Source organism: Pungitius pungitius, chromosome 13 (assembly GCF_949316345.1).
Source record: "Pungitius pungitius chromosome 13, fPunPun2.1, whole genome shotgun sequence".
Lineage (NCBI taxonomy): Eukaryota > Metazoa > Chordata > Actinopteri > Perciformes > Gasterosteidae > Pungitius > Pungitius pungitius.
The window spans coordinates 5,078,580-5,364,126 of NC_084912.1; the positions used below are offsets into that span (position 1 = coordinate 5,078,580).

General features: G+C 44.7%; 13 protein-coding genes across 26 annotated transcripts in view; 10 read left to right on the plus strand and 3 right to left on the minus strand.

The window, feature by feature from the left end:
• grid1a (glutamate receptor, ionotropic, delta 1a) overlaps positions 1-36,619 on the plus strand; it is a 144,964-nt gene extending 108,345 nt beyond the window's left edge. Inside the window, exons 5-17 of one of the 3 annotated variants that reach the window (XM_037464767.2) lie at positions 4,727-4,780; positions 10,254-10,427; positions 11,910-12,071; positions 12,900-13,019; positions 19,757-19,858; positions 21,102-21,299; positions 21,861-22,191; positions 24,496-24,634; positions 29,505-29,700; positions 30,295-30,461; positions 31,396-31,636; positions 34,907-35,042; positions 35,991-36,619. In XM_037464767.2, the coding sequence (XP_037320664.2) occupies positions 4,727-4,780; positions 10,254-10,427; positions 11,910-12,071; positions 12,900-13,019; positions 19,757-19,858; positions 21,102-21,299; positions 21,861-22,191; positions 24,496-24,634; positions 29,505-29,700; positions 30,295-30,461; positions 31,396-31,636; positions 34,907-35,042; positions 35,991-36,403 (2,433 nt within the window). In that variant the 3' untranslated portion in view covers positions 36,404-36,619. Of the gene's footprint in view, positions 1-4,726; positions 4,781-10,253; positions 10,428-11,909; positions 12,072-12,899; positions 13,020-19,756; positions 19,859-21,101; positions 21,300-21,860; positions 22,192-24,495; positions 24,635-29,504; positions 29,701-30,294; positions 30,462-31,395; positions 31,871-34,906; positions 35,043-35,990 lie in introns of all 3 variants that reach the window. The other 2 variants (XM_037464768.2, XM_037464769.2) reach the window with 2 other exon arrangements.
• Positions 36,620-71,309: 34,690 nt separating this feature from the next.
• ccser2a (coiled-coil serine-rich protein 2a) lies at positions 71,310-114,856 on the minus strand. Of its 7 annotated transcripts, none has more exons than XM_037465371.2 (12): positions 114,020-114,856; positions 113,561-113,596; positions 107,130-107,254; positions 101,679-103,177; positions 101,318-101,532; positions 91,267-91,360; positions 88,407-88,515; positions 88,124-88,304; positions 86,705-86,770; positions 86,438-86,575; positions 83,827-83,964; positions 71,310-72,490 (listed from the first exon to the last, which is right to left on the minus strand). In XM_037465371.2, exons 4-12 carry the CDS (start codon positions 103,132-103,134, stop codon positions 72,047-72,049), a joined length of 2,841 nt encoding a protein of 946 aa, XP_037321268.2. In that variant the 5' UTR covers positions 103,135-103,177; positions 107,130-107,254; positions 113,561-113,596; positions 114,020-114,856; the 3' UTR covers positions 71,310-72,046. The 7 variants fall into 7 exon arrangements, with proteins under 7 accessions (XP_037321268.2, XP_062422444.1, XP_037321269.2 ...); XM_062566460.1 differs by lacking the exon at positions 107,130-107,254 and adding an exon at positions 113,283-113,374; XM_037465374.2 differs by lacking the exons at positions 107,130-107,254; positions 113,561-113,596 and adding exons at positions 75,016-75,055; positions 76,326-76,410 and having other exon boundaries at positions 72,279-72,490.
• A 794-nt stretch (positions 114,857-115,650) lies between these two features.
• Positions 115,651-134,742, plus strand: ndnfl (neuron-derived neurotrophic factor, like). 2 transcript variants are annotated; one of them, XM_037466431.2, is made up of 4 exons: positions 115,651-115,939; positions 129,892-130,121; positions 131,516-131,640; positions 132,603-134,742. In XM_037466431.2, exons 2-4 carry the CDS (start codon positions 129,943-129,945, stop codon positions 134,048-134,050), a joined length of 1,752 nt encoding a protein of 583 aa, XP_037322328.2. In that variant the 5' UTR covers positions 115,651-115,939; positions 129,892-129,942; the 3' UTR covers positions 134,051-134,742. The 2 variants fall into 2 exon arrangements, with proteins under 2 accessions (XP_037322328.2, XP_037322327.2); XM_037466430.2 differs by lacking the exon at positions 115,651-115,939 and adding an exon at positions 127,427-127,696.
• Positions 134,743-135,445: 703 nt separating this feature from the next.
• On the plus strand, positions 135,446-137,781 carry dnajc9 (DnaJ (Hsp40) homolog, subfamily C, member 9). The gene is made up of 5 exons (XM_037466235.2): positions 135,446-135,789; positions 136,630-136,770; positions 136,952-137,206; positions 137,280-137,366; positions 137,450-137,781. The coding sequence occupies exons 1-5, from the start codon at positions 135,616-135,618 to the stop codon at positions 137,555-137,557; spliced, it is 765 nt and encodes a 254-aa protein (XP_037322132.2). The 5' UTR covers positions 135,446-135,615; the 3' UTR covers positions 137,558-137,781.
• A 63-nt stretch (positions 137,782-137,844) lies between these two features.
• fam149b1 (family with sequence similarity 149 member B1) lies at positions 137,845-145,140 on the minus strand. 3 transcript variants are annotated; one of them, XM_037466233.2, is made up of 16 exons: positions 144,620-145,140; positions 144,164-144,280; positions 143,483-143,627; positions 143,160-143,308; positions 142,848-142,991; positions 142,567-142,728; positions 142,294-142,475; positions 142,033-142,175; positions 141,354-141,422; positions 140,793-140,905; positions 140,401-140,610; positions 139,649-139,772; positions 139,390-139,515; positions 139,118-139,199; positions 138,673-138,813; positions 137,845-138,520 (listed from the first exon to the last, which is right to left on the minus strand). In XM_037466233.2, exons 1-16 carry the CDS (start codon positions 144,664-144,666, stop codon positions 138,438-138,440), a joined length of 2,037 nt encoding a protein of 678 aa, XP_037322130.2. In that variant the 5' UTR covers positions 144,667-145,140; the 3' UTR covers positions 137,845-138,437. The 3 variants fall into 3 exon arrangements, with proteins under 3 accessions (XP_037322130.2, XP_037322129.2, XP_037322131.2); XM_037466232.2 differs by having other exon boundaries at positions 138,673-138,816; XM_037466234.2 differs by lacking the exon at positions 141,354-141,422 and having other exon boundaries at positions 138,673-138,816.
• A 239-nt stretch (positions 145,141-145,379) lies between these two features.
• ecd (ecdysoneless homolog (Drosophila)) lies at positions 145,380-149,976 on the plus strand. Its single transcript, XM_037466207.2, has 14 exons — positions 145,380-145,543; positions 145,643-145,867; positions 145,955-146,072; positions 146,206-146,293; positions 146,521-146,699; positions 146,846-147,038; positions 147,179-147,307; positions 147,412-147,537; positions 147,687-147,772; positions 147,850-147,953; positions 148,248-148,509; positions 148,657-148,724; positions 148,812-149,005; positions 149,185-149,976. Exons 2-14 carry the CDS (start codon positions 145,663-145,665, stop codon positions 149,425-149,427), a joined length of 1,995 nt encoding a protein of 664 aa, XP_037322104.2. The 5' UTR covers positions 145,380-145,543; positions 145,643-145,662; the 3' UTR covers positions 149,428-149,976.
• Positions 149,977-150,168: 192 nt separating this feature from the next.
• Positions 150,169-154,353, minus strand: si:ch211-248a14.8 (uncharacterized). Its single transcript, XM_037466208.2, has 4 exons — positions 154,055-154,353; positions 152,935-153,142; positions 151,399-151,699; positions 150,169-151,297 (listed from the first exon to the last, which is right to left on the minus strand). Exons 1-4 carry the CDS (start codon positions 154,069-154,071, stop codon positions 150,891-150,893), a joined length of 933 nt encoding a protein of 310 aa, XP_037322105.2. The 5' UTR covers positions 154,072-154,353; the 3' UTR covers positions 150,169-150,890.
• Positions 154,354-156,046: 1,693 nt separating this feature from the next.
• Positions 156,047-160,245, plus strand: LOC119213745 (dual specificity protein phosphatase 2-like). Of its 2 annotated transcripts, XM_037464789.2 has the most exons (6): positions 156,047-156,561; positions 156,656-156,744; positions 157,611-157,744; positions 157,830-157,986; positions 158,584-158,720; positions 159,019-160,245. In XM_037464789.2, the coding sequence occupies exons 2-6, from the start codon at positions 156,710-156,712 to the stop codon at positions 159,669-159,671; spliced, it is 1,116 nt and encodes a 371-aa protein (XP_037320686.2). In that variant the 5' UTR covers positions 156,047-156,561; positions 156,656-156,709; the 3' UTR covers positions 159,672-160,245. The 2 variants fall into 2 exon arrangements, with proteins under 2 accessions (XP_037320686.2, XP_037320685.2); XM_037464788.2 differs by lacking the exon at positions 156,047-156,561 and having other exon boundaries at positions 156,570-156,744.
• A 773-nt stretch (positions 160,246-161,018) lies between these two features.
• Positions 161,019-172,009, plus strand: p4ha1b (prolyl 4-hydroxylase, alpha polypeptide I b). Of its 2 annotated transcripts, none has more exons than XM_037465977.2 (15): positions 161,019-161,243; positions 164,418-164,500; positions 164,590-164,686; positions 164,818-164,969; positions 165,282-165,419; positions 165,604-165,843; positions 166,017-166,237; positions 166,338-166,514; positions 167,578-167,648; positions 168,909-169,008; positions 169,134-169,187; positions 169,287-169,352; positions 169,897-169,965; positions 170,309-170,405; positions 170,583-172,009. In XM_037465977.2, the coding sequence occupies exons 1-15, from the start codon at positions 161,230-161,232 to the stop codon at positions 170,651-170,653; spliced, it is 1,650 nt and encodes a 549-aa protein (XP_037321874.1). In that variant the 5' UTR covers positions 161,019-161,229; the 3' UTR covers positions 170,654-172,009. The 2 variants fall into 2 exon arrangements, with proteins under 2 accessions (XP_037321874.1, XP_037321872.1); XM_037465975.2 differs by lacking the exon at positions 167,578-167,648 and adding an exon at positions 166,872-166,942 and having other exon boundaries at positions 161,020-161,243.
• Positions 172,010-172,117: 108 nt separating this feature from the next.
• actn2b (actinin, alpha 2b) lies at positions 172,118-188,112 on the plus strand. The gene is made up of 21 exons (XM_037466445.2): positions 172,118-172,456; positions 175,620-175,734; positions 175,889-176,008; positions 176,132-176,218; positions 176,360-176,447; positions 176,703-176,781; positions 178,923-179,004; positions 179,200-179,285; positions 179,551-179,643; positions 180,087-180,317; positions 180,509-180,656; positions 181,005-181,155; positions 183,033-183,141; positions 183,808-183,948; positions 184,171-184,353; positions 184,570-184,704; positions 185,046-185,225; positions 185,559-185,705; positions 186,285-186,350; positions 186,437-186,595; positions 186,775-188,112. Exons 1-21 carry the CDS (start codon positions 172,145-172,147, stop codon positions 186,931-186,933), a joined length of 2,871 nt encoding a protein of 956 aa, XP_037322342.2. The 5' UTR covers positions 172,118-172,144; the 3' UTR covers positions 186,934-188,112.
• LOC119214602 (uncharacterized) lies at positions 181,564-182,620 on the plus strand. Its single transcript, XM_037466446.2, has 3 exons — positions 181,564-181,759; positions 181,869-181,927; positions 182,016-182,620. The coding sequence occupies exons 1-3, from the start codon at positions 181,713-181,715 to the stop codon at positions 182,579-182,581; spliced, it is 672 nt and encodes a 223-aa protein (XP_037322343.2). The 5' UTR covers positions 181,564-181,712; the 3' UTR covers positions 182,582-182,620.
• A 796-nt stretch (positions 188,113-188,908) lies between the features above and the next one.
• On the plus strand, positions 188,909-237,033 carry ryr2b (ryanodine receptor 2b (cardiac)). The gene is made up of 105 exons (XM_062566715.1): positions 188,909-188,956; positions 190,893-191,012; positions 191,295-191,390; positions 192,052-192,132; positions 192,265-192,343; positions 192,477-192,589; positions 192,684-192,807; positions 192,965-193,061; positions 193,157-193,231; positions 193,620-193,776; positions 193,869-194,033; positions 194,179-194,300; positions 194,404-194,584; positions 194,673-194,808; positions 195,046-195,141; positions 195,379-195,497; positions 195,723-195,856; positions 197,889-198,130; positions 198,444-198,636; positions 198,801-199,020; positions 199,177-199,281; positions 199,379-199,482; positions 199,600-199,683; positions 199,884-200,043; positions 200,243-200,390; positions 200,612-200,820; positions 200,949-201,123; positions 201,212-201,420; positions 202,030-202,216; positions 202,455-202,587; positions 202,870-202,984; positions 203,305-203,465; positions 203,732-203,891; positions 204,106-204,192; positions 204,419-204,645; positions 204,763-204,976; positions 205,059-205,685; positions 205,795-205,995; positions 206,098-206,209; positions 206,316-206,456; positions 206,676-206,952; positions 207,089-207,203; positions 207,439-207,571; positions 207,767-207,870; positions 208,402-208,537; positions 209,344-209,530; positions 210,711-210,819; positions 211,596-211,716; positions 211,940-212,109; positions 212,436-212,656; positions 213,213-213,303; positions 213,405-213,545; positions 213,675-213,826; positions 213,926-214,004; positions 214,225-214,314; positions 214,525-214,662; positions 214,755-214,832; positions 215,007-215,070; positions 215,198-215,321; positions 215,529-215,644; positions 215,737-215,810; positions 216,282-216,394; positions 216,621-216,670; positions 216,867-216,927; positions 217,017-217,078; positions 217,185-217,481; positions 217,862-217,943; positions 218,548-218,678; positions 218,770-219,090; positions 219,188-219,425; positions 219,587-219,674; positions 219,771-219,887; positions 219,940-220,101; positions 220,233-220,295; positions 220,833-220,961; positions 221,469-221,581; positions 222,635-222,731; positions 223,156-223,271; positions 223,735-223,786; positions 223,997-224,050; positions 224,242-224,341; positions 224,537-224,616; positions 225,164-225,240; positions 225,355-225,428; positions 226,226-226,306; positions 226,586-226,674; positions 226,797-226,925; positions 227,007-227,111; positions 227,239-227,320; positions 227,432-228,699; positions 228,849-228,910; positions 229,102-229,234; positions 229,320-229,406; positions 229,975-230,187; positions 230,412-230,542; positions 230,718-230,760; positions 231,585-231,721; positions 232,521-232,581; positions 232,954-233,100; positions 233,332-233,466; positions 234,356-234,512; positions 234,770-234,834; positions 235,480-235,580; positions 235,966-236,017; positions 236,585-237,033. Exons 1-105 carry the CDS (start codon positions 188,909-188,911, stop codon positions 236,678-236,680), a joined length of 14,928 nt encoding a protein of 4,975 aa, XP_062422699.1. The 3' UTR covers positions 236,681-237,033.
• Positions 237,034-252,147: 15,114 nt separating this feature from the next.
• The window catches only part of chrm3a (cholinergic receptor, muscarinic 3a), a 60,271-nt gene continuing 26,871 nt past the window's right edge, over positions 252,148-285,547 (plus strand). Inside the window, exons 1-2 of the mRNA XM_037466306.2 lie at positions 252,148-252,651; positions 273,613-273,727. The gene's annotated coding sequence lies outside the window, so the exon portion shown is untranslated. The remainder of the gene's footprint in view (positions 252,652-273,612; positions 273,728-285,547) is intronic.

A 285,547-nucleotide genomic window follows, 5' to 3' on the forward strand; every position in this document is an offset into this window, starting at 1 on the left:
GTCCTATTAAATATTCTCATTCAAAACCCTGCCCACAGGGCTACTGAGTTCCTTTGTATTTTTAAATATTAAAAAATGTGCCATCATGTGATGATGGGAACACAGCTAAAAATAACCGATTGTGAGAAAGTTGGGTATTTTGTAAATGTAACGTATGCAAATGAGCCCATGGCTTCCTGTCTACAAAAGAGTGTAAAATCTGGGTTGAACACAAATCCATCATTCAGTCTATTTGACTCTATAGGCACTATTCAAAGAGTTTATTTTAAGTTGTCCTTTTGTACTTTCTATAACTGTAATAGCATAATAAGTATTAAATAAGTAATATATATAGGAGCGACTATTTTGGCTGCATAATGCAAAGAGTACTAATAAAATGCGCACTCGGCTAATAAAATATAGGCAAATATGCCTTGAATCCCAAACCACATTCAATGGCAGAGGGATGTGACTGTCGATTGTATTCATTAACATACCTTCTACTTACAGTGTTGTCTGAAAGTACTTAGTAGATGTGGTGGGTTAAAGGGTTAACGGCGTCCAGAACCCCTCGCCCCGACACTTCCTGTGCCTGTTCTCTTCAGCCAGCTATGGTGTTCACAAAATGTTACACTTAGTTCTGATCCTGTTCATAAATCCCTTTGCACACCATTACATCTCTTCAAAATGTCCGGCTGTCCACTGAGGGAACATGTCACAGCGGCGGTTGAAGAGTAGCCATAGTAGCGTATGGAAAGGTGGGCACGGTGCTAAGGTTCCTCTAATTGGGTCTATATATAATAAGGCTAAAGTGCCTGGTGGGTCACCGAGTGGGGGCATTAGTTATTCCACTCATGGCTGTAGCGTGAGCCTGTGGGAAGGCTCCTACACGCAGAGAGAGCAGCCAGCGACTTCGGTTCCGTGGCAGATGGGAGTCGTGATTTGTTTTTAATGTGATACACGTGTGCCGTCTTCTTGGGAGGGAGGGAGGGGGCCGGGGGGGAAGGGTTGGGGGGGGGCACCTGCTGTTGAATAATGACTGTGGAAGGTCAGAGGAGCTTTGTTTAGGTGTTGGATTATCAAGCACTGCACATCAGTATCCCAGCCCACTGCTCTCTTTTGTTGTGAGCATCAGTTAGCAGTTTGTTGGTGAGATGGCGGCGATCAACAGAGGCTCTAAACCAACCCCTGCATTAATATTTCAATCGCCATGGTTTCATTTGCTATGTAAAATAGATCGGTTCCCCCCCCCCCCACACACACATTTTCCGTCGAATGCTGCTTCAATGGCTCGGATCGAGTGGTCTTAAGGTTTGTTTCCCCAGCAACGGTCACAAGGCTTGTTCAGAGGGACTGCTGTGAATATTTTATGACAGACCTCATTACTCCTTCCTGGCATCTTCCTGAGATCCTGACACCAAAAGAACAGACAGGCAGGTGGGACGGCTTCCAAAAATCACTTCAGAATCCGCCCCCCCCTTAAAACGATGGCCCAATACAAAGACTCGGTGAAAGCCATCCACTTCAAACGAACCCTTTGGTTACCATGCACCCGGAGGTGACCTTAAAGCTATACGGCACATTGCCAGGGGGGTTAATTGCTGAAATCACTGAGTAGGTGTGCGGGGGGGGAAAAGAGAGGCACTGCCAAATTTTCAGTGCATTTGAGTGACAAGAAAGTTTAAAAGTGTCCTCACATAGATAGATAGATAGATAGATAGATAGATAGATAGATAGATAGATAGATAGATAGATAGATAGATAGATAGATAGATAGATAGATAGATAGATAGATAGATAGATGGATGGATGGAGGCCCCAGAGGGGTCTGTACATGACATTCGGACATTTGTCTGAGCGGGGGGGGGGGAGCCCTTAAGCAGGTGTGTGATTGGAGAGGTAGATTAATCTTGACCCCCTCTTGTAGATATTGATTTAGATCCTATAGCCTGGGGGAGTCAGACAGGTGGGTAGATAGATAGGTTGGTGAATGCAGTTTCAGATGAATACATTCAATGATTAACATCGGTAGACCTGAAACTAGTTTTACCTTTTTAAATGAGCAAATCTTGCCAACATATCCTTTTGTGGTGCAACCAAATCCAGTGAGCAGCCAATGCAGGGAGTGAACAAATGTTTATGTTCCTTCCACGAGGTGATTGTGCAAACACTTGTATTTTTTTTTCAGAGGCATTGAATTTGGATCATTACCTTAACTGCAGGCTGCAGGGTGGGGATTTGTTTTACTTAAAAGCTCCTTTACTAATATCTAAAAAGTTGGCTGTAGTTGTTTTTTATGTTGATCTCCTGTAGTTCATATTAAGCACAAGTCTACAAAAGGCACGATCATCTTTTATTTGAACCTTGTCCGAACCTCCCGCCCCCTACTTTCACATCCTCCGAGCCGCGATTCCTCTCAATCCCTCTCCGGCTGTCACGGTTTCAGGTCGGCGTTCTCTGCCTTTGTGGCGTTGCTACTGTATAAGTACACGCCTGGGGTGCTTTGCCTCTCTGATTAGAGATCTGGCTGTTGCCAGGCTTCGGCTGTATCAACACTATAGAATATTCCTCAGATGTACCTCTAGGCTCTCGTCTGAGCCGTCTTCTCTTAAAAATCCCTGTTGCTCTCCAGAGTTTCACTGTTACATCATCTGCTGAATGGAAAGAAAGAAAACACACAAGGCTGAAATTACTCCCTGCCTGGATGTCGATAACATTTAAGGTCTCAAATGGATTTCTCGGCTTTGGTGTGATTCATTTTAAGCGAAGGGAAGAAAGCAAAAAAAAATTGCTTGGATCAACTGAAATAGTACTATGTATGATTAGGAAGTGGCTTATTATGCAAACATAATTTGGAAATTGTACTAAGAGATGAGGATATTTTTTTTTATTTGAGAGCTGCAAGTCTCTTAATGAAGAACTCCCCGAACTACTGTGAGCACAGAATCTTTTGCGATGTTTCTGAGATATCGGCATCCAGGCGCTTTTCAATTAGGACAAGATCTTAACTGTAGTAATCGCTCAGACAAAAAGCAGCCTTGAATCCCGAGACGTCCTTTTTCATAATGACTCTGCAATCAGTGTGTTTTAATTCCTGTGAGGTTCAAAATGTTATTTATTCTCCCCTTTTGCTTTCTTAGATTGATGTCGGAGGAAAATTACATACTTAACTACCTCCAAGTGATTAGGTTTGAATTCAGCGCGGCACTCATTCTGCCTTAGCAGCTCTCAGACACTTCGGCGTGCCGCGTTTGTCAAATTTATACGGCAGCTCGCAAACACCATTTAGCTTAACAAGGCTTTATTTATATGGTGTCTTTGATCGTCGAGTGATCAGTCGAGTCTCGTCGTGGCCGGGACAAAACATTGAATCCCAGCTAATGCACATTAGATAACCCACACGACTGTATTTCACTGTTGTTGGTTTTTTTTTGGGGGGGGGGGGGGGGGGGTTGCCATTATGACAGGTGACAGATTTAGTCTGGGACAATGAACCGTCGCTCGTGACTCAGAGTTATTCTTCTAGATTTTTTTTCTCTCAGGACAGGCCATTCATTATTATGATTTTAAACAATGGGTTACTCACACGTGAAAAAGGCTTCTGCAGATATTTCCCCATCGTACTTAATCAAAGAGACCCAGAGTGTTCTTTTAACCTGAAAGTCTTCTGTGTTTTGCTGGTAAAAGTATGTTTCAAGTTACGACTCTCATCAAAGCGAACAATCAAATTTTATTCAGGGATGGTTTAAGTGCTGATGTTTCTAAATAAAGATATTTATTATGTAACTCAGCACCAAAGTTCCTTCCCTTCTATCTGCTTCTGCTTTTTTTTTTGGTTCACTTTTTGCAAAAAATCTGGTCTTTCCACATGTCAGCCAGTCATTCTTCTCGTAATCTTCCACGCCTGCAAATAATTGCACCAGAGACAAGAAAACCCACAGAGAGACACACACACACACACCCACACCTACATGCATAACTTTATTCAGCTCAGTCACCATTATTATGTTTTAGTTTCGAGAGACGCTGCATTTCACCCTCGGATGTAAACATCGCTCTTGCATCCGTGCCGGTCTGTTGCCGTTTCATGAGACCAATCTGGGAATGAGAGGAGCATTAAAACCAAATCACGACGCCTCCAAGGTTAAATAGTCAATTGGCAGCTTTTGGGTTTGCGTGCTGTGCGCCAGGTAGCCATTATTCATGAGCGCCTTGTTTGTGGAGTGAAAATGCTGCACCGAAACCCAAAACTCAACCGAAACCCAAAAAGCAGCAAGTAGCGAGTAAAAAGCGTTTCATTAGAGTTGGCCAATCACAAACGGGTCCGTCTGATCCCTGACACCTCAATGCTTAACTGGAAAAAAAAAAGGTTTTGTCCAGTGGGTGGATTATCTGGGAGCAATCCTCCTCGCATCCTCCCCTTGAAAAGGTGTCCAGTGAAACCAGGTTCCGAGCCGCTGTGCTCTGTAGAAGTCGGCGTTACGGGTCTCGTTCCTCGTCAGAACCTTTAAGACGTCTCAGCCGATCCTTACACTCCTCAGAGTTGAGGGGGGACTGATTTAGAAGGAAAGAAAATGCCTATGAATTTTGATGAATTTCTATAATCTCAGAGATATGAAATTATAATTGATATAATTGAGTAAGTTCAAAGGGGGATTTGGACGTTGACCGTTGTAAGATCCCAATGATTTGCACACAAGGTTCCTAAAAATGTCCTCTGTCTTTGTCATTTTATCCATCACTGCAGGCTGTGGAAACCAACCTGGCGTCCAAGGACAGTCACTGGGTCTACGCCAACGAGGTGAGGCCGAACACACACGTACTGGTTTGAACCTTGAGTGAGTTTGAACCTTAGTGACAGTTTGCTTCTGTCCACGTGGTCTCGTTTGCACAAACACATTTAAACACTGTCACTTTCATATTGGTTTGAATTGGTTTTATTTGAACACAGGCTGAACCTTTATTTGATATTCTATAATTGCCTTCCGTTTACCTGTTGGTGTGCCCCCCCCCCCCCCCCCTCTGTTAAAGCAGGGCTTTGTGTGTCTGACATTGACTTAAATGGTCTCCTAAAGTGGCTGCAACAACAGAAAAATTCAGGTACACTTTGTGAATACAGAACAGTGGGCTCGGCCATCAGCTGCAGCGCCGCATCTCCCTGATTTGGAGAGTCGGGATCGGAATGGATAGACAAAAGTTTTCTCCAACTAGATATACATGATATAGGAGCAGTGGAGCTGTCTGACTAACACACACACACACACACACACACACACACACAGACACACACACACAGACAATAGCCATGTGTTTAAATTGAATGTCACACTTTCACTTAAACATTCCACATTCAAAACATGACACGTATTGATCCAAAATCCATGTAGCATGATTAATGTACGTGTGTATCCCAGGCACTATTCACTGTAGTAGTTCGGTGTGGCAAATAAACTCGTTACAGAATTACAGTGTTGTTCAGTAGCTTAGATATTGATTTACGAGAGCTAATGAGGCTCAAAGTGCAAAAAAACTTGTGTGTGTGTGTGAAAGCCTGAATGATCTCATTTTGGACTATAATGAACCTTTAAAGATTAACTACCTTTTATGTGTTTCAAATAACTTAACTGTGCATTGCAGCATACGCAAAACTGAAGTATCAAGTTAGGATGTTAATTCTTCATCTTAAACAGCATTCACATACAAATCCATTCATGGCTTTTAATCAATTAGTGGAGCCAACCACTGAGACAACTAGCTATAAAATATGGACTAATGGCATATTAATATCCACGGCATTCGTTCAATGGTTGGAGCTATTTAAAAGTAGGAATATTCCTGGTTGTATCTGTCATAAACATCCCCCCATTCTCTTTCCTTTACGGATCTCTAACCACAGTGAAACTATAGATACTTATTCTTTGGTTTTCTTTTCTTCTTCCTGTAATTTTTAATGATTTTTTTTCCCTTGCTGTCAAACTCAATCACCTTAAAACAAAATAAAAAAACCCATAACCCTCTTGAAAAGGCCAATGACAAAATTGTATTACCATTCAAACTATTTTCCTCAACTGCATTGGCCTCCAGAGCTCCTCTCATCCACAGAACAAGGATAAGAGATGAACTCAGAGCTGACCTTACTAGATCAACCTCCTCTATCAGAACCTTTCAATTTGTAGTTCATTCATCAACAACACGATTCATCGTGTAAATTGAATCCAGTCGTGTAAATAACAGCAAATAATATGTCCACAATTTATTTCGAAGTGAAATTGAAATGAATTTGTTTCCATGAGCCTCTGGTGTGATCTCAGATGCCTCACAGCAAAAACGCACTCATTCGATCGCGTGGAAGGACGGACAAACACATAATCAGACACATCCTCAGACCGACCATTAGTGTATTTGTATTTCTCATCAGACAACAATCATTGGCTTTTCGTAGCGACTGTTGGTGAATTCTGAACTTCCACCTCACTGCACAGCTACAAAGGGCTTCGTGTTTAGCAGGAACAACTTGACTCTCGACCCCTCGATGCACCTGTGATTGACTGTGTGCCCTCCACCCCCCCCTACCCCTCCCGCGGTAGTCGGCCGGGTCTCACTTTTCATTCAACTCTCACGACAAAGCGTTTATGCTAATCTGCCACCAGCGGGCAACGCGTGGCGCGATGGATGTAGCCGCCCGAGCTAACTACGCGATAGGAGCACAGAGCGAGATGGATGGAGACGGGCGGCAAGAAAAAGATGGCGATGGTGGTGATGAGTGAGCATGAGCGCACGTCGGAGAAGGGTCACGTGGAACAGTCTGACGGATAAACAAAACTTGAAGGCTTTTGAATACAGGTGGATGTACTCAGTTTAGTACACAATTTAAAATCCACAAGCATAAAGCAGCAGAGGCCGAGGTATCCTCAGCTTTGTTGTATAGATGTCAAAATCCAAAAGGAAAGGATTTTTTTTTCTCCCGTTTTGCATCCCATGTGCAGTTTGACAAAAGCTCCATCCAGGGAAGACAATACACAAACAATAGAAATATCTAAAATCTATTTTCTTTAAAATTCAAAAAGATGAACTTTTCTCTCCAAAAAGTTTCCCTTAGCTGCCGTGTGAAACCCAAGCAGTGGGTTTGTTCACCAGCCTCCAGGGGGCGCAACACTTGTTCGTAACACAGGAGAAGAAAAGAGAAAAATAGCATTTAAATGTGATGTAAGAAGTGCAGCTCGATGTGAGCAGGAGGCCACGAGGATTTACTGCGTCCCACCGAACACGCGGGAAGGTCGTCTGCCTCCGGGACTGTCTGCTGGACTCAGATGGATTGCACATTCTGGGAAAATTTGTTTTTTTTGTCTTTTTTTTTGTTTTTTTCCTTCGTTTTGAAGGCGAGACGGTGACACCTCCGAACGTTTTGACGGATTAGGTGGCCCGTGTCCGCTGTGACAGACAGACAGAGTCGAGGAGAGACGGTCATTCTGTGACTGATGTCTTGAGGAAACTGCCCGTCACGGAGCTGAGATGGAAACCCCCCTCTCTCTCTTTTTTTTTCTTTCTCTGACGCAATCTCCGGCACACTTGGCTGTGGGAGAAGAAAGTGAATTGCTTATGTGAGAAGAAAACAAAAAAATGTTCCAATTTTCCAATTAACTTGTTGATTACTCAAAGTACTGAATAGCATCGCATTCATCAAAACCCTGGATCTGCTGCTCAGATTCTTTGTACCATCAACCACAATGGAAATCCATGGCAGAAACCCAATTTTTCTGACTTCAAAATCAAGGACTTACCCACAAACGGTGACCACAGGAGACATCCCGCCTCATGGTCATAAATCTAAAAAAAAAGGACCCCGGACCAGGCGACTCCCCTCCACTAACCACCGTGTCTACAGTCATCTCGTGTCGAATATGACTCACTGCAGCCCCCAGAAGCCCCTCAGAACCCACACAACAATGAGCGGTGTGATGGGGGAGTCTGCACAGCACGTTCCTCTATCAATCCACGTCGTTTATTTGCATGTCACACATTTATTTTACGTGTCATTACGACTGAGCACCAGTCGGATGTCAAGTCCCAAAACCACCACGCGTCATCCACGCAGGTGAAAGCGGTGGTTTTTTTTTTGCTGGATTGATGAATCACGCGTCCCAAATGAAGCGGCCGGGGGCCGAGCTGGTCGGTGGAGCTGATGCTGTGTTGATTCAGATCAGATGGTGCTGCGCAATTTAGCATGAAATTGCGTTACATTTCCGCTTGCCCGAGCCCTCGTGGCGTTTGCAAATGGTGCTTCCTTTTTTAAGTTTGATTTAAAGTCCTTCCCTCGAAGGCTACTGTCTTTTTTTTTTGTGGTTGTTACTTAATAGAAGATGCACATACACATGATTAATTCATTGATGAATTAAAAGAAAACCAGTAGTAGTGACAGAAACACAACTTTTGTTTTAAACAAAACAACCAATGCATACAGAACTCAAACTCCTAATTGAAATATTTTCATCCCTCTCCAATATCTTTACATTCGACATCCTGGTCACAAAAGCTCTAAAATGTCTTATACAATGTCTATTTTGTGGTTTCTCACATGAACGACATGTTTCATTTGTCCTCTCTTCGATGAATATTGAAGAGGAAAAGCTTCATTTTGATAAATGCATTGAAATATTGCAACTCAGATCAGATCAGTTAAATCAGCGGAGACACATGGTTGTTCCATGAGTTTTATATTTGCAAACAAGAGGACACCAATTATCTGGTTCCAGCGACCGATAATACTCAGTGTGGTTTGCATCGTCTTCCCCTTACTTCAGATTTAAAAAGCAGTTCAACCTCCAAATTAAATCATTGTCATGATTGGCGCAATTCTTTTCAATTCATTCTTGTGAATGATTAACAACACTGACTGAACAGCACAAAGAGGATGATCTGTTATCTGAATTTCATTTGTGGATCAACAGTTTTTTTGGTTGTCGGCGCTTTATCGTGTTTACTCAGAAACGGAAGCAGGTTACCTCCAATGTGCAAAAACCTAAATCTGGTTGTATATTTAAAGCGGTTTATGAGTCACGGCACCTCGTGAATATTCAGAATTTCCACCTGACTGAGTCAGAAAAAATATTCAGAGGATTAAACCAAATGAGCTAGAATCACCTGAGGAGTGTTTTACTTTACACAAATGAAAGCTCAGGGAACATTGGCTCTGGTTGATAGAATCCATATAATCAATTGGGTTTGCTTGCCATTAGGCGGTTTTGCATTGGAAATGTAAATATGGAAATGACATGATAAAAAAGGGAGAAAAAAAGAAGTCGGTTTAACAGTCTAACCCTTATTTTGTGCAAATGATGTGAAGAAATCTCCAGATTGACAGCTGAAATAAACATAATAAGCCAGAAGCCAGAAGAAAAATCAACCGGGTGGGAGGCCAGAGATCAGAAGGAACAACAGAAGGTCGACGCAGAAGGGAGAGATCCAAACATCTGATTAGGAAAAAACTGGCCCGGAAGGCGAGATTCCGGCTGTGTCATTAAGGGCCGCATCAACCCCCGGAGCGGCTCCAAGTCTCGACCCGACAGTAACCCCCCCCCGGCGGCTTTTACGTCCGATATTGCACGAGGGCGACGACGTGTCCCGCGAGGCCGACTGTCTGCCTCTGCATTGACCGCTGTCCCGACTCCGGAGACGAGGAGGTCGCTCAATGTCTCATGAATATTGATCTGACCCTGCTCGTATCTAGGCGTAGATCTCCAACCACTCGGAGCAGGGACCACGCCGTCGAGGACATGCTCGAAATGTTCGCCGATTGGTCAATCGGACGTGAATAACAAAAACAAGTGCGTTTTTTTTTGTAGACGATGACGATGGTGAATACTAAGATGACACGTGACGATAGCATTGGATTTAAATGTTTTTCTACCGCGTGGTTATTGAATAGGGTCAACTGCAGAATAAAGCCAGGTTTGAAATGATCGTTTTTTAATACAGTATTTACTGGATTTATGTCCCTCGAACAGCTACAAATAAAAGTATTCAAACATTCAAAATTGAGTTGACATTTTTGTTCCTTTGTTGCCATTTTACTTGTTTGAACTACGTGACTTGATCTCTTGTCTAATTGCTCTGTAGCCCACGATGATGTCATGTGATATTTTAAAGGAGCAGGAGCAACCAAGGCAAACAAACCCCTAATTTTCACCTCATGATAAATTCTCTCTTTGTGTTGTGACGAAAAATCTAATTTAGAAGAAATGGAAAGATTTTTTTCCTGCTGTCTTCATATTCAGGAGGTGAGTGACGCAGACATCATGGAGCTGGTTCACAGCTCTCTGGGGAGGATGACCATCATCCGGCAGATCTTCCCACTGTGGAGAGACACCAACGTTCGCTGTATGAGGAACAATCACCGCATCTCCTCCCTGCTCTGTGACCCGCAGGAAGGCTATCTGCAGTCCCTGGAGGTGAAAGAGCCCTCAGAGATGTTTGGCTACTGATGCGCAGTGTCAGTTAGTTCACGTAGATCAAACTAAGATATTTTTTTCTTTCCAGGAAATATTTCCACCTTAGATATTTGGACTTTTGATTCAATATTTTTGGACTACTTTTCCCATGATATTATTTGACCTCATCGATGTTTAAATATGGATGGAGGGCAAAATAAATATTGTACAATCTTTGTACAATATACCCTGGCCGAAAGCTCTGCCAAATAAAACCGAGAACTGTTGAAAAAACATCCTGCTAAACAACAAAATAATCTCAAAAAAGTATATTTTGAGTGATTTAGTGATTCCAGCATTTGAGTTGCTGTAAAAGGTTTCTAATGTCTGCGGTCAGTTTGAAGCCAATCTGTTACATTTAATCCCACGAGTGACTATTTCAAGAAAAAGACTTGAATTTGATGTTTTTCTAGACAGCCTGCAGCCACGGCGGTGTAGAGAAGCCTCTGCCGAGTACCAGAAATATTTACTGATTATTTATGGTACTTAAAATAGATTGAAATCCCAATATCAGGAAATTACAAGGGACGTGACCATGCGTATAAAAGGACTGGGTCAGTGGGACATGGGAAATAACTGGTGAATCGGTTAATATGTTGTTTATATAAAGTAAGTAAAAGCTTTTTCCATCAACATGAAAATCCATCCCAACTGAAGCATAACACGAGAGTGCCTCCTCCGCCCCCCCCCCCCCCAATAAATAGCAGAGTGCAACAGCAGAGTTCCCTGTAGCTCTTTTGAAATGTTCATTTTCCTTTCCTTACCACACTCCAAACAGATGGCTAAAACCATGTGGCGTGTGCACCCACACTCCTCAATATTCCACCTGAAGGAGGGTCAAACATCGGGTGAAGGCAGTTCAGTTCCATTCAAGATCGCAACGCCTTCCCTGCACTTTCCCTTTTCCACTGCGGCGTGACCTCAGCTGCCCAGAGCCACTGCGCTGCACTGCATCTAGACCGCTCCCCCCCCCTCGACTTAGCAACCTCGGGCCAAGTGCACTTGACTCTTGTGACGTCCCACCACTCGGAGGCTCGGCCCCACTCCCGAAGGGGCTTCGTGAACCCAGGGCCCCCCCGAGCTGCGTGGGTTGGATCTTCTGTCGTGGGGGGGAATTTGACTTGACTTGACCCAGAGGAAATATCAAATCCACTGTCACACAGTGGGACGGGAGGCGTGGACATGCGTCCTGACAGGCTGCATTGAAGTCCGAGGGAGACAGTTGGACTGACGGCAACTGAATTGCATTCCTTCGATGGGGTTCAATTGAAGCAGAAGCCGTTTCAAGTCTCTCGACTTCAGATCACGTTTGAGTTTAAACATGCGGACAGCAGGAGGGAGGCGGCCGATGGCTTCACGTTGCTGCCGTTAAATAATGTAAATAAGAAGAAAAATGATTTTTTTTTAAATGTTAAAAAAATGTTTTTATTTTATTTCCAACAGGTGTCCAATCTCTACTTGTATGACAGTGTTTTGATGCTGGCCAACGCCTTCTACAGAAAACTGGAGGACAGGAAGTGGCACAGTATGGCCAGCCTCAACTGCATGAGGAAGTCCACCAAGCCTTGGAATGGAGGATGGTCTATGTTGGACACCATCCAAAAGGTATTCCAGTGGGAACCATTTCCTGCTCAACAAAACCGTTTCTTTATAATTGCTGTTTTGTAAGAAGTAATGAATTATTTTTCTGCAAAAAGGTTTGAGTTTTTATGTTTAAAGATTCAATCAGTCGAGCACTCTGAAGAGCTGCTACGCTGCTTGGAACTTTCCTCAGATTGAATTTCCCTTGTTTTAAACATACCCAAAAAGAGGTTAATGATTGAACAGGATCTCTAGGTTTGGCCTCGGGATTGGAATTGCAAAAAGAATCTCAGTTTCTTTCATTAAAATAATGCTGCACACCGGAAAGTACCACGGGATTTTCCATTGATGCAAAGAGTCACGCCGGGTTGAATCTGGAGGGCGACGTGCAGCGAGATGGCCGAGCAGGGCCAAGAAGGGACGTCATGTGCGTTGATGTCGTTCAAACCAAACACAAACTCCATTTTCCTTTTTCCGATGTGCGCACAGTTCAAACCGAAGTAAAGAATCTACAAGAATTACACCGAAACACCATTAGCCCGAATCCAGTGGTGTGAGCGAGTAAAAAACTTCCTCCGGTTGATAATATTCTCATTATTGTATGTCCATGCTCTAAGCATCACACTCTGTAGGGAAGTAAGTTAATTCCATTAATCCCAACATGTAATTATACTAGAATGCGATAATGGGGTTTTGGTGCATGTACTAATTCACAATTGCAGGCCGTGTTTACTCACACCTGCGGGAGGCAAGCGCACAAACGCCACTAAACGCGGCTGCGTTTTTATTTATTTTTGTTTGTTTTTTGTGACGTCTCCCGCAGTAAGTACTTTCTGCGTGTCGTTGCTACAGGGACGCATCAGTGGCCTGACAGGAGTGATGGACTTTCGCGCCGAGGGTTCCAATTCCCATGTGCAGTTTGAGATTCTCGGAACCAGCTACAGTGAGACATTTGGGAAAGATGTGAAACGGGTCAGTCTAAAACATGATTTATACCATAATACACATGTTTTTTTTTGTTTTTTTTTATATATGCAAAATGAAGCAACTGTCCCAGTTATACTGTGTAGTCAATGCTTTAGAAGAGCTTCTCAACAGAACTTCATATCAGAAGCTTTCTCCTGGTGGAGGCAATTGTCTGACTCGCATAGCTGTCCATTCTGTGTGTGTTAAAGGAAACAGCAGGAACTATGAAACCACTTATGAAAATAGCTTTTCCAAGACATTCTTTCAATGTGACCACTTACTGTGTAAGTGGGGAAATAACAGCGCAATTAAGCCTTTTCTTATTTTCTGTAGTCCACCCCCCCTTGAAAACCTTACGTTGAGGTTCTCAATACCAGCACTTCAGAAACTGTTGTCTTGCAGGGTTTACGTCTTCTCTAATAGTTCATTATGCCAGCTGCAGCTGATATACTACAAGGACGGTAAAAAGACCTGCAAGACACTTTGTCCTCGAGCATCAGAATCGAGGACCACTTCCAGTAGAAATCATAGGGGTCCATTCAAGTGTTAGCAAAAGAAAATTCTGAAAGCTATCTAACTGCCCGTTGTTTTTGAGTGTGATGTTTTTCATTGATCCCTTCTAAGCCTAATATTTCAAGATCCTGCATTTCTTTCTTTTTTTGGATTTCAGGTGAAGGCAATGAATGAATTAATGTTTACAGAAAAAAAGTGGAATCAGCTTAACTGTGATCTCTAAGAGCCCTCGGTTGCTTGGCTTAACATCTGGCAGGGGGGCAGGTATCAGGTCGCCCTCTACTGGACATCCTCAACTGCCGTTTCCTTTTTTTCCATTTCACCACGACAGCCATCCACCCCGGCTTTAGGGATTTAGGAGGGAATGAACTTCACTCACAAAACAAGTGTGTTTGTTTTTCGCAAAAAAAAAATAGAACCTAGCAATTCTACTTTGACTTTTGTCAGAGCACATCTGGTCTAGATGCTGAGCTTATGAGCCGTACGAGCTGATCACAGAGTCTTTATTGAGAAGCCGGTCCTGGTTTGTTGAGTGCTGCAGTGAAGGACTGAGACCATTATTTGTGCACTCTTCCCTTAGCTGTAATTTGTTTGTGGCTCTCGATGTCCCGATTCAGTCAGGGGCTTCTTGCGGAATGAAGAAGAATGGAGTTTCTCTGCAATCTATGTAGAGCAGGACTGACCAGAAGCGGTAATGAAGATTTAATCACCACTCAGCCCAACTGATATCACGGAGCCAATTCATCATAACGTGGCCATTAGGATAAGCTGGGAGGATACGCGCCGCGTGCGGTGCCATGTATTTAAACACACACACACACGAGGAAGACTTGCAGGGTCACACATTCAGCAACACACAAGCAATGAGCGCATTAGCGCACCGACATGTATTGCTCTGGATCTCAGTCACTAAGAGCACGGAGCCCGGCAAACAGGAGCAGGGGCCACGGAGCCCGCTAGCACGTGGGCGCTTGGATCTCAAAATCATTACAGGGAGAAGAGGACAGCGAGGCCCAATAATGGGATTAAAAATACACCCAGTGCAGTTGTTTGTTCCGTAGCATGTGTATATATATATATATATATAGATGAAATGTACTCTGTGTCTGTCTCTCTAAATAGATATGCTTACGTGTAGGTTATACAAGCCCATCGCACCATTTCATGGATCTCCAACAACAATAATATCATGCTGTCAGGTCTATGCATTTTTGGGAGTGAAGTGTAACAGTGATTGAATGGTGTGCCCCCCCCCCTCACGCCCCCACGACCGACATCCACCTCTCAGAGCCAAGCTCATTTTGCCCCTCTCCCGTCCCCTCTTTTATCTCTCCCCTCTCATCTCATCTCCCATCCTGTCCTCTTTGCTCCCTTCTTGTCCTCTTCCCTTTCCCCTCATTTTTCAGCCCTGCTTCGGGTCCCTCTCCATCATCGTTTATCTGCATTCAGTCCATTTTCTCCCCAGCCTGATGGCTCTTAGATGAGGCGTCTTTCTGGTTAGACACTGTAATGAAGACTGAAATACTATTTCCTGAATGGCCACTGTGAGTTTTCTCCACCATCCAGTGCCGCAGCAGAGTGATCGATGCCGTTGTTGTTGTTGTTTTGGTTTCCCAGTTTGCTTTTATTGATGTGTCAGCTCGTCCCTAAGCAGATATTGCTAACGACTTCCAGCTCACACAAAGCTCTTCCGTGGAGAAAAGTCAATCCACTTGTATGTAATTGTTCCTCCTAGCCAGGCGACTTGCATGCATCATGCAGTATTCATGCCTCGGTTGTGTGTGCAGTGCTGGCATTATTGCATGAATAATCCAAATTGCATTCATAGTGACATTCGCGCTATTCTATAAAATACTATCCTCGTGATGACGTTTGTCTTCTTGATGAAGAACATTGCCTCTAAAATGGCCATCTATAAATATATATATATATTATTTTTTCAGTACCGGGCAAAGGTTTGGACATACTTTCTCTTTGAATTGAAAAAGAAAGTGTGTCCAAACTTTTGCCTGGTACCGTATGTAAAAACAATGAAGTCAACTAATTATTTATACCTTGGCACCGTGTGTCAAATATCACTCACTCTTAACCCTTTCTCTCATAACCCCCTTTTGGTACAGACATCATGCAAAACCGCTAAAGAAGTCCCCTTATTGCACTTTTTCATTTTTTTTGTTGCACCAAACCAAACAGAACGCGTGACACAAAAACACGCCGGCTGTCTCGCCTGCAGAGACGTCCTCCGCTGAATGCTTAGCAGCAGAGCAACAACGTTCTACAGAACAGTGGGGGGGGGGGGAACAGACAACCCCCCCCCCCCCCCCCCCGTCTGGAACGGGCTGCGCAAATGCGTCTTTAGAGGCGTAACTCACAACCCCGCCGATGCCTTTGGAGCAGCGCGCACAACAGACACCTAATCGAGGCAATCGGGCCGTTCCTTGATTGCGATCGACCAGGCAGGTTTGGATGACAGGACAGATTGTTCTTATTAGACCATCATCAACCGGGGATCGGTGACGTATGTGGATGTGAGGTTTTTTTGGGGGGGGGGGGGGGGCAGATTGGCCCCATGTGTCCCCTACGCTTGTCGCTCGACCTTCTCTCGTCGGGCTAAAGAGGCTGGAATGGCATTAAGGTCTCTGAAGACTCCCTCTTGCCAAACGTAGATCTGCAGGGGGTTGAGAGGGCTGTTCATCCAGTGATTAATTTGCCAGGCACAGAGATTTTTGAGCTTTTGGCAACTTATTCTCTGGCACCTACAGTTTTTTTTCAACTCCCCCCCCAGCTGCCTGGATTTTCACCTGCAGGGAGACAAAGGACAGCACTGAGGCGGAGGGGTAACGTCGCACGAGCCAAAATGTTCTCATTACCCCATTTTACAGATTTGAAACGGTTAAATGGAAAAAACATGCTTCCATATCAAACTAAACGGGATCAAAAACCGTATAAGATCGGTCAAGTTATTTTTGCCACAAACGGTTAAATGAAGGCAGTATTGTGAAACACGGTAATGCTGTAATATGCTGAAGTGTAATTGTGTGCCAATTGCCTTTTTTTTCACAGTCTGTATTTAAAGGAAATCGCTGAAGTGGCACCACACACCGTTTGTAGGTCGTTGCCATGGACTTGCAAAGTGGATGACACTGCTCCACATATCAATTTGTTGCATCGCATGTTTTTCCAATTCATCATGGAATAAAATGTTTCCAGCTGTATTCAATTGACTTTAAATGCAGAGCATCACCTAATCACCTGGGCCAGGAAGTCACTGTTTTGCATCATTCTCATGTCATCTGAACGCCTTTTTAGATTGCAGCACTTTATTGGAGTATAGAGGTTGGCAAAGGGAAACTCTACTTGCTTTTACGGCCCTTTTCTAATTAAAGTACTGACTAGTGGTTTTCATATTGTGCGTTTCTCTGAGTGATTTCCTTAATCAGCTCACTTGATCTAATTTACTGCCTCTGATTTCTTTCAGTCGTGGCTAGAAAGCAGGAAACAATATGCGAAATGTGATTGGCAACATCACCATAATGTCAACATTCATGTTCAACGATACGATCTAAACATCACCGTTTCTACTCCCTCGTGTCCCTCTTCAAAGTGTTAATGTTTATTTCCTTGCTCTCTTTTTCTGACTCAGTGGTATGAAGTAAATCCTGCCTCATTGGGCGGCGTCTTTAAATGTCTTTAAATAGACAAGGAACAACAACTAGACATTCATTATTAATGTTGTATTATCATTGCTATCATTATCAATGCCATTACTGGTAGTAATTATAGCGCATGTTCACAGCATCGTCAATCCAGCGGGTGCTTTCACACAAAGCATTGTGGGTCCATAAGAAGACTGTTAGCATGACCAACTGAGCTAGAAGAGCAAGAGAAGAAGCACGCTATCAGCAAATTGCGGCCCAGTGTTGATAATGATCCAGTTTGAATGGTTCCTTTCTGTAGGCTCTTTGGTACTGCGATCCAGACAATGGCGGCGCTATGAATGAGCGGTCACTTGACTTCTGTCCCATTGTCGTTTTCAAATGGACATTGACATTCGCTCATCCCAATTACACATCATTATTTTATGGTATTGAGCATTGTAACCATTACCTAGATAGCGGCCCCGTTATCGCTTATTCTTTTCTGAAGCGGTTCGGGTCGATATTCTCGGTTCCCACTGTAGTACAAAACAATAAAGTCATAGGAGGGAGCCACTTAGTGTTCTGGTCGCACTTCCATGAGGTGGAGAATGCTCTTAGTGACTGATAGCTTTGCATATTTAAAGGGAAGACTTTTTCCCAAAACTTGAGTTGACACAAACTATAAAATAGATAGAAAAGCTTCTTTTTTTTTTTGTTTGCTATCAAGCACTCAAATGATTGCTGGTCTGGTCATGTGTTTCATAGACAGAATAATTCTCACCTTCTAAGTAAGGTCAAAAGGGTGTCCTTGAGACACTTTCTTTGCAGTCGGAGACGGCGCTGTGTGTGTGTAGTGTTGTGTTGCTGCTGGGCGGTTTGTATGCGCTGCCGTGTGCGACCTTCCCGGTGGCGTGCCGGTGCTCAAAGCTCTGTGAAGTAGAAGTGTTCCTCTTTAGTGTTCTTCAGTTTTACAGAGCAGAGATTGCTTGGCCGCTTTTCACGGTGGACAAAGTTGCTCATGGAGAAAATAGCCCCCTGTGAAGCAGGCAACGCAGACCGAGTCATCACGCACCCACACACACACACACACACACACACACCAAGGCTGGGCACACTCGGCTGCATCTGCATACACTGATGAACAAGTTAACAAGCTAATTAAATATCGCAGTATTGTGGTCATTATCAAATCAATACGTGCATGATTGCATGACCTTGTTTACAACGATCAGTACCATAACCAACTCCTCTCCAGGTCGTTGACACGGTGATCGGGTGAAGCCGGAGGAAGGCCCGTTTGGTGAGCGCATCATGAATGAGGAGAAAATAGCTCAGGCCCACACGAGCTGAGAGGCTGTGAGCATGATTCACCATTAGGGATTTCATACTGTGGTTTGTGGAAAAACACAAATATTTTGCCTTCACCATTGAGCCTGTGTTGCTGCCTTGTGTATCTGTAGTAATTACGGCTTCTTCTTCGTAGTATTATGAATTTCCTTTTCAAAAGGTTAACATCACGACAATATGCAGATTTCTTTTCTGACAGCGCCAAGCTCAAAACAAAGTGCCAATGTAAGAAAAAATAAAAGCGCAACTTGGCCTCAACATTTGAGCAAGCGATAGTTAAAAATATCTCTACTCCTGTTAACAGCGTATTACTATTCTACTCATACTGAATGAAATATCCAGATCCACAGCAGTGCATCTTTTCAATAAATGCATGGATGAATTGAATTGAATTGCATTTAAATAATTAAAACAAACACGAAAAAAAGCTTATTTTCGTATTAATGGAGTGTCTCTGGTCGCCGTGGACGTGGGGGGGGGGGGGGAGGCCGAGGGTTCTGCCAGTGGGGCTGATGTCTTGCAGGCTGAGACGCGCCGGGGGGGGGGCCCCAAAGCGGCCTGTTGTTTGGCCCCGAGGCACAGTTCTTGTCCTGTCAGCTCAAATCTCATTGACCGGCCCAAAGGATTTGTCGGATCCCTCGCGACCCGTGTCCCGCTCGCAGCACTGATTAAGAATTAAACAAACACCGCCTTCACAACTGGAGACACAGCTCAAAATGCTGACAGCGTGGAATGAGGGATTTGAAAAGGTGAGGGATACTTTAGATGCGCCAAAAGAACTTAAAACTGATGCGCAAATTTCGTCCGTTGGGCTGTTTGTACACGATGAGAAGAATGAAGTCTACTTTAAAGTCCTCATTATTTAACATTGCGCTCCCCCACCCCACCCTCCTTCCATCGTTGTTGTCGTCATCATCATCATAATCATCACACCCACCTCCATCTGACTGAATAATGGTACTCTGTATTGCTTACAAAGTGGGACAATACATCGCAGCATCTATTGGCGGGGCTCGAAGAGAGGGTCCAAACAGCATACTAATGGCTGGCGCTTGTTGTCTTGGTAACCAGCTCAGATTTGAACAGAGACATCGGCCCCTCAGTGTTGAATGTCACAACAAACGACAAAGAAAAATGGCAGATTGGATAATCATCCTTTGTTATCCTGCAACTCATTATTTATAAATTACTCCGTTTTGATATGTTTTTCCCATCCCTCGGATTTCTCTTCCGTCTCCCGACCAGCTGGCGTCTTGGGACTCTACTCGGGGTCTGAATGGCAGCCTGAAGGAGAATCGGATCGAGAGCGGTATGCAGGGAGTGATGCTGAAGATTGTAACGTTACCGGTAAGTTGTGGGAGTGCAATGAATCTCTTTAACGTTTGACCCGTGTGGGCAATTATGTGAGTAAGATAACACTCAATAACTTCTTCTACACACCCACAGAATAAGCAACAGTTTTCTCTGAAATACACTCCTAGATAATATGTGATGAATTAGCATGACTTTTACCTACTACTAGTCTTGCTCTTTGCCATGTTCATCCCCCGTGAAAGACACTTAACATTCCCTGCTGGTGTTTCACAATGGAAGAATGACTTAGCATTAAAAGCCAGAAAGTAGAGGAAGTATCATGAGTACTTAATAAATGAATTCCTGCCTCAATTGAGTGAAATATAGGCTTGGTTAAAAAAAAAAAAAAAAAGAACAATCGTTTCTACTTTGGAGTGGGTTTAGTGAGCTGGAATCACAGATGAATGGAGGACCAAAAATCTGAGAAGAACTGAAGAAGTGGATATCTTACAATCTGCTTCTTCTTCTTCTTCTTCTTCTTCTTCTATCCTGTCCCGTGAATCTAGGGCAACGGACGGCTGTTGAAAACAAGTCGCATTTTTTTTTTCCTTCCACTACTGTCATGCATTCTAGCAGCAAGACTCACTTCCCTCCCGCCTTTCAGCTCTTCATTTTCTTTCTTCTTCACACATGATTTACCTGCACCATATTTATCCACATAAGTTCTCCTCAGCTCTCCCCTGGCAGAGTCACTTAATCAAGCAATTTGCCCCGGCCCACTCTAGCAGCTCCTCTCGCCTGTGCCCTCCGTGTCCTCTCCAGGTCTCTTCGCTCCTCTGTTGCCTTATTTAATTCCGCCCTGACACCTCGCCCAACCCCGCGAAAAAAAGAAGAAGAAGTGGGCGCAGTAAAAATTTAAAGCGGCAATTTTCACGTTGATTAACCGTAGCCGTTGCCGCTGGGCGCCACGTGTTACAGGTCAACAGTCGCAGGGAAAAACTATTTCATTACGCTGAGGTTTTTAACTATGAAAAAAAAAAGAGATGTCACACCAAAGTTCTTTAGATGACTGAACACGGGTTCCTCGTTTCGCTCGCCACTCGGGCCCCGCGAGGAGGTTACGGTGCACCTTGATGAATGATGTCCCTTTAATTAAGTGCACGCACTCTACTCTTCTCCAAACTTGGGAGGATAGAACTAGAGCTCACAAACGTTCCCGTTCCTCTGCATTAGCATCGTCAGTGGTGTGTTATCCAAAAAAAAATAAAAAAAACTTTCAATGTTCTATTCAAAACAGGAAGAGCCTTTTGTGATGGTGGCAGAGAATATTCTGGGCCAACCCAAGAGATACAAGGGTTTCTCCATCGATGTCCTGGATGCCTTGGCCAAGATCCTGGGCTTCAAGTACGACATTTACCAAGTGGCAGACGGGAAGTACGGCTCGGCCCTTCACAACGGCTCCTGGAATGGAATGATAGGAGAGCTAATTGGCAAGGTTGGTGTGTTTTCATTTTTCATCTCAGTCAATCAACGTCTAGATTTCAGTCCAAATCTTTCTCTCTTTTTTTTTTTTCCCCCGGGACTTAGGCCACACGGTTGAATTTAAAAATGGGATCAAATTGTAGAGCTCAGTAAAGTAGAAAAGATTAGCACAAAAAAAAACAACAAAAAAAAAACCTATTGCATCAGCTAAGAGCCTGTATCTTCACATCGGTTTTCTCCAGCGGGTGACATCAGAGATTTATTGAACCGCTTCTGATTTTCTGAACGACTGACAGAGAGCTTGAGACCCGGGTCATAACGATGGAATGATGTAAACTGCCCTGGTTGGAGAAGTTTACTTTCCGTGGACTTGACTGTTAAGCAGAAAAACACCCTTGAATAACAATTCTTCCTGTCGAGAGCGTTCCAAAATCCAAAAAAATGTGCACCGGCTCCTACTTTTATGGGCCTGATGAAGAAGGTCATTTGAAATCCGGGACTTCAGCATGACGCAGACACATGAGCAGAAATCCCAGGGTTTCAGTTACTCAAACGCGACTCTGTCCCTCCACAGCGAGCCGACCTGGCCATATCGGCCATCACCATCACGCCGGAGCGCGAGAGCGTGGTGGATTTCAGCAAACGCTACCTGGACTATTCGGTGGGGATCCTGATGAGCAAGTCGGAGGAGAAGATCAACATCTTCTCCCTGCTGGCGCCGTTCGATTTGGCCGTGTGGGCCTGCATCGCCGCGGCCGTCCCCGTGGTGGGCGTCATGATCTTCCTGCTCAGGCGCATCCAGGCGGCGCGCTGCCAGAGCAACGCGGGGGGCCACCCGCCACCCTCCGTCTCCACGTCGCTTCAGAGCGCCATCTGGATTGTCTACGGCGCGTTCGTCCAACAAGGTGGGTCGGAGAGTTTTGAGGAGAGTTTCTTCATTCTACACAAATCACACACCGACCTCTTGCTAGTTAAACTTTCTGTGTTCTGCAGGAAAGAAAATGTCATTGTTAGTAAATGAAAACATACTCAGTTGATGCATCTTTGGGGACTATTCACATGTTCAACTTTGAAATTATGCAAGAATAAAAAGTACAACGAGAGGACCCCATATTGGGCCAGAACAAGCCAGAACCAGGTCTTAATATTGATATATTTTGATAACTGATTGCTACACATTATAGGGCTCCCCTCTTATTACACTTTTTATCACGGGTGTGCCGTTTTCAGAGCAGAGGCCAAAAAAAAAAGAGGCTCGAGTCCAACGAGAAGGTTCCTTCAGAAGGGGGGGGGTCCACTCAATAGAAACGGCACACGCGGATGTCAGTGAACAACAATGCTGATTCAGTAGGGAGTCAGTTTGAGGCACAATGCCGACCGTGGCATTTTCTAGAGGTGCCCTTGTCGAGGGGAACGTCCCGTCTTTAGGCCTGGTGGTGATCCAGGTATGTCCGTTTTGGATAAACGACTTCTTCGGCAGCTGATGTTGTAGCCTGAGCAGCATCTATCAAAGTCGGGCACACTGCTTATCAAGCCTTTTTTTTGGGGGGGGGGGGGGGGGGGGTTTATATCCCAGCGCCGACCAGATTTCAAGAGAAGCTAAATTCCGGCCTCTCTTTTTTTTTCTCCTCATCTCTGGCTCTCGTTCCAACGCCGCCTCTTTCCGTTCCAGTCCCGATAGATTGGGTTTTGTTCCCGGGGGCGACGTTACGTATAGGCCGCTTTGATATGGATCTGACTTGTGATGCATTGTGCACCGTTTTCAGATTGCATAAACTTGGCAACCGCAACACTCCAATGATTTCATAATAATGTGCCAACACTTGGCTGGGTTTTGTTCCATGTACATGCAGATTAAACTCTCCACCCAATTTCCTCACTGCCTTGTTTTTTTCAGAAGGGGAAGTACCCTTCCAACGAGGAGGTTGGTCAGATGAAGGAAAATAATCTGAATTTGTGCACCAGAACTGATGAAACCCCAAAACTTTGTTGGTGTGTTTAGAGAGTTAAAAGTATTTGTTTTGAAAGTTGAATGAGTCTGCATCACAGTGAAGTTTCAAGATTCACATTTCACACTCGATGACCTCACTAAATCAGTCAAAGCCATGTGTAATAAAAGTGACTGATGCCGGAGTGCTACGCATCTGACAGGGCCTTCAGTTTCCCCCCCGGTGTCCTAAGGGCGAGGCTGTGGTGATTGTGACACTTTCAGGCAAATATGTTTTCATTACATTTCACACTCCTGATACTCTCCGATGACATTTCTGTGGCTTTACTCTTCAAAATTAAAATGGGTGCTGACATTTTTCTCATGCACCTCAAATGCTGTTGGATATCTGGAGAGATAGAGTTGCTATGACAGCGAAAGAGAGAGAGGATGGAAACGCTGAAGTGACTAACCAGTCTTTTCTCCTCAACAAAAACAAGGGGGTAAAAAAGGATTAAAGACACCAAGGAGAGAACATTAAGAGGACAGGAAGTAAAATAAATATAACAGAACTGCACTCACTGTGGATTGGATGTGTAAAATAATATATCAAGTGTACGAGGAACGTTGCAGACTAGATGGTTTGGAAATAAATGATGGAAACTAAAATCATTGATGCGTGTTTTTCCCAGCATTATTAATCCAGGCCTTGCACTTCAGTGTTGGTAATAAGTGGGTCAAACAAGCGCTGTTTTTTCGATTCTGGTCCCAAGCTCCAAATATTTTCTCAATTGATAAAAATGTGCAATATACAGCAGATGTAATCCAAAATGTGGGGTTCTTTAAAAGGTCATGTAAAATGTGCATTTTAGTAGAGGATTGCACAATAATCACTGAACAACATTTTTCAAATACAGATAAAGAGGAAGGGTTTATTGAATCGTGTCAGTAAATCAGGTAAATGCTTAAAAGACGCTGTAAAATACCTTTTTGATGATAAACATGTGACTATATTGTACCAGAACAACAATATTTGCCAGAACCAGACAAAATGGTTGTTGATGGAGTTGACCGATCTCTCAAAAGCGTGAAAAAAATGGTCCCAGTGACTCAAACCACAAAGTATTGGGAATAAAAAGGCTCTCTTTTCTTGCCCCATGACTCATAACGTACAAATATACAAAATTAACGGAAACGACGACACCCAGATATGGATCAAACATGCCTACACAGGTTTTTTTTCCTCCCCAAACCAAAGTGTTTAAAAACTGTTCCTCCGCAGGCAGTGACTCCATCCTGGGATCGGTGGCTCTGCGCATCGTCATGGGCAGCTGGTGGCTATTCACTCTCATCGTGTGTTCGTCCTACACGGCGAACCTGGCCGCCTACCTCACAGTGTCACGCATGGACAATGCTGTCAGGTGAGGCGCCACCCCGTCCCTCAACTGCTCGCCCGCTTTGAACCGCGTCAAACAGCAGCGCCTGCTCTCATCGTGGAACCTCGAACAGATTTAAATAATGGCAGAAAGGGAACAGATTTATCCATGCTGCGTGTCCCATTACTCTTTGGTATTTTACCTTAAATGTCAAATGCATTTTTTATAATATAAATATCTATTCATGTTATAGTGAGGTCTTTTGTTAATATATTTTTACAACAGGCCTAGCTCTTGTATGTCCACACGAGTGCATCCCTCATCTGCTGCATTTGGTGTTTCCTCCGTCTGTCATTTTTGCCCCGCTGACTAACAACCAACCTGTCCTCTGTCCAAATGCTATTTGTCAGTGCATCCAATTTGTTGTGGTGTCTCTCCCCGAAGAATGGGGCAGAGAGGCCTCTGATTGCATTGGGTCCGTCTCCTGTTCTGAACAAATAGACAAATGCGGACATGCGAGGTGGGGCCGAATGCTGATCAGCTCCCGGCTCACCTGTGAGGGGAGAACTCTCCCCTGATCTAAACGGGGTTCCATCCGAGGTGGATGGCCGTTTGCATCCACTTGAAAATGGTCGTTGTTGCTAGAAGTAAACACGTCTTTGCAATTCTAAAATGCTAGTTAAGGTAAGGGAAGACTTGTTCTTGTACTCTTTTCCTTTCCTGACTTGCACAGGACCGTCTTACTGAGCAGAAACAACGATATATCCAACGCTCTACTTAGTTCATCTGTGAATTCTGAATATTCACTATTTCCAATAGGTTGAGTAAAAAACAACAACACAAAAACAGCTTGATTAACATTTATTCCTCTCCGAAAAAAGAAAAAAAAAGTGTGCCTGGGGTCACATCCGAGCCGAAAAGTTCAGGAAACCGATTTCTTCATTTCATTACGGAGACGGGACCCATCCCTTCAGGCCTAACCTCACGAACGGGAGTTCTTTGACCTAATGGGGAAATTGGCCTCTCTTTTTGTAGCCGCTTGTGGTTCGCTACCTGAAACATCCCCATCGAAGATCGTTTTTTCTATCATTGATCTAATTTTAGTTAAACAACCAAACCCAGTTTACCAAAAACTCCGGATTAGCCGCAAAGCTCAGAAATCATCAAAATGAAATTCTTTTTTTGACTTCTGGAGGTGGGGGAGTATTTCCGGTGTGTTGGTGTGTGTGTGTGTGTGTGTGTGTGTGCATAAATAGTCAACTTCATGTTAGTTTCAGTTCTGGTCCAACATTGGGAGAGATCCCTTTAAATACCAGGATGCATCACTTTGTAATTATCTCTCCTTCCATCCAGCTGCTCACCTGTTACCTTCCCTGCTGCTGTCCTCTACCGTGCACGTGGTGTAGTTTTGCAAAAACGGTTCCCCATATGCATGGCCGGGGAAACCAGCCTTCTCAGGGGGATATCTACCTGGGGGAAATCAGATTTCCACAATCCCCAGTCCCCTGTTTAGCGGCGAAAAACAGACTGTGAACTGGTTACTTAATTGCATTTTAATGAGCAAACTGCAGGCTGAGTTTGGAAAAGCAAAGCTGCCTCCCGAAATGGTCACAGCATGCCCCCAAAACCAGGTCCTGGCATCCTTGGAGTCATGTGGTTAAGACAGCTAAGTAACAAAGAGAATGAGGATGGCTGTATTCTAGTGGGAGGTTTTTTGGGGGAAATATATATATTTAATTTAATGAGTGTGGATTGACTGACCGGTTACAGCAACCGTCATTCGCCACCTCGTCTGGAAATACGAATCATTTCAAAAGTAATTCTTACACCTCAGAATGTGGAATATGGGGAATTTCTTCCCTCTCATTCAATGTGAAAACCTTGGAAATATATGCCTTGAAGTAAAAAAAAAACAGTTTGAAAAAAAACAATCAAAAGGTTTTTTTTTCTTCATTCGTGTAACGAACTTTCTTCTCTTTATTCCATAAGTCTGTCACTCTACAGATACCGGTTCACCGCCGACGGCGTGTTCTAAAGCGCCGCGGTGAATGATTAGCTTTCCCCCCCCCTCCCTCCCCGTTTCAAAGCGTGCATTAGACATCAAGTGGGTGCACTGGGACAAACCATTAAACAACTCGGTCAGAAAACAGTATGGTTACTCAAATGATTATTTGCATATGAAACATTTTCTTAAAACACTGCTTGGCTTAACCCCCCCCCCCCCCCCCCCCCACATTTTGTTTGTTCTTTTCGTACACAAGCTTTGACATAACTCCTACGCCTTGGGAATCGGAGGTAAACAGTGTTTTTCTGGCCTTGCTTGCTGCATAATGGAACTATTATACGTCTAAGAGGGAGCAGGAGAGTCAGATTAGTTTTTGCATTTGTCCTCAAGGATATCACATGGATTACTGCTAATTAATTAAGCTCTTTCCAAAGCCCTATTTTTCCCATTTTGCATTGTTACTTCAGTGGGCATTTTGCATTTATTTAAGCAAAATATAACCTTGACCAACTGTGGGGGCATTGAGGGCCTTTGATTCCAACAAAAACACCTTTATAATGAGTGGACTGCGCACAACGCCTGTGTCTCTGTGTTCATCAGAGAGGGGGAAATAATATGGCTGTTGTGTGGGGTTGGTTTGGCTTATTTCCATCCTTGTTCAGCCATTATAGCTAATGGACCAGGTTGGACCCCTCTGTATTGATTGCAAATGTAAGTGTATTTTGCATTGCTTTGAGAAAAAATGGCAAACAAGGGAAATGGTTGATTGATGTTCTAGGTGTCCATACAGTATCTATATCTAAGTCACTGTAATTTTACTGACTTTAATCTATTGTTCTTGATATTCTCCTTAAGAATCCCGAGTTACTCCTCTAAATTCTTTTATCTTAAATGTATAGTTCCACACGTGCATGTGCTCGTCCAGTTGCTTGAACAGCAGCTGTTGTATTGTATTAGTCGTTAAAGACGGCATTTTATTCTGACAGAATCAGATGAAAACAACGCCACATCTAATGATTTGTTTCTCTCGCTGTTCAATATCATTTTGTCAATGTAAGCTTTTCCCTTCCCTTATTTTGTCAGCCATTCGTGAGAAGACAGTCTTGGTTAGAGAAACATTCTGGCCTTACTCACTTCTTTGTTTAAGAACATGGAGCAACATGCACAAAGCATCACGTCAAATACAGCAACTGAATACCAGTCAAGGAGCGTTTGGGCAGATCCTCGTTCATAATGCATCACAGCATTGTCATTTAGCGAATAGCACCCTGTTCTAATCATTTCTACATGTGAAATCAGGGTCCTTGCAGCAGTTTATTTATATTGGATGAATCACACCTATGCACCTGCATCATGAGCATAGATTTTGAAGTAGGTTTCACTCTTTTAGTGCATCGTATCCAATCCTTGGGATGAACCCCATCATTATTTGGCAGTTGAAAATCCCAACAGGATCCTAATTACTCTGATTTGTTCGGGGTTGTGGTCTTGGTTTTTGCTTTGGAAAGCACTGGCATCAGAATAGAGAGCAGAATGCTTCAGGTGGGGCTCGTTTGGTTAGATGAAAGAATAATAATGAGAAAGGGAGGTGGTCACTTTAGGCTCACTAATTGGATTGAGTGTACCAGGAGGAATTCTAAACTTTAATTTTAGATAGCGAGGAAATTCATTATATGGAAGAAGACAAGTAACAAGGCTTTAAACGATAAAGGAGGAGACTTGTTGGTGGGAATCACCGTCTAGCAGAGTGATTCTTCCACTAGTGGGGCCCAAAATACATTTTATTTAATGTCATTTTCTATCACGAACTAGTACATTTATTGCCAACTTGTTTATTGTACACTTTACTATGATTTTACTCCTATGCAATCTTCGTGACTTACTCTTCTATGACTTCATGACCCACTTTTAGTATTCTTCTTCATGGCATACTCCACTCTGACAAATGCATGGAACACAACGCTGTGACTTTCTAAGCAGATGCAAACGACTACCGTGTCACTGTCAAGTGATTTTCTCATTTCAAGTGGGGATTGTAAAAAGATTTAGTTTTCTATGAAATACGACAGTGACTTCTTCACTGCATTTACGATCCCGTTGAGTTTTTAATCACATCCACACCGTGACTATTGTTGACAATTTTAGGAGCTATTATACTCTGACACGTTATACTGAGACGTATGCATGCAACGTTGTGAGGCTCTGTAAGCGATGAGGAGGAAGATGGATCCAGACGGGTTTCTGTTGCATGGTGGAACAATCCCTCTTTTTGCAGTGGAACGTGTTGATCCAAGTGGGACACAGTTTGTTCCTTGGAGGAAACTAGACGGCCGCTGTGGAACAGCTGAGATTATGTTGCAGCAGAAATGAGAATGTCTTCTCATTCAATCGGATAAGGTCACAGAGGACTATTTGGCATAGAAGGAGACGGCTGTATCTGAAAGTTCTGACTCATTATTTCAAGAAGGGCCCAAATACTTATATGTTAATCTAACCACTGGTCATTTAAATATTTCCTACAGTCTATGCTTCTCCACATCAGCGCTCTCTTGTATAAGTGCTACACCGAAGAAAGAAAAGACACGGCCATTAGCAGGTATTTAGGAGAATTACATGGCAGGAACGCCGATTTTAGCAGGTGCTGATGAAAGGAACGACACAAAGACGCACGGCAACAACAGTGATGATAAGAATGACGAAAATAAGTAGTGTATATATTAGAATGATAATGATACTTGTTGCCCAAATGATGACAAATAATAGCAGTGGATATCAAGGAAGTGCAACTAAGCGAAACTATGCAAACTGTGTTTTCCCAAATTGAATACCAACGTTTAAAGAATAATTTCCAGTTTTGCAAATGTATTTCCTCAATTTATTTAAACTTGCTAATTTTCACCCCAACTCTAGGTCGTTCCAGGACCTGTCCAAGCAGGCGGACCTTGTCTACGGGACCGTCAGGGACTCTGCTGTGTACGACTACTTCCAGGCCAAAGGGACAAACCCTCTGGAGCAAGACAGCACATTTGCCGAGCTCTGGAAGACCATCAACCAGAACAACGCCTTTGAGAACTCTGTCTCCAGCCCGTCGGAGGGAATCAAGAAGGTGAATTTTCATTTTGTCATTCATCGTTTTTTTTTTTTTTTTTTTGTGAGGAGTTGAAAATTCTGCTCAGCTGTATTTTCGGAAGAGCGGAGCCTTGCTGTGGAAGATGGAGGGACACCTCGGGGAAGAAAGGGAGAAGAGAAGCGCATGCAGAGTAAACAGAAAAGGATTCAGGAGGGTTGGCAGCCGTGGTTCCTCCACACGTTCTCCACGGCGTGCGCCCCGAGGCAAACTGTGTTCCTCTCATTATGGCTCAGGAAAATATGGCACACGCAGACTTATGCAAAAGGGAAACAAATGCAATTATTTTGTGATGAGAAAACGAGTAAAGAAAGTTACCGTTGTGCTCATCAGTGCGATAGTTTCACTGTACATTGGGGCACAGGACAATGAAGGGGGACTGTTACTAGAGAGCTGCTTTGTCGATGGAAAAAATCACACCTTGTATAAATAAACAGTGAAATTACATTTTTCAAGCTAGATTCCGTCGGGACATAGAAAGGAGGCTTTCTTTTTGTATGTGTGCCGCGTAGAGAGAGGCTTCTCAGCCGTTTTTCATCCCCCCTTTGTGCGTCTTTTTGTCGACCCGTCCAGGCAAAGCAGGAACCGTACGCCTTCCTGTGGGACATGGCGGTGCTGGAGTACGCCGCCCTGACGGATGATGACTGCACGCTGACCGTAGCGGGCAACAGCATGAGCACCAGAGGCTACGGCATGGCCCTGCAGCACGGCAGTCCCTACAGAGACCTCTTCTCTCAGAAGTACGTGTGCTACAAGACGGTAACGGTGATTTGTCTGAATTCGCTGTGGGACGCCATTGTCATCGCGGTTTCTCTTGAAGACGCAGACCGAGGAAGACGCAGACCGAGGAGGACATATTTCACATTGTTCTTGTTTTTGTTTTTTTTCCCCCCCCTCGGACAGAAGTTAAAAATGCGTTTCGACAATTTCATCTCAGCTTTATTAGAGCGACAGAAGTTTTAAATAAAAAGGCGCCGCACCCGAAATATAAACTCGTGGTCCAAGGTGTGAAGATGGCCCCGAGATTATCCCCGAAGACTCGGTGGAAGATCTAAAATGCATGACTTACCGCAAGGAAGGTTTTGCGACTGTAAATGTCAAAAGCTCTGAGTCATTGTCTTCTTTTGGCTTGGAATGAATGTACCAGACGCTTTAGAATAAGTTGAAGAATGACTACAAAGGGACGGCTTTTTTCGTGTCTAAACTCAGCCGTCATCCTCCTTCCTCCACAACGAACACCCATTCCCCTCCGCACAATAGAACTAGTGAGCTAATTAATATTTCAGCATCTTTCCTGTAGACAACGTCACGTCAAAACCAATTAATGTTGAAGCCAATTGATGTTTATTCGCCCTGTTTACATGAAACTGATCATTGAGTTCTTGTTAGCGAGTGTAAACATCTTTGATAATGCATCAGATCACTTACTGCAAATTGCAGCTTCTAATAGAATTGCAACAATTGGTCTTTAGTCAACGGTCAACGTTATTAAAGTGTATTAACACTGTATAATTAAGTAATTACAGAAACGCAGTATATTGATTTGCCCTCATGTTTGTTTTAACAGAAATGATTAAATCTCGCTAATTAGATTAGCCAGCATTTAACATGTCCGAATCAATGCCATAATAACACAATTATAGCAACGTGATTCTAACGCTTGCTCTCCCCCAGGATACTGGAGCTTCAGGAAAAAGGTGACCTCGACATCCTAAAGCAGAAATGGTGGCCGAGGAAAGGCCGCTGCGACCTGCAGAGCCACGCGGACGCCCAGCCGGAGGGACGGGCGCTGCACCTGCACAGCTTCGCCGGCGTCTTCTGCATCCTGGCCGCCGGGCTGCTGCTCGCCCTCCTGGTGGCGGCGCTGGAGACCTGGTGGAACAGCAACCACTGCCGCAGAGAGCAGCCCAAAGAGGTGACCACCGACATCTCGTCGGGCCAGGGCCCAGTCCCCGGCCTGCTAACCCAGACCCGGTCCATGGTGGCCACCACGGGTCCGCCTGCCCCACCGAGACCCTGGTCGAGACCCAGACCCCCGGGGCCCCCGGTCCTGCCCAGAGATGCCACTGCCACACTCTACTTTATGGATCCAGCAGGCGCTGACACCAGCCCCGATTTAGTAGAGCTGCAGTACACCCAGTTATAATAGGTGTGCCCCCTGATGATAGTCCAGACATCATGTGATCAATCTACTCATTCCTTCTCATGTTGGGGGGAGAGGTGGTGGTGCTTTGTTAGGGACTCCGGAGGCTCCTCTCCTCTCTCTCTGTGATTCTCTCATACTGACACAAACAAATGTGAACTGCCTGAACTTGGGCCAAAAAAAAAAAAAAAACCTGACCACCGCAGCGTCCGTTGCTCGTGTGAGAAAACCGCAGCGGAGGTGACGGCGGCACAGAATGTGAACACGGAAAGTGTACTTCCGGGTCAATAAGGTGCTTCTGGTGTACATTAGCTCTCTTTAGCTAATCCATTCAAGTCTTGATGAGCTTCAGAGCTCTGACGTCGCCCGGGTAGACCGCCCCCCTCCCCCCTCGGCGCGAGGCGTCCAGACCACGAAGGCTCGACGTGGATCCGTAAACTAAAGTGTGAGCAGAAGCAGAATGCACAGAATCTGAGCCTCGACCTGCTTCAACCTGAATGTGGTCCAATCGCTGGCTTTTAGGACACACGTTAAAAGTTTCAGGCCCGTCCCCGAAAAGAAAAAAAAAAAGACACGCAGTAAATCAAACTCAAGCCGTGCTGTTTTTGTGACACGTAGAGCTTCATCTACTGCTGTTGATTCCTGTTTTTGGTCGTTGTGTGCAGCTGTTGGATTGATAATCACATACGGCTGTCAAACGAGATTCACGGGAGACAAACCCCGTTTTTTTTTTTACTGGCTGCGTTTGGAGACGTGTTTTCGAGCAAAGCTGCCCCCAAATTTAATCCTCATCCCGCGTTAAATGCACATCCTCTCGTTATGGGCTTGAAATGTGAGGGTAAAATGTAGGTTTTGCTGTAATATTGAATATTAGCAGCTAAATACATGTTTAAGTAGATTAGATCAGAAACAACTGACAACTCGAGCGACAAAAGATGATCAGTAAATTCTTTCTATGATACTCCCAGACATAGATAAAAATAAAAAAAAAATTGAAAGGCAAAATCCATCAACTACGTAGTTGTCAGTTTAAATATCATTAGTTGCCAACCTTAATATGGAATAATAATTGAAGTGTTAAATGAATCAATCAAGCGTCAACATGTTAAAACACAGCTTTTATCAGTTTTATATACACTCACCGGCCACTTTATTAGGTACACCTGTCCAACTGCTTGTTAACACTTAATTTCTAAGCAGCCAATCACATGGCGGCAACTCAGTGCATTTAGGCATGTAGACATTGTCAAGACAATCTCCTGCAGTTCAAACCGAGCATCAGTATGGGGAAGAAAGGTGATTTGAGTGACTTTGAACGTGGCATGATTGTTGGTGCCAGAAGGGCTGGTCTGAGTATTTCAGAAACTGCTAATCTACTGGGATTTTCACGCACAACCATCTCTAGGGTTTACAGAGAATGGTCCGAAAAAGAAAAAACATCCAGTGAGCGGCAGTTCTGTGGGCGGAAATGCCTTGTTGATGCCAGAGGTCAGAGGAGAATGGCCAGACTGGTTCGAGCTGATAGAAGGGCAACAGTGACTCAAATAACCACCCGTTACAACCAAGGTGGGCATAAGAGCATCTCTGAACGCACAGTACGTCCAACTTTGAGGCAGATGGGCTACAGCAGCAGAAGACCACACCGGGTGCCACTCCTTTCAGCTAAGAACAGGAAACTGAGGCTACAATTTGCACAAGATCATCGAAATTGGACAATAGAAGATTGGAAAAACGTTGCCTGGTCTGATGAGTCTCGATTTCTGCTGCGACATTCGGATGGTAGGGTCAGAATTTGGCGTCTACAACATGAAAGCATGGATCCATCCTGCCTTGTATCAACGGTTCAGGCTGGTGGTGGTGGTGTCATGGTGTGGGGAATATTTTCTTGGCACTCTTTGGGCCCCTTGGTACCAATTGAGCATCGTTGCAACGCCACAGCCTACCTGAGTATTGTTGCTGACCATGTCCATCCCTTTATGACCACAATGTACCCAACTTCTGATGGCTACTTTCAGCAGGATAATGCGCCATGTCATAAAGCTGGAATCATCTCAGACTGGTTTCTTGAACATGACAATGAGTTCGCTGTACTCAAATGGCCTCCACAATCACCAGATCTCAATCCAATAGAGCATCTTTGGGATGTGGTGGAACGGGAGATTCGCATCATGGATGTGCAGCCGACAAATCTGCGGCAACTGTGTGATGCCATCATGTCAATATGGACCAAACTCCCTGAGGAATGCTTCCAGCACCTTGTTGAATCTATGCCACGAAGAATTGAGGCAGTTCTGAAGGCAAAAGGGGGTCCAACCCGTTACTAGCAGGGGGTACCTAATAAAGTGGCCGGTGAGTGTAGTTTGTATGAACAGTTTATTTTGGACAAAGCAATATATTTTAGGATGATACAGTTTCTCACCATGAACCTTTTTTGAATGTGCTTTGCTCGCACCACGACAGCACAAACACAAAGTATGTGGACATATTTAAACTAAAATAACCATACTTCAAAGCTGCACACGTCAGCTGTAGAGAGGAATAGTTTGAGGTTTTGGGGAATGTTTTTTTAGTTTCTTTACCAACAGCAAGGTGAACCATTTATTTCCATATGATTTACATTTAAATATCCACTATAGATGACAATAACAGAGCTATTTTTGATCATTTTTGAAGGTTTACACTGACTTGAAACAATTCTTCAGTAAGGAAAGTATGCCTCGATGTCAAAATTAAAAGATTAAAAAATACCTTTTCAATCTTTGGAACTTTTTACAAGTCAGAAAAAATAAAACTGGCAAAAAAACCCTTATTTCAAACCCCTCTATCCATCAGTCAGAGTGAGGAGCCGCCCAACACTCTCTCCGAATCGAACAATCAAACCTGAACCAGAGTCCAAAGTTGAAATCCCTCCTCATTTACTCCTCAAGAGGCCGACCAATGACAGCATTCCTCAAAATGTCGTTAAATAGCAATTATATGTCAATGTCCGGATTCACGGTGGGGACCGTTTTGGTTATGTACTGTTTCTATGATCTTTGGCAGGTGACTAAGGATTACGGCCCGGAAAGGGTTTCCGGCCCATTGACATATAATGACATAAGCGCTTCACCAGAAGGGAGGCGGCACATATGGACTGACAGAGAGGGACACTGGGAGGAGGCCGAGGCTCTTGACACAGGTCAGGAGAGGCCTGACATACTGTACCGGATGGTCATTGGCTGTGCCAGGGCTAAAGGGGGCGGGGCATGGGGTCCGCAGAGGGGTAGATCGTTGTTGCTTCATCTGTCATCTCACCCCATGGTCTCTCCTGATATTTGGCTTGTTTTGTTTTTTTTTGTTCTGTCTGTGTTCAGTGTGGCTTAAACGGATGCATGATGATGGAAGAACAAACTGCTGTGTGGACCCGATATATATTTCTGACAAACAATAATTTGTCTTTTGTTTATTTGTGTTCTAGAAAAAATCTAGAAATAGCTTCAAAGATTCAACATCATTTGGATTATTTCAGTGACATTAACTTTGTCTTCCATTAGATTTAAGTGTGAGTCATTGGTTCGGTTTGTCCATTGGAGCCTGTCTTGTTAACAGCAGATGCTCTTCATGCAAGAGTTGCCCAACTCAGATGTGTTCACCTAATTGTGGAGAAAATTCAAAGGCTTCTGCATGAACAGACATCTTCATTTAAATTCAGTTTAGTGGAGATGATTACTTTTTACGACCCCGTTTTAAAAGATTTAGTGTTTTAAGATAAAGTCTCTGTTAATGTGGGCTGCTTAAAGCATTTCAGTATCTCATTAAATAATATTCCTCGATAAAGTTAAGTGTTATTTTAGCCCCCCTTGAAACTCACATGAAAATGAATAGACTGCATTGCCTGTAAACTGGTGACTACGAGAGAACCATTGTAACCTGTATTTTTCTGTCTCCTTTCACACTCTGTCCCCGACCCATTCTTTCCTACAACCTCGGAATCCCATTCACTGCACATTCATTTTCACTTTCATTCTTTATCACACTCTTTAATTACATTCATGCTCTCCCTTCAATTAAAACCTCCTTTCTTCTGGCCTCTTTTATTCCACACACGCTCTGTGGCTCTGCCTCTCTTTTTCCGTCTGTCTTTTAGGACAAAGAGGTGAACCTGGAACAGGTCCACCATCGTATGAACAGCCTCCTGGACGAGGACTTGACCCACAAACAGCTGCCGGGACAATCCATCGAGATCTCTGCCCTGGACATTGGCAGCATGCAGCCCAGCCAGTCCCTGGAGGCCCTGTCCGCCCGGGACTACCAAGCCCACCGGGGGCCGCCGCGGCTCTCCGTGACCACCTTCCTCCAGGAGGGCCACAGGGCAGGAAGGACACTCGGCGCAGGCTCTGGCAGGACCTTGCCCCTGCCGCTCAGCAGTGCCACCATGCCCTCTATCCGCTGCAAACACAGGGCACCCAATGGGGGGCTCTTCCGGCAGAGCCCGGTCAAAACGCCCATGCCAATGTCCTACCAACCAGTGCCAAGAGGACCAATCCCAGAAGCCAGTGAGCCCAGCCACGGGACGTCCATCTGAGCACGCCGAGCGCCCACAGGAACTCGAGCTCAGAACCCCGATAGTGGAGCTAAAAGGGACGAGATATAAATAACACACCTTTAAAAAGGCTTTTTATTACCAGTGATGAGTCAGCGGGACGACATGTGACAAGACACCGTCTTTAAATGTACATATTTGTAAGTACAAAGAGAGAGAGAGAGAGAGAGAGAGAGAGAGGCAAACTTAAAAAAAGAAGAGTATTTTGAATTTTCAACAGTTGAGTTTAAAAAATATAAAAGTATAAAAAATATGACTGTTTGAATGGCTTTGTAAATTTTGTTCTAAATCAATAAAGGTGACAATTCTTTGTGGTTATTTTCTAAGTGCCAAGTTCAAAGATGTTTTCTTTCAGATAAACTGAATGTACTATGATAATTCATTTTAAAAAAGACATTTCACACTTCAAAAGACATTTATTTGTTTCATATGAAAAAAATAAAAAGTATACTGAAAAAAAACTTGAGCCGTGTGCTTGAAAACATATTTAGAATATCAGTGCCATGCTGTCAGTGTCCACCGGTGACAAATTCAGTTTTATGAGGAAAATGAAAGACTGAAATAGGGCAGGAGAGACGAGGAGAGAAAAGATCTTCATATGATGAGTTGATATTTTAAATATTCGGTTTTGTCTCATCACAAGCTCCGAGCATATTACAAGAGCGTTCTTTTCACTGCCTTTGGACGTGGCTTTTAGGCCTCAACACACACACACACACACACACACACACACACGGTAAATAAGCAACAAGGAAATGCTGAAAACGTTAAAAATGTTAACGCATCACAAAACTGCAGCGAAGTCCTTTGCGTGACACTTTAGATTTGCACTCGCGGAGATCTTGTCGGTCCAAAGCTGAGTCTGCCGGGGCATTTTCTTACAAAACGGAACTGCAAAAAAAATAAATTGCCCCGCAAAAACACATATTTTTGCATAGAAGGGATTCGTCAGAACTGTTGTTTCGACAGCAGTAGCAGCACAAAGCGAGGCCCACAGTGGCAGCGCGAGGCCTCCGTAGGGACGCGGGAGTGGGGAAAGCAAGCGTCCGCCAGGCAGCCTCAGCCGGGTCGCCCCCTCGTTCTGGTCAGTGCAACGGTGTGTTTGGGTGTGTTTATCAGACCGAAAAAACACAGACTTTAGGTTGGATATTGTTTACCAAGCGTACAGTGCTCCGATTACAGCGTGCAACGGACCCCATGTGACTAACTAACTAACCCCCGAAGATGAAAGGGGCATCCGACCAGAACCTTCTGTAGCCCTGTGGGACGAAGGAGTGACAGACCAACGAGTGACTCCTCTGAGTCCTGCCCTGCTCATTTTAACCTCAAGTCAAAGAGAACAAAAAGAAAGCTCCTCGAGAGGTTCGGACCACATCAGCCGCCAAAAGGGCTTGTTTGCGTTTTCAAGTAATAATAAAAAGGTTCACTCGACTGCGCTGTGACACTGCATAATCCCAAAGGAGATGGTGAGACTACTTTCATCAGCAGGGATTATTTGAGATGTGTTGAAACATTGAGAAACGCAGAATAATGTCTTTAATACTTAAATGTATGTCGATGGTGGAAAAGGTTCTCATTACTTACATTTCTTTCTTCTTTCTTTCGTTTTTTTTAAAAAAAAATTACACAGCACATCATCACAGTCGGTCCTTGCAATAATACATTTCTGCTGTACATGACTCACATGGATAGTTTGCATAATTAGCTCGGCGTGGGCAGTGTGAGGCAATCTGCTCCAAAATATCTTCTATTTTCCCCGCGGGAAGATCACTGACCGTCTGTCCGGACGCCTCTGCAGCATTTGTTATCCATTCATCGGGCCATCTCACCTAAAACTATGCAGCGCTTTCTTGTCGCAGGGAAAAGCTTTTTTTTTTTTGCCCTCTGCCCCCCCCCCCCAAAACTTTTAATCGTGATGATATTGAGTTGGTTTCTAAACTGTTGCACTTTGAATAAGAACCGACTCACCACGAAAAACACACCAACACGGTTTACAGGACACAGGTCAAGATTACCAACAATGTACACTGGTCATTTATACTATTCAAGTCATTTCAAATGTACTCACAGGTAGCAGATGGGGAGCTTCAATTAAGATACATATCTTAAAAGTGGCACTTTTGGTTAGACTCTCTAGTGAGGATTGATGTTTGAAGCTACAGCCAAAAGCAAACTAATTTAGATAAGGATTAAGACTGGAAAGAAAGGCACCTAATAAACATAACATTCAACTTGTATTGTTGAAATACTTGAAACAACAGAAAGTCGGTGTAAGCCGATTCTCCTAAAATATTAAGTTAAATCAGTATTTCATAAACACACACGCACTTTCCACACAAGGTGCAAAAACACCTTCGGACTCATAAATGTGAGAATTTTCCATAACATGAATACTTGTTAATTAATTAATTGTTAATTATTCTTTACAGCCGTGCTTTGGTAGCAGCTCTGTGATGCTGATCATGAGAAAAACCAATGAGATGGTGTTTAGGAAATACAGTTCTTCTACCATCACCCACTTCTGACAGCCATCCTTTCCCAAGGTCAAGTCTGCATAGTTTGCACTAATTAGATGAATTGCAGCCGCTGTGAATGTCAGCAGATTGCAGGTACCTATTCAACTAAACAAAGTACTGTGAAAATGACAGTTTTAATCTGATGATGGTGCTCCGGAGGACCGGGGATGTCTTCACTGAATTGAATTGAGTTAGTTTTTGCCTGGACTGAAGAAATCCTGGAACACACACAAGTGCCCTCAAGAAAGACAAAAATAAACCACAATGCACTGATGGAATGGAATACAACTTCACTGTAGATTTGTATGCTGTGCACCTTTGGGACTGAAAGAAGCGCGTTTTTCATTCCTGGAATTATAATAAGAAAAGCAGTTGCTTAACAAATATTGAATTTTTCATGAAGGAAAAGCTGGGAGCTGTGAGAGCTCAGGTGTTTCTCAGGGTTATTTCTTATTGGTAAAGCTGCGTAAGTGCTTTTCCGCTAAAAATGTATTTTCTGTTACTATTCGGTGATCCACCAACAGTGGACATTTCTTGAAACCTACTGATCCAAAGTTTTTCTTTCTCAAACGTGGCTCGTATACGTGTAAAACGAAACAACACTATTTCACTAGTTACAACAATAAAAACAAGTTCAGGTTAAAATCTTTCAACAAACTATCCCATCGGTTTCCAAATGAGCTGCAATCATTTCAGGGAGGAAGACTGCAAGCAAGTAAACGTGGAAATGGATGTAACAATGCCATTCAAGGCAGAAACATTAGGTGGATTTATTCGACCATTAAGACACACACACACACACACACGCACGCACGCACACACATTGTGTTTTGGTGAGTAATGCAAACAGAAAACTACGGTCACAAGAAACCTTTGAGTGAAACGGGAGCATAAGTGTCTTCTGTGACTGCATTCTGTCAACTGCAGCAAAAAAAAAAGGGGGATGCATGTTTTGTTTTGAGCTCCGATGCTTCGCCTCCTCTACAGCTCAAAGCCCTCAACGATCTGCACATGGATTACAAAGGGATCAATTAGGATAATGATCCCCCCCCCCCCCCCGTTCACGGCCTCCCGGGGTCGGGCGGGGTCGACGGAGGCCCCGACCTGCGAACTTGAGGTGTGTTCCGCTCGCCTTTTAAAAAGCTGCGCCGAATCACAACAACGCCGCCGCGCTGTATCCGTGCCTCGCCGACATCCTCATTAAATCATTCATGTCACACGTGTTCCTTCCAGACGGCATCAAGGGGGGGAGGGAGGGGGCTCGTTGAGCCGGGCGCCATCCTCCCCATTCATCCTCGAGGTCAAGTGAACGTGGCGCATTCATTTTTCTCTCCCTCTCTTCATGTCGCTGAAAGACGTATCAATATTTATTGCGAGGCAGAATATATATATATATACATGCAGGGAGTCGCAGGCTCCTACCTGAGCGGAGCAAGTATTGGCTGCGCGATAAACAACTCCTGCACCATGTGATGAATAATCCAAGCGGAACACAGACAGACCCATGAAAGTTTTATGCCCTGTGCCCGCGGATGCTCTTCCTCTCGCTGAATACCAGACGTAACTCGGGGATCGGGCTGAATCCCAATATTTCTCTATTTCTCCTCACTATGTCTCTTCAAATGTTTCCCAAAAAAAAAGGGAATAAAAAAAAAGGCCACGTCCTCTCTTGTTAGCTTTGTGTGGAACGTTTGTATTGCGAGATCTTCCCCCTCTAAACTTCTCTGCTTTTCCAACAGGTTGTTTAGCTTCTTCTCGCTTCAGTTAATTAAGATTCTATTTGTGAACCCGTGTGCAGAGAATAGCTCAGTATGGTCGCAGACACATATGGTTTTTTTTTAATTTTTGATTTGGAAGATATCTAACAAGAAAAATAAGGAACCACATGTTGCTTGTTTATGGATTTTCTTTGGAGGGAGGAGCTTTAATTTGTGTTTAACCATCTGGTTAAAATAAGAGAAATAGAACTATAGAGAATAAAAGAGTGTACTGAACTTGGACTGTTTATTGATAAGTGTCATGGATCTACTGGACGACTTTAGCTCCATTCACACGGATGTGGAAAGTAGGACCTTTGTGTCGTCATAATTGAAGTCATTTTTAAACTTTAAAGTTACGATTTGCAGTACGGACAACAATTTCATAGTTCATAGAACCCAGACAGAACCGTGCATGTTCTCCATCGGGATTCTTCCATTTGACAAAAAAAAACAAAAAACCCCGACGTTGTTGTCTCTGTGGATCAGCCAAGCAGCTCCAAGGCCCAGTGTGGACGGGGATCTCTGACGAGACGTTTAAAATGGACCTTCCTTGAAGTGAGAGTGGGCCGTGATGGGCTTGGAAGCGGTGATTTGATGGGCCAGCTGTCAGCTGGTTACAGATGGGGAAGGGGGGGAGGGGGCGGAGGGGGGTGGTGAGAGCTCGTGTGGTGCGACGCTTCATTTGGTTCGACTTCAATTTCCTTCTAAAAATGACCTCTTCGGCATCGTTTAGGCTCTTTTTGTTCCGTTGCCACCGCAAAAGAAAAGCCAGATAAACCGCTCGGAGCAAATTCAGCTGTGGCTGAACTCTCCCAGAAAACCTCAAAGTAAGTTTCTAGGCTTCTGGTATTCTTCTTTGTTTTATAAAAAAAGGAATTAACTCACTGGCAAGGTTTGTGATTTTCCTTTAAACACAGCCATCTTTGAACATTCATTGGGGAGACTGTAAACTATTTACTGAATCAAAACCAACATTGTAAATTAAGACAATAAGGAGAGGGGTTTTTATGTTATTATTGCATTCATCACGATTCTTACGGCAGAACTTTGGGATTTTATAAATATATAAACTCCCCTGACAAAACTGTTATAATTACTATGTTGCTTGCGTCCATCACTAACTTATTCGGGAAACGTCTTTGTTTCATTTAAAACAGGATTACAGTAATTCCCACGCTCATTTCTTTTGTAAATTAGTGAGGTATTATTCAACATTCAATGTTCTCATAGGCAACATTCTGTGAGGTCAGTACAGAGTTGGTGGTAAAAAAAAGACATTTTTAAACGTGACACACACACACACACGCACACACACACACCACAAGTGTGGATAAATTGAAGCTCAACTACCTCTTTATTATTATTATTATTATTACGCGGCAACCGTCATCACAGTTGGCCGTCAAAATATTGCACACATTTGTTTGCGTTTGACCCCCGGCTCGCTGCCTCGGACCCAGAGAACCTCCGGACCCGGAGAGAAGTCCCCGAGGTTTACGAACCAGCGGCTTTCCAGCCAAGAGTAAACACCGTCAGACAGCAGAAAGAGACGCAAACCGCCGACCAGTCTTCACAGCAGCATGTTGCAGTTGTCCAATTAGCTTCAAATTGGTCAGAGTTTTCTTTCCCCTCAGCACTTTCCCCCATGGGAGAGTTTAGGGAGGAATGATTAAAACGACTGCACTGGTTTTGAAATAATGTCCCTGGATTTTAGATCTTATTTCAATGAAATGTGTATTAAATAAGGTGTAATGCGTATACAATTTAGCGTTTTTAGTTGTGTAGTAATTAACACAAAGGGTAAAGCGAGGGTGTCCCCTGTCTGATTAAAATGGAGTAAAATTGAATGCATAAGGAAAGAACTATGAGTTATCTAATGCCAATGGAACCCGGTGCATTCGCCTTCCCGCTTTTGCATGACAGTGACATCTATTTCCCCGTCATGAATATTCACCACGGTATTGAAGCGTTTTAGGTTTTTGTCCGATTTTCTGTAGAAAAACAACGTCTTTACAACGAGAAACTGTAATTCAGCCTGACAGACCTTGGGAAGCGACGGCTGTGGCAGCAGCAGGTAATATGGAGGAAATATTACTACGAGCAGTGGCACGTCCTTGTGTCCAAAATAATCGAATCCAAAGCTCAACAAAATTGAAGGCTGACAAGTTTCAAACTAACAACGATTTGGGAGGGTAAAAAAAAAAAAAAAAAGCACCTGATTCTTTTCATTTCCATGAAACCCTTCTATTGTTGTTGATGCAGCAGAAGCCTTGCAAGGACCAGACGAAGAGAGAATGAGCCCAATATGATCGATCCACACATTCATTTAATGCTGTAGACACAAAGGAGAGCTGAAACAATTGGATTCCACAGAAAGTCTCGTCTTGGAAGATGAGAAAAGTACAGCAGCTCTTTTTGACTAAAACTACTTCACACCTGAATTTACAGAATTTAAAGCCACAGGACAATTCAGATAAATCATTTTACTGTATTTTTTCTTAATTCAGGGATAATTCTAAATATTTATGACATTAATTAATCATTTATCACTGTTATATAGACTGTATCCCATCTGACGAATTTGTGTTTGGGGGTGGGGGGGGGGGGGAGAAGTGCTAGAAATAATTGGTCCGCGGTGGGAAGCGCTTCTTGGCCTTCGTGGTGCAAACAGCAGAACTCAGGCGCTACGGGAGTGATGGAGGAAGGCAGACAAACGCGCAGCTTGAATATTTATCCCAGAGGCCGTCAGGAGGACAGAAGAGGAAAGCAGTTCCAGAGGTGAGTCAAATGACAAAACACAAAAGACACAGAAACGCCCCCCGCGCCTGTATAAACAGACAAAGACATATGTAATCACACACACACAAAATAGACTCCACAACTTTCACATGATGTCCTTCACTGTTACTGTCCCAAGCTCAGGTTGTCTGTATTTTAGGTTCGTACTGACAGTTTGGGTGAGTCAGCCTGTCCACCCTAAAGCCGTCAAAGTCTGCAGAGTGTGTGTGTGTGTTTGTGTGTGTGTGTGCAGGGTGGAGGACGTGGGCAAAGGGTGTCGGGCCCCAATCCCAAGGGCCGTCAGTTTCACCGGGGGTCAAACTCCGTGGAGATGACAATTTTTTTTTCTTCTAAATTATTGGAATATTTGGGATATTCACTCATTTTGTGACACCTTTAAAGTTGCACATAAATTCACGATTGGTAAATCGAATTGTTGAGTCCTATCAGTTTCAACCTGACATTTTCATTATCTCTGACCCCCCCCCCCCCCCCCCAAAAAAGGATTTAGCACAGTATCTTGCTCCACTTCATGAATAAATTAATTAAGTAATTGCACACAGTTCACAAAAAGCCTGCAGAGAGTCAAGTCACAGCGCGCTGCAGAGGGCGACCTGCCAAACTAATGTCTGCCGCGGCCTATTTATAAACTGCGTATGTGGGAACGGCTTCGAACACCTCAGCATCTTTGAGAGCCTGGACCTCCTCTCTCTCGAGTTCCGTCTCCTCCAGCTCAGGATGTCAGGTGAGAACGACGGAGGTGTGTGTCGTCCCCCTCACGTTGTCTCTGACAAACACACACACACACACACCTTCAGACCGGTTTGTCCACGGTGAAACTGCTGCCACAGCGCCCAGGGCAGGGCAGATGTCCCTTCATATGGACAAAAAAAAAACAGAGAGGAGACAGCTTAGATCTCATTAACAAATTACTACATCAGTTCATCAGCATCCACACCGCGGAGCAGCCTGGGGCTCTTCCTCCCACTCCCCGTCCACAGCCTTCATCCTCGTTCAAGAACCTTTTGTCCTGATGCTTCTCTGAAGAGAAAAAGAAAGCGGGACGTGAGTCTGAGTCCAAGCGACAGGCCCTTTCAGGCACGCACACTGAAAAGTTCCATCCCTCATCGCGACGGGGTGCGTTTTCAGCCTCTTTTTGTGCACGTTCTGCTCTCAGTTCGCACATTTTGAGCAACCGACACCAGTTGCTTCGGTCTGGGCCTCGACACCAGACTACAAACCATACGTTTGATGAGCTTCACTCATTAATTCTTGATGCCGTTCTTAATGCAAAAATCTGTAGGGCATTGGTGTGTGCTAAACAAAATTACCGCTATTTGGCCTTTAAGACGCATGTTGACTGAGTTCAAGAGTCCATTGCGGCTACAAAACAAATTATTTTGTGGAATAATAGACTATAAATACACGTTTGCATACACTCGGGGAGCGCTGTTCTGAATGTGAATGTAAAATGATTCACAGAAAACAGTGTTGCATTTCTGGTGAGACAAGTCTTTTTTTTTACCCCAATGCAGCTTCCCCCAATAATTAATATCAGAACAGATGTACCTTAAAAGCTCAGCACAAAGAAACTCCCCGTCAACACGACATCAAAACAAGCTTAAAAAAACACCAAATTGAATCAGAGTTTGTATTCATGTTCATGTTCTGGCTGCAAAGTGTCAACAGCAAACAGAACACTCAAGTTAGTGCATTAAAGGGAAACACTTCTCGGAAAAAATATCTATGAAAACAACAACGAGTGGAACATGAAGCTCCGCATATTTCCATCCAACAGCCAGACCCAATCTACCAGGTAATTTACAGCTCTCTGTGCACGTCAGACATCTACATAACGGGATCCAAATGACTCATCAAGGATGCAAATCAAACCTAACGCTCGAGGATGAAGCAGGTCATTGAACATGCACAAGAGGCGGGGTGCGGGTCAACAAAGTATGCTTTAGAATTAGATCCATTTAGCCACCAGTTAAGTTCATTTTCATGGTTTTATCCTTTAGTGGAGAAACTGAGAAGCCCCCTTGAGAGACAGGAGTTGTTCCCGAAGAAGCGTCTCTTAACTTGTCATTCATTTCAGTGTCAAAAACGACAGGAAATAATCAACGATTAGTCCACCAAAAAAAAAAAAAAAATATCTGTTATGGTGAGAACATTCCTTAGTCTTTGGTCTCGGATTATGTGCATTGGAAAAAAACAAAAACCCAGGGGACGAGGTAGGGGGCAGGTCGTCTGCCCAGTCCCTTGTTCCGCCATATATTCAATCTGTCAATGCGACCTCCTCTTAATCTCGGAAGGAAAGTCAATCTTTCCATGCTGTGGATTTCTTTAACGATTTCAGTCCAGTTTTCTACAGAAGGTTTGTCACCATTTACGGCTAATTGCTTTTTTTGCTGCTTCTGTCTTTTTAGAGAAAATCCGAGCTCTTTTTTTTTCCCCCGACACTGGTGTGAGGCTTTGTGGACAAAAAAACAAACGAATAACATACCGACATTCACCCCCCTTGCGGAGTCCCAAAGGGAAACGGATCCATGTGAGGTGTTTATCTTCGGTGTCCAATTAAAGCTCAACATTGATTCCTGCTGTAATTGTCCGTTCAAACCAAACCAATCTGGCAAGAAAATCTTACTTGCCTCACGCTGTCAAACAATGTTTAAAAAGAGGAAAACGGTCCCCATTCACGACTTCGCCGTGGACCGGTGGGTGTGCGACCTCTCTGGAGGTCACGACGCTGTGTGCCTTCATTCATCCGGGCAAAACCGACACGTTGACAACAGCTGTCAGTGTGCGAGGAAACGGTTTCCTTTTCATTCCTTACGGTTATTATGCATCTATTTTCACTGACATTTTGCAGGTGAAATACATTTCAAATTGTGCGTTTGGTTGGAATCCCGGAGGAGAGCTCCACACACACTTTTTTTCAAAAAGATCCAAATTGATGTAGCAGAACCAAGAGGTTGTTTAGTATTCTCTTTTTGCTGCTCATCATAGTGAAACCCCAGTGCCTACATTACCCATGATGCAACTTGACAACCCGCAGTTTGGTTTGAGATCTGAGTGTGTTGTGCTGTAGGAGGCGGTGCTGCCTCTAGGTGCTCGTCTCAAGCAGAGGTTACGGAGGTCTCCTGGAGAACAACAAACGATTTTAATGTTTTATTCAATGCAGCCGTACTCTGCCACAGCTGTAAACAGACTTTGATATGTTAAAATGCTGGAGTTTCCCTATAGGTTTATTCTGTTCATGCAAAAGTTGATAAAGACAACAAAAAAAAGTATCTCAAAACGACCTCCCTGCAATAACAGAGCTATTTAGTTGTAGATCAAATTTCAAAATGCATATTGTAGGTTCCGACTACAAAAATAATTGGAGCATACTTGTGTTCAGACCAGAAATAACTCTGTAGTTCATGCACCCTCAATAATCACGTTTTATTTCATTAAAACCAAAATAACAAACCCACCGTATGTAAAAGGGATTTACTGACGGACTTCACGATGACGACATGGAAAAAATAACAGATGTTACGTGTCTAAGTGAATGCAATCATTATTAATATCGTTACTCGTCAGTGACACGATGGCGTCCTTCGGGGTGCAGGCTGCTTTGTAGCTCCGAAACATGAATGTACAGAAAAAGCCCAGCATTAACAGCAGCTAAATATAAACTGTAAATGTACTTCAGTGGAACTGTTCCCGTAAAAATCATTTTACAATATTTGAGGTTTTTCCTCGTTGATTTACGGTTTAGTCTGAATCCTTTTGTGGTGTTTTATACGTTAACATTATTACGTTGTATGAAAATTGTAAGTCAAATGGAAACAAGAGGGTTCTCATCGTGGAAAGTGTAATTACAGTATAATTGCTTTTTGATACACTCAAGAGTCAGTGTTTTCAAACAGATCGTATTAGTTCTGACTTTAAAGAAATGTTGGTTCCAGGCATCCAGCCGCTATAACTAATATCTTTAATTAGCGAAAAGAAATTGAATCAAGCGTGCGGATAAGGTGCTCTTCATCTTGTACTTGTCCAAATACACGGCTGAAATACACGGAAACATTTCTCCCCCCTGAGAACAAACACAATCTTTAAAAATTAATTTGGTGAACACTCAAAAAGCCCAACTAACGGCAGAACCGACTCTAAATACATTGTGTAAACATGCAATGTGTCCCCTGAACCATCTATCCACCCCCCCCCCCCACCTCCAAACAGTCCACACACACTCACTTGTGAATTTCATCTATTTCGACTGAGATTTCATCACCATGTATTTCGTTGCCCAACCAGCTTCTTCTGCCAAATTGCCCACGTTTGTTTGTTTGTATTTTTTTTTATTTTTTCCTGCATCCGTATTGAACAGCATCCTGGACGAGATTTTGGTAGTGACACAATTAAATTTGAAGAATGGGGAGACGAACCGATTGACTTCAGATTAAAACTTTGCACCACTTCCTTAGCGCACTACTTAAATAAAGACTCTGCTTTTCTAACATCGGAAGTCGCCAAACCCCTTACGGTGCCCTCGGATGAGTAGATGAAGGTAGCGAGGTCACGTCCAGCCAACGTAGAGCCGATTATTGAGATCTAGATTACGTTTGGTGCCATCGATACATCACGGGACAACACGGGACTGTGTTCCCGCTGGGGCCTCTGCAGTAATCTCTGCCTTTCATCACAAGGAGCTCCTGCACTCTGTATCGCACGCCTCAAACTTCTCCCCCGAAGTGAATAGATTGAACCACGTCGTGGGCGAGTGACTAACGATGTGGGCGGTGGCAATCTGGCCGCAGTAAATTCATCTGTTTTCTGACCAGCTGAATCAGATATTTGAGAATTTTAGTGTGAATGAATTCAACACACTCGCGCAAACACAACAATATTAGCAAAGGCTCTTGCTGAATAAAAAAGAAGCGTTGTGTGTGTGTGTTAATCAAGGGATCTGTACAGATCTCAGATCAAATACGGTCATCTGCACCATTAACATTATGTATATCTTTTAATCTTTCATATAATTGTTGGGACTAAATATATTAATGGAGGAACCCTGTTATCTATTCGCCTGAATCACATTGAATCTATCAATTTCCTCTGTACATGCCTACAGTTGGTATCTTTAATTAAACAATCAAACAAAATGTCCCAAACTCTGCGTGCGTATTTCCTGCATTCTTGAATCTGCTGTATTTTATCCCAGTGATCCCATCAACCTTGAAGTCCATCAAAAATACTCTAAAGCACTTTAACACATTTTGCGCTTGAGGTCAAACCGCAGCGTCACAGGATGACATCACGCTCAGTCTTCTTGGCTTTTTGTCAAATTCAACAGGAGTCAACGTGACTGTGTGTTTGTGGACACTGTGTCCTCTCAAGTGATGAACCACGTGACACACAAGCATGCTGCTCCTACAGTGACGCTTCACATATTGTAAGACATCGGTCAAATAGGCTGCATTACAAACAAAAAAAACCCTTTTCATAATTACGTCACAAATACCCACAAGGACGCCACATGACAGGGCATGTAAGGTTATTATAAGATTCAAAAGGGGATTGAGCATTCACATTGTTTCGCTTACATTTTGTCTCAACAAGCCAGTTGGTCACATGACGTTTTGAGTGTACATTTTGACAACTTTCAGCTGTAGCTAATAGCTAATAACTGTCAGGAAGGAGCCAGCGTGGTATACGAGTCACCTTGTTGATCCAAACCTACACTCGGATGTCCGTCCAGTAGTCGTTGCACTGTTGTAGAATTTTACTGTTACTGTACTGCAACTGGCAGTAAACTTGTGAATATGTAAAAATGCATTGCTGGAAAGTATGTATAGTGCCGATGCCAAAACACTAAAATTCACTCCACATTAATTCATTACATCAATCTCCATTCATCAGAGAGCTTTCTCTTAAGTTTAAACACTGGCTGACTTGTTGTCTGATGTCCAATGGAGTCAAACAATGAGAATCTTCTTTCGGGATCATTCAATTAACCTCAGTCTCCCAGTTGCCAAAAGTGCTAAATTGTCACGAAGGACCAGCACAAACAAAGCTTGGTCATTATCTAGATCAACTGTAACTACATTAACCATTTTAAAATTCCATTTAATACGCCGTGTCACAGCATTAGGTTTCCACGGATACCGTAGCTTTGGATTAGCTGCACTGAACCATGTATAATGTTAATTGTATAAATGTCATCTCAAACTGGAATTATATTGTCATGAAAAACGCTGTAGCTTGTGTGGTCATTTTTATGGAAACTTTGTGATTCCCTCAAACTGAACTCCATGGGGCATTAGTTTTATACTTCATAGGGCTGTAAAAAAAAAAGACCTTGATTATTAATCTACTAAAATCCATTTTTGAACAATGCAATTCATCAAAAGATAGTTGAAAGTATCCCTCAAAATAAATATGACGGCTAAGGCTTAAATCCATGAAGGCAATCGCAAAATACAGAGGTTATATCTATATATAGTGAGAGATATACAGTATATATATATATATATATATATATATATATATATATATATATATTATTGAATCACTTTTTAAAATTAAATTCTAACAACAGGTAAAATCTGCAAATCCCCCCCAATTGCCCAATTGTTGACTGTTGATGTTTTGGATTGAAAATTAATCAAATATAATATTAGAATAATTCATGTTCAGCACTATTTATACAGACTTTTTAACAATTTGTCCTTTCAAGCACTGATTTGGCCAATTTTGCTAAAATTCAATATTCTGATATTTTCTCGACACCAAAAGACATTCTAAGAAGGATCCCTGACAACTCTCTCCGACTGATAAAAGCACGGCAACCGTAGCATCAATGATTACAACGAAGGAAAACTGGGACAGCATGGAGGATTAATCAGGGGAATGGATAGTCTGTGTGTAGCATTCTACTCAGCGACTCGACGGTCAACTCAATCAGCTTTCAAAAGGGCGGGGGGGGGGGCACACACACGCTCTCCATTAACTGCCAAGCATCGCCATGGCAACACAGTCTTCTCTCCCATTTTCTCCTTTTTTCTCCAATCTTTTCAGAAACCATTTTCATTAACACGGTTTTGTAATTATTGTTTCTTTCCCATTATAGAAACATTTTAATTGCAGCTTCAAATAAATCCCCTTTTCACTTGATTTGTTTGTTGCTCACGGCTTTGATTTGTTTTTGTCTCCGTTGTAAAATACACCCACAGTAACAGCCAGCTGGTAGCAGCGCAGTGCGGTCAATGCAAAATGCTTAGTTAAACGCTTAAGATGACGAACACAGCGACAATTCAAATAAAGCTGAATGCATGTTATCCCTGCAACATGCAATGTGCATACGAGGAAGTAACACTACTAGAATCCATCCAACTACTTTAGAAATGCTCAGATTAAATTGTTAAATGCTAGTTTACAGGAGCATCTGCTCAATGAAACCTTTCATAAAGTATAATCATCCCCCTTTGAGTCCCCCGAGCAGTCAAGAAAGATCTCTTACAAGTTCAGATCCATAAAAAGCTTGATGTTGGTAACCTTGGTCCGATATAGTGAAAGTGCAGCTGATCTAAAACAAATGACACAAAACAGTCTTCTGAGACTCTGCAGAAACAAAAGAATACAGATCATTGACAGACTAGAGGAGAAAAAGAAAGCAATGGTTGCTGATATCCAGGTGTAATGCATACCCCTAGTTTCTCATTATCACTTAATAGGTAAAGTGTTTATTCAGGAAGTGAGCTTCATTTGTCTGTATAATGAACCAGCAGCAGTAATGCATCACAGTGCACAGAAGTCTTCAACACGAAAACAAGTACCCTCAAATGGATTTGTTACAGCATCAAAGAGAGGGAAAATGTGGCTGCCGTTTTATGTTGATTAATGGAAAATATCCACCATCTCAGGGGGTCTAAAAAAGTGCTGCAAGTAGCTTTCTTTCGTGTGAAGCATCAAATAAAAAGTTACTACGCGGCGTCCAGCGGAAATCTGTAACAGCGAGTTAGCAAACGGGGGCCGGGGGGGGGGGGTGTAGGTAATCTGTGTGAGTTCCACATTTATGAGCGCTAAGGCTCCTCAGACGGGAAAACACTGCACAAGTCATTTGCAGCTTTAGATGGTATAATGAGGAACCCTGTTGAATCGTGGGAACCGTGGGAGTCAAAATTGAACAAGATGGTTTAAAAATGCAACAAGTTAACAACAACAAAACAAGTTGGACACTTTGAAACCTCAGTCGAAAACATCCCGGCTCCGAAAGCTGCAGCGGCCTGATGGGAGACCTGGTCGGGTAGAGGCCATTGCCAGTCAAGAGCCCACAGGTACACAGTAATTTCCCTTGGCAAACATGCCCCGGGTCCCCCCCCCCCCCGGCCCGGCCCGCTGCGTGGGCGACACCCGTCTGCGGCGCACCTCATTGGCCCCCGAGATGGCAGAAGATTACTAAAAGAACGCGGTTCTTTCAGTGCAGATGCTGCGGCGTTAACCGCTGCAGTCATGTGGCATTCCCCCCCCCCCCTTCCATTCAGAGATGTGTCAGGCAGAAAAACCGCCAGCGAAATAAAAGGATTTGTTTGCGTTTGCAGGTGTCTGGTCGTCAGTTTGTCCGGTGGGAAATGGATGAGGCCTCTTCTGCGGCAAAAAGCGAAATGAGCGTCGCAGGTGACGAGTAGAGAACAAAAGTCGAGGCAGACGAAAGAAAGGGAACTTTGATCTTTGCTAATCAGCGTCTGATGCCAAGGATATTGTGAGTAGCCTACTGGTTGCAGGGCTGCGGCAGTCTCCATCCTGTGCCTTTGATGATAAAAACACCGGGAGGAATTACTTTTCGGGTTTTCAGATCAATGAGATAAAGAAAAAATAAAGGCTTATTGATTGATGTGCCTGAATTGAGTGGCTGTGTCGGGTTGAAGAATTATCTAAATAATTAATATTAACAATCGGGGGGAGAAACGGGACTGTGATTTGTTACTTGTTCTGACATCTTTTTTTTTTTTTTTTAAATCGAATATACTGTCATGTAATTGGACGCATGGAGCAATGGTAATTTAAGATTAGCTGTTATTGCTAATTACCGTTGGCCAATCTATCAAACACCAACCTGCCAGAGAGAAGTGCAAGAGTGTGTAAAAACTAACAATCCCTTTGGGGACACAAGCAGGACAGACCCCTCATTAGTGACATGATTTACATGGATGTTAGACATGAAACAGCTGGTCAAACCGGCATCTGAAGGGACATTCAGTGGGAACACTGTGTGAAGGCGTGAAACGCGGCAAACAAGTCTGCAAAAACCACTTTTGCTATTTGCCACCGTGCAATTTGCAATTACCAGGATTAAATTTTCCACATTTCCCCTTTTCAAAATCATCCGTACACATACAGCACATGAAGATTGTCATTTTGATGAGGTTGGCCTTTGAATCTCCGGGTAAAACTGGTCGCTGTGATTGATGCCTTGTTACACTATTTGGAGTTCAGTTTTCCAGGGAATATCAGAAATGTCATGTTACACAGCAGGGATGTGAAGAAAAAAAAAGCTCTCTGTGAAGAGGACACCAGTCATGTCACTGGTCTTATTATGCTGGGCAGAAATGCCGAAAACTGTACGCTTTCAGAATTTGTGCAAGCCAATGTCGAAAAGGTGCATATCTGCATATTCACTGGGCAAGTTCAGTAAACCGAAGGCCTTCTGATTTGTATGCCTGAGCTTGTGGTTTAACCTTGTTTGGCTTGTGGATGCTATTAATTGAGTTTCCATTATGTTCGATAAATTCAACATTCACATGGTGTTCCCTCTCGGTGCGCCCTCTTGTTTGAGGCCATTATGCAGTGACCTCTTTGTTTGTGACCGAAGTTTATGCCACTTAAGTGTTTTTCTGTTAATAAGGAGACCAGAGAACTTTACTAAACTCTGCTTCGTCGAGACTGTGAAAGCGTGTGGTTGTCCATATTTGATTTGACGTGAATTCAAATGAGAAAATCCAATATTTGAAACTTTACATAGCCAGAGCTGTTTCAACTTTTGCAAAAAATAAAATTAGACTTGATGCAACATTCATCAGCAACAGAACGGATCCCACAATAACACTCATAGGCGTTCCAGTAATAACCACAAAGAATATTTTTCAACAATATAATCAAATGACAGAAATACCCGTTTGAAGTGAATGTTTAACTTAACCTGGACTGGACTGTATATTTCACTGTGGTTCATTGAAACTTGTCAGGAGAAAAAAAACATACATCTAAAGCCTGATGTCTAAGCCCAGCCATCATTAAATCCTTATAATAACAACTCTTCTTTTCCTTCATGAAACAAGCAGCCAATGGGATTGTGGGACAACGAAATACTGGATACACAATATCTGTAAAAGTGGGCACACTGCAAGTGGATGGAATGCAAATGTCCTTCAATTTCAGTTTTTTTACATCGACCCTTCTATTTTTCAATCTTCATTGAGCTCATCTCAGCGATCAGGTTGAAGACATCATCACAAGAAATTACCAGTTCATTTTCCTTCCAACAAATGAGACAGAACTAGTTCATCATTACGCGTTAGAAACGCTGGTTGCTGGATGGTGTCACCTTTGAACCCAGCCAGGTTTTTATTATTGTTATTTCTCTTCATCCGTCTATTGGTGGGATCCCCTTAATGCCGGAGGATCGGCTCGTGTTGCCCGGAGTGTTGCTTTCGGTGCCATGGCAACTGACATCTTTCAAACAGATTGCTTTCAAGCAGCTAATTTTCTCGCAGCATGTCAAGGTGTAACTTATCAAAGGCACCGATAATCATCACAGCTCGAGTACCTAAAAGTTTGCTGAAAACTTACAGAGGCTTTCGCAGTGGCCTTTAGCCCTCGTCTTCTTCAGTCTCCGTCAACCGCTTTCTCCCCTCAGCGGCTCTTGTCTCTTCTCCATTGGTGAGGATTTAAATGTGTGATGCATGTGTGCAGTCTCTCCCTATAGGTCATTGCTTGATCTGTGCTGCAGATCCTCACAGCTCTCTGATCCGACGTTGTAAGTGAGTGCTCTCTTTTAGCAGCGTTGTGATCTTGTTCTCCACGTTGTTATTTTACAATAATTTGCCGTGGCAGCCTGCAGTTTGTAGGTAGATGACGCTCGGCTCTCTGGCCAAAAGCAATGAGACGTTTTACATTCATTTCACATGCATTGCACAACGTTTCGCCATACTGGCGTTTAACCATCATCACTTCTATCTACTGAAACATATTTTTCTCACATGTGAAAATATTGTGAGCAGCTGTTTTTTAAAATATAAAATAACTAAAACTCATTCTCTTCACAGTAACAGATGATGAAAATGATGATAACAACCCCAATGACTCACAGACACTTGCACTCTGATGTTTGAGCTGTATCATTCTGTCAAATTCATCGCAGCCAAATCCTCAGAGAGAGCCCATGCTGAATGCTGCAGCTCGTAGGTCCAGGCTCCCTGGCCAAAAGCCGGCCGACACATCAGCTTCAGATTAACATATTGTAGATGGCCCGAAACGAAGAGAGAGGAATCAGCGCTCCAGCCAGTTGCAAGCGTCGTGCAGGAGGAGACCAATGTGAGGAGACAGCTGGATATGGGAATAACCAACAAGCAAGGATGTTTTTTTAAAGTAAAAGATGCAGGAAGTATGTGGTCTCTCCTCGTCAAGCGCACAACCAGATGGTCGGACACCTTCAACGGGCTCCTCCTGCGTTTCACAGAGGACACACGGAACGCCGCAGTGACGGCGCGACCCCGCGACCCCGCGCTCTGCAAGGCCCCGCTTTGTTACACCAGCCACCTGTCAGATTCCCGTGGGGGCACAAGACACCGAGGGCTCACTGTATCGTTGGCTGGTGATGAAAGCTAGGTGTAAGGGATCCTGCCAGTTTTTGAACTTGAACTGTGGCGCCCTCCCCCCCAAACCCACCCCCTGCAGCATTTTCCTTGATACTGGCGTGGCAGTGACCACGCTTGTTTCAAGGAGTCGCCGCGCGGTGCTGAAGGGAACTGAGGAGGGCCTCAGTTTGCAAAGAAAATCTAGACTAAGATATAGCTGTCATCTGTTATTATTATTTTTTTTATTTAACCAGGAAGGTCCCATTTAGAAACAAGATATATTCTTGCCAGCAGTCATAGTAAGAACAGAAATTAACAGCCTAAGTTTCCAGTTTTCTGCAGTGGAGTGAAAAAGCCTGCACTTATCTTGCAGGCCTGACGCTTCATGGGTTTAACTGAAGGCTGAACAGCCGGCGATGTAATAATGAGCACGTTTCACTATTTTCCTGGTTCCAGCAAACATTTATCCCATTTAAAAGGGAATGACACCTGTCACTGGAGAATGCTTTCTAATCAAGCTTTTACTTTCTTACTTGAGCTGCACGAGTTGGTTGAAAACGGTGTCTCTCGCTAATGTTTACGGGATTTTGTGCAAATGACTCAGCCAAAATGCTGCAAATTCAAGAGGAAACGTTGTCATTCTGGTAAGCTGATGATCTATGAGGAAGACGGGGAAGTGAAGATGTGCAATTATTTTTTTGTATCATAAGCATTTGTGATTTGTTTTCACTTACAAGAGCAGCACTGCAAATAAAAGTCCAATAAAGAGTAGGACAAAGCTATAAAATCTTAAATGCAGTTCACACAGTGAGGAAATAGTGCACAGTGCTTCTTAAACGCAACCTGCTTTGTTAAAGAGTAACAGTACATTCAAACACCTCTTTGAGTCATGAACTAAATGATACAACTGTACATTCATGCAACGCATCAATAGTATGTTCCAAAGATAACAAAATAGTCATTTCACGGCTTGAAATGGCAAAGGAAGCCAGTTACCTTTTAAAATCAGCCCCCATCTTGCAAGGGCAATCCTGAGATCGACCTTTTGGCGCTAATCTACTGACCGATGTCTGGCATTGCAAAGATGACAGAGCTCCTTTAGCGGCTGGCTAGTTATGCAGCTAGCATCAGCTAGCCTGTGCCATGGTGTCATCCTGCTGGCCCGCTGGCCGTGGCTACGGGACCACAGCTGGGAGAAGGCAAGACGGCAGCTCTGGAAGGCCGGAGGTGGCAGGGGTCACGCTGGCTGAATTTGAGTGATCGCCAGCGAGCTGAGCTAGTTAGCGGACCTCATGTCCCACCATTTGCTCTCGGGGGGGGAGAAGCCGCGGCGTCTCAGTGGAAGGTGATGATGAACTACGCGTCTCCAGCTGAAATGCAGCCCAGTCCCCCTAAGCACAAGGGAGAAAACGATCTGCCAAAAAGAAAAAACAGCAACACTGCAAACTGAACCATGTGAAAGACCACAAAAACAAGTATATTCAGCGGCTAAAGTGCCCCCCCCCCCCCCCAAAAACAAAGCTCACTCTGCATTGGGAGAATCCCTCTGAAACAAAGTACTGCTCCCTACGACCCCCCCCCCACTCCCTCGCTGCTAATTTAAAAGGCAACAGTTTGGCACCAATTAGCAACGTTCGTTATCCAGAGCCCATTTCAGATGGTCCAAAACCCCCCAAAAAGTGGAGCCCCCTCGGTGGAGCGACACGGCGGCGACGGCGGCGGCACGCGGCCTCCGAGGTCTCGAGCGAAGCCGTCTTCCCTGGGCATCAATAATTTGTCGGGGGGAGCTGCGTGACTCCCGAATTATTCTTTTGAAGTGGATCGTGAAGCTGTTGCCCTCCGCCTCCCCTGACGATACCCCGCTCCGTCTCCAGCTCTTATTGTCTTCTCCCCCCCCCTTTTTTTCCCCCCCGCTCCCTCTCTTCACAGATCATTATGTTAGAATTACGGCTCGCCTGGGATCTGTTCCCCATCTGTCCCGCCGCTTGAATTCGGGTGGCCGACATCAGCCGCGTTGGCGCTCCCCCCCCCCCGAGGCCGAGGCTGAGCCGGGTGCAAAGTGGCTCATGCTACACTAGTGTCCCACTTCTGCCCCCCCCCCCTCCACCCGTAATCCACTGATTAGAAGAAGGAAAATAAAAAAAAAGGTAAAAGCACAAGGCAAGCAGAGTTAACTGGCAAAGCATTAAATTATCAACGAGAGAGAATTGGCATTAGCAGAGTTTCGCTGAGCGGTAATTAAAGCAGGGGCCTGTCATGTGATGTTAACGGTTTCATTAAAACACAGAATGCACAGTCACTGAGGAACCTGCTCACACACAGGCCAGGTCCAGCTCCAGCCATTGGACTGTGGCGTTTCCTTAGTGCGGATTTAGCGCGCACACACACACACACACACACACACAGTTGTGACACCTTTCTTCACCTTTCCGTCGCTCTACAGTACAACGTTGCTTGTGAGGCGCCACGTTGTGATGCGACCTGTCTACGGTTTCTGCAGATATATTGATAGACTATGGTTTAGACAATGATCGCCATGGTAAGATATATTGATATTTTGGCACAGCCCTAGTTTGAGCTCCACTTTTATCAATTAGGAAATAAATGTATGAATTTACTCACATGCATTCATTATCTCATTACTGTTGTTGCTTTGAAATGTCAACAGCATCATGTGATTGGTGACATATCGGATGATCTTAGTTGCGATATTTGCTCTGTCTGCCTTTCACAAATATTCTTTTTTTTTTAAGGATCCGTTTAAAATTACAGAAGGACTTTTAACAAAAAGTTTCTTACACTACCTTTTTGTTTCTTTTGAATGTTTCTCTTTCCTGAGGTAAGGATGCTTATCTAATCTAACTCACTCAGCAATTTAATTAACATTTTATAATCCTTTATTACAGGATTGAAAATTAATTTTTATGAATCACTTCTGGCATTTATAACTGCAGCAGCAACCTCTGAGTTTCTGTCACCTGGGTTTTTCTTAGTCCGTGGTATGAATGGCAAACATTTATCACGAGTCACTTTTCAAACACCACCACCACAAAAGGGCAACGGGACACAGCACCGTTTCCAACGGAAACGCTTTGGTTGCATCGGATTGCTTTATTACAAAAATATCCGGGGAAGTGAAAATGTTGTGCATGACGTGAAGTTGGATGAAGAGAAGCAACTTTTTCTACAAAACCTTCACATTCAGTGCAGGACGGCTGCTCAGAGTCTCGCCCTGCTGATGGTATTTAGTGAATTAAGCCGTTCTGCGGCCTGATCGCAGTAAATGCATTTTGTCCTTTTAGGTCAATTTAACGCTGTTAAAATAAATAATAAATGCTGCCCTGTTAATCTTCAGGGCAACTCATTGTCTGCAGAGAGGTAATCCAGACCTGTCGCAACGCTTTGCTTCAAATTAACGCTCGAGCACGAGCAGCGACGAGCCACTTCCCTTTTAGTCGCAATTTATCTCCGTTGAGACGCGCAACAAAACTTCTCCCGAGACGACGGAGCACAGAGTCGCTGGATCGGAAGACAGCGTTTAATGCACAGGAGGCTGCTACATCGCCCCCCGCCTCCTCCCCCCTCTTTGACCTTTGTGCGAGCGGATGAGTGTGAAAGTTAGGGAGAAGTCGTTCCCGGGGCCCGTGCTGATAAATATTTCAGGGAGAGAACTTTGCCTTGTCTCTCTGCATCAGTGCACCTCCGCGCACCTGCACCGAACGGCCACAAAGGGCCACGGGGACAAGCTATCAAGGAGCTGCGCTCCACACGTGACCTTTTTTCCCCCCCTCCTCCTGTCCGCTGCGGTTACACCGGGCCGCCGCGAACTCGCAGAGTCACAGGCAGCGGTGGGGGGGGGGGGGGGGACGTGAGGCAGAGTTGGATGAAAAGTGGAGGGCCAATACATTCCTCCATTGGGCGATGATGATGAAGAAAGATGAAGAAAGAGCACCGCGCTACGGCCCAAGTGTGAAAACAACTCAAAAAGACACGGAAAAGGTGGTGCATCGTCATCAGAGTTCATGGTAAGTTACGTTTTGCGTGATCAGCACCCCAAACAGAGGTCACGTGACGATTTGATGGGGCGCCGATTTGTTTTGCTCTACGTTTAAGAATGGTCAGAAAAGTCAGAAAAATGTAGAGAGGCCTTTACATTATAGAAATCGCATCAAAGGTTGCTTGATCAATTCACAAAGAATTGCACAGACAGACGAGGTCAAGTGCTAAAATACATTTTTTCCCTCCCAAAACAGTCAAAATGTATTAAATATATGAATATAAATATTTAATTTAAATAAAATTCCTACCTCTACTTGGAAAATGCCTTGAGTGATTAATCAATTATTTAGATGATGGTTGCAGGTAAACTATTCATCTCAGCTTGTGACCCGGTGACATTTAGATAATTTCAAGCTGTTCTACTCCCCCCCCACCCCCCCAAAGTCACTCACAAATGTCACAGCATCCACTGCATTGCGGAGTTTGCACTCCGGGGAACGACCAGGACACACGGAGAAAACAGCAGATAAAAAAAAAAAAAAGAGGTTGAAAGGGAGAGACACACACACACACACACACACACACACACACACAGGTGCCTGGTCATTTTGACCCGTGCGGTCAAGGTCATATAAATGAGCCGCTGCGACTGACAAGCCACTCAACACGCCGGCAAATAAAATAAATAAATAAAAAGATGCGGGGGGGGGGGGGGGGGGGGGCCTCTTAATCCGACCTGATAAAGATTTCCTCCGGCGGCCTGATGGAGTTGACACTTTCCCGCCGCGGTGCTATTTCTGCGAGGGCACTTTGCGCCGAGCGTCAGTCTGCATCACCCCGACCTTTCCAATCTGTCCGAGACCATTGCTGGGTAATTGATAAAACATGTGGTTGGCCAAGGCCAATGTATTAGCTTAGAAAGCCTGCCTAAAATCCTAAATAGGCTATTTGGGGGGGGTGAACAGACAAGCGAAAGCAACCGAAAATCGCAAATTTGAGCCATCCCCCCCCCCAAAAAACCAATGTCAGTATCGAGATCAAAATAGTTTTCATTCATTGAAACTTGATGCTAAAACTGGGATTTGATGGACTCTTTTTTTTTTATATAGACATGCATTCAGGTGACAGGTGACATTTACACCCATCTGACAAAGCAGAGGACGTCCCGCTGTCCTCCAGAAGCTGGGCCTCCTTCAAGCTGTGAACAATAATTGAAAAACTTGATTGTGATGTATTACTTTTCTCAAAACAAATCCACAGGAGATGACCGGAGTACAAAACAGACAACGACGGGCTGCTCTCTCTGGCTTTTGGACCCCAGGTGGCCCGGGTACGTTTGTCCTTTTGTATCTTATGACTCAAGTTCTTGTTGCCTTCCAATTGAAACCTGGCCTCAGAAAAGCCCGAATGAAAATAGTCGCTGGTTTTTTCCGGCCTGAACAGATCACAATCTTCAAAAACGGCAACAAAAAATAAATAAAATAAACTGTTGAGTGTCAAAGCATTTCTTTGGCCCAATAGTACCTGATTGGAAGGAATATTCGGTGCGATCCTCACATTTTGAGGTTTTGAAGCTTTACCTCGTAGCTTTTTGGGAGCCTTCTGTGTGGAAAACCTTTTGATCTCGATTTTCTACAGTCGGTTTGTCGCTCTCATTTATTTTTTTGATGATCTCCTCCCCCATGTCTGCGACTCATTAGACATCCGAGTGCATTGTGCACGAGTTGATTTTTTAAATACATTTCACTCAGTGAAAAAGAATAAAAGTAGGAAGTGTAAATGATACCTTTAAAGGTGTGTATTCAACGCATCAAACCTTTGTCAACAAGAACAAAAGAGAATTTAGTCTCCCATAAAAAATAATTTAAAAAAACCCTATCTGTATCCTGTCTTGTCCAACAGCGTACCGATGCATTTGGAAAAACCGGCCAGGCGCCTGACAGATGTGCACTCGCAAGAAAACACCGTGATTGTGTCCGTCCATCACGCGGCACCTCGCTCTGTGGTGTCACTCGGGAGGCTACGGGGGCGCCGTGAAAGGGGCGCCGGAGCGCGTTAATGTGTCCCAAGTATCGGACAGGTCCATCGTGTGCTTTGAGATCATTGGAGGATGGCGAAATAGCGTCGAGTGATGTGCAGAGAGGAAGCAAGGGAGGGTGTATATACATATATATATATATCCCACCTGCTCGCCTTGTAACCTGTATAATGTAATCACACGTCTGACCATGCCACCTTGGACACCAATGAATGCTGGCGTATTGAGAAGGCTACTCGGCCATTATTCTGAGCCATCTTGTCACTGCCCTCCCCCATTTCGGGTAGACGCCGTCCCCCGTGGGGGCTCCGGGAGGGGGAAGGGGGGGCGACCCACACACGTTCTGAGCCACGGGCCAAGTCTCCGTAGAGCTTTAACCATGGATCTCAGTTGTTCGAGGGCCCCCTCGGGCAACAGATGCGTTTCCAGGCCGCACCCAGCCAGACACGGGGAGTTGATCCATGCAGGGGAGGAAAGGCCCCACAGAGGTGATGGAGGTACCTGCCACCGCAGCAGCACCGGCGTATCCGTTACTGACAAATACCTCCCCTGGGACATGAATCTCCTCCCAATCGCTCCAGCAGAGTCGGGGGGTGGGAGGGAGACAAAGAGAGAAAGACACAGAGGGGACGTCCAAAAAAGGATGTAACATGCAAAAAAGAAAGAGTTTGAATGTCCTCCTTCATCCATAGTTTCAAGGTTGGATTTACCGTCGGCGAGGACAACATTAATCCAGGGGGATGTTTTGGCTTCCACGGGGATATTAGAAAGGAGGGTAAGATGGACAAAAAAAACATGACATTGTTTTCTTTACAGATAAGCTACACAGTACGTGAGATGCTTCTGCCATCCTCCTCTTTACGATCACAAGGTGCATCTCCAGGTTGGAGTCAATGCGCAATCATTGTATGTCTGTGTGCTTAACTGATCAATCATCATATGTGCACCCAGATGGACGGATGTCTTAATGAAATCAAAGAAAATAATTCATATTTGTTCAAGCAGCACACATAAGCACACAGTGTAGGTAGAGGAAGGCCGGGTCAGCATTAAATGATGGAGTGGAGCTCGCCGAGCCTTCTGTGAAAAGGAATGTTTCTTTTTGATTAATTGCATGGATCAATCTACACAATGCGCACAGTTTTAAAGCAACCTCTCAATAAAAGGAGGGCATTTTTCTTTTCAAGGTGCAAGATGAGACAAGCAAACACTCCGTTTGACAGTGTCACCTCATCTTTGCCAGCGATGCCGTGTGCCGTCACCCCTTTGTCAAGGCTGACATATAGTTTATTGACGAAAAAAGATCAATGGAGGCATTTAAAAAAAAGGGGGTTTTAGTAAAATGTTTAAAAATACCCGAAAATTGCTTCAAATTGATGTTTATTTTTTTTTTTGTGAGCCAGCTGGAAAATAAGCTTAGGGCCAAAATAATGTAAGTAGCAATTAAACCTAGCAGTAAATTATTTAGAGGAAATGCTGCAATTTATAATGGAAAATTAAACAGATTTGGCCCGTAAATTCACTGTCAATGTTTGTCCGTTGCACATATTTAGTTAGAACGGTTAATAATTGAATCAATAGGTCTCTTGATGCTCAAGCGAATCACTTATTGGGCGAGAAGATAAACCTTTATACTACTAGCGGCTAAGATGGATCTGCCATTATTCAAGGTCACTAAAACACTTTTTCGTTTTAGACAATTTGAAAAGAAAAGGTTGTTCCCTCCTGATGTCGCACACTCATCTCTTCCAAACACCAATTATTCAAGGCACCGTGCACTTGACATTAGAAAGCCATCCGCCGGTGCTCTGCATGCAAAATGTCCCAAAAATAAAATAATTCTGGCAAACAACATTCCAGCTGTATCGAAGTATGCAGTGGATCGATGACTCCTTTCATTTCTCCCCCCTGTGTGTGTGTGTGTGTGTGTGTTCATATCGGACTGTTCTTCGGCACCATCGCGTGAACCGCGCTGCTTTTAAAGCTTTAGACTTCACAGATGTGTTGATATTGTCTCTGTTTTTGTGTTCCTCCTCGGCATGTTGTGATGTTAGCGTCTGGATGTCTGTAATCTGAGCCCGTGTGATCTTCACCGTCTGTGGGAGGCCGGCGTGGGTGGGTTTAGCTGCATTATCCTCAAAATAGAGAAGACGAGTTGTTGGTTCGCGAATGCGGGTTTGAAGCGTCGCGGGCCAACAACTTGCACGTGTTTTTTTTTCAAACAGGGATATTCATGTGAGAATCAAAATTCTTATCTTCTCGCTTTTTCTAGAAAAAGAGAAAATTTCATAAGAGCATAAATTCTATTGAGTGCCTCTCGTGCACTGAATGCACAGTGTGACTGGATTCAAACAGCATTACTTTCATTCAACGGGGGAACCAAGCGGATTTCAAAACACAAAGATTTGAATACATGACAGCTATGATAAGAGAAAAGTGAGATGTTACAATAAACAGAAGAAATGGAATGAAAATGACAGAAGATAAGAAAGTCCCGTGTAGGTCAGAGGGGGCGGCGTGGATACATTTGCAATAACACATCCGTCAGGACAACCAGGCCGAGGGTTTAGACCCGGCACCACCTGCAGAGGAGAGGAACCCGGCTCTGTCGTGTCGGGGGCCGTCGGGGTCGTGCCAGTTTAACCCCCCGGACGTGGGACTTCATCCCAAATCCTACGATGGCTGCGATGCGCTTTGTGACGCGCTCTCTGCAACATCCGCCGCCGCGTCTCGCTCACAAGCTCTCAAGAGTTGTGCTTGCATTCTCAAAAAAAAAATGTTGTAGCTTTTCCTCGTAGCTGCCTTACTTTATTCAATTTGATGGAGGTGAAACAACCCTGTTCAATTCTTAAATAATTTTTTAAAAGAGGAGAAAATGTTCAAACTGGGGTTTTGTTGAACAAAAAGGTTTTTGTCAGTTTTATATTAAATATTTGTTTCGTCATTGGTTGGGGCTGTAATTGGATTTGTTCTGCACCTTGTGGAAACTCGAGGTAACTCGATGCCCTTTTAAAGACTTTTGTTCTGTCTGTTGCAGACAGGGATGTTGTCGGAGCGTCCCTGAGTGCTTCATCTGGCCTCGTTTTGTGGAGAAAGTCCTCAAGCCATCTGGTTTTTTCTCTAATCCTCCTCCTTCCTGAGAGGAAAAGTCTCGGATTCTGCAAAGCAGCCTTACTTGGCATCTTTATCATCACCCATCAGAACGCCAGGTACCAGACACTCAAATGCCTACTTTGCATTAAGCCAAATATTTAAAGTAGACATCCTGATTCATTAGTGCGGTCTGACGTAATAAAAATTAAATTGTCGTTTTAATACAACTCCATACTCCACTGTGGCAGAGAAAGTCTGTCTATTAAGCGTATTTAAGGCAAAGCAGGGTTAGAGTGTAAAGCCTCATCAAAAACAACTGGCATACGAAACCAATCAATTGTTGCGTGTAATTAAACATGACCACAGACGCAGGCATTGCTGCAAGTGTGAACACCAAATAGTAGCTTTTTTATGCATGTTTTCAAATTTCTGTGTGGACAATTAAACGGAGCTCAAAATAGGCCAAATTTAAGTGTATATAATACAAGCCAAGCACAAATATACAGTATAGCATGTCATCCCCCAATAATGTTTTCCACTTTATTTAGTGTCAGCTTTTTGATGTATTTTACCTGATTAATACTTAACTGACTTAAGCTTGAAAAACAACAACAATGTAACAGCTGCTAAACAGATCTCTAAAAATAAAGTATCAACCAGAAGGAGATGCAAACCCGACCCGTTACCTTCCCTTCACACGAGAGCTGAACCCCACGAACGGACACAACGACGTCGTTGGTTTTATTTGACATGGCGCGAAGCCGATAAATACCCCCCCCCCCCGACACCGGGCCCTCGTGAACAGTAGACGGTGCGGTTCGGTTCAGAAGGTGATCATGCAAAGCCAACAGGACCGGGACAGCCCCACATAGCAATGAGCCTTTTTGAGTGAAGGGTCCTTGTTCATTCAGGAGGTAAAAGTCAAACCGCTGTCAGGGGATCTAATTACGGAGATGTTTCCTGTGCCATCATACAGCGCTCACCCCGATGCTGTGTACTCCCCCCCCCCCCCCTTAAACCTTCCCTCTACACCCAGGTTAAGCCGTCTCGCCTGTAGCGTTTGTGAATATTTTAAAGTATTGCCGGAGGAAGAGTACGAGCTTCCCATTCCTCCTGTGAGCTCAAGGGCCGGGCCAGAAAGTCCAGGCCTGAAAACACAACTCAAGAGGAAAGCCCCTCTTTGACTTCATCGCTGCTCAACTTTAAGAAAACACGTCCTCAATTAAAAGATCAGCTGCCACGACCAGCTGGTGTTTTCTGATCCATCGCTGTGGGACAGAGCACAGCGATCCAACTCACGGGAGGATGATGGAGGAACTTCTTTTCACCAATTATGAGCTCAAGGAACAATAGAGAGTTAATATCATCAAGTTGAATTCAATAGACAATTAAATTACACACTTAAAGAGACAAACGAGCAGATTTGGTGTCCTGTATACCTTTTTAAAAGCACCCAAAATACAGCAGCGTCCGTTGTTTCACCTCTGCCAATATAAGATATATTTATGAGTGTGTTTGAGTGTGTTTATTGTGTTCAAATAATGAAGAAACATCAGACGGACGGGAGACATCTTGGGGTGAACAGTTAAAATCAAAGGTATTTAATAAATGAAAGGGTGTTGTGCTAAAAAGAGCATCTCAGCTGAGGAGCCGCTGGTCTCCGCAACCAACAGGTCTCACGACCGTCACTAGACCCTGTCTGCTGTCTACAACCAGCGAACTCGAGCACAAGGGCTGCCTACAAGTATTTATACCGATTAGTAAAGGTGTGAAAGTCTGTGGCCACGCCCCTCGGGAGTGGTCTCCTGGTGAGTTCAATGTAGCTCGGATTTTGAAGGCCATCAGTTGTGGCGTTATCAAGTATTACATGAATTCATTTCGCTAGATCACATTACATTGAATACAATCATAACTGTACATTGATATTATTCTATTGATTACGGTTTAAAAATTACAGTGATTTTACAACATTCCCATTATTTTATCGAATACATATCCCCAGAATCATGGTTGTGTTTGTGTACACTAAATGCATCTATAGTTAATTTATGAACCTGGTCGTCAATTTCTTTTTTAATATCCTACAGTACCAAATAGATCACGTGACCCCATTTCTTGGGATTTGAGTTACTTGACCCAATAGGAATGAACTAAACTACTTCTAACTAAATATTAAATCCAATGAATATGAGTTATATGGATTTTCTACAATGTTGCTCACCAATTGAAATGGTCTTCAGGTACAACAACATCTGGAGGAGATGGTTTTACCTTATGACATAGACCCCAGAAGGTTGAAGCGATCACCAGGTTGGGAGTTATTTGGATGTGTGATATTTAAGTAGGAAAATACATTTAAGAAAAAGGCAATGGTTAAAAAGGTAGCAGATGGTGGCATTTAAAGCAGTGATGAGTAAACTAATGTCGTAGAGATACTTTAGAAGAGTGGAGCAGCAGTACAAAATAAGCCGGAGCTTAATAGAAGAAATGTAATTATGATACGAAGAACGGCACAGCCAGCTGTGACATTAAACCACACGATGAGCTTTTTTTTCTTCTAAATTTCAAACCAGACAATGAACAAATAGCAAAGCATTGCACCGAGTAGAAAGCAGAGCAACACAACAGCAACAACGCACCGCAATATGAAAACAATAAAGAAATCAAGTTACCTTAAAGAAGTGATGCAGTTATTTAGTTTTTTTGCGTGTTCCCAAACTGCCAAAATCATCGGGAGGAGTACTCTAGTTTCACTTAAGGCTCCAACTGGGCTGATTAAAGTCTATCGAAGGTCAGAATTGGTCCACAGGGGTCTCCTAAAAGCATGTTTGCTGGGAACCGCACTTTTTTTTTTTTTTTCTTCATGAATTTGGAGCAGCAGCTGCCTGCAGACACGTTAACATCCCGGTTAGCTTAACAAGCAAAGCAGCGGGCTCTGAAAGTTTGGGGTGGGGGAGCTGTTGTGTTTTTAATTGGCGGCCATTTTGGAAAAGCTGCGCTTGATTCCGGGGAAACAGGTCCGACAGCAAACTATTTCTCTACCTGACGGTACATGGTCCCGACTCTTTACATTCTGGTGTTTTCAGCTTTGCAAAAAAAATCATTTCAATTGTGATAATTTTGTGAAGAAACTGAAGGGTGTTGCGCAATAGTTGAGAGCACTAGAAGCTCACTGCTAAAACGCCAGAGAAGATGATAATCACGGTCGTAGTGTGTAGGAAACCAGTCGGGGGGGGGGGGGGGGGAGGAGCTTCCAGTCGCAGGTCTCAGCCAATCCCAAGCCTGAATGCATTGATGACGCATTTTTTTCCCGCGGATCGCCGGACGGACGCCAGCGGGAATCATTTCGCAGCCGACTGGGTTCAGTCTGTTCTCTGGTCTCGATTTCATCAAATAGGATTTAAGTGATTCAAGTTGTGGATTCAATCAGTTTTGCTACAAAAATAATTTGTCCTTTTCATTTTGATTACGACCTATTTGGATGGCCTACCAGAGAGAACAGCAGTCTCCCGTTCAAACAGTACGAAGCTTCATCGAGGAGCTGATGAAATACAGGCCATCAAGGCGAGAGGTTTCATCGGCCTTGATGTTACACCCTGTATGAATCGGCATTTTTTGAAGAGCCCCCAAAATTTGGACCCACTATAAACGAACTAGGTCACAACATGCGCTTGGTAGCAACCTGCTGAATCCAACCAGCATATATTTGACAGTTTGTGATAAAAAAAAATTTAAAAAAAGAATCTAGCTTCCTTTCAAGAGAAAACCCTTTGCACTCCATCTCTCACTTTCCCAAGTTAATGGCGGTGTCACGGTGTGCTCCATGTGCTCGGCAGCCTTTTATCCACCCATTGCCTCTGAAGCGTGTAACCCCCCCCATTAGCAAGTGGACTGTATGCAAGGTGTACAGAGGCTGCATAGTTTGTAATGAAAATATATGAGATTTGTTTGATGAGCGATGCCTTTGGCTTCGAGTCACAAAAGCCGGCCTCTTTGGGGTCGGGACGCTGCCTACGTTGCCGTGGTTTTGTGTCTGCCTTTGAAGTGCGGAGAAGCAAACAGGAAAAAAAAAAAAAGGTTGAGACATAATCTTCAGAACAAATACATGATTTTTTATTTTTTTTGTACTTTATTCCCACAGAAGTACAACAGGTTGACGGTTAAAACAAGTCAAAGAAACAGAGAATGAGGTGCTGAGGTCAGCAGCTTCGCGTTGGTGAGGGTCTATGATCTCGATCAATGAACAATGAACAGCAACCAGTGTCTCCCCACTGCTGTCACAGCACAGCATCTTGTGTTCAGCATTCGGCTATTGACCTACATGAAGTAAACACATGTGTAGGTCTGACATCGTTTTATTAGCTGCGACGCCCCGGTCAGACGCTGCGGTTCAGCCTCTGAGGCTGTCGAGTGGGCGACGAAAGAAAATGTAAGAAATCAAGCGGCTTCTAGATTCAGATTAATGTTCATTCCGCTTCAACAACTCATTTGACATTTTAAAAGGGCTTCAGATCAGAAATTTCAGAAACATTCACTTGCCTTTTTTTTCTGTCATTTGCATAAAAAGGTCGCCGGAAACACAACGTATTGTTTTTGCTTCAAACACCAGTGCACAGCGCGCAGCGATGAATGCGGTGACTTGCACAGGATGGGGAGAAAAATGATGATCTACACTGCGGCGTTTTGTATTTAACGTTTTTACTTTAGCGAAAGGGCACTAAAAAGGCACTAAAGCTGCAGAGTTGCAGTCGCCGACCAGTCTCAGTTGGGTTGATTTAACTGTTAACTTACAAATGAACAGATTACAGCCGCTTTTAAGTAAAGCTGAAAGCTTAAAACCACAAATAATCAGTTGAATTCAAGTATTAAGCATCAGTAGCCATCTTCCCTGTAACACATGGAAACATCTGCACGGATAGATGATGTGCACTCAGAACCAAATGCAGCCACACAGAGTGACAATACAGAACAACGGGGCCCCCGTTTCCTGTTATTAACTCGTGAGACTTAACCAAACACAAAGTGGTTTGGAGAAGCCTGAATTGCAATCGATCCGGTTGCGTTTGTGGTTCCGATCGGCTGCGCGTGGATTATGGAGAGAGGGGGAACTCGGTCCCCCCCTCGCCCCCCCCATGTCTCCCTGCCTCTCATCTCCGCCCTCTCCAACGGACACACAAACGCTGGCAGTCAGAAAGTGTCTGGAGACGCACGAGCACATACAGCGGGGCAACCATTGATTTCCTGTTTGGCATTACCGAAGCGAGGAGGGGGGGGGGGGGGGGGTAAGCAGAGAGGAGGCGAATCTCTGGACAATGCAAACAAACAATTACACACACACACACGCCCTCGTATCATTATACAGACAAACATTCCCCTCCCCGCTGAGAAGTTTGCCAGAAAAAGCCTTTCCACCATTTTCATCTTCGTTCCTTGCGTCTGGTGGATTTTTCGTTCCGTCGGTTTTTCATTAAAAGAAATGAGGTTTTTTTTTTTTTCTTGGCTCGGCGTGGCGGCGCGTCCACTCGGGCGCCGCGTCGAACGCCCCCCCCCGACAAGTAGACGCGTTTTTATCAGCCGCGTTTCCAGCCTCCTGCTACTGCCAGGAGGGTCTCGGAGGCCCGGGCCACTTTTTTTTGGGGAGGGGGGGGGGCACCTGGAGAGCACATTGTGTGAGAGCAGCCAAGACACAACCACACTCCTAAGCACTTTGACACAGAATTCAAACTGTGTGTGTGTGTGTGTGTGTGTGTGCGTTCCCTTGTGTCTCTTTGAGTTTTGTCAAAGAGTTCCTGCGCACGTTGCGTCTACGTGACCCGTGTGTCCGGATGTGTGTGCGCGTGACGTGTCCGCGTGTCACTCTCTCTCTCCATCTCACTCCCTCCCTCCCTCCCTCCCATGCAGGGTGCATTATTGGACGCAGTAGACCGGACAGCGCCCGAGGCGTACACCAAGCGGTCACGCGGCGTGACAGAGGAGAGAGCAGAGTCGCTGTCAGAAGGCCTTTTTAACACACTGCTGCTCTCCGTTCGGGGGACATTTTCGGTGGAGTTTGACTGCAAAAAGGCGCCACGCGAGAAAAAAAAAAAAAGGAGAGATAAACACAATTCTCCGAAGCTCCCGCAGAACCACCACTGAAGACCCAGAGGCTTTCTACCTGAAAATAACGCACTAATGCCTTTGATGTTCCCAAAGAGATGTGCCCAAGAGCAAGGCGAGGAGGGACACACACACACACACACACACACACACACACACACACACACACACACACACACACACACACACACACACACACACACACACACACACACACACACACACACACACACACACACACACACACACACACACACACACACACACACACACACACACACACACACAGGGGAGCAGCTCCACCGGTCTAACGAGTCCATGTAAGCTGATGATTCTTTCCGGGGGTCAGCGGGGCAGTTGAAAGAAGTCAGTGTGCATCGTAAAAAAACCAGTTATTTAATGAAGTTTGACTCGAACGGTCTCAGATCGAATGAACGAGGAGACGTTATGTGTGTTTTCTGATTTATTGGCACTAGAAACAGGTGGCGTGTCCTTGCATGACTAGCAGATGTTCAAGATTGTAGGACACTAAATTAGCTCTCTTTGTTGCCTCCTCTCTTTCATCAAATAACATTCTTCCTGTTGCTCTAATATTTTCATCTAAAAATACACAAAGTAGCCATGAAATAACAGACAATTGTATGTGTGTGTGTGTGTGTGTGTGTGTGTGTTTGCACATGGGTATGAGTGAGCCCCACTTAAGTGTCTGAGTGCTTCATTCCGCTTCTCTTTTCAGCTATAGAATAAAAATGATTTCCTGACTTGCACACTGCTCCTCTCATCACCACCACCACCCGCATGGAAGAACTTTTTAGAACCCTACATTTCCACACAGATGCCTTTATTCAGTGTGAGAGTGACAGCTCCAAAGAACTTCAATGCATTTTGTTTTGCTGCCATTTTCAATCTTTTTTCTTTTTTTTCTTACTTTCTTTTTGCCTCAATTTCCCCCGGTTATTCTATTACACTACAAAGGTCACATTCATATCACCTCCATGTTTAAAAACCAAACGCACCCGTGTGTCAGCGGGCACAGGGCTGTGACTTTTAAATTTGCTAACAGCCCGTGGCTACCTCAAGATAAAAGCCGACTTTTGTGAATGGTGACTCTTTCAGTGCATTAGCAGCATTCATGTGCAAGGCTTGTGAACTTGACATTTCTTCTCCTGTAAATTCCCCTCAGCCCGTAAACTGTCATAATACAGTAAATGCTTGTGAAGATTAGATCTGGCTACATATGTTTTCTGCAAGTTGGAGCTGAGGATGCTGATTTAGAAACGGGCTGAAAGAACAATGGAAACGAGCCCGGCGGGCCACGAATGGTCCACTGGGGGTAATGAGCTCAGTGTCGGTTCCTGTGACCCTGCAACGGTAAAACAGTCACTCTGATATCAAAGCAGGGGAGAGAAGGAGGACGAACGTCAACGCCACTGTGATTCCACTGTGGAGTTTTGATGGATGGCGTTTGGGCCCCTCAGGGAATCTTTGGCTTGGGGAGGCATGAGCGGCTCACGGGGATCAGCATCTGACTGGCCGACCCGGGGTCTCGGAGCGGCGAAGCGCGAGCCAGACTCGGCGCCCGAACCCGGGGCGCGGCGCTGGAGCAGAGGAGGCCCCCGGGCGGAGGGGGCAGCTGCTCGCCCCGGTCGGCCGCAGGTCTCGGGGAAGCGAGGAGGGAGCCGCGCTGGAGGGGGAGGAGGCGCTGGGGCTGCGGCGCGCGGGGGCCCGCGGGAGCGACGGGGCCTTTCGGTTCTCGCCGGCGGGAGCCCAGGTGAGCCGGCTCCTGGGACACGTCGGCCGTGAGGTCTTCAGGAGGACGGCGGGCGTCACTGCGGCCCTCGGTGGGCGGAGTTTTTACTGGTCTTCCCTGGCGGATGTGCTCTTTGAGGCGGGGGTTGAAAGGCTGTAGTATTTGAGGCTGTAGAAAAGAGGAGAGATAGATCAATAAGATATATTTTTTAATTTTGGGTACGAAAAATATTAGTCAAAGTAAAAGGGGTCTACAAATCTGTCTGATGGCTGTGGGATCCAGTCTTTTGAATAATTTGTTGCTGCGAAGAAAATTATGAATTTAAAAAGCAAACAGTTGATTTAATCTTTACGAATAGAAGAGGCAAAGCCTCTACTCAGCAACCAGGAGAGGATGTACTGAATTGCAGACGGGCTTTGAAAACCTTCAAACCGAGAGCTGCGATACCCGCTGCCTTGTGTTAGAACTTGCTGAGTCGTTAACCACGTGACATTTAGACCAACCACGGTGATGTCCTCCATCAGGGGACATACAAGGTACAAACACAAAAAACACAAACACAGGTACAAAGTAATGTAATTCTATAGCGGCAGATTCTGACCGGCTCACTGGCAGCTACAGTGTGTTCCAGTAGACCATTTTGCTAATTATGCAGCACAACAAAACAACTCAAATTCTACAGAGGTAACGGTGCTCTGACGCAAGCAAAATCCCATTAGGATTTAACGGAGTTAGCATTCGTTTCCACACATTTGTTTTGGATGGAAGGTTCCACAGATTTCTTTTGCTTTTACCAGACGTACCAATATTTACCCGAATCGCGTATAGATCCATACGACACTGTAACCCGTGTTTACAACCAAGCCCATTGTTGTTTATTAGTCCATGAAACTACCAGCAAGAGCAGCGATGCTCTAATTCACTGAAGTCAATACTGAACTATATATATATGAATTTTTCATACAGTATATTAGTACATTTTCTGAATAGCTTAAGACCTCAGCATCTATAAAAAATAAACGTGTCTCATGTTACACTCCTTAGTTGAAGACTTGATTCTGCAAGAAATGAGAAACTCAGCGACTGGGCTTTTTTCCATCGGTGTCCTTCGAGCAGAATCGAAAGAATCGAAATTTCACCCCAAACCATCTGAGGCTCCTGAAAAGCATGAACTCTGTTTCAGCACAACCCTAACCCTCAAAGGACGGCCAAAACATTGCGGCGCAGGTCAAGATGCGTCGCCCGATTCTACCCACAGTCCTTTCTATTTTGAGTGGGCTTGGATGTCCGAGGCCACAGCTCCATCTCCTGGTCCCCCGCCTCAATGAGTCCTCGAGGCTCTCACCAAACCCTCGTCCAACCTCTCAGTGTTTGGTTTGCGGTGTTTTTGTAGCAAGACAATACTGCTTTTGGATTTGAGATTCAACACGAACCCAACGATGGAGGATTGTGATGCTGCTCACAATAGCTCTGATCGTTCCGTGGCTGACGTGTCGCGTTATTCTTTTTTTTATTTTTTTGGTATCCACCCTTGACAAACAGTACAGCTGCTATTGTGGTTCAGTCGGCGAGTGAGCACCTTCCGGCAGAGTCTCAAAAGTTAAAAACTAGATTTTTAGACTAGACTTTCAGTCCACAAAGAATAGAGTCACCAAGGTATTAAACTCAATAAATCTCACATTGCCCTTGTACCATTTTTTCTTTTATAGTCTGAACATTATGAGTGATGCTAGAAATACCAACAGAAGAACATTCAATACTTTTAATTGAAGGTTTGAGCGCACAGCTGGCCTATCTGAAGGAAACCTCTGAAAGTTCACACTCAAATTACGATTGCCATCTACAGGTGTCTCCTATAGATATTAATAATTACCAAGAACCATTTAAAATCTGCACTGCTAAGAATATCTCAGCTAAAGATGACGATCGCTTCAACGGAAATCTTCTCTCTAACCAGGAAATAAGCCCAATTTGATGCAGCAGCAAGATGTCCGATGGGCCGAACATAAGCGCGTCATCGCATCGCTTCTCTCGCTGCTTCTCTCGACAATGTGACGGCGGCGCATAAGCAGATCGGAGCGGCATTATGGTGCCACTTCCTTTCAAAGCGATAGCTTTGTAGTGGGATTTATTATAGGCCGTTGTATAAAATGTTGATTTTGGATTGCGTGTCGGAGGCCGTGGGAATAGTGAATAGCTTCGATTGCCTCTTGCTCGCTGTGCTGAAATGCTTTGATGGTGGAGTGATTGCTCGGGGCAGCGGTGACATGCATTCGCTTGCCATAACACAGGGGGGGGGTTTTCTTAAAGGTTTTCACTTTCAATGCACTTCATTGAAGTCCTTCCACGTGAGCATGTAGTATGTTTGCTGATGATAAGATTAAGAAAAACGAAACCACACAGATAGATGTACCCATACGTGCATGACAGTTCTTATGAACTAAATCTGATAGGACAGAGAAAAAGAAACAAGAAACAGATAAAGGAATTGGAAAAAAAAATGAACTGATGGAAGAGCAGATCAAACTCCAAAGTACAGATACACAAAACCCAAACTCCAAAACAACTGAAAGTCAAACGCAAAGCATGCACACGCAGATGTGGAGGGGCATGCTGGCGAGAAAACCCCCCGGCCCAGCGTGCAGGAGGCGAGGGCAGCGCGTCAAGCGCATGTCAAAGAAACGTTACTGTACCACGCCGTGTCAGTGAAGTACTGCACTAGGTGCTCCACTCCTTGTCAGGGGCATTACGTGTGAGGAGGCAAAGGCAGAACACAGAGAGAGAGAGAGAGAGAGAGAACATGGAAGATTCAATTTCAATTATTTTAGTGAGGGTGAGATTCGAGATTAGAGGGGGAAAAAAAGAAATAAAAAAGGTTAAAAATAAACGGAGAGAGGAAAACGTGAGATGGAAGGAAGATGAACAATTGTCAGAGTTAAGACATTTTAAATACAGTTCATGAGCCAATGCTTTAAAAAAAAAAGATAAAGGTCACACATTAGTTAGACATACAGGCTAATTGAATGCAAAACATAATTATGGCCTCCCATTCAGACCTCATAACCTGGACAAAGAGCCCAGTTGCTTCTCCTGTACAGATGATCTTTTGATATGCTTTTGTTCAATCAGACAATGCCATCAACCTCTGACTGAACGCTGATGCTTTGTCGAAAACAGTCTTGAGATCAAAATAAACTGAGATGTACTAAAAAAAAAAAGGAAAATTACACCTTTGCAACATTTTTATCACCTTCCCCCTCGATCCGAAGCGGAGTCCCGCGGGGGCAGATCAAAAGAACGCAGCGTGGGTGCTTCTCTTTGACTCCTTTATTCTCCTGCTCTCCGCTCTCGCACACGCGCGTACTTTCCGCGGCGTGTTTACCCATTGTCCTCCTCTACTCGCCATCTCATCGCCACGGTGGAATACAAAAGCTTTGCGGCGCGATTCGCTGTTTTTGTGTCGGTTCTTTCATTGTCCCCGAGAGCTCCGTCTTTCTCAATACACTCAAACTCCATTTAGTCCACGTAAATGACGTTCATTTAAAGCATTCAAAGCTAAAGCCCTGTTATGGCGACGCCTTTTATTTGGTCATTAACCATTCTCTGTTAGGGAAACAATGACAGTATTGGTTTGCTCTTACTGCAAATTAGATTTATACAGTTTATGGGCGTACGGGAGGGTTTGAAAAGAAGGTATCTGAGGGTTTTAAAAAGTCACCCAGTTTGGGAAAAATGTATTTCTAAAAAGGCCAATAAGTCAGAATGTGTTCAGTAAAGCTAACAAGGAAAACTTTGCACATTACTAATCTTAATCCAAATGGATAAAAAAAAAAAAGTGTCATTGCGCAATGAAAAAAGGTTTCTAGGCACTGGAAAAAAAATATACATATATTTCAGTACAGAGGTTCTTAATTGGAGACAAAGTCAGACTATTTTCAGACCTACGGATACGTTGTGTGGTGAGAGGATGGAAACACGGCTGCAAAGGATGTTAGTGACTCACTCTGTCTGCGCTGGGGCATGCCGGTACGGGTCAAGCCCTGGTGCTGGGCCTGCCACGGGGACAGCAAGGGGGTAGGCAGCGCACCCTACGCAGAGAGAAACACAATAGGACAAAAGCCACATGACGCACCAGAACACACGACCGCGCATACACACACACGGAAGCATGCTTACACACACACACACACACACACACACACAATCTGCGTTAATGAGCATGGCGAGCCCAATTAACACAACACAGGTAATAAAACACGGGCATGTTTGCTCACATGCCAACGCAGACGTATGAGGGGCCGTTCAAGACATTATTCATTCTGGTACTCTCACATACATATATTCTCACTCTTATATACATACATTCTCCTTTCACATACATATATTCTCACTCTCATATACATACATTCTCCTTTCACATACATATATTCTCACTCTTATATACATACATTCTCCTTTTACATACATATATTCTCACTCTCATATACATACATTCTCCTTTCACATACATATATTCTCACTCTCATATACATACATTCTCCTTTCACATACATATATTCTCACTCTCACAAACAAATGTATGTATGTGTAAAGAAAATATATGTCTGTAAGAGAAGAATGTATGTGTGTATGAGGAGAATGTATGTGTGTATGAGGAGAATGTATGTGTGTATGAGGAGTATGTATGTGTGTATGAGGAGTATGTATGTGTGTATGAGCGAAAGTATAGTGGAAACGGAAGGCGTATAGTGGAAACGGAAGGCAGAACATTTCTCGCGCTGTGATTGGCTGTCAACCTACCCTGTGATTGGCTGAGAAACTCGAGGCGGGTCATGTTCAGGTCGCGATCAGCATGGACGGAGATGAGACCGCTTTGCAGCAAGCCATTGGAGTTTTGAGAACTATTTTAACATCCTCTCAGAGATGGGGACTCGAGTTTGAGACTCGGACTCGAGTGCGACTCGAGTCGCAGACTCGGTGACTTCCGACTCGACTTGAGACTCGTCCTCGAAAGACTTCAGACTCGACTCGGACTCGAGCTTTGGGACTCGTGAACAATGTTTAATTTTAGGAAACATCTGAGGACCTCGCTATACCGCTCCCTCCGTTACCTGCCTACGTAACACGTACATTGACATATATTGATGGCTGCGCACGCGCGGCCACACACGAGAAAGATGTCGAATACACCGGCCGCTGCTGTGCTATTCGTCGTGATCTTTGGTTACAAAACCTTTCAACAAGACGGCAACAAAAGAACCGCGCAATGTAAAATATGCCGCTGGCGGTCCGCTGATGGTTCGCTGACGTCGGGACGTATGCGCTCCAGCGGCGGACCGTTTACTCTGCGATCTCCTTAAACTGTTTCTGCTCTGCTCACTGAAGAAAAACAATACGTGGACAAGAGCAGCGAGTGTAGTAACCTACTGCTGCTAATACATCCCGTCGGACCAGGATTATTTATTTATATCCGTTAATAAACTTTTCTCCTCTCGTTACCCTGGTAACCGCTGTCATTACAGACGGTTGCGTCGATTCTTACTGTGAAAATCTACGTACTTCCGGTTTAGCGGCTACGCTTCGTATTTTCATTTTATGGGAAAAACCACAAAAAATTAGAGTGATTGGTATCGTTTTTTTACGGTAAAAGGGACGATATAAGAGCCACCAAAAACCAGTTGTCTTGGCTCACCCTGAACCAAAAGGTTTTCTTGCCACTGACGATGTGGAATTTTATGACAAGTAGTGAAATCAGCAGCAGCTCTTTACACCTCGGTTGGCCGACGGCGTAGCGCCGCCGTCTTATACATTGTTGCTGTTTTGCTCGACTGCGGGTTCGAATCCAGGTTGCGGCGATCTTTTAATAAACGTATGTTCTTTTATTTCTTTCTTTATACGTGGCAGTGATGTAGTGCTCACTTATACAATCATAATCGCTGCATTGGATATGGGATGCATTTTGAACATTTTCAGCAATATGTTTGCGAATGTGTGACGGATCAGGTGACCGAGGCAGACAACATCTGCCGCTGTCGGGGCAAAACAAACACGCACGCGTAGCCAAACCAGTAGTTTCAAAAACCACTAGGCACGTAACACCGGTTTGGTCTGGTTGTCTCGTTTCACTTTCTGCCGTGCTGTGAACAACGTTAGGTGCAGATGAGCATGCCCTTTGTTGCTCAATAGAAGAAATTGTGTCAGAGGATGTTAAAATAGTTCTCAAAACTCCAATGGCTTGCTGCAAAGCGGTCATATCTCCGTCCATGCTGATCGCGACCTGAACATGACCCGCCTCGAGTTTCTCAGCCAATCACAGGGTAGGTTGACAGCCAATCACAGCGCGAGAAATGTTCTGCCTTCCGTTTCCACTATACGCCTTCCGTTTCCACTATACTTTCGCTCATACACACATACATTCTCCTCATACACACATACATACTCCTCATACACACATACATTCTCCTCATACACACATACATTCTCCTCATACACACATACATTCTCCTCATACACACATACATTCTTCTCTTACAGACATATATTTTCTTTACACATACATACATTTGTTTGTGAGAGTGAGAATATATGTATGTGAAAGGAGAATGTATGTATATGAGAGTGAGAATATATGTATGTGAAAGGAGAATGTATGTATATGAGAGTGAGAATATATGTATGTGAAAGGAGAATGTATGTATATGAGAGTGAGAATATATGTATGTGAGAGTGAGAATATATGTATATGAGAGTGAGAATATATGTATGTGAGAGTGAGAATATATGTATATGAGAGTGAGAATATATGTATGTGAGAGTGAGAATATATGTATGTGAGAGTACCAGAATGAATAATGTCTTGAACGGCCCCTCATACAGACGGAGTCAAGCGTTAAATCCATCTGTTGTTAGATTAAAAACTACATTTCAGTTTTAGTGTTAATGAGTGTAGGTGTTAAAATCAACTCTTTAATTTACCGGTGAGTAGATTTTTTTTTTTTGTTTGTTGGAAAAACACTTGTATTCCCACAAGGTCTGACATTCGTATATTCATGTGGCAAACTGCAGCTTTCCACTGAAGCTACATATAGGATAGATCAGTGGAATATTCAACCCGGGATCCATTTGTGTGATGGCAGCATTATTCCCTGAAATGAAGGTAATTCAGGACCCATTTGCACACATTATGGTACTATTTGGCATCTATGGACGGTTTGAGGTCCGTACTAGAATTCAAAACAAAGTTACACACCGACTCCAAACCACACATTTATTTTAATGCACATTTTGGGTCCCGCTATTCAGTACTAAAACATTAGGTTCTCAACCACCTAATATTATTAATCTACTGTTATTAGTCTGGTTCATTGTGAGTGTTCTCAATAAATGATATATGTCAGCCCGGTGTTTCACCTCATTTGCTGTCCGTGTTCTGCCATCTCCATCTGTCACATTTGCATTTTGTTGTCTGAACATCGTGTTTAAACCAGCGCGTGTACGTCGGTGCACGAAACGTGTCCCCAGAAGAAGACGAGCCCCGTTATTGATTGCAAATCTCCAGGTGAAGCAATTCGAAGATCCCTGGGCCCCCCCCGTCCGGAGAGGCAAAGTGAAAGGGAAGCAAGGCCATCACGTAACGCAGACACACAGACTACCATCTCAGGGAGGGGGGGGGGGGGGGGGGGGGGGGGGGCGATCAACTATTGTAGAAAAGAGAAGCACTGAATCTGTCAGAGGGAAGAACGCGCCGAGAGATTTTAAAGAAAAGGAGAAGAGGGAAAAGCATCAACTTCCCAGCCGGTCCAGTCCGAGCGACTTGAGAGGCCCCCCCTGGTGAGGGGGGGGGGGGGGGGGGGGAGGATGAATTGCCCTGATCGGTTGTCGCCCATGTCCATCCTCGATCACCAACAAGTGCTTCAGCGGTTCTTGGTTCTCGGCCGAAGCCTCGCGTGGGAGGAAAACCTTGAGCGATGAGAACGAGGGGGCATGTTGGAGGGCTACTGAATGTTTCTGACAGGGTCCGGCCGCGTTATTAGACCTCCGGAGCCCCGGAGCCTGTCAATTCCTCAGCTTTCCAACACCAGTGAAGACTCTCCAATGAAGGGCTGACAGACCTTTACAAGGACACGGGAGACAGCAATTGTGGGATATCGGGAAAAGGTTTTTCATTTTCCATCCAAAAATTTGATAAACCCCCCCCCCCCCCCCGCTCAACCCTTGATAATTGGAAAAGAAGAAAGTGTTCTGGTCCTTGTCGCTGCACTCGTAGCTTCATCTAGATGCCTGGTTGGTCGGTTGGTTACTTTGTTAGGCAAGTACCGTTTCGGCAATGTACATTAAAAGAGTTCACGTCAAGTCAAAAGTTGTTCTTTGCGAACCTTTTTTCCATCAAACAACAACAACAACAGCAGCGTGCAGAGGACTCCGGGATGCTAATCCCCTAATCCACCACACAGGGCTCCTGGTGGTGGTCGGCTACAGCTAATACCTCAGGTTTGTCCGCGATGTCTCACTTCACAGACTCCCTCCAATTAAACCCTCACCTGGCCGAGACCGGTCTGCTGCGCTGCGCTCTGCGTATTAACTAGTGTGTGTGTGTGCGCGCGCGCGTGCGTGTGTGTGTGTGTGATGCAACGCAGCACACAGAGGGAGTGTGGGTGGAGGGTTAATGTCAGGATCTGAGGGGGGGGAAAACTTGTTCTTTCAACTTACAGCTTCTTAACACTGATCACTAAGCTTATGCAATCCCCCCCCCCACCCCCTGCCTGCCTCTCTCTCTCTCTCTCTCTGACAGCAAATTGATCTAATTACCACCGAGCTAAAAAGCAGAGCGGGGACGTCAAAGGAGGGATGACACAGACAAAAACACAGGGAGAGAAAAGTATTCACTGAAGCGAGACGGAGAGAAAGAAAAGCCGACCGAGAGGGGAGGGAGTGATGGGAAGACACGAGGAAGAGGTGAATTGGAGGGTGTTTAAAGAAGGCACAGGCGGAGTGGGAGGGGGGGGAGCCGTAATTATCTTCCGTGTCTGCCCCTGATGAAACTTCGCCCGTTGTGTTGCCGTTGTTTCACTGCTGCCGTTTGTTTTTATTTGGGTTATTAACGAGGTCGGCTCCTCGGCGCTCAGCCTGCTGAACCCATTGTTCAGTCAGCAGCCCCCCCCCCCTCCCCCTCCCACTCCGCCCGACAACACGCTGCACAGTCTTCTTCTGGCCTACACTTGAAATTACAAATTGTCGTGGCAAAGAGGGGCTGAAGAAAACCCTGCTGCTGTGATTGCTCTGGGGGAATCATTCACGAAGATTATTTCCAGACATGTGACACTTGAGTGGTTTCCAGTTACACACAACGCGCGACAAGTCGGTCCGCGATCTCTCCTCGTGTTGTGAATTCACATACTCATTACTTTTTTGCTTTTCGACTGGAAATGGGACATTAAGCAGATAAAAGTGGGAAGCCGCTGGAGCTGGTGGCCAGAGCGGTCGGTTAGGCTGTTTTGCCAACACTTGTTGCATTAACAAGTCGAATTGTTCAAAGCACTCTACCGAGCAACAGCCCTGTTCCAGAAAAGTTACGATGGGAATGAATAAATATCCGAAAGGGGAAAATATCAACCGCTTGAAGATTGAACTGTGCGGTAAAGCCAGTAGATAGCCGTGTCAGACGGGTCAGAGACCAGCAGCTTACTCCGTTGTTGTGCTGCTAATCGGAGCTAAAAGCGCAGCAGGATTCCTCCTGGGTCCATGTTCAAGTTGCGGGGAAAGACTCCGGCAACGAGCGTCGGGTGGCGATAAGGCAACTAGATAGCAGCATTAAAGCTATAAAAAAAGATTATAACCGATGGCCTTTGACAATAAGACGATCCAGGGCTGATCCTTTCCGCTTAGCGATGAAAAACTACTATCACAGGGCTCACTTCAGCTCCTTCAGCGCTGTGATACAGTGGCACTTTAAATGTCAGAGGAGCCGAAAATCAACAGGAAACAGGCCTTTCGGAGAGCAAGAGGAAAAAACAATAAAGATGACAGCGGATAATGAAGGTGCGTGTGTGTGTGTGTGTGGGTGTGTGTGTACGTGTGGACGACAAGCACCCGAGATGTGAAATAGACACTCAATGAATGTGCGAGTTGGGGAAAAAAAAAAAAAAAAAAAACTAATATTTGTATATAAAAAAGGCAAAAGGTTAGAGAGAGAAAAGCGGGAGAGAGGGATTTCATTAAAACACTTTGAAGGATTGTTTAAAAAACACGAGGTGAAAGCGAAGCGTTGTTTGAGGAGCACTGTGAACCGCGGCTTGCTGCAGGTGCTACACTTGTCATTGCGATGTCAAAAGCTTTGATTCGATATGAAAGTAAGAACAACAGGCAGAGAAACAGCCCTTTCTCCCCGGCATTTGTTTACTCTGGAAACTCTGTGTTCTTGCTACCTTGTCAAAAAGCTCAAAGCCAACATTTTAGAGCAATCGCATGCTCCGGGAAATAAAATGCCACAAACATAATGTGTTTGTCCCGACAGTGCTGCACAACACAGCGGAGAAAATAGCCTCCACTCTGGTGATGACTTCAATTGGTCGATGGTTGCAAACGCACACAAAATAAATCACAAAAACCGTTTTAAAGAATAGCGAGAAGAGCCTCGGCTGTTTTTGTGTGGATTCATGCATCGGGCGCTGCAGGTCACAGGTAGATGTTCCCTCCACTGAGATACTTCCTGTTGAGCACAACTGGCCTGGCTTTGATAGTTGCCTTGGCAACTGCTAAACCATATGCTCTTGTGCTAAGCAGGGAGCCGCTGTAGTTGCTGAGCTTGCTTTGTTTCATCCTTTACGTTGTATAATTTTGACATATAATCTTTCTCCATGCCTAAAGTTCTATAATTCATTCTAATTTAATTTAATTTAATTCAGGTTGCTATATCTACCCTTACACGCGAGCCTCTTTATGTGTGTGTGTGTGTTCTTCATACGCTGACAGCTGAGAGCAGGTCAATTAGGAGAGTGTTTACTCGGCATCCTCCCTGGGACACTCCTGGTATTGAATCAATATTGCATTGCAGCTTACTAGCGCGGCATAGCACTGAACACGCCGAACAAATATCCACCCATCTCTCCGCCTCCTGGTCTCTGTCGGTCTCTCTCTCTCTCTCTCGCTCTCTCTCTCTGGGGATCCCACTGCCGATTCCTCCACCCTCCAACTGCTAATCTCCTTCTCTCTCTCTCTCTCTCTCTCTCTTTCTCGATCATTAACACCAGCCTCACAACTCCCCTGTTGGGTGTGAGATCTGGCTATCAGAGTGTGATGCTGACAGCCCAGTAAACTGTGTTACAAGGAGGGTCACGGTGCGGCCATTGAACAGTTCTTGGCGTGGCCCCCCCGCGAGAGAGGCAGCAAGCGAACGGGAAGCCGACTGAGGGGCCGATGCGACAGGCTGAACGGGCAAAGCGCCGGTGTCTGATAACCCCTGGGTGACTGTTTGGGAATGAGGTGAACTGGGTGTTTGGACTCACGGCGTGGCTTGGTGGTCTCCAGTAGGTCTGGGTGGCCTTGTCACAGTGATGCCTCGGCCGTTTGTCCATCTGTCGGTCGCTCTGTCGTAGTGAGGAGGGAGCCCTCTGGTGGTGGCACTGACACCTGACCGGCCAGCCCTGATCAAAGAAAGAATAAATCAGTAAAAGATGGGGTGAGATTTTGCATTTATTATCTTGTTTTGGGCCATGCACACTGTGCATCATAAATGGCAAATAAAAAAAAACTTCAAAAGATTAACTTTGAAGAGCAGGAAACATTTGGTGTCACCAGTTGTCTAAAAGGTTAAACCCATCGCAGGATGTATTATCATCATAAAAAAAGGAAACTTTAATGTTATTGATGAAAACCTATGCAGATGATCAGGCTTCACCTGTGAAATGTCATTTTATTTCGGTAAAACGATTAAGACCGACTAGCTGATGTGAGTAACACATGTGAATTCATGAGCAATTAACTCAATATAGGAATAAACTACTGAGCACCTAATGAGGCGCACTAAATGGTTTTGTGACCATTCCTGTAGCAATCTCATATTCCTTCTTATACGTGAATAAGTAGCAGAACAACCTCTGCTTGGCTGCACAATCTGACAGAAATTGCTACTTTTCGGCAGCTGTAGTGAAAAAAAAAAACTTTGACGCAGCTCGAACCATGAGAGCAAATAATCACGAGGAGTCTGCCTCCGCAGCGGTGGAAGCTGAGAAATCAGTTTTCTGTCTGTGATACTGTGATAGCCCCACTCCTCACTGTCCCATTATCACACACACACACACACACACACACGTGTGAACACGTTATGTTCAATTCAGTTAACTGCTCCCCATCTTCAGTCTCTCGGCAGTTTCTCTGGAGACCCCCCCCCCCCTCCCCCCTGTGTGTTCCTGATTCTTAACCAACCTGTAATATCATCTCTCACCCCGTTCTTTAGGACAAGCAGCAGGCGTAGATGCCTTTTGGACTTTCTATCTCAAGATATCGTATGATCCAAATGGCCAATCTTCACAAGCCTCGGAACCAGTGTTGCTCTAATTGCCATTTCCTTAAAACCGGAAATTGAGGGGGGGGGGGGGGGGGGGGAGAGGGGTGGTCGGCTACCTGAACTGATCGGTGCCTGATGTCTTTGTTGTATTGGATTCTTTGCAGTTCCAACCCGTCCTGCGGGGGCATCAGAGGAAATGAGGACACAAACACATCTTCAGGATTCCTCTGACCTAGCACCCGGAGTACCCGCATAGTGCAAATATGTTCCCCTGTAATCTTTTCTCTCTCTAAACCCCCCCACCCCCCTCCCAACATCTTCACTCGTTCAGCTGCTACACTCATTAATGTCAGATCTGAAGAGAGATCTGAAAATATGTCCCAGGGGGTTTTTTTTCCTACTCTCTTGGCTTACTGTGGGTGAGGTTGCAACAATATGGTGGGTGGGTGCAAATTCTAATTGGAGGGTGTAGAATGCGGCGGGGAGGCTGGTGGACCGGCCTCGCTTTGACATTTAGCTGTTCCTCAATACGGCAGGGATTTGAATAATGTCAGCGCAAGCATACGCTTGTTTGGCTAACAAGGGAGCCTGTTCAGGACACTAATGAATGTTAGAGAGGGGAGACGGAGCCAGCTAAAAGCATACAGAACGGAGGTTATTGGTAGGCACCCGTCACCCCGCAGGTACACACACACACACACACACAGAACTCAACTCCCGTCTGAGATATAAAGGGCACTGCGCCGCGTCCTCGCTGACAACTAACAATCGGAATGGCAGACCTGGACATGTGTCACATGGCGCCTTCTCATCTGCGTGTTTTCATCAGTCACCTTTCAGACAGATGGCGTTCATCGAATTTTTTTTCTTTTTTTCCCCCAAATCCTGCTTGCTGTATTCATTTTTGTCACACTTTTTTCTTTTTTTTTTAAATCAGGTGTTGAGGTAAACAAAAAGCAGGCCTTAACCTGCTCAGATCTGTAAAAGAATTGCTGTCACGGCAGGTAACTCCCAGAAGAGAAGATATGTTTGTAGCTCATGAAAGCAATCAGCAAACATTGGAGCTATTGGAGGCCAGTTCGTACGCGCTGAAGGATCACTCGTCTGCAGCTGGTAATACACAAATGAAGATGACCTTTCATTGATATTCTATGACTGAGCCTTCATCACCTGACGGCGCCTGAGCCTAACCACACTGCGGTTGTCATTCACAGATACTTCCCGTGGAAACCCCGAGGATGGAAGCCGTCAGCTGTTGACGCTTGAGCTAAATGTCGGATTTGCACATGGGCGCCGTTCTCGAGTCCGTTTTTCCAATCTCACTAATCAAACGTTGAACAGCAGACATCATTCGCAGAAACGACTCACACGCTGACCCTGAGCGGGAAAAAAAAAAAAGATCGACGCCGCAGTGTCAATCCTGCCAAAGGAAAAAAACCAGGGCCAAACAAATCTCAGCGCCGCTTCGAATTGAACGGAGATCTTTGCTCTTTGCAGCATAACCGTGTTCTGATCGTTTGTCAGACCACTGCCCTCGGTGTGTTAAACCTAGAACACACTCCCCTTTTCACACGTTGCACGTGGTTTTTGTCCTGCTCACACCACCTCACCATTTGCTCCCGCTGATGATGATGTTGTTGTTGCAGCTGCTGCAGCTGCTGACACTGCGACGTGAGCTGAGCGATGGTTTTGTCTCGACTCCCCAGCTCCTCGCGGAGCAACTGCACTTCCTTAATCAGCTCCTCCGACTGAAATCACAGGCAAACATGCGGTAAACCGCGGCGGTAGCGGACAAGCTCAGCTGGGGAATAAAAAAAGAATCTTTCGCAGCGCATTAAATCAATCACTCATAAAACTCTTGAGATAAAGTTTTGCACCTGTGATGCAGTGGTATTGTCTTCGATCTCTTCAGGGACATCAACTGCAGATTCAGTATCCTCGAGCTAGAACACACACACACACACACGCGCGCACAGAGTACAAGGTGAGCCAGATCGATGACAATTGCCTTTGGCAATATTTCGCTACGGTGGAAGAACTTTAGTCTGAAGCACATATACTGTGCTGACCCTGAACTGTCAGCCCACGGTGCATGCTACCTGAGGCACAGCGCAGTGGCGATGTAAACTTACAATATATTTATTTACACAACAGAAAAAAGTCTGGACGCAGCACTTGGGGATTTCTTTTCCCAAAGCAGGACCACACTTCATCTAGTACAGACAGAACATGTAATGCAACACTCTTAAGGGCATTTGTTGACTATTTTACCAATTACTGTTTGATTAAGAATTTGGTGAAAAGGAAATGACAGATGAAGTTTTTGGGGAACACGTATTTAAATCATCTATAATATATATATATATTCAAATATACACTTAGTTTCAACACTACATTCCACCTGCCGCTAATTTAGGTCAGAAATAATGTAGAAACAACCAGCAGTTCTATAAATATATATATATATATATATATATATATATATATAAATATATATATATATATATATATATATATATATATATATATATAACTGACTGTGAAATATAGCAAAGATCAATTAGGATTCAACAAGGCTTGAGGCTCATTTAAAGACGAGTTACTAACAGGGAGACAGCCACGTTGTTCCTCTTGAGGTTATCCAAAACAAGCCTTTGACTAATTTCAGTGGGCGCAATTCCTCTGCAGGAGAGACTTGATTTAAACTGTGCAAATATCACTTTTATGTTGTAACGGGTGAACTTAGTGGAAGCATTCCAAATAATTTCATTTTACTCGGTGTGAAGTGGCTCTCAGCATTTTCAGCGATGCGGTCGTGTGTTTTTTAAAGGAGTGTCTGTTTTTGTGTGTTCATCTCAAATGCAAGAGCGCATTTCTGTAGTTGACATCTTTCAGTTCTTTCATCTCCTCCTGCCACCGTTACCCACTATTCGTAGTGTTAAAAAGAATTCTTAAGACTGACAAACTGACAGAGATTCTATTAGGTTCAATCATTTGCACAGATACATATTTATATTCATGTACGCAGGCTAATATGCAAATATGAGATCACAAAAGCATTTGAGGCCTGTGAGAGTCTCCTGAAGACCGACACTGCATACAGGACAAAAACATCTGTGTTTTGTGCATGCGTCCAACATGCATCTCTCTGCGTTTGCGTTTGTGTGTCTGTGAAGCCGTCCTGCAGAACTGGACGCCTGTTTTCATGCGTGTGAAACAGGCTGTGCACCTTCTGTCGCATGCATCTGCGCGTATTGGTGTCCCTTTGTAATTTTGCGACGGTGGCTCCGACAAACCTGGAGTAATGTCTTCAGCCTGAGCAGCTGACTCTTCAGCGAGCTGCAGTCCTGGGTCATGTGCTTGAGGGTGAGCTCATCCAGCATGGCCTTGTAGTCACTCTGCCTGCCCTCGGATGGGACAGGCCGCGGAGGGATCCTCGAGACCTTTACCCCATCGTAGTGCTGCACGGCGTGAGTCCTGAGAGTCAGGAGGACAGAGAAAAGTAGTTTTACTTTTCACATTTATACATTTTTACTGCTTTTCGGGGCAACACTGATGAAAACTTCCAGCGTGAACAACCTGCTATCATTGCAGAAGTGATCGGGTCCACTCCGGCGATGGTGTCTACGCCGCTGCCCCTGCCGGCCAGCCCTGTCCGAGCGCTCAAAGTGGGACATCCCGTCCGCATCTGTAACGGGACAATTTAGCGCTCGGTTAAGTCAGAGTTAAGAAGCGTGCGCATGTCTGAAACGTGAAAAAGTGAAAAGCAGTATTCTGCAATAGATAGGATTGGTTTTGCTCTATTTTTATCTGCCAGTTTGTCCATTATTGTCGCCATACACGGGGACACAAAGTGCGACACCGCGAGTCAATTTTTCATTTCTTATGGTGATGATTGCTGCCCTGTATATCTCAGATTCTCCATTCTAGAAGATCTGCATATAAATCGAGATGGGGTCCACCTCTCAACTTTCTCACAAACACACGCTCTCCCACAAGGTGAGAGGCGATTTCATTTTCAAGAAGGTAAAAGGACACCGTATTTGGTGACACTCAATAGCACATAGCTGTGAAATGAACCGCGACCGCGACAAAATTGACAACTAACAGAGCGTGACCCCCAGGAAATCAAAAAGACCCTTGACTTTTTATATTCCAGATCATCTTTTGATTGATAGAAATAGGGTGAAATAGAAAGAAGAAACATTGGAAAATTGAAATCCCCCGATTGAGGTCGTGCAGCAGTGGTTGCATTAGTAGTTCAAATACTTTACCACATGGCACAGGAGGAGACGGGCTGCTCTATTCTAAACCATTACTTTCCAACAAACACCGGTAGCCCCGATGCTTTCTCTGCTCAGAAAAAGTCCAGTGGAAGACCAACTGAAATATATTCCAACTTAGTAAAAAAAAGAAGGTCCACAAACAGGCAGAAAAACTAAGCGTCCAGGGCAGCTGCGGAGCAGTCAAAAGGGCCAGCGAAGGGGAAATCTACTCAAGCTCCCAGCCTGCCCGCCTCGGTCTTTGTTGACAGCCTTGTTTTTCTGGGAACTCCCTAGGAACTGGAGCTGGGGAGGAACGACTGCGGCGGTGGTGGTGGTGGTGGTGAGAGAACGGCCGAGGTGACTGGTTTGTGTCCAAGCTAGAAAGTCGCCGGCCTAACGCAGGCAGGGGAAAGAAGCCGGGGCCTCTGTACTGTCACGGGACACGACGACTGGATCACAACGTGACATAGTGCCCCTTCTATGTGTTGTAAACCCCTCTTCTCTTCTCCTCTTCCTCACTTCCTGCTCTGTGCGAGAGTCGGGCTACGACGGGAGGGAGGGACCACCCTTCCCCACCCTGCGTGGGCCGGGTCTAACTGGACTCCTCAACCCGTCTTGCTGTCTCTCCGACTCCCATGACTAGCTCTGGCCACGGCAGAGAGCGCTATAAATATGTCGGCTTCCCGAAAAAGGCAGGCGGAAGGGACGACAACTCCAACTCACATTCCTCGGGAGTGAACATTTCTCTTCCCCTCCCACTGTCTCCCGCTCTCTGAAACAAGGAGCGCTCTGTTTAAAGACTAAAGAACGCCTCGCTAATGCATACCGAGTTGAAGGTTTATCAAGCGCACTTAAAAAATAAATGCCCGTCTAACAGGCCTGCTAGAGAGTCAAGGTTAATGTCTGTTGTTCCATTTCTGTATAATCTAACTGCAAGGTCATTCCGGAAGATGTAGTTTGCATCATCAAGGCAACACTCAATGTTAGACAGCAGAATACCGTTCAACAGCACAACAGATCAACGTCCTCGAATGAGACCAGAAAGTTAAATAAAGGCCTCTAAAATACTTTCAAGAGACGCTGAACTTTAAGGGACCTGATGGAAGGTGGAGTGAGTCTGTCATCTTCCATACAGCTTCTCCTTAGTTAAACTGAGGCAGCGTCGGGCGAGAGACAGGGTACACCCTGGACTGCTATCTGTGCAAGTGTGTGTTCAATTCCCATACGTGACCATCTAATGAGGCCCATGTGCACTGTGCCAGTAGAATAGTGTTCATTAATATGGTGCTGCCTTCAGGACTGACTTCACTCACAGGATTCCTTATGGTTTATAACAAATTAGATACATTTTCCGCAAATGTTCTCGCCCGTTATTTAATGAATAGATACAGGTGTCAACACAAATATTATGCGTTAATAATCTGATCTGATAAAAATGTGTTAACCTACTCTGTTTCATTGAGATAAAAGATTACATTTATAAAAAAGGAAAGTGGGTGACAAAAAAACTCCCAGGCTAAGAAAGATATGGCATCTAGATGAGAGGGGGGTGGTGTTATGTGGAATAGTGAGATAATGATTTGATAAAAATAATCATGATAACACCATATCGCTGTTGTCAAGGCAATCAGATGTGAAGTCCGCTCCCACGGAGCCTGTGTGTATGCGCTGTGAATGTGCCGGAGTGCCTCTGTGCATCTGTTCATATACACAGAGCCAGACAGCTGACCCAAAAAAACTGCTTCATCTGTCATTAAAGGCCAGTTGTGTGGCAGTGGTTGAGTTGTGATTAAATAACTCTTCAGCAACACAATTTTAGAAAGAGTAACAGCACATAATAGACAGCGAGGTGTCCATGAAAAGATGTTAATGGAGGTGGCAGAGGTAGCTATTCCCCTTAGCCAATACAGGATTCAATTCATTCCAGCCATTATATGACATAAAGGGATATTGCTTGGAATAGAATGTGAAGACCTTGGTAATGCATTAATTTACAGCTGTGATGGGAACAGTTTCGCTAAAGGTTCCCACTTGTAAGAAAATAATGGAAAACATCCCAGCAATGAGACTGTAGCATTTTCACTTAACCATAGAATAAGCTCAAATTTTGAAATCCTGTGTGGGGGAAGCTGCAATTAGTGTGTGTGTGTGTGTGTGTGTGTGTGCGCTCTCACCATGCACACCATCCTCTTGGAGGTCCACATCAAGCATGAGGTCGTCGTCGTCCAAGTCTCCACTTCCCGGAGGGTCCAGGTTGTTCAGGACATCCTTAAAACCACAAAATTCGTAACAATCACTTCATTGTGAGGCATTAGATAACATTATAGGCACATTAGTCGTATGGTTTTGCCTCTGGTTGTAAAACCAAATGCTGGGACAGAAATGTTGAGAGCCCAGGGGCGAGACACAGGCATATCTGTGCAGGTTCTGGAGCAAAGCACAAATAACACATAATGCACAAATGTGCAGTGGGAGCGTTTTCTCGTGAATAATAACGCTTTGCAACCACATTTTTTGAGTCACAAGTGGTTTGAAAAGTAGTGTGTACGCACATGAATGTTATCCCAAAAATCATGCAATTAGCCACAGATGAACACATGAATCAGGGACCTTCTGTCGTTGGCCTGGTATTAGCAGACTCTTTCGACGGTGCCAAAGGGCTTTCTGTTGTTACTCAATTTCAGCACACAAAGGTTTATCGCTGTGATCCACGGTTCATTCTCCACTGGGGGAATTAGGTGGCTGTGCAAACGAACCAGATTTGCAAAGGGCAGGAAATCTCATCATTTCATGCCGCGATGAACTTTTGCATTTATTATGCATGGTGTTTAAAATTACACTATGACAATTGAGCATTGATTGTTCAATTTAGTCATGTTTTAATTCATTATAAATTAATTAAATATGTCATTAGCAATACCAATTTGTGAAGGGTTGTAAACTCTATTTGTCTTTGACATGATCCTCTGACTCCAGAAGCTCAGATTATTGCATACAGATAACAGAAACTGTCTTCTGGAAAAATAACACTCAGCGGTGAAAGATAACACGGAACACTTTGAAAAGCTCACAAAAACACTTCTCATTATAGACTCGGAATATGCATTCACTCTAACTGCCGCGCTGCTGTCTGCCGAATAATTCAAAGCATACCCAAAAGCGAAGGACTGAATCAATAGTTCAAAGCTATATTTTTCAAGGCAATTTTGTGCTTCATGGAACTAAATTGACAGGGCTTTGACTAAAAGACACAAGCATTAAATCACTCATTATAGGGAATCTCATGTGTTGCACGACAACTGGCTGGAAAGGAATGACGAAGAGAAAAGAATAAACAACACACACTCCCGGAGCCATCCAAATACTGTCATCCAAAATGTGGGTGGGATCTTTTGATGTCTGACGACTCAAACCCCGTCTCGCCTGATTTATTCCGTCTCTCTTCTTTACGGCGCTCACATCTACGTCCCTTACTCCTCTTCCCATTTACTTTTTTTTTTTTATATCCTCTCTTTGTCAGTAACACACACACACTCACGCGGTAAACGTTAGCGACGAATTCACCACGAAATTGCGATGCCACGATGCCGTGACCACGCCTTTTCAGCACTTTCAACTGTGGACGTCATCAGCTGTGTGACAGTTCACCTGTTAAGACCCCGTGAACTGTACAACCACTTTCATCAAAACGCAAACTTTACATCCGTGTCTACACTGGGGGCGTTTTCTGACTGTTTTGACGAGAATCACAGCTCTGTGCGAGATCACACACTTTAGGTGTGCAAGTGGAAAAACACTCGCGTTGGAAAAAGCCTCCAAAAGACTCCGTGGAATGAATAGTGTAGAAAGCAGCAGTGGTTCTAATTTAATTATATTCTTTGCATCAGATTGATGAACGTGAAATCCAGTGTGGACTTCGTGGGCATTGATACACATATCATAATTTCATCAGTTATATTTACACGATTGTGCAAACCCTAAAAAATAATTTAAAAAAAGAAATGCGCACAATAGTTTGCTGCGAGCAAGGTGTTTGATCTCTCGCCGCTTCCATGTGTAAAAAAAAAAAAACTATATTAAACTTTAAATGAGGAATAAAAAGTAATTGCGCAAGCTGTGGACCCCTTGGACCTGACTGCAAAGTCAATATCTGTGGTGCACCGTTCTCCAAAAGCATCTCAGCAGCAGCTTTGAGCCAATTAAGTTGTAGCCGTTGAGCTCGCCCTCGCTAAAGGAATAATGATTCGCCTCGTAGGAGTATATGAATTTGACACATGGCACACATATTTCCAATTCCATCTCGGATTGGTTATACAAAAAAAAAAAAAAAAAACCCTGCAGCGTGAGCGGAAAGAACCGAGGGAAGGTCCTCCAACGTGCTGGGCTTGGCGGCGGCACTCTGATCCTGCCGTATCGGATGGATCTTCCAGCAAACACCGATGGATCAAACACAGATTAAAACCTCCAAACTCACCGGGCAAAGTTCTGATTACGAACTTCCTCCCCCCCCTCTTTCACAGTTTGGCCCAAGTGTCTGCGCAGCAGATTTGTGGAGCGAATCAGGAAGCTCATTCCAGGTCCTCCGATTCTGCCCGTTGCTTTCTTTCAGAGAATCTTTTTCGGGATCTCTGGTAGATGTTTGCTAATCGTGGGCTGAATGTAAATTAGTGTGATGGCCCGCAATCAGCCAAAAGGAGCACAAAAAAAGAAAGAAAAGCGACTCATTTTCTGTTCAAACTTCTTCAAAAAAAAGCCAAATGTAGTGTTACATAATAGTGTTTCAGAGACACGCGGGCTAATTAGAAGTGTTTAGACTCTTCACGCATGTCTCCGTCTTTTCTCTTCTGACTCACGAGAAGCGAGCTGCTGCATTCATCCCAGTACCTTTCATTCCGAGTGTAATGAACTCTCTGTTGAGCGACTATCAGAGATGAGAACAGGAAGTCAACATCATACACTTTTTTTTTTATCCCAGGATCATTAACTTTCTGAAGGTCAAACACATTGCAAAATAATGTGCTGAAACACACAGATTGCTCTATACTAGGGCGATTGTTCATGCGGTGTCTTTATATAGGAATTGAATGTGTTTGGGGCTGATGTGCTCAGCTGCTGTGTGTGTGTGTGTGTGTGTGTGTGTCTCTTGTGTGACATTAGCTCCCCTCCTCGACAGGATAAGTTCTTATACTCTATGACTTGGGACTTGCGGGTGGTTTTGATGGAGGATATGTCCTCTACCCTAATCATTTCCAGATGTCATTGGAATCCATTTACCAAACTCTTTTTTTTTCTGCTCCTGAACTAAGACCGTTTTTCATAAAAAACACTGATTGTCCCTGTCTGTCTAACTGAAGGCAGTAAAAAAAAAAAAATAGGATTGTGATTGTTCTGTGGTACAACTGAATGAAACCTTGAGATGTGTGAAATCAAGTCAGTAGACCCATATCTTACTGGTCTTGGAGCGGTAATTGTGGGTTTGAGAAGTGGTGGCAGTCCAAACAGCCAAATGATGGGCTCCTGAAGGAAAACACAGATTCTAAACAGTCTATTTTTGTATTAAAAGTATCACTCTTCCGTTCCAACTTTGGCAATAATTATTATAATGATTCACAGTAAAAGCTATGGAAGCCCATTTCCGCCACAAAAAAAAAAAAAAAGAAGGGTGAGAAAGTCGAAATTATGACTTAAAAAGTCGAAATTATGACTTAAGAAAGTCGAAATTATGACTTAAAAAGTCGAAATTATGACTTAAGATATGCGCATGCGCAGCTTCCAAAGGTCAAACGTTTTTCTAGCCACTGACTATGTGCAATTATTTGACAAGTACAAAAAACAGTCGTAAAGCCTCTAAGCTCCAGTAGCCGATGGCGTAAGGCATCCGTCCTGGATATGTTGTTATTTTGCTCGACATGGTTCGAATCCAGGTTGTGGCGATCTTTCATTAATATATATTTTCTTGAATTACTTTCTTAAATGTCTGTGATGCACGTCACTGTATGACCGTCTGAACATAAAATCCTCTTATGTCCAAATGTTTCGGTGGTTCCAGGCTGCAGCCTCGCGAAAAAAGTATCGATACACATGTTTGCATGTGTTCCATGATACGCCACCAAACCAGTTGTCTTGGCTCACCCTGACCCAAAAGGTTTTCTTGCCACTGACGATGTGCAACTTAATAAGACGTATTGAAATCAGCAGCCGCACCGGACAGCTCGGTTGGCCGACGGCGTAGCGCCGCTGTCTTATAAAGTGTTTCTGCTTTGCTCGACTGCATGGGTCGAATCCAGGTTGCGGCGATCTTTTAATAAATGTATGTTCTTTTATTTATTTCTTTATACGTGGCAGTGATGTAGTGCTCACTTATACAATCATAATCGCTGCATTGGCTATGGGATGCATTTTGAACATTTTCAGCAATATGTTTGCGAATGTATGACGGATCAGGTGACCGAGGCAGACAACCTCTGCCGCTGTCTGGGCAAAACAAACACGCACGCGTAGCCAAACCAGTAGGTTCAAAAATCAGTAGCTATGTTGATGTTGCTGTAACGTCATCCCCCTTTGAGGAATACAGAAAACACATCGCTGATTACTAACAGTATTAATTTCCGTGCATGAATCAACATCACAAAGGATAGCGTATACATTGCAAAACCAGCGACGTTGTGACCGCGTCACGGAAGCTGCGCATGCGCATATCTTAAGTCATAATTTTGACTTTTTATCTCATAATTTCGACTTTAAGTCATAATTTCGACTTTCTAACCCTTCTTTTTTTTGTGGCGGAAATGGGCTTCCATAAAAAGCCCCCGAAAAGGCAAACCTCATTTTTGTATTTTCTATTTCATAGTCCCAAGATATGCTTTTCAGTTTCACAGCTTGTTGTGACCTTTTGCTTCTTGTGGCAGTGCTTCTTCGGTGTTTGTGCAGAGTTATACACAAGTGTTTGAAGGTCCCTTATTTCTGTCATGAAAACTCTATACCAAAGTTGCCGGTGGGCAAAATCCTCAGACTTTCCCCAGCAAGAGGAAGATCTCCGTCTCTGAGACTCGCGCCGCTGTCTGCTCAAATCACAGGAAAAAGAAACAGATCCTTACGCATTAGTTTGGTTTATTTCCACCGTAGAAAATCGTGACTTCTGTCACATATTGTTATGAATGCCTATCTCCTTTCCCTCTGTTGGGTTTTATGATGCCCATTCAAACTTTCACACTGTTTGGTGAGTGATGGCAGCTGCAGAATGGAGCCATATGGAGTTCGGCGATTCTACAATTTTCCAGCTTTGTCTTGTTTCACATTTCGTTTGGTGCTCAAAATGTTTGCGTTGTGAAGTAAATGACAACAGGTTTCTGTGCCGTTTACACATTGCACTATGACGGCCTGATGACATCATCACAAGGGTTTTGTGTCAAGATTTAATACAAGTAGTTTCACTTTGTCTTCAGTTCATAGGATTTACCAAGGGAGTGAGATGTTGAGATCTTTAGGCTCTATGGATTTGATCTTTTATTTGTATATCTGGTGGTAAAACAGATTGGAGGTGCAAGTCTCTATCAAAAAAAGACGGGAAAAAAATTGACCCGTTTTCTTTGTTTTGATGAACATCCTTTTAAAAATCTGTTTGTATTCAATTCACAACCTAGAAAATAATGTCAGCTGAACCAAAATAGAGAAGATAACACCACTTGAGGTTGAGGTGCAGAAGCTGTAGACGATCAAACCTCAATTTAAAAAATCGTTATATTTTTCATAATATATCGATAAAACAGGAGCTTTCAAACTTCTTGAAGGCCAAAGTAGGTAGCGAGTGAATGTAGGTGGACAAAAGGTTGGAGGGACATCCCTTGATTAGCCTTAATGCAGAACACTTGGTGTAATCGTAGTCCGGTGAGTAATGGACCACACGTGAGATTAGATCTGAGATTACGCTCGGCAATGAACATTAAAGCAACCACACACTAGAACAAAGATTATGGTAGAACATAAGCGCGATGCGCTGTGTCGTGGCCAGCCATGTAACCAAGCAAGAAATATATAGTCCATAATCCGAATATACTGAATCGACCAAAATCTTTCCGTTAGAAGTGGTTGTTCATGTTAGGAATCAGCTCATTTATTACCGCCTTTATCCATCACAAGGGACCGACACGCAGCCAATTTAGGATTTAAAATATGTGCGGTGCCTCGTTGGGAGACAAAGTGGTTATAAAAAGCGGCTTGGTAATGATCAATAGTAAAATAACAGTCACGACTGTGGCCCGAGGACACGGGGAGTCATAATGGACAACGCTGGGACGTGTAGGCTGTAATTCTGTGAATGACTCAGACCGCTGTTGTCACAAGTTGTGTGCGATGCTCTGTGTTAAAAGCATCGAGTGCTTCAAAAACAAGTTCACAAACAACACTGTTTATCTGAAAGGGGCTGCTGCTGTCATTTTAAAATCCGCACAAACACGGGCAGGTGAGCTATTAAGCCTCATTAATGCAACAGCAGAGCCGGTTCGCTGGCAGCATGTTCCATAACTGGCTAAGTACTCTGCAGACAAAAGGCTTAAGTACCTCACTAATTTCACACTAATGAACTGACCTGTCTCAACCTCCCCCCCCCCCACCCCCCCCAAAAAAAACAGAATAAAATTACAGGCAAAATAAATAAATCCAGGAAAAGAGGCAGTTGTAACTTTGTGGCTTTGAGGAAGCAAAGTGGAGAAGTAGAGGATTATCCAAGAGCAGGAGGGATCAAAACTGGCACAGTTCTAAAACGCAAAAGGGAAACATTCTGGAGTTTTCCATGCAAGGCTTCACGCTGCGAGGAGGGACACTGGGCTGCAACTCAAAGGGAGATGTACCAACTCTAATAACAGAAACTTACAGTAAAAGTTAGTTTGACTATGTAAATCGGTTGAAATGCGATTGTAGAGTTTGAAGTCTGGTAAAGACGGGGATGCTTATATGGAGCAATACAATATAATAACCCGGCAATGCGAACAACAATTGAGGCTGTTAATGGAAATCTGGTCAATGCTAATTGTGTTGTATCAAACCTATATCACAATATTCTCTATCTCAGTAAGGGCAGCAAGGATTAGCTGTATGAAGCGGTACTATTTCCATCCTTCAGACACTTATCCAACAGAAAATGAATATCATAGGATTCACGCAGGCTCCATGTATTCTGGAGGCATGTTACTTGATTGTAGTTCACTGCACAGGTGTTGTTATTATTGCGTCCACGCCTACGCAAATACCAGAAAGCACCTTTCCTTGTGTTTGAGCTCTGGCTTCGCTGTGAACAGGCTACTCAAAAACACTTCAAACTTTAAATATAGAAACGTACCATGGGCTTTCGATGCCGTTGCACTGCAGGATAAATTGCGCCTGGGAAGCATTAACAGTCACTGAGAAGTGGCCCTCTTGTTTCACAATGCCAATTTTGTAAACGCTGAAACGGCATCAAGCTCAACGTTGCATCGTGGGAATGTTATTATCAGCTCAGGCAGCACACTCCTTGATTGTGAGGCATAAGAACGCAGATAGAGACATATATAGCCAGAAAAATACTGGGACACACAAACCAGGAACACACACACGCACACGCACGCACGCACGTTGTGTCGTCTCAAGGATGCACAGCACCTCCAGGTGGACGGAACACGCCACTGCGGCAGGGCAAACTAAAGCTGCTAGGAGCTGGGTATCGTACTCTCATACCGTCGCAGGGAAGGGAAAACGGCACTTCCAGTTCTTCTTAAGAGGGTCTGTTGTTATTGTTGCTTCAAGCATGACGTGCCTTTTGAAAAAAACAAAATTGGGCCTAATTACCCTGCACTTCTATTTCTGCAGCATCTAATTCAGAGAAGGAGTAGCTTCCCTGGCAAACTACAAACATTTTGTTCAAATACAAACAAAATCATTGCTACATTGTTTGATGCCTCAGCTTCATTACCGACCACATGGATAATGCTTGGTAAAATCAGACGGTATTAGAAATTATTTTGGACACAGACACTGCTTTTTGAAAGGTTTATATTAATGGGGTTTTTTTCTGCTTATTGCTTATTGCTCAGTGAACTCAGGGAGTATGAGAAGAAGTGAGGCACACATTAGAAGAAAAAAAAGCATTAAACGGGGTGGGACAGTGAGAGATGTGCATTCAATTAGAGTAAGTGGGCTCATTTCCTCTAATCAAATAGCTCAGTTAGATATATCAAAAAGGCCCACTCCCTTTAGAACTGATTTTCACACATCAGCAATCAATCCCTGCAGAAGGTATTTCTCTTTCAGGTTCTACTTGTTTCCGATGTACCTTTCCATCTTCTAGAGCAAGGAACGCTGCCATTCCCTCCTTTTCTGAACAGAAAAAAGCACAACACTTAAAGATGTCCATGCTGCATATGCTCAGCAGAATTATACTGAGAGCGGTCGACATACCGTGAAAGTAATTGCACATTTCTTTTAGAAAGGTTTCAGACGAGTCATTCCTTTCCCCACTGGAGTGTTGGACGTCGTTGCAGTGGCCTAAGGTGTGTGAGTGATGGCGCCACTGATGCAATAACACTCTCCAGTTACAGGACACACGCATCCTTATCTCAGACTCGCCGCCCTCTGGCAGATTCATTGCAGAAGAATAAAAGCAGCATTGGATTTGGACTTTGCATCTGTTCAATCACCCACCTTTTTGCGCAATTGTTTTAATTACGAGATGACATGATATTACAATGTATTATTTAACAGCCTAACGTCGACATGCAGTGAACTGAACTGAACTAATTGTTACACAATCTGTGGTAGATGCTTCTTCTAGGACTGATTAAAATCTAATAACTGTGTTGGATTATTCTCTAATTATGTAATTCTGAAAAGATTCTCTCTCACACACACACACACACACACTTCCTGTTCTGCATTACTAAACCCTGAGGGGACGCAGCAGAGGAGGTTATTTGCTGAATAATGCACACAAATAGTCCTGCTGTCCTCTCTTATACACACACCCTCACATCATTATATGGACAAACATTCACCCACTGAAAGGTTCGCCAGAAGAAGCCTATGGCGCACATAGCCCCCTTCACTATTTCATCTCCACATCTATTATTCTTTGCTCTCTTCACCACCTCCGTCAACATCACATGGTAAAAGTAGTTAACACACAGAGCTTATTATATCACTTCTAATCCAGCTCATTTTAAGCTCTTTACACATGCCACAGATCAGGTGCCGTGGTACAGGAATATAGAGAACCAAAGTGGAGGCCAGCGATGCCATTCACATGCAGTTGGGGGACCGGGTCAGCGTTCTTATGGAGAGAGAGGCCTTGGCATCAAACCGCCAGTGAGAGTCGGCAGAAAACCTCCAGACAGTTTTGCTTTCCTTTTCAGTCTTTGTTCTGCCTGTTTAATCCCTAATTATAAGAAGGAAGGAGCAATTATTTTAAAAGTGGAACTGCTTAGTGGACTAAACCCCGCACAGTGTGTGTATGTGTAGGTGTGTGTAGGTGTATGTGTGTGTGCCGTGCTGAAAAGGCCTCTGGCGGTAACCAGGTCTACAAGGATGATATACATATGCATATGCTACATATGCTAAACCTATTCAATTAATTCAAGAGTCTTTTGTTAAAAAAGTTAACACTTTTACGAAGTTCAACTACTCTAAAACAGAAGAACAATAAGTATATTATATCTTTTGAAAATCCATACGACAAGCAAACTCTTTTGGGCTATGATGCTTGATCGCTTGTCTGTAGTAGGAATACTAATAACTCATAGTTCATAGAGCACCTTAAAAAAATAGTATTAGTATTATTTTTGTAAAGTAAAAGCAGGATACAATGCAAGGATAGAGCAAGAGCACACACTTAGGGATAAGATAAAAGACCAAATCAGTTACAATCAATAAAAAATATATACAAAGAGCAAAGCAAAAAAAACAAACCATAAAAAGACAATGAAAAACCACATCCCATAAAGATCTCTAAAAGAGGGTTTAAGTGATTTAAAATCTCCCCTGCTGGTCATTCCAAAGCAAATGGACATTGGGGCTTTTGGCAAGAGTGCTTACTTTATTTCAATTCAAAACATATCAAGAGCCTAAAATTCAGAGTTATCCCCTTAATTACTCCAGGAAGTGGCCAGACGCGGGACGAGGAAAGATCAGATATGAGGACCGCTATTCACAAGGTTCGTACACATTTGCGATCAATAAAAGTTGGAATCTAGGACTCACCATGCCGTTGAGCTCCGAATCGTCATAGCCGTCACCTGAGCGTGTCCCAGGCCGCCCAAGGGGCTCCAGACCGTCCTCGTCCCACATGTAGGTCCCACCAGAGCTGTTGGAAGGCGACAGCTCCACAGACGAAGCCTGAAGGCTGTCACTCTGCTCTGAGGACAACACCAGAGGTCCCTGGGAGTCCTGCATAGGGCTGCTTTCATCTTTATGGCCTGTGGAAGATTATATATATATATATATATATATATATATATATATATATATATATATATATATATGCATGCTGTGCTGAACAACTGACACAAATGCAGCACACATTATGACTACAATTACCATACAAACCAGATTTGCTTTTTACCTGCCAAATCCAAAGTGTCCCAGTCCAGGGTCTCGAGGAGAAAGCTGTGTAGGCGGGTCTGAGTTGTGCTGCCAGTTGTTATGTTATCGGGCAGGTCCCCGTCGATGAACACGTCCCCCACAAAGTCATCGAGAAACTCCTCACTGGTGTCACCTCTGTCCAGGGACGAGGCAGAAGATAAAGACATGTCCTCCAGAGGCTCGCCTGCTGTCTGACCGGAGCTCTTCCCAAGACCACCGCTCCCTCCTCCTTTGCCTGCTCCGGAGCTTCCATCGCTGTCACTCTGCGAGTCGGATTTGTCGGCCTCGCCGCTCCGCTCGATGTCTATTGCTATCGCTAAGAGCCCTGCGCATTCGGGGGCCGCCGAAGGTGCGATATCCCCCTTGAGCCTTCCAGGAAAGAGACTCCTCGGCTGCTGCTTGGCCTGCCCAGCACGAGCCAGCCTGAAGCCCAAAGCCCCCCCACTACCGCCCAGTGATTTGTTCAGGACACAACTAGGGAGCAGCGGCTTCCTCAAAGCGCTGGGAGTGTTGGGTGCCGGGGGGATTGAGAGGGTGGGCAGCGAGGAGGCGGCCGAAGGAGGTCTGCTGTAGAGAAGTCCACCGAGTCCTCCACCAAGACCTCCTGAGCCTCCAAGGCTGCCGTTGAGTCCTGCGGGTCCTATGCTCAGTCTACCGTTGCTCAGCTGAGGGGGTTTGAGGTAACTACTCCGGGGAGGCCGGAGCTGAGTGTTTGCCAGGGGTTTGGCGAGCTCCACGGCCCGGTTGAAGGAGAAGGACCGTGTCATCGGCTGGCTGCTGGGCGACGGAATCTGCTTAAAGTGAGTGAAGCTGTTCGACCGCACAATGTTGTCCTGGGCCAAGGTCTTCAGGCTGTCACTGGAGTGGGACAGACTGTCTTGAGAGCTGCTCCTGGGAGAGGTGGAGTCAAACCGTGGCCGCACAAGGCGCGACTCTGACCCTGCTCGAGCAGGAATGCTGGAGCCATTATGGCTCATTTTAGGACCTCCGTTGAGCGGGCTTTGGCCGAGCTTGGCCCCGGCGTTGGGACTCATCTTCAAGGATTGCTTCGGAATGGCTTTGGGACTGGAGACGGCCACCATCAAAGCGCCTGACCTCCGCATCTTGGGTGTCGCCGGTGAGCCATTGGTTGGCTCCTTGGCCAATGAGGGAAGCTTTGACTGAGCCTTGTCTTCAAGCCCACCCCCGGGGCTGGCCGGGTCGGTGTGGCTCGAGGGGGGGGTCCCCTTATCTCTCTTCAATTTAAGGGAAAAAGGAGAAGATCGGATTACACCATTCGGGCGTGTTCCCGGGAGAGAGGTCTTAGCGTCCTGGGTCGGGGTGGCTGGCTGCGTGGAACCATTCGACAAAGGGCTAGCACCACCAGCTGAGGAGCGTCCACCAAACTTTGGCAGTCTCGATACCATGGCAGACTTGGTTGGTGCTTTTTCTTCCATTAGTTGCCAACAAAGGCATGGAGGAGCGTGAAATAACACTCACCTGGGGAAAGACAAAAGAGAGGATTAGAGTCTATGATTTGACATGGCACGACATGAAAAGTTCCATAACAGGCTGAGTGAAGAAGAAGAAAGTTGCATTGTAAACACACATTAGTAAAAGCAGTCAGACATATTGTGACCTTATCTGTAATGGTTTTATAATAATCCCCAGGATAAGCCGTAATAATGCCAAGGCTTGTCAGGAATCAGGAAACATTTATTACCAAAATATATCAGACATACAAGGAATTTGACTTAGCGATTGGTGCATGACAGCAGACCGTGACAATGGACAACAAGACAACATAGTGATATAAGAAATAAGATAAAATAATCAAATAAAATATACTGCTGTGATAAAATACAATAAAATATAATGCTATGACCGAAGCACCGTGGCAGCCATCTATGGCGCCATCGTGAACAAGTGATTGTCATGTCCACCTCCAGCAGCAGTTTCATGTCTGTCTCCTTTTCTAAGATCGCTGACTGCGAGGAGCATTAGGGATTAATCTGACAAGCTTACAGGGTTACTTGAGACTAGAGACTTTGTCACGGAAGGTCTGGCATGATGCTTTCACTTGGTAACCCGAGAGGCATAATGGCCAATTCCATCTCTGTCTTGACGCGAGTTGTACACGGTCCCACATTTTAATTGCACATGACCAATCTGATATCTCTTCCTTAAACTCTGTTTTAAGTACTTTTAGACAGCAAACTGACCATCAAGAGGCCATGTTGTGATTTGCAAGAAACCATGCCATTGTTGCATAAAATCTCCTCAAACCTAACAATAATTAGAAGGAAGAGCCTCACATATGACCTGACTTTTGCGGGCACATGATTTTGGGGGACATGGCGCCAACACGACAGGCCAACAAAAGAATGGGCCAGGAGACGAGGCCCGGGGGACCAGGATGAACCAGTGCTGGGAAGGAGGCCAGCACTACGAACAGTGAATGGAGGATGTGCGGCATGTAGAGCCAATAGAGGGGAAGGGGTGGTGGGGGGGGGGGGGGGGGGGGGCGGACACCGGCCTGTTTCCTGCAAACTCCTTGTGAAATTCATTCAGTTCCAACCAGCCATGTGACAAGCGTCTATGTGTTGGCGGTGCACCTGCGTGTTACATCCATCTGGCTATTGCTGGAAGATCCAGATGGATGTGGCGGTTTGCAGAAAGTGATCCATCTGCACGAGAGAGCAAAGCAGTTACTAAAAAGTGTCTGCCGACACCCCCCCCCGAGCAAAAAATTAATTATCGCTGCATTAAATAATGTTATTATTCACAAATGCCAATGGATTTTTTAAGAAACTGTTGTTGTGTCGCTCGTCCACAATTCATCAGGCTGTTTCTCCAATGTGAGTTAATCCTTTGAGCAAAAGAAATCCACTGCATTTTTGAAGGGGTGGGGGAGGGGTGTGGTGCTACTATGTGGGTCTCCCAATCTGAAAAAAAAAAAAAAAAGAATACTCCACGCTGCCCCACATTCCCATGCGCACACACACACACACGTGTCTACGATCAAAGAGACACACTCGCAATGGCCATAGAAGTCTGGCTATGCCACTATTCTAATCCGCTTCAAAAACACATAAACACACTAAATCAGGTCAGCATGTGAGGGCACGACGACCAAAGCCTCTTTTGCCCCCGGGGAGAGGGGGGAAGGGGGGGTATAGTATGTGTCTATGTGTGTTTAATGGGTCGCAATTTGATTTAGGGTATTTTTTTTCTACTTTGAACGGCCCCACGACCTCTCAATTATCACTCTCATCCAGCGTGGCAGATCCACACGCTGCCGTGCCAAACCTTTTTTTCATCTGGGTCATCTCACTCAACCTACAGCCACTGGAATGTCCCCTTTAAGAAATCTTACAGCTTGAGGGCATTTTTAAGACATTTAATCTACATAAAACAACTTATTTTAAATCAGTAAAACAGAAAAGAAAAGAAAGAATCTGACAACATTTCACAAAGTGACTGGTTCTGTAACTCGGTACTATAAAGACGCCTTATGGTGAACATGCACCCCAGTTCCTATACTCCTGGTACAAAGACAGAGGTTAGGCCAAGAGGAGCACACACAAAACAACAACGTTGGAACGGACTGTCGAACGGACAGGAGGCAGAGCGGCAAAGCGAGCAGGCCATCTGTCAAATGCTTATATCAGAAGGCCAGCCAGCCCCCCCCCCCCCCCCCCCCACGGGGGCATTGTACTGTAAATAAATATCCCAGAGCGTCACAAACATCCAGCAAACAGCTCACAATGAACTACCAAAGACAAAAAATGAACCTTTTGTGCACCTGCATGGCATATGAAACAGGTTATGACTGGTTATGACTGAAATAAGTGTTATATATTATAAAAACATGTGAAAAAAGAATGTGCACACTGAAAAGAAAGAAAGTTTCACAAGATTCAGTGCAGTTTGAGATCCACTCAGTTTCCAAAACAGATGAAGGGCCGGGATTAACAACCAACATCACCTGGTGAGTGTATGGTTTTGCCTTGGTTTCCCTCCCCATCAGGGGAGACGGAGGACAGACACAACAACGGGAAGACAGCAGAAGGGGATGAAAAGGATTACAAAGGAAAGACAAATGCACAGTGATGCACATAGATAGTGTTAAATCGAGTGAAAGGTGGCGATACTGCGAGACAAGGCCTCAGCCGGGCTGCTCCCACCGAGAGATCACCCGCTGGACATTCATTTGACCGCCTCAGCGGTGATTCCGAGGGCGAGATGAGCGGAAAGGCGAGACGACGTCTTTTCTTACTCTCCGTTCGGACAGGGAGTGGGAGCTTCCAGTCCGTCTGCCACTGAGAGCACAGGCACACACAGAAAGGCACCGGAACGGAGACGCGGGAAAGTTGAAAAATGACATTCTGCGAGAATAAGGACCTTTATTGGTCCCCGCGGCAGAGCTTTCACACACTACACGCTACAAAGATGCATTCTTCCAGAGCAACGGGATGGATGCAGATAGGATGCGACGGGTCGAGCGGCTATGATCCATTGGGTCATCGGGGCTTTGCATGAACGGATGTGCTCTGCTACACACAGAAAAAAAAACCCCATTCCGCTGTGTATCCCCAGAGCCCCATCTCCCAGTGCTCATAGTTCTCGATCATTACAGTCTCAGCACCATCTCTCCGTAGCAGAACGTCAGGCCTCATCCATCTTTTCTCACGTAACTCTCCTTCATTCAATTTGGAAAGCTGAGAATTTCATCTGACTTCATTCAGACTGTGGAAACTCCAGAGAAAAACTATTTTTACTATTTTCTTTAGAAAGACATTAAACAGTATCAGAAAATAAAATCAAAATTTTACATAGAGTCTGTTTTGCTTCCCCTTGAAGAGTGCTAACTGATAGAATAGCTGCTGCAGTGTTTGTAGCTGCAGCGCCTGAAAAAACAAAACAAAACATAGGTACAGCAAGAATTAGGAAGAGCAATTTCCCTTCTTTATTTTGAAAGAAATCCCAATATCCCAATATCTGAACAATTCAAACCCTCGTGGGCAGTGGTTTGCTCACATAATGAGGACGTGCATGGAGGGAAGTGAGGGGTGGAGGCCTGCTGTGATGAAGACGCATCGTTTCATGAATAGTACAACTTGCAACTCCTCCCTACCTCCATCCCTCTACATCTCTCCGTTTATCCCGGTAAATCTGTTCCTCAAAGTGCAAAACCAATCAATTATGTGGATCAATAGTTATGTCACCCCCTGTCTGGAGGGCCTAGTTTGTCATCCGGGCACACACACATAAGCACTATTTAACAGACTTCCAGGGGCTTGTTGTAACCAACCACAGTACAAATGCACTTTTTATTCACAGAAAATGTCTAGACCTGATGATAGCCAATTCAAAGCCCCTGAATTGAGAATGAAGGAAGACTTTAAAAAGAGAACCCGACACTCAAATATCGCCTAAATTACCATCTCACCTCCTACTGAATCTAAACCAAAGTGCAGCTTCATTTCCATTCATTGACCGAGTCCAGTGTCCCAGTGGAGTGATAACCGGGCCCGTCATCTGGTCTGAGCGGTAGTGGGGGCCATAGCTGTGTCCCTGAAGAGATTAACAGAGTGCCATTAGAGCAGGCTAATAGAGTGAGACAGGCAGGAAAGCAACACTGACGCTTCGGGCTAATGTGTATTGAGCGAAAGCGATACCGGGCCGGGCTGCCCCGATGCTACCAGATGAAAACGCCATCGAAAGTTTGGCAATGCTGTGCACCGACTAGTGGATCAAACGGCAGAGACCGGCACCCTGTTGTTGAGTGGAGTAGAGAGAAGTGGAGGAGGACAGTTGAGGTGTGGCCAAGGGCTACATTACAAACTACAGCAGACACACACGAACCTGTAATGCGCCACGGAAAAGCAGATGACAAAACATTACCTTAACCCAGTGAAACTTATGTTGACGAGTCCAATCGTCTTGATCCTGCAGTCAAAGCTACACCCTGCTACGCCTGGTTTCCTCCATCACATTAAACTAGAAGTAAGGTAGGACCCAAAGGAAAGAGCTCAGGAACAGGGAGACACTGTTCAGAGGTTGATCTGTCTGCTGCCTGGCTCTGCAGGGCATGTGTGCCTACATGTGTGTGTGTGTGTGTTTGTATGTGTGTGTCTAACATGACATGTGTGGGTGGAGAGAAGAGACCCTTTATGGGTGCGTTTAATATTTGATAGGGCATCTTTTAGGAGCCCCAGCCAGTGTGCTGCAATGGGGAGCAGAGAGATGAGGAGAAATTGGGAATTAGGAAAAAATACGCTGAAAAGAAGAAACAAAACAAAGACTAATCTGCAGTACAAAAGAGATTATCTGTAGCTGGAAAGAGAGCTAATCAATCATCCGCAACATGTTAAAGACTAAAGACTAAAGCCACTTAAGCCAGCCAGCTCAAGACATTTTACCAACAAGTAGCCAGTTTCAGTGTCACAAGGATCACCAGAGGTGATGATATAGCCATGCCCACCCTTCCCTCACTCCTCACTCCAGCAAAGAGGGAATTGTTGTGGTTCTCAAAAAGATCCAATGCGAGGATCAATTTGCCACACTCATTCCATGGCTGACGGCGTGCTGCTTCCAATCAGCCGAGTGCGAGCAGTAAAACAATACGATCACGGGCCAGCTCCTCGATATCTCTCATTTGTAAGTTTATGCGCCGGTAAATCCCGACAGGGAGTCCGATCCACATCAGCACCGACGAAGACGGAGGCAAAAATCACAGCACGATTACGGAATACTTTGGCTTTTGGATTTGCTTCTTGTTCGGCTTCAATCAAAGAAAGCTGTTAAATAGAAAATGCATTTAATTGGTGTTGCCGGAGCTAATGCTAGACTGAAATCATTTTCTAATAATTTACCTTTTGTGGTGGGGCATTCATTGAGGATACATGCACAAAGCTGAGGTAGTGACGAAGAAAGTTGGGAGAAAGAAAATGAGTCATGCCAGCAAGTGATCACAATACATCCACCCTCGCCCATACATGAGAATTACGCTTCTCGAGGTGTGAGGGTGAGCCGTGGAAGACATGCCAGGACTTGGAAGAATCAAATTATGTTCCCCGGCGGAGCGGGCCAGGTGTCCACCCACCAATCACCATAATCACATTTCTCCCACCGCTTTATCGCTCGCTTTAAAATATATACGTGCACGGCATGAACAGGGAGCCATGGCAGCAAGTGTTCACTTCACTTGAACCTCACCACGAGAAGACGTAGCTGTTCCATTCTACCCTTCTGGCTGGCGAAGTTGCAGTAGACTTATGCTATTTACAAGCAACCAAGATACAGCGAACCCTTTAGCTCATGTACTGTATGTGTCAGTGGAGAGTTTTAGAGGGCACCCATTGATGTTTTGTCTGATGAGATTTCAAATGTCCAATATTTACTGGTATCTAAGCCCCGCTACGATCTGCCTCCTAGAGCAGCTTCCAGTCTCTTTCTACATGGTCCTTATTTCTTTATCAATCATTCTGCTTTATTGCGGTTCCAAGCTGGACATGATGGCAGAGAACGGTATTTTGAGCTTGTGGGCTGGGCTTATTAGTTCTTATGGGAATCGATGTTGGTTTGGTCCAGACATTGAAAATGGCAGAGCGCTGCATAGACCTTGAAAGCGTTGGTTCTCAGTGGGATCAGCAGTGAGAGCAGAATGTAAATACAACAATATTGCTTACTCTGGCCTATACTCATAAAAACGTAATCCAGATGGCATCCAACAAAGCCAAGTTGAGCCACTGGAAATCATCTCCAGTCATTTATCAAATAAAAGCTTAAACACACATAAAGCTGTCAAAACTTCAAAGCTAAACACTAAATGACACATAATATTCAGTTTTACTGAAATGTCATGCATTTAGATCATAGATCAAAAAGTACAAGCACATGCATCGGATTATGAACCCCAACCGGAGGCCCTTTAATAAAAAATAAATCCTTTATAAGCATGTTTTCTCACATGATTTGTGAACAGAACTGGCGACCACACACACACACACACACACACACAGGGGTCACTTGTACAGTTATGGCCAGCTCAGCGGCCGCCTGCCTTCCCCCAAAGCCTCCTTTGATACCGGAACAATGACATCAACGGCTTTTCTTGACATGTGACTCTGTCTGAAACATGTCCACAGCTAATGTAGCCGAGTGTCGCACTGCAAAACAATCGCAGGCCTGTCCTGAGAGGTGAGCTTTCAGAGGTCAGTTATCAAACTCCAGGTGGATTCATCTATGAGTGGACAATACACTGCTACTTCTTCTCTCACAGACTTCCCTTTTTTTGCCTATGCCTCCTTCCATTCCACTCACCCCACAGTGCTGATTCGGTTAACAAACACTCTCTCCTCCTCCCTCGCCCCCCCCCCCGCATCATCTCGATTACTTTCTTAGCCAGCACATGTTTTTCTCACAACAACTAGTGTGCAGAGTCTGCCTTGCGGCCAGTGGGAGAACAAGGCCTCTTGGTATCACGCGAGGCCGCGGTACGTGGTTAACATTCAGAGGCCTTAGCTTCGAGCTCCGTTTTTCACTGGGATTAGATCCCTTTAGTCAACTGATGAACCTGGAGGGGAGCCCATTTAAAAGAGTTGTCTGATACAATGGAGCAACCTTCCTATTCACCTCAGGAGCCGTCGGGGATAAACAGGCTTAATGCTCATTGGTGGTGGTAGTGGCCAGATAAACCCTGCTGTGTGAATTGCTTTGAGCCCCAGAAAGGCTATGGTGCACGGTGAAGTCCTATATAGGTTGGCGATAGCTGCCGCGGCTGGGCCTGCCATGCAAACAGAGTATTTGAATATCAACTGCCGGTCCGTGCAGGCAGCCCCGTAGACATTTGGGACAGACTTTCTGCCTTTGAGCAGGACAGGAGTAGTGAGTAATGGCCCTGTTAGCAAGAGGGAAATGGAAATTTTGATAATGACAAGACAGCACTGAGTGGCCAAATAGAGGCAATGTGCCCAATAAAGCTGCAAGAAAAAAAATGGTTCTGGAAACCAAACATCATGTCCAAGAAAACATCTATTTAAGATTTATACAGATCACAGCAGCTCAACTGGGATGAGAATGACTCAGCAGTGTTTGTGCTTTCGGCTCTAACGCTGCTGAAAGCCTCTATCCCACCGACATAAAGACTCTATACAATATCACATGACTCCAAGTCTCAAAGGATTATTGCATGAAGGTTTTAAGGGAACACCGCTGTGGCCTGGTAGAGTGCTAAATGCACAAACATTACCTGAAGCTGAGGAGGAAGCGGATGAAGCCCGGGGCACATACTTATTTCATCTGTCTCCTGCAAACATCTAGTGGGGCTAATCTGCACAATCTGCACTGTATATTTTACTGAGTGCCCACAATGGAAAATAATGACAACAACAGGAAATGAACGGGACTCGCGTGTTCAAATTTACCTGTTTGAGGTACACACAAAATCCATCCATCATTCAGGTCTCATAGATTTCTACTTAAAGCCATTTAGAAGTGTGCTCAGGTGGACATTAGGCACAGACGCAAGTTTGACCACATCAATGAAGCACAGTGTACACGCCTAGAGGCTCGCTCTAATCAGTAAATAGACCTGCGTGGGTTAAAATGATTCACATTATTATCATTCTCCGACAAAGCACATGACTGTTAATGTTATTAGAAACATGTGCATTTTGAATCAATGACTGTTGCGTAAAACCAAAATAAAAATCCACTTCACATTTAACATAAAGGTTGCACAAAAAGAAACTGCATAGGAGTCTTTACATATAATAGAAATGAAACCCGTTCTGCTGTCGTACTTCTGATGAGGTAAAAGGTTCCCATGTTAGTGGGCGAAAGGAAACAATCAGACAAGTAATCATTTTAAACAAACTACACAGGGAAATGAAGAAGAAAAAATAACAGTGTTTAATATAAAAGGACATGACACCAATTTCCAAATCACAGAAGTGTTCTGAATGAGCCTCCAATCTCATCAAAAGGCTTTTATTACATCTGTATTACATTATGTAGGTGGAGTCAAATGTGTATTGTGTCTGAACAATACATGTCGTCATCGAGCCAATAATGACACATCTGCTGCTTCCACCCTGCATTGTGTTCACAACGTCGGATGTGCACACACACTATTTTCAGCAAAAGAAGACTCAATGCTTTCCATATAATGAAATAGTTCCGCTTTAGGTAGAAAGTCATATGCAACCTACAAACTGGTATAATAGAGAAGTGTACCATTGTGCCACTTTTACAAAACTAAATAGGGAGATATTAAATGTAACACTCTCGCTAAAAGGTTTGAATAAAAAGGTTTAATATGCTAAAGCACCTAAACTCTACATAGGCAAAAGCTTAAAAGAGTAAGATACATTACTTTTTTTCCTCAAGCATGTCGTCATCATCAAAAGCTTTTCCCCTTATGACATATTTACGATGTAGTTTGATTCAGCATTTCTCATTGCTGCTTTAGAAACTTCTAGCACTAGCAACATCAATCACCCAGTATCCCAGACACATGAAAATCGATTGTGAAGTAAAATCAATGAATGAAATAACATTCAAAGAGTAATCCTATAATATACATATAATATACAGAATTCTTGACTGCCAATCCTTTTTTTTATTATTCAAATGGAATTTTCCTGATCTCTGAAGGACTTTTTTTTGCCCGAAGCTCCCTTCAATTATTTCTGACTCTGTCAGTGAATCTTGGATCCAATGTCTGCACTGTGATACACATCGAGCTATTCCGCAGCCCATAAACATCGGTGGTCATGCCGAGGCGAGTGATAAACGGGTCTAAGTATAGCTCTGATGATAGGCCACGTACAGAGAGAGTAGAGAGCGGAGAGGATCAGGGAAAAGTCAAAGTCAAACCAAGCCCACCACAAACTCATGACGACATGCACAAAACTACAGTATATGTGCACAATGAGTTAACCCCGATCGCAGAGTGAGTTAATTACCAAGTAGTCAGCTGGAACCCTTATTGATTTTGAACTATAGTCAGCAGGGTCAAGCAGGTGCCACAAAAAAAAACTACTGTAACAATAAATTCGATAAAAATCCACAAATGCACAGTAAATCCAACACTTGAAAGGCCACAGTCTATGATTTTCATCATTGCCATCAAGTTATTTAACACTTCTCTGTGTTGTACGTAGCCAATTTTAGCATCACGCAAGTCCACTTTGACATCTTATCTGTTGGCTTCAAGGTCACATTACAGTGTCTTGGAATGGCTACCATGTAAAGGGGGAATGGGTAGAAGGTGTATCGGCGCACAACAGACTGAGGGTTAGGGCTTAGATGAAGACAACAGGCGGACAACAGTCACATAAGTCTGGAAAAACCCTCACACATTGAACGGCAATTTGGGAGGTCTTTAGCCCGACTAACAGGGTAGACGTTCAGCTGTTGAGGGGGGGGGGGGGGGGGGGAATCAGATTGTAAACACCCCCTCAGCCAAGGTGGCGCTAAAGGACCTATATGCCAACAGGTGCCCGAGGAACTCACACATGGATTTTGCGTGTGCGTGTGTGTTTGCACACAACACCAGTCAAACGCCCAGTGAACCTGGGGTGTCCCTCTCACTTACTCTGCGGGCAATCAGTCATGCCTTATCCTAACTTATGCCAGCAGGGTGAAGTCATGGCGCTTTGCACCGTCTGGGCAGTAATAGATCTCGGCCTAAAATGGCAGACACACACACACACACACACACACACAGACGTAGTTATGAGAGGTGACTGACAGCAACTTCAGTTGTGGTAGACGAAAATGAATGCGAGGCTGCACTGCATGGTATAAAAACCCCGGGTTAAATTTGAACTCTCCCGGGTGGAGCATGACAGCTTGAAACCCTGTAATACTGACCTGTGCACGAGGAGCGCACATCTTCCACTGGTGCATCTACAAACAAGATTAAAACCATGGGAAGAATAAGTACTGCAATGCATTACCTTTATGGTGTCAGAGTATACAATTGTTATACCTATATATATACAGATATGAATATCCTGATTGCATAGATGGCCTGCTCCTTCTCACTCCTTGTACAGTAACTCTTTCCAGGTCATGTTATGACTGTGGGTGGGGGATGACGCGGTGACGTTTGCAGACATGGCTTCATGTTCACTGATTACTACCCAGAGCTCTTTCGTGTTGTAACATAGACCTCATCACAACCGTGGAACATGATGGTCTAATACAACAAAATACAACGGCGGGAACACATTGACAAGGCGATACGTTTGATCGTCTTTCCCCAGAATGTCCCAGTCGCAACAGGGCATATTTTTGCCCTAAATACATTCGCGACGTGATCGCACTTACCCGAATCACAGCATGTTTACGGGCTCGCCGGTGGGTCAGCGATCGGTCCACACTCGTTCGTTCCGATGACACGTCGTGACGCGGGAGGCCAAGCCCGAGTGGTTGGTCCACTTTTAAGCCGTTGGGTTCGCGGATGCGGTGCTAGCTAGCCCGGGGCAGTCATCGCACAAGTTCAATGGAAGGCTTAAGCCTTTGGTTTCATGCACACACAACAACAAAAATCACGTCTGTTTTCTGTTGGTTTATGTACACTTAGGACGGGTTTAAAACGTAAATAAACATGGCATGCTGGGAGTTCCTTGCATTCCCATGAAGTAACTTTCTAATTTAAAGTAAACAAAACAAAAATAAATAGCCCGCAGCTAGTGTCACTGAGCCGTTGGTCTAAAGTGCGCTGACGTCAACAAAGAACAACTGATGATACTCCCGAAAAAAAGACACGACTCTCCGTCCGTAAAGCGACGGGACGGCGTTTGACTAACAGGGAACAGATGTGAAGTCCTCAAACGCAACAGCCCGCGCGGTCTCGTTGGTGAAGTGACCACAAAGGCGGACCGACTTTCCGAAGCACTTCGCTGCTCCGACACCGTCCTCTCGCTCCCTGCTGGGCGGAGCGTCCGTGGATGCCGCGCGGGTCTCAAAGGTCGACACCGAAGGCACAACTCAGCGTATTCCGTCGCCCGCATCAGCGCCGTGTTGTTGTCCAGCGTTGCGTTTATTGCGGTCGGTCAACGATTGAGTCTGCGTGTCCTCGAGAAGTGAAATTCCCCGTATGCAAACTAGCTCGTAAACTCACAGCCGTGGCTTTAGCCGTTGTGGTGACGTCACGATATAAAGACGGACCGCGTGCACCGACTCAGCGACTCAGCTGTCCGCAGTCATGACGACAGAGCAGAATACGAAAGAGACAAAATACCAAGTCTACAGTGTAGAAAAAAAGTTGGAACATATAAAGTAAAAAATGTAAAATAGAGGTAGAACAAGATTAGGTCGAAAAAATGTCCAATAATAATAGTTCCCATGACATTTTTTTAACGTATGACATTTGGACTTTTATTCAACATGTCTACAGAATAATAGTTTTTTACTTTTTTCTGAAATATTTTGACCTTTTTTTCAAAACTTTTTTTGAACTAATATTTTGTTAACTTTTTGTTATGAGGTTTTTTTTAAAAGCATGTTTTAACCTAATATATTTAGACTTTTTTTTCCATGTCATTTTTTGATCCAATATATTTGGACTTCGCCTTATTTTTTCAAAACATTTTTCAACAAAATGTTTCTTTATAAATTTTGACTAAATATTTTTTACTTTTTGCATAACATATTTTGACCCAACAAACATTGATTTTTTTACTATTTCTCCCAAATATTATACCAGGGTTTCATTTATTATTTTAGCAGTAAAACGACAGCAACAGACTGACAGATGACTTGGCTCATTAAAAATTCATGCTGGGATTTTATTACTACCGAAGTTGGTACATGGGTCACATGTAAATGTTATTGATCAACATAACCACTAGGTGGCAGCCTTATCTATGGTATTGCCTTTGAACGTTCATATTGTCAGAGGAGACCCTTCTCATTTCCTTCGAACCTTTATGTGTGCTTTAATATATGGGATATAAAGTAGGGCTGGAATCTCAGGAACACAAAGCATCCAACTGTCAACATCTTCAAGTACCACTGACTTCAGATGCCTGTGCGCTCCCTCATCTGCCATCAACAAGGAGCCAATGCGAGGGAAGACAAACAGACAGACGAAAAATAGACATGTAGAAATAGACGGATCAAATGAAAAGAAAAGGTAAATACTTCTGAAGAGGGCTGCACACCCTCACAGGAGCCGGTGAGATAGAGAACAAGATATCCAGCAACAAGGAAAGAGGAAGGAGATCGCTAACAAGGGAATGACAGGTAACACGTTGTTGTTTTTTTCAAACAGCCGAAGGGATATAGAATGACTTGTTAGACTTTAATAACTTCCTCGACTTAATGTCCTTCACTAAGTGTAATTTTACCCTCTGCTTCCTTTGGGATGGAAAATGGTTGTTTTCTTGACTCACAATGAGCTACATTATCTGATCTACATTATACGACAGGAAATGGCCTAATTGTCTGTAAATGACACCACAAAAAAAAAAAGATGGATAAAATGCATCTGATAAAGGAGAATTATGGATCATTATTAAGTCAAATGTAAATGATACAGAGAAGCAATCTAGTAAAGGTAGATTTAGGATGCTGCTGTAATAGATACAAACATGTTAACCAGTCGGTTAAGTATTCTGCAGATATAGCAGGATCAGTGAGAATTAAGCTAATGTTTCACTGCCGCAGAGATTTGTCAATATCCTCTTGTAGCTCACGGGATGTTTCAGCCATGAACTTGAGTTTTACTTTTGCCTCCTTGCTTTTCCTGAGTCTTCACTCTGGTACAACAATGGTGAGTCAAACGTTGTCTGTGGTTTCTGTTCAAATTTGCTTAATTTTGCATTAAAAACATCAGACTTGTTGCAACAAAGCTCAATATAAATGATGATCTAAGATGGTTTCATGAGTAGATCACATGGATGTTTAGTAAGATATGATCTTTCCTCACCTGTTTGTTCTTCAAGTCATGAGGAATGTGTCAGGTGTTTAAATAGCATCTTGTGATCTTTTTAAAAAGTGGCTACAGTTATTTTAGATTTGGGGACGTATGAAGGAAAATGTAACATTCTTATTCCGGTTTCATTTTAGGTATTTTCTCTCTTCATTTTCAGTAAACTGAATGTGAGAGAAATTATTATCATGCAGGGAGACATCACTTTGGCTCATAATCCAAAGAGCTACACAAGTTTCACTTTCCCACCGCAAGTTGATACTTGGGTCTTGAGCATGCCTGTAGAATGATTATTTCAGCTCTGCCTAGAACATAATAGGAGACCTGTGCGTGTGTGTGTGTGTGTGTGTGTGTGTGTGTGAGCTGAGGAAAGCCCGGGACCATATATTGGCAGAGAAGACCCAGGCGAGACTTTGATGTACCGTTCAGTGGATGAATGCCATATTCTGCCTGCATATATCTATATAGACACAGTGAGGTCTGTATTTGTTCTTTGTCCAAAGTCCCAAAAATAGCATCATGGGCTGTATCATTTTTCAGAAAAGCTTTAGAAGCTGCTGAAATGCCACAGTCCAGTGGGATCTTGGTGCCAGGTAGTTCTGAAAAATGGAGGACTCGTCCCCCAAGTTTGTCCTCGGTCCCTTCCAAGGTGAACACATTCAGTATTTGACGGGAAAATCTCTTCAGATGTATCATTTTATTTCTACATCGAGTTGCTCATTCAGTTTATGGAATCCAGCTGTGCACCTCCTGAGAGGTTTTGAAGATAAGCACTGGCTCATGTGATCAGGCAGAGGGCCCCAGTGTGCAGTGTTTTGGGACAGACCTGCAGAAAGAGGACTGGCTCACACATGACCCTGTCTGGCTTAAACACATTACACCCAATGTCCACTGTTTACTGCAGCCCGGCCAGTCTTTGTCATTTAACTTGGTCGGCCCCAAAGGCTAAATGCACTTAGGTCAATTTAAACCATTTTCCATGTCGCCTCCTGGACTGGTTTCTGAGTCATATCGGGGGGTGGGGGTCCTGCAAAACCTAATACTCTGCCCTAGATCTGCTGTAGCCACGCCAAGAGGACACAACTAGCACAGGAACCGGTTGTGTTTATTCTCCTTAACCCTTTATTTACGTGGTGTGGTACACGTGTTTTTGCACATGTATATGGGCCGTAAAGCTGTAAGTCCACATGAATAAAATGCAATGCCGAATAGACTGTAGCCAGAAGCACAATATGAGATCACTTTCACTCCCAGTGTAACAAGACACTGAAAATGAAGTACTTCCTTTATACACGGCCATCGGAACTGCGCTTCATGCATTGTCCAGCAAGAGATCAATGGTAACAACCTACTATAAGCGTCAAGTTCTTGTGTTACTCGTGGTGTGGTCGTCCATAGGATCAGACGGGGGCTCAAGAACACTATTTATGAGAAGGATTTGGTCAATATTCACTAAATAATTCACTGAGGTGACTTACAGTTTTTCTCCATTGGTTTGGCTCATTTTTTGAAACAGAAATTACATTCTCAAAGCTCTTAATGCATTTGGTAAAATAGCCTATATGGTTCAGCACAACTACATAGATCACCTTCAAAAGGTCATATCTCACCCAAAACAGTTAACTCAAGCTTCAAAATCAAATCATTTTCTCATAAAAATAGTCAGTGCCCCCAAATGAAAACTTCCTTCTCGATTGCTGTGGCTCATCTATCTCTCGAAAAAAAAGACATTCTTAAAGCTTTAAATACATTTGCCAAAATAACCTAGATGGTTTAGCAAAACACTATGGCACACCTGCAAAATGTCATATCTCTCCCAAAACAGACAACTCATCAGTCACAACGAATTCCTTTTCTCATACAAACAGTCAGTGCCCCCAAAATGAAAAGTCCTTTTGTCATTGTTTAAACACTGCAGGTCAAAATGTTTAGTTGTTTTGTCAGTATGGCAGTGGACCATAGAAATATCCTCATGTGCACATTTCAATCTTGGCTTAGTTCTTTGACACTGAATGGTTACTGTAGTAGATGTTTTCTTTCCAGAATAATATGTGTATCAAACAGAAAAAAGAGGAGCCAACAAGGTTTCACATCACATACTGTATTGCACTTATACTGCCATGGAAATTGTTACAGTAATTGCAAAACAGAAACAGAAAATGTGTACAGCAAAAAATACTGTAAAAAAAAGCACATCAAAAATAAAATACAGTAGGAAAGTAAAGCAAAGCTGGAGTTCAAAGCTGGAGTTCATCCTCACTCTCCTGCTCATCCTCGCGCTCACGTCTGTCTGGCCACAGATTTTCATCAACATCGCATCTGATATTCTCCCTTGCTATGCAACGGGGGAAGAATCGCCGTGCATGCCTCAACCATCCCCTGCACTGATCTGCTGTGACATCGACACAAGCAGCATCCATTGCCTGGAGAAGAGACCTCTGGCTTAGAGCCCGATGCTCATACACCCTCCACCGCCATGCAGAAAAAACTCCTCAATAGGATTGAGGAATGGGGAGTAAGGCGATAGGAGCACCATCAGCATTCTTGGATGGGCAGTGAACCACGCCCTAATGAGTGGGCCACGGTGAAAGCTCACATTGTCCCACACAATCACATATGTAGGCAAGTGAGGCCCTACCAAACCCCCCTCATGTAGAGGGATAAGATCAGCATGCAGGTGGTCCAAGAACACTAGGAGCTTCTGGGTGTTGTATGGGCCAATACTTGGAATGTGAGTGACTACACCATTTTCTGAAATTGCAGCACACATAGTGATGTTGCCCCCGCGCTGTCCTGGGACATCCACCGTTGCCCGGTGGCCAACGACATTCCGGCCACGCCGTCCTCCTTTGGCCAGGTTGAACCCAGCTTCATCAACAAAAATGAGGGTGTGAGGGTTCTCATTCGCCTCCAGCTCCATTATTCTCTACGATACAGAAAACACAATATTACTGTAAATTGGTTATGCAGTAGAATCAGACAACAAATTACATGGCAATGTTCTGTGTTCTCTGCAAGTTCAATAAACTGGGCTCTATGCGCCACTGCAAACAGGTCATAATGATATACACCGCATAACACTGTACAATTTACTAGGCGTAGTGAACACCACTGCTTTACCTGTACATACTGATAGCGCAACTCCTTGGTTCTCTCAGAGTTCCTTTCAAATAGAACTCTGTAGAGTTGCTTCATGCTCGTCTGATTTTTACTGTAATCAGGACCCTGTCAATTGTCGAGATGCTGACAGCGTTTACGTTCGGGAAGATGCCAACATTGTTCTCTAGGATTGTGGTCCGGATTTCTCGCAGTGTGATGGAATTGTTGGCCACGACAATATTGCAAATTTCCTGTTCCTGTTGTTGGCTGAAAATTGCTCTTCTGCCACCCGCACCAGGTTGTCTTGCAATCCTAGACATTAGAATTCACAAATAGACACTATTACAATTTGTATTTAGTTGTTTTACTTTTACTTTAGTTCAATACATTTGAATACTACAGTTAGTAACTCTACCACCAATAATTCCATAGTTGACTGAGCACATACCTGTCTTCCCTGCGGAATGTTTGGATGATCAAGGACACTGTAGAGCGTGGCACATTAGGCTGAACTCGACGACCTGCCTCTGCCATTGTGAGGCCATGGTTGACCACATGGTCCACAAGTGTAGCCCGAATTGCATCTGGCACAGCCTGTTGTCTTCGTCCTCCTCGGCCTCTTCCCCCTACTCCACCACCACACACCCTTGCTCCTCTTCCTCTTCCTCTTCTTCCTCCTCTTCCTCGAACAGGCAGTTGCCCTTGTTCGTTTACCTGGCCATGTGCTTCCATGTTCATAAACTACTGAACTTGGTCAAGCCCTAGATATTTGATGGAAGCATTTATACTCCTGGATAGCACCTGTCAGCTAACTAAAATGACTGTGTGATTGGTGATCGGATGTGAGTAACTCCCCCTGATTAGTAAAGTTCTAGTTGCACCTGAAAATGAAGCCGATGATCCAAGAGATCCATATTATAGTATATACCATGATGTTTTTCATGGTATTATGTGCCTGAACGATTTTGACAGTGGAGTGAACTATTGTGCAGGTGATGTTGTACACATGGAAATTATGCCAAGATGTTTTGCAGAGAACAACCACTTGACTGAGAAGCAACAGTCAGTTTAGACCAGCAAGGTGTATTCAATTGGCAATTGGGCTAACTGAAGGCAATTGTACCTAACCGTTTGCACAGATGTGCTAAATCATTTGAAATGTGTGCAAGCTGTAGGCAATTGTTCTTGTCATTTGCAAGGAGTTTCTAAAACAATTGCAATTTGATTAAAGGAATGAGAAATTCAAATCTGTTGTGAGCAAGTGCCCAGTGGTTTGGAGGTTTGCACGAGTTGTTTTGAGAATGTAATTTCTGTTTCAAGAATTGAGCCAAAGCAATGGAGAAAAACTGTAACATCCTTTCGCCAGCCACCTTGACGTCCTGTCCAATCCATTCATTTAATCCATTGTCCAATCCATTAAAACAATTTTGACGAAATGACATACTTTATACATCTCCAACATGGTTTATATTTTGGCTTCATTCGGGATGTTTTTCAATTTACTCTCGCATGGAATGAGCTTTCTATATAAATGCGTACAAATATCAATGAAAGGACCACGCTAACATGCTAACATGTCTAGCAGGAATGTTTCCTAGTTTAGACATGCTAACATTCGCTCATACCTGTAAATGCAATAGGCCACAACACTAATGGTAGCAGTTTGACTTAATGGTAGCATTGCGCATAAAGTCAAATTTCATGGCAACGCATCCAGCTGCAGACCGACATTGCCCAGCAACGCATTCTTATTTATTCTCTTTCCTTGTAACTTCCAATAAGCACTGCAAACAATGATGGATTTCACATTAGAACTTATTTTCACTATTGCTTTTTATCTCTTATCTCTTATTCTCTTTCCCTTGACCCCTCTCAAGGGAAAGAGAATAAGCCTATTACCCTACTGGATGAGAACAGGGGAAGCTGAGCCACTGGAGCACCGTGCTTCATCATCCTCCTTTTATGAGACGATGAGCTTAGCTGGCTAAACTTTAAATTAATTAAAGTCAGAAGCACATGACATTCACATAATTCACCTGATGACACATTTCTTTTGTGTGTTTTTAGGAAAACACCAAGCGGTGATTGCATGGCCTGTTGGATAAGTAGTTGAAATGATAATCCTATGCCATAAGGGGACTGAGTAGTTCACAATGTGAACCTTCTGTCCCTTGCAATATGTTTCTTCGCTGCTAATTACTGAAACACCGAGGGTTAAAAGTGACACACGACGATGCATTCCGCCCCCGCTCTGTGACCAAGTTGCACCTCCCACCATGCTGTTCTCTCTGCACGCCATCCATCTATCCATCCGTCCTCCTTGCCAACACCCGCTTCCTGTGTCCCCCTCCCCTCCGGGTCTCATGACCGCTCCATCTCTCCATCATCTTACTCCTCCTCCACGCTGGAGCGCTTCAGTGCTTCCTACTCTCATCTTCGAGTAGACTTATCCTCGGCCTCCCTTCCTGTCAATCCTTTCTTCCTTTCCACTCATTCTTTCCGTCTCTCCCCCAACCCCCCCCCCCCCCCCCCTCTTTTCCCCCTGCCAGTCTGCAGTGAGAGTAGGACTGGCTGTGTCAATGTCAAGCCATTCCCAGCAATGATAATGTTTATTACCCACGGTGTCTCCCGCTGCCCACGGATTAACACAAAGTGAAGCAGTACCCTTCAGAGATAACGTTCCAGGGTGAACCAAAAGACCACGGCTGTCCAGCTATAGCCCCGGCACAGTGGTTTTCCTACACTTCGTAGCGTCTCCATGTGCACCTTTCATGTTGTGTAAGCGTGTAACCATGTCACGAGGTCACCATGTGTTATGCGGCGCTGCGTTTGCAGGTCATGTGACCCCAACGGGAACAGGAAGGTGACCCCCCGCCCCCCCTTGCGAGAGTGGACCACCTGTCTGGTGGATCAATTCATGTCGTAACGTCTTCCTCACGTTACCTTAAATCCTCCCGGTGTACAGCAGGACGGGGTCCTTCATGGTGCGTGTCCCTCTGCCCAACTTCAAGTTCTACTCTGTACCTTTTGGCTTCGAAATAATTATTCCCTGTAGGTTGATTACACATTCAAAGCAATGTGGAATGAGCTTCCCGCAAGCCGTGTCCTACAATCGAACTCGGGCCGTGTAAAAAAAAAAAACGGCCCCGTGAACTAACTGGGGTTCTGCATGTCTGCTGAACTGTAAAGAACTGGATGAAGACAACATCTCCGCGATTTAATAGCTGCTGGCTGGCCCCTCCACACACTCCCCTCGCATCTGTTTCACGCCATCGTTGCAGCCCGTAACTTGGCGATTTATAACCACGTCAAATTTGAAGGCGTGCGGCTTGTCCGTGCGTTCGTGTGTGCAAATAATTGTCTTGCTCGTACTGACCGCCAGTCTCGTTCATTACATCAGCTGACATTTGTGTATTGTCTATTGTAAAAGAGCAGAGACGATCGTCAAAAAAAAATGACATGGCCTGCTTTGACTAACCAATTAAAAGGGACGATGACAGCGGTGCAGAGAGACCGCGTGATGTTCCCTGAATGACAAACTAGATGGGACATAAAGATAAAGGGGAAAATAACCGCTTTGTAAGGGATGACGTGACCAGAGAAGAGACAAAGGGATCATGGCGGGGGTGAAGGGGAGAAGTAGAGGAAAGTGTCATAATGCACTGGAAAAAAAGAGAAGGGGGGGCAAAGTGACTGAAGGACGGAGAGGAAGTATAAAATGTCTTTGTGAAAGATGAAAGGAGGTAATGCAATCGTAAAAGGGATTTGAGTGTAATGGAGTAATGCATAAAAAATGGATCAGAAATGAGGGAAAGACTTGAGAACGGAAAGTGAGAGAAAAGGAAGGCGGGGGGGGGGGGGGGGGGGGGGCGTGAGGAACTGAGAAGAAGAAGAGCTGCAAGAAAAAAAAAAAGGGTTTGATGGTGCAAAAACCTTCCTTTAGTCAACTCTGGGTAATCATCGCTGAGCATGATGCAGATAAAACACTTGACCTCTGTGAGGGTAGAAAAAAATAAACACTTTGTGTTCATACGTAGCGTCTGTAACACCTTGTTGCGTCTTGTTGGGTTTCGTGTGTGTGAATGCGTTTAACTTGTGTTGGTGCCGCGAGATCAATCAATAAGAGGATGTGCTGGCGGTGGTTCCTTTGGTGTGCCTGGTTTATCTGGACTAATTAGCCTTCACATTTGCCATGCCCGAAGGAGAGGGAGACATTGGAAAAGAAGATGAAGAGAAGGGGTGGAGAGGGTGTGTGGGGGGGTTGGAGGGGTGGGGGGTGGGGGGGGGGGGGGGTGTGGATTTTAGTAGATCAAGTGCAGACGCGAGGCAAACGAGGACGAGGCGGGGGGGGGGCGGGGGGTGGGACGGCTCGCTCGGCTCCGCGTGTCGTGCAGGGAGAAAGTGCATCATCATGAATATGAAAACAAGATGTTTTCATTCTATCAGATTTTTCCCTCCAGCGCTTGTGATGAAGTGGAGAGCGCGCGCCGCTGGAGGGCTGCGGTTCGTCTCGGCACGCGGAGGGGAAACGAGTCGAGAAAACGACGAGATTAACTGTACCGAACTGAGATGGAACTTTGTCTGCTAACGTGTGGAACAGCAAGCCCCCCCCCCCCCCCCCCCCCCCACCACTGCCTCCTCCAGCTACGTCCTTTATCCCCAAAATGAAATAAATAAAAGGAGCTTTTGGAGGTCCAGCATGGCCAACACACCACCTCCTTCTCCTTTCTTTGTGTGTCTTCATACACCCCCCCCCCCCCCCCCGCCCCCCCCCTCAACTACCTCATTACCTCTGGACCACCACGACCTTCCATCCCCCTCCATCCAAACACAGAGAGGCCAGTGGGAGATCCATCTAATGCAAGGCCTTCCTGCCCCCCCCCCCCCCCACACACACACACACACACACACACACAGTTCACCTACTGTCCTCCCATGTCACACCTCATTTGGACATTAGAGCAGAGACATATCTGTGTGCCACCCACCTCTTTAACCTTGTTCTCTCCCCTCCTCCTCCTTTTGGTGCTGATCAGAGATCTGATCTGTGATGGCTGCCTTGCATCATTCACTCTCTCTCTCTCTCTCTCTCTCTTTCTTTCTCCCAAGGGACACTGACAGCACAGGAGGAGCAGATGGGCGGCTGGTGATGACATGTTGTTAAAAATAAGGATTCCTGTTAACCCGTCGTCAGCCAGCCCCCCCGCCCCCTTCTCATCTCACTCCGTCAATTTCTCATTATCGCTTCCTCTCACTGTCAGTTCACTCCTTCTCTGTGTTGCCTTTACACCACTGTCCATGTAGGCTATTACTCAGTTCTGAAGTCAACCGTCTGTTTCAGTGAAAGCCCTCAGCCCGGGAGGCCCTGACCCCACAGAACACGATATTTAATACGTTGTTGTCATAAGGACGCTTGCGTTATGCATGGCTGGTAAGCAGACATCCATAATAGATGGAAAGGACAGTTTTGCAGTTTCTCTTCATGCAATTACGCCAAATGAAATTTTAACTCTCACTTTCTGTTCTCTCTCTCTCTCTCTCTGCGCGGATGGACTTTGTCCGGCGACTGCATTTTGATCAATTATTCAAACGGCAACACAAGAAGAAGAGGAGCTGTGCGGATCAAAAGAAATATTCAGGCCAGCGCCGATGAAAAGCGGCGAAAAGGGGGGGGGGGGGGGGGAAACGTGTGAAAGCTTAAGCTTGGAGTCCAGGTCCCACAGATGCCCGACAGATGTCCAAAGCCTGACGACAACGTGCTTCTCCAATCACAAGGAAAAAGTTGTTTGGAACGTTGCACGTGCGGAGTAATCTCTTTAAGGTTAATCACCATCCAATCTTCAAAAAGGCAGCCGCCGTATCGTTCTCTGCCAGATTGCCGAATGTCAGGACTACTCAGAGACTGCAAAGCGGGCCGGCTAATGGAGAGGGACTTTGAAAGAGAGTCCAGCAAAAGGTCCTCAAAAAATGATATATATATATATATATATATATATATACACCAGTTGTGATACAGTTATTAATAGCGCCGATGTGGCACATTATTATTTCATCTTTAAAGTAATGTTGAGGACTGAGTAAGAGAGGAAGGGAGCGAGGGGGTTTATCCGATGTTAACCTCCGGTCAGAGAATATTCCCTCAGGGTGGAGTGGGTCCCATTCAGAGCGACCTCAATAGCCCAGCACTGAAGTACCTGGTGAATGAGTGAGAGAAGGGCCCCCGTCCGTCCCACCACGGGTGAGGGGGGGGGGGGGGGGAGTTAGCGCACAATGTGGCGAGCCTCTTTCTATTTTCCTAATGATATTGATTAAAGAGCTCAGGAGAGAGAGAGAGAGAGAGAGAGAGAGAGAGAGAGAGAGAGACGTTCCTGAGGCCCACTATTGTGTGGAGATGAGAAGGCTGGTGGGGTTCGAGAGCGACTGATGTGAACGCTCCCAAACCTCCGAGGCTTAGGGCTCGGCCTATAGGACCTACAGCCTTCAATACCGATGCGCACATACAGACTTTATAAGTGGTTTTGGTCCCGTTCCATACGTGGTGTCCTCACTAGCATACAGATGCACCTGTTTAAAAAAAAAAAAAATTAATTTGTTTCAACTAACAAGAATAAAGACCTAGGAACAGGTGGAAAGAACCCACATGGGGGCGGGAATCTGCTCAGGTTTAGACATAAAACTCATCAAACTCAATCATTAGGCCCTGAAGGCAAACGTCTCCAATGTAATTTACATGGTTTGCAAGCAGATAAACATGAATAATAATAATTATAATTATAATGTGTAAATACCGCTTTTTCTCTATTTGTTCAGTATATACTGTATGTAGTTTACCTTATCCCTAAATGTATTAAAAAGTACACGCACCCTACACTACAAATCCCAAAGAGGTGTTGCTCACATTTAACAAATAGTAGTTTTTTTTTTTTTTTTATGAATCGTTATTCATTAAATTAAACAACATTAAGATCAGACATGTTTAGGTGGCACAGTTAAAAATGTGTAGATCAAGGTCAATTTTATTCTTTTTATTTCACTTTGTGCACATTTTTAATTGACGCACAATGCATATTTGCATTAATCCATTAAGCCTCCGTTGGCAGGCGGTCTATAAGCACCTGATTGAAACACTCGATAAGGGCACAAGGACAATGTGACCTCTAACACGCCGTCTGCAGCCCTCTCCTGCAAAAGTTATCAGATCAGGGAACAGAGAGCGGTTAATGTACGCTATTTAACTTTTACACCACCTCTCTGTCGCCCAATGCTGCTCCTGGCAATCCTCTTTATTGCTCCCTCTCTTTCTCTCTCTCTCTCTCTCTCTCTCTCATCTCTTTCTCTCCTCATCAGCACCTCCCATTCAGCGACCTCACCGCCAGCCCCCTCACTCTCAGATTGCACATACTGATACAAAAAACACACACACACACACACACACACACACACACACAATCCCGCATGAACCCATTTGAATAGTAAGTGAGCTCCGGTCACCCACCAGAGGAGGTAAACAGAGGGAACAAGTGAAAAGAAAAGAAAAGAAGGGGGGGGGGGGAAACTGTGATGGAAGGAAAAGCAGAAGAGAAGCGAGGGACACAGAATCCACTGACCGGGTGACATTCACAGTGTCTTTAGCAGGACAAGCTTCCACATGTGAAGGACTGACAGACGGAGACTGGGTGGGGAGAGGGGGGATGGTGGAGGGGAGGGGGGAGGGTTCTGGAGCATCGCACTGGGACGGCCCCAAAGGGACACCTGAGCCCCGAAGAGACACCTCTTGAAGGGAGTGGGAGGGAGTGAGCAGCACCCCGTGGGAGACGGAGTCAGAGGAACACACAACAGCAACCTGCTGTCGCTCCTCCTCTCCTCGCAACCCCGACTCTCATCCCCTTCTCCTCCTCCTCCTCCTCCATCCTCGCTCCCTCGCTCCCTCACTTCCAGCGCAGGAGAGGGAGAGCGTGCACTGAGAGGAGGTAAGGACGCATTCACGTTGTTGTCTTTGCAGAGCGTGTGTGTTTGTGTCTATAGGTGTGTGTGTGTGCCTCATATACTCGACTGGATATTTAAGTCAACTTGTTCTTTGGAGCCGTTCTTTGTGTCTAAGTGTGTGTGGCTGTGTGTGTGTGTGTGTGTGTGTGGTCTCTGGAGGTTTAAAATAGAAAAGGCTGAGACAGATGCGGGGCACTTTTCATTTGTTGCAGCATCGTTTCCGTCTTGGCGGCACGTTCTGAAGGTTGTGCTCATCGGTTTTCCGTATTTCGTGGCCCACCGCGTCCGTCTTTTCTCTCTTGACTGCCAATAACTCTCTTGCCGTTTGGAAGTCAAAGTGTGACTGTGGAGTAGACAGATAGGACACAGCACCCGACCTGTACCTCTGAAACTGAGCCTGCATCAACTTCTACATGAGGGGGGGGGGGGGGACAAGCCGAAGGAAAAGCAGCCAGAGAACGAAGGGCAAAGAGGGAGAAAAGGAAAAAGACCAACTGAGCTGGTTTGAGATATCTTTAATTAAAACCCAAAGAGCAGTTCTGCAGTTAAACATAATGGAAAGAGGAAACTCGCCTAAAAGAGGATGAAAAAATAACCATCAAAGCAGTGAGCTCCTGTGTTTAAAGGGGAGTGTGTATTTATTTATAGAGGGCGGTGGTTAAGTTCACTAAGCTCCTGCTCTCTCTGTAAGACCCGGCCTTTTTGCCTTATGAAAATTCAATCTGCCGTAATTTGCCGAGCTGCCGTATGCATATTTCATCAGCGGGCGCGTTTTTAAGAAACAAGCTTTTTTTTTTTTTTTTTTAACTCTCTCCATCTCCATCGAGACTGTGGGAGTGAGGGCCTGTGCAAAATGTGACACGTTTGACATGGAAGGGGGGGGGGGGGGGGTGTAAACACCAATCAGACCTCACGTGTTTGGCTAAAACACCATAACAAATGAATTCCGACCCCGTTGCATGGCAATGCCCCCCCCCCCACCCCCCCACCCCCCCACCCTTCCTCTGATTCCAATCTTCTCTTTTCCAGTTGCACTTTCTCCTCTTTTCCTCCCTCCGTCTCACTCCCTCTAATTACCGATCCAACATCCTCCTCATTCTAGCCTTCTCTTCCTCAGCCTCCCCTTTCCTCTCCTACCCCCCCTCCCCCCCACACACACACCCCCTCCGCTTTCCATCCGCCTCCCTCCCGCTGCACGTCTCTCAGTCAAAGCTTTATGGGTCGTTCGCTCGCTCGCTCCCCCCCCCCCCGCTCTCTCTTTGCCAGGATAACGAGCAGGCGCCTCCGTGTGACTTTGTAGCTGTGCAACGGTTTGGGGACGCGTCCCGGGGCCCCCGAAAGACTCAGATGTAGCTTCTGTAGTCGCCTCCCCCTGGTTTCCACTGTGATTGTCATGTGATCTGCAGGGCACACGGCGCTGACACAACACACCTAGTTAGAGGAAGGCGGGGAAGTGTGTTGGGAAGACTCTGTGACTTTGAACAAATGCAGGGGGGACCTGCAATCATCCTATCTGCTATCACTAAATCACAACCACCCACACAATCGCACGCCCGCGTATGAATGTATGCACACAGGAGGAAGGGAAACACTTAAAAGAGTGTGAAATGAATAGAAGGAGACGAAGAAAAGATACAGACACAGGTTCGGGATACGAGCTGGTGTTCCGTGCTGATTGGATCTGACTGCGTCTGAGCACCTCCAGGTGGGGTTTGTGCACCTCGCTCCACATCAGCACGCCGTCACTTTTCTCCTGATGAAATGCCTGACTAAGCCCTGCGATGCCAGATATTGAAAAAAAAAAAACACTGGTTTGAAGTCCAGCAACTGAAAGTAGAAAACGTCGATGTAAAGGCAACGGCTTGATTAGAAACCCGCTTTTACAGTTGTTTCTTTTTTTAACAGTCATTTTCAAGCTGTGCTACACACACACACACACAGACACATCCGAGAGTAATCTAAGATGGTAATTCCTATTCCTCCGCATGAATAATTCTGTCTGAAAAGGATAAAATGTTTCTTCATATCAATGAATCATCAGCCGCCGCTTCAGATCTTTAGTGTCTGAGTAGTAGAAATTGTGAATATGTGTGTGTGTGTGTGTGTGTGTGAGTGTGTGTGTGTGTTGCAGATGGGCTCTGATTGATGTCTTTGACCTTTGCACCACGTGTTCCCACAGCCCCGGGAGCTACGCCGAGACAACGTCAACGACGCTCAGCTTGAACCGGCGATGGGCCTCGCGTCCCTGTCCTGGTGCCTCGCTGCGGCTCTGGCTCTGTTTTGTGGCCCTCCGTGGCCCCAGGCCACCTCCGCCCCGGCGCCCGAGAACGAGGTGCCGCTCCGCCCCACGGCGTGGGTCCCAGAGGGAAAGATCACCTCGGTCGTTCTCCCCAAAGGACGGACCCGCAGGTAGGCGAACAGACGGGAAAAGTACAATGCATAAGGAAGCCGGAGGGGGGGGGGGGCATTTTAATGGCTTCTATACATTACCACTGGGTAGCTTGGGAATATCCTGTGTGGGACAAGAACATCCTAATACACCATAGTTTATTTGTCCATCTTGCTCAATGATTATCTTGAATAATGAATCAAAATCTGGAAAGTAAGTGATTAAAAAACTATACGTGGTGGAGTCAACATTTAAGACACCATAAAGTACCTCAAAACAGTGTTTAATTACACCACTCGATGTACCACTAGCTGTGTCTGAAGAGGTTTTTTGAGACACTAAAGTGAAGATTTCCGACTTTTTTGGGCTTACGGACACATCTTGAGGCCACCTCTTCAGTTGTGCCCTTGTTTCCACTTCAATAACGAATCCGCAGCCATCCACCAATCACCTTTTTGGAGACGGCGGCTGATTCCAGCACCGCTGTAGCGACAGGGGAGAGGAAGTGGAGCCCATTTGGCCTGAACCCTACACAACAGTGCCAGTGGCTGTGCTCTCTAAAACGGCGAAATGCATCTCCCCGTGTGCTGCAGTCTGTCCACCAGTGCAGTCATGTGGAACCGTGCGGGGGGAAAAAAAAAACAATAATATAGAAGGTAATAACTCCATGGAATAAGCCGCGCAGCGCCCTTGAGAATGACAGGGTCGCACATCTGTTTGGAGACCGCCGCCATCTGCACGGAATCCTAGCTAATGATTTTTTTGGAAGGGCGAACAACTTGTGTTTACAAGCGAATAACCGCGCGAATGCTTAGGCTAACTAGCTGCGAAGAGATGACATAACAGAGAGATTAACTTCTCTTTTTAGGAAGGAAGCCCGAAATAAGAGCAGTTCAACTTTGACTCGTGAGTTAACAACAGATTATTTGAATCAAAACGAGACCGGTCCATCCCGGCAGGAGAGTTAAATGTCCTTTAACTGCCATCTAAAATGCAAATCTGTAATCCTGCGTGGAATAACACCCCCGATCACATTAAGGGATGCAATGGTTTCTATGCAAAGCACGATCCCATGCAAACCGGCAGATATCCATCTGTAAGCGTCAAAGCCGCCTTATCATCCGATCCCCAGGTGACCTCTCTTGATCTGCTGAGTGACAGATCACCCTACAGCGCATGGACCGATGCAGAAACCGCCACGTTAAACCATTTAAGCTTTTGGAAAAGAAAAAGAAGAAAAAAAAAAAACTTAGCCTAACCAGAAAATCATCCAACAAAATGAAAGAATGTGTCCCAGCATGCACTGGAAGCGTCATCCAACCCCCGCTCGCCAGTTGAATGGAAACAGGAGGTTATCTTTGGGACATTACCTGTGATAAATCAGACCACTGCTGTCTTTGGTGTTTCTCCAAAGGCTGTACTTCACGCTGAAGAAGAAGGCTCCGGCCATGTCGGTGATGGTCAGCCCCTGTGACCTCCCCATCGAATGGAGCTTGGCGGCGCGCACCCTGAAGGACAAACCCCTCAAGAGCCTGCAGTGTGAGTGAACAGTAAGGACAGTGAAGCCTGCCCCTCGGGGCTAATCTGTGCTTTGCAAATAATGAAATTCAGGAAATTAAAACATTTTATATGACAAGATAATTGGAGAAAAGGTTTAAAACCAGTGCAATAAGTGCTCAAAATAAATGTAAGTAAGCCCATGTTTAAGCTAAATAGCATGCAGGTATCTGGAAATGAAAATAAACCGTTTTCCAGGTTATCTAAAACAACTTCTGTAGTTGGTAAAAACAACCTTATGACGTTATAAAATGACAAATGAATCATTCGGACAGTGGAGTATCGGTCCCCCATCATCAAACTGAATTATTCACTTTCATTCTGTAACATTTGGTCTCATGTGAGAAGCAATTTCTCCTCTCGAGGAGCGACGAGCGGAGGCGACGCGTTGACCGTTTTTTTTTTCCGGGTTTATTTGCGTCATTGCAGTGAAGAGCGTGTGCTTGAAAAGGACAATGACTTTAGGTGTGAATGGAAAAAACTGCCAACCATTTGTGAAGTGGCCCTTGATAATGTGTTTATGTGTTTGTTCATTCAAGAGCTGTTTATGGTTTTCTTCCTTTCCGGCCGTGTTCGGTGGTTTGTTTTTTGAAAATTGTTGTTTCATTTGCAGGCACTTAATGTGTCACCCAACCCCCAGGTTCAATTTAAAAAGGTGAAATACAGTGTCTGCTTGTACAAAAGTTCAACCCGAGTTCACACACCAGGAAACGGAGCAGAGAGAATGTATTACGCACTTTGTCCTGTTACAATTGCTGCTCACTGGAACGCAGTCCTTTCTCCAACTTTATTCTAAACTGGTGCTATATTTGGTTTCCCAAAGTCAAAAAACCTCCCCTCTTCACGGGAAGTCTACTGAGGGTCAAACGTGCGAGCCAAGTGGCAATTAGCTCTCAACTTACACGTGGAGAAATATATTCACATCTCTTAAATCCTCTTCTCAGGGAGCACCAAGAAGAGCACGCCTGAGGTGTGGTGGCGAGGTCCCGGGACTGAGGAGAAGATGCACGGCTTCACGGGCCATGCGGTCAACACCTACGAGGGTCCTTCCCATCCCCGGGCTACCATCTACATCCTGAGGCTGCGCGCCAAGCAGCAGGCCACCAGAGCCACAGTGTACCTCCGTGAAGGCCGGGGCCCCTCGGGCGCCTTCCCCCTCCTCCCGGCCGACCCCCGGGTTCACACGCTAGGCGTGGGCATGACCAGCGTCACCCTCAGCTGGGCGCCGAGCGCCTCCCTCGCCGGCCTCCCGCCCGCGCAGGAGAGCTACGACTACTGCGTCCTGGCCAACTCTCGGCGGAACTACCCGAGCCTCTGCGCCGCGGGCGCCGGCGCCGGAGCAAAGCTAGAGCAGAAACGGGAGGAGCGCAAGGAGGGCCGCAGGAGGGTGACGGCGTGGCCCATTCTGAAAGAGTGGTGGTGGAAGCAGTGGGACCCCGAGGACCCGGAGCCCCGGAGTCCACCTCCCTCGCTCGCCGCCGCCGACGGCGGCCACAACCCTGGCCTCCGGTGTGCGTGTCGGGGGACGGAGAGCGTCTGCACCGTCTCGGAGCTCCTGCCCGACACGCGGTATTACTTTGACGTCTTCGTGGTGGACAGGCTGAATGGGACCAGCGCGGCGTACGGGGGGACGTTTGCCCGGACGCACGAGGAGGCCCGGGCGGCTGTCGGCGCTCTGAGAGAGGGGGAGCTGAGGTGGGTGACCCTCGGCGACGGGGGCCCCGACTCGCGGCAGGTCTTCAGTTTCCGGCCGCGGGGCTGGCAGCAGAGCGGCCTCCTCGCCCTGCAGCGCTGCGGCGGGGCCGGAAAGGTCACGGTCACGGTGTCCAGTAAAGGTGAGGTGTTGACCTCGCAGGCTGTCGGAGGAGATTTAGTGCACATTTGGCTCCAGGGAAGCCCGTCCTACCTCATCCGCTTGGAGGGAGAAGGAAGCGGCGCCAACCCGGTCCTGCCGGGAGGTCTGGCGGCCTCGGTCAAGATGCAGGCCTCCTCTGCGTACCACCGCAGGGAGGTGCCGTCGCTGCCCTCCACCTTGCAGGTAAAATCCTTCAACCGGTTGCGGGGTTGCAACACCGTCACCCTGGCGTGGATGGGCACAGAAGAAAGGAGTCTGTACTGCGTGTACCGCAGAACGCTGGGAGAGCGCGAAGCTGCGGCGGGGGGAGCATCGGCGCTAACGGCGCCCTGTCTGGGACCGGAGTCCCGCCCCGACGCCGAGAGGGTGCTCTGCAAGTACTTCCAGGAGCTAAATCCGCGGCGGGCCGTCACCACAGCTGTGATCGGGGGCCTGGAGCCAGGGACGGCCTATGTGTTTGATGTCTACCTAATGAGACGCTGGGGGATCCCCGTCATGTACGCCAGTAAGATGGTGAAGACCAGAAGGGAGTGCTGAGATGCCGCCCCCTACAGGACGTTTTTTACTTACCCGGTTTAGGGGAAAACGCATCGGCCCGTGGACATGCTCTGAAGTCTGACCATGAGAAGGAAGCCGATCGACTGTTGTGGAGAGATACAACATGGAAATATCCCCCCAGGAGGAGCGATGGTTCTATTCAAACTCCACCCGCACTGTGCAGGTGGATAGAAAGCATAAGGGAGGGATCTGCAAACCAGCAGAAGCTCAAAACATTTACAGTACAACTCTTGTGCGTTTGTCATTTCGTTTTTCCTCGTTGATCATGGTTGTGATGTGCCAGTTGTCCAAGTGCTTTTTTTTTTTTTGTTAGAGTACAAAGGAGAAATGAGGTTTGTGAGGACAGAAATGAAATACAAAAACAACAACACAGACTGTGCCAAATATGCGACAGAAACAGATGGGGCAATAATTGGATAACATCTGAGAACCGGGCACCGGGAGGGATGGGGGTGGGGGGGTCCATGCAGTGTATATCTCCAGTACTGCATATTGTACAGGCTTATAAACACAGATGGGTGCAATCTACAGATGCTTAGTTCAAAGTCAGTGTGTATCTTTGTGTTCTGCATTTGCATGCAGCAGTGAAAAATACTTAGTGACTTGCCTCATTGTCTTTGATGTGTTCTTGTGCTGCTTCAGACGCACCAATAAATACTAGGGTATCTGTACGTTTTTTGATTGAGTGATTCATGTGTGGAAACTGGAGCGTTCAAATGACATTTTCTGGCTACCAAATTGTTTGCAGATAGCTTCCAATTTACTGTAGTATGAAGCCTTGTGCTGCTCATTGCCATGTTAAATGACAATTTTGTATTCTTTACATGTGTTTATTTTGGTAAATAGATCGACCAAGCTTGTGAAATGGGTTACGGGGGGACTTAAATACTGCACCCTCTGTTGATTGAACCCTGTATTGTAAGGTACTTATCTTGAAAGAACAACCGTTCTTTTGCAGTCAATCAACACCTTATTTACATTGACCAAGCAAACCTAGTCGAAATCAATAAATCAATGATTGTTTAGTACTTAGTAAAGTGTGTCAGTAAAGAATCATGATGGTTTTAATATATGCATACAGCATACATGCATGTATATATACTTCAATGGCCAATGTGACAAAGTGTTAGTTTAGATTGCAATAATGGATGAGATGAGGTGAACACGTGATAGATGAAGATCAACGGACTGATCCCATTTAGTCTCCCTTTGTATAAAAATCAACATAAGCATGAACACATTGTTTGTGTAGTTGAGTAATAACCAAAAAGGTAGCTAAAAAATGCTTTTGAAAAAATATATAGAAAACGCTTATTGCGTAGTCTGACGACGTTGACGACGGCAGCCAATGAGAGGGCGTTTGTTCCGTATTACGTAAGCACGTCGCCGGACGCACGGACGTACGCGACAAGCAAGCGCGCGAAATAGATAACACCAGCAAAGGCAAAGCAAGGGGGGGACGAAACACCTTTAACGGTCTTTTATTTAGCCACAGAAAAGGGAAATACTTTACCTGGTCAACGTACTCGGTCAAAGCTGTCGGGATGGGTTTGCTCGAGCGCTGCCAGGAGCTCTTCAAGACCTCAAACTTGTACGAGGTGCTGGCCGTCAACAAAGAGGCAACCGAGACTGAGATCCGGAGGAGTTACTACAAAGTGTCGCTGAAGGTCCACCCGGACCGGGCTCCCGAAGACCCGCAGGCCACCGAGAAATTCCAGGTCGGCTCTCGCTGTTGGCTGCCAGGCGACGCACGCGCAACGAAAACACGCTAGCTAACGTTAGGTTAAACGAGCAACCGCTAGCTAACACAGCTACTAGCTAATTATGTAGGCTGCCCCTGTGTAGTCGCTATCTCAATTGTGATGATTTTTCATATGGATTTGTAGGAAAGGAGGAATGTTTTCTTTAACATTGTTGACCCCCCCCGTAAAGTCGCCAAAGCCAATGCTCGAATTATGTTACTTAAGCTTAGCTACATATACGCTTTTGTATGTAGCTAGCAACCAAATACGACAGATACGGGTCTCCTTGCATATTGACGCTAACTGTACAGTTAACGTTATATTAACAATATATACTATAAAGTTTATGAATCAAGACTCTTTACAAATAACTTTATCAACTCTAAACTGAGGTAAACCACAATTTCCCCAAACTGTAGATATGATCATGTGAAAGTGTTTTTAATTGCCAAGTTAAATACCTGACAGAATACACAAAATACACAATCATGTTACTGGAGTATTGTCAGGTTAAAATACCTACTCATTAATTTCACACAATATGCCAATCCAATTTATAATTCACTTGAGTGTATAATTCACTTGAATGAATATACATATATATATATATTACATGTCATTTAGCTGACGCTTTTATCCGATGCGACTTACAATAAGTGCATTTCAACCGTGAAGATACAAACAAAAGAACGAGTAACAAGAAAGTGCTTTTCATCAAATAAGCAGTTTCAAAACATGTTATATATAAGTGCCATCATAAGTAAAATTTTAAGTGCTACGATTTGTTATATCTCACATGTCTGGTCTTCTCTCCAGGTGTTGGGCAAGCTGTATGCGGTGCTGAGTGATAAAGAGCAGAGAGCGGTCTACGACGAGCAGGGGGCGGTAGATGAAGAGTCTGACGTCCTGAAGCAGGACCGCTGCTGGGAAGACCACTGGAGACTGCTCTTCCCCAAGGTAATGTGCTTATTTTATTGTCATAGAGGTAACAAAATAACGAGTCAACCCACGCAGTTTTGCCTTTTATGTTTGTAGAAATGAAACAAAATGTACCCAGGGATAATAATGAATCTAATTATTTCAAACTTGGTTTTTTATTTTCTCCGTACGTGCTTTCGCTCTCTCATCGTTCTTTCAGATTACGGTGAAGGATATCCTTGAATTTGAGAAGAAATATAAGGGCTCTGAAGAGGAGAGGAAGGACGTGCTCCAGCTGTATGTGCAGCACGAGGGGAACATGGACGCCATCGCAGACTCTGCAATGTGCTGCTCCCAGGAAGATGAGCCGAGGCTCCGCGGCCTCATCCAGGCCGCCATCCAAAGCGGAGAGGTCACAGAGTTTCCGGCGTTCACGCAGGAGACGGACAAAAAGAAGAGGGCTCGTAGGAAGAGGGTGAGAAATCCACACACCGTAACACTTTTCTCCGTATATAAGCGCCGTGATCTGATTGCAATTAACCTTCCAGGCTGATAGGGAGCGACAGGAAGCAGAAGAGATGCAGAAAGAGATGGGGCTCGGTGATGAGGATGAAAGTCTCGTCATGATGCTCCAGGTAACAAAAGCTTCCGCTCATGTATGTATTAAGTTGTTCAGTCTGTTTTTCTCTTTAAAACCGCTTTCATTCTTATTTTTCAGCAAAAACAGAAGTCCAGAGAGCAGAATTTCACCAGTTTTCTCTCTGACCTGGAGGCAAAATACTCCCAAAAAAGTGGGTCCAAAAGAGGAAAAAGAGGAAAGAAATAAGACGTGTGCAGTTTGTCGTTCTAGCCGATAAAATGTAAATAAATGGTAGCACTTGTTAAAAGAGCATTTGACCCCTTGTTTGAGCATCAACTGCTCAACTGCTCCCTTCTGTGTGTTCTTTATCTGGCCTCACTTGCTTTTCATGCAACGCTTCTTAAAATCTATGTGCATCTTTTATTTCCTTTGTCAGTCTTCATAAAATAAAATCATATTTATTTACTTCATCAGTACATATCTAATATTTTTTTGTATAAAAGAAAATTGTTTTGTCACTTGTGCAGCATGGCTCAGATTTATTATTTTATTTGTGTAATAACCCTGATGTTTACAGATGACTTTGTGATAAGGAATGTGTACCCAAAATACAGTAATTGGTATAATCCCATAGTTCTTCAGTTTCTTCGATTCCAACACATTGATGTGTAGCTGTAAGAGCATGTGAGCCACAGAGATGTTCAGCCACCACATTCCCTCTTGATGAAACGTACAAACTGAGTTGAAAATAGTGTCCCTTATGAAAGAAACGGTACCAAACTATGATGTAGCATCAGAGAGAAGAGAAAGTGCTTTTTATCCCTGTTGGAGTGGATGTGTATTCCCTGCATAATCATTTAGCATTTAGGGGACAATATGCTGTACATTCACATATAAATAGGTGTATACACATTCAGAGCATAAATACAAAGTTACTGGTTTTGGCAGCCGCATGAGCTGATTTCTGAAATACAAAAATAGGCCTCAAACAAAAAACTTCATCAAAGCATACTATGAAATACACAATATGCTACTTCTGTAAAAGAAAAAAGAAGGAGACAGATGCTGTAGAGAGTTGTACTTTGTTGAGGGGAATAAAGATGAATGCTGAAGGAGTTTGTAAGAACTACAAGCCCGGCCTGCTGGCTCTGGTTGAGACGCCTCCCCTGGTGTGAGACCGGGGTGGGACTGACTCAGGCACCAGTGTCGCTGTGAGAAAGAGGAAAGATAGAAAATGAAGAGGTTGACTTAAATCATCTAACCAGCAGGTAATTCTCCCTTGAAACCATCCGCTGCGACCTCTTTCATTCAGAAGTTTATTAAGGCTGGAAGACTTTTAACAGGCGCTTTAACCCGCTGACCTGGGACGGGGGCTTGTGGGTCGGGCTCCTCTTCGTCCTTGATGTGTGCCGTGTGTCCCACGGGGTGCTGGGTAAACGAGTCCAAGAAAGACGAGCTGCTGATGCCGAGACTGATGCCCGTCACGCCGATGCCAAGAGAGTCTGCTGGAATGAATCAATGCACAAGTGAATGACACGAAGGACGTATGCAAGCCCCGGGTATGTGCAGCAGCAGTACGGGGGTACACATGCAGAGTAACCCAAAACAGTCCAAAGACATGTACAGTGTCAGTGATTCCCACCCTGGGGATGAAATATAGCTCAAAATAATGGATATTTGAAATGATATAAATACATTTTCATTTCTATGTACAATATATATTTATTTAGGAGCCACTGTTTGTGGTATATGCCACATCATGTTTTGACATTTTTATATCCACCCTTCTGAGGTGGAATTTCTGACCTGTGGCTACGGAGGCTCTGCCTTGCCGCCCGTGCCCGATGTTGTCCAACACCGTGAAGGAGCGACGGTAAGGAGTGTCGGACTGAAAATAAAGCAAAGGGTCAAACACATGGTCTCCGATACAAAAACACTCCTATTGATCATATCATCCACAAGGATAAACTGTGCCAACATATCACTTTTACGACCTAAACTTAACGGGTTATTACAAAAAAAAAAACAGTCTCTCCAGAGAGATATTGATCTTTGATAGTAATCTGCATGCCTCCTACCCTGTATGTGTGAGTGGTGCTGGGCCGAGAGAAGACGTCCAGCAGATGGTGACGATCCCTCGGTACCGAACTGCCGGCTTCGTTATTGATAGCACTCTGGGCGCGGCTGGACGGGCCTCGCTGGCGCTGGTCGGGGGGAAATAACGGACAAGCGCGGCAGGTGACTTGTGTGTTTAAATTGCTTTTAGGCTGTATATTAACGAGCTTTTTGTTGTCGGGGGGGGGGGGGGAGTTGCGGTTCTGTGCCGTTTCACTCTACCTGGGCAGGTTTGCACTGCTGCCCCGAGTGAGACGACTCTGGGTCTCCAGTGCCGATGGGGGGCAGCAGCGTGTTCCTGCTCCGGGGCAACACGGGAGACGTTAGGCAGTCGCTGGCAGTGGGTCTGTGGGAGGAGACAAGCGCAGGGGGCAGTAGCTGCAGACGGATTGTTCGGCGAATCGATGGCGCGAACGTCCACTTCCACGCGGGGGGGGAGAAGTTTTAAAAAGCTGCGGGAGTGGCGGGAACTTCTCGGCTTAGGTGTGAGGATGAAAGCCAAAAAGGTCGAGTTGTACTTTTTTGTTTTTAAAGGAAAGAACTGTTCTTTAGTGCTGTAATGAATACTTTTGTCACAGTGCTAGAAAATGATGAGTAAAACCAAAAATACATCTATATTTCAGACTCTGAAAATACGTGTAAAACTTTTCCTTGATGCCATAAAATGTTATGAACATGGGCTCACTGAGTTCAACCTTAGATCGAAACATTTAAACTGCGTGGCACACTTGAAGCTCTTACTCCTTCGCCCGCAGTTCTTAACAAGTTCATAACAAGTTTCACACTTGAAACTTCTATCCAAGCGCCTTCCCATAAGACGTCAGGCGCAAGTTGAAAGGGAGCCTGTTTTCAAAGTAATCTCACTCTGCCTCTTTCACAACTTCACAGGCCGCGGAGGGGAGAAAGAGAGTGAAAATCGAGATGGGACTCTGGGCGGCGCCACCGGGGGGAGGGGGGGGGGGGCTTAAACTCACAGGCGTGTCCCTCGAATGACCTCGTCCATGGATCCCGCCGCGCAGGACTGACTGGGACTGGGGACGAGCGGCAGCAGGGTCCGGGGGGCGGGGTTTCTACGCCGGGCCGACTGTGGCGGGCGGGACAGCGAGGACGAGCTGAGCTCCAGGGCTCTGCGGGGGCACGGTTTGCAGGAGCCCGGCCCGTGGAACGCCCGCTCCTCTGGCTCCCTGCGCAGCAAGGAGAGGGGAGAGAGAGGAGCGGGCAACACTGAATTTCCACCGTGCCAAACATGGTGTCAGGACCAGGGACACAAACCCGGCCCTTCTACACCTCGTCCTTTCCCATTGGAGGATCAAAATAATCCGGATACCGATGCTCATTGGTTGGAAGAATGAAAATGAGTCCTTACTGGTTTCTATCCAGCACGCCAAGGTTCCTCTGCTGCAGAGGGATGCTGTGGATCACGATCAGGTCATTGAGGTTCTGCTGGGTCGCCGCTGCTGCTACTGGGACCCGTCCAGCCTGGAGCAGAGATGAGGTAACAACGTGGTGAGATAAGAGGAGAGGAAGGTGAAAGGAAAGGGGATGTGAAAGGACAGGAAGGACATGAGACATGTTATGAGAGGAAAGACGGGTCAGATACAAATATTTTATTATCAGTAGGCCAGTGGCCACACGGTTATTTTAGTTCTTATCTGAAATACAGCACATTGTCAAAGCATGCTGTGAGGTAGGGAGCACCCAATATCTGCCAATAATAATATTCACAAAATGCAACAAAAGCAGTAACTAGCAAAAAAAAAAAAAGTATTCCAACATTCTCGTTGTGACTGAAATAATGTTGGTGATACTTTTGGCTTAATAAAAATGGTGCAAGGACATTTATTATACAGATAAAGACAATGAGCCAGCATGGACGGCGTGCACACAACACACCACCATCTCGGCTGTGAGTGACGGAGTTACATACAGCGGACGGCCTTTTCTGCTTTTTGGGTTTCCGTCTGGACTTGTGCTTTGAGCCCCTTGACTTTGTGTTCTTTAAGGAGAAAAAGGGGCATCACCAAAGGGAGAGAGTGGATAAAGGAAGGTAAGGATAAGGAAAGCAAGAAAACGGAGGAAAAGAGAGAAAAACAACAACATGAAGATGGGGAAAATAGTCAAAAGAAACCATGAAGGTACAAAAAACACGTCGGCAAAGGCAAGGGCAGGGAGTGGAGAGGGAAGGAAAGAAAACAGTGAATTAACACGTTAATTAACTTTTAGCACTGAAAGACTGAGAGCAACAGGCCGGAGCGCAAGAGGGATGGACAGTAGAACTGAGACACGCAAATCTGAAACGACTTTAAAGTCTTCTTTAAAACGGGTAAAGGTCAACTCGAATGAGACAGACGTAACGATCTTCATCATGATATAAAAAGCAGTAACTTACACGAAGAAAACTCAATTGTATGTTTGAATACAGCCATTTGAGGGACATTTCACACATTTAATCGTTTCTTTTAAAAAGGCCAAACAGAATAGATGTTATTGTTTTTATTTTTGAATTGCTGTAAAGTGAAATGAGGTTTCCCTACTTCCAGAGACGCAGCCTGGTGCCACCCCCCCCCCCCCCCCCCCCCCTCCCCCCTTCCCGTACAACAACTGACCTGACACTGCGGCCCGCCTGCGAGGGGGGGCACCCTGCTCTGGCCGAGTTTGGGCAGCACCGTCGGCAGCATGGAGAGCAGCACGAAGGGGTTCCGGGAGTCCCGCGGCGCGGGGCTCAAGTTCCCACAAATCCTTTCATCGCCTGCCAATCAAACACGCGATCACGTCAGAACGCAGGGTTTTGTCGATTGCGAGCCGGGGGGCCGGGGGGGGGGGGGGGGGGGGGGGCGCGCGCGGAGGACCCTTCGGTCCGGCCCTACCCGAGGTGCAGTATTCCCAGTGGCGTTGAACCAGCTCCTTCATCCAGCCGACCAGCTGCCGCCACACATCGTCGAACAGCGCGTCGAGGACAGCTCGGCGCCGACACCGGTACGGGGACACAGGGGGCAGAGAGTGATGCCTCCGACCCGACTCCGAACTGCCCTGCTCCCACTCGTCCTCCCTGCAGGAGGGCGATGCGGACAAATGGTTTTTCCCGGGGCTGAGGTTTTGGATGTAGGTCGTCAGAGTGTAACCGGGGCGACGTGACTCACAAGTCCCTGCTGTCGTAAGCCAGGTACTCCTCCATCAGCCCCTCCGCTTCAATCACTCTCGGCTTGTCGCGACTGCCGGAGCCCCCGGGGGAGCCGGGAGGCTCGTCCCACTCCGCCGAGGAGGCCTCGGTCAGCGCCGCTTTCCTCCCCTGCACGTTCAACCTTCGCGCCGAAGGCAAGGGCTCGGTTAAGCACGTACACACGGGTCCACTAAACGGTGCCCGCGCAGACACAAGGTCCTGTTGACTTCGGGCTGTCAACCCATGGGGTTGGAGACTTACTCTGCGCCACCCGTATCTTTCTCCAGGCACTTTGCACCGCTCTCTTTGTCTGATGGCGGCCCGCCGGCGGAGCTGCCTTTCGTGGAAGGAGCGTACCACTGAAAGCCCTCGTCACTTGGACACATCAGCTGAGTCCCCAGGATGCTGAGTGCGACACAAACACACACATACACAATTTGTTTTCATACCCGAGTGGATTTCCAAAAAGTGTTTTCCCCAGGTTTGGCTCTACAAACAGGAATTTAGTTTTGATCCCACTTTTACTCGGAACTAAAAGGTCAAGAGGTTGGTGGGGAGCCGTGGGTAACATACCGAAGATGTGGGAAACGCGTGGCCCACTGCTGACATTCATCCTGCAGCCCCTGGAGCATCCCTCCCCCGCCGAGTCCTCCCTCGTACAGCCCTCTGTCGATCTCCTCAAACATCTGCTGCACCTGCCGCGACGCTGCCTTGTCGAACTCCTGCGGGACAGAAAAACCAAACGAGATGGAGACGCGGGAAGGACAGTTAGTCATTCCTCTGTTCTCCTACATTCAGCACAGCATTTATTAATAATCGTACACGGGTTCTAGTGTGACAGCAAACAGTCCGGCTGCAATCTCCACTACATATAATGTTCTCAGGAGTAACCTTACATCGTAGCCCCAGGAGAAAACCGAGCTCCTCTCTGTGGAGACGCCAGTGCCTGCGGAGCTGTGGATGCCGGACCAGGACTGGTTGGATTCTACTGAAATGACGGTGGGACAGTCGGAGTGGCTCGAGGCAGCAGACGTCTCTGAGCTACATAGAAAAGGACAGGAAGTAGTGGGTATATATTCGGTCTGATAACTAATGTTTCACCACTTTTCATGTGGGGGATGTCGTTCACAATCCATGTTTCCAACAATCCCTGTACGCACAGCTAACCACCACCTGTCCGATACACCCGGGAAGTTTAATAATATACACCTTCACAATATAAACCTCGTCTCTGTTATGTGGCTGCGTAAACTTACTGCTGGGCGTTGCTGATGTCATCCTCGGCGTATTTCAAGTGGAAAATAAAGGGCAAAAGTCAAAGTAATTGAATATGCCAACAGCCTGACTCATTATTTATTCTTTTAAGTGCGCATCCGAAGGAGGCAATGTGATATCAATTAATCCACTTCTTCCGCGTGTCATGTTACGTACGGCGAAAAGCCCAGACAACCAGCGGCCCTCTCAAGACTATGTACGATTCTACAACACACAACCAGGAGTCATTTTGTGAAATAGCCCCCCAAGTGGTTTCCGTACGTGGGAAAAGGTTTTTCCCCTTCTCGTTAGGGCTCAGTTACCTGTTGTGAGCGGAGACAGCTTCCTGGAGGTCATGGAGGTACCGGTGAGGCGTTTGGTCATCGTCTGCCTCCTCTGGGAGAGGGTGGTGGTCGAGGCTGCTGCGAGACAACCCACGTCTGTGTGACAAAAGAAAAATCAATCAAAAAGGTTTAATGATAAATGTGATACGTGTAATCACATTTGTGAAAGGGCCAGGGGCTTGTTTATTGTTGGTGATGGGCTTATAGTGTTTTGCCTCTTTTTTTAGAATCGTATACAAGTAATAATAGGGTCACTTAGTGACTTAAATCGGAACCAGGCGACAGACTTTAGTGTGACAGCAGGATGACTAAAACTATTATTGTCACTCCTTGTATAATAAAAACCTTCATACCCCGCACAGCTGGGAAAGCCGTGTTCACAGGGCTCAGCTGGTAAATTCATAGTTACTCTTTTTTTATTTTTTGGGTACTCACATCTCAAGTTTGTGCGATACAGGTTTTCTGTTGTATCGTGAAATCATTCTCCCTTGTCTCCGGTTTATAGGCTCAAGCCGTCGTCTCTCATTCTCGCCTCCGCGTCCTGGACTCTCTGGGAACGGTTCGAAGGGAGGTCCGACATTTCCTCCAGCCCGCGGATAAACGCCCCTGAAGCGGGGAAGCTGGACGTGGCTTTGGCTAACATATGCTAAGCTGTTAGGAGGATGCTATAAGCCAGCTAACGTTACATGTTAGTGGTGGAGAACCCATCACCAAGGTACAAACGGCTATGCATGTTTTAAAAGTAGCACGTTGTGCGGTCCAGAAGCTGCCAATCAACTACGGTTACATTTGAAAATATAACGTTAGTGGAGCGACATGTCGCCACCTCGGAGGAGTTTGATGCTAATGTTAGCACCAGCAACAACAATAATAACGCTGTCATGGATACGCAGCTCCGTTGTCTCTTGGGAAATAGATTTCGGACTGCCGCAAAATAGAGGCGAGATGATCAGTAATTTCCCTACAACTCCCAGCGTGCATCGCGCTGCATACGTGCGTCCCTGAAATGTATTCGCTTGCTGTTGGTAAATTCAACTGAACTGTAACTGTAATGCGAATTGTGTAATTACTAATGACATTTAAATTAACTTCAGCAGTCGTTTGTTTCATTTTTATGTACATTCGTTATAGCGGCAGTTGTTTATATCAGTACAGCAGAGAAATAAGTGAAATACGTAGGAACGTTTGTTCTTAAATGCTTGTGGCAGTCGAGTGGAATTCACAGTAGGACCTAAACATTGACAGATGGCGTGCTAGCAACGTTCGTAGAAATGGAGAAATTAGATTAAATAATGTTTAATTTCTCGCCCATTTTTAAATCTCTCTGGCCTACTATCTCACACTTATAAACCAAACAAGGTAAGACACTTAAGATGTATTAAAGTGTTTGTCGTTAACTGTTACTTGAGCCTTTACTAAACCTTAACTTCACTTCACTGCTACTTTCAACTTGACTAGTCAGTCATTTAAAATCTACAATGGACAACCTGCAGAGAAGAACGATTCAGGAAGACGTGGTTCAGTACAAACTCTTCTGGATCCAGACAGACAGTTCAACTTCACAGCAGACTGAGGAACACCTCACACATCTGGTAGAGGAGGTTTTGGCAAAGGTTGCCTCACTTCTGATACAATACATCTGGCAGCATCAGTCATTCAACCTCAAGTATCATCCTGAGAAAGGTATTATGTTGTACAGCACATCAGAGATGAATTCATTTCAATATTGGTACTCTTAACGATATATGCATACATTTGCTGTGTTTAAAGCTGGTGTACCTGCTCATATTGGAGGGAGCACTCAGTTTGGGGACAATGTGGAGGACGAGTGGTTTGTTGTTTATCTTTTGCAGCAAATCACAGAAGGCTTCCCAGAGCTCATAGCCAAGTGAGTCAAAACTGGTTTATTTTTATGAAATAAAGAATAGAAATCCCAAAATGTAAATCTCACATTACAGTACATGAACATGTATCTGTTTCAGTTGTTTATTGTCTGATTATCTTCCATTTTGTGTGTGAAGGGTTGAGGACAACGATGGAGAGTTTCTTCTCATTGAAGCAGCCGATTATCTTCCCAAGTGGCTGAGTCCAGACACCAGTGAAAACAGGGTGAGTTTTACACATTACATCTTTTTCAATCTTCTAGTCTTAGCCCTTCAATTAGAACCATCTCCCAACCCACACCTTAAAAGTGGTGATTTATACACCACTTCTCAGATGATTCATAATCACAAGTGTATGTACCTTCAAAAAACATGTAGAATTACTCGTATCACCCATAATCTGTATTTACCTGAAGTGTAACCTTTTACTTGTTTCACCGACTATCTTTGCAGGTCTTTCTCTACAGGGGGGAATTGCATATATTGCCATGTCCCTCAAAATCCAGTCCAGTGGGAGTCTCAAAAGATGTTGTACCATGTGTGGAACAAGCTACATCAATGCTCTCCACCCATTCAGGGGCCTGTCTGGCAAGCCACAAGATACGTTCAGCCCTGAAGAAGCGGTTAGAGGGGTGAGAGGAATACTCCATGTGTTCAACTACTTTTTTATGCACATAATGTGTTATAAATTCAATGTAATTAAGTTTCCAGTGTGTATGCTCTTTCCCCACCACCAGTAATTTAAAAAATAGCATATCAATTTCTGCTCTCTACCCAGGTACCCAGAGAAGATAAAAGTTGACCTGCATCGTGCCCACTGCTTCATACCTTCAACTATCGCCATGGTGCTGTCACAACGGCCAGACCTGGTCGCCCCGGCAGTGTCGGCGTTCTACCTGCGGGATCCAGTAGATCTACAGGCGTGTCGAAGTTTCAAGACCTTCCCACCTGACACAAGAGTCCTCACCTCGGTAAATGGACTGCATGACATGATGAGAGGGAATTATTTCAAAAGTTTGCTTCAGTGTGGTTTACTTCAATTACTGTTTCTGTTTTTAATAACCTTTTATTTTAACAGTAACCTTACACCATACTGTATGTCTATTTCTAGGTGACATTCACCCGATGCCTGTACGCCCAGCTGCAGCAGCAGCAGTTCACTCCAGACAGGAGGAGCGGCTTCACGCTGCCTCCTCACACTCATCCCCAGTACAAATCCCATGAGCTCGGCATGAAACTGGTGAGCCATCAACCGTTTCTTGTTTCTTTTGGAATGACACAATATATTAATTTGGTAGAATGCATTTAGTGTTGTATTTGATTGTGTGCGTGTGTGTGTCCCAGGCCCATGGCTTTGAGATCCTCTGCTGTAAGTGTAGACTTCCATCATCAGAGCCCGATGCCCCCGTCAGTTGTAACCCTCAGTGGAAAGGCTTCGTGGACAGTCTGAAAGCTAACGGCTACTTCAGGGTTAGTCACACTTTTTGATTGATGAGGCCAAGAGGAATAGTAGCTACCTCATCACACCTGGAGGATTATAAAAAATCACACATTGTTAAATATGTTATATACTCGGCATATATGAACTATGGAGAAATAACTTTTGTTGTCAAATGCAGGAAGAACTTGAAGGTTCGGCTCATTACAGAGAATTGGCAAGATCTGCGGAAAATTTCTTCAAACAGTCTGTTGCCTCAAAATCAAGGTGAGTACTGTGTGTGTGTGCGTGCGTGCATGCGTGTATAGACAGACTGTGTGAATGTGCCTGCCTGTGTTTCTCAGTGCTTTGTCCCCGGGGGAGGAGGTCCTCCAGCTGCTGCACAGCTGCGGTCCGATCAACTTGGAGGAGCTGAAGAAACAAGAAGCACAGCTCCCCCAAGAGGACAGTGAGTGAAACTGTCTTTATAATAATGAAACACACCAATTTGGGGTGCACAGGTTTTTAAGTGCATCACACTGACTTAATTTGTCTGTTATATTTGGGTAGACTGGTTACAAGTCCAGACAGCAGAGGTTAAGTATCATAATGTCTGAACTCGTCGATGGAGCCTTTGCCGCTGCCAGCTGGGGTTTTCTGCCTCCTCCCATGTTCTTTCAGATTTTTTTTTGTCCTCCATTCTCGACCCTCGCTCTCTTTTGAGCATTTTCCTTAACAATTTGGTCTTTGCGTCTATCCCCAGGTGACAGCTGGCTGGATATCACAACTCAGGATCTGGAGCGCATGTTGCAGGAGAGGAGTGTGGGCAGAGCTGATGTTGGCAGCCAACACTCCAGTTCTACCAAACGGGGGACACAGAATGTCGGGGGTGCAGAGGAGGGGAGAAAGGAGGCGGAGGATGACAAGAAGGAAGAGGAGGCCAGCTACAGCCTGGTAGCAGTCAGTCAAGGGATGAAGAACTTCCTAAACGCCATGTCGTCACATGAGGGTGCTGAACTTCCCTGGTGAGACTGACTCCTCGCGGATTTTGACCATACCAAACCAAGATCTTCAAAGGCACATTTAGAGGCACATCCTGGTCCAAATGGTAGTGCATGCACACTCTTATCCCGTCCAGCTAATGTATTCTATTGTATTTAATTGTATTCCAGGAGCAGTTCTACTCAGCCTTTTAGCTTAGAGCCTGACTCCATGGCCAAAGCACTGGACAGACTACTCGGTATGTGGAAGATGTGAAACGAGACGTAAAAACGATTAGCAGGAGCTTCTTCGGAAATCTGTCTTTTTGTAAAATGTATTTCTATAGGAAGCAATGAAGAAGAGCTAGATTCAGATGATCTAGACGACGACGACGACGATGAAGATGAAGATGAGGAGAAAGAGCTAGAAGGTCATGCAGATATGAATGGGACCGAAACTTTGGACGGTCTCAGAAAATACATGGATGAGATGGATCAGGAGCTGATGAGCACTAATATAGGACAAAGCTTTAATCTGACGGTAAATGCAGAACTTCATATCCACATACAGAACCTGTCAAATGTTCAATTCAATGAGACTTTTACTGTATGTTGAGCCTCGACTTTGATATATTCTTCTTTCTTCAAAACGTACGTGAAATAATGCATGTGCAACCTGACTAGTAATCAGCCATTTTGTCTCGACTGTCTTTCCTGCAGAAGTACAACAAGGTGGACTTGGACAATGGCTCCCCTCATTCCTCTGCTTCTGGAGGGGAGAGGGGCGAGACAAAGGAGGAGGAGGAGGAGGAGGAGGAAGAGATCCAGCCACTGGACGTCGACCTGAATCTGGTCACAAACCTGCTGGAGTCCCTCAGCTGCCAGTCGGGCCTGGCCGGACCAGCCTCCAACCTGCTGCAGAGTCTTGGTATTCACCTTCCACCCAACTCGGACCCCTCGTAGAGACAGGAAGCCGAATACGCAGCGAGGATCAGCCCTCTGCAGCTAATGAGGCTCACGTTACAGTTGTGAGCTAAATGCCTTCCTTAACATTTGGAATACTGTAAATCCGCAGTCTTTAGTAATGAAAAAGTAGTAGGGTGCTTTTCTGACATAAAACAACTATAGCAATGTTCTTTTTGAATGTGTGTAAACCTGCAGTGTTTGTAGTTTACAGTTAGTTAACATTTTTAGACTGCATCACTTATGTATGATTGTTCATGGCAGCGTCCAAATAAATGTTTTCATCCAAGGGTCGAATCCCCACCAAATAATTTAAAGAAATGAAATCAGTAATCATTGGAAGAAAGCCCAATTGAGATTGAATGTGCCACAGCAGGATGAAGCAGAACACCACCTTCAGAAAAAGTGATTATAGTTCTTAAGTTTCAATTTAATCCTGTTTATTGACAATTTCTAATACGTGCAGTTTTGTGTAATGTTGGTTTGTGTGTTTTTTGACAGCATTTACATTTGTATGTGTACAAAACAATAAATATTTTTGAAAATTGAGATTTCAGTTTAGTTCATGTATACAAATGATTTTTTAGCATTTTATTTGTTACAGCATGTGAAATATCTGCTTTTTTTAATGTGATACATTGAGAGGAAGCTAAATGAATAAAAATGCAACCATATTTTTAATTAATAGCTTAAAGTAGACTTGTTTCAGCAGTATTTCACCTTTTTGGAAAAACAACTCAATTCAGTCTTTGTTTAGACATTTTCAACACGGTTAAGGCAGCATTTAAAACTCTGTTGAGTTCAAATAAATGACCCGAGGGTGAACATCTGAGTTTAAGGCTTAAATACTGTTCAGTAAGTTATGTCACAGGTACAATTTTGTCCAATAGTCTTGAGTGCCCTATCCCAAACAAAAAAAAATTGCTTTTCATGAATAAACATCAAAAAATGCTTGATATTAGTTTCAGCTCTAAAATAAAGCTTGTGTTGTTTGACCTGAGTGCAACACGTTTTATTGCTTTTTCGGAAACGGCTGCTCTCCCATTAAGGAAGCATCTATTGCATCTATTGGTTTTTAAACAAATGTTCTGTTCATACTGTTTCAAAACCTTTTACTAAAAGAATCCTCAATGTACTTGTGCAGTATAAGCACCAACAGAGGTGACAATATCCTAAATAGAGATGTGTTAAAAAAGAGCATGTGAAGTGCATATAGTATTAAAATAAATATTTATGGCAATAAAAATATTCCAGTGGTGTCTTAAATAAGTAACCTGTCATGTGATGAATTGAATTGTAAATCCTTGACCCGTTCAGCTTTTACAATATACTATCATGTTTACAATCTGCTAAAATTCTCCATGTCATCTGAGTAGCGCGTTCTGTCGGACCCCCTTTTAGTCCCCTCCTGCTGCGCCGTGTGGCCCAGCGCCCCACGTCCTTCGCCGACCATCGGGGAGGGCCTACAAAAGCTGGAGGAACGGCTGCACCAGCGGCCTCGCCGAGTGCAGCAGCGCGGCGGCGATCGGCGAGGCGCTCAGGGCCGCCGCGGCGACCACGAAGTTCAACGCCGCGCCGAGCAGGAGGATAGCCAGCAGGTATCCGTGGAAGAGCAGGCTCCGCCAGCTGCTGTGACCCAACACCTGCCGGGGGCTGTCCGGGTGCAGCAGCCACAAGAGGCCCAGCAGCCAGCTCTGGTTCACCAGCTGGACGTGGTAGATGTCAAACATGGAGGCCTGGGCGCCGGGGGAGTTGCGTCGCTCGGCCTCAGACACCTTAGCCAGCCAAGTCAGAGACACGCTGTGGAGGATCAAAGCCAGAGGCGCGTACATGTACTCCAGGGGTTCCACACCTGACAGATCCCTGCAGGCTGCACACAGAGAGAGAGAGAGAGAGAGAGAGACGGACACATGGTCAAATAGAGGGCGAAGGACCATCCGTTCCGCCTCTGAATAACTAATATCTTTTTACCCGTGACGACAAGAGATGTTCCGCCCAGGATGGAAATGGGAACAGAGACGACGAGGGACGGAGGGGACGCCGGCTTCTGACACAAACTGAAAGCCGCGGTGGCCACGGGCAGCAGAGGCTGGGTGAGGGAGAAGAGGCTGACGCTTGAGCAGTTGGCCTTGGCCCACGTGGCCAGCACGGCATGGATGCCCATGCAGATGGAGGGCACCAGCACCTTCTCCCCCAGCGACCTGGAGTAACGCTTCAGAGGCACCACATCCAGGACGTGGAGGAGATTTAAGACGAAGAGGGAGAGCAGAACCTGGACGAGATCATGCAAATACTGTCAGTATGAGGCTGCTAATTAGATGCTTAATAGAAGTTAGACAATCGACATTAATATTGTTCTTGTTCTTTGTTTATTTTGTTTATTTGACTATTTCTGCGTATGTACGTTGAGCTGATGAAACAGATTCTGAATCTGATCAATGCAATGTGTTTTAATATATTCTTTACTGTAATAAATAATTAGAATACAGCTTGATGCATATCTTTTACTCATAGTTGAAATACGCTGCCACATATCCATTCATGTCCTTTTGTATTGAGGCTTGATGGTGTTTACAGAACCTCTTGGTCTCTTTTCTTCAGAACCCTCTACTGAAATGAAAGGAAAGTTTAATAGGCGTCCAAACCCTTTAATTTATTTCTATTATTTTCTTTGTTGTCATGCGTTGTCATTTATTAATCTATTTATTTATTAATGATTATACAAAGAATTGTTCATCACAAATGTTGTAGTTCTATACTTTTCATGAACTCACATTACAAGTTTCAACTGTTAAAATGAAGTGTGGTGAAAATTTGTGGATTAAGCACTTCGTGAGAATTCAAAAGTATCTTGAACTCGCTTTGTGATTAAGTATTTAGCATTTACTTTAAATCCATAATAAACATATGTTTACCGTCAAGGTGAGTCGGAACACTCAACACATTAACATCTCCGTCCTTTGAGCAGCATTTTGGTTAAAATGTGTTAATCAACACATAACCCCTGAGGTCCTTCAAATCAGCCGCCACACACACAGTAAATACTGACACCATTATTACAGCAGCTGGCACTACATCAAACAGGTGAGAAGTTAACTACATCAATGATTTATAACAATCCAATAAAATACATGAAATACATTTTTTTTCTTTGAAAAATTGTCAATGAATTCTTATCCTTAGTAGTAGGAGTACAAATAGTAATTATTTTCGTTTTTCTTATAGTGTCTTTTACATAAATACACTGTGACTTTTCAATTATGGTCCTTCAGCATCAACATAATTGATGACTATTGCCTGTCTGTTTACTACAAATAAAATACTATAAAGGCACACTACCCCCCTGTCATATCACACAATACTCTGTGTAAACATAACAGCAGGGGAGAACTAGTGTGCATTATTGTTTTATTTTTTTATAATTATTAAAATACGCCGCTGGTTGGACAAACAGTGCCTCCATATTCCATTGATTCATTATAGAAATAATAAAGCACGACCACCAACCTGGGCAAAGCAGAGAGCCAGTGCATAGGGGAAGTGGTACTGTGGGATGAAGACGCCGGCCACGAAGTCTCTGAGTTTATCTGCCAGGGCGTAAACCATCACCCCCGCCAGGCACAGGGTGGGGGCCAGGGTGCGAAGCAGGGACTTCAGTGCGTGGTCAGACAAAAGACCCTGGAAGGCCGAAGCGCACCATCCCCTCCTCCAGCAACTGCGCACATGGGAACTTGTTGTACAGATCACATAATAACACCAAAGAAGCTGTAAGAGTGCAACCTGGTGAGACATTTTTACTTAACACTGAAAAAAGACAATTTCACTGAGCCAAAAATAAATGAATAAAATTCAAAACAAGAACAAATTTAAAACCAGATTGTGCTTTAACGCATTTCTTTAATGACCATCAGGTGGAGAAAGGTTCTTTGTTGGGATGACGGCTGTCATAAATTTAATGGCAGCAAACGGCTGCCGTGTGCAAATAGGGTTTAGCTGTGAGGACACAGTTGGCTGCATGATTTGCCTTTGTGTTGCCAGAATACGAGAACTTATCCACTAAAGACATGCTGTCATTTTGTGCCAATGTCACTGTGTGGGAAAAAGAGAATTTCACACGACAGTAACAATACAAACAAGTAAAGCATTCAGTGTGTCCTCGGTTAACCATTAGCTGTCGCTTTGCTATGAACTGACTACAGGGGAGCCCTAAAACTATTAACTAACTATAAACATAAGTGATTAGTATTCCCAGGTCTAAATCTACACCATTAGCAAAAACTACTTCTGCTTTTTTATTTCTGTCAATGCTACTCATGCATAAAATGTTTTTTAATTCAATGTTTTTTCTAAATTCTGTCTGATTGATGGATGTGGAAGCGGAGGCCCAAAACTGAGGCTCTTTCTGGAAATATCTATTTGTATATTGATTGTGTCATATTCATAGTAAGGACACGTTATTTTGATTTTTTATTAAATTAAGTTCAAGATTTCTTTTTTTATGTAACCCCCCCCCCCCAAATAGTATAATAAATTGTATAAAAACATGTAAAAATGTATAGAAATGTGTTGCTAAATTATACACTTTTTTTTTACAGATACAAGCAGGAGAAACACAAACTCTACTCACCATTTGAAATTCGCCATGAAACCGTTCTTCGTCTTCTCACACTTGGAACAACTCCGTTTGACTGGTTGACATCTGCTGATGACAACACTCTCACAACAACCCCAACACTAATGTACGTTTTCATTCATCTCAACGAACGCGTCGCGCCATTTGCGCTGCGCGAGCCTCTCTGCGCTCCAGGTGCGGACGTTGACCTCGTCAGTTGTGTGTCCTGATGGACTTTGGTCCTACCAGCTCCGGTTATCTTATCTCGTTCCGGAGGAGGCCATCCCGGTGGAAGGTTGTTAAAAGTCGGCTTCATACCGGGACGCACGTGCGGCAGCATCGCGGGAGTCCGTCCGTGCGCGGTCACGTTTCATTACGCGTTCGCGTGTGATCGTGACAGATAGAACGCTTCCGGAGGGGAATGTCCCCTTTTTTGCATTCACACCCCCATATTAAACACATATCTCGTGAATGGATAGGTCTATTGCTGTAGTTTATGTTGAAAAAAACTCAACGTGACGTCACCCCCCTCTCCCCTCCTGAATGAGCCTGAATGAATATATCTGTATAGTAACACATACACTCACCGGCCACTTTATTAGGTACCCCATGCTAGTAACGGGTTGGCCCCCCTTTTGCCTTCAGAACTGCCTCAATTTTTCGTGGCATAGATTCAACAAGGTGCTGGAAGCATTCCTCAGGGAGTTTGGTCCATATTGACATGATGGCATCACACAGTTGCCGCAGATTTGTCGGCTGCACATCCATGATGGGAATCTCCCGTTCCACTACATCCCAAAGATGCTCTATTGGATTGAGATCTGGTGATTGTGGAGGCCATTTGAGTACAGCAAACTCATTGTCATGTTCAAGAAACCAGTCTGAGATGATTCCAGCTTTATGACATGGCGCATTATCCTGCTGAAAGTGGCCATCAGAAGTTGGGTACATTGTGGTCATAAAGGGATGGACATGGTCAGCAACAATACTCAGGTAGGCTGTGGCGTTGCAACGTTGCTCAATTGGTACCAAGGGGCCCAAAGAGTGCCAAGAAAATATTCCCCACACCATGACACCACCACCACCAGCCTGAACCGTTGATACAAGGCAGGATGGATCCATGCTTTCATGTTGTAGACGCCAAATTCTGACCCCACCATCCGAATGTCGCAGCAGAAATCGAGACTCATCAGACCAGGCAACGTTTTTCCAATCTTCTATTGTCCAATTTCGATGAGCTTGTGCAAATTGTAGCCTCAGTTTCCTGTTCTTAGCTGAAAGGAGTGGCACCCGGTGTGGTCTTCTGCTGCTGTAGCCCATCTGCCTCAAAGTTGGACGTACTGTGCGTTCAGAGATGCTCTTATGCCCACCTTGGTTGTAACGGGTGGTTATTTGAGTCACTGTTGCCCTTCTATCAGCTCGAACCAGTCTGGCCATTCTCCTCTGACCTCTGGCATCAACAAGGCATTTCCGCCCACAGAACTGCCGCTCACTGGATGTTTTTTCTTTTTCGGACCATTCTCTGTAAACCCTAGAGATGGTTGTGCGTGAAAATCCCAGTAGATTAGCAGTTTCTGAAATACTCAGACCAGCCCTTCTGGCACCAACAATCATGCCACGTTCAAAGTCACTCAAATCACCTTTCTTCCCCATACTGATGCTCGGTTTGAACTGCAGGAGATTGTCTTGACAATGTCTACATGCCTAAATGCACTGAGTTGCCGCCATGTGATTGGCTGCTTAGAAATTAAGTGTTAACGAGCAGTTGGACAGGTGTACCTAATAAAGTGGCCGGTGAGTGTATATCACATGTAAGCACATCGACGATATGTGGACATAAATACATATATTTTTTTTCCTGACCAATCAGTGTGGACCAGGTTGTTATTTGTAGTTCACTCAGGAGCACAACGGGGGGCAGTCATGCTCTGTTTTGATAACAATTATCGTTAAAATACGATTCTTTTTTATCAGCAAATTAATTTTCTAAAATAGGTCAGTTGGTGGTGTTGGTTTTATGTGGCTCTTTTTAAAAAAATTTAAAACTGTGTTACAAACGTCAATACTCCAATGAGGCAACTAAGAAGTTGAAATGGTTTACATTGGTTTGGAGGTGACATGTGACAGGGGACAGGCTTCATAATTCTTTTATTGTGTTTCTGAAATTGTGAGTAAGTTGTTATCGTGGATGAATGTGTTTGTGAAGACACACTTCTTCCTGAGGATGCTCTGACCTGACAAAAAGCCAGCTATAAAATATATATTTATCACTTTACTGTTTTCATGTAACAACCTCACATTTACAATTTGCTTTTTGCCACGGTTAATTAACCATTCACGATGGCTACTAACCCGGAGTGAACTTCCCTGTGTCCTACCCCGTGGTCTCATCTCATCACCTGTCACAGCCAGCTACCCCGTTGCTCTTTAGAGCACTTCACCGTTATTGCGTTTCCCGGACTACCAGCTAATTTAAGGGCAAGGCTGAAGCGACGCTGAGTGAGAATCACAGCAACAACAAAGTGGATGTTTTTCCCGTTATCTGTTCACACCTTGTTGGACTTTTGGAAAGACTATAGTGTGCGTTTATAACAGTGTCTCTTTGTGCTTTTTCAGCTTAGCATGTTCTTCTAATGAGGGGCTGCTGGGAACGTCTGATGCATCTGCCAAATGACTTGGAAGGAGATGGGTGTACTACTGTCCAGGTAAAGGCTCGTGCTGCTTTAAAAAGAAAAATAACAATTGTGAAAAGCGAAAGAAAGTACACAACAAAATGGACAGACTAAAATAAACACTATTGGAGTTAATTTTAACACTTTTGAAGTGTCCCATGGGGTCCACACTGCACGGTGTCAATGTTGCCATTTTAACGCTGTTATAGAGCAAATTTTAACTCTTATATAGTTGAAATGTAACAATACTCAAGCGTTTGCATTTGATCATGGATGAGCCAGGGATTGAACCAATAACCCTGAAGTTCTTGGCGCACCCTCTCTAACCCTTGCGCTATGTTACATCAAGTTATATCTGCTACCAAGAAGTGTGATACTGTACAGTTGCATTTCAATCCTATCAAAGTGTTAATATAACTCTACTAAGTGTTGCAAATGAATCTGATCTTGACACTGGATGATGACTCCAACTCTTTCGTACAATTGACTCTATAAGAGTTGAATCTTTTTGCAGTGTGATTTTAATTCTGCACTTCAACACTTTTGCCTAATACTGGAAAATTAACTTTAAGGATTTTGGTGTGTAGAGTTAAACCAAGGAGTGTGGCACTGCACAGTTACAGCTAAAACCTAAATCAAAGAGTTAGTTTAACTCTACTAAGTGTTGCAAAGGAATCTGATCTTGACACTGGATGATGACTCCAACTCTTTCGTACAATTGACTCTGTAAGAATTGAATCAACTTTTTGCAGTGTGATTTCAACACTTTTGCCCAACACTGGAAAACGAACTCTTAAGAATTTTGCTGTGCTGCTTTGGTGAGTCTGTTTGATAGTTTGGTCTCCTGCAAAGCTGCCGTATGACCGTGTTGACGTTGCACTTCTCCGTGTCCGCGCCAGAGTGAACAACAGTTGCAGGGGAAGCTCCGGAGAGCCCGTCAACACATCGGAAACAGCGAGCGGCAGCATCTGTGACGGAGAGGTCCGCGGCGCGGACAGCGACCGCTGCTCCGTCGCGCCCATTCAGAACAACGGTAAGAGGTCGCAACCCTAAGCTGTCTTTGTGCACCGAGTGCCCTCTTTGTTTTTTTTTATTTTTTATTCTCATGTGTGAGCCAGAGAGGGTGCTGGTTCCTGCTTTCCCGGTGAGTGCGCACGTGGAGAGAGGCTACATCACCCCGCAGCAAGTGTACAACCTGCTGAGCGCCGAGGAGGGCCAGCCCGCCCTGTACGACTCGTACTACATCCTCATCCTGGACTGCCGCAGCACGGAGAGGTCCGAAATGTCGTCTCGCCCTCACACCGAGTCAATAAACAAACAGCTGTGCAATGAAAGGCGCTCCATCAACAAACACAATCTGGCCCGGGGGCTCACGTGTCACTTTTCTCGTCCAGGATAACGTGTTACTGCAAAGTGTTCTTTTTAAGGTGACCTCCCAATTAGTGCAGGAACTCGTTGCCTGGCTATTTATCAATTTAAACCTTGGCTTTTTTTCTGATGGGTTTCTTCATGAAAGGATGAAAATCAGCAATGAATTGATTCTACTGACATAGTATTGTGTTTCTGAACCTGACACGCTGTCACTTGTTGCTCTGTGCCTTAAGGCTCCATCGCTGCCCGTCATTGAGCCACTTTGTTGTTTGCACTGTCCGACAGGGCCTTTAATTAAAACGAAGGCGGGCCGGTAAGATAATTACTTTGCCTATTATTTTCTTCAAAGCAACGACTGGGATGGTTTTAGTCTTTTCATTACACATCGTCAGCAGAAACAGACAAAACATCCCGGACCTCAATGCTTGGAGAAAAGTGCTCAACGCGGAAAGTTGCCCGCTGCCGTTAGGATACACAACCTTTTTGGAATTTGTCCGTCAGGTACGAGGACAGTCACGTGGTGACGGCGCGGGCCGCCGTGACGGTGATCCACCCGGTGCTGGGCTGTCTGGTGAGCTGCGTTGAACTGCAGAAGTACTCGACAATACTGCTGTATGCGGAGGAAGGATGCAGCCCAGGTCAGCAAAACCTCACACTGTCACGCTGACACCAATAACAAGCTGACCTTTGAGGCTTTTATTGAACCTTCCTGATAAACCGCTGAACAGTGTGTTTTCCTGACCAATGACCTGTGACACTGATGACATTCCCACCAATCTCAGCTGTTCCCATGCAATAACAATTTGACACAATGCTCTACTTAGTCATCGGGGAACAATAGCATGCACGCCGTAGCATTTTTTGTCAAGGTCCTGTGCTGAAGGCTCTCAGTAGCATTGGCATCCAGCTGACTGTCTGTTTCTGTGCCTCCTGCAGTGGGCAGTGCGAAGGCCAGGACGGACTCCCCGGACCTCCTGCACTGTTTCTTCCAGCTCAGCAGTTTGGGAATGGATCCCGTCATCCTGCTGGGGGGGTTTTCGGCCTTCCACGCCCTCTACCCTTTCCTCTGCACGCCGCTCATGGTCCTGCTGGAAGCCGAGCGCCACACTCTCACCATCTACCCGTCCGAGATCCTGGAAGAGGCTCTCTTCCAGGGCTCCGCCTCGCAGGCCTCCGACTACCGCATCATCAACAACCTACACATCACGCACGTGGTCAACGCCACGGCCAACTGGCCCGACGCTTTCCCCGGCACGCTGCGCTACCTGCGGCTGCGTCTGAGCGACGACGCCCAGCAGGAGCTGGTGGAGGCCCTGCCGCTGGCCTCCAGGTTCATCAGCTCGGCCCTGATGGGCGACCCCGCCGGCCGCGTCCTGGTCCACTGCAGCGCGGGCAGGAGTCGCAGCTCAGCCGTGACGCTGGCCTTCCTCATGGAGCACCGCCGCTGGTCGCTGCTCCACGCCCTGCGCTGGCTGAAGGAGAGGAGGGCGTGCTCGGCGCCGAACATGAACTTCCTGCGTCAGCTGCTGAGCTACGAGGAGCTGCTGTTTGGGAGCAAAATCACCTCCCTTAACGACATCCGGCGGTGACCGGAGCGAGGAGGGGGAGTGGAGAGGAGGACGCTACCCTGGACCAGCCAGTTCTCATTTTAGAAATACCACAGGCAGATTTATCTTATTGTTGTTCTATTAGCCGCTGGTGTTAGTGTTACCTCTCACGCACTTATGTTTCTGTAATTTACTATTTCCATTTGAATTATTCTACTGAATTTGTTTGGTTATTTCATTCCACACTATTGTTAATATTACGCTTTATACTCTCTATATATATTAATCTGCTGGCAATCCCTGGCACAAGAAGTTCCGTCGGTGTAGTTAAAGTTCTCTTATCTTGTATCAATGAGCTGAATCAGATTAATCTCCATCTCCTCTAAACATAAAATGGAAAACGGCAACACAAATATTTAGGGCTATACCGAACAATTTCTTAAATGTCTATTTGTTGTTTTTAAACTGGGTTTTTCTGCACAGTTGCAGCTTCACTAGATGAATGGTATCATTCTATTTGTAGGATTACATTACCGGGATGGCTGAATACGAACTTTGTCAACTCAGTGTAACATGATCCTGTCTTGCTTGACGATAGTTGACAGAATATACATATTAATAAAGTGTATATAAAGTGTTTTACATCAGAATGTTCTTTTTTTTTCGTCTTAATTTTACCATACCATGAAATTCAGAGGCAATATTCATGTGGAAAAGTATTTAAAAACAGAATGGAGGCTTGTTCATCACAGACCTATACATTGTGACGTGTTTACACAGGGCATGCCATTGGGATTTGTTGTATTGCAGTCAGTTAGCCTGTCTCTCTCTCTCACACACACACACACACTTAGCTCCACCCTGTTGAACTCAGTAGCATTTAGCAGGAATTCCCTCCCTCCAGTCACACACACTTTTTAGTTGAGCAAAGACTTTTCTGGAATGTGGGAGAATGTGGGAGAGAAAGAGAAAAGGCGGGTGAAAATGGAGTAAAAAAAAACTAATTGTAAGGCCAAATGAAAGGTTTAAAACTAGCAGGAGCGTGAGTTTGAATGGGTCTATTTGATATAAGGGTACACAACACATTCCTTGTCAAAGCCTTGTGTCAACGACAACATGTGGGAGGAGAAACGTCGTTTTTTAATTGGTTTAATTGGAGTTTCAAGGCAGAAAGCACATCGAAGTTTCCGCAGCATAATTTCAACACGTGGCAGAAAAGTGACGTTAGCCGAAAGAATCACTCGCGTTTCTCTCTTTTCTTTTTGTTTTTGTTTTACATGAATATAAACCTCCAGCAGCCTACTCATCCATGGCTGTGTTAAGACAACAAGACACCTCCCCATAGCAGTCCAACGCCAGCCCCCATCGTCTCTAGTTATAGAGGGAGGGGGGGGGGGGGCGGCTTTCTGCATGTGAGCTTCTGCACGTAGCATTCGGGATTTTAGGAATCCAGCCCCTGAACACCAGATGGACATCGGTGCGCAGCAACGTCCCCGCTAGGTGCGAGTACCAGACTGCTGCTGCTCATCTTCCTTTCAACTGGTCCCCGCTGTTTGGACCCCGGAGCACGGGAGGACTCGTCTCTGATCCCTGCGGCAGGATGCTCTCGTTTAGGTAAATAATGACTCCTGGGTTACATAAGGTGGAAGAAAGTTTAAAAAAAAAAACTGCGTAGACGTTTTTTTTTTTTTCTTCGTATGTTTCTGTCGCTCTGATATTGATGGACGGTTTTTTTGCCTAGTTGGCTGGGAAGTTAGCTTAGCGTTAGCTTGCCGTGTTAGCTGAAAACCAGCTAAACTTTGATACTCGGGATATTTCGCGGCAGCAGTTGATATAACGATAAGACACCGGTTACTACGGCTCAATCAGAAAACCTAATGACGCAGCTAGCGAGTAGAGGAGAAGACCCGACCCGAATTATGTTGTCTTAGTTGGTCAAACTTTGCTCCAAGTTTTTGACATTCCGCTGCACTGAGCGTGGGATGCTGCTGCCTTCACTGCGCTTGCAGCGTTAACGTTTTACATTGTGACAGCATTATACAACCTGTACGCACTGTGGCACTCGCGTACTCTCACATGCAGCACACGTCTGTGAGCTATTCAGGCTGGTTTTTTTTAGGGGAGGGGGGGGGGGGTTAAAGGTAACATTCGCTGTGAAGTTTAGCGACACGTTCCTGTGGGTTCTGCATGCTAACGTTAGCTTAGCCGCTTTGCGAGTAAACCGACAGCACTTAAAAGCTAGCTGCCTTCCAGAAAGTAAAAAGGAGGCGCCCCCCCCCCTGTTGCCGTGAGTTGGTTTGCAGGGGTTATTCCGAGTGTGTGTGTGTGTGTGTGTGTAAAATCAGTCCCGACTCCATTGGGGCAGTGTGGGGAGGGGCGAAGACGTGGCAGTCCTCTTCATCCACATCCTGCGTCATCCGACTCCTGCCGAGGTCGTTTATGTATCCGAGGGGAATACGCTGAAATACGAGGGGGGGTCACGGATCAGACACAATGCACTGATTGATTACCCCCCCCCTCTCTGTGTGAATGGACAGCGAAGTGATATCAAATGTTCTGTCGATTTCTTTTCGACTGTACGTGGCATTTTATGTGGGTGTTGGAAGCATCCATCGCTTTTTTTGTATCTTTCTGTCGAGTCAAAAATCAGGTTTTGCCATGTTTTTACCATCTTCCACAGTTAAACTTAAACGTAAGTGAAATAATAAAAACCATTTAGATTAAAAGTTATAATATTTAATCAGAGGTCTAATCATTTGTAGCCTGGTGATTTACAATTTTCCAAAGTAAACCACAGTAAGTGAATGGAAAACCTTCGACATGCCACCAACATATTACATGATTATTATTCATCACATTTCTTTTCTGAGGGCGGACCATTTATCCAAATGATCGCACTGTGAAAAGTCCTCCTCCACGACGGCTGCGAACCAAACTTGTCCGAACAAAGCCCGTTCACACATATTTCTGAAGATCACAAAATAAAAACGTTCAAGCAAGTTTAATGCAGAGTAGTTTTCTTTAACCGCTTCAGACTAACAAGCCCACGGGTGTCTTCACAAGTGAAATGTTAATTATCCATCAGGAATGCTTTGGAGTCTCCACATGACACGTACAAGCGCGCACACATACAAACACTCTCACTTCCACTCACGCAGGACATGACACATTGATCTTAAATATAAGCGTTATACTTGCAGCTTTAATCTCGACATGTCACTTAAACAATGTTATTACAAGAGAAACCCCGTTGCTGACAGCCTGTCGTTATGATAATTATATTCTAGAGTCTTTACCTGGGAAATGTAAGTGGCAGGGGCATATTTATGGGATCCTGGACTGGGTGGCACCACCGCAGTAGCAGTTAGGGATAATGGCAATTTATATCGAGCCATGGAGTTTCTGCTCAAATATACTTCCAGGTCAATGAGTTTTGCTTTAACCCAAGACCTGGTGGATATATTTTCTTTTCTTTTCTGCTGCCCTGACCTTAATTGAAATGTCATGTGAAGTCATTCTTTTATTTTCACTGAAGGCAAAGAGGGAACCTGCCTCGGCCTGCAGTGAAAACAAGCTTCAGAAATCTGCAGAGATGCAAATTTCGTGCATGACCTTTACTTTGCCACTAGGTGTGTATGTGTGTCCACGTTTGTGTGTGCATTGCAAACCCAAAGGTTTGTGTGTGTGTGTGTGCGCGTGTGTGTGTGTGAGGGTTTGTCTTGTGCTAACACTTTCTTTTAAGTGTCCTTCCTGCATTGCAAGCATTTCATCACAATGAAGCTGCATCAAGCTTCATCTTTGGTTGCACTTACAGTTATTTTTGTTGACATAATAAAAGATGAAGCTTAGGATAAAAAATCTTTTGCATGAAGGTTTGAGCATCAAATATTTAATTTCTCTGTATTGTGGGGAGTTCATAAGATTAGATGTATGGTGGAAATTACTTTGAATATACTGCTCTCCAAACTATAACATCCTATTGAAATATAATGCAGTAAAGTCATCCAACATGCGATGCTTTTAAATATATACGTTATAACGGCTGAGTCACCACGCGTCGGATACATACATTTGTATTTATTTTGTTTTTTAAATCTGAAACTTTGATAAATTCAGCAACGTTTCTGCTTCTGGACAAAGCTTGTGCTGTAAGTGTACTACTAATATTATTACAAGAATAAAGACCTAATATATCAAGTCGAATGGTTAATTGCCCTGCAGTTAGCTGTAGGTCAAATGACGGGATTGAACCCATCGGCTGTGCCACGCCTTATTAAAGCCCAGAAGCCCTGTGGTAGTCGTGGCTATGCCGACTCTAAAACCAAACAGAGTCTGTGTAAGCAACCACAGGCTTATATTTGGCTTCATGCGGTGGTTGGGAGGCTACTCTTGTAAAAAGATGAACAGCGATGCTGCAAAGAATTATTTTGGACTTTTATGACTCATTTTGCTTCACTTTCTGTTACCTAAAAATATATATATTTTTATTATTGTCTGTTTGTCTTTGTACATTTTTCCCACTATCCCCTATAGTGATACTTTGCCATGCACACAGTTGTTTCCATGTCTTTAGATTGCTGATATTTGTTTTTGAAGACAACAAAAAAAGACAAGATGTCTCAATATCTGCTCTTAAATGGTCCAAGGTCTTGGGATTCAGTAAAAGCAACACTAAGGAGTAAAGAGAGGCATCAATATATGATGTATAAACTGTATATGTTTGCCATGTATGTTGGCATAATTTTCAAGGGACTGTATTAAACAACACGTACTTCCCTCTTTCTTCAGGATGGAGCTGCCATGTTTAAGTCTCCTGTTGCTGAGCTGTCTGCAGTCGCTCTCTGCCAACAATGACTTCTTCACCTCCATAGGTAAAACCGTCGGGCAAGATTTCTGATGCCCATGGTCATTCATTATTGCACGATTAATGCTGAAAGGGTCTCCGATTTCTATTCCTCAGGCCAGATGACGGATCTGTTGTACACAGAAAAAGACCTGGTCACCTCCCTGAAGGACTACATCAAAGCGGAGGAGACCAAGCTGGAGCGGGTCAAACAGTGAGTTTGTGGACACGAAGCTGCACACGAGGATCACCACGCAGATATGCTTCTATTTACACAGACAAAAACAATACTTGTGCTTGATGTGTGCAACGTATCTTAATTCTGCATCTCCGTCCTTGTGATAGGTGGGCTGATAAGTTGGATTCGTTGTCGGCTGTGGCCATCCAGGACCCCGAGGGCTTCCTGGGGCACCCTGTCAATGCCTTCAAGCTGATGAAGAGGCTGAACACAGAGTGGGCGGATCTGGAGAGCCTTGTGCTCAGTGACACCACTGATGGTACAGATGAAGCATATTTTAGCTTGTTTGTTTGCTGCTCATTCCCCCCCCCCCCCCCACATTCATTTAAATGTAAATCCAGGTCCTCGGTCCCCAGTCACCTTAACAGGAGTTATTGAGGCAGAAGAAAACATTGCGCATTCATTTATGCCGCATGTCTGGCTTAATATGGTATAATAATGTCACTCAAGATTGGAGTCACATGCATACATAAGAAAAAATATTTATTGTCCACGTATCGGTCTGTTGTTTACCCCGTACATAATCACCCTACTACATCTTTCTCTGTGCTCTACTGTCCACCTCTTTCAGGATTTATATCCAACCTGACGATCCAGAGACAGTACTTCCCGACGGATGAGGACCAGACGGGGGCGGCCAAAGCTCTCCTCCGGTTACAAGACACTTACAGACTGGATGCCAACACTATCTCCACAGGGGACCTACCTGGTGAGGGCCATAAACCTGTGCTTACCATCTCAGAGTCCTGCTTTAACAGCAATTGTTAAATAGTCACAGTAAATATGGGGATAGAAGGTTTCTTTTGCTTTCTATGTTATTCACATTATTTATGAGGATGGTTCTTTTTTTCTTCTTCTATGACACTGTTCCTCTTGTGTTTTCTGAATACCAGGGGTGAAACACAAGAGCCTGATGACCGTGGAGGACTGTTATGAGCTGGGGAAAATTGCCTACTCTGACGTTGATTACTACCACACAGAGCTGTGGATGGCCCAGGCCCTGAAACAGCTGGATCAGGGCGAGGAGTCCCCTTTAGATCGGGTGATACTGCTCGACTACCTCAGCTACTCCATCTACCAGCAGGGGGACATTGAGCGAGCCCTGGATTTCACCAAGCAGCTGCTGGCACTGGGTGAGTCCCTCTACACCAACAAGGTGGTGGTGGAGGAGGTGTCACACGGGCATCAGATTAGTCTGGAATTAAATCCTCTTTTCTAACTGTTTTTGCGTAACATTGCTGCAATCCTCACTATTTGTAATCACCACTGTTATTTCTGCCGGGCTCTCATTTTTCCCCATTTTTAGACCCTGAGCATCAGCGCGCCAACGGCAACCTGAAATACTTTGAGTTCCAGTTAGAGAAGCTGAAAAAGGAGGCGGCGGACGCACCTCCAACAGAGAAGAAGCAAAAAGAGAAAAGAGAAGCAACAGAGAAGATAAAGAAGCCCAAAAAGAAGTTCCTGACTCCTCAGCTCCCAGAGAGGAAGAAGTATGAGATGCTCTGTCGTGGCGAGGGCATACGCATGGTGAGGAAGGCCGAAACACAAAAAAACACAACTTCTAAACGCGATAAAGACAAATCTGTCTCAACTCATTGGTCCCGCGCTACCGTTTCCTCCCAATCAGACCCCCCGCAGGCAGAGCCGGCTGTTCTGTCGTTACTATGACAACAAGCACAACCCCATGTATGTGCTGGCGCCGGTCAAACAGCAAGACGAGTGGGACCGCCCCTACATCGTCCGCTTCATTGACATCATCTCTGACAAAGAAATGGAGAGGGTCAAGCAGCTGGCAAAGCCACGGGTAAGTTTTTGGGGGGGGTTGTTTTTTTTTGGTTCTCTCACGGGGCCGTCGGATGATTCTGGAGACCGATTCAGGGGAATTGTAAAGCCAGGCAACAGCCTGGGAACTTCTGCGGTTAACACACACACCGCAATATGAAACAAACTTGACACATTTGGGATATTTATGTTCACAAGTGTTTAAAATGGACCGGTAGTTGGCATCCGTTAGGCTTTCTTCATTTTCTGTCACGTGGTTCCAATGTGTTGAGGCGGTCGGAGGCCAGAGCTGTGAGGCTGGTCGATGTGATTCTGCTAGTCTGACAGACACACACGTGTGACACATGTGTGTGTCTAAATCATGTCCCTGGCTTCACAGCTGCGCAGGGCCACCATCTCAAACCCCATCACAGGAGTGCTGGAGACAGCGCCGTACCGGATCAGCAAAAGGTAAGGTCTCCCCAGCAGCCGCCAAGAGCAGAGGACACGGGAGAGAGCAGGGAAGGAGAAAGGGACGTCTCTTTTCCTCCTCTCGCCCCCCTTTAATAACCCATGCCATTCATCCTCTGTTCTCCCGCCCTTCCGCATTACTCCATTTCCTCCAAAGCGTAAAGGCTCTTGTGCTGAGGCACAGCATCCAGCCAGAAACACTATGATTGGCCTATGAAGCACATTCCTTCCAATATTTAATCTCATGGTAATCTCACCAGTGCTGTGAATGGAAACTAATGCCTTCTTGAAGTCAATGGAAATTCAGGATCTGTTGTGGATGCGTCTCTGCACAGGAGTCTGCTAAAGAAAGGGAGGGGGGGGGTGCTAGTTGATATTAACATAGTTACTTCTGTGAGCCAAGAGGTGTATCTGAGGCACTCATTGATTCCCTGGTCTTCTTGTCTTGCCCTTTACGGAGCACTCTCTTGGCTCCGCTAAATAATATTACTTTGACAACTGCTGATCAGATCTGCATTTCTTTTCTCTCCCTCTTTCCACTCCCATGTGCGTATCACTCTGTCATCTTTACCCCCCCCCCCCCTCCCTTCTTTTATTTCCCTGCTTATCCTCCTTGTGCGGGCGAACTACTATAGTTAAGGCGAGCCACGGTGCATGACCCCCTAACCGGCAAACTTACAACGGCCCAGTACAGAGTCTCCAAGAGGTAAGGGGTCACAGGTCACAGGAGGACCACAAGGCCTCCTCCGTCCTTCTCTGTATCTTCATCTCTGCGCCCTTCAGTCAGTTTAAGTGTTCATGGAACGGCTCGACCGTGGCAGATGGTTACTTTCCACCGGCCGTCCCTCCCCAAGTTATTTGAGATCCCGAGCACCGGATCTCTATTCCCCATCGCGCTTTCCCAGGAATTCATCCGTCAGAAATTCTCTCCTATGAACAGCTGCGGCGAGTCTTCTCTGCTTCCCCAACAAGCGGATTAGTAAGAGAGATTTAAAAACTTCTGGATGAACATGCTTAAAGAAACACAGATATGGGCTGTAAACACGTGAAAGCAGATTGTTTTTTGATGTTTCCGCTTCAGCTTATACGTCGCCCGTCGCAAGTTAAACTTTCACCCCACCCTTAAAAACTACCAGGTTTAGCAATTAACTTTCTTTGGTTTTGCAGTTCATAGTAATTAATGTTTGGGCTCACGGTGGAAGGGCGTGGTGTTCCTGTGAGGCTTTTATACGTGTACGTATGCATGCGATTTCAAATCCAGTGAACAGAGGCAGCAGAATAGAGGAGTTTGACCGCTCACTGAACTGCCTTAAAGACACAACGGCAAAAAATTGGTTTGGCTCATATTCGTTGCAGCATTTCTTTTTGAAAAGGTCACACATTATCTTTTTTTTAACAAAAATACTTAGTACTGATCAAACTCACTCGACTCCATGACTCACACACACACGAGAACGAGGACGCTTGCATCAATTCTGTCACTTCACATACAATATGATTGAGTAACTTAAGTTATCCATAAAATATCTTTAATTCTCTTTTGTTGCGCTTTTGTGCTTGAATCAGAAAAAATATCGTGCAGAACAAGAGTTGAGTTTATGAGAGGCAGGCATTGTCAGGAAAGTTTAACCCATGAAAACATGTTTTTGTTGTAGTTCTCAACCAGACTGTCAATAAGTGATGGTTCAAAATCAGAACCACGCTGCACCCACAGCTGATTGGAGGTTCTGAATCTCGGCCCGGTTTCCATCTTTAATTTTTTTCATACCTCCACTTCCGCTTTTCTATCATCTCCTTGAAATGCCCAATTTCACTTTCTTTTTGTGGCAAAGTCTGAGCATGACCTGCCGCTCTGTGGCCCATTCCAAGTCTTCACTGCCATCTAGTGGAGAAACCTGTCCCTCACTGACATTCAGCGCGGCACGGCCGTCTTCTTTCTCACTTGTTCTGCTTTCCCTCCCTTCAGTGCCTGGCTCACCGGCTACGAGGATCCGATAATTGACAAGATCAACCAGAGAATCGAGGATCTCACCGGTTTGGAGATGGACACTGCAGAAGAGCTGCAGGTACAGAGACTGGGAAAACCTAACCGAATTGTTCTTGTTTACATGCGGTATAAATAGCTTTGTGTATTTGTCCGTTGGAAACCGTATTCGTAGAGACTTAAATCATCTTTCATTGCTCTCTTTAGGTTGCAAATTACGGCGTTGGAGGTCAATACGAGCCTCACTTTGACTTTGGACGGGTAAGACCCTTTGTGATTCACACAAGCCAACATATCTGCATGTGCAGTAGTGTTAATATGTCAGGACATTAAACCTAGGGGTTGACTCTCTCGCCACAGAAAGACGAGCCAGACGCCTTTAAAGAGCTGGGCACCGGGAACCGCGTAGCAACGTGGCTCTTCTACGTGAGTGAGCGCTCCCTCCACCCGCCCAAACACCTCTTTGTAACTTTAGATTGAAGCTACACATAAGCCACCTTAAGTCGTGTCTAAAAGGGGTAAACCCTCTGATCTGAGGCTACACAAAATGAATTGTACTGAATTTGAAAGGCTTTTGTATCCGTCTTCGTGTATGCTGAGCTTTATTTAAGAAGGTTCTAATCACAACTGATGTGTGGATAAAATCACTTTGAATTAATGCTGCAACTGCCTTAAAAAAACGGGTAAAACATGATTAACTCATTATATATTTTGAACAGCTCATGACATGTACAATGTAAATGAGAATAAACAGCCATTATTAATCTTATTTTAAGAAAGAACTGATTTGAGGTTATAACTGAGTTGCTTTTAGTCGTGCTGTGTATAAACTGTGCCACAAATTCTAATCTCAGTATCCATGTGTAAAGAGATATTTAATTGAATGGAAACCACACAGAAATCAATGAATGTGACCTACAGAAATATTTGCTTTGACAGAAGAAGACTGACCTTTGTCCCTCTGTTGTAGATGAGTGATGTAGCAGCAGGTGGAGCCACAGTATTTCCAGATGTTGGTGCATCAGTTGGGCCCCAAAAGGTAACCGCTTATGTTCCAGCCCTTATGGCTAAGGAGCAGAGGTTTCTGACGGTTCTTAATGGACATTTTTTTCCCTTTCAATACTTTTACTTTTTTTACTTTAAGTAGTTTTAAAACCAGTACTTGTATACTTTTACTTAAGTAAAAAGCTTGAGTTGATACTTCTACAAAAGTACTTTGAAATTCACACTACAAAATGTAATATTGCGTATTCACCGACTGTATTCAGGAGAACGAGGCCGGCACTGCGGCTATTCCTGGAGATTTTCTAACGCTGCTAACGTCTGTCGTCTGTTGTGTGTGTGTGTGTGTGTGTGTGTGTGTGTGTGTGTGTGTGTTCCAGGGCACCGCAGTGTTCTGGTACAACCTGTTTCCCAGCGGGGAGGGAGACTACAGCACCCGGCACGCAGCTTGTCCAGTGTTAGTGGGCAACAAGTGGGGTGAGTGCCCCTTTTTGTCTTGTTGCCTTACCTAGAACCATCCATGAAGACCTGGGAGAAGCATTGCAGGGGGAAAAACCTGGATTCAAGTTCATGAGACACGAAGGGACAAACATCTAGTACTGTTTTCTAAAGTAAACATAAGGGACTAAAAGTTTATTTTTTTTCTGTCCCCAGTATCAAACAAATGGATCCATGAGCGAGGTCAGGAGTGGCGGCGGCCTTGTTCCCTGAATGAAACCGAATGACGGGCATAATGAAGCCTTCCTCCTCACCTCCTACGGCCCTCTCTCGCTTCCTTTCCTAGTGAAGCACCCAGGAACAAAGACCACCGCGGCGGATCAGGCAGGATTCATGCACGGGGTCCAAGCGGCTCACTCCCTCCCCACGAACACTCCCTTTCCTGCACAGCTGTTACGCTCTGAGCCCAGAGGTTGTCTCTGTTAACGTCAAGCCCCTGGACAGTTTTTATTTTTTATTTTTAAGCATTGCTATGACAGATTATGTATGTTCTTTGGATTGTTTGATCCCACTCCGATGTGTCCCGTCTTTGCACCCTAATATGAACGCTGTTTCTTAGTTGAGGTCATCCTTCAGCAGTGACTTTGGGGACCTTGAACCTTAAAGGAACACCTCACGTTTTTTAAGAGGCCTGTCTGATTCTTTGCATTCCTTCGTTTCAACACGGCAATTAAGCCGGTGTTGTTCTTTTTTTTTTTATTATTAAAGCAGTTTAAACAATGGCAATTAGTTTGGGTTGCACTCAATTTCTTTGCAAAATCATTTTCCAGATCTTTGGTTTTCTGAGTCTGGCCATTTCCTCACAGGGGATTGAATGGGCGTACATAGTTCACTCAATTCCTTTCTTTGCTTTATTTTCACGTTATATCGATCGATCTACATCAAATAAGTTTAAGATTCAAAACGAACAAATTAAGTACTTTGTAGAAGGAATGAAAAGACATAAAAAAACTCCAATTCTAGGTAGTGTTTTGTTTGAAAGGAAACCTTTGTGTAACTAATCAGAAGGAGTTGAGGTGTCATGGCTACCTCTATGCAGTGCATTTTGACGTATCACATGACGTGTTTATCCACCTCAAAGACTTGTGTTCTTTTGGCTCAAGTCCTCTAAATGGCCACACTACAAGATACCGTTATATTGGTTGTACAAAGACTCATGGGCACACTCCCACCTGGACACAGACACGGTCACGTCAACCCCGATGCTGCATAGAATAAAGTATTTTCCCACAAGGATTGCAACAGTGTGTAAGCACCTAAAATGACAACCAGCTATCTTCAAAATAGTAGAAGCACCAAAGGGACAACAATAAGGAACACTAGGGAGAGAAGAGTGGCACAAACACCACATTGTGCCGTGACAGGTTTAAATACCCAGTATTTTCATTTTTTATTAACAGAGTCAATAATCGTGGTTGGTTTTGAATGGTGTCTAGTGCTTTTCCGTGGGAAAATATTTGTGTTTTCCAAGGGAGAAACATTTTATTTATACGTCCCAATCCAATTTTGTGATATGTTTGCCTTACATGAAAGTCTGAAATTGTTTTTTTTTTCTACAATAAAGACTGTTTTATCGATCTGAAGTTAAAACTGTCTTCTTTCTGTGTGTGTGTTTGTGTGTGTGTGTGTGTGTGTGTGTGTGTGTGTGTTTTGTGGGTAGTGGGGATTTTTCCAAGGGGGGGAAGGTATGAAAAGCGTCACGTGACTGTCCGGTACTAATGACAACGTCACTTGTTCATCTGAGGCAAACAGGGCCAGGCGACTGTCGGGTCGGGAGGACAAGGGCAAGCGAGAGAGAGAGAGAGAGAGAGAGAGAGAGAGAGAAAGAGAGAAGAAAGTCCGGCTACTTCCCCGTCGCCAGCGTTACATTTGATCAGTCGAGCGGACAGAAGAAGGGCGCAGTGATGATGACCCAGGTGGAGACCACGGTGCACTATGACAACGGCTACGAGTACGAGTACATGAACCAGGAGGATGAGTGGGACAGGGACATGCTCCTCGACCCTGCCTGGGAACAACAGCAGAGGAAAGTAAGTCAAACTGACTGAGACGGCGTTTATTTCGAAGTGATAGCAATCAATTCCTAGTATCCTAGTTATATTTGCGCACTGTGCTGGAAACGAATCTAACCACCGGTACTTGTGTCGGACTGACACAATTAGAAGCAAAAGGATCGTAAGTTAAAAAAAAAGAAAATGTCCATTCAACGTTAATACCTGTCTATAAAACTGTTACTACAGTATCGTAAAAGTTAATTTTGGTCCAACGGCCACGTTTAAAGTGAACAGCTTAACTTCCGGTTAACACTTTCACGTTAAAACACCCTTGAACGGACCGTTTTTTTAATTGATACGTGGATTAAACGTAAAATACAAATCATTTTGTTGCTGCTTCTCATACACGACATCTAGACATTTTTCTTAAATATTCCCCGATTTAACTTCACAGGAAAGTCAACGTCACGATGGGAAATGCGCCTTTGGTAACGTTAATGTAACGTGGGCCGTTAGTAGCGTTAGCGCCTACGTGACTCGTGAGGTCACGTTAACACACACTCCCCGGCACCGAACCAAACACACGACGAAATGAGTGAAACTCCATCAACTTGCGCCGGTCTGTGCCAGCACCGACGGCGAATCCAAAACCCACAGCCGCGTGTTTCACTGGCGGGTTTATTTTGTAGGACGTCGCTTGACTTCCGGCGTGGTTCCGAACACGTGGAGGGCGGCTTGACGGGACGGATGCGGCGGGCGCTGGGTACCAGGCGGCTAACAATAGCCTTCCAGCGGCTCTGCAGACTGCTGCCTCTCCGCCGATACGCGCGGAATGCGAGCTGTCAACAGATGCTTTCGAGCACATGATGACGCTCTCGGGGATTAGAATGGACGCTGCGGCTAATTTTAACGCCAGGGCCCAGAAGGCCTTACAGTAATCCAGTGTCCTTGCCGCGGAATTCTTTTGTTTATAGGAACCGGGCAGAAATATTGCACCGGGAGGACCGGCTCAACCCAATATAGCCTCGGCCCTTTGCACATCGTCAGTTAGGTTTTAGGGCTTTGGAAGTTGGCCTTAAACCGTGGCTCTTTGCACAACTGGGTGCTACTACCCCCCCCCCCCCCCCTCCCTCCATGCCCATAACCTTCATTGGCTTCCACAAGGATGACAAAACCGTGTATTTTTGGTGACACAAGACAGAAGTGGGTCCCTGGTCTACACGCACAGTTATTTTCACAGCGGTTATCTCGCCCACTGATTGTAATTTGAAGTTGACAGGCCGCTCATTGGCGAGCGGGGGCTGGTTCTCTGAGCAGCTGTTTAAGATTATCACAACTGATAAAGCACAAGCGATGGTTCCAGACAGCACCGCCGAGATAGTTCCTCTCTTTTCGCGAGGTGCGATGTGATGACGTTGATCGGCCCCCTTTAGCTTTTCCATTTTTTTACTTTTCCAAATCGTTTCTCTCCTGCAGCCTTGAGTCTATCATCCAGCACACACGTCTTTTCGCAGCAGCCTATTTCCCTCAAATCCTACAAGCAGTAGTAGGTGACCTCCTGTTAACCTGCAGACTCGCGTCAATGCACATTCATGTTACGCAGGCGCTCTCTTTCCAACATGTTAAACATTTGCTTCTCGTGTATTTTCCGTCCACCTGGACACAGGCTGCCAGCGTCTGACCCAGCGAGGCCCGCAAAGGCATCAAGTCAGCTCAACGGCGGGGGTTGATCCTTTTCTGGATTTGATTCGTGAATATTTTTAGCTTTCGCCGTCACTCGTCAGTGGCGCCGGGGAAGGAGGCAGGACGTGCGGGAAAAGTGGGCAGCACAGGTTGCCGACTGCGGCAATTGGGGGAAACCAGCAGGGCACTTTTCCTTTTCCTTTTTTTTTTTTTGAACTAGTGGGGGCAGCAGTTCAATGTCACCGGCACCAAAAGGGACTCACTCAGTGTTGAATGTGATGGCCTTTACTCAAGAGCCTGTAATATTAGCCGTTATATCTACAGGTGTTCAAACACATTCTTTTACAATTAAAAGTTGATCATATAAAATTGCCGAGGTAATTATTGGAAAAAATGTGTTGGTGTTTTTCATTGCGGGAAGAGAATACAAATGAATCCCACCGTTTACTCAAAAATGCAATAAAAATTGCCAAAAATGTCAAAATGACGTAAAGCCAAATGTAAAAAAATGCTAAAGAATGACCCTCAACTGCTGGTAAATGTTTTAAAATGTGCTTTGTTCAATCATACTTGAGCCATTTATTTGTTTTTGGGTAGTAGGAAAGTAAAAGAGCAAAATGTCAAGTCCATCAAACCCTCGGCCTGCATTACAGACCAGTTAAGATGACAACTTTCAAGTTGGTGACAGTATTGAAATGTTTCAGTCATTGTGGCAGGAGTCAACATATTTGACACCTCGACAGACCCGTTGATTGGTCCTGCGTGACCTGGAAGAACGGCGTGTGCGCTATCGCCCCCGCAGCTGCAACCAGTCACATCACCAGGTGACAGAGAACGACGCGAGGCGCAAACTCCCCACGTCTACGTGACATTCTCACTCAGGTTGTCCCTTTTCTCCCTCCCCGTCGTCTCTTATCATGAGCCGCAGCAGAGCGGTCTAAATTTACCGCCTTATATCGAGTCGGTATGCGCTCCGTGGGCCCCCCCCAACCCCCCGTGCCGTGTCGAACACCCCCCTGAACTCTGTGGCTCGCCATTGACAGACTCTATAAAAATAGGAGTAGAAAGACAATGAGCCCGTCTCGACTTGATTTACAGTCTTTGGGTACCCGACGTGGAGCACGTTTGCCCCGACTGTTGTTTGCCTCGGAAAACACAGAATAGGATCTAGTGGGTCACTGGAGGTTAATCTGAAAAATGTGGCAGTGGTCAAACAGGTTAACGTTGATTTGGCACACGGTCCTGTTAGGGACACTTGTTAAGCTGTTAGCTGCCTCAGATTGTTTAGGTCTGTGGTGATGAACACCGAGCTCGCAGAGTAATCCGTGTATAATGGAGGTTTTAAGTGAAACTAAAGTCCAGTTTTATATGCATTCTTATGTGTTTTTTTTTTTTTTAACTCTGCGGTGCATCAGCGAAGCGTCAGAAATGTTCATGTGCAGAGTGCGGCTTATTTCCATGGTGGTATTTGATCAAATCCCCTTTTAATTGACCTGGGTCTCCCTTTCCCCGTTAGACATTCACTGCCTGGTGCAACTCCCACCTAAGGAAAGCTGGTACTCAAATAGAGAATATCGAGGAGGACCTCAGAAATGGACTGAAACTCATGCTGCTTCTGGAAGTGATCTCAGGTTAGATCACAGAGGATTGTGTTTCTTTTATAACTTTGCGTGTTTGTGGTCCATTCCTTCTGATACTACACCACTACAATCATGCGTGCATTTTTTTGTTGTTGCATTATTTACTTATATATCTGACTCTTGTTACATAACGCTCTGTTTGCAGGAGAGAGGTTACCCAAGCCAGACAGAGGGAAGATGCGATTTCACAAGATTGCCAATGTCAACAAAGCCTTAGAATTCATCACGAGCAAAGGAGTGAAACTTGTGTCCATCGGAGCTGAAGGTATCAAACGCCTCCCTTCATGTGTGGACGTCCTACGGGGGGAGTCACGTGTCCAATATGGACTCGCACACATAGATCAATGCTATTAATAATGGCTCTGATGGAAGTCTGTTTGCCTTTCAGAGATTGTGGACGGTAATGTAAAGATGACTCTTGGGATGATCTGGACTATCATCCTCCGCTTCGCCATCCAGGACATTTCTGTGGAGGGTGAGATAATGAAACTCAAATGATCCCAAATCGATTTTTAATTCTCTGTAGATGTCCACCGACTGTCCAAATATGGGAAAAACTCCCCCAAGGTCCCGGAGTAATACTCGACCGACTCCTGTTCATTTATTTCCTCCTTAGAAACATCTGCCAAGGAAGGTCTTCTCTTGTGGTGTCAGAGAAAGACTGCTCCCTACAGGAACGTCAACGTCCAAAACTTCCACATCAGGTTCAACGCATCAAATACTCTCATGATATATAATCAATGCTGTATTAGTCATTAACTGATAGCTAATCTGGCTTCAGTTGGACATGCAGAGACAATGATTATAAGCAGTAGTTCTTCCTGAGGATTCCTAGTGGTGGTCCAAAGGCTGAGCCACCAGTGTGTGAGTGTGTGAGTGTGTGTGTGTGTGTGTGTGTGTCCAGTCGGTCTGCTATTTGAACTGACCTGTTGGTTCTCTCTGCTCTGTGGCTTGTGAAGCTGGAAGGACGGCCTGGCCTTCTGCGCCCTGATTCACAGACACAGACCCGACCTCCTCGACTACTCTAAGCTCAACAAGGTGTCGTGTGGCTTCACGTGTGACCAGGATTGCCGTGTTTTCAGCCCCCAAAGACTAACACCACTGATTCCCGCACGACTAACACCTCCCTCACGACGTGAACCGATTACAAGACAATCTTTCAGGAAAATGTCACATTATATGTGGTTATTTTCAGTTTGTCATTCACTGATATAATCAAGCACTGGAGTTTTTTTAATTTATTTGGGGGCGATAAGCTAAAAGTGTCACAGAAGTTTTCATTTTTTTAGATGGAGTAAGTAATGTGAAGTCCACTGTTGTTGCGGGCAGCAACGTAATGTTTGTTGTAGATACACAGCGTGTAATTTGCCTAATGGACACAATGCTTCTAAAGTTATGTATCCCAAGTGCGTTCATTTAGCGTCACATCATGCTTCACTGTTCCTGACCTGAAGCCGTTCAGCTATGGCACAATTAGCGAGCTTTGCCCCAGCGTTTTTCAGTGGTGAAATTGCGATTCATGTGCAAGCCGAGGGATGCCTGCCTTAAAATGAATACACAGTTGGGACTTCTCTCATCCGGTGTGTGTGTGTGTGTGTGCGTGCGTGCGTGCCACAGGAACATTCTCAGCCCCCCCGCTCAGTTAAGCGCTCCGGGTCGAAAGGACGCCCTGGATTCTCTGTGTTTGAGTATAAACAGGCGTCGCGGCCTCCGTGAGCTGTGCTGCATATTTGCAGAGCCGCCGAGGCCCAGCTGACAGCCCTTCAGTGTTTAGTCACGTCACAATAATGCAGCCTGGCCCTTCTGGAGCTGCCTCAGACAGGAAGGCCGTCGGTTCGGACTATTTCGAGGCGTCTCTCTTCCCTCGCCAAGTCCGTTTTGGTTTAAAATCCAAAGTTGGGGTGAACAAACGACAATGGGGAGGTTTTTATTGTAATTTCGGTGTTCAGTGTTTTATTAGAACGCAAATAAATGATTCATGGCATCATAAATCCAAACATTTATTCATCCGATATCGGATTTCCGAGCTCGAATAGAAACGTTTAAACCGGTCACCAGGGCTGATTGCAGAGGGTGACATTTTCCTTGTTTTGGAAACAGAAGCGCTCTCTTTTCAGCGCAGCGCTCACTGGGCCGGCTTGGAGAGTCGACCCTGAATAGTCACAGAAACATGAGCCTAGTCCCCCGGCAGAGCTCAGGATTTAAATTCACCTCAGCTATTGTCCATGATGTCATGATGTCATGATGTCGCCCGGTTACAGTCTGCCGGTCCTCCATGAAAGGCAGGAGGATGTCTATAAGATGAACATTCGGATAATTCACCAGCCACGTCTCAAGTGAGGATGGGACGAGGCACATGAACAATCCACCTTGTCTATTTCTCTCCACTGCTTTCCCCCACTCTTTAAAATCCCTTTGACACACATACTCACACACTTGGTCACAGGTCGACTTTTAGTTTCAGCTAATGCTGCCGGGAGACTGTTGCATTGTGGGCCGGGCAGGCTCCAGGTGAGCCCCCCCCCCCCCCCCCCCCAAAGCATCCATCCGTCGATGTGCCCTGCACTGGATCTGTGAGCAGCTGGCCCTGTCATGTATTATATGCCCCCTGCTTTATGGAACAGCAGTACAGAGATAGGGACAATAGCAGCAGCATGATGGCATGAACCTTTTGCCCCGTTGCACTCTCACTGACCGCCCCCCCCCCCCCCCCGAGCTGGCCGTCAGCTGTCGGCTTAATGCGCCGCTGTCACTCTACTAAAACCCTGGGTTCCTCCAGTCAGAGTCACTTGTGTGTACATATCAAGAAGCACATGATGTAGATTGCAGGGATGAAATATTTTCCTGAGTAATCTGGATTCATCTAATTCTTGATTGGCATATAATCAATAATTGAAATAAAAAGCTCAACATGTGCATGTCATGGTTTTGATATATATATATACATATAATACAAATAATGTTCTTATGTTGCCTGGTTATCATTAATCATTGAAATCTTTAGTTCCTGATAAACATCCAGCTCATGTGAACACTGGAAAACGAGTAGTATTTAATCAATGTGCACGAAGTATTCGGGGAGTATGAGGTGTCGCCCGTAGCATGGAGGGCGGCGCGGGGACATTTTAATAAGACCAGTATTGCTGTTCAGTGATGTAGAATGGTGTTTATTTGTTTAGGATGATCCTCTGGGGAACCTGAACCTGGCTTTCGACATAGCCGAGAAACACCTGGACATTCCCAAAATGCTGGATGCAGAAGGTAACGTTTTACAGATTTTTTTTTTTCTGGTTGAAAATGTTAGCTTTTTGTTACACACAGCACCTTGAAATATGTGTGTATGCACCTGGCTGTATGCGTATGGGGACACCTTGCGTCTGTTGGAGGCCTGATTTTGTTGTTTCAGTCTTAAAAACACACTGAAAGTAGACTTCTTCCACCCTCTCGATGCCACAGATATCATCAACACCCCCAAGCCTGACGAAAGAGCCATCATGACCTATGTGTCCTGCTTTTACCATTGCTTTGCCGGTGCTGAGCAGGTACAGTGGTTTTAAGCTATAGCATTACTCGTATTTATTTTTAGGTGAGTGAGCTAACCCTAACCGTTTGCAATTTGGGATTCAAGATGTTTATTCTCCATTGAGGTCAGGTGCAACAGTTTGGGTTGCTGACATCTAATTTTAAACAACAAATCTATTGGGAGGGTAATGTTATTAGATAAATGTGAAGGATCGATGGGAGCTTGGCCGGCTGAGTTTCTTCGCCGATGTAATTACTTTGTTTTCCGATGCCCTGTGCTCTCAGGCAGAGACGGCCGCCAACAGGATCTGTAAGGTGCTCGGTGTGAACCAGGAGAACGAGAAAATGATGGAGGAATACGAGAGACTGGCCAGTGAGGTAGAGCCAAATTAGTAATTTCACGAAAATCATCTTGAGGGATGATGACACATCTTGAAATGAATTTTTTTTTTTTCAAAAGAAAATGAAACATGTGCAGTATATTACACAAAAGTTGGTCTTGAATCGAGTTCAGAGTGCAGATTTAACTTAATGTTAAAAAATGTCTTTTCCCCTCTCATGTATCCCATTGATGTGATGAGCTGAGATCCATCTGCTAAAAATCATCAATAATCCATTACCTGGAACACTGCTATCTCAATTTCCCTGTTGTTGTTATGTTCTCATATACTTGGCTACATTTTATATTGTAAAGTTGTTAAAAGCTTATCGTTGCTGTGGTCCTTGCATATGTATGTGGAGAACAAAGCCAAAAACACGGGAGTCACATTCCAACCAAGCTGATTTCCTTGCCTCTCCTCTCGCTCCCACGTGGTTCCAAGCTGCTGGAGTGGATCCGCCGCACCACTCCCTGGCTGGAGAACCGCACCCCGGAGAAGACCATGGCGGAGATGCAGCGGAAGCTGGAGGACTTCCGGGACTACAGGCGTCAGCACAAGCCCCCCAAAGTGCAGGAGAAGTGCCAGCTGGAAATTAACTTCAACACCCTTCAGACCAAGTTGCGCATCAGCAATCGGCCTGCCTTCATGCCCTCCGAGGGGAAGATGGTATCTGTAAGGGACATCTCCACATTTCTCCTCTTCTTCTTATTGTTGTTCAACAGCCAAGACAACGTTTGCGATTGTGTGCGCCGTTGTTTAACGGAGAAACAATACATCCTTATCGCTGCTTAAAGTAATGTTCATCACGTCTACAGAGAGTTGAGATGGTCGTTGTGTGTGTGTGTGTGTGTGTGTGTGTGCAGGACATAGCCAGTGCATGGCAGGGGCTGGAGCAGGCAGAGAAAGGCTTCGAGGAGTGGCTGCTCACGGAGATCCGTCGGCTGGAGAGGCTGGACCACCTCGCGGAAAAGTTCCGCCAAAAGGCCACCAATCACGAGGCCTGGGCCGGCGGTCAGTAGCAGCTGCACTTTGGCCCCTTTGTCCCCTTTTACTGCAGGCTCGCTTTCGTGTCTGCGACTCACTGCTTCAGTCTGCAGGTGACGGGAGCTCCCTGGAATCCGTAGTCCTGCTTTTTACGTGTTCAAGTGTTTCCACTAACCTTGACATGTATTTGGACTTGTCCTTAATGAGGCTCGACTAAAGGTTTTAGAATCTGTCCAAGGCAATCCGCCTGTCGTGGACAGCAACAGGTTCAACACAAGGCCGTGTGTTTAGACCTGACCCAGTAGCCTTGTTGTTGTTGTTGTTGTTGTTGTTGACCTCCTCCTCCCTTTCTCTCTTTGCATGTGCAATGCTCAGGTAAAGAGATGATCCTCTCCCAGAAGGACTACGAAACCGCCACCCTGACAGAAATCAGAGCACTGCTTCGAAAGCACGAGGCCTTTGAGAGTGACCTGGCAGCGCACCAGGACAGAGTGGAGCAGATCGCCGCCATTGCACAGGAGCTAAAGTACGCACTCCGCGAAGCAGACAGCAAAACAAGATAATGCCATCTTAAAAAAAAATATATATATTTCTATTTAATAGCATCTATGACTTTCGACCCTTTATGACCTACAAGGGCACCTGTCTGGATATGGAATTGAATGATGAGCAACAAAAGACACAATAACAGCACAACGCCGCAATCACAAACAAATGTGGGAGGTTACAAAACATATTTTATCTGTATTTGAGACAGCAGCAGAAGGAGAAAAAGGTAAATGCGTCGCGGGAACTATTTTAAACAACACTCGCTGTCTCTTAGATTTTAAGCGTCAGATGATTTTGAACCACTTTGGGGAAAAAAACAAAACAAAAAACAAAACAAAATAAACCTAAACCCTTTTTTCCTGAGTTGAGGAACATGTCGCTCTATCCGAGGGTGAAGGGTGTACTTATACTGCCAATGCTGACTTTCTCAATCAGCAGTCAATGAAGAACACCTGTCCGTCATTACCTTCTCAGTCGGGATCGACCACCGAGTACTTCCTGTTTCACATTTAATTGGTGCTCTGACACCAGAAGATGTCATTTTGCCTCCCAACCAAGATGGCTACTTGTGTTCTTCCACGGTACGTGATGGTTAAATTACTATATAAATTACTATATTTGCGTGCTCGTGTATTATTCCTGGCATGTTTATTTCACTGTGGATTTTGACCTTGACCTTTTCTTCTGCAGTCAGTTGCTCTTCGGTGCACTGTGCTGCTGGAATGTCCTTTGCTTTCCAGATAAAAATGGTAAATTTAATTGAAATTAATCATTTTACTTTGGTGCTTTTTTTTAATGATCTCACACCATTTTTACCCATTGTTTTTTACCCCTTAGGCTGGAGCCAGCACGGCCCTTATGAGGGCAGTTTCACTAATAAGGAGGTCGGTCCTTATCCCTCGTCCAGGTCGCGCCCCCCTGCTGTGGCGTACGTAGTGCGGTCTGGTTCAGGAGCCTATCCAACGACTTCCCGCCTCACTGTGGACATGTCCAGTGAGGCCTCATGGCGTGCGCCTCCTGTTTGGGATCCTTTGGAAGGGTCGGCGACCCCGTTCGGAAGATCTCAGCCCGCGCCTAACGTCGCACCTCCGCTTTTCCTTCAAGCAGGCGAGCTTGACCGCGATGCAGCGAGCTCCGAACAAACCGAGTGGCCGATCTTTCCTGCGCCGCCGCCTCAACGTCCGTCATCCCCCGGCTCCCCGGCTGGGGAGTCCAGCCTGTACGCGTCGGACCTCGAGACCGGGATGGGAGAGTGGGAAATGGAAGAGCGGATGCCCCTGCCTCCCTATGCCTCGCCGCCGCTGGGGGTCGAGGTGTCTGCTGCTTCGAGCACGCTCACCGCATCTCCTGCAGTTCCACTGGAGCAGCCAGCAGGGGGACGGGGCCAGCGCGACCTCTTCTAGAGCGGTCCGCTTCCTTCTGGCTCACACGCTTCGTCGTGGGGGGGGGGAGGGGTCGGAGTAAAGGCCACGCTAGTAGTCTCTGCAGTTCGCTCAAATGTGTATGTAAGGTGGATTTGGAATAAAATGCTAAATGACCTTGTGTTTTCTATGTGGATCAGATGCACTGTTATAACACAGGGGGGGAGGGGAAGTTTCTTAAAATGAGATTAGGCCAACAACATAAATGTCAGTGTCTATGCCAAAATTCAACTGACTGCCTTTCCCAGGGTTGTTAAAAATATTTATCACACAAATATTGAGATAATGCAACAATTTTTTTTAAAGTTTTAAGTCATATTTTGCTTGTGTGCCCTTTAAAAAAAGGTACTTTTTACTTATAAATGCCGCAAGTAAGTGCTTTTAAATTTATTTTTTACAACTGAGGCAGGTGGTCTGTGCTTTGTTCCTGCAGTGAGCTGGACTACCACGACGTGGCTGCTGTGAACGAACGGTGTCAGAGCATCTGTGACTTGTGGGATAAGTTGGGAACCCTGACCCAGAAGAGGAGAGAGTCCCTGGAGGTGAGGGCTGTATTCGAGTCGTTCATATCCGCTCCACCGGTACTTTTTTTTGGGGGGGGGTGGGGCGGGACGTATTTTAGATTAGATAACTCTCCAGAAGAGTGTGCTCACGTTCCACAGCAGAAGAGAATAACAAAACCAGCTCATTTAAAATGTCAGGAGAAGCACATCTAGGCGTCTAAATGACATCAAAGGCGTGAAGACCAATTGATGAGGCGCAATAACTGGATCCCCTCTCAACTCCCTGACCCAGACAGGCTGGAGGGGGGGGGGTTAAAGGAGAACGATTGGCCAAGAGCCCGCTAGCCGCTTCCTCTGATCCATGCCTGTCCATTTCGGACCTGCAAATGTGTGAGGGCCCTGTCCAAGGGCCATGGATTAAGTCTGAATGACAGGGACCGAGTCTTTCCCCCCCCCCCCCCCCCCCCCCTCTTTACCGTCTCCATCCACTGGCTGAGCAGGGGAGGGATCGTGTCAGGAAGAATTAGAGGTTTATTGATGCCACGCCGTGTCATCAAAACCGGTGAGAGGATGTTTGTATGTAAAATAGGAAGATGTCTCCTTCTTCAGGTCGGTGCAGGGCATAATGTTGAGACCAATGCTGAGGATATTCTAGGGCTTTCGATATGTGAAAATCCGACCTGGGATTCCTTGTAATCCTCTCAGCGCACAGATAAGCTGCTGGAGACCATTGATCAGCTGTTTGTGGAGTTCGCCAAGAGGTCGGCGCCTTTCAACAACTGGATGGAGGGAGCCATGGAGGACCTGCAGGACATGTTCATAGTGCATACAATTGAAGAAGTCCAGGTAGTCTTTTCAGTAGCACTGTAGACTCCCACATTTACTGCTTTCTACTACTTTTAATTTCACAGTGTAATTCTAAATGTTGAAACCTCTGCACAATTTCCCCTTGGTTCATGTTTGGCTGTGTAACGTTAAACGATGTTGCTGTACCTGTCACACCTTAATCACCTCGGACACATTTTTAATTTGAATAAAAATCCAGGACTTCCCATTTTCCCACCGCAGAGTCTAATGGCGGCTCACGAGCAGTTCAAAGCTACTCTTCCCGAGGCGGACGCGGAGAGACAGGCCATCTTGGGAATTCACAATGAGGTGCTGAAGATTTCCCAGAGTTACGGGATCAAGGCCAACATTATCAACCCGTACAGTACTCTCTCAACCGAAGAGCTTCTGAACAAATGGGAAAAGGTAGCGACGGCTTTAGAGCTCTTATAGGCATGAATGAAGTCATTATTCGGGTAGTGTTTCCTTTTTCATATTTATTTAACGTTTTATCGCCGAGTTGAAGGATTCAGATTGAACCTAAAGCATAATGCTAGTGTGATTCAGTTGAATGTAAATGCCTCTTCCAGCGCGATCCACCCTCCTGCAGTCCCGAGACCCTTTTGTGTGCGTTTTTTCTAGGTGAAGAAGCTGGTTCCTCAGAGGGACGGAGCCCTCCAGGAGGAGATGGCAAGTCAGCATGCCCATGAAAGGCTGAGACGACAGTTTGCTGCCCAGGCTAATCTCATTGGGCCCTGGATACAAACCAGGATGGAGGTTAGGCATCAGGCTTCATGAGCAATTTGGCATCTTCATTTAATCAAAGAGACGTGGAATGGAAGATGATTATGCTTAAATGCATTGTACATTATATGAGGGTACAATGGTGGTTTCTGCCTTGATAATGACGATAATTCAATATGCCAAAGTATTATAATCCACTTTAAACATCCCATGATCAAATCCTATAGCTCCTGGTAGAGTTTGCGCTTGGCCACAGGTAAATGACTTTCTGCTGAATTTGCAGCGGGAAACCATCTCATCTTTTGACGAGTATCGCATGAGCCGAGCTGGTACAAAAATGGAGTTGACCCTTGTTGGGTGTGCTGTCCTGACAGGAAATTGGGCACTGCTCCCTGGAGACAGGAGGCACCCTGGAGGACCAGATGACACAGCTGAAGCAATGTGAGCACGTCGTTGTCGCTTACAAGCCCAACATCGACAAGTTGGAGGGAGACCACCAGCTCATCCAGGAGTCCCTGGTGTTCGACAACAAACACACCAATTACACTATGGAGGTACAGCAGATGAAGAGGCATGAACAGTGCAGTCGTGACACCTCGGTCACTTGTTTCTGGGCTGCTAAGATCAGAAAAACATGTGATTCTACCCCCCTCTGTGTGTTACAGTGAGGTGCCTTCAAATATATGCAGTATCATAACATGAGAAAATGAGTAGTAATAAGTATGTTAGTAAATGCTCTTGTAGAAACCTGCCATACAAGTATGTTTCTCTTTTTTTTTTGTTTCATTTTAAAACCAAAAAATTGTAGTTTTTACACACATTCTTCAGTCGCCTCACGGTGTGTCCTCTGCGTTAACCCGACTGCTCTGTGTCCCCACGCCGAAAAGCACATCCGCGTCGGATGGGAGCTGCTCCTCACCACCGTCGCCCGAACCATCAACGAGATCGAGACCCAGATCCTGACTCGGGATGCCAAAGGCATCAGCCAGCAGCAGATGAAGGAGTTCAGATCCTCTTTCAACCACTTTGACAGGGTACAGCTCATTTACACTTTTGCATCTTTTTTCTGTCTTTTTTATTCTTTTTGAGGTAATTTCAGAGACCGATCTGAAGCAATCAGACTGATTCTGGAAGCGGAGCAGTGGGTAGCTCTGTACTTGGAGATGCCCTGTAGTTTTCATTAATTCAAGCTACATCGGTAATGTAGGAATATCTCACTCAGTATAACAGCGTGGATGGTACACCTGCCAAATAAAAAAACCCAAAAATATTGCTGTGCGCTGATGTCACAGATAAGAAACGTATCATTCCGTGAATGCACATTACAATGACTTCTTTCCCAAGTTGTTAAGCTCTCAGGGAACAGTAATCATAAAATGTTCAGCATCTTTAATGTCACAAAAGATAAAAACATTAGGACCTTTAAAGTTGAAAGAGTTTCTATTTATTTTATCACTGTGCAAACATCTGCTTTTCGGGTTGTACATGTTTGCAATGTTTATTGCTGTCATGTTTTATGGTATATTGAAAAGCATTTTCTACTTTATGATACTTTTAATAACCCCTCACTCTTCTTTCCTGTGAACCTGAACATGTGCTTCTTCTGACTGTAGAAGAAAAATGGAGCAATGGAGACCGATGACTTCCGAGCCTGCCTCATCTCTATGGGTTACGACTTGGTATGATGTTTCGAATGGGAATGGGAATTTTCTTCTTAATTTCTTACGCATATATACTACAAATACTGCATCTCTGTGGTTCTCAGGGGGAGGTGGAGTTTGCCCGTATAATGATCCTGGTGGACCCCAATGGTACCGGAAGCGTCTCCTTCCAGTCGTTCATTGATTTCATGACTAGAGAGACTGCTGACACGGACACAGCCGATCAGGTTGTGGCATCCTTCCGGATCCTCGCCACTGACAAGGTACGTGTGTGTGTGTGTGTGTGTGTGTGTGTGTGTGTGTTAGCGCGTCATCGTGGTGTAGAGACAGATGTTCTTAGCCAGCACTAACTTATTCCTTTACCTTATAATGGAAAGGGGGCATTGTTAGCATGAACGTTTGTGGAAACATGTCGTAAGCGTGTTTTTTTTTCTTCTCACAGCCCTACATACTGGTGGAGGAGCTGAGGAGAGAACTCCCTCCCGAACAAGCAGAGTACTGCATCATGAGGATGCCGCCTTACTCCGGCCCTGGAGCACCACCAGGGGCACTGGACTACGCGGCCTTCTCCACTGCCCTCTATGGAGAGAGTGACCTTTAACCGGCTAGAAGCACCCTTCATCTACCCCTCGTGTACCCAACCCCACCCTCAGCCTCCCATCTCTTGATGAATTCTAAAGAATCTATACACAGGCTGGATCAAATGGCTTTACTTAAATGTTTGTGACCACCAGATAATTTAATTTCTGACATTGGACAATTGTTGTCAATGGTCTTGGTTCTCTTAATTAGAAATGTCCCCTAAACAAATAGAAAACTGTTTTAAAAATATCGTCTTGTGTGTTGTAGATCTTCTGTGATGAAGAAAAACCTAGAAGAGAAATTGCCTCCGATAAAATAGACACTGAGCAATGAGCCAACAGAATGATGGTGTTGCTTTGGTTTCAGTTGAAGAAGTTAGACATTAAAGTCCTGTTTTGTCTAGTGGTGGCACGTGTTTTCATGTTTCTTCACAGTGCCTAACCCTTTTTGAGGAAACACGCATCTGAAAAAGGAGTTTGAGATGCTTTGAATATAATTGGCAAGAAGCCGTTTTAAACCTACTGCCACGCAACGGGAAGCAGTGTAGAAAATGGTATTTCCTAAAGTCTATGAATGAATAATATACAATACCAAGCTACAGAGGGAAAGAATTGAGATGCCACATGAATGATAAAGTGATGTTTACTGTTGCTAAGTGGTCTAAAGGCAGATAACACGTACAAATCAATGTGCAGAATCTGAGTATTGTTTTTAGATTTAAAAATGTTTTAGGCAAATAAACTTGTTAATGTTGACACATGCCTAAAAGAATACACGGATGAAGGGAATAAAGATCAAATAAAGCAGCAGCATATTTTCCCACCTTTGTGCTGGATTCCTTCAATGAATGTGCTGAAGTTGGTTTCCCTTGTTAACCCATTTAAAACCATTTATTCATTACTTTAAGTAAATGCTCACCTTCTATACTATTTAAGAATACAAGTCATGAATTCTATTTAGATCAGTACATCATACTCAAATGGAGTAGTAGTAGTAGTCTGGATTTTTCTAAAATATGCTCTTACTGTGTTATATACTAATAACACTATTTGCTTATGCAAAGGATTCTGATAAATACAATGAAATGCTCTGATTGAAAGGGTTTTGTTGTGTGATGGTTTTTATCTGCATTGGCAGTTTGTACATTATGCAAGAGAACTAAAATACTTTAGATTGGAGCAATACCCATTAAAAGAAAATGATGTTTAAACAAATCCGTCCTTGTACATTCTCCTCTGTTTGCACTTTGTCATCCTACTGATTGAGAGACTGATGTCTGATGCTGCAAAATATGTATTTACAGCTGTAGTGATGCTTCTGACATTTCAATTATTCTACATGATTTAGGTACTTTCTACTCATGGAGCAATGCCTCTTGGTCTTCGTGGGCATCATGAATATTCAGCATTTCAAGGAGATACAAAGGGGACTAGTGTGTCATTTTGTACAAATCATTTGGAAAACTGAGACAATTGGAACATTTCCACAGACAGAAGGGTTGTGGTAAAGGTTAGCTAAACATAGAATGAAGTGCATATAGCAGTGCATATATTAAAAAGGGTATAAATGTAAAGATTAAGGAAGGTAGAGGTTCCCAACCACCGGGTCATTACTTCAAAACTTTTACTTAAGCATGCTTTTAGGACTTTTATTTGAGTATTTGGTAACTGTGGTATTGATACTTTTAGAGTTCTTAAGACCCAACAACTTCTTCTGTAATTTTGGTGCATTTAAAATTAACAGAAAACCTGAAAGCACTTTTTCAAAATAGATTCCAAAATTGAGCATTCCTTGTCCCCACATGTCGTAAGGTACTCACAACAAAATAGCAGTTATAAGAAGAAAATTTAAAAAAACATGGCGTCCTTGGGTCCTGGATTTGAAAAGCAGACTCCGCCCTCACATCAATAGCTGTACACCTTGTCACCCCCTGTTCCTCCAGTCCTCCTCTCTCACCCGGAGGGTGTCTAACGTGGTCGAGTGTGATTCTAACAATGGCCGTCACTGGAGAGGGCGATGACGAATTCCACTTTCTACGAACAGTGAGTCAGACAATTATTCAAATGAACTCCGATGTAATGTTAACAGCTTGTACGGTAAAGCCAGAGAGGATGGTGTTGGGTATTTAAGGTTAACTAACTTCAGCTGCAGGGCTTCCAATCTTTATCCAAACTAACGCAACTCATTGGAAGGGCGCCGGTGAATTGTTGTGTCATATTTTTGCTTTAAAACAAGCGAGATTTGAGAAAAGTGCAACATTTTTCTCTTAATGGGAAAAAAAAGTGATATCAGCTGCTCATTAAATGTTTCCTTACATGTTGAAGTTAGAAGATGAACTGATACCGCTGTTGAATTATTTATACCCCCTCAGTTGTAATATTGTCATCTTTTAGTAAGATTTTGTAGTATAAACATGCCCCACTTTAGTTATTCATCTAAATGAAGCTTTTTCATACACATCGGGGCCTGGAGGCTCTCATCTAAAAGTTCTTCACTTCACGGTTTTTGTTTTATTAAAACGTTGTATGTACAAGTAAAAGTAACATAATATATTTGGCTTTAATTAAAAAAGTGTGCTCTACTTTAGTGCGCGTCTCCCAGCAGTATTTTAGTTTCCATCTCCATTAGTTTGTTTAGTGGAACCACTGACAGTAAAAGGAAGACGACAGATTGCTTTTCTCTTCATCCCCCCCCCCCCTGCAAGATGCTATCGATGCGCCCCGGTTGTAAGCCGTCCCCTCACAGCTTGGTATCTTCAGAGCCCGATAAGGGCGCGTCACAGGGAGAGTGTGTGGTGCGGATGTGAGACACACTCACACAGGTAGTGAAACAGGCATTGGAGCAGATGAGCAACTGAACCGCAGCAGTGATGCAAACATTGAGTCATTTTGGAGGATCGAGATACGATTTTATAAAACTGTGTTATAGATCCGTTTCCCATCTCTCTGATATCATCATTATAGATCTGTGTCATTACAACTGATGCTGCGTTTCCTCTGGAAAATTGTTCATCCGAGGCAGGAAGCCATCCAGATCCTGACAATCATCAATTTATTTAGCACGATGAGAGCAGAAACAAATTGGCTTAATTAATGGGCCTTTTTGAAATTGTACATTTGCTTTAGCACCTGAAGGTACATTTATGGTTTTATAATGACATAAGTTAGGCAAGGTGTTGTGTTTTGTCTGTTTTTTTTTTCCTATTTCATCACGGTGAAATATACAAATTGCAACATTCAGATGAGTCTTGTAGCATAGTTGGTCTTGGCAAATGTTCCCTTGTAGCGGATCTGAGCCGTCCGAATGCCCCACAGTGCCCCAGCAGTGTGTTTGACTGATAGCAGAGAACTGCTGATACCAAGAGTGGACCGACGAGCGAATCAGGGGTCAGACAGCGCGGTATCTTCCTAACATGGAGGTATGCAGCCTTTACAGGGAGGTGTTGGTTAGAATCTTTAAATAGTTCTTTAAATAGATGCGGAATACCTTATAACTTTGACGTAGTCCATCGGGCCGTTTGGATAACATACATTTTAGGGCAGAGAGAGATCTGCCGTCACGCATTCACGGTCGGGCTCTACCATGTTTCGCAGACGTATGAGCATGGCTCAACTCTTACGGACGCAAATTCATCTTTTTACACATAATATATGAGTAATTTAATTTATTTATAAAATATTCGAGGTCGGTTTAGAGGATGCATAAAGGATTATTCGTGCTGGCACTAACAGCTGTGTCAGGGCACCATGAAGAGGCTTTGAACTCCCCTCAATCACTTTCTCCGTTCGTGAAAGCAGAGCGCTTACATTTATTTTCCAGGATGGTCAATAATTGACATATTCACAATTTTTTTTTTGAATAAAACATTTGGCAGGAATTCTATGATAACACTTTTAAAATGTCTGTTAATCTGTTACTCTTGTGCTTACTGATGGCATCGCTGTGTGTGTGTGTGTGTGTGTGTGTGTGCGTTTTTAGGGAGATGAGGTCGTTTTGCAGAGCACCTTCACCTCCCTGGAGGAACATGTGAAAATCTGCCTTGCAGCAGAAGGATTTGGCAGCAGACTCTGCAGGCTTGAGCCCACTTCTAACTGCAAGGTAAAAAGAGCTGTGCCTCAATGAGCCTCTTTCTTCGTTTCTCCATTAACGGAACATTTCAGCTCTCATTGCACATGTGTGTGAGTGAGATATCACATGTGAAATTCAACAATACTAAACACAAGTTATGCTTTTCTTGATTGTTTATTCAGCATCTTTTTTATTTTTAATGAATCTATTTGTCTAAGTTTGCCCTGTTGTCGCTGTGGTCTTCATCACCGCTAACTGCATTGTTGAAGGGTGGATGGAGTAGACAGATAATGGACCTTTAACCTCTCCCAGAATGTGCCACCGGACCTGTCCGTGTGCGGCTTCGTCATGGCCCAGTGTCTCTCTGTCCGGGCCCTGCAGGAGATGCTTTCCCACAGCGAGCACCGGGCTGCAGAGGTGAGCGTGTTCTCTTCTCCCTCTCAATTAGCAAATGAATTTATATTGTAATTTATGGCATGGGTTGGATTTCATGGACCTAAGTAATTGGAATTTCGGGATTTGCCACGAGGTTAGCACAATCCTATTGGACGAACGAGATACCAAAGAGGAAGTTGGAACAGCTGGTGTTGAGCATAGAAATAAAAGAGGAGTGGAAGAGACATGAAGACTTTTAAATCAACATTTTTTTTTTTGACTTTACACTTTAAGATTCACGACATGTTCGGCAATACATTAAATCAGTCAGTATTGCCAGATAAGTGATGATTTAGTATTGCTAATTTTCTTCAATCAGTGTTGCATTTAAGTGTCGTGGCTACACGTAATTGCCATTTTATTTTGTTCCAGTCAAATGAACACTGAAAACACAACAGTACACGTCTTTTTTATTCTTTTGCTATACGTGTTTATATAAAGTAAGCAAACAATTTCAATTGCCTATTTTCTGATGATTGTTACTTTAATTTTCTCTTTTTATCAAATATATATAAATAGGAATGTATATTTATCAATTTATTCACTGGGTCTTTGTTTCCATTTATTTATTTTTCAGTTTATCCAATGTTCACACTAGTGACGGCGTGTTTACTCATTCTCTTAAATTCGCGAGTCACAGGGGGAAGCCGGAGGAAGCCATCGCACCCTTCTTTATGGCCAGGCCGTATTGTTCCTCCACTCCTACAGTGGCATGGTGAGTCATCTTCATTGTGACGAGTCACAAAGGGTTTGTCTGACTTATTACAGTTTTATTCTGTTTAAAAATATGTATACATATGTCCACTGAAAGGCCCAATCACATGTGTGCTGTTTACGTCCCTCCCAGTATCTCAGCTGCTTATCCTCATCTCGCGCGTCAACGGACAAGCTGGCTTTGGACGTCGGTCTGCAAGAGGATAAAGCGGGTATTTGTCGTTTTTAAACAAATAACCTTTCAAATATTTAGTTGCCTTCATTCTCTGGACTTTTATATTATTAAATATCCCGTGGACTAGTAAAAAAAGGTTCCCACGTGTGCACCCTGTGTTGGTGGCTCAGGTGAGGCGTGTTGGTGGACTGTCCACCCGGCGTCCAGACAGAGGTCAGAGGGGGAGAAAGTCCGTGTTGGGGATGACCTCATCCTGGTCAACGTTTCCTCGGAGCGATACCTGGTGAGTCAGTGAAGAGGCGTCTACGACACCTGCTTATTATAGAGGAACGATCCAAAGTTGCATTTGTTCTTGATGCGGCCATTTTCCCTCCCAGCACCTGTCGTTTGGCACCGCATTGGACGGGAAAAGCTTGAGTGAAAGCCTGATTGTTAATGCCGCCTTCCAGCAGACCCTCTGGAGTGTTGCTCCCATCTGCTCTGGAAGTGGGGTGTCTCAAGGCAAGTTTTTTCTCATTTCCTGGAGGGACGTAATCCTTGAAGCATAGCCTCTGCTATTTGAGTTGTATTAGTTTCCCATTCTTTAAACATGCAGTAAAAATGTCTCTTTCGGTGTATGCTCTCTCTCTCTCTCTCTCTCTGGCTGCAACAATTGTAGGATTCCTGAAGGGAGACGACACATTGCGGCTACTCCACAGCCACAGCGACGCATGTCTGACTATTCCCTCCACACAGCAGGGAGAGGAACTGCAGAGGTGCGTTGGATAGACCGCTCACCTGTCATGGCAGCTGGAGAAAAGCCCCTTCCCACCTGTGGCCATGTTGTTTGTTTAATTCTAATTTCATTCAGGCTAATGCATTACGAGACCGGATCGGTTTGCAGCCACGCCCGCTCTCTCTGGAGGCTGGAGGTCCTTCGTGTTGTGTAAGTATACAGGAGCAGCCATGATCCGCCCGCTTTCGTTGGGCAGTTTGGAGCACATGGAGCTCTATCTGGTCCATGGGTCCCATTTGCGTGGAAAATGAAATGACGTATTTGTCATGCTTTGCTGCACACACACACACACACCGCTGATGGACCAGAGCCGAGAGACGACTTTCCGCTTCCGCTGTTTCAGCCCACAAAAGGTTGGAAGCGTATTTAATATCACTTTCCCAGAATGAAATTGGGGTGGCAATTCTCCTGCTCGCTCCCCGGCAGTTTCAAAAATAAAAGAGGACAAACTAAATGGGGAAAAAAAAGCCTCAAAAAGGAAAGTTTAGTTTCCCTCCAAAGGAAAACAGAAACAACTCCTGCTCCTGGTGTCCCTCAGTTGGAGTGGCAGACATGCATCCTGGGGGCAGCCCTTCCGGCTGTGCCATGTGACCACCGGGAGGTACCTGGGACTCACTGAGGAGAAAGGCCTGTACCTGGTCGACAGAGACAAGGCCGACGTCGACACAACCTCCTTCTGCTTTCGGTCGTCAAAGGTCAGGAGTCCCGTCCGACATACCCCGCAATGAGTGATGGACTAAGACTTTAAGGTGATTCGTGTTGACACACTTTGTGATTCGTCCCACAGGAGAAGCTTGACTCTTGCACAAAGACTCCTGTTGACGGCATGGGGATCCCAGAGATCAAGTACGGGGACTCCATCTGCTATGTTCAGCATGTGGAGTCCGGGCTGTGGCTCACCTACCAAGCTGTTGATGCCCAATCTACCCTCATGGGTTGGGCTCAGCGAAAGGTAAACCTTCACAGTCAAATTAGGTTAGATCAAAAGTTATGTATTTGCTATTTTCATAAAAATGTCGATTGTGAATAAGTGCAGAATGACACTTTAAGAGATCAAGGGGCTAAATGAAGGGGGATTTCTAATGGTGTCTTTTTAGGCCATTTTGCACAGCGAGGGTCACATGGACGACGGGCTTTCGCTGTCTCGCTGTCAGAGGGAAGAATCTCACACTGCCAGACTGATCCGGAGTGCCACTCTACTCTTCACGCGCTTCATCAGGTACTGGAGGGCGTGTCGAGATTCTGTTTAACCTGTGACTCTCCTCGCTGCATCTTTAGGTACATTTCATTTTGGGCTTGCATCCTTTTTCATCCACTTTTAGGAAATTGGATTGTTTAATACAGGATGGAAACCTCCCGTCCGTCAGCCTGCCGATGGAGACAGTGGCATGTAGTCTGATGGATCTAATACACTACTTCCTGCCTCTGGAGGGGCTGGGCCATGAAGCTCAACAGAACAACATCACAGCGCTAAAGAATCGGCAGAACATGTTTCAGGAAGAGGTAAATGTCCATGTGGGAATTGTTAAATCGACACAAACACGTGATGTGTTTATCGATGTTCCATAAACGTGCCCTCTTTTCTTCCCAGGGAGTGATAGATTTGGTCCTAGATGCCATCGACCGTCTACACCAGTACAGTGGTGGCTCTCGTTTTGCTGAGGCGGCTCACAATGACGCACAACAAGAATGGGTGCACATCCTCAACAGTTTCTATGAGCTCCTGGGTGAGAATCGACAACACAGCTTTTCTTTTTTTCATCTACCGACAAAAAAACACATTTTTCCGTCGGCAACCCGTTTGAATGCAGTTTAGTGTGAATACATGTGCTGTGAATGACCCAAAAGGGCCCCAAACACATGGTTCTAATTGAGCCATTTTGCATGAAATACATGGGTTGGGTTGGTGCAAGTCATGAGAAACCTAAACTCTTCAAATAAAATCTTGTATTTTTCTTCTACAGCTGCGCTGATCCGGGGAAACCGTCGGAGCTGTGCACATTTCTCAGCTTCTCTGGACTGGCTGATTAGCAGGCTGGACCGTCTAGAGGCCTCTCATGGTCGGTTGGATTTTTGTGCAAATTTATTAACCATCGACAATTTTAAATAGATGAACAAAAAATGTATTTGATGCAATGTAGTTGGAGTGACAGCAATGCTATTATGTAGGGAAATAACAGGTATATTTTGTTATCTGCTTTACAGTGTGTTGACATTTGGTTTGAATATCTAAAAAAAAACACACAGGAAATTACAGGAAATGTGGTTTTTTTTATCCTGATTGCATCCCTGTACAGGAGTCCTAGAGGTTCTCCACTGCGTCCTAGTGGAAAGTCCTGAAGCTCTCAATGTCATCAAAGAAGGACACATTCTTTCTATCATCTCTTTTCTAGACACGCATGGATGCAACCACAAGGTAACACTTGAGGGGGGGGGGGGGGTGTTAGTTTCACTTAACAACCCTGAGAAGTCATTTCTGTGCTTTACCAATAATGTACAGTTTATTTCTGGTGGATAACGCATATTATTATCAATTACCGTGCAGGCTGCTGCGGCAGATTTTGATCCGTTTCCCTATTTTGTGATCAAGTTTGTGCGTCAATCAAGCGTTTTGCTGGATGAAGGGCTGACTGTGTTCCAGGTGCTGGAGGTGCTGTGCTCGCTCTGTGTGTGTCACGGTGTAGCTGTGCGATCCAATCAGAACCTCATCTGTGACAGCCTGCTGCCAGACAGAGACTTGCTGCTCCAAACACGTCTGGCTAATCAGGTCACAAGGTAACAACCGTGATGTTTTTGTCTTTCTGAATGCATCTGACTCCTTTGTGTCTTTAAAGTATTTCCCTGCATTTTAAAATAGTCTCCGAGCAGCGCAGTGCCAGTGCAAATGCTGCTTGTTTCCGAACGGGCTGAATGCCTGGCCTGCAGTTTTGCAGCTTGCCTGCTGCTTAGAAACAGCCGGTATGATACAGTCAAAGTCAAAACCCTCTTACCCAGAAACGAATTCAACATTAACTCCGCGGTTATAGCATTGATCGAATCAGCTGTGGTATTTTGCCTTCGCTTTGCAGCAACGTTGCAAGTTAGTATCACAAAAGGAGGACGCAGTCACTAAGCTTTTTGGTTAGTTAAATGGTCTGCCTGTGTCATTCAACAAGCATACATAGAAAAGTCACATAAAAGATATAAAAGATGGAAAGCAGTCTTTTCAAGAGCTGCTCATTGACCCCCCCGGGGAAGTAAAAAAGACTTTTGTAGTTACGTGTAGTAGAGGCAACCCTGAAAAGTGGAAAACTTCCTCCAGGAGCTCGATTCTATTGCAGTAAACAAGCTAGAAAAAGACACAGTCACATGTCAGCAGTAGATGTCTCACGTCTGTAGGTTCTCGGCACATCCACAGCTATGTCCACAGCCCGGATGCAAGATGTCTCCGCTGTGCACATTTTCTCAGATGAACTCGAGTTGATTGAAGGACCCACTTCAGTCGAGTCTCCTAATTTGCACCAGTGATTTTCTTCTGGAATAGATCACACATAGTCAAGCATGACCGATGACTTCGTCTCAGCCTCTTCCGAGGAGATTTTGTAAAAAGTTGTTTGCTGCCTGTGGTGTCTACGGTTGACAGATTTAATCTTTTCGTTGTACCTTTTTATCAGATTCCATCCCCAAAATTTTAGCTGGGGACGCCAGTCTGATCTTGTAGACAGTTTCCATTTCCCTTTTCCCTTTGACCTTATTTTATTATTTTCTAGATTTGTTTTTTACTCCATCTGCCCTTTCGTCTGTAGCAGCTGCCTTCTTTTATCATGCTTTTTCTCTATCAGCAGCCCATTTTGTTCCTCAGGCCCTATAGCTTATTTTGTTTCATATTCTTCCCACCTGCTCAGTCAATTCCCCTGCTCTCACCTCCTTCTCGAGCCATTTCTCATTCCATCTATTCCACGCCTTGTTCAACTAACCCAAATGACTCATTAGTCCAGCTGTTTTCCTTTATCCCCGTTAATTTATTTTCTCTCTTTCCATCTTCTCTTCCTTGTCGCCCACATTAAGTCAGATGTATTCTTTGTGTCTTCATCCATTCTACGGATCCCTTTCTCTCCAATCTCTTGAAGCACTTTAACCCGGTCACACATTTCTTGCCTTGTCCTCTCCCCATTCTCTCAATTGCCTTCATCCCTCTCCTAACGTCCCCACTGTCATGGACACTCTGTCAAGTGCCAACTTAGTGTCAATATAGGAACTAACGTTTCTTTTCTCAAGGCCGCACTGAAATCCAACAACATATTGATGATTTCATCAAAGACAAGAACTCCCTTTTCTTTTGTGGCACTCTGCTTCTAAATTGTCTCAGGTAATAGAGTTTCAACATTGCGAGAGCCTGGTTCTGTATTTGTTCATTCATTTGCAACCTGACGGCAATGCAGTGTGCTGCGCCCTTGATATTTGAGTCATGTTCTGTCTGTACTGTGGAGAGCATCCAATGCAGCGTGAGGTCCTACACAGGGCAGAGTGGACAGAGAAATCAAAAGGATCTACCAGAAAAAAAAGTTTTTATATTTTGTACGACAAAGTATGTGTGTTGTTTAACTTTCGCTACCATCCTATACCTTTCCAACTAAATGTGTGATAAGTTAGTCCAAGATTTGAATACACTGTGTTGTAATTCTCTGGGATTTGTCAATTTTAACTCATAATCGCATTGCTGTATCATTACGAAGATCTAGCGATGTTTTTGAAGTAAATGTTCTAAAATACGCTGATATCAAGCATTATATACAGCAACATCTCCGGTATTGTCTGCACACCACAGCATGAGACCAAACGTCTTTTTGGCTCTGGGAGAAGAGTCGGCCCAGCATCGCCGGTGGTACTACGAGCTGGTTGTGGACCACGTCGACTCCTTCGTCACACCGGAGCCCACCCACCTGCGCGTGGGCTGGGCTCGCTCCGAGGGCTACCAGCCGCGGCCCACCGGAGGGGAAGGCTGGGGGGGCAACGGCGTGGGAGACGACCTGTGCTCGTACGGCTTTGACGGGCTTCACCTCTGGTCAGGTGAGGATAAGATCGGACGAGGGCTACACATTCCACATATACAGCATGAGCAGGACTGAGCAGACATTAAAGGTGCTTAAAAACGGAAAGAGGGTGACAGACATTGTTAGATGAATATTAGGTTTTCTTCTCATTTTCTAAAATGCAACAATCAACTCACAAATCAGGGAAACTTGTTTTATTAATAGAATACCAATGTTCTGCCGCACCTTAAATACTGTCAGGTTTTTTTCACTTGAGGAGAAATCAGAGACCAACTTCCTTCCAAAATGAGTCTGAACGTGGATGACATGCTGTGTCTCCTCAATCCCAGGCTTCGTGGGCCGCAGGGTGAGCTCTCCCTTCCCTCACCTGCTGAAAGACGACGACGTGGTGAGCTGTTGTCTGGACCTCGGTGCGCTCTGCATCTCTTTCCGAGTCAACGGACTCCCCGTGCAGGGCATGTTGGAGAACTTCAGCGCCGACGGACTTCTTCACCCCGTGGTCAGCTTCTCTGCAGGAGTCCGGTCAGTAGTGGAGCTTTCTGTTCAACTTCACCCAACAGTCTGCATTCAATGCTGCGTTAGATCTATTGCCTGCGAGCAGCCCCTTTCATAGTAAAGAGATGCACTTTTCTCTGAATTCAAATGGTAGATGTCTTCCTTGTCCCCCTTTTTTCTCTGGAATTCAGGGTTCGCTTTCTGTTGGGGGGAAAACACGGAGAGTTTCGCTTCCTGCCCCCGCCGGGTTTCGCTCCGTGCTCCGACGCTCTGCTCCCGGGGGTCGAGCTGAAGGTGGAGCCGTGTCAGAAATACATTTTGGATCGCGGGGAGGGGAAACAAGAGCTCATTGGCCCCTTAGTGCCCGCGGCTCCATTGACCTTCACTCCCACACCGGTGGACACCAGCGAGGTAAACAATCAGTCAAACAGAAGGCCTTGTTTATTCCTACTGTTGCTTTTTGTCTTATATGATACTAAGTTGGATACAACGCTATTATAGTTATATCAGAATTTTCTTTTTGGAATATCTTGCTAACCTTTGCTGTATTAATATTGCTCCCGATAGGTGGTACTGCCCCCACAACTTGAGGATATCAGTGAAAAAATGGCTGAGAATATCCATGAACTCTGGGCAATGGATAGAATTGATCTTGGATGGACCCATGGGCTTGTGAGAAAAGAGAAACAGCATACGTTTAAATTGAATTACATTTCATACACATGTGTCAGAAAATATTACCTCAAAAACATTAAAACTTCTTCAATAGGTGAAAGATGAAGTTAAGAAGCATAACACATGTCTGGTGGAGTTCTCCAAGCTGTCGGAGCAGGAGAAGAACCAAAAACTTCAAATGAGTCAGGACACCCTCAAGTGAGCCGTCCACTATCTGCATCTTAACAGACACAAAACTTTGAATTTCAAAAGATTCTATGGTTTCTTTGATGCCCGTTTTCATGGTCAGTAAAATTCCTTGTTTTTCCACTGGAGGACTCTCCTTGCCCTTGGTTTCCACATTGGTCTGACCGATGACCACGCCGAGGAGAGAATAAAATACATGAGACTGTCCAACAAGTATGTACAGATTTAATTGCACTTTGTTTGGAATAGATGAAGCCTTTGGGGGGAAAGGGGTGCGATGGGTAATTATAGGGCAGTTCCATTTCGGATGACCTCATCCATGAATGCTGTTAATGCTCAACTACAGCACAACTGCTCATGTAACAATGCTTCTGTAACAATCTTTTTTTCTTTTTTAAATGTCCCTTTCGCAGGTACGAGCAGCCCAATGGCTACACACCGGCCCCATTAGACTCCAGCCGGGTTTTCCTGAGCGCAGCGCACGAGGAGGTGGTTGACTTGCTGGCCGAGAATGACCACAATGTTTGGGCCAGAGAGCGCATCAGGCAGGGATGGACCTACGGGGCGCAACAGGTTCGCGTCCCCCCCCCGCTGCATCGCTGCGTCGGCCCCGAGGGCAAATCAACATGCTTTATTAGTGATTAGTGATAATCTCTAGGAATATAGTAATTATATTCCACGGGACATTGCCTCCCGGTCAGCAAACAGCCACACGGTGACACACGCGCTCGATACTGTTCCTGAATAAACGATTAGTTATTTATTTTTTTAGGACGCGAAAGTGAAGCGCAGCCCGTACCTGGTGCCCTACGGGCTCCTCGGTGACAGGAGAAGGAGAGAGGGCAGGGCGAGTGCGAGAGAGGCCGTCTGTCCCCTGCCGGCCTACGGTTACAGCTTGGAGCCTCTCAACCAGGAACGAAGTACGTCCCCACAGCCCTGCCGTCCATCTCATCCGTTTGGTGTGCTTTATTGTAGATAATGCAGATTGTAGGTAGACAAACAAAATCTAAATGTGTTCAACCATTTGACTAAATTCTACCAATACTGAATATTGTGTTTAACGTTTTTCAACCCAAATTGAATTAAAATTAATTTAACTAAATAACCATGTTTTTTTTCTGTTTTTTTGTGTGGTTTACAGCCACTTTATCAAACACATGTCTCTTCTCTGCTGAGAAGTGTAGAGTGTTCAGACCAGACAAATCCTACTCTGTGACCCGGGGGAAGTGGTACTTTGAACTCGAAATAGTGACACCTGGTAATATCCGAGTGGGCTGGGCCCGACCGGGCTGTTCCCCAGACAAAGAGCTCGGCTCAGACGACCAGGCCTTCGTCTTCGACGGATTCGAGGTGAGAAACTAGGATTTGATGATAAGCGTGATCCCACAAGAACACCGTGTTACAATTCCACACAAAATCCATGCGCGAATCGTGACGCCCTCGCCTCGGGGCGGTAATTCCGATCCTCTTGCTCTCAGGCTCAGTGGCACCATGCGGGCGTCGAGCCCCTGGGACGTCCGTGGCACGGGGACGATGTGGTGGGTTGCTTGGTGGACATGGCCGAACGCACCATGATCGTCGCGCTCAACGGAGAGGTGCTGTTCAACGACCGAGGGTCAGAGCTGGCTGCCAAGGACTTCCACATCGCAGACGGTCCGGAAGAAGTTCCACTGACTTAGTTACGGTTTATTTAATAAAAAGTGTATTAATCCTGATTAATTTTTTTAAATTTATTGCACAGGCCTGTTGCCTGTAGTCAGTGTTGGGGTCAACCAGGTGGGACGGCTGAACTTGGGCCACCAAGTGGGCTCCCTGCGGTACTTCGCCGTGTGCGGCCAGCAGGAGGGCTACGAACCGTTTGCCGTCAACATGGCCAGAGACCCGGCCCTGTGGATGAGCTGGAAACAGCCTCAGTTTACCTCCATCGCGCCTGATGATCAAAACCTGCAGGTCAGTTAGTAACAGTCTCCTTCTTTTTACCCGGTAAAGCTGACGTCTTCTCTACATGGAGTCCATCCTCTGCTCTTCCATCACCGTGTGGTACGCTGCAGCCACAGCCAAGCGGACAAGCGCAGGCTTATTCCAGGACCTTGAAGCGAGCGAGAAAGATTGTAGCCGACCCCTCTCACCCCGGACAAAACCTTCCATCCAGCAGGAGGCTGAGGTCCATCAGGACTAAGACGTCATGGCCACACTAACAGTTTCTTCCCTTCGGCAGTCGGGCTCATCAACAGAGCCCACGTCCCCCACTGACTGCTTCTAACATCCCACCAGTCCCAACATTTTCACTTTCACATGTTTCTGTTCTAACTCTTATTCCCTTTTTTAACTAACCCATAGCATTATATTTTATTGCTTGCACTATGTTGTCTTGTTGTCCAATGTCTAAATGTCTGTTATGCACCAATCGCCAAGTCAAATACCTTGTATGTCTGACCATATTATGGCAATAAATGTTTCTTGATTCCTCCTTCTCAAGCGCGTAGTACGGTGCCGTGGCCCTCCGCTCGTAGCGCTGCTTGATTGATCCTGGAAACCCTTGTTCAAATCTCATTCAAGGTCAGCAGAATCAGTGGCTCAAAGGATTCCTCAACCAGCCTGAGGGTCTCTCAGCGGTCGTTTGCCCACCACGGCGGAGGCAGCGAGTTGGGCTTCTACCGGCTCAGCATGTTCGTCGAGTGCGCCGCGGTTCTCGCCAGTCCTGCAGCGGCCGCGCTTCCTGGGGCCTCCGGCGCTCTCTCTCAAGGTTCAAAGAGCTATTACATCGCATCGCACCAGACACAGTGTGTTCAGGTCAGGCCACGCGGAACTTGGGGTGACTTTGCCAAAGAGTGCTAATGACGACCTGTTTGGTTCAAGAAAAGAGATTTCAACCCTGACGCGGCATGTCATGTGGGAGTTATTCTACCATTTTGACCTTGATGTGTTGTTCTGTTTAAGCCCCCCCGGGGTCCTGCTGTAATTAATTACCATTGTCCTTTTAGGAAGGAAAGAGCAAGAGGAGGTGGACTCTGACTTTGAAGTGCTGATGAAGTCGGCCCACAGCTTTGCTGGTTCAAGAGACGAGCTCAACCATAAGGATCACAGTCACGACAAAACATCAAGATTGAAACAACGGTAGAGAAACTAATTAAGCCACAGTAAAAAATGGAAGAACAAACACCAAAACCCGAATACTTCAGTTAATAGTACAGGTTGAAATAATGTATTAAATCATTGCCCATATCTGTCTGCCCGGGCAATTAAAATGAAAAAAGCTTTCCCAAAAATAAATGTTAGGAAACACAAAATTGTTACAAGATTGTTAAAAGAAACAAAGTGAGCAAACTTTCTCCACCAAAGTCAAGAAAGATTCTGCAATGTTCATTTCCGGGCGTAAAAGAATGTGTTTATTTTCAGGTTCATGCTGAAGAGGACAAAACCAGAGCTAATCAGCAGCAACTCATCTGCACGGCTTCTCGAAGATGTTGTGGTCGACAAGGATCACTGTGATCACCTTCTGCAGAGCTCCAGAGTAAGCCTCTCGTTTTCTTTTCATCTATCCTCATTACCAACACTAATAAGAAAACCATGTCAGAAACTTTTATTTTAGATTTAATAAATAATGTGCATGGATAACGACTGAAAAGACGTCATTTTTTCGGCACTCTGCTGCCTCATGTTGCACTCAAATTAAACAAATTGCCCTGCAAGCCTTATGCACATGCACTGTGCAGCTCTTCAGCTCCTGGGTTGTTGATCCCAGCCACAAGAAAGAAAAAAACACAAGAAGAAAGTACAATGCAAAATGGGAAAAACGCCAAAAACTGACAGCAGCTGCCCTCTTGGTTTCAGTACAACTTCTCGGTGAGGGTTCTTCCAGGCCAAGATCCGTTTGGCTTGTGGGCCGGCTGGGTGACCTCTGACTTTCATCAACACGACATGACTTTCGACGCGGACAGTGTCCTCACAGTGACCGTCACGCTCGGAGACGACAGCGGAATAGTCCAGGAGAGGTAAACAGCGAGCTCGCCATTTGGTCGGTAGCGTCGACTTCTCACTCTGCCAAGATTCAAATTAAATTTCATGCTTATTGCCGTCAGAGATGATGGCGGTGTCATGATTATGCTTTTCAAGCTATAATTACAAGCAGAAATTATGTTCTATTATTACTGATTTTCAACATTATTTAAAACTCAGGACTCCATTGTCATATTTGGAGTTTCGGTGACAAAATTATCCTCGAGCCGCCAACTCAATCTGTTCCTGTCACTTTGCACAGCGTGAAGCGGTGCAACTGTTACATGGTTTGTGCTGGAGATGCAACGGGCCTGTCTCAGAGTCGCAGAAGCACGGGTTTGGAAATTGGCTGTTTGATTGACACAGCCACCGGGATGCTCACCTTCACCTCCAGCGGAATGGAGATGGCCACCTTCTACCAAGTAGGTCACACTGATTAGTTTGTGTTTTCTAGCCTATTTAGTATTTCTGTTAAATGAAATACATTTCCGTACTGAATACAACACACATAAAACCCAACTTTTAGCTAACTCTGGAACTACTGGGAAAAAATCATTTGAACTATAAAGTAAATATAGTGAGCAATATTTTAACTTAATATCAAGCATTACTATCTTTTTCTAATGATCTCATCAGGTGGAAGCCGGTACAAAGCTGTTTCCGGCTGTCTTTGTCAAGCCCACGACGAGCAACATGTTTCAGTTTGAGCTGGGACACAAAAAGGTGAAAAAGCTCTGCATTTTTTATCCTGATTTTACCCTTAACTACAACTAAAAAAACATAATTGAGAAATTTGTCAGCATTGTTGTTCCAAGATTAGATCAGTAATTAATGCGGTTAATTAGGTCACAGCTTTGCTTTCAATTAGTGGTTCAATCTGTTTTATTCTTCAACATGTTCCTTGGTCTGCGACATCTCCTTCCTTGTGTTCGACTCCCTCTCGATCCAGAACGCGATGCCGCTGTCGGCAGGTCTGCTCCGCAGGCAAAGGAGGAATGCAGCCCCTCAGTGTCCTCCGAGGCTCCAGGTCCAGCACCTCGCGCCGGTTTCATGGATCAGAGTACCAGACCGCGCCTTGGAGGTGACGGTGGATCGGCCGGATGAGCGCGGCGGCTGGAGGGTCCAATGCCACGAGCCCTTACAAGTCCTGACCCTTCACATCCCCGATGAAAACCGGTACCTTACATGGATCATCCAGCATGCCTCTTGTTCCACGTTAATCTGTTTTGCTAAAGTTATCAAGCACGACTCATTTCGCTTCCTTATCCTTACCTTCTGATTACGTCCTTCAAGGTGTGTCAACATCCTGGAGCTGTCGGAGCACGGTGACCTCTTGAACTTCCACCACCACACTCTCCTGCTCTACTGCTCTTTGTGCGCCCTCGGAAACAGCAGAGTTTGCCACGCCCTCTGCAGTCACGTGGACCAATCCCAGTTCTTTCATGCCATCAAGAATCCCCACCTCCCCAGCCTCCTCCGCTCCGCATTCTTCCAGCTCCTTATTCAGGTAATTTGCTTGTTTGAGTTCATTTTTTTTTTAAACTTTGGCCCTTTGGAGATGAAGATAAAGAAGAATTCTTGTTCTTTAGGTTCACCTCAGCAGCCACACCACAGCATGTCACATGATGAACCACGAATACATCGTGCCCATGACTGACCTGACCAGAAAAATCACCCTTAATCCCGGCCCTGTTGGTGTCGATGGTGTCGATGGGGTGAAAGGTCAACCTCCAGAGGCCGTATCCTGCACTGGTCTCAGCACCTCCCTCAAACCGCAGATGCACTTCTCGTCTCCTTGTTTCGTCAGGAGCGATGGGGCGGGAGGAGATGCTGCAGGCGACGTGGCCTGCACAGACAGTCCAGACATCCCACTGGACATGCTGAAGGACCTGACTGTGGAGATGCTGACTGAAGGAGTGTTGGCTGTGGGTCAGGGTGTGAGGGACCCTACAGGAGGCAGCATTGAGCTTCTGCTGGTTCCCCTAATTAAACTGTTCTACACGTTGCTGGTTTTGGGGGTGTTTGGAGATGAAGACCTGGGGAAAGTTCTGAGACTGATAGAGCCGGGAGTCTTCTCCATAGATGCCGGAACCATCGAGAAGGAAGAGGAGGAAGGAGCTAGCGATGCTGAAAAAGAACATGACAACAAAAAAGAAGGTCTCTCGCCCAAACGAGGACTCCTTCAAATGAAGCTTCCTGAAGCTGTCAAACTTGAGGTGAACAAACCAGCAGATTATCTTCCACCTTCATCTTTCTTCTTCCTTTTGGTGTCATTTGGGATTATGTTTCCAATCAATCATGAAGGTGTTTCATTTCATTCTCCAGCTCTGCCATCTGCTGTCCTACCTGTGCGATCGCCAGGTGCGCCACAGGGTGGAAGCTTTGGTCGCGTTTTCCGACGGCTTCGTGGGTCGGCTGCAGGAGAACCAACGCTTTCGCTACAACCAGGTCATGCAGGCGCTCAACATGTCCGCCGCCCTCACTGCCCGCAAGACCAAGGAGTTCCGCTCGCCTACACAGGAGCAGGTTGAATTTGAGGACATGCGTTTAAAAAACAAACAAAACACAAGACATTTCTCAGACTACAGTCTATACTTCTGTCTTTTGTTATCTGTCCGCTGTCTTTAGATCAACATGCTGCTGAGCTTCAGGGAGGGGGAGCAGCGGGAGAACTGTCCATGTCCAGTGGAACTCCAGCAGCTCCTGAAGGACTTCCATCGCCTGCTCAGCACACACTGTGGTTGGAACATTGTTTTATATTTGGCTTACGCATTAACGATCTTCTTGAAATATCTCCATGGAGACACTTAGCGATATCGTCCCACATCTCACTGGCGCTCACGCAGGCGTTGAACTGGACGGAGACCCGGAGGACGACGAGGGTGCAGAGACGTCTCTCAGAGGCCGCCTCTTCAGCCGAGTGGCGAGAGTCGTCGGACTGGTGAAGACACCGGTAGAAGTGGAAGGGAGTCGAACGCAGAGCGCCAGTAGGTGTATCTACGTTTCAAAAGCCCCCATTTCCTCTCTCTTCGCACATTGCGGCTTATTGATTTTTTTTGTGCACATGGGATCGTGCAACCTTTTTTGATTATGTGTAAATACTAGAACCTCGGCTGAATATCAAGTGTTAACATCCCTTCAGAGAGGTGTTGTTAAACACAGCCACCAAAATGACACCACATGCTCAGTCTCTGCTATTTCTCCAGAGTCCCTCAAAACGCTGATCTCCGAGACGATGGTGCGTTGGGCTCAGGAGACTGAGATGGAGGACCCTGAACTGGTTCGGGCGGTCTTCTCATTGCTGCACCGCCAGTATCAGGGCCTCGGGGGCCAAATGGCAGAACACCTGAGCAGAGCCTACACCATCAGCCAGGCCGGGGTGGAGGACACCATGTCTCTTCTGTCCTCGCTGAGCCAAATCCGCTCCCTCCTCGGTGTCCGCATGGGAAAAGAGGAGGAACGGCTGATGATCAGGAGACTAGGGTGGGGGACATTGCGGATGGGACATGGTCATGCTTCATTTGACACCAATAATGTTTTTGCGTATTGATTAATTTCACTTTGTTGTGTGGAAAATAGTTTCAGTTTTGCTTTCCTTTTTCTTTTTCCGGGTGTACAGAGACATCATGAATAATAAAATTTTCTACCAGCACCCAAACTTAATGAGGGCATTGGGGATACATGAGACAGTGATGGAGGTGATGGTCAATGTCCTTGGAGAAGGGGAGTCAAAGGTGAGAGACACATTTACGTTGTATAACAAAACAGCATGTCTTTGTCATTAATTGGTTACTCAAACAGTATCTGTATTCCACATCTGTATTCCACGTGTACAAAAGGTCCAGGTGGCACTGCACTGTAGCTGCATCATTAATACAGCGATGCTCCCTGCAGTGCAGTCAGCTGCCTCCACAACCTCCTCACATCTTTTCCTTTTCCTTACACACATGCATTGATTTCCTTTGTCAGGAGATTACCTTTCCAAAGATGGTGGCCAGCTGCTGTCGATTCCTGTGTTATTTTTGCCGCATCAGCCGCCACAATCAGGGAGCCCTGTTTGACCATCTCAGTTATCTGCTGGAAAACAGCAGTGTTGGTCTAGGTAAATCTCACTTTGTCATTCTGGCCATTTCTGAGGCCCACGGTATGTTCTGCCATTGCATGGATGGCATTGGTGGTGTTTGTAACCCTTTAGAAGGACATTATTAAATAAATAACCCTGTGAAGGTATAGGCCGCAATATCCTGACATTATTTATAGTTCACGACTGGTGTTGTATCATAACTGTGTCCGGTAGCTTCACCATCCATGCGTGGGGCCACTCCTCTGGATGTGGCTGCAGCCTCTGTTATGGATAACAACGAACTGGCCTTAGCGCTGAGGGAACCGGACCTGGAGAAGGTGAGGTTACATCCGCTGCCTTCTTCTACGGTGCTGATGTTGTTATTCTCCATCATGTCTGCAAGTGCACCGGTTTAAGATTAATAAAAACAAACTCGACTGGACAATGTGGCTTCACTATAAAGAAAGCTAAAAAGCTGAAGTACTTTATGTTACCTCACAAACTTCCGTTAGGAAATGATATCCAGGGTGGGTGATTACCGTGATTCCATCCATTAAAAGCAATCAGCCTGATTGCTTTCTTGATGCTGGTAATATGTAATGCTGCATGATGGCACCACCGGCAGAGGACTGAAAGGGAATGAAAGAATTCAAAGGCAAAGAGTGGATGTACATTTGAGAAGCCTGGTCTGTAATCAACATGCTCTCGCATTCAATATTGTTCCGTACTGTCTCCCTCATTAGCCTCATCTGTGTTGTTCATGTTTGTGTGGGTCTGTCAGTGTCTATGAGTCCCTACTGCTCCTTTGTGAGTCCCATTTAGTTGTAGCTGCACCAGTAACTGGTGCATGAATGGGATTCACTCTTCAGGTGGTCGTGTACCTGGCCGGCTGCGGCCTCGAGAGCTGTCCGATGCTGGTGGCTAAAGGCTATCCGGACCTCGGATGGAACCCTGTGGAGGGCGAGCGTTACCTGGATTTTTTACGTTTTGCTGTTTTCTGCAATGGTGAATCTTTTAGTTTTTTCACATAGTCCTCTCATTCAGACAACTTCCTGACACCAATGCTGTCATTTATATAAAAATGACAGCATTGGTGGTTTGTGTGTTATTCTGATGATTCCATTCTGTCAAAACGTCATTGTCCCTCTAACTAGTCTGCCTTCATCATGTGTCTTGAAGGGAATAGCTGTCTTCTGAAAACTAATATATATATATAATTATTTCACAAAATGTAATATTTATATATATATATATAATTATTTCACAAAATGTAATATTTATATATATATATAATTATTTCACAAAATGTAATATTTATATATTCAGTTACCTATACAATTTGGGGCATTCGTCGCTTTTCAGATATTTGCATGATCCAATTTCCAAGATAAAAAAAGTTGCATTGTTTCAGGCTTTCATTTGAGCTTTATTAAAATAGAGGTAATCAACTCTCTGGTTCTTCTACTATTGATTTTTATAACTCTAAAGTGGTTCCCAGAAAGCATTCGTTAAAGTTGATGGTGCTGACAGTTCAGCCAAATGGCATCAAATTCGAAACAAAGTTTCTTTTGTATGTGTGTTTTTTTTCTTCTATTTAATCTTTAAGCCGTACACAAAGCGACCCTGGCATCATTATTCTACTGATTGTCTTGGTTTGTTGATTAATTTGATTAATTTGCTGTAAATTCAATCAAGTCTATCTTAGTAAAACAGATACTGAACCGAAGAAACGCTTTCCCACAACAATCCACATCCACGTGCCATCCAGCCTACCGCGTGTACACTCCTTATCCTGCTTTTCTCAACCACAGGTGAGAGTGTGGAGGAGAACGCCTACGTGGTGCTGAGGCTGCTGATTCGTCGGCCTGAGTGTTTCGGCCCCGCCCTGCGAGGTGACGAGGGAAATGGCCTCCTAGCAGCCATGGAGGAAGCCATCAGGATTGCTGAGGATCCATCTATGGACGGACCTCGCACCACCTCCCAGTCCAACAGAACGCTGTCAGTATAAGAGGGTTGAGCCCTGAGATGTGTGTTTTTTATCCCATGTGTGTGCAAAGGTATAAACTGACACAAGGGCCGACCTCCCGGATATCATTTTCTCTACAGGCAATCAGTGTTTTTTTTTTTTTTTTTTAACATTTTGGGCTTTTAACCTTTTGTCAGAATGATAAAATTGTGCTCCACCCACTCTTTTCATTTCTGGATCCCAAACCCGAGGGCGCCTGTTAGCATGCCTGAGCGGCTACGGGGCGAATGCACAAAGAGGAGGCTCAGCCGAGCTTTCAATCAAACGTGCATTTATTTAATAATTCATTCACAGCATTCACCAGCGGCAATTAGTATCTTCCTTCTCTGCCGGTCCTCTCCTCCTCTTACACAAACAATTGAGCTCCTTATATGCGCCTGACTCTAATTAGCAATTAGCAACTAATTGACTCCAATCAGTCACTCGCTGCAGCAAAGGTAACTCCGGTTACTCCGCTACGGTGCCAAAATATGTCGAATGTCTACTACACTGGTTTTTAACTCTGCAGTTTACAAGACCACAGACAGATTTAGTGCATCACATGTTATTCTGTATTTTGTAGGGTACAGCGTTCATTTACTTATAAAATAGCTTTTGATGATTTTCTCCTCCATTTCAGCGATTCCACTTTCTCACACCACATAGTTTAAAAAGGGGATTTTTTTGGGATAAGATGTTATATTAAGGTTATGCTTTCTGTGAATAGCATCATCCAAATCTCTGATAATATAAGCATGTTTAGCACTCTGTTTTTCCTCATAACAAGTCCCAGGATTAATTTTCTCTCAGGATTTTTGGAGCATTTCTTGGCTGGAATGGTAAATATTCCCTTGGTAAATAGAGGTTAAATAAGCTATGTACAACAGTGGAACAGTTTAATGACACTGTTTATTTTGAATCTGCTTAATTAATTCAGGATGTATGTGGAGTGGGAGCTGACCAGTGCTCTATCTGCATTTCTTCTATTGTTACAGTCAGAATTTGAGATAAATATTGAGGTCATTAGAAATGAAGAGGAAAGATCTTATCTTTTCCCGGCGGGCTGCTTTATTTAGGAATAATCAATCATTTGATTCTATTTAAAAATGATGATTAATGATATGTTTTGGTTAATGACAAGCTTTGGACTTTCATGGTTGTCTCCCGTAACAGAGACGTTGTCCAGGACAATGCCGATGACCTCATCCACATGGGCCACGCCATCATGACCTTCTACTCAGCTCTCATCGACATGCTGGGACGCTGCGCTCCAGAAATGCATGTGAGTGTTCTTCCAGCTTTCAGAAGCCCCTCTGCATCGGAATCAGCTCGTGTCTCTAACAGTAAAAGCATAATGGAGAGAGCCCGAAAGCGGCTTTAAAGAGCGGGTCAAAATGAGCCAAAGGTAAAAAAATAAATAAATAAATAAACGACCCAGCAAACTGAAAACATTTAATTGGTCATTGGATGATGCAATATAATGCGTCAATAGCATGGATACTACTACTTCACAGCATTGAGAATCAGGTTGGACTTTAACTGTTGTAGCATGCAGTGATGAAGAATGACACTACAACACTGTTGTCCTTTTGTCAGTCAGCATTGTGAGCATGACTGATAAAAAAAGAAATAGGAAAAACCTTTTGAAAGGATGAGTTTCTGTTTGTGTGTTACGTGGGTATTGAAGTTTAAAGGCAAAGGGGATCATTGTTGATAATTTATCTTTCAAAGACAAAGGCTGTTCAAAGTGCGTTACGGGATTCTTAGAAATGCATTGAATAAAACAGTAAAAAGTAAAAGAAACGTTGCAAAAGATATCAAAACTACCAACACTTTCAGAAAATAATCGAGTTAATACACAAATGACAAAAACAGTCTCGACATTTGAGACAAATTGCATTTGTACTACATTAATGAGCTGCTACTCATCATAAGGAAACATGTCATCAGAACATTATAAAAGCTCTATTTCTCAAACGGATAATACCATATAATACTACATTGTGGTTAAGCTGTGAATTGCCAATAAAAATGTTTTCATTTTTAATTGCTCTCCAGTTGATTCAACGAGGCAAAGGAGAAGCCATCCGGATTAGAGCGATCCTGAGATCGCTCGTCCCCATCCAGGACCTTCAGGGAGTCATCAGCATCTCCTTTCAAATCCCCTCGGTGTCTGAAGGTCAGCACCATCTCACTTATAGGCTTGTTCTATTCAGGATCCTGGCTTGTTTGCTGCTTCTTAAATTACACTCCAAAGACCCGCCGTGTCATGCACCCTTGTGTCGGAGGGATCCAGAACCACACACAGGGTTCTGCTCGCACACTAGATACATGTGTGATACATATGTCAATATGACCTTTGGTGTTTGCATGTCATCTTTTGCCTTTTCATTCGTGTGCAGGTGGTCTGGCGGTGGAGCCTGATTTATCCACAGTGTTCTGCCCGGATCACAAGGCAGCTGTGGTTCTTTTCCTGGACCGGGTCTACGGCATCGAGGACCAGAACTTTCTCCTCCACCTGCTGGAAGTCGGTTTTCTGCCAGACCTCCGTGCAGCCGTCTCTCTCGACACAGTGAGCGGAGAAAAAAAAATGTGTCTTTTGTCGCCCCGTTCACCTGCTCGCTATGGACCCAGGAACCACCTGTGACTTCTCATTAATCCAAGTGGCACCCTGTCACCACGAAATATGTCCACTTCTCCCCCAGCGTCTCTCACACTGTAGCACATCATAGCATTACTGTTTCTGAATTTGAATGAGACATACTTTTGACATCATCTATTCATCCTGTTGGCTGAGTGTTGTGTTTTCCTTTATCAGTTTTCTCCCGCGGCTGACGAAAATACATTTAATCACATTTCAAAACTAAATCAGGACGTTTGCTCTCTTTTCCACTGCAGGCTGAATTGGGCTCCACCGACATGGCCCTGGCCCTCAACAGGTACTTGTGCACGTCTGTTCTTCCCCTGCTCACCAAATGCTCGGCGCTCCTTTGCCCTTTGGAGGACCACGCTTTGCTGGTGGATTCCCTCATCCAGGCAATCTACAACCTCTCCAGGGCCCTCAGCTTGACCAAGGCTCAGAGAGACACCATTGAGGAGTGTTTGCTGGCTGTGTGCAGGTGACGTTTACTGCTGCTGCGATAAAGCCGCCTTGTCAGAGTGCTCTCTCTGCCTGTTATGATCATCAGGAGTAGTCGCAGCCTTTAGATGGGATATGGATTTTCTTTATTAAATTGCTATTATATCATATGTGGTACAATGTTATCTTTGAAAGCCGCATCTCGTGTGTTGTGGCATTTGCACCATTTGCTTCCAGTATCGATTGACCGCACCGCCTTTATTTTTTTTTATTTTTTTTAATTTTTTTTTGACCAAATCACATGTGGGGGAAGCGAAAGATGCTCGTCCACTGACGCGAACACAGAAGGGCTCTCTTGTTCCCACTAATTATATTTGATTAATCACCACGAAAGCCAGTTTTGCCCAATTTCGACGTTATTTAGCTCTGCCAATCACAAAATGTTAACAGACTAATTGGATCTTGCCCGTGGCATCTTCTAAATTATATGTGACATTTCTCTGAGACACTATAATTAGTCATAACATCATTCATCTGTTGTGAGTGTGTTGGTGGATGTAATTTGCATCTGCTCATCTGACAAATTCTGCCCTCAGTAAACTGCAACCGGCTATGATGCAGCCTCTCCTCCGACGCCTTGTCTTCGATGTCCCCCATCTCACAGCCGACAGCAGGATGCCGTTAAAGGTGAAAATGGGAATTACGGTTTACTACAGCACATGTGTAAAAAAAAGAAAGAAAGAAGGAAACGTTTTATCTAATTTGATCACATCTTTTTAATCGACCAGCTCTTGAGCGGTCACTACGAGCAGCGGTGGAAGTACTACTCGCTGGCTGGAGGGCCGGGGGACCACGGTCCGGCCTCTGAAGAGGAGCTCCACCTGTCTAGAAAGTTGTTTTGGGGTGTGTTTAATGCCCTGCCAAAGAAGGTACAACAACTTTTGTTAAAATGATGTCCGCGTGGAAGCACTAGTGCAGTGTATACATAGAGATAAATGGTGTCTATATCCTACGCATGCATGTCTCTTTTTCTACTCCATCCTTCTCTGCGTCTGCAGCCCTACGAGCCCCAGCTGTTCACACTGTGTGTCCAGTGCCTCGCTGCCGTGGCCACGGCGCTGCCCCCCGACCACATGGACTCCAGCTGTGCGTCCCGCGCCGAGAGGAAAGCCTCCATGGACTTTGACCCGAAGCCCGTGGATACCGCCAAGTATGACACCTACCATGGATAAACATGTCGATTGTGTATTTTTCTTTTTTTTTTAATGCTAATAAACATACACAACAATAAACCTTTCCTTTGCCCCAGTGTGTCAGTGCCAGAGGGACTCGAGTTTGTCGTTAACAAGTGTGCAGAGCACACTCACGAGAAGTGGTCACTGGACAAGGTAAAGAATACTGCAGTTGTTGATCGTACACAGTGTTCACAATGACACCAAGCCGGGCTTGGACTAGACCACCACAGAATACATTTACAAGATGTTGTCCGTCCGAACGTGTCAAAACATCTGTCTGTGTTGTGCGGTTGAGCTGATATATCGTGATGTCTGCATTATTTTCTCCTGGGGGATTTGTGTTTTTGCTGAATCTGTGTTTTCTCTCTGTCAGTTCGCCAATGGCTGGGTTCATGGGGAGCAACTATGTGAGAAGACCAAGGTTCACCCTCTGCTGAAACCCTACAGGGCTCTGGCCGAGAAGGTAGACTCGGAAGTCATAAGAGAAACAAAAAGAAAGCAGAGAACTGAGAAAACCCACAGGCTCGCTCAATGTGGAGTGTGTAATATTAAAGATTAAAGGTTGCTTGGACTTGTTGTGGAGCTTTTGGAATAGAGTCATGTTCTGCGCTTCTGCTGCCCTTCGATGACCTGCGGAGTTCAGTTTTATTCGAAGGTTTCTCCCGTATTTCAGGAGAAGGACGCATACCGGTGGGCCATCAAAGAAACATTAAAGAGTATGCTGGCCTTTGGGTGGACCATAGAGAGAACCAAAGAAGGAGATGCATTCGGTGCTTATACCTGCACACGCAGGGTATCGCAGGCCGGACAGGTGCATGTAGCCATGGACAACTTTCTTCATTCTTCTCACTAGCGTTTTTCTTTCTGTTTATGAAACAACCAGCCGTTTGTTGTGTGTCCTAGCTGTCATTTGAAGGAGCGTCAACCTTCAGCCCCAAACCGATGGACATGAGCAGCGTCACCTTGTCGTGGGACCAGTGCGTGAGTACTTTTTCATACATGGACCCCCGGGCCTAAAGGCGGATGCATTTGAATAACAAAAGAACATGGATACGTTCCTTGACCAAAGTGGACTTCTTGTTGGAGAAGTGGGCCTTGGCCCTCCTTGGAGTGGGACTTAGCAATAACATTTTTCTTTCTTTTTTTTTTTTTAAGGCTATGGCTGAACAGTTGGCGGAAAACTACCACAACGCCTGGGCTAAGAGGAAGAAATTAGACGGTAGGTGCCTCACCAGGCTCTCAACAACCGCTCTGTTATATTCCTTCAAATTCTCTCCCTTTTTATCTCGTAGTGAGCCCTGACAAAATTGCGATTGCGTTTGACCCTTTCCCCCCTCCGACCGCAGGAGGGGGTGGCCATTCAACGCCGGCGCCCTATGACACCCTGTCCGCCAAGGAGAAGACCAAATTCAGGGAGAGGGCAAAGGACATCCTCAAGTTCCTCCGGCTCAACGGCCACACCGTGTGGAGGTGAGCACATAACGAGGCGGTGGGTATGCAAAAATGAGGGGGGGGGGGCAGTATGCATGAGGTGGGCGTTTCGAGCGAGGGGTCCCATTATCACGTCACGGCGCTGCGCGGGGGCGACTCTGGACATTTTAAGTACATAGCGCAGATTGTGCAGCGATTAAGGGTTAATGTCCCCCCCCCCCTGTTTGATCTCCACCTCCTCTGCAGGGATCGGAGGACGGCGGAGATGGACTTTCCAGCCGCGGCCAACTGCTTCGGCGCCGCTCTCCTCCAGCGGCTGCTCTCTCACACCGAGGACGCCCAAGGCCACATGTTGGAGCTGGGTAAGATGAATGAACTTTTATAATCTAAACCGCTCAGTTGCAGTTTAAGTCTTTTAAGTATTTTTGTATTTCATTGTGCTTTTTCTTTCCAGGGGAGATTCAAGACGGAGCACAGATGTCTAAAGGAGAGAAAGCTTCACACCAGCTAGCAATGTTTTTTTTGAAGGTTTGCCTCACATTAAATCCACATTTAAACACAGTTGAGATCTTTTGTCTGAAATTAAATCTCTACCATTGACTTGCCCCCCCCCCCCCTCTTCCTGTTGCACTTTGACAATGCCATTTTCTTCCATCCCCTTTGCCTTTTTTTCCACTCACATCATTTAATTAGTTTCGTTAGAGAGTTGCCCGTGGCAACCGGTCTCAGTAAAAGCCTTCGTGGCCGTGTCATTCATCTAACCATTTAGGGGGATCCACGTGGGCGTGTCGATTGCCATCAGGACACCGATTAAAGCTTCCCACACAGATCTGCCTCCAAGGGGGCAGCGAATGGAAAGGGTCTCCTGTTCAATGACTGGACCCAGTCTGACTTTGTGGAGAACTTTGAACCTTAAACACCCCCCACGGGTCTTTGAGACCAATAGCATGTACGTGTTGTCAAACAGCCGAAACAATTTTCTTTTTTTTCCCCCAACAGGTTGTCCTTCCTCTTTTGGAACAATTTGTAAAGAGCCACCGTCAGTACTTCCTGTCCACTTCGCTCTGCTCAAGGAGCTATGCGTCAAAGAAGGAAAAGGAGATGATTGCGAGGTTTGTATCCCCCCCCCCCCCCCCCTAAACAATACACACGGCATGCTGATTGCACTGGAAGGTTTCTTTATGCTACGGCCCGTTGCATTGTACTGGAAGGATTCCTCATAATCAATTTGTTGTTGTTTTTTAACAGAAGAAGCCTCATTATCCTGATTGCGTGCTCTGTAATTGTTTTCACTCCTCCCTCCTCATCACTGAGCTTGTCTTTTCTCCTCACCTCCAGCCTCTTTTGTAAGCTCGCAGCTCTGGTGAGACACAACATCTCTCTCTTTGGTAAGAATGGTGTGGAAATAAAGCTCATTCAGACATCCGTCGTGCCACTTAGTCTCATTTATTTTCTCTTCAAGGTGTTTTTCTGTGAGATTAAGCATTGTGTGTTACTGACTTTTATTTTCATCTCTTTGCGCTAACGTTCTGGATTAAGTGTGCATGCATGTGTGTGTGTGTGCGTGTGTGTGTGTTTTCCCAGGAAACGAGGCGTCGTCAGTTGCGAGCTGCCTCCGTGTCTTGTCTCATGCTCTGGATGCCAGGTAGCTAGATGGCACCACCCCCTCACTCTGCCTGAATCAATATCCTTGCTCTGCCTGCGGTCAGTGTCACATTAGTCTCACGCCGGCAGGTCTGAGGATGAGATGAGCCACACTGACGATATCAAGACTGTTGTTGGTTTCACTTTCACTAGTTAACGACAAAGCCTTTGGAGCGTGATGCTGGATTTAGGATCTAGGCCGATCAGAAAATGTTGTCTTTTGGACTCGTTTTGCAGACAAATGAGCTGCTCATTCAGTCACTATTAATCGTTTTGCTAGTCTTAAGAACATTTTCTCCTCTCTTGGCCCCAGGGCGTTGATGAACTCAGCCCCGGAGTCCATCCACGTGTCTCTACATTCCTTCTTTGAGGCGGCCGCAACTGATCTGGAGATGACAGTGGAACACCTCACCGTGGCCTGTTCGCCGCAGAGCAGGAATCCGCCGGCCAGAGGGCTAGCCAAGGTTCTCAGCTTCACAACCTCCGTTCTCCTTCCCACCCTCACGTCCCTCTTTCAGCATCTTGGCAAACAGAGCTACGGCGTGGACATTCTTGGTGAGGGCAACTGAGGTTCACATTCCTGTACATCTTGTCCACATGCGAGCACCAGACATGTGTTTACAGTATTCTCATTAGTTCCCTGAAACTGGATGAACAGCTGGTTTCCACCTCCCTGAAATCCTTCAGAGGGATTGCCCCTCCAATTCCTACCTTCTTCATCTTTAAAAAACCAGCTTTCATTCAGCGTCTCGGTGATGTGCCACAGAGCCGCAGGAGCAGATTGTCACCTTCTACTAACAGCCTGACCCTCCAGGAGTCATTCATTACCTGAATCAGCAGGAACTTCAGCTGGTCCGGTCCGTTCTGTGAATGTGAGCTATCAGCTTTCCTCCTCGGTGCCCTTCTCAGCTTTATCCATCACCTTGTCTTTCCAGTGGGGCGTATCCAGCTGTCCTGTTATAGGATCCTCAACAGCCTCGTCTCTCTTGGCACCAGTAGCAGCATCTATGTGGAGGGGTATTTCCTACGTTTCAGAGTTTGTGCTAATCACCAAAATGTCTAATTTTAATCACGCGTTCTCTCTTGGTAACGTCAATATTTTCATCTGTTTCGCAAAAAAAAAAAAGCACTGTCTAGACCAGTGATTCTCAACTGGTGGGTCGCGACCCGTTTTTAATGGGTCCTGGACCTCTGCATGAGAAAATAAAATTAGAATTAAAAAAAAAAAGAATCACAAAAAAAATCCTGTGATTTTATTTTGAAGGGACTTTTTAAAGTTTATGGCCGACTCGTCCGTCCATGTTTTCAGCAGCGTGTGCCAGGTTGGGTCAGACCATTCTGATATGGGGGAGACATTGGGTTTTTACGATAATTAAACATCCTGAATATAAAATATAAAAATTCAGCTTATGAACTTGATTTTCAATGAATTTGAGATGTTGAGAATGTTCCTCGATTTGGGTCGCAGCTTGTCATTAAGGGGTGATGGTGGGTCCCGGAGGCAGACCAGTTGAGAACCACTGCTCTAGACTCTGGACAATGCTTAGAATACTAATTATACTAATGATTTGGAGGTTGGTGAGCACAGTGCCTGCGTCCTAACCCGGCATCCCCCCTGCAGGCAGCGGCCAGCAGCAGGCGCTTGTCTTGCAGCGTTGGCTGGGACTTTTCCAGTTTGCTTCTTGGAGCCGTCGTTGAACCACCACAATCCTTACTCCATCTACAACACCATGACTGCGTCTCAAAGAGAAGGTAACACCCGCACACTTGTTGGTTGTCTGTGTTGTCTTGGTTTTCTTCTGGTAGTTCTGACCCCTGACATCTAATCCCCCCCCCCCCGCAGACCTAGGACTGCCAGACACCGTGGAGGACATGTGTCCCCTCCTGCCCTCGCTGGAACAGGCTCTGGGGGAAGTGGAGAAGTTGGCGGGCGCCGGCGCCGTGGCCCGCCAGGCCCACGGCGTCCAGGTCACGGAGGTCACTCTGCCCATGCTGTGCAGCTACGTGTCCCGCTGGTGGCACTGTGGTCCCGAGGGCCGGCCGCACGGCCCGACCTGCAGCGCTGTCACACCTCGACACGCCAGTGACCTCCTTGGCCACATCCTCCGTATCATCCACAACCACGTGGGCGCCAGCCAGGGAGATTGGATGAAACAGCTGGCAGGTATTGTGACTGTGTGCAATTCTGTCTTTTTTTTAAAGTGGATTTTGCCTATTTTTAATTTTTTTTAAATTCCTCCGTTAATGGACTCATCTTTCAGTTTTTTCTCAGCCAATCACATGTAAAGCTGGCTCTGAGCTGTTGAAGAGCCACTTCCTGCCACTGATGGAGAAGTTGAGGAAGAGGGCCAAATGTGTGCTACTGGAGGAGGAGCAGATGAAATCAGAAGGCTGCGATACCTCCGAAGCAGAGTTGCAGATCCAGGAGAAGTTCGCTGTACTGGTGCAGGACCTCTACGCCTTCTATCCCCTCCTCATCCCCTTTGTGGATTCTAATCGGTAATCATCATCAAGACTTATGTCCAAATGTTCCATTGTGGTCCCTGGAAAACTATTGGAAAATGAAAAATGGGAAAAAAAACAAGTTGTTGTTTAAGTCATGCTAGGTATAAGTTACCTTAATATAAAACAATGACGTGTTTTGTGTTGTCTCTCCTTAGAGCCAGCTGGCTCAGAGATGTGAACCCTGATGCCCAGCAGCTGTTTGGCATGGTGGCAGAGGTCTTCACGTTCTGGGCCAAATCTCATGTGAGGATGACGCACGCTGTCCTGTATTCATTTCTCTCTCCCGTTTCACCGAAGTTAAGTTAATATAGCACTTTTTCTTTTTTGTTTTCTGAACAGAATTTCAAGTGGGAGGAGCAGAACTTTGTGGTACAAAATGAAATCAACAACTTGGCTTTCTTGGTCAACGGTGACAGAATGTCCAAGGTATTCAACTCACACATCAAGGTAGAAGTCGTCCACTGCTTTTTTTAAGCCTCAAAGTGAATCTCTCTTCGATGCCCTTTAGTTCGACCACGAGCAGAGGCGGATGAGGAGGAAGGGGGATCGTTACTCCACGCACACCTCCCTCGTGGTGGCCTCCATGAAGCGCCTGCTCCCCATGGGACTCGGGGTTCGCTTCCCTTGGGAACACGGCCTCGTCGCGTTGGCCAAGGGCGGCTTCGCTCGGGTCGGTTTGGAAACGTGCCCGTCGTTAATGAGGAAACCCTTGGTGTAATTGGGTGATGGTACTCAGGTGTGAATGTCTGGCAATTTCCTTGACCGACGTGTTTAATGTTGACCATTGTTTGATTTTCACAGAAGAACAGCCGAGATGAGATTCGAGAGCACGTACTCGAACGTCTAATAGATCTCCAGAATCAGGTAAAGGCTGTCTTCACTTTGGCTTTGTTTTCAGTGTGGTAGGAACTTAAAGAAAAAAACAGGTATTTATTAATTCATTGATTGAAGCGGTGATGTTACTTTTAATTTGTGGAAAGCATCAAGTGTGTGGTAAATTTAATTGAAGAATGCTCTCGTATTCTGTCAAATAATCTTTTTTGTTTTGTTTCACTCGTTCACCAGAGACATCAATGTGACAACATATTTATTTATTCATGAGTCGGTGATGAATATGTTTATTCATAAGTAGGTGATGACAACATAAATTCTGACATGTCATTACCATAAACTTTTAAATGATACTTTGTTGTATGAAAATCAGAGCATCAAAGCAAGTTTCAAATTGATTCTGTAATGTTTATTGGGCCACTCATTTCCAATTTCAGGTGCCTTGAAGGCCCTGAATTCTCTTTTCTCGTTGCCATTGTCCTTTTTTCTCCTCAATTTGAGACTTTCTTAAAGAATATTTAATTCAGGCGAAGCCCAATGTGGTAAACATGCTTTTTTTTGCCTTTGCAGGCTTCAGACGGCTCGAGGCAGGAAACCCTTCACGCAGAACATCTGAGCCATTTAAGAGCCATCCCTGACGCCCAAAAGACTGTAAACAGCATTCTGGAAATAGCACAAGTCCTTTATTACCTGGACCAGGTGGGTAAAAACCTTTCCAGATTTGTGTAGCTCTGGCAACAGCCGTGGTTGGAAGTTCTTTTTTCGGGTGTCTGGTCCATTCTTGTGAAAGAAATATCTTAGTAATGCCTGCAGGGGAGTCTCCAAATGCAGCATTATGGCTCCCTCAGACTGGAGGTTGAGTTGAATAGAATGTTGTGGCCAATGGTAGAAGACACCTTGGCAAACACCTTTTCTTTTGTCAAGAATTGAAATGCCTCCCATGCAACTGTGTTCAGCAGCCAGCTGCTGCTCTATAGTGACAAGATTACACATTTGTTCATCTGTTTCATTTTACCATTGAACACATATTGTCGCATTACAAAAAGGTGTTGATAATAAATAGTCTTCTTTTATTAATAGAAGTCAGGATTCCCCTCCAGCTTTTGGATATCATAAGGGGAAACATCATGGATGGATGGTTCTTTGTGCTCCACCTTATTTTATCATCAATGCAAAATCCTTTTTTTTCTTTGGTTGCGGGTTCAGGTGGAGCATCCGCAGAGAAGTCAAAAACCTGCGTGGCACAAGGTCTTATCCAAACAGAGGAAACGAGCAGTGGTGGCCTGCCTCAGGATGGCTCCCCTCTACAACCTGCCCAGGTACACACATAATATTACAAATAGGGCCGGGACTACACAAAAAATAACACATTAAACATTTTTTTCACTTATTTTTTGCACCGCGGAACGTTTCTCAATGGATGAGTTTCGGAGGACCGATCATACTGGAGCACCAACTAGCGTTCATGACTTCAGACAACAACAAACCACAGTGAACATGAACGAAGAAGCTGACGAGACCGTGTCGGTTGCCGTGCCGTGAATGGGAAATTTTATTATAAAAAACACACGGATGGAAGCGTCGATAAGACCGTGGTTGTGTGCAAGCTGTGCAACAAGGAATTCACATCGAGCCTCAAGTATCACCTCAACGCAAAACAATTAGCAGCTAGCGTGGACGTTAGCCCGACTCGAGTACAAGGACCCACACCCAACCCACACTGCACTAGATGACTGGTTTAAGGACCAGGGTAACTAAGTCCACGTCTGAAAAAATAACCAATGTTCTGAATGTACTTGAAAGTATTGTGGTCTACTTAAAAAAACTTAGTTAATAGAAGGTCTACTTACCTATAGGCTACCTGAATTTCTGAAAGTACTATATTTCTAAATATGCTATTGCTACACTTGTCTGCTGGAATTGGTGGAACAAAAATAAAAATCCATGTGAAAAAAATTACTTCTCACTGTTCTCAGGTCAAATATTTATGCAATTAAAATGCGATTAATTTAGATTAATTAATTACAAAGCCTCTAATTAATTAGATTAATATTTTTAATCGAGTCCCGGCCCTAATTACAATAGTTTCAGAATATGAAACTCCTGGAGTATTGGCAGAGTGTTTTTCTACTTTTGTTTTTGTGAAATCAAAGCTGTTGTGTAACCATCTTAACTCTCCAGTGGCTGTGGAAATCCTTACCTCTTGATAGCCATGGGAGGCTGGCATGAATGACAATAATTGGTCTAATCATAGCTCTTTTATATTTTAATAGTGTCTTTCTATGCTGCCTGTTTTTCAATCCCCTATTTACATTTGTCCATGCATATGCTAATCTCTTGCCGTCTCTTCACCCTTTCCTCGTCCTCCCCAGGCACAGAGCTGTCAACCTGTTCCTCCAAGGCTACAATAAATCCTGGATATCAGCGGAGGACCACAACTTTGAGGAGAAGCTTGTGGAGGATTTGGCTGTGAGTCGGAGAGAAAGCCATATTGACATTAATGCATTCGAGAGTTAGGCCAGACGTAAATGTTGAATTGTGTGATCATCCATATTCCACCCATAACTTTGATCGTTTAATCATCAACGGGAATGAACCTCAAATGTGGCCTGGACTTGCTTTTGGATGTGTTTGTTAATTAGTGAATCATCAATACACAAATTACTGTAAAATATAATATCTGGACTGAGGCACCGGATTAAAACATTTTGTTTTTTGTCCCACCATTTTGATCACATCATGTATATCTGTAAATAGTGTGTGTGTGTGTGACAGGCTGCTAACCTGCTGGCTGTAAACATTAGTCACCAGCCAGTGACTGTCGACGGCTTTTTCTCTCTCTCTCTCTCTCTCTCTCTCTCTCTCTGGGCTGCAGACGGGAGGAGTGACGGAGCTGTGTGGAGGCGACGGAGAGGAAAAAAAGAATGTAGGGGAAAAAAGGGCCAAACCGATCGATCCCCTCCTACAACTCATTACACACTTCAGTCGAAGTGCCCAGGTGGAAAGGTGGTGTGTGTGAGAGTGTTTATTCTAAAATATGTTTCATTTCTTCGCATTACTTATCCACCGTCACCAGGATTTTAGTTCAACATCTATTGTTTCTGTTTTAAATTCTTTGTAGATTCCCTCTGCAGAATGTTTATCCTGCAGGGCATTTTTTAGTTAAGCATGATTTGGTCCAACATTCTCATTCTTCACAAAATATTCCTGCAGAAAGGGTTTGTCCCGGCCTCCCTAAAGTAAAGACAGGTGTTCTGGTGCGTTGGGTAAACGTGTGAATCGAACGACCTCACCAAAGATCCACATAGCTGCTTTGAGGCGTTTTGAAGGCCGTGTGCGTTTGATTCTGTAATCGAGGCCAGGCTGAAGCAGCGTGTATGGATCCGCTATGTGATGGCCTGGAGCCTGTCATTGCATCTGTTCACACCCTGATATAGAATAATCTGATCTTTTTCATCTCACCTGTTCACAGTAAGCTTGAAAATGACAGCCTCTACAAGTCCTACGCAACCATCATGGCCAAGGTAATATAACATAATAATGATCTCCTTTGTGATATGTACATTTTTATTAGTGGTTCAATAATAATTGTGTTGGTTTTGCATGTCACATTTATGAACCATAAAACAAGTGTTTGTTCATGTTGTACCTCGTCCATATTGATCAGTTTTCTTTCTTTTTTTAAACGCCATTTTTTCTTGTGATGCCCTTGTGTTTTATGCTTGGTCTCTCAGAGCTGCCACAGAGACGACAACGATGACGAAGAACAGGAGCTGGAAAGCTTTGAAGTGAGAGAACGAACTCTTACTTTAAGCCAACTATCAGCTTTTTGCTAATTCCATTCATTTGTAATTATTTCTTAATGTTCCCTATTTACACTGGTAGAATACCAGGTCATCCATTTCATTCAAATTGGGGGTTATTTTCCGTGGACAAAGTAGCAGAGACACAATGGAGAACTAACCTTTGTGCGCTTCAGGAGAAGGAGATGGAGAAACAGAAGCTGCTGTACCAGCAGGCCAGGCTGCATCACCGTGGAGCTTCTGAGATGGTCCTGCAAACCATCAGCGCTAGCAAAGGTACCGTAGCAAAATGCTAAATTAAATATATGCATTTCATATTACAGTTTTTCTGTAAAAAAAGGGGCACTCTCTTTTGGCAAGTTTTGGTCTTACTTTATATTTGCTGATTACTGAACCAAAGAGCCAGTAGTTGAGATTAAAGTAAAGCATTGAAGCATTTCTTTGATTGTGATTAAATTAAAATCCTATCAGGGGACATTGACTCCATGATTGCCCCGACATTGAAGCTGGGTATCGCTGTTCTTAACGGAGGGAACGCTGCAGTTCAACAGGTACAGTGCTTCCTCGCTGTCTCCCCCGTCCAATCATAGCAGGGCTTTATACCGGGGTACCGAAAATATTTAATATTCATTCACAGATCTCGATATTGACACACAAGACAGATAGATAGCATAATATCATGCTAATAGTGCCCAGCAGGGAGAAGTGATGAGATTAGATTACACGATCACCTTAAATCATTGTGGCAGCTAGATTGGATTGCTATAATTATTGCATTCAGGAGATCAATATTAAAATGATACAGTCAAGTTATTAAGCTGGAAAATATGGTATATAGTAAATGTAGTGGTGGCCGCTGCATAGCAAGTGACAAGATTTATAATAGAATCATATGGTTGTTTGGTGGAAGTCATGGTGGCACACAACGTCCATCCCTTTCGTAGTGGATCACTATTCCTAAAATATAAAAAGGGACCATTGCATAACATGTGGAGTTTTTCCATTGTCAAAACACATCACATTTATATTCTGTATATTCTTGTGAACACAATTCTCCTTCATTTATCCAAGCGTGTCTTTGATGCTTTTGTGTGACAGAGAATGCTGGATTATCTCAGAGAGAAGCAAGACGTCGGCTTCTTCCAGAGCATGGCCGGGCTCATGCGGTCGTGCAGGTGAGTGGCCGCAGGAACGTTCTCTTAAAGGACTTCCCTCGACTGGTCCATGCACCGAGTGCAAAAAGGTTCCTGTAATGCTTTTGTGTGTTTTTGTGGTTTTCTCATATCCAGCGTTCTGGATCTGAACGCGTTTGAGAGGCAGAACAAAGCGGAGGGATTGGGCATGGCCATGGACGAGAGCTCAGGTACTGAGTCCATAAGTATAAAAGATCTGTATATTTGTGCTGTCAAACGATTAAAATATTTAATCACAATTAATCGCACATTTTTATCTATTCTAAATGTCCCTTTCTTTATTTTTTCTCCATATTTCGGTTTTATGTCAATGCTCTTATCAACATGGAAAAGTGGATTAGCTTGCTTTATGCAAATGTTTTATTTTACTGAAAAACAACATGGCCAAACAGTGCGCTACAAAATCAAATGATAAAGTCCACATTTCAGGTAAACAAGGACTCAGCCCATAGTGCAGTTAAACCATGGCTTAATATTTTTTTCAAAACAGTCAGGGTTCATTGTTCCTGAAATAAGATGCCTAACAGTTAGGTTACCAATAAAAGGTAAACTACTTTGTCTTTGCTTTTAGCCGCTACTTAAACAGACAAGTCTGTTAACATTTTCAGACACCAGTCATCCACCCCCCCCCCCAATTTAACGTTGTTAAAATGGGTTTGCATTAACGTGGCTAATAATGCGTTTAATTGACAGCAGTAATATATATATACATAAATAATAATAAATAAAACCATGTCACAGCTGAAAGCATCCCTGGACTTGAACAGACTCTAAAACATACTCTAAATTCAGAGAAATCCTATTTCTTTCTCTGTTTTTGTCGGTGTAGTTTATCATGAGCCGTCTCCCTTTACTGCGCTGCCGTCTTATTCTGTTTTCTCACCTCTCTTTAAACAATGTGTACATTCTCCCATTCATCATGTTTTTTTCAACAGTATTTCTCTTTTTTTTCTTTTTTTTCCCCCAGCAGGGAAAGTGATGCCTGACAAAGACATAACCTGTGACCTATTCCGTTATCTACAGCTGCTTTGTGAAGGACACAACTCAGGTAATTGGCCCGATGCAGCACCCACACACACACAAAGTTTACATCGATTACATCGCAGTTTGTGAAAAAGGTACCACATACTGTGACACATAAGATAGATGGGAATGCTGTGTTTTTTTTGTCACCTCAGTGTAAAAATACTGGTGATAGGGGTTTAGAAGTATCATAAATGCTGGGCAACGCATTGAAAATTATCTACTTGCATTTTATGCGGTGGATGATTTTTCACCGTGAGACCCTTTGACGTTTTACTCAGCACGCTCCCTCTTCATGTTTTAGACTTCCAGAATTACTTGAGGACACAAACAGGCAACACCACCACTGTGAACATCATAATAACCACTGTAGACTATTTACTGAGAGTACAGGTAAGTCCACGGTCAAACTACAATGCTGATGTTCCAGTTGTTTTCCAGTTAATGAATATTGTTTTTAATCACAACTTAACCAAGCTGATTAACTACAAACATCTGCATGTGCCACACAAAAGGAGTCAATCAGCGACTTCTACTGGTACTACTCGGGGAAGGATGTGATTGATGTACACGGGCAGCAAAACTTCTCCAAGGCCATCGGAGTGGCCAAACAGGTGTTCAACACGCTCACCGAGTACACGCAGGTCAGTCGATTTACGCGCTCGCTGCATTCTGTTGTGTGTCAGAGCCTTTGGGCTCACGTCACCAGTGTGTTTCCACTGCAGGGCCCGTGCAGTGGAAACCAGCAGAGCCTGGCCCACAGTCGTCTGTGGGACGCTGTCGTGGGTTTCCTCCATGTTTTTGCCCACATGCAGATGAAGCTTTCTCAGGTACAGCTTACAATCCCCTTGAAAAGGATAACATTGCTATTCTAGTAGTGTGTCTTTCACGGACGAAATGTGAGCCGCAATGTCTTCTCTTTTGTGCAATTCTGCAAATATCTTTCCTTGTATACAGGACTCAAGACAAATTGAGCTCCTGAAAGAGCTCATGGATTTACAGAAGGACATGGTGGTGTTCTTGCTTTCCATGTTGGAAGGTGGGCTTTCCACTTATTGTAAAGTTGCTTCACAATCTGAGACCACAATGTGTTTTACAAATGATCACTGGTTCTGAACGTTATTTCCATGACGGTCCCTCTGCGATTCAGGCACCGTCGTGAACGGAACTATTGGCAAGCAGATGGTGGACATGTTGGTGGAGTCGTCAGGCAACGTGAAGATGATCCTCAGGTTCTTCGACATTTTCCTCAAACTTAAAGACCTCACCTCCTCAGACGCCTTCAAAGAGTACGACCCCGATCACAAGGGCTGCATCTCCAGGAAGGACTTCCAGAAAGCCATGGAAAATTGCAAGCGTTTCTCCCAGGCGGAGATTCCCTTCCTCCTCTCCTGCATGAAGACGGGCGACAGTGAAATCGTGGACTACGAGGTCTTCGTGGATCGCTTCCACGAGCCGGCCAAAGACATCGGCTTCAGCATCGCCGTCCTCCTCACCAATTTGTCCGAGCACATGCCCAACGATTCGAGGCTCGAGGCCTTCCTGGAACCGGCACAGTGCGTCCTGACCTACTTCCAGCCCTTCCTCGGACGCATCGAGATCCTCGGCGGCGGGAAGCGCATCGAGCGCGTCTACTTTGAGATCAGCGAGTCCAGCCGCACGCAGTGGGAGAAGCCGCAGGTGAAGGAGTCCAAGAGGCAGTTCATTTTCGACGTGATCACTCAGGGTGGAGAGAAGGAGAAAATGGAGATGTTTGTCAACTTCTGCGAGGACACCATCTTCGAGATGCAGCTGGCCGCCCAGATATCCGGCTCCGACGCCGGAGAGAGGCGTGCTGACGAGGGAGAGGGGCGGAGCGAGGACGGAGACCGGGCCCACGAAGGAACGTTCCTTCTGCACGCTTGGCTGTTGTCGCTGGTGTCTCTGTTTTCCCTCAAAAACCTGAAGGCATCGATGAAGATGACCCTGAGAGATGTCCTCGTTTCGGCCGCTCTCTTCTTCAGGTTCGTTTCGATGGCTCAGCTCCGGTGCCTCCGCGTTGTGACCGGCAGCATCCGGGATGCGCTGTACGTGGCCTTCGTCAGCGGGGGCCTCATAGAGGGGGCCAAGAGGATGAGGATGTCGGACCTGCTCGACGGTATCCTCGAGCCAACTCTCGATGAGGTCACCGAGGTGCCGACCGGTGTGGATGGACCGAGGAGGTACTCTGCCAGTTCCACTCACCGGAGCGAATTGAGGGAGGTGGGGCGTGTGGCAGCTGTGACCTCCTCCAGGGAGACGGATGTACTGTCAGACATATTTGGCTTCAGAGTGAAGAAGGAGGGAGGTCAATACAGACTTTTAACGCGAGAGCTCGCGAGTTTGACCGATCTGCTCAACACACCCTCCAAAACGGCCGATATCTCTGAGAAGCATCAGGTATGAAGCCACCGGTTTTTGTTCATAATTCATTTTTATTTTATTTTTTGATGCTCTTTATGTTGTATTTCACTTCATTTTCATTCAGCATCATTTCCTTCCATACCGTACCGATTGATATCACTTCATTTCTATTTTGCAACCTTAAGAGCCATTCCGCCACGGACGAAAAAGGAGAATATGAGACATTGCCTGAATTAAAGAATGGAATGTGAGTCTTATTTTACATCTTTAATATTAAATGCTGAGTCAATTCAGGTAGAAAAAACGTGTTGACGACATTTAATCACGTCACAATACACTTGGTGCGGCTGTTTAGTGTTGCACATCAACAAAAACACAGGATTATTTGAATCATATCTTTGAGCCTCTCTCTCTGTTTGTCATTGAACTGTTTTGCAGAGGCAGCGAAACTGAGAATAAAACTGAGAAAGATTCAAGATGCAAAGTGGAGGGATGTAATAAGTCAGAGGAAGCAGAGAGCCAACACTCGGCCTTCTGGGAGATTATAATCTCTCACAACAAAAGCCTGCTGGTAATATACAAATTCTCTCCCTCATTCTCATGCAAACAGACCAACGCTGATGTGGTTTTTTTTTATTTTCTTTTTCTGCCCGCAGAATTACTTTGCAAGGAAATTTTACCACATGCGCTTATTGGCTCTGTTTGTTGCCTTTGCAGTCAACTTCATCCTTCTCTTCTACAAGGTGAGAGTTCGCTAAGAAAATGTCTAAACTGCACCTGCAGTAGTCTCCAATTTGTTGAGAGCTGCGAGGAAGCAATAAATATACTACATGTGTTGCATCGACCTCCTGTCATGCTTCTTTGTAGATGGACACTAAACTACACTTAATTACGAAGGGAAAGGTTGCACTTCTTACTTAGATGCATTTATTTTGCAGCTGTGGTTACTACAGTGTATTTTGCATGAAAAAAAACCCCATCTGTGTCATAAACTACACAACAGTCAACAGCAGAAACATTACAATGCTACTTTATCAGAATGCATTAGTAACAACAGAATGAGAAATTTGTGGGGTTATACATTTGGGCATTTTTTTTAAACTAATGCTTTTCTACCTCTATCTTAGTAAAATTTAATTCATTTAATTGAATTAAAATGAATAGATTTTTTAGATGGATTGAGTTTTTGTTTTGGATGCTGGTAGCTTACCGTCCAATACACATTGTGTGAGTCTCATATTAATCCACATGTATGCCCGTGTGAAGTCACTCACTCCTCCTGTATTTCCTCGCCCCCCCCCCCCCCCCCAGGTAGCATCCTTGCCCACATCACAAGAAGAGGAAGAGGTCCTCCCATCTGTCGCCAGCGACGGACTGAACTCGCCGCCTAACGACCACAGCGAGGGCAGAGATTATTTTGTGCTGGAGGAGAGCAGCGGATTCATGGAACCGTCGCTCCGTTTCCTGGCCGTAGCTCACACAATCATCTCCTTCTGTTGTATCATCGGCTACTACTGCCTCAAGGTATATTGTTTGAGCGTTTTTGCAGACACATTCCGACTAAATTTCCCTTCTTTGAAGTAGCTTCTCTCCATCATATCGAGCTGGGTTCTTTTTTTTTTTTTTTTTTTTGAAACCTCGGATGAATTGAAAATTAAGACGTTTTTTTTTGACTCTTCAAGCCAGTATCACCCACCCCGTGTTCGTTTAAAGTGTAAATTGACCTCCGTGCTGCGTTTGACTGGCAGGTACCGTTGGTGATCTTCAAACGGGAGAAGGAAGTGGCACGAAAGCTGGAGTTTGGGGGGCTGTATGTGATCGAGCAGCCCCCCGAGGAGGACATCAAAGGGCAATGGGACCGACTGGTCATCAACACACCGTATGTTCACATTATTGGGGGGGTTGATGTCATATTAACATCAAACATGCTTAACACGTATTCAATAGTCACCTATCAATAGTCACACTGACAGCTTTACGGTACAGAGAAGTTTCACTTGCAGCAATGCATCTGCATGTGTTAATATATTTTATCCCCTTGTTTGTCTTTTCAGATCATTTCCAAGTAATTACTGGGATAAATTTGTGAAGAAAAAGGTAAAATATTCTGCAGCTTTGATTTTTAACAGCCAAGCGCTAATGCATACTATTCTAAAATGTGCTTAGTGATGTATGTTATTGCATGCGTATTGACAAAGTGAAATTTAATCAGCCATTTGATGAGAGTTATGGCAGTTGTCTCCAGCAATAGGGTATCTTTTTTTAGCTTCGTTATTCAGATTGCCTCTGACATAATATAAATTATTCTTTGCTTTCAGAACATTTATTTCACATCAGTTTCTCAACTAGATTTAAGAAAAATAAGTCGAAGACATACTTAAAGTAAAATAAATCAGCACTCAAATCAGGAAAGCCATCATAATAATCCTAAAGTCTTCAGATGGCTCCTAGGAAGCAAACTCCAACTCTATCCTCAAGAGTTTTTGTTAATCCTTTTTGGATTTTGCAGGATGTAGATATTGCTTACCATACGTTCAAGTACTCACCTTCTAATGTTTCGCTCTTGTAACACAACGTCTCTTACAGCCACGACGGGAGAAACTCTGTCACAAGATTATATCAAATAAATATTTACTTGGTTTACATTACATTTTAGTAGGAGGGTAAAAAGTAAATTGACTTAGATCAAATATGAATTAATTATTATTATAGTATATATAATGATTTTTTAATGCACACGGACCCGTGGAATAATGTGTTGGCAACATAGTTATGAAAATAATCCTTACTTCTTTGTGGAGTAGATATTATAAGCGGCAGAACTAAGCTGCCGTCACATCTCTTGTGATTCTTCATTCAGATGATAATCCACAGGAGGGACTATTGTTTCGTGTGAACCTCTGAACTTCTTCCCTCATCAGGTGATGGACAAGTACCGTGACTTTTATGGCTGTGAGAAGATTAGTGAACTTCTTGGTTTGGACCAAGCCGGATCAGACTTCAGCTCCGAGAGAAAAGAGAGGAGGAGACTCAAAAGACAAGCTGCCTGGAGTACTCTGTAAGTAGATCTTTTTTTTAAAGTCCTTGCTATCTTGAAGAGGGATCCTTGAAAGGGAGCTGCAACGAAACTGCAGCGAGCTTGTCTTTAGACTTTTTTTTTTTTATTTTATTCAGTTTCCCGTAAATATGGTGGATTATTTAATAGGATATTAAAACTCTTGTTGCACACGGAGCCACAACACATTAAAAGACGAGACTTTCAAGTAATCATTGATTTATTTGTGTATTACATAGTTATAAATAATGAACCATCGTATGCAGTTGTGCATGTGGCTGTATATGCACGTGCAGCCTGCGTTGATGGTAGCGTTGTAGCTTCCGTGACCAGAGGATAACTGCGTGTGTGTTTGCATGAAAACAATCAACATAATGAGAATGCATTTTACAGTAGAGGTCAATGGGAATTGAAAATGACCCCATCTGATGAACATAAACCCGGCTGCTTGTTTACTGCACATCCAGGTCTCGTCTTCTCCTCGTTGGTTCCATTTCCTGTTTTTCAAAGATTGTATTGTTGCTGTCATTAAATATGAAAAGCCAATTTTACCAACTAATACTCTGTACGTGTGCTTTGGAGTGTGTGCGTGCTACCCAACAGGGGCGGCCACACAAAAGAAGTGTCCTAGAACAGAATGTCACACTTGAGGAGGAACAGGACATTCTGAAACGGAGCCACGTAGCAGACGTGCCTCCTCAGAAGAGACGGCGCGGTGGCTTTTTAACGATGGACATTTTTGGCCTTGCTTTACGAGATCTCGCCACGGTGTTATCAGTGTGGTGACGCTTGGTCGTTTCAGATTCAGCTCCGTTGACGTGAAGTACCAGGTCTGGAAGCTGGGAGTTGTGTTCACTGATAATGTGAGTTCAGGCGGAATTCATTTGTTTTTTTTCCCCATCGGTCAGTTTGGTTGTGTGTGTCCTGTTGATCCTACAAGGCCAAGATAAAAGGTGTCACCTCCTGCAGTTTATATTAAAAGATCATTTAATATGACCAAGCGTGTAAAACTTTATCGGATATTTTATGACTTCTCCCTCATTTGTTTAATTTAATCTCCTGTTCTGCTTTGCCGAGATTTAATTGATAGAATTTCACATGTTGCAGGAGTGTCAGTAATATCCTGTGATTCTGCCTTATCTAAGATACACATTTATCTCGTTATGTCCCCCCCTGGTAATCTATACTGCCTGTTTTTTTTTTATGTGTGTATGCCCTTGTGTCTGTGCTCACAGTCCTTCTTGTACTTGGCCTGGTACATGGCCATGTCCGTCCTGGGTCACTACAACAACTTCTTCTTCGCCGCCCACCTTCTGGACATCGCCATGGGCTTCAAGACGCTCCGCACCATCCTCTCCTCCGTCACGCACAACGGAAAGCAGGTGTGTCGGGCTTTTGCGTCGCCTGTTTGTCGGTCTGTCTTTTTAGTCTCTACCCATCTGTCCATCTATGCGTGCTCGTGTTTGAAGCCCTGCATGCATGTGATGTTTGCTCTCGCGCTGCGAGGAGGTGGTGGTGGGGGGGGTTATATTTTCCTTCGAAGCGCATTAAAGCCCATCTGCCTTGCTCCCTTTTTAATTCCGCCTGTGTGTGTGTGTGTGTGTGTCTGTCAGTTGGTCCTCACGGTGGGCCTGTTGGCGGTGGTGGTGTACCTCTACACCGTTGTGGCGTTCAACTTCTTCAGGAAGTTTTACGACAAGAGCGACGACGAGGGCACCCGGGACATGAAGTGCAACGACATGCTCACCGTGAGTTCAGGAAAAACACACAAACACAGACACGCACACACACACACACACACACACACACACACACACACACACACACACACACACACACACACACACACACACACACACACACACACACACGTTGACTCCTCGGGCCTCTGCAGACGGAGGTGAGTAGAAGGAGGATTCTGAAGGCGATCCCAATGGTCGGAAGCTGGAAGTGCGATGGACACTCGGGAAGATACACGCCTCTTTTTTTGTGGGGGGGGGGGGCGCTATTCGGGACATTAACCGCCTGCTCTATCCTAACGCGGACCGCGCCGCCGCTCACGGAAGGCGGGCGGGTGGGCGGCGATGGCATTTGAATAAAACCCCACTATTATAGGAGGCGGTGGATATTACATCAACGTGTTATTGTCTCTGCTGGACTGACGACAGTGATTGGCGACCCCTTTTCCATCCAAACAACCAGCACAGCGGCGATTGGTTTTTGGGGAAAATGCAATGGCAAAAGGAAATGGATGAATGTTGAGATGTTTTTCCTCTTTGCTGTTGGCATTTTACCTTTCATCCTTTTCAATCACTTGGAGAAGCACCGCACGGTTCTTGCTTGATGACCAAAAGGTTCCCTCTTCTTGCTTCACGTGTTGACATAACCTCCCTAAAGGGAAAGCATATTGATTAAAAAGACTTTGCACTATTCAGCAATAATGTATGATAATGCAGCTTCTACAAAAGGATAGAGACGGGCCTGAATATTAACTGAATACATTCTCATTTTGTTTTTGAATTCTTTTCTATTACCCCAAACACTTGTTTAGCGACAGACTGCGAGATGAAAGTTGCTGACGCGGGGCAACCAGACCACTCTTGGACAACAACAAATAAAGATGTATTTTGTCGTCAGTGCTACATGTTCCACATGTATGTGGGAGTGCGGGCGGGCGGCGGCATCGGGGACGAGATCGAAGACCCGGCAGGAGACGCGTTCGAGGTGGAGCGCATCGTCTTCGACATCACGTTTTTCTTCTTTGTCATCGTCATCCTGCTGGCGATCATCCAGGGTGAGTCATTCGCCAAATTTTAGGCCTCACCAAAGACGATACATTCCACATGTTTTAGACCAAGAGGCACACAAATACATTTTATTCATTTTTTTTCGTGCAGAATTAGAAACGAACGCGTCCGTTTATACCTCATGAGGCCTGTAAAGTTCCGCTGTTACCTGTCGCCCAGCGACCGGCACAGCAGTGCGCATGCATCGCTGTGAACACACAGATGCACCGACGCACACAATTAGGTCTCCTTTTTTGCTTCCCAGGCTTGATTATTGATGCCTTTGGGGAGCTTCGTGACCAGCAGGAGCAAGTGAAAGAGGATATGGAGGTGAGATTTAACACCTTCTCTCATGCGCGCAAACACTCTCTTTAATGTGGATGTGGATTTTTTTTGCAGTTTTATTTAGACACAAGTTGCTCTGCCGCAGTCGGCTATGAAAATGAGTTTCCAGACTCATTTCATACATAATCGTTTTCCCTAATCATTAGTCTCCTAAAACACATATTTCATTACCTGCCCCCTAAAAACAAAAAAAAAACCTTACTTCTCTCCTTTTGTCAGCACTAAACCTTTGAACAACCACAGGGGAAATATGGGCAAAAGTTGACTGTTTGGTAAAATGATGCAAATCCCCAGCAAATAGCCTTCTCTGTCCTTGTGAAAAGCCGGCAGCCAGCAAGTAATCCCGGGAGTGTCGAGTTGCTCTTATTTACAGTCTTCTGCTTTTCGTGGGCGTCCTTTGAGAGCCGCTGTTAAAAGAAGCGAGTTCGAAGGTGTCCTAATGTCGTACCGGCGGACTAAAAGCCACGTTTTTTGGAGTCGCAGAGCACTTAAGACAAAAGGCCTTTGATGTCGAGGTTTTGGATTTTTATTTTTTTTTCGGGGTTTTTCTCAAATACCCTCCGGAGGACGTCGTGTTCGTCCGAGCCTGTTTCATGAAATCGTACATTTCTCGCGTCTCTCCTCCCGCAGACCAAGTGTTTCGTATGTGGAATAGGAAGCGAGTACTTTGACACCGTCCCCCACGGCTTCGAGACGCACACTCTGCAGGAGCACAACCTGGCCAACTACCTGTGAGTTGATTCAGTGCCCAATGCTTTGCAAATTCTAAACACTCACAAATCTCACACTGGTTTTGCATGTGCAACAAAAGATGAGGAAATGTAGACCTTTTTCCGGATCCCGTCACTGTTGCCACATCTCTAAATGCTATTAGCGGAGGCTTAGTGAACATAATTAATGACTCTCTCACATTCCATTCCAACATTTTAAGCTGACCTGATAAAGACTGAAACATCGTTCAGTCACTGCTTCATTCCTCATGTCGATCACAACGTATTTTCAGATATTAAAACCTCTGTATTTCCGCTTGTCGCTAGGATCTGTGCATGGGATCTGAAAACCTGTGTGGGAGGGATGCGACTCGCTGCATTAATTCCATCTTCTGTGTCCTCGCAGATTTTTTCTGATGTACCTCATTAACAAGGATGAAACGGAACACACAGGGCAGGTATAATTGTTATGTCTTGTGTTTTATTGCACAATTGCCTAATGTCACATTCCTTGATGTGACCTTTCACAAGGGTTCCTCCACGTCTCAATGACCTGTGTATTTTAGGCATGAGAACGCTGTGGTGTGACCTTTTCAACCAAGACAGAATATATATTCATTCTGTCCCTCAAATGTCATATCAGCCCCGGCATGCGCATTTTATCATAATTTACATGTCATCCTCCTTATTAGTATAATATATTTACCCTTAAACTATTACAGCTAATAATATGAAGCCTTATTATTTTATGACTTGTTGCACAAATAAGACGAGGGCTTTACTGTAAAACTTAAATGTTATCTTCCCTGCATTCTTTTGATGTGGTATGTTTCTCTGGTGTAGATTAAAGGGCGGAATGTGGTTACTGTTTCTTTGGTGTGCTGGATGCACAAATAACAGACAGAAATTAACTTAATGGACTTCAAACAACATTCTTCGGGGACATTGTTCTTTCACCGGAATGTGTGCAAGTTTAGCATAGATAACGACTCAAAGACGCTTTACGCATCCTTTGTCTTCCCCAGGAATCCTACGTGTGGAAAATGTACCAGGAGCGTTGCTGGGAATTCTTCCCTGTGGGAGACTGTTTCCGTAAGCAATACGAAGATCAACTGGGATGAGATCTGAAGCCGTCACAGATAAAGGATCACGCCGAAGGCCTCCTCATCGATGCCTTCAGAATCACTAAACTAGCTTTCGTGTGTGCGCACTATTCATTTTGTTATTATATATAACGCGCCTGACACTAACTGAGTGTGCTCTTTGTTTTGTCCCTTCTTGCTTCTTGAGTCTGCTCATTATCTCAAGTACGCATTGCAAATTAATTTTGCCGGCTTCGTGTGTCTCTGTATAGCTCATGTTTTGTGAATGAAGTGATTCGCCTAATCACAGCCTCCGATCCCTGTCCCCCGTGTGACGTGCAGATAAACACTCTCCTCTCAGCATTTGTTCCATTTAGCCTCCTCTTACTTATTCTAGCCTCCCTTTTTCTTTTTGTTTTTTATACTTCTTTTTGTTTTTATTCGGGTCCCTCGTCTCCGGCTCTTTTCCTTCGTCCTTATCAGCAGCTTCGTAGCGCGCCGGCAGGTGTCCCACAGCTCAGGGTCAGCGTTTCAAGGGGGAAGAGGACCGCCGAGCTTAAGCGAATCGTCTGACCGCTATCGGTCTTCGGGGTTGTAACTCATTGTTTAAAAAGGGGCGTGACGAGTTTTGTTAAACCCTTTAAAAACTCCCAGAGTGTGTGCGGGAGGACTGGTGCAGGACGGCCTCCTAGGGATTTTGTCCTCATTATGCAAAGGTCGAATGCTGGCTTTAGACACAATCTGCTACTGATGTGTATTCATGTTGCTTTTGAGCTATGAACTGTACGCATGGTCACACCATTCTTTGTGTAAAATAACGTTTGCTTTTAGCACAGAACAGAAAAATACAGCCAATTCATTTAAAATCAAGCAATATATAATGCTGTCTGTTTGAATTAGTTCAAATTGGGGGGGTTAATCGTGCATTATTCCCATTTAAAGAGCGATAGTGGTGTAAAATGCCAGGTTGAAAAACACAAATGTGGACATTCGTAGGCCTGTCATGGAGATACTAAAACCGACATCGCAGTGTATACTGGACTAATTAGCTTCCCTAAGGCATCATCACCAGAAACTACACGCAGTGCCAAGAAGCACTACTCTTTCAGGACTCCATTTCATAATGCGGCCATCTATAAATAAGCACCTTAAAGACTATGCCCATGATCATAGTGTCCAGCTCCGGAGAAACCACATCAGCCTCAGTCAGGGGGTCAAGGAATAAGAGAAAAACCTCATTAAAAATCGATTTCATTTGGAATTCTATCCCTGTGTGGTGTGTATAGAAGTTAATTAAACTGTCGTTACGCCAAACCCACCGAAATCCAAACCCCTCTCGTAGCCTCCCACCAGCAGGTTCAACAGTTACCCAGATGAAACGTGCGGGCAGAGGGCGATCCAACGATACCGCGTAACACGATGGATAGTCCGCCTCCACCGGGGGGGGGGGGGGGGGGGGCGATCCCTCTGCTCTATTCTTCGGTTTCTTTCCATACTGCGGCTGAGGGCCAGAAGGTTCGGGTGTAGTTGCGGTTGGGGGGGGGGGACATAATTCACGCTGTCTGCTTGAGATATGATGGTCAGATTAGCGCGTCACGGTCCCCCTCGCTGCAGCAGCCTCTGTTCGTTAAGGGGACCTTGCAGCGAGGCTCAGCCGCAGACTGTTGATATTAAACACTTGCGCATACTTGTCCGAGATTTATTTGACATTCACAAGGGGAAGACGTTTCCTTTCCACAGTGGAAGGTGCTGAAAGCGCAGACCTAAAAAAAAAAACAAAACAAAAAAAAAAACAAGGCAAAGCAAGCATTTATGGCATGCGGTATTTGTGACCGATTGAAGGTCGAGCTCGCCGAAATAAACCGACGGTTTTGCCGGAAACAGCATGAGTTTTTAACATCAAAATAGCAGAGGAGATGTGGGTTGTCTTTCAAAATCCATGTTTGGAGTTCAGCTCAGGAGCTTTTGAAGAGATTCAATGAAATGAATCATGAGTCACAGATACTGTACACGCCTTAATTCGGAGTCACCTGAGGCCCCTTGTGTCATACGACGCATTTCAAAAATCTAGTGACCGTGTGACCCTTCAGCGAGCCGCATCGCGTGGAGCCATGTTTCTCAAAAATCTTCAATGGGAAATCCTGCTGGTATTGGACAGTACCTGCAGCCAACAATGAGGAATGTGGGAATTATTCATGGGCAGATGGCTTTTTACTGTAAGTCGGCATACAACAGCTGTAGAAATGATTATGGATACGGTGGCATGTGGCTGGATCATTCTGAATATTGCCCAAGATGCTTTGGATTCTTTTGGAGATGATGCTTCTGCACCGAATTCTATCATGGAAACGTAACCTGACTTGTGAACCAATGAAAGGGGACAAGAGGACGGAGGGTGTGTGAGAGGACGCAGCCTTGGATCCTGCTCTTTACCGTTTGGTCACTGCCTCTGATTTTCAGTTTGGGAGCTCTTGTCTGTCTCAGATTGTGGCCCCTTTGTACATATATTAAAGATTTGTAACATGGAATATAACAGTTGTTGTGTATTTAGCACTTTCTCATTAAAGTTCTATTCATTTTGTTGGTTTTCCAATGCTGGCACCAGACATACTGCCTGTGTATCCGTATAAAAAGGACATATTTGGTGAGGCGATCACATGATCCATTGCACCCTCTCCAGTGAGCACATAGTGGGAGGACACCCTGTGCATTTATGGGCACCTTTTGATATTCACCTTAAGTAATAGTCCATTATTCATCCGTGCTGTCATCCCCACACATTCCCTTTCCAAACTCATGTTCTTTGTTCAGCCTCTGTCTTTCTCAGTCCCACTGACCTGTCAAGAAATCACTCGATGCCTTTCTTCTACCGTGTAGCATATGAGGGCTTTTTACGGAGATACGCAAGGGGAGCCTCAGTCATGCATTAACAATTTGGCTCTTTGGTTGCTGGTAGCTACAGAAGCATGGAATGTTTAGATATACACAGCATTGGCTTGACAAAAATAACCTTTATAACCTTAAAAGTACACCATTGAGTTATTTAAAGTAATTTATTAAATCCTTATAGCCATTTCAATTAATTACCACAGTCTCTTAATTAAAAAGTGCTGCATCAAAACGCAGCAGACATCAGTGTTATTACTCTACCCGATGTGTGCGGCTTTGACTTTAGTGCGTTTCTGCCTTTCTGGTGAACAACCAAATCCAAACCAAGCCGAGAAATCATTTTTTTTCAACCTCATTGATTTTCCCGGACAATAAAGTATTTATTGTCCTTATTTTCCCTAGAAGCTCTGTTAGTTAGGGAATCATCGAGCACAGGTCGCATTCGTAAGATGGACTTAAAATGAGCCTTGGACACTCTCGGGAATCCAATAAACCTGCCTTGCATTTGTTTTAGGTTTGAGAATACGAGCAGACAACCTGGGAAGAATACAGCACGGTTCCAACAGAAAAGGTTTTCTTTGGCAAAATAAAACATTTACCTCATTTGGGCCATATTTTGATCACATAAACGGCTCAAGACCCGATTCTTCTCCTTATTGACACGTATGGTCTCATGGCTGCCATCCTTCCCTTTTCATTACAACTAAATATTTTGTACAGAGAAACTGTCTCCCGGTAAACAAGAATCATGCCGGCGACAAGAGACAGGCCGTCCAAAATTACCATTTATATTGAACGACTCAATGCCAAGAGAAAGCCAATTACTCCGACGCTTTAGTAAGGAAAATGGAGAGTGAGGCACGCGGGGGTCTTTCTGCATCGCTCCTCTTTGAATCCTGTGTCACTGAAGAATCGTCTTTCATTTCGATGGCTGTTACTTTAAAAACCGGCAGTCGGAGTGGATTCTTTTTTTTTTGGGCTCTGCAGCGGTGTTCATGCGGTGATCAGAGCCACTGGAATTTGAAAGGAGACAGGTGCTGCCTTTAATAATTGAAAATGGCAAATTGGCTCATTCAAAGGTAAGCCAGAGCACTCGGGGAAATGACCCATTTTCCAGCCAAGTGGAATTATGTGCGTTTTCAAAAAAAAAAAAATCCGGTTTGAGGAGCACTTGTTTATTGGCAGGAATTATTAGGATTTAAAAAAAATCCATTTGATTTCTTTCGGTGCTAAAAAAAAAAGAAAATTGAAGATTAACCTGAAGCCAACAGAGATGAATACCAATATTATGCCTAATCATCATTATATTACATGTCTAACTACTTTAATCTGGGGACTCAAGGCTGGCTTGGTTTAAAAGAAAGTATCATCCAAACTGTTATTGTATCCACAGCTGTCTGGACATATGCCTGCTCAGCTGTTCTCCTTCTCCTCTCCTGCGTGTGTGTGTTGTGATGAATAAATTAAAATACAAGAAATCCTAGTATACTTACTATACCAGCCTTACAAATACACAAACATAAAACTAAACCTAGTCATCAATCAATAATCAATACACGTATCAACTCTGGCTAATACTGGTGCTTATGTAGCGGAATGTGCAAAATGTCTGTTTAACCAATATAGAGAGTAGTCAGTATGATAAATGAGAAAAAAACCCTACAATAAACTACAGCCACAAATGACAATTTGTCATTATCATAATGGATGAATAATCTGGTCTATGAAAATTGCAAATCCCATTTTTCCCACATATTGAATGACATATTACATTCAGAAAACATTGATGAAACTTATTCAGATAAGCTTATGACAATTGCTCCTGTTTAAGTTTCTCTGTAATGGGCCATCACTTTGTCAACTTAGCATTTTATGCAGATTTGAGTCATATCCAATGAAAGGACAGAAAATATTCTGTATTCAGGAGGAGCCACGGATACCATGCCGCAGCCTATCCAACGCGAGGAGTGTTTTAAATGCAAGGCAGGGGCTCGTGCCTGATAGATGCAGAAGTCATCATGTTCATTATGTCCCGAGGTTCAGCTTTACATAGAAATGTGACAAACACTGCTCCCATCAAGACCCTTCCCTGTCTCCTTTCCCTCGTGAAACACAACTCCTTTCGCCCGACTGTCGGTTTAAATGAAGGAAACGTAAGTTAGATTTGGCGCAGTTGCAGAAGAAGCGAGGTTCCCCGTTTTTCTGGGGATAAATGATAAGCCTGCAACAACTCTACCTTACCAAGTGTGGCACACAGCTTTGAATGAGGGTCAAATGTGCCGCGTGAAGGGCCTCACTGCTGGCAATTAGGCTCCTTTCTTGTGACCCAGATATTGGCCAAAGGAACTTGACATGTGCGCACGTTCATAACTAATCTCGCCGCTAAAAATGACAACTGACTGGACCGATCCAAATAGCCCCATAGCCCACTAGAAAAATGTGTCATTTTCCCCCCTAATTAATCTCATCTAATTATTTCAAATAACAAACGGCTTTTCGCCGTCTGATGGCATTACGTTTTGAATACGAACGTATGAACGAAAGACACCGACAGACTTTGCGTCAAGCCCAAGTTATTCACAGTAAATACTTAAAACCCCATCGTGAAAGCACAGAGCAGCGTTGACTCATATGAGCCGGCGCGGTTTCTCAGCCGTAGGCTCTGAATACCTGCCATGCTTGATCACCGTGCAACAAAAAGGAAAACAACCGTGCCGTCACAGAGAGGGGGAAAGGGGGGGGGGGGGATGTGATAAGTGGGCCCTTCTGTCAAGGTCCTGGAGAGACCCCCCCCCTGTCAATGGAGGGTATCGTCACCAATACCCTTCACCGTCAATTCCACACATGAAGGTCCCTCTATCAAAAGCCCTGCAATCAAATCTTCCACCAGATTGATCTGTGTCGTGTGAATATAAATACAGGATCTTTGTTGTGAATGTGATTTGAATGGATGACTGATCTGTCATAATATGAAAACAGATAAACAAGCTATTGCCTCTGAAACAGATTGAAATCAGTTGTCACCGATGGCTTTGTACTTGCTTCTTTGATCGGGCAGCGTTTATTTTAATTTGATTCCATCTGGTTTGGTTTGGCTTCTCGCTGAGCTTAGTGAACGTGAGAGTGTGTCACGGACAGATTTCTATCTTTGTGAGATAATCCAGGGTTAATTGTACTCAGTTACCGATGGCTTTCGAGGGCTCCCTCAACAATTCAGTCAGCGAGGCATTCGTTAAAGCCGCTGGAGGAACAATATAACAAACACAAAATCCATTTAGGGAAAGCCAGAAGGAAAAGGTGATGAGCGGATGATTAAAGTCAATACACTCCATCTTAAATGAAAGCCGAAAATCATAAACACAAATTCAAAACATAGTAGTCAGGAAATACTCAAACTAAATTCCTAACACTTTGCTAAAGCTGTCAGGTTCAAGTCTGAAAAAGTTCATTCCAAATGTCTTAACAAGCCAAAAGGAAAACAACAGTTACGTCGTAACCATAGATACAAATCAAAGTGGCTTAACAACATTGATGTTTTATCAAAAGGATGCAATCACTGCATTGGCACAAAGCTGTGTTCATTTATTATTTCTATTATTCCCTTTCATTTTCTTTGTGAAGTACTTCAATGTAACCCCACCTTTCGCTGCATGAAGATTCCCCAGAACAAAATGAAAGCATCTCTTCGCCATCACCGTCTTCTATTGAGAAACAATACGTGCAAATATCAGCCTGCTTTCGGAGGAAGGCAATTTTCTATAAAACGCTGGCCCATTTTAGGAATCTCACTAAATCTAAATCTAGCAGAAAGGGCCATCAACCACACTCGCGCCGCCGACTATTTTTGCACAATCCTCCTTAAAAGCATACAGGTTAAAAGGAGCGGTCCAGCTCACTGATCACGCCTCAAATGGCGGGATAACCGCTTCTCAGTGGCTGCACAGTTTGATTAACAGTCAGCGCGTCTTTGAGCATGAACGGATCTGCAACGAGGTGCAAAAATGCCCAGTAAACCAAAGCCTTGTGAGTCTTCAGGTGATACTGTGTATTAGCATTAGCCCCCCCTCCCCCCCGTCTCTGGCTCCTCCCACTGACACATGAGGAACAAGGCCTGGCCTGCAGTCAGACGGGGTGGTGAGAGACAGATAGAGTGTAGCAGTCAGTGAATATGTCAGGTTAAAATGCTGGGGCATTGCACACCCCCCCCCCCCCTGTAATCCCTTTGGCTCCTAAGATTAGGACAGACACGATATGGTGCCAACAGCAAAATTTGTATTCTGCTCATCGCTCTTTCTTTCTGCAAGAAGAGACTTTTTGGCCATGTTCAGTCTCCTGTTGCCTTCGTTTGGAAAAATCCAGCCATCGAGGGGGCTTCGTTTGCATCATCAGCAGTAAGAGCCTGGTGCTGAATTCATTCCTGATTAATTTCTGAAATACAGCAGCAGCAGGCTGTTTGTTCTCCTCACAGAAGGCCAGTGTGGTGAAACTTGTTCATTCATCAATGTCAGGATGGATGGAGGGGGGGGGCACAGCGTTCAGGACAGTTGAACATGATTAAAGGGGAATATACTGATCATGTGAGCTGCAGTGAAAAGGTAACAGCCACGCTGGCACCGCCGCCTGCACTCAGGCACGGCGCCACTCCGAGGTCCCGCCAGGTGACCCCGCTGACATATTGTGTCGCGTTTAGCACGTCATCGTGCTCATACGTAGTCGAAAGAAAGGGTTCAGCTGATGGCGATGTCGTTTGTTTTGGTGGAAGTCAGTCAAAAGGATGTTCATGTGGAATTGAGGGGTTTTCCTTTAGCCTAGTTGGGGGCTACAGGAAAATTCTAAAGGGCTCCTCAAAATCGGTGGTCTTCTTGGCGCCGTGGATGTCCGTACAACACGGATAGAGGAGTTTCCCTTTCAAACATCACTGGCTGAAGGGTCCTCGTCCCACGTCAGCTGTCTCCTCCTTTCAGAAAACGATATCTCACGGTGGTGATTCCAACCTGGCGTTCACACTTGCCTTTAATATATCAGCTCTCTCACACACACACACACACACTCGCTTTCTTTATGTCTCATATCTAAATCCTTTGTAGGGTGTCAATAATCCCCGGGACGGAGAGACAATCCCTCCGATGTTGGCATTGTTAATTCACCTTTGACCTGCGGCTGCTCACCTCCAATGACACCATACTGGGTAAAGGTGTGATCCCGTGGGCCGCGTCTCCCTCTCTGCTCCTCTGACGCAAAGACTGAGGTAAAAAGTTTTATTCATTTCATTTCTCCTGTACACCCATATTGTTGTTGAATCCCTGGAGGGTGGGAGAGAGGTGGGTGGGGGGGACCTAGTTTCTGGTTTGAGTTTTACTTTAATTGTCTCCATAATTGGTATTTAATTTGCCAGCTGAAATTGCGTTATGATGATTGGCACAGGAGGGGATGAGCATTTTAACTGTTCTACGCGGCGCTAATTGGCTTCTCAGCCAGCCCAATTTAGACTGAGCAGCCAGCATGTCACGACCCTTCCTCGTTGTGATAAGCAACACAAACATTTCACCCTTGCTGTTCATGGCATACTGTTTAAGGTGCACAGATAGGGTTTATTTATGTATTTATATTTTGATGATTCTAATTCTTGGCTCAGCGAATATCTTCTATTTGGCACAACTTTTGTTCAGATGCACTTCTTCTCCTCACGCTTTCAGTGAGGGGGAACTGGGGGCTGCAGACATTTTTTTTTGCCCTTCGTCTGCTCATTCAAGAGGCTTAACTGCAATCATCTTCTTGACCACCGAGCAGCGAAAATGAGCTGAAGGACGTCACAAGATGTCGCTTTGGAAAATCGGCGCCTTTTGTCTGAAATCAAGCCCCCCCCCCTTCCCCCTTCGGTCCCCGTCTCCCCTCCTAATAGTTTTGTCAATAGTTGGCCAATGATATTTTGCACAGGGACAGATGTCGAGTTGCAGAGCAGCAGTTACGTAGTCTATGAAATGGAATGCGTGAGCCTGTGATTGTCAGCAGAGAGAGGAACGTTGTTTTGTGTGTTAACACGGAGACAACTTGTTGTTCCTTCTGTGGACAGTTCTAGGCCACCATGTGCTTAAAGCAGTTACACGCTTTTGTGTCAGAGTTACAGAAAATGATGGAAGGTAAATATAGTGCAGTGGATCGTAAGTAAGGAGCAATGCCAGTATGTATAAATCCATGCGTGAATCCAAGTGAGTTGGTTCTTGCACAGCTTTGTTAGTGGGTTTTTATTCAAGTCATTACTGTCACTAGTATATATAGTATAAACATGAACTTAATTAAACTAATGTAAATCGGCTAGTATTTGAATTCCATGTATGAGACCCAAAAGCAATTTGCAGGCAGAAAGAGCTACATTTTTGTATCTAATCTACTTTTTTAATTAACTTTTGCTGGAGTGTGTTTAATCAGATCTCTAAATCTCTATCCAAAGTATGGGTGCTGTTGGATGATTGATTTAACCCATCGGGACCTATTTTACACCAATAAAAAATAAACATCTTTTAAAATATTGAAGTTGGCTTTCTGAGTTTATCAACATGGGTCGTAGTGAAAGGGAAGCAAAGAGGCCGAATTGTTTGCAAAGTGAGAATAACTTCCATTGTTCTGTGTTTTTCCTGCTTTTTTTCTGTTATTCATGTTGTTTGCTACGACATCATGTTGACAGCAATACACCGATTTTTTTTGTTTCCAAAAACATGAAACCCTAGCGCGGCATCGTCTACACTCTGTTTAGTCCAAAGTGTTCCGGGTCTCGCTGAGGGATTTACAGTGTGTTCAGTGATTTGCATACAAAGTGGATTCGTCCCTGAAAACTTTTGACCTTTCCAGAATTGATATGAATTCTATTAATTTTAGTCACACGGTGCAGCCGGTCGATCCGTCCGCTGCTTTAGTCCGACGTGAAAGATCTCAAACTGTTTGGTACAAATATCCATTGGTGGCCAAACTATGAAACCTGATGACTGATCTTTTGTCTTTCTCACCGTTTCTCACAGGCTTGACATTTGTGGCTTTGAGTGAAAGGGCTTGAAATGGATGGATTGGTGCTACACGGGATACACATTCATGCACCCCTATGGGATGGATCGTATTAACAGCTTATTTAAGGCTCCTTACACGTGAGGTCGGTTAAGAATCCTAAATATTTAAATATGATTGAGCTGGATGTTGACAACACAGCAGCAAACATGGGAAGGAAGTTAAAGACGTTTGCAGACTGCAGTGAATGGCAAACGAATACTTTGAAGACACTGATCCGAAAAGACTCGAAGTCATGTTCAGTCACTGTCTTTGATGCATCTTTAGAATCCCCAAAAATCTCCACATTCTTCAGTTATAAACGCTGCTCACGTCTCATGCATTATGACGATGTCCAGTTAATCACAAAAGAATCTTCCTGAATGGCTTTTGCACACGTTCATGACCTGCAAACGAGAACGTGTAGTTCAGATATCCCAACGCCAGACTTCCTCTTGTGTGGTAACGAGACGTGATAAATGGTTTCCAGTCCATCAAAACAGTACGACCCGGCATTATCCCGTAAGCCTGGCTGGGGCGGCTCTGATTAGTCCTGCATGAAGAGCTAATAAGAGTCTAACAACCAAGACCAGATGTGCTTTTTTTCTTCAGAGGGCTGATGGAGGAGGAGGATCAGCATTTAACCTTTGTGTAAGTGCGAGGAGATAAGAAGGGTAAATGTGGGTGCTTAAAAGTAGACACGGACCTGTGCTGCACAGCATGTGTGGGCGCACACACACACACAGTAATTCATCGTTACGTTGAATACCTGCATTTGCCTTTGCTTATCTTGACTACAGCTCCCATCCACAGATCTTTCGGATTTTTAACATCTGGACGTTTGGACGTTGAATCCAGTAACGGAGGCGGGGAGCTGCTTAGCGCCCTCACGTTGGCCCTTCGAGGTTCAGCTGCCATCCAGGACATATAAGGGTTCAAAACTCTGAATTCGTGCTCCGTTGCCATCCATCCCTCCGCCAGTTATTTTTCTCCTGACTGTGTCACACTAATTCCTTATCGCGAGCCACCACGCGTGCCCCATGAGTGCTCGCGTTTTACACTCCGCCCGGCACAAACCCCCCCCCCTTCCCCGACGGGTGTCTTGAATAATGGCCTATGAATAATGTGAGATCAGCGGTCGACTAACCAGGTGATGCTGCTGTTAAATTATTAGCGAGGCACTGGAGCCGGGCCTCGAGGAGGAGAAAACAACGCAGCATATGGTGAGAAGTGGTTCGTCTGCTGCATTCTGATACAAACAAAAGTGATTCATGCATCGTGTTGTTCAAAGAGGGGAAAGACCCTTTTTTTTTTGTGACTCGAGGAGGAATTGGTCCAACTGTGTGTGTCAAAGCTCTGAGGCGTCCTTGTAAGTTATCTCAAGCAACGGGAAAAAGCCTCGGCCTTTCCCTCCGTGTGCTTTGAGGAGCAATTAAATGGCAGCAAACCCGATTGCACCGAGTAAATTCTGCGGTGAACACGTGTCATGCGTGTTGCGTGTCGACTGTACAGTCGCTGTGGAGCTTACCGAGGAGAGAGAGAGAGAGGTCAAAAGATAATTAGATGTGGTATCTTAACCAAAATGAATGTTGCATACCACTGATAGTGGTAATTAATTAGCTCAGACATAATTAAAACCCTCAATAATCTGGCTTTTGTTCTGATTGTTGACAGATGGGACCTGGAGAAACATGATAAATCTTTGTGGGGACGGGGGGGGGGGGGTAATTGTGTTTGTCAACTGGAAGAAACTGTTTTGTACGTTGCTCCTCAGGTGCAATCATTTCAATTTCATCTGACACCATTGAGGAGAATGTGTGCGTTTTTGTTTTTTTGTGAAGGTCGCCGCGTACGGTGCATGGCAATGAAGCGGTGGAGGGTGGGGGGGCGCCGCCTTCGCCTTCGGAGCCCGACAGCGAGAGTGCGTTGCCATTAGGGAGACTGATCCGACTAGATGCAAGTAGCTGTGGATCGAGGTGATATTTTGTCAGGCCGTGAGTAGCACTGATGACAGGAAGTGGAAGTGAAATAACCAAACTCTGGTTTAGAAGTCTGAGAAAGAGCCCTTTTGGGATTTGGAGACGACTACAGGCTGGGTGTGTGGAGAATGTTAGCGGGGAACGACTGATGGTTGACAGCCTCCGCAGCCTCTTTTTCTCTTATCTGGGGATTTTGTTCTTTACTACCAGTTTTCCAAGTCCAAATTTTTAGCTCTGTCCATTTCCTTAAGTGTTTTCTTATGTTGGAAGCATTTTAAATTGCCCTTTTAAAGGATCACAACCGGTTTAAGCTCATCCGCAGAGCTCACGGCGTGATTCTGCTCAGGTAGACAACACTCCTTGATATCTTGACGTAGAAAACGGTCCAGCGTGGCATTCCCACGCTTTCCCAAAGAGACACTCAAATCTTCGCAGAAACGAATAGACAGAAGGTCTTCTACATTCTCTGATAGAACATTAGGAAAGTATAACGCATACTTCTTGCTAGAAATGCCAATCGAAATGCATACAAATGCTGATGCTTTCTTAAAATATTGTGTTTTTCACAAATAATATGCGTCCGCCATGTGTTTTTTTTAGCTAAGGGGATACTTGATAGTCACGTGACCTAGTTGCATATGAATAGGCCCAAAAAACGTAGTATTGTTACAATATCCTTGTAGCTATTACACGTTTTTCTGTGAGACTGGGTTGCCTTTTTAACTAACTAGCCACAGACAGGTAGCTGCACCCCCCCCCCCTTATTTGACCGATGAATACAACCTTTTGAGGCTCAGCAATGCCTGGTTCCACTGGTTTGTACTCATTTGATTTGACTGGACTAGTTTCAAAAACATGCACACACAGCCGAATCTTTTTTTGTGTAGCCATCTTTGCGACAGAGCGCTTTCACGGTGAATGACTGAAGGTCCCGCTGACCGGCATCAGGGCCCACGAGCTCTGCTGGGAGACGCCACTTGTGCATTCTACTCGCAACCTGCTAAAGGACAGGGAGGAGGACGGTGTCGGTGTCGCATGTCAGGCTGCGATCAAGGCTTTTAATTGTTCTGAAGAGTTGGGATGAAAAGATGCCATAAGGGAGGGGGGGGGGGGGGTGAATGTAGATGTCTGTGGTAAGAGAAAGGTTGAGAAAGAAACGTTGATTGGGAAATGCTGGATAATACGAAACTTCAGACACGCACAGAAACCACCATGAGGGTATTCGCTGCTAATTCATTTTTAGGAAAGAAAACATTTCTTCGAAATTAAAAAACCCTCCAGAAAAATCCAGACTGGCTGCATTCAGCATGTCATCTACCCCCAACCAGAACCACTGCATGAGAGTAAATGTATCCATGTCTCCCTCCCTCCTATGAGTGCATATTAAAAGTATGGTTATGTAAACAATTTGGGATAAGTGGTGGTAATTTGATGATGAGCGCAGATGTGTTTTTAGTCAACATGTGGTTTTAAAGCTTCCCCACAGAAAGTCTGAAATGTGAAAAATAAATTTCAAAATGTAGGATCAGGCGGAGAACATAGTTCTCAGTGTAACCCTGAATAAGCCGTTAAACTGTGGACCATGTAACACATGGTGTGCTCATGCTGCAACTTGTCTTTTGTTCTCAAATATTAAAGTGCAATGGAGCCGACTCAGAGGTTTTTAAGGCTTTGTGAGTCGGTCTGGTCAAGCTTACTTTCTTTATCATCTATCCCGTTAAATGCTGTTACTGCTAAAGAGAATTGTACACGTCTAAAACCTTTCTGTAGTTATTCACATGGAATTTTAGTGCGATCATAATACTTAAATTACATTATTGAACCATATTAGAAAAACATAATGATTTGAGTCTACTTCCTTTCATGTAATTTACTAAAATACAAATGAAAATTCTGCTCACATGAATACAGTTTGAGCTGTTGAATCAATATTCACATGGCTTTTTTTTTTTAATTAGTGATTATTCATTTTACTCAATGATGAATTATTTTTTCAATAAAATGTAAGTAATTTGTTACTCACATTGTGTTTGCTCAAGAGCTCAAAACAGTTGTTTTTAATAAGTAATTTTCTGTCAATCTACTAATCATTGAAGCTCTATTGCGATGTTAATTTTGTTTCATAATCAGCTCATGTACAGTATTTTTCACGGGCTAAGCGGGGCAGTCACTGTCACAAAGACCAAAGAAGTGGTCCGGTTTTATACAAAGTCATTCCATTGTTTTCATATTATTTCCCTTTAATTGGGCGTTTAACTGCCACCGCTGAGAGTGGGAGTTGGATGAAAGAGGCCATCATGTGTGGACGAGTGGGCCACTGTGACTGGGTTATCAGTGGGTCCATGCACTTCTGGAGGAGTCACACGGTGTGAAATTGCAGGAAGGTGAACGTTGAGGCTCAGCTCCGAGTGCGTTTATCAAGGGCCACATTTAGCAGGTGTGCTGGACTACAACCGCTCACTGGCCTTATTATTCACCATGGGACAAAATACATCCTGACACCTGTCTAACTATGTACCGCACTTTTAGGTGTCTGACACTATACTTCGTTATATGTGTTTCTATTTGAATGACATTGACACTAACGCACAGTTGATATAATGATAATGTCCCCATGCAATTTGCAGCCTTCGCGTTCAATGTTTGTTCTCACCAGCCTGGGAGTAGTCAATGCTGCAATGAAATAAATGGGCTTTTATGTAAATATTGGCCCTCATATGCCTGGATGTTTTGTCTCTCTCTTCTTTACATTTTAGCATAAAATGCTAAAATACTCTCAAATTAGCAAAAAATCCAGGAGGTTATGGGTGAGTTCACAAAAACTGAAAAACAAAATTAACCTACAGCAGAATTACAGCAATATTATGTTAGCCTCCACACACACACACACACACATGGTCATGGACATGGTGTCCAAATGGGGAAAATAAATGACTGGTTCCCCCTCACAGGATGCAAACAAGGCGCAGATGGGAAAGTACACAGAGACACGGTGTCAAAAAGCCTACGAGGCATTAGGATGATGAGAGCCCTGTAAATGTCGCAGGAAGTCGCCACGATATTCCCTCCACGTCCACAGCGGCTTTGTATTTTGATAGAAATGTGAGCCGCGTACTGGGAACAGGGAAATGTGGTCCGAGGGTCTGCAGTGAGTCTGAGCAGGAAAGCTGCGAGGCTCCCTTCCACGAGTCCCTGCAGCCAGCAGTAATTGGCTTACAAATTCCTCAAAGGATTACGACTGTCCCCTTATTTGTGTTTATACCACCTTTTTTTTAAAGATTTGCTTTTGGCTTGAATAACGATTAGTGTTAAAAATATATATTGAGTTTGCCTGGATTTTTTTTCTTCGCCACACACCAAGTTTTCCCACTTGTGTACAGTTGTGTTCATGTCCAAGTGTCTCCAAATGAATTCTTCAAACGCTTTCCCTGATCTTACCCCCCCTCTGCCTTTTCTTCTCTCCTCCGCCAAATCAGTGAAAATCGACAAACATACCTAAGCAGCTCGATTGTGTGGAAAACAAACCATGCAATGGTGCCATTTTTTTTTGGGGGGGGGGGGGGGGGAGAGAGACTACATTCACCAAACAGGACACTGCTGGTGCCAAACGACACGGCAGTATATGCACACAGCATGCACCTTTGAGTAATGACAATGTCCCGTCATTAAAACGGATGCAGCGCAGGCTCTCGTGCGGAGACGGGAACGGGGTGAGGAGGACTCAGTTCTCGTGCGCGCGCCGGGCTCCCGCAGGACACGGCTCTTATCCATGAATGAAAGTGGACTTCTTGATTCGCCGCGTGTGCCACCTGCCGGTGCGTCACCACCGGCCCCGGCCAATCCCGACGCAGCGATCGTTCGCGCGCCCTTGGAGATCCCCGCGGCGCTCCTCACATCGCCGTTCGATCTACGGCTCGGTGACGGGTCGAAGGCGAGCCTCGTTGCCCGCGAACCGTGAGCGCTTCGGACGTGACGTCCACCGGACCGCCGTGGTCCACTGCCGATGTGCCAGACGCAGACCCCGTGAAGAGTTTGGACTGGATTTCCATTTCCACATCTGCTCCTGCTGCGTTTGACCCCGCGCGCCATTGGATTGGTTATGAGGTAGGTGAAAATAACACTGTAAAAAACGGCGAGGGGGCTGGGGAGTTTTTTTTTTCTTAATATTGTGTCAAAGGTAAAGTGTCTCTGGTTTAACTCCCGGAGCCGATTCCACGATGCTTCATTCTGTCGCTTCTTCGCGGCACTTTGGAGTTGCAGACGCACCATACTATGTGCCCACTGCAGGGGCTACTTGTTCATAACGCAGGACACTGCAATTAGATGCGCTTTTCTTTAAATGCAAGTTTGGCAAACATGTGCTGCTGCTGTGTGTCCCCCCCCCCCCATCGTTCCCCTGGCTCTGCTCAGCATCCCTGCCCGCCCGACCCCTCCCCGCTCTTCAGATGTCAATTAAAAACACGGGCAGAATATATTTGTTCATATCCAAGATCATCCAAAAGGGAGCACAAATGCAAAGGAAGCAAAGCCTCTGCCACAAAAAAGGGGGCTTATTGTTTGCCTGCAATTTGTTTTTTTAAGTATTTGTCTTGGCGTGGACAGAGGAGGAAATTAATTGTGTCCATACATGGCAAGTGAAAGGCTTTCATGATTTGGGGTGACTGTTTATTTATGATGTCCCTAGATGGCAATGTGAAGGAATGTTCCCGCTTGGTGACCTGGGGGTACTTCGACATGGTGCCGGATAACGAGTGAAAACTGAGGGAATGGCATCCGTGCCACGCTGCAAATATTTGCCACAGAGGCCCGGAGTTTAAAGTTTGACAATACAGTAGAAGGATATGAATCACAAGCTGTCCTCTCCATGGCGGCTAACCCCCGATAGTAAAACATTTTAATATGTTGCATGCACCAACCCCACCAGCTTGCTTTTTACATTCATATATCAGCGGAGGCATTGTTAGGGAACTGTGCAGTCTAGTTCCGTGTCATGGGGAATGCACGGTCTGCTACTAGTCTGTTAAAGGTGGAGCAGGAATGTGTTTAGATGATTAGGACTTTCCATTGCCTGCTGCGGAGAGAGACGCAGCGGAGGACACGGAGAAGAACAAGTGGAGACGCATGACGTCGAGAGAAAAAGGGGCGAAAGAGCCCCGGCGGCTTGATCTATTGTTTTGAGCCACGGTCAATATTGGTCGAGCAATTTTTTTTTTTTTTTTTAAGGCTTTCCTTTCTTCATAGATTTCGTGGTGCAGATCGCTGCTGACGTATTGACCGTTTCCCATGTGGACGGTGGGTGGAGGATGGCTCTTTGTGACACTGATGTAGACGGTTAAAGATGAGAATGTCGTTTCTCTTACCCTCCGCTGGGTTGAACAGCGGCCTTTTGGCACCGAAGCTCTTGGTTTATTAGTTCCAAGCTTGTCGATTCGTACCGATGCCGCTGAAAAAATAAACCGCTGTGGAGAAGGTTCACCTGCCGTCGGTAAGTCCATGTGTGTGTGGCATTAGCGCTTTATGGTTCATCGATTCTCTTCAACATTTTTGTCATTAAAAAGAAGAGTTTGGGGAAATAGGTGTATTGCTTTTTTGTTGAGCGTTAAATGAAAGGATCAATAAACTTGTCTGTCAGGTAATTGTGAAGCCAGTAGTAGCCGCTCAGTTTAGCGGTTAAGACCGGAAACGTGGCTAAACCGCTAGCTCGGCTCTGGCAAAATAAATCTGCTTTGAAATCACCTGGTAGGGTCACTCATTGATACTCAATAAACATGAGTACTGTTTGTTTGTTCCTTTCAAAAAAGCCCCCCAGCTAATGAGCTGTGGCTGAAGCTTCTTATATCGAGTGAAGACATCTTACTTTTGGACATGAAGCAAATGAGCTAATTTCCCAAAATGATAAGTTGTCTTTGAAAGCAACAGTTTTAAACGGGGGGGGGGGGGGGGGGGTGTGTATCAGATGTGGAAAGCTTGACAGCTTTGTTGATGGTTTGAAAAGATCGAATAGAGAGATGCTGAAAAACCAGAAATTGCCATAGTCTCTTGTATTATTAAGAGATACAGAGAGCTTCGGCTTCTACAGGATAACCCTCCAGCTGCAGCTTGCTCTGACTGGCACCACAAGGCTACTTTTAGAGCAGGCAACAGGAGACAGTGATGGGGATTTTACAGGAGTCAGCTGGCCTAACAGACAGGCTAACTCCCCCATCGGGTTTCATTAGGGCTCATCTTGATGTTTAAGCCTTTTTTAATCTACTTTCACAGCCACGCAGGCCACAGCAGAGCAAAACGCAGCATCTGTCTTTAGACAAGACGACGGGGAGAAAGTTTTCCACCGCAGTTCAATCGTGAAAATAGCAACACAAATCCCACCAAAAGTTGGCCTGAAACATGTTTAAGTTGAAGTGTCATTCTTTGCTGGGAACCTCCGCGTTCAAGGTAAAGGTGGTTCCTGGTGATGCATTAATTAAAACGCCAGTATTCAATGTGTATATTATACAACCATAGATCTGAAACAGATGAATGGGCCGATATCAAATCAAGCTGTTTGAGTTACTATCCGCCAAATATCCAATCCAGCATCACAGCATCGCCGGTGATTTCAGCCACAGTCAGAACTCCTCCGATTGATGGGGTGTTTAGCTCCTGCACTCCTTCCTTGTTTCTGTAAAGTAGACTGCTTGAGGGTGTGATTACAGCAGAGCCTTGCGGCCTGAGTACTTGCACTATTTGTATTTGGCTCCACTTTCTGGGCGGCTACTATTGTTTTCACATTTTTACAGCACCTGCTTAGCGTCAGAGACGCAGTGCTGGGAAGACACGGGCTTCAGATCAGCAGCTGGATGTTTTCAACAGAAATACAATTACCACTCTAGTGGGGCCTAATGCAAATAACATGTCATTGACTTGAATTTAGTGACTGTCCTGTACTTATACCGGTGGCAATTTTGGCGTCGGGCAATCTAGGCTTTTATTGCTGAAATAATGTGTAATAAACAGACACAATTGAGACTCTGACCTTTAATAGTTGTCACAAGCTTAGCTGGGGCTGCCCCTCATTGGTGGCAATACGGACGGGCTGTTAACAACCGCTCCATGTTTATCTTAGGATATTATGTATGTTCAGCACACAGCAGTGCACACACATGTAGTCCAACGGTAAGCTACCGGGAAAGGAAAGGATGGGTGATTCATGCAGGAGGTCGGTGCTGTAGGTAGGTCTCTTAGGTAAAACCGCCCCCCCCTCCTCCTGCCGGGTTGCACGTTTGAATCCGTCAGCAGCAATGGTGCACGAGGACAGAGCCCACATGCTGCATTTCAAACCAGTTATTTCAATGCAGTTTGCAAATGTCTCCAACAATCCTTGGGCTCAGATGTTTTATTTTTGCCTCTTTTAACGTTTTCTTTCCTATTTCCAAATTGTCTCTCCGTCTCCCCCCCCGCCCCCCATTCTCTCTCCCTCAAAACGGTCTCACTCTCTTTTTCTTCTGGCTCTCCTGCAAAGGGATTCCAGGTAAAAGATATTTGTACTACCCAAGAGACAGGGACAAGGGAGAATGGTAGCACAGCTGCAACCAGCTCTATTAATGACGAGTGTGACACACAGAAAGGGAGCGATCCTGACGATGATGGATGTTTGACTCGGCCTGGACGAAACCTCCAGCGGTCAATACTCAGCCGTAGATTTCTTTGTTTCGATTAATGCTGCCACCACGAGTGGCTTGTTTATTATTCTGAGCTAATGTAGTTTCACGTCGTATTGATCGCAATAAAGATCGCGCCCGTAAAGTCGCAGGGATCTTTACAAAAAACATCCAGTTCCAAGTAAAACACATCTCTCTACTTAAACATTATTAGTAATGTGAGCTGAATGTCCTCTTGAAAATTGTACAAGTTCATCTTTAGAGAGCAGTGACTAGACGACAATAAATATGAGCTCTGTGGATAAAGGGAAACAGAAAGAAGAAGCAAATGTTCCCTCTCACACCAGGGGACAAATACCCTTTTTAGTATTGAGAGAAAAAAAAAAGTTGAATACACAATGATCCTATTTGCATGTTTTCCTTTTTAAATACACCCTGCATTGACATTTTAATAGTGGGAGAGAGTGTTCTGTGAATTTCATTGATTCTTGTTTTCCACATTGCTGAAGTATCATGTCAGCCTTCTGCCTCCTCCTTTCACTGCGGCGTTCCTAATATTCATTTTGTAGGCGATGCAGTTTGCAGTTACGGGCTGTGATTGCGACGGAATTCCGTGCCAGCAGGAAGTTTCATTGTGTTTGTTAAGTGCAAGCAATCCAAAGAATACCACATACTGCGACACATGCCGTAAATGAAGTGATGGCAGCGCAGGGTTAAAAGCTATGCTTTTATCAGATGAATGGATAGAACACTGTTACACTTATAAATATTCAGCAGGTGTAAGATCATTCATAATTCATTATGAGAAAGTCTTGTGACAGATGTTGGTGTAGAAAAACAAACATCTGTTGTTGATTCAATGTAACACAGAAATGTAACCATTCGGTGCTGGTTCAAGTCAATTTCACTTTTATTAATGTTGTCCAACCTCACAAATAACAATTTGCCTCGAGACACTTTAGAATCTGTAAACCCTTCATAAGGCATTTACTTAACTTAAATGTTACCAATACATGGAATAAACCTCGGAAAGATTAAGAGAGCTGGTTCCCTCTCCAATGAGTTTACAATCACGCTACATATCACATGATAAACAGCAATGATCGGGCATAGGACCGGTTGATAATAAGTGACAATATTGTCTTTCATCTTGTTGAAAAGAAGAGAGCTGTGGTCAGAGGACGCATTGCTATCAAAATGTTTTATAAAACATAATATTGGAATAGTTTGCAGATAATTTGTAACACGCCTTATGCTCAGGCTCATATTTGTGGGAGTACTCCTTCATAATGTGTGAGATGATTGCTGATGAATCGCACTTTACTTGATGTCACCTCCTAATTTAAATGTGTTTGAAGTGTAATCACGAAAAGTTAGATTAGATGCTGACGTGTGATTAGGTTCCCTGTCAAAATGAATTTGCCAGTATTTTTCTTTATAGAACTATGTAGAATATTTTATAAATCTTTTTTTGTTTTCTAGTCTGTTTCTCTTTCACCTGCTCGCATCAGGCACATATTAAGTGACTCAAACTGTGGGTCAGGCGCTCATCTCCAACACACATCCCAACTAAATCGCATTTCTTTTCACCCTTGCGATCTGGACTCCTTCGCCCCTTCTTTCGTTTGACACAGTTTTTGTATTTCAGTTTCACCATATTGCGGGATTCTTTTTCAATCTAGGGTGAGGACAAAATCCATCAATGTCAATTGTGCAGCCTCTGTAGTTATGGCCTCCACAGATGTTGTTTTGACATCATCTTAGATAGATTTTCCTATCTCTATCTTTCTTGATGCCCTACAGGTGAGAATAGGGTATTGCACGCTCAAGTGCAGCTAGATTGAGATTATCGGTAAAACACGTCATACATTACATAGCACAAATGAAAAAGAAGAAGAAAAAATGCACAGGATGTACACATGTGTGCAATGTGCAATAGTCCAAATGAGTCCAGCGCAGGTGAGGATTGGGGGGGGAGTACACACTTACAGCTTGGGAATGGGGGGAGGGGGGTCTGCATGATGGCGGACTGTGGTCTCCTCCGTGCGCTGCGAGGCACAAATGAGCGTCTGAAGCGCAGGGAGCCGATGACCGGACGAGGTGCCCAGCTGCCACTCTGGAAGACAAGGTTAGGCCCCCTTCTTTCATCCAACACCTGTCACACAATTAAAATCAGTGTGTGTGTGGGGGAGGTTCTTTTCCGAATCAGAACTTATTTCAAACTGCTTGGCGCAGAATAGACCGAACAGGGCGGCGATTATGTCTGAGAGGATCACAGCTGTGCCGTGTCGATAAAGGTCATCGTTTTAAACAATGCAAGCGCATTGGATGCATTTTCTTTTTTTGAGTGCTCTGGTGCTTTTTTGAGGGGATTTGGTGTTGCCAATTGGCCGCTTTGCCAACCTGTTGGAGGTAATTTCGCTGCTGAGTCGCTGCCAGCTGCGGTTTTGATAAGAAATGGGCAGAGCTGCTGTGCAAAATAACAGCCTTTCTTTATGCTTTCTATGAAGTGTGTGCTGCTGTTGGAACTCTTGCACCTAAGTTAATTTGAGTGTGTATCCAGCTTTTTCTTTGGTACTGAATTATGCCAGTTTTAGATTCATGGCTTTGATTGGAAAGAGTACCTATTCAAATTTAAATATATGTTAGTTCATTTACTTAATAAGACTACAGACGCACAAAGCAAACCCTGCTTTACTGTCTGTTTACTCTAAATTGGTCCATCATTTACGGAAAGCACATCATGTTGTATTGAAGACGACTTGGCGCTACTGATTGGGACCCTAAACTTTTAAAAGGATTACTGGAGGTAACAAATCAAGTGAGAACTTTTTCCATAAACTTTTTTTACAACCAGAGGAGGCGGTTCGCTGATTATATATAGAAGGCACGTTTACAATTGCTTTCACTTTAAGATGGATTGCCACCCGTGAAGCCCTTAAGAAAACACCTTATTTTCCCTGGATAGGGGTATTGAGAATTTGAGCAGATGCTGCAGGCATGCCCGAGAATCAAATATTGACCTTTACTTTAATGGTACAGTCGTGGTACCAGTTAATTGTTAACACAGCTCGTTTTCATGGTACAAATTCACCTGATTCATAGGTACAACACATATTTAATCGTTCTACCTGTGCATTCTAAATGTTGCTTGAAAGTGAACTCTTGCAGCTATATAGCTTTTTATTCCGTTTTTATTCACCAGCCCATGTTCCCACCAAATGTCATGGTTGGATTGACTCGATCAAAGCAGAGGCAAATGAACAGCGCCACGTGAAATGTCGGTTTCCTAGTTTTTGCCCCGAAGGAAATGTAAAAATGACAATTTGCCCCGTTCTTTTAAGGGGAGTTCAAACAAGCACCTGTCTTTGAGTCTTCCTCCTTTCGTCAGCTTGATGGACATTTCAAAATGAGCATCGGGCGTTTAAAAACTTGCGTACCAGGCCTGGCAATGGAGAGCGATTCCCTCTGGCTAAACTCTGTGGAGGAAAATGAATCCAAGCCAACAAGTTTCACAACCTGCAGGCCAGCAAACCAAATACTCCGCTGACATTTACGCGAGTCTGAAGCAACAAAGGCGATGAAAATAATTTGACTCCAATTTGCTCTTTTGTCAGCGTGCGTCTGAAGGAGCCTGTGGTTCAATACGTTATTGTCAGGTTGAAGGCTGAGGCTGAATTAGACAGCAGGGACGCAGGTGTACAGTGTTACTTTGAGGATTTGAGGTGTTTCAAGCCGACAACAGCCTGATTAAAAAGTGGAGTAAGTGAAACCCTTGATCAAGCAAATAGAGGCTCTTGTCTCTAAAATGAGATATTCACTCTTTGCATTTGCAGGCCTGTTAGCGGTCTGTTAAACTGATGGAATTATAGGAATTTAAAAATAAGTTAATGTTTAATACTCCAATCCTTTGAGGACTGTAAGTATCAATACAATGTAAAATGAAAGAGACCCAAGCGTGAGGCAGCAGTGATTCGCGTTATGTCAAAATACTCTCAGAAAAGCGAACGGGGGAATTCCTTCAAATTTGGCACAGATCTCCACTTTGATTCAAGGTAGAACTGATTAAAACGTGCTGGTCAAAGGTCACTCTGACCTCTGGGAGCACATTTTGGGCCATAGCTCAAGTATTGATATGCTAATTATGACAATTTAACACAAATGTAATAGTCATTTTTTTTACTGATATGGACGTAGACTGAAGTTCATTCTACTTTATTACCGTTCCCATGCTTGTTTTTAACCCCCCTTAATATTTCGAGGATGAACCAACGTTAACACTTAACATCTCCCCAGGGATTACTTCCACTTAGCCAAGTGAGAATAAACTCCAGCTTTTCACAAGGAATGTGTTTTCCTTGGCAGGGCATTAAAGCGTTGCGGGAGAAGGGCAATGACATGAATCACTGGAGTCGATTTTAGAATCGGTCATCTGTATTGTGTTCATCCGTATCACCTGCGCGAAACCCGCTGGCAACAACAGGCACCAGCCTTATCGAACGGCTTCGCGAAAGGAGAATCGTGGAGGTATTTTTGTAGCATTCAATCCAATTTCTAATCGGCGTAGAACAACAACAAGAGTTGTAAACTCTTTCAGAAACGGGAGAGATTTGGTGGGGAACTAGACGGCCAGAGTACATTAACTTTGGTGGTGTCTATGGGATGAAAAGCAGGCCAGAAGTGAGAGAGGATGGATGGAATTGCCTGGCATGTCTCCATACAAAAGTTTCTGGCAGGGTACCTGGTAGAAAAAAAGAGTTAACTGTTTATTGGCTTCATGCCCTCCATGTTTCGTTGAAATGTAATCACAACCAAGGCTGGGCATATTTATTGTATATACAGGCAACATACTGGAGTTACAGGAGCTTATTTTTTTCTCAATATTTATTCTGCTAAACATATGGTGTCAACAGGAAAATACAATGCTTGAATAAGCTTGAAGCGTGGAACTTATGGTTGCGTTTACATAGCTAGCGCTTGTTAGCCAAACTGCTTCATGCCTTAAGGAGCCTTCCAGCTAGCATAGCCTTTAGCGCTGTCAACCCCAGGTGTTAGTGGTGTGGACGGGGACCGGGATTAGATGGATGAGGTGGGATGGAGTGGGAGATGAAGGAAAGTGATCTTACTGGCGTCCAGTCTCAGGCACGTTGATGTTGATGCCCTGGATGGTCTCCTTTTTTATCTTCTCTCTATTTCTTTGACTCCTGCATCCTTGCGCCTCATTTTGTCCATCTCCGTCTGCCGGTCTTGCATCCGCCTCCCAAAAATGCATCTCTTCTTCTTCTTTTTTTAAGTCAAGGCAGATGTTCTCAAGGACAGTTTTGTCGTCCTCTAAATCTTTGATCCTGGTGACGAGGATCTGATCTCCTTGGTCAGATCTCTCCGATGGTATCCTTCTTCTGTCGGATCTTTGCGATGAGGCAAGACTCAGTGAAATCACTGGTGGAGACCCTGTCGTGGTGGGTCTCCTCTTGGCTCTTTTGTAACTTAGCCAGAGCCTCTGTTTCGATCTTCAGCAGTTTGCTTTCTGCTTCCAACTGGTGGTTTTTGGGCTCCTCTTGAAGAGACCCCTTGGTGGAGAGTAACCCTGTTACTTTAGACTCCAAGGACTGTTGTTGGCATTTTAGTTCATTGGATAACTTTTCCTCCATGTCTTGTTGTTGACAGTGAGTTCAGCACTTTTGACAGAAAGTGAAAGTTCTGTGTTCAAGTTCAGTGAGCTTCAGAGATAAACTCTCGTTTTCCCTGATGAGGTCTGAAAGCTTTGTTTTGTGCTCGCAGACCAGCCGAGCATAGGCCAGATCTTTGGCTATTTAACTGCTGGCACAATTTGGCCTTCACACTTTCAATGTGGGCATTAAGGCTGCTCACTTGCCTTTTTAGGTAGTGCACTTCATTCGTGGCACGAGAAAGTTCACTATTCACTATGGATGCAGTCGGAGGAAGTCCGAGGAGGGAGGGGATAGCTCCAGCTCTCTGGTAGTTTCCACAGGACATTGTGAATAATGCTTGTGTAGTCTATAAAAAGACGGCTTGAAAAGGGTGAAATGCCCTAAAAGAGGCTTGTGTAAACCACTCGATGTAGTCTCTGAAAAATGGTGATGAATCTTTTAAAAGTCTACTTAAGTCAGTAAAGGACAAACATCGCAGATAATTCCTCTCAAGAAAATATCCAAGTGCTTGGTTCTGATAACAAAAGGGCAATAATCTAATTCATCTGATTTGTATGTAAGTTACACATCACAGCTTTTGATAATGATGTCGTCGCGATGAATTCCGTTCCAATGGAATAAATCCACCCGGTAACGCGGCTATGCATTCCCCCGGGACAGTAGCATACAACAAAACCCTCTTTGTGTAATCGAACCATATATTGAAAATCTACTTTTGTCCATGATAAAAATCCAAAATCTTTTTACCTTGCACACTATGTTAAAATCGGATGTGAGCGTACCAAAATACAAAGACAATGTTTGAGTCAGAGTAAATTCAAGTTAATAAGTCTGGGAGCATATAATAACATCCTGACACAAGTAGTGTTGGTATCAATATTCTTATTTAACTTTTAAAAGGTTATGGTTCAAAGTGGGCCTAGGTCGTGGGGGGGGCAGCCAATATGCTAGAGCCGGCCCTGGTCACAGAATATAGCTATTGCTGAGGCTAATTCATTCATTTTAAATATGATTCGGTCATTTACAAAGAACTAGCAATATAAACAATATGACTCTAATAGGAGAAGGAAGAGGATCATCAAGAATCTCTCCGGTTTTGCCTCAGGGGACCATTAGACTGCAGTTTGTAGAGCAGCTGACCGACAGTGACAGCTATGCCGCGAGCTCGAAAAAAGTTGAAAAGTTGCCCAGTGGTAGTTTGGCAGACTGCCCTGCACACTTCCACAATTTCTTTTAATCACATTTTGTGTGCACGGACCATGTACAAAAAACATTAATCTTGCAGGAGAAGAAGAAACGCATTGTAACAACTTAAGCAGATTATTCCCTTCTGCGTTCCCTGGGAAAACTCTCTCATCCGCAGCCACTAAGAGGAATGGGCTGAAGCCAACAAGCAAGTTTTCATCAGGATTGTTTAACTTAAATCTACACACAAACATACCCTATTATAGCAGTTTAACAGATTCTATGATTACATAAAAAGCTTTTCAAACATGGTATCTTAAATATAAACTTTGCAGGTCTGATAACGACAGGCTTCGAGCTGGTCGGCTAATTCCTACGCTGAAATGCTCTGGTTGGCTTTGATATTACATTAAAAAGCCATGTGCTTGATGACCTTGTGTAAACTCTGTACGTTTTCTCTCAGGATGTGCCGCCGCTTTGTTCCTCTCTCTCAATGTCTCATGTTTATTTAACCACCACTCTTTTTTTTAATCCAGATTAGTCTCAATAAAGCTCTTTGAAATAATCTTATTATACGTCTTTTTCCTCTGGACGAGGAGGGGCAGCTACAGTTTGTAGTTTTCGGTCTGGTTTTCCTTAAGCTCCTATCATTACATCAGTCCCATCCTGCTTAATCCTGAACTGTTGAGAACCTCCACGGGAGCGGAATAACCCTTTTGACCTCCTCGCCACCTCACTGTTTATTATTTGCACCACAGATATCAGGATCTGTTGTAAAGTAATAAATTAACAATGATCGACGGTTCTCTTCAGATGAAGTGAAACACTCAGAGTCGTTTTCCTGTTCTGCTTATGACCCCTTTTATTGTATCTTAGCTTTGGCAGTAAGGTCGAGTGCAGCTCTTTGCTCTCCATTTATCATAATCAGGATGTGGCAGTAGTTATTTACATTGTTAACCATCCGGTGTTTGGATTCGGTCTTAATGCAATGCTTACTTTCCAAACACTATCTTTCACTAATGTGAAGAAAGTTAATAACGTTTGTGCCAAATCCTTGTGTTTGATGACTTTTGACTGTGTGGCGTTGGCCTTCAAACCTCTTGCCTGTTGTAATAAATGCTTTGTCACATAAACAGCAACATTACCGAGGCGAGATCATTGACCAGGGCTGGAGTCCAGCGAGTCGAAATCCCTCAACCTTCCGCTCTTTGAAGCGCCAGGTGTCCCCCTCCGAATTAACGGAGAGCCGCCGAAGGGTGAAATGAGAAATCCCTCAAAACGCTTGAACCCGAGTTGATCAGTTGTTCGCAGTTTTATGATTTTTAGCTTGTTAAGTCAACCGGGACAAATTGTCTTGGCTGATGTTTCAAAACTCAGCGATTTACCGGGTGGTTATTTAAATAATGTGTGCAGTGCATCCGTGCAGCTGCTGATTTAAGCAGTTTTATACTCAGATGCTTCCTGTAGGAACCCGTCAAATCTGTCTCTGAAGGATTCCTGTGTGTCAGGCCGTCTTCTCCCGAGGCAGGAGATAATACAGGTACTGTAGCTTCCTAATTCATTGACTGATGTCATGTCTGGCTGTACTAGACACTGGAAGCTTATATAATCCATTTCTCTTCAGAGAAGAATCGCATTGCAGATGGCTGAGTTGAAGGCAGAAGAAGTTTTCCCCTTGAAGCTGCTGATGCCAAACCATTAATATTTTCAGCTTAGTTATGTAATTTTGTCATCATTACTTAAACAGGGACAATAATACCTGCTGTATTATTCATAATATGTTGCATTGTTATAAAATCGGTTCACCCCCGGTTAATAAATCTCCTACTGCAGCGAAAATGAAACGAGAAATCCCTCAAATCTTAATATGTGCGGAACTCATTTCATGCCGAGGCTTTTTGTTTCTCTGGAGTATTCATCAGCAGCCCTTACTCTAGTTCTACAGCCCTTTCTCTTCAGTAGATATATCACAACAAATGCATTGGCATTGATTGGCTCTCAGCCCGTATCTCCGCAGCGCGCACACCCCTCCCCCCGCGCCCGCTCACGTCCAACGCAGCCGTTAGTCAGCGGAGGCGACGGGACGCAGGAGGCCGGGGCTCACGCCGCAGCTCGTCCGAAGCACGAGGTCACTCGGTCCCGCCGACCGCCTCCCTCATCAGGGTGACATATGCATATGTCGACATATGGTTCGCTTTACATTCACGAGACCTCTAGAAATCGGCGCGTCTCCCTCCCGGGATCAAACCTAACCACGAGTCCTGTCTGCCGTTCATCTCAATTGAAAAAAAATGTCATTATCGGTAGATATGTGATGGTATTATTACTTAAAGCATTAAATACATTGTGTAAAGCTCAAAAAGTTTTTGGCCATGTTTTATTCTAGAGACATACAAGCTAACAGCGTCTGATGTTGCTAAATTCTAAACAGGAACATGACTTTTTAGTTTCATAATTATCGCGTGCTATTCCGTTTGGTTGTGACAGCGATAGAGAGGAAAAGCCAAGAATGGGAGGAATGGATGATATAACATCTGTGAACTTCAACAGCACTCCCTAAAATAGAAACTAGGGAAGCGAGACTCTAATCTGTGATGCTCTGCTGAATTTACAGCCTCGACACACGGAGATTAAGGGGTTTGCAGATTCGCATGTGCAAACCTGAAAAGAGCTCTTGTCTTGCTGCAAGTTCTGAACTAGAAAAAAATAGTCCTTGTGTGTTCGAAAGCAAACTTTTACCAGCGCACATCATCGCGGCTTTTAATGGAATATGCATGCGCTGTACGCACTGTGTGAATGTACAGTTCTCTGCATTAATAATCCCAAACATGCACCATCCCATTTGTACAATGTCCTCTACACCATCAAGGACCCTTCAGACTCAACAGAGACAGAGGCTCCTCTTTTATTTATTTTTCTTACAGTCATACACATGGCGAGGACCCGTCTGACTGGCGTGTACGAAAAGAAAATGGAAAATTAATTTAGATGAAAGCCCCGGGCTGAGCCAGCGATATATCACATTTATAATGAATGATTATGAAGGGGAAGTTTAGGGGTTTCACATTTCTTAAGTAGTATTCAGAATCGTGGATCTGGAGTGTTCCCTTTCTCCTCTTTTTTTTTTTTTGTCATCCGGTGCCGCTGTCAACTTCTTCTCCTCCGTGCACGAGGGGATATTCGAGCGATGTCATGGTTGGCGTTGGATGTGCGTGAATCCATTTTCCTCCCTCACAGGCTCACTGTTTGCTTACACTGGGCGTAATGAATCATTAATTCACTGCTGTCACTTGCGGCCCGGGCAGAATTAACTCTTGATCCAGCAGGCAGAGAAAGAACAAAGACGTGCAGAAGCATGAGCCTCTCTGTGTTTGTTTCACCCCGAATTGCAAACTGTGGATCCGTTAAACGTGTAAACAGGACGCCGGTTTCCTATTAGACTGTGAAGCTGCACTCTGATGCGTGTTGTTTTGCATTTTTACAATTATTCCTAAGCTTATTGTTACTTGACCTTCGGTTGGCTGAAAGTATCTGTTAGACTTTGAAGAAGAAGATGATTTTTTTCTTCAACCTTGGATGATTATCTTTCACTTTTAATAAAGCACCAGGAAAAAAAACCTTTTGTTTTATGGATTAAGGAGGTTTTCTTTTCCAATTTCAATGAATTGAAATATATACAGTTACGCACACACAGACGTGAAAAATGTGTAGCCGCTCAATGTTTTGAGGGGTTATTTGCTGTTGGACTCAAACTACAGTAGCTAACAAACGCAGCCTCTGGAGGAAAGAGCCCCTGGCTCGACATGACGAAGAACGCACAGCGCTCAATGCTGGGTGGTTGTGTTGCTGTGGTCCTGCTGGCCTGCAGCTTTCCACCCGGCCTTGGGAATCACTGCTACAGAAAACCTTTCAGTCCAGTAGACACGCTTGAGTGTCTTTTTTAATTAGTCTGGATTGCCGTTCACGTGATCTCTCATTAACACCCAGTTGAAATCAAAGTGTAGTTATTAACGAGACATTAACTCGTCGCTGGATGATAAATCGATTAAGATGCATCGCGGAGTGAAAGGTAGACCTTGTTGCATCCTGCACGGTTTCTAAAGGACTCTCCATCAGCTGTAGGGCTCACTTTCTAAAACCTTTTCTCTTTTCCTGTTCTCCCAGTCCGGTTGACTGCTGCTGCTTGTCTCTCTCATTGTCACGTCCCGAGGCAGAGGCTCAGCTGTTCTGCCCCCCCCCCCCCTGCCCTCCCTCCCATATAGTCACACAGGCAAAGAGACACAGCCGGTCTGATTGGTAATAACCCTTCAGCTTTCATGCAAACTATAAAGAAGAAGAAGTTGCCGTTGCTGTGCTGGAGTTGTATCGCTCTCAGCATTACGCAAACAAATGTTTTCTTTGTGGTTTTGTTTGCATAAGCAAATTCTGTCCCTGCACAAATATACACTTAAAATGTGTAACTTTCTCTTTACAGAAAAAGCTCAGATCTCTTCTCCGTTGTTGCTCGTTTCTCAAAACCTCTCAGCGGGGTCCGCGCTGTTTACGTCACACTGTTTGTGCAGCATTAAACGGTCAAACCGGACAAATAAATTGTGAAAAGGAAAAAAACAAAAGGGCTCAAAGATGTTGTTCCCATGATTTCTAAAAGAGAAGTTTTCAGAACGCCGAGCTATTAATCTCTCTGGAGCAATTCCTTGAACACACAAACACATCACATTATTATATAACTATGCATGTCAAATAATGGCCACAACATATTAAAATTCCCCCCAGTGAGACTCAACCGATGTGTGAGAAAAGACTTTCGGTCCGGATCGGTATGTTTGTTTGTGTGAGACAGCGTTCCCTGATTTAAGAAACCAAGGGAGCGGAGCTTCATACTAAGTCTCTTCCCCCCTGGTGCTGGAAGCCTTGACCTTTTGCCTGCATTTTTCGAGACCTCTTTTGGAATCCGCAGGAAGTATTTCATGACTGTCAGTGAGGGGTCTTGCAAGATGAAGGTTTGAAATTGCATTCGTCAGATGGTACCATGGACCATTTTTTCTTTCGTTGGGCAATGCAGTGCAATTCCTTTGTGTGTGAATAGTTGTTTTTGCTCTTTTGGGGCCTTGCAGTATAGCCTTCTTTGTTTTTAGGATCGTTTTGTTTCTCAGAATCGATCCTTGGGCTAAACGATATTGGAATGTATCGCAGCGGTCTCCCATTTCTGATGACAGATGGCCGCCAGGAGATGAAAGGCCTGATGTAAAAAGCCACGTTTCAACCTCTTTTTGATGCTCCTTCCTGCCTCCCCTCAACCAAGCTGCAGTGCATCTTTTCACCCCGTCATGAAAGAATGCAGGGGGTCGCTCTCCCGGTCCTGTTCATGGACGCGCGCAACACACGTGCTCCACCTCCTGACGCCTTCTTCTCCGTCCCACTGGTTTCCAAGGTGCGTGCAGCTTTTAAGCTTTTTGGGGGATTCTGAATAGTTTTCTGAGCTCCAGATGACAGCCGACTTCAAATGATTGATCCAGCACAATGCATGCAAACATTAACATGAACGAAAGCTTACTTGTGCACCAGCTGGTTATCGAGCATTCAGAGCAGCTCATATAAAGGAACTGGGTCGTGCTTTTGTTCTTCCACTCGCATTCAGAGTGCAGGTTTCATTTGCTCTTTTTGAGGTCTCCTTTGTTTTAAAAAGTTGCAGTTCTCTGCGCCGTGTTCGCACCTTCCCGCCTCCTCGTATGCTGTCGACTTGTGTTGGCGGAGAAAACTCTAATTGAGCCGTTGGACAGCCGGGCCCCCGTCTCTCCAACGCTTGAGAGATAAAAGGCCTTTTGCACTGCAACATCAAAGGGGGGGGGGCGCTTCCACTTCCACACTCGCCAAAAACACGACGAGATCAAATGAACATCTAAAAAGGTCGGCGTCGCTCCGAAGGGTTAATCATGTGGAGAGCACGCCCGGATTCTTGATTCACACTGTGGGGCCGATAACAACCCGTCCGAGTCTCGTCCTCCCACTTTTATGATGACTCATGCCCCTTTGCCTGCAACCTGTTCATTTAGAGCTCTTTATGTGAATTCCTTTGACAGTAATTTGACGTGTCTTTGCTCCATTATCTGACACCGTCCATTTTCAGCCGGATCAATAGGCTGTTAATGGCGGCAGACGTGAGGCAGACGGCGTAATTTACAGTGAAGTGGCCAAATCCTGAGATATTTCTGTTATTTGTGATCATGTGCCATGTAACTCTTTTAATGTCTTATTGTCTGTAAGAGTACCTAATAACAGCTATGCTTCTTACCTAAATGAACCAACTACGTTACACCCTGACATCTACATTTCAAGCGAGGTGGGTGTGTTTGTGCTGACCCCTCATGCAACATGCAGAGAGTCCTACAAAGCTTTCATATCCGCCTCTACAAGACAATAAACGGTATACAATGTACAGGCGATGCATCATTACGTCAGTGTGTCACTCGCCCAGGTGACATAAAGGGTTTTATCCGAGTGGGCCACCCAGCAAGCACACAATCTGCTCTCGTGTCACACAACCGTATCAATTGACTCTGGATTCACATGTTAGAATTGAAGAATTCGTTTTAGCGGGCGAGGTCACGTTGTCAGAAGGCCGTAGAGAACGAAGAGAGGCACCGACCGTCAATAAAAAAAAAAAAATGTTTGACCCTCCTATTTTTATTTCCGATCAAGGATTTTGCCTCTGAAGGGCTCCACAACGGTCTCAGACTGGAGGAGTTTTTTGTAAGGTCACAAAGAGCCTCTCTACCTTTTAGAGGTAATGTCTGAAATGTCCGATTGAATGAATCCGTCTCGTAGATTGACCGTGATGGCGGTCATACGGTCACTCTTTAGAAACGTTTTTGCTCCTGGCACATTTTCAAGGCCTCTCGTTAGGTCTCTGGTGTCCTGTCAGTGAGAAAGATTACTTAAATGAAACATTGGATGAAAATGTTACGGGCGGCTTTCAATGTTTTTACAGCCTTGAGCTTTTGTTCAGAAGCATTACTGACAGTTCTGAATGTCGTGGTTTAAAGTTGTACTTTTTACAAATATTGACCACAGTTCACTCATTTCAACTAGAACATTTCTCCATTGTATCCTCTCCTTTCCTCCTTTCCGTGGCTGCCTCCCTCCCTTCCATCTGTTCCCCTGATCGCTTTGGTCTCATTTCCTGCCAATCGCTCTTCCTCCTCCTCCTCCTCCTCCTCCGTGGGCTCAGGCTCATTTAACAGGAAGCGTCGCGTGCTGAGATCATCGGCTGTGATCGCGGCGCTCGGCCACTGATCCCCCTCCGCGTCACTGAAGCTTGCCGACAGTTTGTCCATGTGGTTGAAGTTTTTCGATTTAGCCCTTTGGGGGCAATGTGTGTGTGAGAAGTGGCAGTGTTTTAGCAGATGGGTCCCAAACATACTTTAAAACATTTAATGAGGAAAACAAAGTATGTGGTTTATTTACATAGTTCTGTTCTGTTTGTTTCATTTAAGAGTCATGTGCAGTCAGCTAAGTGCAACCTGGATTCAAAACCCTATCAGTTCATTTCTAATTGCAGAATTGCGTGTCACCTTTTGCAAACAACAAGTACGGCTGGTCATTAAGGCTGCTTTCTTAAACACTGTGTAATCTGCTGCCGTCATCATGTGTTTGCTTAAATTGGCAGCAACATGGCGCCTCCCTATAAACAGCCGCGTCTCACCGACACGGTTTTCATCCTGACCCATATTGACTTTTTCTGTTAGGCCTCGTGTGAAGGAACGACCTGGTCCATGCTCTCTGGGTACAACAGAAGGCTTATGGGAAGAAACAACTTGAATGTTGATCTTAATTTGTCTCATAGATAGTGAAGGTAACCCCCGGCTCTCTGGGTGCTGCACAGCAGAGAATTCTTCTAACGCCTTTAACTTTTCACACAGGCTCCAAACGTTGAGAATACATTTGTGGACTGTTGTCATTGACATTTGGGTTAAGCCGCTTCGGGCCTCTCGTACGCAACGAACATGCATGAACCAATTAACAGAGTATCCCTGTCCGCCGCTGTAGCCGTTCATGTGATTCCTCTACGTTTACTTTGATTTTACTAGGGCACAAAAAACAACAACAACAACAACATTCTACATTCAAAAGTGCACCGGTGAAGTCTCTCTTTTAAGTCGTGTCCCCAAGATGTTGCGCAACGTGACATCCGACTATCTGCTGAAGCCCCTTTTTGCATTTAAACGACATTCAAAGGCCGGTGGGTGAGATTCGTCTTCTTTACGGCGATTCAAGGAAAGGAAAAAAAAAAAAAAAAAGAGACACGAGACCCACACAACACGGAGCCTCGGCGTCTGTCAGCTGCACATGAAGTAGCTGGTCTTATCCGAGCGGATGGAGAGCATCCAAGTGAGAGGCTCAGACTGGCTCCATGTATGTCATAAGGAAGAGGATGACCTTGGCTGAATCTGAACTGCGGTTCATCTCATGAGAAACACACACGTACCTCTCTATTTTTGACTCTCACACACACACACACACACACGCTGCTCCTACACATTCCTGTATGCAGTGTTACAGCTGGAGACAATACACCCTCCTCCGCGCGATCACTCCATGAGGAAAAGCCATTTTTAGGACTCTGTCGCAGGGCCCTTACACGCAGGTGGTTGGATACCGATTTGTTTGTTGCGGTTACTACGGTGGGATGAGGTATTTGATGCATGGTTAAGATGTTGCTTGTAAGGCGATCTCGGGGGGCCTTTTCCCCCTTTGAGCGCCATTTTTATCATGGCCAGAACAGAGCTTTGAAATCAAGCCCGACGCCGGGGTGTTTGAGTCATATAACACGAAACCCCGTGGACATTAATCAGGGGCAGTTTCTCTGTGTAGTCACTCCTGCTCTGCTGCTTTCACAGGGAAGGATAAACACTCAGTGGAAGCTGATATTGAGTGTTGTGTTTTTCGGGCCAATACATTTGACGACCTTTCCTTGTAGATTTATATTGGACCGAAACTTGTTTTGAGATAAGGGGGCTCGACTTGGGAAGAAGAGAGAAGTGGTGCGCTGTGGTTTGCATCTGTGCACCTCGACACCTCTGCTAGTTTAACATGATCAGATATTTCACTGAAGATGCACATTGTTTTCCACCCCCAAAAAACTACCGTCTTTAGACTTAAAACCAGTTTAAGCATATATACAAGAACATACACACAGCTTGTGTAATTATATTGTCACATCTAACAAGTTTACAGATTAAACATGAGTTTCTTTTCCTATTCCTTAGAGCTGCTTTTTCGTAAACAAGCATTTAGAGATTTGCCTCTAAGAGAGGTAAAGTTTATATAATTCTTGACCTCCTATTTGTTACTTTAAAGTAGTGGCCTTGACATGTACTGCATTTCAGATGGGCAGGGAGCTATTGTACTTTGACATTCACACTATCTGCATAATTACCATTTCAAATTATTGTGGGGAAAGACCGGCTCATTCACGGGGTACTTAATGCAAATTGAGACTCGGATCAAGTCGAGTTGCAGCTTTAAAGCGGAAACGTTCAGTCCTTTTTATGGCTCACTTGCCCCTGCAGACTAGACTCGGCTAAAATGTGGAGCAGATAGGGCAATGAGGCCTTCAGAAGTCAGATGAAGTAACCCATCTTACTGAAACTCAACGAACTATTTTCTATTGTAGTTTAAAAAGTTGTTTTAGTGTTTTTTTTTTGTCACAGAGAAAATCCTCCTCGTCCGGAGATTTTGTCCAAAAGCGATTAAAAAGAGAAACGTTTCCCGCAGTGACCGTTTGAGGCGCATTTTGTTCGTATAACACAAAGAGAGGAGTGCAGCGTGCCCGTTGGTTTGACAATACTCAAAGCTTTCGAGAATTATTTGAATATTAGCACTCAGCCACTGGCTCGCGCGTCTCTATTCAACCATCGGACTATGACTTCCATTCCATATAAATACATTTCCAGTCTGGGAACTGCTCCGTGACGTATGATTATTTTTAATGGCAAGCTCTTTTTTTTTTTTGTGGTACATTCATATTTATCTCGCAGGACTTGAAGACTGTTTTAATGAGCTCTCATAAGGTCTGCTTCCTTCGCCCCTGGCTAGATCTAGCTATGTGCAGCAGGCAACTCTACTAGACCAGGACTATATAAAGGCATGAACACTTCCCGAGACATGAAGACATGCCATTCTTCCCTTTGACAGATATTATCCAGCGGGGAATGGTAGCCACACTTCTCAAGTAGGTCCTTGATTAAAACATATTGCACGATCAAAGATCCCGGACACCGCTGCAGATGTAAAAGCGTAGATTACTCACAGAAACATGCTATTTGGCACCAATACACTTGAGAAGATGTTCAAATTAGTTGACGACTGAAGAATTTTGGCTCTGTTTAGAGAAGGAACATTTAATATTTTCCGGAGAGAAAGATGGATGGTTTTTCTTACCTGTTGGAATATGACCTCGGTTTCCAATGCTCGAAAAAAAACTGTGAGCCATAGGTGTTCCACTTCCTAATTTGGACACAACCTTTTTAACTCATTATTTTCTTCTCTCCCCCCCGTCTCCCTGCCAGACGCCATGATCCGACCAGAGGAGGATAATCAAGCGCCCCCAGCAGACGGCGTGCTAACCAGAGGGCACTCGGCTGAAAGGTGACCTCCTGACGCTTCACCTCCCCAAAACATTTGGTGAGTCAAGACATTGTTTTCACAAGTGACACCATGTCCCCCCCCGTAGTCAACGGTTTGTAGCCTCAATTGGGGCCTTAAAGAAGATTCCCCCCCTCTGCAGACAAAGCTGTTTTGTTACCAGGCTTTAAACGTTTGTTCTGCGGTAAATTTGAGCATTTTAACGTGCCGCTCTACGGGGATTGTTTTTAATTTTTAATTCATTTCATTTTTTCATCAGCTGAGGTTGCCGTTTGGTAACAAACCAACGGGCAGGTCAGGTGACAAAAACCGAGTACAGTACATCCTCTACTTTCTTTTCGTTGGCATTTGTCGCTGCTGCCTGACAAAAGTAAAATTATAAATGTTGTTTTTCCTAAAGCATTGAATTACTGATCCTTTAAAGGTTCTTTGTTCAATATTCAGAGCAGTTGCAAAGCTGCAAAACCTAACTATATAATTTCTATTGCAAATTAAGTCCGGGCTCCCTGAGCAGAGAATAAAGTTGTGGCCTCAAGTCCACGAGCCCCACTGGTTACGGATGACAAAGTACGTCCCTCGCTCCTGTTCCCCTCTCAGATAAACACCGTTAGCGTGAACTGTCGTGGGAATTTAGACCCCCCCCCCCCCTGCAGCCCCACCCAGATTCCTTCCTACTGAAGACTTAAAGCTTTAATGAGTAATTCTACATTTTGAAGAGAAAAAAGGGTTGGTAATGACCCACATAGCAACATGAGTAGTCACGAGTATATGGGATTTTGTTTGTTTGTCTATTTTATGTAGCCGATTAGTATTAACTTTTGCTCTAATGCGGAGTGAGGTTTATGGGATTTTAGCTCTTAAGTAGACTAAAATGCCCGCTAAAACTATTTAGGGAAAATATCAATCCATGCAACATTGTTGTTAATTTTTAGGAAACATAGGAGTCTTTGGCTACACTTGCACTACTAAATCAATTATTTTTTTATTTCCACAGGCTTTATTTTGGAAATATGACAAATATAGAATGACACATATTCCTAAATCCTATTTTAAGTGAAGAAAACCCCCCATTTCTCATCCATGAAGCCAGGGCACATCACTAAGGCTAAACTGCCCAAGTGAAAACGTTATGAATCATGTGTGACCTTAATTTGGATGCCCATTTCTGTCAGTGTGATATTAGCACGGGCAAAGGCACTCACGGAAGCTTTCCTTAGAGACCGGGCCAAATCTGTAACTTTGCTACAAAATGTCTGAAACACCCCCCCCAAAAAAAAGTGATAATGCCAACAAAAGCAATAACCACATTACCCAAAGTTCCCACCGCTACTTTACTGTACTACCAATTACGTGATGTGTAATAATGAGCAACGTGGGAGGCGGAGCTTGTGCCGCGTGAACATGGCGTACGTTGGGTGAGAGCCTGTTGGAGTTAAAGTGAGGGTGCTTCAGGAGGCAGGCGGGTGGAATAATGGACTTCATATCAGAGCGGAGAACCTGCGGCGGTGATCAATTCAATTTGTGTGAAACTAACAGACAAAATAATAAATAACTTGTACCACCTGGCCAGGGGGAAGTAGGTGGTGCATATGTACTTTGTGATGGAAGTGGCACTGTGCAGCGCTCAGGGGGGGGGGGGGGGGGGGGGGGTTACAGTTTGTCGCCCTGCGCACAGCGTGACTCGTTAAAGGCGTTCGAGCATTGGATTGAATTCGGTCAGTTCTGGCCAACAGGAGGCGGGTCCAGATGTGGACGAGCACATAGTGATAAACCATTTCTGTCACATGGCGATTGGGATGTGATTTCCTGTGTTGGTCTCAGACACTTCTTCTGTTGTTGGTTTTTATTGGACTTTCACAATGGTTGGCGGGAGATTGTCATCATTAATTCATTCAAGGTTTGTTGTGCTTTGAGGAATTGTGTTTGTGTCTGAATCCTACAATTGTCCAATCACACTGGTCAATGAATGGACCTCTGAGGCCCACATCTCATGCAGAAATTGAGTATAATCCGTGGAGATCTTGAGCTGCATTCTGCGACAACTATTTGAAAGTGAGAGTTAATAAGCGCTTTAGTTTTTCCAAATTTCTGTATCTGACTCTCAAATGTTGAAAAAGTTAAGAAATGAACATCATAACTACATATTGAATATTTGCTCTCGTTTTTAGAGAGATTTTTCATCATAATCCATTGACCGCAACATGCTGCATATTCTGCCCATTTGTATGAGAATTAAACTGATGGAGTTTTTTTTGAGAGATCAAAAAAGGTTAGACATAGTTAAGACCAGTCCAGTGGGACTTCATTAGGAAGTCGGCCTTGGCATTATGATACTTCAAACGTTGGTCAGACCCATTAAGTATTCAGCTGCGCATACGTCACAATGACAAAATAATCCTTTAACAAGTCATGAAATATTCGATATGACAAGTCCATTAACACATCATTCTTTTTCAGTTTTAGCTTAAAGTTTGTTTGTTGGAAACGACGCGTGTCTTCAAGGAACGTTCAATAATGAAGCTCGAATCCACATCGAAATCATTACATTTTTAAAGTAGTTGATTTACTTAAACATTACACATCAGCACATTGAATAATAAAATGCTAAAAACAGGTTATGCTGCACGTCATTTCATCATGCTTCCCCCCCCCCCCCCCCCACATGTTTTACTTAATCAACACTTAATGAAACCTCATGGGAATTGCAATTGTCCTGAAGATGTTTTTTCCAGTGTGTAACTTCCTGTTCTGCTTTGCTCTGTGTAAAAAAAATGTTTTTAAATAGACCACGGTTCATTTTTTGTTTTAACTTGTTCTCTTGCCCATTAATCAATATTTTAGTGTTTCGACAGAGCACCATGGGATATTTTGACGGCGGTAGAATGTGTTACAAAAGGTTGTGACTGCGGTAACAAGTATTTAACATGAATCGATGTGATTGAGATTGAGGCCAGTGGAGAATGTACATTCATTATGGCTGAAGGAGTGGGCTGTCACTGACTTTCGTGCAGGATTTATCAAAACTCTACTTTCATGTAGAAGACTTTGCAAAACTGGCCTGAAATTTGTCAGTTAGGTCACTTTTTAGGAATTAAAAAAGGTAGAATTGCCTGAGTTCAGCTTAAAACGTTTATGTTGTATTCATATTTTAACTCATGCCCTACTTTAAGGCTGTATTTCATGTTCTAGGATTTGATCCATTGATGGAAAGTCTGTTCTTTTTGATACGCGTTTTATTCTTGTATAAAACAATAACCTCAAATATACTAATTCAAATTAAATCTTTCGCTCACTTGGTGAAAAAGGCTGTTGCATATGACAAGTTGGGGATCCAGCATTTGTCAAATTAAACCAATATCATACATGATTATTGCAATATTCTGGATGAATACAGCTAAAGCGCTGTGTCCAAACCTCAAGTTTTTATGTAATGTGACAAAAATTTTTTTTTGTCTTTTTCAACCCGCTGCATAGTGTTATACCTGAAATAATAACCCGTACATCCTATACATCCTATGAGGTGGGCGTCTCCCTGTTGGACAGCTTTTCCATTCCCTTCAGTGTGCAGCCGTGTGTGTGTGTGTGTGTGTGTGTCATGTGTAATGGTTGCTCGAGGGGACAGTGATGAACTTCACGAAGCACCGGGGTGCTTGGATGGAACAGTCCCCGTGGGTTCGAGTTAACGCCCCTGGGGACAGACTGCAGAAGCCGTTGGGTGTTGAGGGAAGTGAATGAACCGCGGATGCAACACTGCAGACGCACAGCTGGGAGATGGTAGTTCCTGATGACTTTTTATTCTGCAGTCTGCATAGCCTGCAGGTGCTATCGTGTCCAGGATTAAATGATGCCACGTTCGTGTAGAGGGAGGAGTTTGTGTTGTTACGTTACATTAAATGGTTTGTTTGTCATTCCCATTACTTCCAGTGAAATCTAGTTCTTTTTGTCACACTGGGGGTTTTGAGGGCAGCGGCATGAGCGCATGGTGGCACGTGAATTTGGTTTCTTTCTGTGTGGCACCACCTTCCACCCAAGTCCCTCCGCTGGACTTTCCTGTGTCTGCTTTTTTCAAGGGCAATTTTCGGCAAAATTGGCACCTCTTTCTGTCACAAGTGTTTTGTTCCACAGCAAATCTCTTTCCTGTGAGTTTTCCTTCTGCAAAAAGCCACTAATCTCCTTTACCTTTGGTTAACGGGGACTTCTTTGAACTTCTCTATCACCTTGTTGATCGCTCTACCCCCCTACTACTCATACAGAGACTTTGATGTTTCTACCTCTCATATGATTGCATTAGACACATGAAACACACCAAATGGATCACCGAACCTTCATGTTTTCCTAAGATCTAGTGAGGTAGGCTTTCATTGCCTTTTTGCCATTGTTGGTTTGGCAGATCTTAAACGTGAATGTGGTTTCAGCTTTCATTTAAAAATCAGGCTCAGTGTCCTAATTTAAACTTTACCTACTTTTTTTTTTTTTTAATCCTCCTCCTCTTTTTCTCCTCTATTCCTCCCTCCACTGGATTCCCCTGTTGTATTGTCCTTCCTACTTCAGCTGCCAGAACACACGGTACCATGTCTGCTAGAGACAGTCTCCAGAAGAAATTTCCCAATTTTTCTCCTGTGGCGTGAGTTTTTTTTTTGATTTGGTGGACTTTCGATTCGTGCGACTCTCGTCAAGTCAACGCATAGACGTGTTATTCTGCGGCCTTGGTGGTGAGTACAGCACTGATGTGTAATCTCTGTCTCAGTATGTATTACATTCTATATGCTTACCCCCCCCCCCCCCCCCACCCACAAGACCCTACAGGAATTTAAATTGCTACTCATTGCATTTGGTTGGCTAACATTGATTTAGCAAATTGACAATACTTCTTAACCTGCAACTTAAGTTTTTGCGTCTCAATAAAAAAAATGGAAAACCACCCATTTAATTCACTGAGTAGTCTTAATGGATTGCACAGTTAAGTACATCTAGAAAAACATTTTAAAGCAGTCCATTTAATAGAAAGACCGTAGTCTAGCCGGACCTGTTAATCAGATTGGATTACCGCAGAATGACTCCATCCCGCTAAAAGAGTTGCTTCGATGCAGGGGGATATTGACTGGAACAAGGCAACATTAACTGGTATCGCATACCGCTAAACAGCAGCTTTATTATATGAGGGAGGGGGGAAAAAAAGGCTTTGTTTCTGTTTCTTTTCTAAATCAACTTGTGGCCAGGTCTTAGGTTTAAATGTGCCAGTGGCTCAGCTTCTGGATTGGAATGATATTGCCTTTTAGGTCTATGCATCCCAATGAATCCCTTTGTGTCCTTACAGCGCCATGATGTTTACAATATGGGTTTCAAGTGAAATGCGTCAACATCCGTGACTTTGCTATTTGTTTCCGTATCAAAAGACCTCTCTCTGTACAGTATGTCCACTACTTGTACTTGTGGCATTAAGCTAACTGAGAGGGGAGCATGGCACACATTGAGTGCTTCACCAAACTGAGCGTGCCTAAGACGCACAAATTAGGAGGAGAAGGGCCTGAAACGTATTTGACGTTGTTTTTTCCGTTACAGTCAAAAAGGAAAATGTTTCAGGCAGGCGTGTTTCTCATCTTTCCATATGTGTTTTTTTTTTTTCTCCAGTGTCTCTAAAATGAATTAAACGATCCACCTATGACTTTGAAAATGAGCGTACACGCATTCTTCCTTTCTTCTTTTGGCCCTCGGTCATGCTAGTTCGGTTATTTTGTTTACACAACCCCGCAGGAATTTTTTCCCTTTTCAAAGACAACGTTAGAAATCACAGCCTTTTTGTTAGAATGGCACGGTGATGAATCGGTGAGCTGTATCTCAGGCCTGGGTTCATTATCATGATGCATTATTACAGCTTTTACATAAGCCGAGCCATAGAAAGCCCGGTGAGCGACTGAGCAGAGCAGATTTTTTTTTTTTTTTTGCACGATTCTGACAATCAGACATCCCCTCTGATGCTTTATTCACAAAGGTTTCAAAGAGCAAACCAAAAATGGGGAACTTCATCGGCTTTGACAAATAAGTCTGAGAGTCAGAGGCAGTGAAACAACTACACTGGTGATGCTTTTTACTCATCCTTCTTGTCCTCGATGTATTCCTCTTTGTTGGAAAATTCCGCAATATTTTCACTTCAGCCTTTGTTTTTTTTTTTTAAGATGAAACGGAATGAATGCTACATTTCCTTTATCTCCAAACTGGAAATTATTTTTCTGTCATTTTGTACCTTCTGAACTATTCTTATCCCCTTTCTTCATCGTTCTTTTCACCAGGCCATCCATTATAGGCAGGGGTATTATTCACTCGCTGGTCCCGGTGTGATGCATTGTGAGAGGAATAAAATCCCAGACACTGGCTCGCGTGAAGTAAAAACCCGCTTATAGAACGAGGGAACATCTGTCCTGTGGACACCTTCTCTGCTCCCGGGCTGCTCTGAACCGAAATGCACCATGTGTTCAACACTCAAACTCAAGTATTCTCAACAATCAGCGTGAGCGGTTGAGTGAAACATTTCCTTTTCCCCTTAATTGTGTGTATGTAATGAACATATGTTGGTAAGTTTAACTCACAATTAAAAAAAAGTGCTATTCTTTTACAGTTTCCTTCTGAAGACGTATCCAGTTCCTCGTGTATTTTCTTTTTTCACCCATTCATCCACTCACTCTGTGATGCTAACGTTTGATTTGCTTCCAACTTTAGCTTTGCTTGGATCCAAACAGGTCTTCCATTTTTTTTTTTTTTAGATGAAGTTCAAGGTCTCCGAAGATGTGAATTGATGATTCTGGCTTTAATTAGTATAGCCTGTTTTAGTGATATCAGCAATTCTTTACAGGCTATGCTAATCAGTGCCAGAATCAGCAATGCAATTGGGACGGACACAGTTCTCCATTAAGGCCGTTTATTGTCCTTTTGCATTTTCTTTTTATTTATTGCTGGTTTTGAGTCAACGCCTTGAAATATAACGAAGGCAAAAAATGTTAACCCAAAGATGGATGACAGTTTTCTTTTTCAGGGTGCAGGTCTGCAGATGTGAAATTTATATATCATGTTAATTAGAATTAAAAATGATGAGTGTGCAGTAGGTCTACCTGTGTTTGACTCATGTTCTGTAACTAAGTGGCAATCGTGAATGTGAAGTCAAAGATGATTCAGGATCCCTCCGCTTTCTTTCTCTTCTCTTTATCGTTGTTGTTCCAATACGGGGAGCATTTGAGTCAAAAACTAGAGAAGACAGCGGCCCGAGTAGCTGACATGTTCTGTTGGTGCGATTTCCATTAACCTGCGATGTGAGAGGTGCCCAACCTGCAGACACTTAATTTAATAGCAGTCCTTTTAAAAAAAAAAAGCCATTACCTCTGCAGAAGCTTGTTTGACCTCTTCAATGATAAATGTAATGCTGTGTCTTGCTACTAATGCGCCCTGTTGTATGGAAAACAAATTCCCTGGGAAAAGCCTGATAAGATTCGAAATGATTATTATTGTTTTTTTTCAAATCAGTTTGAAGATTTAATCCTTCATATCTCCCTCGTTAATGTAAGTAGTAGACATTTTTTTTTAGGGCTCAATGTGTTGAATCAATAGAGGTCACACCCACAGAGAGTAGTAAACTAGACAAGTTCCATATCTCAAGTAAGGTTTGGTTACATGAACGGAGTGGCACCGCGGGGGGGGGGGGGGCATGCATCCCTAAAAAGGCTCTAAATCCACAGCCCCAGGAAGCGCCCGGGTCCAGGTGTAAATCTCTCAGGACTTTCCAAGCTAGAGCCAGCTCCCGAGAGTACATTTTCAGATCATCACTGATTCGCATGTGAATTAGATTTGCCACATTTTTTTTTTTAGACTGTTTAAAGTCTTGACCCACTAAAGATTCACAGGAAGTGATGAATGAGGAGGGTCTTTCCTGGACGTTGGACTGCATTTAAACCGGAGTATTTTGTGCCTATCGCTCACAACTGATAGATGGTGCTCTGCCTCGTGTGACTGAACTGCTACAGGCGGAGGGAGCGCAGCGTGTATCCGCTAATACGGAGATACCTGTAAGCCGCCTTTTAAAACCCGGGCCTCTCAGGGACTGGCATTCTGACTTTGATTGGCAGGTAGAGCAAATGGCACCGGCATCTGGAGGCACTCGGATCAGACCTTGATATAAAAAAACTAAATAAAACGCACACACACACACACACACGCATGGCACCACTGGCCACATGTTAAACCCTCCAGCCCTCTGAGCAGGAACATGAATCCATCTACGAAGGAAATATGCTCCCGTTAACGTAATCACTGGAGTTTCTCTCTTGAACATTCTGTAATGCTTAAATGTTTTGAGTAATTTGCCATTAGTCCTTATTTAGCTTTCAAGAGGAACATGAGTGAGTTCCACGCACACGATTCACTCTGAATTCTTGTAACGTGCTTGAGACCTGGGTTGATTGATTTTGATACACCCCCCCCCCCTTGTATTAGTCCTCTGTCCATCGTGTCATGTTATCTACATCGCTGTTGATGAATCACGCGTCTTCGCTGCTAACGGCGATTAACTTGCCCGTTGTAAATTCCATCCGTCTTGTGCAGCTGTGTTTAAAACACTAATGTAGCTTTTTTTTTTTTTTTTTAAAGTCAGACCCACGGAACGAGAAAGCCAATGATTGCATTACTCCCCTCGTTACATCAGTTTAGGCCCAGAGAAGTTAATGATCTCAATTATTTATTGCCCAGTCTGGCTTATTTCCCCCGTCTGCTGTTTGTCTCTGCAATCAGCTCATCAATGGAAATAATGTTTTAATATTTCTGGGTAATTATGGTAATTAGTGACTTTTGAAAAAACTTCTTTTGTATAACTGCTCTTCTCTCTCCATATCAGCCTTTTGTCACTAATGCCCAACCTCTAACCCACCAGTCCGCGATAGTCCCCCGTTTGACCTGACCTGCTGAATCCTGCCCACCAGCAGAGAGAAAGAGAACCGAATAAAGTGCCTCTGCTTAAATGGAGGAGCCTGGAGCTGTGCAAAGTCATTTCACTCCTTACACCCCCCCCCCGCACCCCCTTCTCCCAAACGTATGCATGGCAAGTGTTACGCCTGAGCAGACAGGCTCTTCAGCTGCCTTACGTTTTTACGAGGTACCCGCTACGTGTGTGGGTGCATGAGCCATCGCGCATGCCGAGAGCCCCCCCCCCCCCGCTGTCTCCAAACATCGATAAGAAGCTCGGAGGGAGAATTTTCCCATTTTGCACCAACAAACAAACTATAGCGCAACCTCAATTTTCACTTAAAATCAAGACGAGGATATATGATAAGTAATTGGAAACAGTAATTTGCTACTGAGGACAATTCAATCTACTTATAAAATATGGAGGTTGGAGGTTCTGCAGTGTGCAACATATTTTATCATCTTCTTTGTTTTGAATGTGGGCATTTTTAATATGATTTGTAAAAGCTAGACTTTAGAAACTATCCCATGTGCTGATTCTGACAATGAGTATTTTAATAACTTTTTTAATGCCTTGTTATAATGGAAACTGGGGTTTTATGGTCAGACTTTATACTGCAACGTTCACTAAGTCCAGTGGCCGATCCATGAGCAGAACTTTGTTGTGGACATGTTGGATCTACATTTACATTTCATCCGTTGCAATGCCATTTGTGTCTGCACATTCTATTCACCAAGCATTCACCTTTCTGAAGATACAGCTTTTCATCCTTCAGTTTTAGACACCTTTTTTTTTGATGGAATTAAAATGGGTCTTTTCCATTAGTAGATGAAGTAAACAATCAAGAATATAACAATATGCAGATTACTTCATTCGTTTTGGGGTAAAATCAAAATCCCAATGTGATTTATTCAAATCTGCTTCTTTTAAATGTCAGAACATCGTCACAATAAAGTAACTGAAACACACAAATCATTTTTGTTTTTTGCTGGAAAAATGACTTGATGACTAATCAATTATCATTACATTTGCAGATTCATTTTCTGTAAATTTACGATCAATCAACTTTCAAATCGTTATTTGTAGGCCTCAGTCTTAATCTAAATTTACGCATACCAATATGTATTGCAAAATAAAAATCACAGACATTGTGATTGTCCACCTCTAACTTCTTGTCATTTTTGTTGTATGATATTTTAACTTAATGCTGTCTCTCCCACCGCTGCTGTAGGCTTTTCTCATCATTCCTCCTTTTTCTTGTTACCTCTAAAAATGACAGAATTGATTCGGTTTATTAGTCCTTGTTCATATTTTTCGGGACCGTTCAAGCCTGGCTGCTCCTTGTCCATTAGCTAACTGCCGTTTGTGCGATGCTATAATGCTCACAGCTGTTTCCTCTGTGAGTTACTGAAGCCCGAGACCATCACCCTGTCCTGCAGTTAATGACGCCATCGATTCATCATTTCCTCGTGGCAGGAAAAAGCCCCCTCGAGGTTTGTTCTTCCCTGGGGAGGCTAATGTAAGTCAAATGTATTTTGTGCATTTAGTTTAAATGGGTCTTGGGCGGGGGAGGGGGGGGGTCATAACCAGCAGGGCTGCACCAAGTTATTAGCCTTCACAGACTCCAAAGGGTCCCATCAACAATTGATTTGCGTGCCAGTTCTGCCTGGTTTATTTGCAAAAGCTAACAATGTGTTAGAGTGGATTTTTTGGCCCCAGTCACACACGTCTGTGTTTCCCAGCGAGGGAGCGTTGGGCTGGCTACAGTCTGAATATTCATAACCAGTTCAAAGTCCTGTTGGAATTGAAAAAGGAAATTCCGATGAAATGCAGCTCATTAAGAGTATCTTTCATATTATTTCAAATCCAACATTTAAAACAGAAGTGGGGATTATTTCTTTTCCCAGTGGATTTCAGCTTCAAGGCCTAAACTAGTATCTGACATCTCATGATATTCCTCTATTATTTCTTTAAGGAATAGCAACAAAAAAAAAGATCATTATACTCCACCCTGTCTTGCTCTCTCTGCCGTGATACGTTTCCCTGGCCGTAACTCTTCCTCCTCGGTCGTCTTTCTCCTTCCCGCCTTTACACAGCTTAATATTGTAATGCGAAAATTTGCCAGAATGAACCTTACAACGTTACAAGCCTGTCCCATGGCACAGAAAGTCCTCCATCAGCGGCGCTGAGGGACCGTTTTATTGCTCAGCATGTTGAGGGACACAAAGTCCTGCAGCATGAGGCAGAGACGAAGTCCACTGAGAGGAGAGTGAAAGCTCTCCCTTCATGTCCTGGGAGTGGGAAGGGGAACAGTTAGGAAGGTTTTGAGTGTATGGAGTTGGGAAATGTATCAGCTCAATATCATCATCATATAAGTTATGGTATGGAGCTTTTGAAGATTTACCGTGAATAGAAGCTAAAATGGATTTTCTTCACCTCGGTCTTTCGTGATAGGTTGATCTGTGCACGCTGAGAGACTCTGATTGCACACTGCAGGTTAGAAATTGTAAAGAAAAAGATATTACATAATGCTTTGTTCTTGCAAATTACAGATTTCACCTTCCTGGTGTTGCTTCAACCTTTTATTTTACAGTAATATCACAACCAAGAACGTTGTCTCTCACATTTTTCATTACATTTACTCAGGATTTATTTGACTTCTACATTTTTTTGTATATCAGTGTCATAGCTCTATCACAACCAGCTAAAACGATACAATTCAGAGGTAATGCAAAAAAACTAAATTATACTAAAATACCGATGTGGTCAGTCTGTTGCTAGATGAGAGCTTTCACTTTGGATATAGATTTAGCTCCCAGGAAGCAAGCAAATCTGATTGCAGTCGAGTGACTCACTTTTCACAGCTGAAAACCTTGGAAATGAATGCCTGGTTGAACATGATGAGATGTGTG

Excerpts from the sequence above, each read along its gene's own strand:
- ccser2a (XM_037465370.2), bottom strand. The coding sequence starts at position 103,134 with ATGGAAGAAAAAGCACCAACCAAGTCTGCCATGGTATCGAGACTGCCA. Across the intron at positions 88,305-88,406 it reads CACTTCTGCAATGATAGCAG|GACTCACGCCGTGCAGCACT; the intron begins GTTGTTCACGCT and ends CCTGACTCTCAG. Across the intron at positions 72,491-83,826 it reads GGAGACCACCAAGCCACGCC|CCTCAAATACTACAGCCTTT; the intron begins GTGAGTCCAAAC and ends TCTTTTCTACAG.
- ndnfl (XM_037466431.2), top strand. The coding sequence starts at position 129,943 with ATGGGCCTCGCGTCCCTGTCCTGGTGCCTCGCTGCGGCTCTGGCTCTG. Across the intron at positions 130,122-131,515 it reads CCCAAAGGACGGACCCGCAG|GCTGTACTTCACGCTGAAGA; the intron begins GTAGGCGAACAG and ends GTTTCTCCAAAG. Across the intron at positions 131,641-132,602 it reads ACCCCTCAAGAGCCTGCAGT|GGAGCACCAAGAAGAGCACG; the intron begins GTGAGTGAACAG and ends TCCTCTTCTCAG.
- dnajc9 (XM_037466235.2), top strand. The coding sequence starts at position 135,616 with ATGGGTTTGCTCGAGCGCTGCCAGGAGCTCTTCAAGACCTCAAACTTG. Across the intron at positions 135,790-136,629 it reads AGGCCACCGAGAAATTCCAG|GTGTTGGGCAAGCTGTATGC; the intron begins GTCGGCTCTCGC and ends TCTTCTCTCCAG. Across the intron at positions 136,771-136,951 it reads GGAGACTGCTCTTCCCCAAG|ATTACGGTGAAGGATATCCT; the intron begins GTAATGTGCTTA and ends TCGTTCTTTCAG.
- fam149b1 (XM_037466232.2), bottom strand. The coding sequence starts at position 144,666 with ATGATTTCACGATACAACAGAAAACCTGTATCGCACAAACTTGAGAT. Across the intron at positions 142,476-142,566 it reads GCTTACGACAGCAGGGACTT|GGAGGACGAGTGGGAGCAGG; the intron begins GTGAGTCACGTC and ends GCCCTCCTGCAG. Across the intron at positions 140,906-141,353 it reads AGCAGAAAAGGCCGTCCGCT|GCTGGACGGGTCCCAGTAGC; the intron begins GTATGTAACTCC and ends TCTCTGCTCCAG.
- ecd (XM_037466207.2), top strand. The coding sequence starts at position 145,663 with ATGGACAACCTGCAGAGAAGAACGATTCAGGAAGACGTGGTTCAGTAC. Across the intron at positions 147,308-147,411 it reads ATGAGCTCGGCATGAAACTG|GCCCATGGCTTTGAGATCCT; the intron begins GTGAGCCATCAA and ends TGTGTGTCCCAG. Across the intron at positions 148,725-148,811 it reads AGCACTGGACAGACTACTCG|GAAGCAATGAAGAAGAGCTA; the intron begins GTATGTGGAAGA and ends GTATTTCTATAG.
- si:ch211-248a14.8 (XM_037466208.2), bottom strand. Across the intron at positions 151,700-152,934 it reads TGGCTCTCTGCTTTGCCCAG|GTTCTGCTCTCCCTCTTCGT; the intron begins GTTGGTGGTCGT and ends GATCTCGTCCAG. Across the intron at positions 151,298-151,398 it reads AACATCTCTTGTCGTCACGG|CCTGCAGGGATCTGTCAGGT; the intron begins GTAAAAAGATAT and ends CTCTGTGTGCAG.
- LOC119213745 (XM_037464789.2), top strand. The coding sequence starts at position 156,710 with ATGACTTGGAAGGAGATGGGTGTACTACTGTCCAG. Across the intron at positions 156,745-157,610 it reads ATGGGTGTACTACTGTCCAG|AGTGAACAACAGTTGCAGGG; the intron begins GTAAAGGCTCGT and ends TGTCCGCGCCAG. Across the intron at positions 157,987-158,583 it reads GACTGCCGCAGCACGGAGAG|GTACGAGGACAGTCACGTGG; the intron begins GTCCGAAATGTC and ends TTTGTCCGTCAG.
- p4ha1b (XM_037465977.2), top strand. Across the intron at positions 164,687-164,817 it reads AAGCTGGAGCGGGTCAAACA|GTGGGCTGATAAGTTGGATT; the intron begins GTGAGTTTGTGG and ends TCCTTGTGATAG. Across the intron at positions 169,009-169,133 it reads ACACTGCAGAAGAGCTGCAG|GTTGCAAATTACGGCGTTGG; the intron begins GTACAGAGACTG and ends TGCTCTCTTTAG.
- actn2b (XM_037466445.2), top strand. The coding sequence starts at position 172,145 with ATGACAACGTCACTTGTTCATCTGAGGCAAACAGGGCCAGGCGACTGT. Across the intron at positions 176,219-176,359 it reads CCAGGACATTTCTGTGGAGG|AAACATCTGCCAAGGAAGGT; the intron begins GTGAGATAATGA and ends TTTCCTCCTTAG. Across the intron at positions 186,351-186,436 it reads TCTCTATGGGTTACGACTTG|GGGGAGGTGGAGTTTGCCCG; the intron begins GTATGATGTTTC and ends TGTGGTTCTCAG.
- LOC119214602 (XM_037466446.2), top strand. The coding sequence starts at position 181,713 with ATGTCATTTTGCCTCCCAACCAAGATGGCTACTTGTGTTCTTCCACG. Across the intron at positions 181,760-181,868 it reads GCTACTTGTGTTCTTCCACG|TCAGTTGCTCTTCGGTGCAC; the intron begins GTACGTGATGGT and ends TTTCTTCTGCAG. Across the intron at positions 181,928-182,015 it reads TTGCTTTCCAGATAAAAATG|GCTGGAGCCAGCACGGCCCT; the intron begins GTAAATTTAATT and ends TTTACCCCTTAG.
- ryr2b (XM_062566715.1), top strand. The coding sequence starts at position 188,909 with ATGGCCGTCACTGGAGAGGGCGATGACGAATTCCACTTTCTACGAACA. Across the intron at positions 198,637-198,800 it reads AGCTTCTCTGCAGGAGTCCG|GGTTCGCTTTCTGTTGGGGG; the intron begins GTCAGTAGTGGA and ends TCTGGAATTCAG. Across the intron at positions 226,307-226,585 it reads TTGTGAAGGACACAACTCAG|ACTTCCAGAATTACTTGAGG; the intron begins GTAATTGGCCCG and ends TTCATGTTTTAG.